The 288,358-nt window shown below is 43.8% G+C and overlaps 5 protein-coding genes across 12 annotated transcripts; 4 read left to right on the forward strand and 1 right to left on the reverse strand.

The window, feature by feature from the left end:
- The first annotated feature begins 38,075 nt into the window (after positions 1 to 38,075).
- Positions 38,076 to 88,556, forward strand: ZSWIM9 (zinc finger SWIM-type containing 9). Of its 2 annotated transcripts, none has more exons than XM_040325571.1 (9): positions 38,076 to 38,234; positions 49,333 to 49,437; positions 50,485 to 51,634; positions 54,185 to 54,393; positions 56,991 to 58,143; positions 63,870 to 64,078; positions 68,313 to 69,420; positions 71,225 to 71,305; positions 87,953 to 88,556. In XM_040325571.1, exons 3-9 carry the CDS (start codon positions 50,570 to 50,572, stop codon positions 87,974 to 87,976), a joined length of 3,849 nt encoding a protein of 1,282 aa, XP_040181505.1. In that variant the 5' UTR covers positions 38,076 to 38,234; positions 49,333 to 49,437; positions 50,485 to 50,569; the 3' UTR covers positions 87,977 to 88,556. The 2 variants fall into 2 exon arrangements, with proteins under 2 accessions (XP_040181505.1, XP_040181504.1); XM_040325570.1 differs by having other exon boundaries at positions 38,077 to 38,234; positions 54,182 to 54,393.
- Positions 88,557 to 103,138: 14,582 nt separating this feature from the next.
- Positions 103,139 to 198,365, forward strand: LOC120915234 (Fc receptor-like protein 3). Of its 5 annotated transcripts, XM_040325572.1 has the most exons (9): positions 103,143 to 103,249; positions 105,817 to 105,882; positions 136,756 to 136,776; positions 140,918 to 140,986; positions 172,445 to 172,696; positions 176,419 to 176,679; positions 178,352 to 178,627; positions 187,809 to 187,931; positions 193,242 to 193,320. In XM_040325572.1, exons 2-9 carry the CDS (start codon positions 105,852 to 105,854, stop codon positions 193,304 to 193,306), a joined length of 1,098 nt encoding a protein of 365 aa, XP_040181506.1. In that variant the 5' UTR covers positions 103,143 to 103,249; positions 105,817 to 105,851; the 3' UTR covers positions 193,307 to 193,320. The 5 variants fall into 5 exon arrangements, with proteins under 5 accessions (XP_040181507.1, XP_040181509.1, XP_040181506.1 ...); XM_040325573.1 differs by lacking the exons at positions 187,809 to 187,931; positions 193,242 to 193,320 and adding an exon at positions 198,206 to 198,365 and having other exon boundaries at positions 103,139 to 103,249; XM_040325575.1 differs by lacking the exon at positions 187,809 to 187,931 and having other exon boundaries at positions 103,141 to 103,249.
- A 5,331-nt stretch (positions 198,366 to 203,696) lies between these two features.
- ISOC2 (isochorismatase domain containing 2) lies at positions 203,697 to 221,907 on the forward strand. 3 transcript variants are annotated; one of them, XM_040325578.1, is made up of 6 exons: positions 203,697 to 203,869; positions 210,896 to 211,036; positions 213,033 to 213,245; positions 216,644 to 216,714; positions 218,691 to 218,808; positions 221,717 to 221,907. In XM_040325578.1, the coding sequence occupies exons 2-6, from the start codon at positions 210,905 to 210,907 to the stop codon at positions 221,771 to 221,773; spliced, it is 591 nt and encodes a 196-aa protein (XP_040181512.1). In that variant the 5' UTR covers positions 203,697 to 203,869; positions 210,896 to 210,904; the 3' UTR covers positions 221,774 to 221,907. The 3 variants fall into 3 exon arrangements, with proteins under 3 accessions (XP_040181512.1, XP_040181513.1, XP_040181514.1); XM_040325579.1 differs by having other exon boundaries at positions 203,697 to 203,847; XM_040325580.1 differs by lacking the exon at positions 203,697 to 203,869 and adding an exon at positions 205,594 to 205,698.
- A 3,857-nt stretch (positions 221,908 to 225,764) lies between these two features.
- MPV17L (MPV17 mitochondrial inner membrane protein like) lies at positions 225,765 to 252,860 on the reverse strand. The gene is made up of 5 exons (XM_040325584.1): positions 252,661 to 252,860; positions 233,156 to 233,703; positions 233,001 to 233,071; positions 230,076 to 230,105; positions 225,765 to 226,643 (listed from the first exon to the last, which is right to left on the reverse strand). The coding sequence occupies exons 2-5, from the start codon at positions 233,460 to 233,462 to the stop codon at positions 226,440 to 226,442; spliced, it is 612 nt and encodes a 203-aa protein (XP_040181518.1). The 5' UTR covers positions 233,463 to 233,703; positions 252,661 to 252,860; the 3' UTR covers positions 225,765 to 226,439.
- Positions 252,861 to 286,021: 33,161 nt separating this feature from the next.
- Positions 286,022 to 287,932, forward strand: LOC120915238 (transaldolase-like). The gene is made up of 2 exons (XM_040325583.1): positions 286,022 to 286,358; positions 287,257 to 287,932. Exons 1-2 carry the CDS (start codon positions 286,027 to 286,029, stop codon positions 287,924 to 287,926), a joined length of 1,002 nt encoding a protein of 333 aa, XP_040181517.1. The 5' UTR covers positions 286,022 to 286,026; the 3' UTR covers positions 287,927 to 287,932.
- The last annotated feature ends 426 nt before the right edge of the window (positions 287,933 to 288,358 follow it).

A 288,358-nucleotide genomic window follows, 5' to 3' on the forward strand; every position in this document is an offset into this window, starting at 1 on the left:
CACCCGCCCTTCATCGGAGATATGCCGTGCCTCCCTCCGATCTGTGCAAGGTGAGGGAGGGGGCAGAGTTGTAGTGGCCCTGTAGTTCCCTCGCTGTGGGGGGGCCCCCAGACAGAAGCCCGGTATATCACTCCAGGGTTGCTGGCTGCAGTTATGAGCAGAGAGCGTCTACTCTCTGTCACACTGCCCAGACCCCGCACTGACAGCCCACCCTCCTCCTACGGACACTCAGACAGGAGAGCAAAGAGAGCAGGATCTTCTCCTCCTGTGTGTACCAGCAGCCCCGCCCACATTTCAATGCCTGGCAGCTCCGTGCCTTGCAAAAGTTAAAGTTCAGCAGCCTGCAGAAAGTGGATGAAAGATCAGCATGTATGTAGTCAGGGCCGGTGCAAGGATTTTTGCCAACTCAGGCGAAGGTGCATTTTGCCGCCCCCCCCCCCAGAACGCATGCACAGCACCGCATAGCGCCGCAAAAACGACAGTAAAGTGCCGCTAAAATAGCGACGCTTTACTGCCGACGGCGCAACGCCTCAGTGTGCTGCTGCGCTGCCTGGCTTTGGGGTTCCCCTAATTGCAAGTCTCCTCTCTGTCTTGTCCTCCACAGAAACCTCACCTCATTTTACATTACACAGCACTGCACCTCTGGACCCCTTTTGCATTACACAGCACCGCACCTCTGGACCCCTTTTACATTACACAGCACCGCACCTCTGGACCCCTTTTGCATTATACAGCACCGCACCTCTGGACCCCTTTTGCATTATATAGCACCGCACCTCTGGACCCCTTTTGCATTACACAGCAACACTCTGCACCACTAGACCCCTTTAGATTTACACAAACACCCCCCAGCTCTGTCCCTTCCTACATTAATCATGCTTTGGGGTTCCCCTAATTGCAAGTCTCCTCTCTGTCTTGTCCTCCACAGAAACCTCACCTCATTTTACATTACACAGCACTGCACCTCTGGACCCCTTTTGCATTACACAGCACCGCACCTCTGGACCCCTTTTACATTACACAGCACCGCACCTCTGGGCCCCTTTTGCATTATACAGCACCGCACCTCTGGACCCCTTTTGCATTACACAGCACCTCACCTCTGGACCCCTTTTGCATTACACAGCACCACACCTCTGGACCCCTTTTGCATTACACAGCACCACACCTCTGGACCCCTTTTGCATTACACAGCACCGCACCTCTGGACCCCTTTTGCATTACACAGCAACACTCTGCACCACTAGACCCCTTTTGCATTACACAGCACCGCACCTCTGGACCCCTTTTGCATTATACAGCACCGCACCTCTGGACCCCTTTTGCATTACACAGCACCGCACCTCTGGACCCCTTTTGCATTATACAGCACCGCACCTCTGGACCCCTTTTGCATTACACAGCACCGCACCTCTGGACCCCTTTTGCATTATACAGCACCGCACCTCTGGACCCCTTTTGCATTATACAGCACCGCACCTCTGGACCCCTTTTGCATTATATAGCACCGCACCTCTGGACCCCTTTTGCATTACACAACAACACTCTGCACCACTAGACCCCTTTAGATTTACACAGACACCCCCCCAGCTCTGTCCCTTCCTACATTATTCATGCAGATGGAGAGACAGTGAGCAGCGCTGAAAAGAGGGCAATCACCTGCTGGTTTACTTACGTTAACTTCAGCAGCTGAGAGCTCTCTACTCAGCACTGCTCACTGTCTCTCTCTCCCCCTGCTTACCGTGCTGCTGGATGCTTCAGATCTGTAGAAAAACAAATTTGGCGCCGCTGTGCTGTAAACACAGCATCACGTCCCATACGGCCAATCACCACAGAGGCACAGTGCCTCCCACTCCGCCGCCCACCAATCGCGCACAAACAAGCCTAGAAAAAAAAAGTTTCCCCGCCGTGTGGGCGGGGAAAGTTTTTTTTTTTCTAGGCTCGTTTGTGCGTGATTGGCGGGCGGCGGAGTGGGAGGCGCTGTGCCTCTGTGGTGATTGGCCGTATGGGACGTAATGCTGTGTTTACAGCAGGCCGGGAGACAGACCACCAGGCGAAAAAAAACATAGCAGAGACAAAGTGAAGTGCCGTTGTAGCAGTAAGATCGGCATCCCAAGAAAATTGGCATCCCTTGTAGCAACTGAGCATGTGCCGATTTCAGTCCATTGAAATCGAGCGCAGAGCTGCTGCACTACAACACAGCTGAGTCAGATTAACTCTGCACGCACCGAGAGCTATTGCCGAGGAACACTGCATTAGGATGACCGCTGGGGACACAGGCTTGTATAGGCTACCTACGGGGGGGGGTCAGTCTGTATGTCATGGGGGGGCAGTCTGTATGTCGCAAGGGGGGGTCAGTCTGTATGTCATGGGGGGGCAGTCTGTATGTCGCAAGGGGGGGTCAGTCTGTATGTCATGGGGGGGCAGTCTGTATGTCACGGAGGGGGGGTCAGTCTGTCTGTCACGGAGGGTCAGTTTGTATTTCACAGGGGGGGGCCACAGTCAGCATGTCACGACCAGACCACATGTCCTGGGGGGGGGGCAGACTGCATGTCACGGGGTGGTGGCTGGAGCCCAGGGGTCATAAGTTGAGAGGTGACAATCTATCAGAGGTGTCGCTCTCTTGTTGGGAATGGGGGTATTTCAGTATTTTAAAGAGGAGATGCAGATTTTCATGGCCTGTAATATTATAAGAGGAGATGCAGATTTTCATGGCCTGTAATATTATAAGAGGGGGTACAGATTTTCATGGCCTGTAATATTATAAGAGGGGATGCAGATTTTCATGGCCTGTAATATTATAAGAGGGGATGCAGATTTTCATGGCCTGTAATATTATAAGAGGGGATGCAGATTTTCATGGCCTGTAATATTATAAGAAGGGATTCAGATTTTCATGGCCTGTAATATTATAAGAGGGAGATGCAGATTTTCATGGCCTGTAATATTATAAGAGGGGATGCAGATTTTCATGGCCTGTAATATTATAAGAGGGGATGCAGATTTTCATGGCCTGTAATATTATAAGAGGAGATGCAGATTTTCATGGCCTGTAATATTAAAAGAGGAGATGCAGATTTTCATGGCCTGTAATATTATAAGAGGGGTTACAGATTTTCATGGCCTGTAATATTATAAGAGGAGATGCAGATTTTCATGGCCTGTAATATTATAAGAGGAGATGCAGATTTTCATGGCCTGTAATATTATAAGAGGGGATGCAGATTTTCATGGCCTGTAATATTATAAGAGGAGATGCAGATTTTCATGGCCTGTAATATTATAAGAGGGGATGCAGATTTTCATGGCCTGTAATATTATAAGAGGGGGATGCAGATTTTCATGGCCTGTAATATTATAAGAGGGGATGCAGATTTTCATGGCCTGTAATATTATAAGAGGGGATGCAGATTTTCATGGCCTGTAATATTATAAGAGGGGGATGCAGATTTTCATGGCCTGTAATATTATAAGAGGGGATGCAGATTTTCATGGCCTGTAATATTATAAGAGGGAGATGCAGATTTTCATGGCCTGTAATATTATAAGAGGGAGATGCAGATTTTCATGGCCTGTAATATTATAAGAGGGAGATGCAGATTTTGATGGCCTGTAATATTATAAGAGGGGATGCAGATTTTCATGGCCTGTAATATTATAAGAGGGAGATGCAGATTTTCATGGTCTGTAATATTATAAGAGGGGATGCAGATTTTCATGGCCTGTAATATTATAAGAGGAGATGCAGATTTTCATGGCCTGTAATATTCTAAGAGGGGGGATGCAGATTTTCATGGCCTGTAATATTATAAGAGGGAGATGCAGATTTTCATGGCCTGTAATATTATAAGAGGGAGATGCAGATTTTCATGGCCTGTAATATTATAAGAGGGAGATGCAGATTTTCATGGCCTGTAATATTATAAGAGGAGATGCAGATTTTCATGGCCTGTAATATTATAAGAGGGGGTACAGATTTTCATGGCCTGTAATATTATAAGAGGGGATGCAGATTTTCATGGCCTGTAATATTATAAGAGGGGGATGCAGATTTTCATGGCCTGTAATATTATAAGAGGAGATGCAGATTTTCATGGCCTGTAATATTATAAGAGGGAGATGCAGATTTTCATGGCCTGTAATATTATAAGAGGGGGTACAGATTTTCATGGCCTGTAATATTATAAGAGGAGATGCAGATTTTCATGGCCTGTAATATTATAAGAGGGGATGCAGATTTTCATGGCCTGTAATATTATAAGAGGAGATGCAGATTTTCATGGCCTGTAATATTATAAGAGGGAGATGCAGATTTTCATGGCCTGTAATATTATAAGAGGAGATGCAGATTTTCATGGCCTGTAATATTATAAGAGGGGGGATGCAGATTTTCATGGCCTGTAATATTATAAGAGGAGATGCAGATTTTCATGGCCTGTAATATTATAAGAGGAGATGCAGATTTTCATGGCCTGTAATATTATAAGAGGGGTTACAGATTTTCATGGCCTGTAATATTATAAGAGGGAGATGCAGATTTTCATGGCCTGTAATATTATAAGAGGAGATGCAGATTTTCATGGCCTGTAATATTATAAGAGGGGATGCAGATTTTCATGGCCTGTAATATTATAAGAGGAGATGCAGATTTTCATGGCCTGTAATATTATAAGAGGGGATGCAGATTTTCATGGCCTGTAATATTATAAGAGGGGGATGCAGATTTTCATGGCCTGTAATATTATAAGAGGGGGATGCAGATTTTCATGGTCTGTAATATTATAAGAGGAGATGCAGATTTTCATGGCCTGTAATATTATAAGAGGGGTTACAGATTTTCATGGCCTGTAATATTATAAGAGGGAGATGCAGATTTTCATGGCCTGTAATATTATAAGAGGAGATGCAGATTTTCATGGCCTGTAATATTATAAGAGGGGGTACAGATTTTCATGGCCTGTAATATTATAAGAGGGGGATGCAGATTTTCATGGTCTGTAATATTATAAGAGGGAGATGCAGATTTTCATGGCCTGTAATATTATAAGAGGAGATGCAGATTTTCATGGCCTGTAATATTATAAGAGGGAGATGCAGATTTTCATGGTCTGTAATATTATAAGAGGGGATGCAGATTTTCATGGCCTGTAATATTATAAGAGGAGATGCAGATTTTCATGGCCTGTAATATTATAAGAGGGGATGCAGATTTTCATGGCCTGTAATATTATAAGAGGGGTTACAGATTTTCATGGCCTGTAATATTATAAGAGGAGATGCAGATTTTCATGGCCTGTAATATTATAAGAGGAGATGCAGATTTTCATGGCCTGTAATATTATAAGAGGAGATGCAGATTTTCATGGCCTGTAATATTATAAGAGGAGATGCAGATTTTCATGGCCTGTAATATTATAAGAGGGGATGCAGATTTTCATGGCCTGTAATATTATAAGAGGGGATGCAGATTTTCATGGCCTGTAATATTATAAGAGGAGATGCAGATTTTCATGGCCTGTAATATTATAAGAGGGGGTACAGATTTTCATGGCCTGTAATATTATAAGAGGAGATCCAGATTTTCATGGCCTGTAATATTATAAGAGGGAGATGCAGATTTTCATGGCCTGTAATATTATAAGAGGAGATGCAGATTTTCATGGCCTGTAATATTATAAGAGGAGATGCAGATTTTCATGGCCTGTAATATTATAAGAGGGGGTACAGATTTTCATGGCCTGTAATATTATAAGAGGGGTTACAGATTTTCATGGCCTGTAATATTATAAGAGGGAGATGCAGATTTTCATGGCCTGTAATATTATAAGAGGGGGGATGCAGATTTTCATGGCCTGTAATATTATAAGAGGGGATGCAGATTTTCATGGCCTGTAATATTATAAGAGGGGGGATGCAGATTTTCATGGCCTGTAATATTATAAGAGGGAGATGCAGATTTTCATGGCCTGTAATATTATAAGAGGAGATGCAGATTTTCATGGCCTGTAATATTATAAGAGGAGATGCAGATTTTCATGGCCTGTAATATTATAAGAGGGGGTACAGATTTTCATGGCCTGTAATATTATAAGAGGGGTTACAGATTTTCATGGCCTGTAATATTATAAGAGGGAGATGCAGATTTTCATGGCCTGTAATATTATAAGAGGGGGGATGCAGATTTTCATGGCCTGTAATATTATAAGAGGGGATGCAGATTTTCATGGCCTGTAATATTATAAGAGGGGGATGCAGATTTTCATGGCCTGTAATATTATAAGAGGGGGATGCAGATTTTCATGGCCTGTAATATTATAAGAGGGGGATGCAGATTTTCATGGTCTGTAATATTATAAGAGGAGATGCAGATTTTCATGGCCTGTAATATTATAAGAGGGGTTACAGATTTTCATGGCCTGTAATATTATAAGAGGGAGATGCAGATTTTCATGGCCTGTAATATTATAAGAGGAGATGCAGATTTTCATGGCCTGTAATATTATAAGAGAGGGTACAGATTTTCATGGCCTGTAATATTATAAGAGGGAGATGCAGATTTTCATGGCCTGTAATATTATAAGAGGGGGATGCAGATTTTCATGGTCTGTAATATTATAAGAGGGAGATGCAGATTTTCATGGCCTGTAATATTATAAGAGGAGATGCAGATTTTCATGGCCTGTAATATTATAAGAGGGGATGCAGATTTTCATGGCCTGTAATATTATAAGAGGAGATGCAGATTTTCATGGCCTGTAATATTATAAGAGGGGATGCAGATTTTCATGGCCTGTAATATTATAAGAGGAGATGCAGATTTTCATGGCCTGTAATATTATAAGAGGAGATGCAGATTTTCATGGCCTGTAATATTATAAGAGGGGATGCAGATTTTCATGGCCTGTAATATTATAAAAAGGGGATGCAGATTTTCATGGCCTGTAATATTATAAGAGGGGATGCAGATTTTCATGGCCTGTAATATTATAAGAGGGGATGCAGATTTTCATGGCCTGTAATATTATAAGAGGAGATGCAGATTTTCATGGCCTGTAATATTATAAGAGGGAGATGCAGATTTTCATGGCCTGTAATATTATAAGAGGGGATGCAGATTTTCATGGCCTGTAATATTATAAGAGGGGGTACAGATTTTCATGGCCTGTAATATTATAAGAGGAGATGCAGATTTTCATGGCCTGTAATATTATAAGAGGGGATGCAGATTTTCATGGCCTGTAATATTATAAGAGGAGATGCAGATTTTCATGGCCTGTAATATTATAAGAGGGGGTACAGATTTTCATGGCCTGTAATATTATAAGAGGGGGGATGCAGATTTTCATGGCCTGTAATATTATAAGAGGGGATGCAGATTTTCATGGCCTGTAATATTATAAGAGGAGATGCAGATTTTCATGGCCTGTAATATTATAAGAGGAGATGCAGATTTTCATGGCCTGTAATATTATAAGAGGAGATGCAGATTTTCATGGCCTGTAATATTATAAGAGGAGATGCAGATTTTCATGGCCTGTAATATTATAAGAGGGGTTACAGATTTTCATGGCCTGTAATATTATAAGAGGAGATGCAGATTTTCATGGCCTGTAATATTATAAGAGGAGATGCAGATTTTCATGGCCTGTAATATTATAAGAGGAGATGCAGATTTTCATGGCCTGTAATATTATAAGAGGGGTTACAGATTTTCATGGCCTGTAATATTATAAGAGGGGGATGCAGATTTTCATGGCCTGTAATATTATAAGAGGGGGTACAGATTTTCATGGCCTGTAATATTATAAGAGGGAGATGCAGATTTTCATGGCCTGTAATATTATAAGAGGGGGTACAGATTTTCCCTCCGGTGTCACATTTGACACCTTTCAGGGGGAGGGGGGTGCAGATACCTGTCTAAAGACACCTCCCACCCCCAGTTGTGTTCTGGGAACACTCAGCTCCCAGCACACAGCGGGAGCCAATCGGCAGGCGCAGCGCGACTCGCGCATGCGCCGCAGGGAACCGGGCAGTGAAGCCGGAGCGCTTCACTTCCTGGTTCCCTCACCATGGATGGCGGTGATCGCTCGTCCTCTGCTGCGGATGGCGCTGGACTCCAGGACAGGTAAGTGTGCTGATATTATAAGTCAGCAGCTGCAGTATTTGTAGCTGCTGACTTTTATATATTTTTTTCAGCGCTCATCCGCTTTAATATTGTGGGAGGACACCATTTTAACACATCAACTGCCATAGAGGTGGAAAAGCAAGCCGCTAGAAAGCAATTATCATTGTCTTTATTTTGGGGGTGACATGTATTAGTGGCGGGGGGGTTCAGTCTGGTCTTTCAGTTGGGGGGGGGTCAATCTGAGGTGTCAGTTTTTTGTTTTGTGGGTTTTCTGTCATGGGGGGGTCTATCCGTCTGTGTAGCCAGCGGTGGGGGTTCCTAATTATTTTTTGGTTTGGAGTAAGTAGGCTTCCTCATTCCTTAGAGTGCTTATAATATTTAAATAAAAACATTTTTTTTTAAACTCTGTGTGTACCTTTCCTTAAAGATGTAGGGATACCCCTCATTTACCAAGTTACTGTTTCCACCCCAGGCTTCCCCCCCCCCCAATTTCCCCCCTCTCCAACCCTTTCTGCCTTTATCTTTCTTCCCCCTTTTTCTTTACCTCCTGATCCAAGCCTATTCATTAAACCTTTGGGTGCAAGTGCCGCTGTAGGCGATGGCTATTTGGCGCGCTCATTACCGCTTTCTTATAAGTGATATGTCAAATGTATTTCTGATGTACTGTTTATTCTGCCAATAAAAACATTTTCACCTCTAAAAACTCTGTGTGTTGTTTGTTTATCTGTGTGTTAGTGATCATGTCATTTTCATTGTTGTGTACAGTAAGTACTACATGGACCCTTATTCAGCGTACAATATAGAATATTGCCTCAATTAGTTACGTCTAGGGATAGAGGTGGCTACCATCATCCTTTGTATTAGGATATTGGAAAGGGGGTGTGCCAGGGGCTGCTTCAAATTTGCCCCGCGGTACTGTGAAAGTTGAGGACGATCTCGGTACCCAAGGATTAGGCCAAAGTAAGTATAAAATTTAAATTTATTAAGAAGGTAAACATAATTAAAAACATTTTGTACAGCAGAACATAAACAGTTGTTGCAAAATTGATATAAATGGTTCACAAAGAACAGGTAAACCTCACAAGTATTGTGAGGAATGGAGATGTATGTCCTGACGTATTCCTCTGCATGTTTTGTGGCTTTGGCCGCTTCTTCAGGATAAATAATGTTAGAGATTTATATAGGCATGCATGGCTTACAAATGAAAGCCCAATGGAACATCAAAAAACACAAAAGAGAGGCACCCAATACAGGTAAATCCCCCCACAGCAGACACGGGAGGCACTTCATGGTGCAGTAAATAAAATAAAAAATGCAATTTTCTAGCAGTGGGTATAACTGGTGGTCTATGGACAAGAACATATGTCAATAAACAACAAAAGGAGGAAACGGGGCGGAAGGCAAAAAAGGAAAGTGGGGGGGAAGAGGGAGGGAGGGAAGGTAAAAAAGGGGGAAATAAATTAAGTAAAAGGGGGGGAAGGGGTGGACGGTGGGGAGGAAGGGAAGGAGAGAAGAGATGAACAAAAAAGGATAAGTGGGGATGAATAAAAGAGAAGAAAAAAAGAATCACTAGGTAAATATATAAATACACATATAGAAAAAAGACATACCGTATATACTCGAGTATAAGCTGAGTTTTTCAGCACATTTTTTTATGCTGAAAATTCCCCCCTCGGCTTATACTCGAGTCTGTGTCCATCTTCAACTTTTGCCATAGGTCCCCTGGACACCAATCTTGGCACACATGTAGCCCCACTCTTCATCTACAAGTGTGCAAAGTTTGTTGTACGGAGGACCTACGGATGGGGAGCACCGATTTTTCAAACCCGGGCACCCCTTCCATAGACTCCCATGTTAAACGTCAGTCTAGTCCAGTGTTTCTCAATTCCAGTCCTCAGGCCCCCCCAACAGGTCAGGTTTTCAGGATTTCCATTATTTTGCACAGGTGATTTGATCAGTTTCACTGCCTTAGTAATCACCACAGCCTTTTCATCTGAGGGAAATCCTGAAAACCTGACCTGTTGGGGGGGCCTGAGGACTGGAATTGAGAAACACTGGTCTAGTCACACATCGCCGGAGATCAGGTAGGGAGATTGGGCACAGTGAGGCATGCACATGGACACCCTAGGCTTATACTCGAGTCAATGCGTTTTCCCATTTTTTTTTTTTTTTTGTGGTAGAATCGGGTGCCTCGGCTTATACTCCAGTATATATGGTACATCTGTCCACTAATCAGATAACCAAACCCCCATAATTAATCACATACGTGGAACACCCGGGGGATCAGAGTTAAAGAACCAGAAGCAATGGTGTCCAAGGACACTGGGTAAGCTTGATTGCATAGGGAGATTATGTTAAAGGGTCAGTCGCAACCAGTGACAGATCCCCTGCAACCAAAGCGGATGAAAGAGTTGTGCATTGAGAATATATACATTTATGGACTGAATTTATGGATACAATTCCTGTGTCCCACAATGGTCGGGCAAATTCTACCCCAATGCAGGTCCACCTGAAAATGAAGCATTGGACCCAAAATGTGTGTGTGGTACCAAGTTTGGTGCCCCTGGGCTACGTGGTTTGGCTACCAAGGGGGCCCTAAATTTAGGCTAGCTTGGCCCACTATGTTAATCTATCGCACACTATCAAGAACTTTGAGGGGCCACAGCTTGGGCCCCAAACATGTCCAGGGGCTTGAGCTGTGGACACAGGCATTGAGGAGAGTGAACTCTTCTTATGTTGTGATCATGCAATAAATTACCTATTTGCATGCTACTTTTTTGTCAATCCATGGTGTGCTGGCAAATATAAATTTTTTGACTTGAACCAATATCCAGCTGGTTGTTGCTGCAGAACCAAAACTTTGAGAGCTTATCCAGGAAAGTGTGCACTTGGAATATGAAGTTTTCCAGGCATTGAGGAGCCCCGCTCTGCAGGTACTGTTAAATAGTTAAGAGTCCAGAGATTCCTGGAGTACTCAGCACTCCCTGCGCCGTGATACTGCCCAAGGGCCACACACTCCCAAGTGGCCCATGAAAAAGTTGACCAGAACAATTCGGGCTAGGTCCTCCCCTAACGCTGTGCCAAATTCGACCCCGGTACATGTTCAGGGCCAAAGCTGTGCCCACTCTAAGCTTCCCATACTACACCAAGCTGACCAAAAACCCAGAAGTTCTAGGTACAGGCAAACTTGGTACAGGGATACTAGTGGCCCCCAGAGGTAGACCTTTCCTATCTCTGCCAAATTTGGGACCCCAGACATTTGGGTAAAGTATTGCATGACCAAGTAATTTCCAATTAAGGCTGGGTTCACATTAGTGCGAATTGGATGAGGATTTCTCTGCATCCAATTCGCATGTCAGGAGATCGTGACCGGATCTCTATGTGCATCTTTTGTCCTGTTTCAGCCCAAAATTCAGACCTGAAACGGTGAACAGGACTCACTGGACCCCCTGCTGTGAGCCACTCCAGTGTGCAGTGTGAACCCAGCCTCAGGCTGGGTTCACACTACTACACTACTTTCATCCTACTTTGCTCTGCTACATCGGTCCTACATTTATCCTACATTGGCCCTACATCCATCCTACTTTCATGAACAGGATACTACTTTGGTCCGACTTCAATGATATTCAATGGGCCTGAAGTAGGATCAATGTAGGACCAAAAGTAGTACAGGGAGCATTTTCAAAGTCGGACCGACTTGTGTAGGACCAGTTAAGACGTCTCTCATAGGGAAACAATGATTTTCACACGTCATGCTACATGAGGCTCCCAATGTAGGACCGTTTGTCGGACAAGTGTGAACCCAGCCTAAGGCTACGTTTACACTGAGGAGCTTTGCAGGCGATATAGCGCTAAAAATAGCACCTGCAATGCGCCTAGAAAGACTGTCTTCTTCCTTTGGGCTTTCACACTGGAGTGGTGCGCTGGCAGGACAGAAAAAAAAGTCCTGCTAGCTGCATCTTTGAGGCACTGTAGGAGCGGTGAATACACCTCTCCTAAAGTGCTCCTGCCCATTGAAATCAATGGGCAGCGCCGCTGAAAAAGCACTTTTCGGCCGCTAGTGGCGGTTAAAAGCCACAAAAATTACGGTAAAGCGCTGCTATAAATATTGGCGCTTTACCGCCGACGCCCATAGCGCCCCAGTGTAAAAGTAGCACAGTGCTGGATAGCAAACAATACTATGGTCATAAAGGGGGTAAAAGCTTCCGGAGGTCAAAAACAAACAACAAACTTAAGGAAAAACAAAAGTTAAGGAAAAAGGCAACAAGGCAAGCGTATGAGCAAAAATAGGCACCGACCATTTTATTGATTTGAAACATATGATTTATAAACTTTTCAAAACAGGGAATTTTATTTAAAAAAAAAACAGGGCATGAAAAATAAAAGTAAATAAATAACCGACACCAAATCTCAGACAGCAAGACTCAACCTATACAACAATAGTCCATTTAAGCATTTAAAGTGGAGTTCAACCGAAAAATGGAACTTCCACTTTGAAGAAAGGTGACCCCCTGACCATGAAAATCTGCATCCCCTCTTATAATATTACAGGCCATGAAAATCTGCATCCCCTCTTATAATATTACAGGCCATGAAAATCTGCATCCCCTCTTATAATATTACAGGCCATGAAAATCTGTACCCCTCTTATAATATTACAGGCCATGAAAATCTGCATCCCCTCTTATAATATTACAGGCCATGAAAATCTGCATCTCCCTCTTATAATATTACAGGCCATGAAAATCTGCATCCCCCTCTTATAATATTACAGGCCATGAAAATCTGCATCCCCCTCTTATAATATTACAGGCCATGAAAATCTGCATCCCCTCTTATAATATTACAGGCCATGAAAATCTGCATCTCCCTCTTATAATATTACAGGCCATGAAAATCTGCATCTCCCTCTTATAATATTACAGGCCATGAAAATCTGCATCCCCTCTTATAATATTACAGGCCATGAAAATCTGCATCTCCCTCTTATAATATTACAGGCCATGAAAATCTGCATCCCCTCTTATAATATTACAGGCCATGAAAATCTGCATCCCCCTCTTATAATATTACAGGCCATGAAAATCTGCATCCCCTCTTATAATATTACAGGCCATGAAAATCTGCATCTCCCTCTTATAATATTACAGGCCATGAAAATCTGCATCCCCTCTTATAATATTACAGGCCATGAAAATCTGCATCTCCTCTTATAATATTACAGGCCATGAAAATCTGCATCTCCCTCTTATAATATTACAGGCCATGAAAATCTGCATCTCCCTCTTATAATATTACAGGCCATGAAAATCTGCATCCCCTCTTATAATATTACAGGCCATGAAAATCTGCATCCCCTCTTATAATATTACAGGCCATGAAAATCTGCATCTCCCTCTTATAATATTACAGGCCATGAAAATCTGCATCTCCCTCTTATAATATTACAGGCCATGAAAATCTGCATCCCCTCTTATAATATTACAGGCCATGAAAATCTGCATCTCCCTCTTATAATATTACAGGCCATGAAAATCTGCATCCCCTCTTATAATATTACAGGCCATGAAAATCTGCATCCCCTCTTATAATATTACAGGCCATGAAAATCTGCATCCCCTCTTATAATATTACAGGCCATGAAAATCTGCATCCCCTCTTATAATATTACAGGCCATGAAAATCTGCATCTCCCTCTTATAATATTACAGGCCATGAAAATCTGCATCCCCTCTTATAATATTACAGGCCATGAAAATCTGCATCTCCCTCTTATAATATTACAGGCCATGAAAATCTGCATCCCCTCTTATAATATTACAGGCCATGAAAATCTGCATCTCCCTCTTATAATATTACAGGCCATGAAAATCTGCATCCCCTCTTATAATATTACAGGCCATGAAAATCTGCATCCCCCTCTTATAATATTACAGGCCATGAAAATCTGCATCCCCCTCTTATAATATTACAGGCCATGAAAATCTGCATCCCCTCTTATAATATTACAGGCCATGAAAATCTGCATCCCCTCTTATAATATTACAGGCCATGAAAATCTGCATCTCCTCTTATAATATTACAGGCCATGAAAATCTGCATCTCCTCTTATAATATTACAGGCCATGAAAATCTGCATCTCCTCTTATAATATTACAGGCCATGAAAATCTGCATCCCCCTCTTATAATATTACAGGCCATGAAAATCTGCATCCCCTCTTATAATATTACAGGCCATGAAAATCTGCATCCCCTCTTATAATATTACAGGCCATGAAAATCTGCATCCCCCTCTTATAATATTACAGGCCATGAAAATCTGCATCCCCTCTTATAATATTACAGGCCATGAAAATCTGCATCCCCTCTTATAATATTACAGGCCATGAAAATCTGCATCTCCTCTTATAATATTACAGGCCATGAAAATCTGCATCTCCTCTTATAATATTACAGGCCATGAAAATCTGCATCCCCCTCTTATAATATTACAGGCCATGAAAATCTGCATCTCCCTCTTATAATATTACAGGCCATGAAAATCTGCATCTCCCTCTTATAATATTACAGGCCATGAAAATCTGCATCCCCCTCTTATAATATTACAGGCCATGAAAATCTGCATCCCCCTCTTATAATATTACAGGCCATGAAAATCTGCATCCCCTCTTATAATATTACAGGCCATGAAAATCTGCATCCCCTCTTATAATATTACAGGCCATGAAAATCTGCATCTCCCTCTTATAATATTACAGGCCATGAAAATCTGCATCTCCTCTTATAATATTACAGGCCATGAAAATCTGCATCTCCCTCTTATAATATTACAGGCCATGAAAATCTGCATCCCCCCTCTTATAATATTACAGGCCATGAAAATCTGCATCTCCCTCTTATAATATTACAGGCCATGAAAATCTGTACCCCCTCTTATAATATTACAGGCCATGAAAATCTGCATCCCCTCTTATAATATTACAGGCCATGAAAATCTGCATCCCCCTCTTATAATATTACAGGCCATGAAAATCTGCTACCCCCTCTTATAATATTACAGGCCATGAAAATCTGCATCTCCCTCTTATAATATTACAGGCCATGAAAATCTGCATCTCCCTCTTATAATATTACAGGCCATGAAAATCTGCATCCCCTCTTATAATATTACAGGCCATGAAAATCTGATCCCCCTCTTATAATATTACAGGCCATGAAAATCTGCATCCCCTCTTATAATATTACAGGCCATGAAAATCTGCATCTCCCTCTTATAATATTACAGGCCATGAAAATCTGCATCCCCTCTTATAATATTACAGGCCATGAAAATCTGCATCTCCCTCTTATAATATTACAGGCCATGAAAATCTGCATCTCCTCTTATAATATTACAGGCCATGAAAATCTGCATCTCCTCTTATAATATTACAGGCCATGAAAATCTGCATCCCCCTCTTATAATATTACAGGCCATGAAAATCTGCATCTCCCTCTTATAATATTACAGGCCATGAAAATCTGCTACCCCTCTTATAATATTACAGGCCATGAAAATCTGCATCCCCTCTTATAATATTACAGGCCATGAAAATCTGCATCCCCTCTTATAATATTACAGGCCATGAAAATCTGCATCCCCTCTTATAATATTACAGGCCATGAAAATCTGCATCTCCCTCTTATAATATTACAGGCCATGAAAATCTGCATCTCCCTCTTATAATATTACAGGCCATGAAAATCTGCATCCCCTCTTATAATATTACAGGCCATGAAAATCTGTACCCCCTCTTATAATATTACAGGCCATGAAAATCTGCATCCCCTCTTATAATATTACAGGCCATGAAAATCTGCATCCCCTCTTATAATATTACAGGCCATGAAAATCTGCATCCCCTCTTATAATATTACAGGCCATGAAAATCTGCATCTCCTCTTATAATATTACAGGCCATGAAAATCTGCATCTCCCTCTTATAATATTACAGGCCATGAAAATCTGCATCTCCCTCTTATAATATTACAGGCCATGAAAATCTGCATCTCCTCTTATAATATTACAGGCCATGAAAATCTGCATCTCCCCTCTTATAATATTACAGGCCATGAAAATCTGCATCCCCCTCTTATAATATTACAGGCCATGAAAATCTGCATCTCCCTCTTATAATATTACAGGCCATGAAAATCTGCATCCCCCTCTTATAATATTACAGGCCATGAAAATCTGCATCCCCCTCTTATAATATTACAGGCCATGAAAATCTGCATCTCCTCTTATAATATTACAGGCCATGAAAATCTGCATCCCCTCTTATAATATTACAGGCCATGAAAATCTGCATCTCCCTCTTATAATATTACAGGCCATGAAAATCTGCATCCCCTCTTATAATATTACAGGCCATGAAAATCTGCATCTCCCTCTTATAATATTACAGGCCATGAAAATCTGTAACCCCTCTTATAATATTACAGGCCATGAAAATCTGCATCCCCTCTTATAATATTACAGGCCATGAAAATCTGCATCCCCCTCTTATAATATTACAGGCCATGAAAATCTGCATCCCCTCTTATAATATTACAGGCCATGAAAATCTGCATCCCCTCTTATAATATTACAGGCCATGAAAATCTGCATCTCCTCTTATAATATTACAGGCCATGAAAATCTGCATCTCCTCTTATAATATTACAGGCCATGAAAATCTGCATCTCCTCTTATAATATTACAGGCCATGAAAATCTGCATCCCCCTCTTATAATATTACAGGCCATGAAAATCTGCATCTCCCTCTTATAATATTACAGGCCATGAAAATCTGTAACCCCTCTTATAATATTACAGGCCATGAAAATCTGCATCCCCTCTTATAATATTACAGGCCATGAAAATCTGCATCCCCCTCTTATAATATTACAGGCCATGAAAATCTGCATCTCCCTCTTATAATATTACAGGCCATGAAAATCTGCATCTCCCTCTTATAATATTACAGGCCATGAAAATCTGCATCCCCTCTTATAATATTACAGGCCATGAAAATCTGCATCTCCTCTTATAATATTACAGGCCATGAAAATCTGCATCTCCTCTTATAATATTACAGGCCATGAAAATCTGCATCCCCCTCTTATAATATTACAGGCCATGAAAATCTGCATCCCCTCTTATAATATTACAGGCCATGAAAATCTGCATCCCCTCTTATAATATTACAGGCCATGAAAATCTGCATCCCCCTCTTATAATATTACAGGCCATGAAAATCTGCATCCCCTCTTATAATATTACAGGCCATGAAAATCTGCATCCCCTCTTATAATATTACAGGCCATGAAAATCTGCATCTCCTCTTATAATATTACAGGCCATGAAAATCTGCATCCCCTCTTATAATATTACAGGCCATGAAAATCTGCATCCCCCTCTTATAATATTACAGGCCATGAAAATCTGCATCTCCCTCTTATAATATTACAGGCCATGAAAATCTGCATCTCCCTCTTATAATATTACAGGCCATGAAAATCTGCATCCCCCTCTTATAATATTACAGGCCATGAAAATCTGCATCCCCCTCTTATAATATTACAGGCCATGAAAATCTGCATCCCCTCTTATAATATTACAGGCCATGAAAATCTGCATCCCCTCTTATAATATTACAGGCCATGAAAATCTGCATCCCCTCTTATAATATTACAGGCCATGAAAATCTGCATCTCCCTCTTATAATATTACAGGCCATGAAAATCTGCATCTCCTCTTATAATATTACAGGCCATGAAAATCTGCATCCCCCTCTTATAATATTACAGGCCATGAAAATCTGCATCTCCTCTTATAATATTACAGGCCATGAAAATCTGCATCCCCCTCTTATAATATTACAGGCCATGAAAATCTGCATCCCCTCTTATAATATTACAGGCCATGAAAATCTGTACCCCCTCTTATAATATTACAGGCCATGAAAATCTGTACCCCCTCTTATAATATTACAGGCCATGAAAATCTGCATCTCCCTCTTATAATATTACAGGCCATGAAAATCTGCATCTCCCTCTTATAATATTACAGGCCATGAAAATCTGCATCCCCTCTTATAATATTACAGGCCATGAAAATCTGCATCCCCCTCTTATAATATTACAGGCCATGAAAATCTGCATCCCCTCTTATAATATTACAGGCCATGAAAATCTGCATCCCCTCTTATAATATTACAGGCCATGAAAATCTGCATCCCCTCTTATAATATTACAGGCCATGAAAATCTGCATCTCCCTCTTATAATATTACAGGCCATGAAAATCTGCATCTCCTCTTATAATATTACAGGCCATGAAAATCTGCATCTCCTCTTATAATATTACAGGCCATGAAAATCTGCATCCCCCTCTTATAATATTACAGGCCATGAAAATCTGCATCTCCCTCTTATAATATTACAGGCCATGAAAATCTGTACCCCCTCTTATAATATTACAGGCCATGAAAATCTGCATCCCCTCTTATAATATTACAGGCCATGAAAATCTGTACCCCCTCTTATAATATTACAGGCCATGAAAATCTGTACCCCCTCTTATAATATTACAGGCCATGAAAATCTGCATCTCCCTCTTATAATATTACAGGCCATGAAAATCTGCATCTCCCTCTTATAATATTACAGGCCATGAAAATCTGCATCCCCTCTTATAATATTACAGGCCATGAAAATCTGCATCCCCCTCTTATAATATTACAGGCCATGAAAATCTGCATCTCCCTCTTATAATATTACAGGCCATGAAAATCTGCATCTCCTCTTATAATATTACAGGCCATGAAAATCTGCATCTCCTCTTATAATATTACAGGCCATGAAAATCTGCATCTCCCTCTTATAATATTACAGGCCATGAAAATCTGCATCTCCCTCTTATAATATTACAGGCCATGAAAATCTGCATCTCCCTCTTATAATATTACAGGCCATGAAAATCTGCATCTCCCTCTTATAATATTACAGGCCATGAAAATCTGCATCCCCCTCTTATAATATTACAGGCCATGAAAATCTGCATCTCCCTCTTATAATATTACAGGCCATGAAAATCTGCATCCCCCTCTTATAATATTACAGGCCATGAAAATCTGCATCCCCCTCTTATAATATTACAGGCCATGAAAATCTGCATCTCCTCTTATAATATTACAGGCCATGAAAATCTGCATCCCCTCTTATAATATTACAGGCCATGAAAATCTGCATCTCCCTCTTATAATATTACAGGCCATGAAAATCTGCATCCCCCTCTTATAATATTACAGGCCATGAAAATCTGCATCTCCCTCCTATAATATTACAGGCCATGAAAATCTGTAACCCCTCTTATAATATTACAGGCCATGAAAATCTGCATCCCCCTCTTATAATATTACAGGCCATGAAAATCTGCATCCCCCTCTTATAATATTACAGGCCATGAAAATCTGCATCCCCTCTTATAATATTACAGGCCATGAAAATCTGCATCCCCTCTTATAATATTACAGGCCATGAAAATCTGCATCTCCTCTTATAATATTACAGGCCATGAAAATCTGCATCTCCTCTTATAATATTACAGGCCATGAAAATCTGCATCTCCTCTTATAATATTACAGGCCATGAAAATCTGCATCCCCCTCTTATAATATTACAGGCCATGAAAATCTGTACCCCCTCTTATAATATTACAGGCCATGAAAATCTGCATCTCCCTCTTATAATATTACAGGCCATGAAAATCTGCATCTCCCTCTTATAATATTACAGGCCATGAAAATCTGCATCCCCTCTTATAATATTACAGGCCATGAAAATCTGCATCTCCTCTTATAATATTACAGGCCATGAAAATCTGCATCCCCCTCTTATAATATTACAGGCCATGAAAATCTGCATCCCCCTCTTATAATATTACAGGCCATGAAAATCTGCATCCCCTCTTATAATATTACAGGCCATGAAAATCTGCATCCCCTCTTATAATATTACAGGCCATGAAAATCTGCATCTCCTCTTATAATATTACAGGCCATGAAAATCTGCATCTCCTCTTATAATATTACAGGCCATGAAAATCTGCATCTCCTCTTATAATATTACAGGCCATGAAAATCTGCATCCCCCCTCTTATAATATTACAGGCCATGAAAATCTGCATCTCCCTCTTATAATATTACAGGCCATGAAAATCTGTACCCCCTCTTATAATATTACAGGCCATGAAAATCTGCATCCCCTCTTATAATATTACAGGCCATGAAAATCTGTACCCCCTCTTATAATATTACAGGCCATGAAAATCTGCATCTCCCTCTTATAATATTACAGGCCATGAAAATCTGCATCTCCCTCTTATAATATTACAGGCCATGAAAATCTGCATCCCCTCTTATAATATTACAGGCCATGAAAATCTGCATCTCCTCTTATAATATTACAGGCCATGAAAATCTGCATCTCCCTCTTATAATATTACAGGCCATGAAAATCTGCATCTCCCTCTTATAATATTACAGGCCATGAAAATCTGTAACCCCTCTTATAATATTACAGGCCATGAAAATCTGCATCCCCCTCTTATAATATTACAGGCCATGAAAATCTGCATCCCCCCTCTTATAATATTACAGGCCATGAAAATCTGCATCCCCTCTTATAATATTACAGGCCATGAAAATCTGCATCCCCTCTTATAATATTACAGGCCATGAAAATCTGCATCTCCTCTTATAATATTACAGGCCATGAAAATCTGGATCTCCTCTTATAATATTACAGGCCATGAAAATCTGCATCTCCTCTTATAATATTACAGGCCATGAAAATCTGCATCCCCCCTCTTATAATATTACAGGCCATGAAAATCTGCATCCCCTCTTATAATATTACAGGCCATGAAAATCTGTACCCCCTCTTATAATATTACAGGCCATGAAAATCTGCATCCCCCCTCTTATAATATTACAGGCCATGAAAATCTGCATCCCCTCTTATAATATTACAGGCCATGAAAATCTGCATCCCCTCTTATAATATTACAGGCCATGAAAATCTGCATCTCCTCTTATAATATTACAGGCCATGAAAATCTGCATCTCCTCTTATAATATTACAGGCCATGAAAATCTGCATCCCCCCTCTTATAATATTACAGGCCATGAAAATCTGCATCTCCCTCTTATAATATTACAGGCCATGAAAATCTGCATCTCCTCTTATAATATTACAGGCCATGAAAATCTGCATCCCCCTCTTATAATATTACAGGCCATGAAAATCTGCATCCCCCCTCTTATAATATTACAGGCCATGAAAATCTGCATCCCCTCTTATAATATTACAGGCCATGAAAATCTGCATCCCCTCTTATAATATTACAGGCCATGAAAATCTGCATCTCCTCTTATAATATTACAGGCCATGAAAATCTGCATCTCCTCTTATAATATTACAGGCCATGAAAATCTGCATCTCCTCTTATAATATTACAGGCCATGAAAATCTGCATCCCCCCTCTTATAATATTACAGGCCATGAAAATCTGCATCTCCCTCTTATAATATTACAGGCCATGAAAATCTGTACCCCCTCTTATAATATTTTAGGCCATGAAAATCTGCATCCCCTCTTATAATATTACAGGCCATGAAAATCTGTACCCCCTCTTATAATATTACAGGCCATGAAAATCTGTACCCCCTCTTATAATATTACAGGCCATGAAAATCTGCATCTCCCTCTTATAATATTACAGGCCATGAAAATCTGCATCTCCCTCTTATAATATTACAGGCCATGAAAATCTGCATCCCCTCTTATAATATTACAGGCCATGAAAATCTGTACCCCCTCTTATAATATTACAGGCCATGAAAATCTGCATCCCCTCTTATAATATTACAGGCCATGAAAATCTGCATCCCCTCTTATAATATTACAGGCCATGAAAATCTGCATCCCCTCTTATAATATTACAGGCCATGAAAATCTGCATCTCCTCTTATAATATTACAGGCCATGAAAATCTGCATCCCCTCTTATAATATTACAGGCCATGAAAATCTGCATCTCCCTCTTATAATATTACAGGCCATGAAAATCTGCATCTCCCTCTTATAATATTACAGGCCATGAAAATCTGCATCTCCTCTTATAATATTACAGGCCATGAAAATCTGCATCTCCCCCTTATAATATTACAGGCCATGAAAATCTGCATCCCCCCTCTTAGAATATTACAGGCCATGAAAATCTGTACCCCCTCTTATAATATTACTGGCCATGAAAATCTGCATCCCCCTCTTATAATATTACAGGCCATGAAAATCTGTACCCCCTCTTATAATATTACAGGCCATGAAAATCTGCATCCCCTCTTATAATATTACAGGCCATGAAAATCTGCATCTCCCTCTTATAATATTACAGGCCATGAAAATCTGTACCCCCTCTTATAATATTACAGGCCATGAAAATCTGCATCCCCTCTTATAATATTATAGGCCATGAAAATCTGCATCTCCCTCTTATAATATTACAGGCCATGAAAATCTGTACCCCCGCTTATAATATTACAGGCCATGAAAATCTGTAACCCCTCTTATAATATTACAGGCCATGAAAATCTGTACCCCCTCTTATAATATTACAGGCCATGAAAATCTGCATCTCCCTCTTATAATATTACAGGCCATGAAAATCTGCATCTCCTCTTATAATATTACAGGCCATGAAAATCTGCATCCCCTCTTATAATATTACAGGCCATGAAAATCTGTACCCCCTCTTATAATATTACAGGCCATGAAAATCTGCATCTCCTCTTATAATATTATAGGCCATGAAAATCTGCATCTCCCTCTTATAATATTACAGGCCATGAAAATCTGCATCCCCTCTTATAATATTACAGGCCATGAAAATCTGCATCCCCTCTTATAATATTACAGGCCATGAAAATCTGCATCCCCTCTTATAATATTACAGGCCATGAAAATCTGCATCCCCCTCTTATAATATTACAGGCCATGAAAATCTGCATCCCCTCTTATAATATTACAGGCCATGAAAATCTGCATCTCCTCTTATAATATTACAGGCCATGAAAATCTGCATCCCCTCTTATAATATTACAGGCCATGAAAATCTGCATCCCCCTCTTATAATATTACAGGCCATGAAAATCTGTACCCCCTCTTATAATATTACAGGCCATGAAAATCTGCATCTCCTCTTATAATATTACAGACCATGAAAATCTGCATCTCCTCTTTAAAATACTGAAATACCCCCATTCCCAACAAGAGAGCGACACCTCTGATAGATCGTCTCCTCTCAACTTATGACCCCTGGGCTCCAGCCACCACCCCGTGACATGCAGTCTGCCCCCCCCCCCCAGGACATGTGGTCTGGTCGTGACATGCTGACTGTGGCCCCCCCTGTGAAATACAAACTGACCCTCCGTGACAGACAGACTGACCCCCCCTCCGTGACATACAGACTGACCCCCCCTTGCGACAGACTGACCCCCCCCCCCCTCCGTGACATACAGACTGCCCCCCCATGACATACAGACTGACCCCCCCCGTAGGTAGCCTATACAAGCCTGTGTCCCCAGCGGTCATCCTAATGCAGTGTTCCTCGGCAATAGCTCTCGGCGCGTGCAGAGTTAATCTGACTCAGCTGTGTTGTAGTGCAGCAGCTCTGCGCTCGATTTCAATGGACTGAAATCGGCACATGCTCAGTTGCTACAAGGGATGCCAATTTTCTTGGGATGCCGATCTTACTGCTACACCGTGCCGCCGTATATAGTATAGAGGCGGCCGCACGGTAGGACGTTTTAAATTTTTTTCCGAGCTGGCTCCGTAAGGCAAGTGTCCATGTTGCCTTGCGCTAGCGCCGGCCCTGTATGTAGTTGTACCATGGATGATGCAAGTTTACAACCCTCTACAATAGGGGATCCACAGCTCTGCAGGACAGCCTTTCTTCCTTCCTTCAAACTTTTCAGTAATTGAAAAGAAAGCAGCACACAGGTGGGTCAGTCATGAGGAGAGAGTTTTATGTCACCTCCAGTACCCCTCTACCAACACAGCAGCCTGCTGGGATTTCCCTGGTATGGTGCACTACAAGCCCCAGCATGCTCTGTCAGCCTATGTGTATGCATAGCACAGGCGAATAGGCCTGCTTGCTGATCAGTGGCAGAACTCCACTGCCCAAGTCAATGGCAGCTGGTGATCAAATTTTTTTTGGGGGGGGCGCAAACTAACTGAAAAAAAAACATCAACTGCAGCCTCACCGTGCCCCATCAAACGCTCCCACCGTGCCCCATCAAATGCTCCCACCGTGCCCCATCAAATGCTCCCACCGTGCCCCATCAAACGCTCCCACTGTGCCCCATCAAACGCTCCCACCATGCCCCATCAAGCGCTCCCACCGTGCCCCATCAAACGCTCCCACCATGCCCCATCAAATGCTCCCACCGTGCCAACCCGCCATCTGCCCGGCACTTACCCTGTCTCAGTGGGGCAGTGGGTGACAGCAGCGGTGTCCTCCATGCTCACTTATATTCATTCGCTTTTCTAACACTGCTGGGTGAACTGCGAGTACCAAGAATAGGGGGTGTCAGCGGCGGCCATTGATAGATTCATCCAATGCATGAATCTATCTATTGGTGATAGAGGGGGGGTGGCGACTGTGCGCCCTTATAGATGCACCACCACTAGCCCAAGCCTCCATCATTATCAGTGGAAAGGGCCACGGGACCAGATATCAGGGGGGCCCTTTATGGTTCCCTGCATAGGGGCCCAGATGGTTCTAGTTACGCCTCTGGCCCCGTACACACGACCGAACATGTCTGCTGAAACTGGTCCGCGGACCAGTTTCAGCAGACATGTTCGGTCGTGTGTACGGCCGACCGGACAGGTTTCCAGCGGACATTTGTCCAGCCGACCGTTTTCCAGTGGACAAAAATTTATTAGCATGCTAAGAAACATGTCCGCTGGAAGCCTGTCCGTCGGACATGTTCGGTCGTCTGTACAGACTCACCGGACATGTCCGATCGGCCGCCATCCCTCGCATGCGTCGAAGTGATTCGACGCATGCGTGGAAGCGTTGAACTTCCAGGGCCGCGCACGTCGCCGCGTCATCGTCGCCGCAACGGCGCGGCCACGTCACCGCATATCGTGTACGCGCGGATTTCTGTCTGATGGTGTGTACAACCATCAGACAGAAATCTCCGGGCGGACATGTCCGCTGAAAACGGTCCGGCGGACCATTTTCAGCGGACAGTACGTCCGTCTGTACGAGGCCTCTGAGTTATAGGGAGTGAGGACACTAGTCTGGAAAGCGGAAAAAGCTAACTCGCTGAGGACATTAAAGTGGAGTTGTTGAAGGCTGTCATGTGGTGGGCTGAGCGGACTGTGATGTATGGGAGAGATGTGGACATTACAGTGGGGGGAGACTGTATTGAATTATAGTTGCTACCATCCGATGGAATGTACTGTACATCATCTCTACTAGTTCATTGGAAATTTACTACAAAAAAAAACACATACATTTGCAGTTAAAATTTTGAATCAAATTGCTTTTGCTGTTTATTTGGAAAGTTTACCTTGCTGCCAATGTGAAAAAAATGTGTCTACCCTTTCTATGGGATTTTGTGGTGGGAATTTGTGAAGGACACCCAGTTTATAGCCTGCCAAAATGTGTTTGTGGTAGTGGAGCTGCTCTGTAATAAAGATGTGGACATTACAGGGGGGAAGATGTGGACATTACAGGGGGAAGATGTGGACATTACAGGGGGGAAGATGTGGACATTACAGGGGGGAAGATGTGGACATTACAGGGGGAAGATGTGGACATTACAGGGGGGAAGATGTGGACATTACAGGGGGGGAGGCTAAGGACTGTGATGTGTGGGGGCAATGAGGACAGTAATGTGAAGGGGCTAAAGATAGTAATGTGGGGAGATAATGTAAATTGGGGCAAAGGACAGTACTGGCGGGGGGTTGGTGTCAAGGAAGTGTGAGAACATTACTGTGGAGGGGGGTGATATAAAGGAGGACACTCCTCAAGAGGGAGAGGACTCTGATGTGCACTGGGGACTGAGGATGCTGATTTAAGAATTGGTTCAGATCTGTACATGTGCATTAGGTGCACATGTCGTGGGTAGGTCAGCCCATTTTAATGGGCTGCAATACCCGCAAAAAACACAGAGAAAGACGTCTTTGACGTCTTTTTCAAAATAGTGCGGCAGCAATATGCGGTTTGGCACATGCAAAAAGGCGCCACGGGTAACGACATGATGTTCGGACCTCTGCTGGAAGAAAATTTCGCTGAACGGATCTCAGTGAATTTTAATTCATTACCCTTGCTATATACAGACAAGGGGCCAGATTCTCATAGAATTGCGGCCGTGTAACGTAACCCGTTTACCTTACACCGCCGCAAGTTTTCAGTGTAAGTGCCTGATCCACAAAGCACTTACCTGAAAACTTGCGGCGGTGTATCGTAAACACGTCCGGCGCAAGCCCGCCCAATTCAAATGGGGCGGGTACCATTTAAATTAGGCGCGCTCCCGCGCCGGACGTACTGCGCATGCTCAGTTTTAAAATTCCCGCCGTGCTTTGCGCGATGTGACATCAGTTTTTTAGAACGGCGACGTGCGTAGCGTCCATTCGTATTCCCGGACGTCTTACGCCAAAACAAAAAAAAATTGACATTCGACCCGGGAACGACGGCCATACTTTAACATGGCTCGACTAAAGTTAAGCCATGTTAAAGCAGGTGTAAAATTGTGACGGGAAAAAATTACTATCGACGACGTAACGACGGGAAAAAACTTTGGGGATCGCCGTAAATCCTCATTTGCATACCCGACGCTGGAATACGACGCAAACTCCCCCCAGCGGCGGCCGAAGTATTGCATCCTAAGATCCGACGGTGTAAGTCAATTACACCTGTCAGATCTTAGGGCTATCTATGCGGAAATGATTCTATGAATCAGCCGCATAGATACGACAGGAGATACGACGGTGTATCAGGAGATACGCCGTCGTATCTCCTCTGTGAATCTGGCCCAAGGATCTTAAATTCAACTGCAGGCTAGTGAATGGATTAATGGATGCAAACTCTCACTGCTAAGACCGTGAATTTCGTAAGACTCGTAGATGAGATGAGTACCCAGTAAGAAATTAAAAGAATAGATAGTGTAATACCATCAATGCATTTAATGTAAAAATACGATAAAGGATAGCATATAAAAATAAAGCCGGCTGCAATGCAAAACTCCCGTCCTGCGAGTGTGGTGACGTCAGCGCGTACCCCCTCAGAAGCGTTTTATCATCAAAGACATTTTCAATGAATGTGATCCTATTCCAAAGTGACTTGTGCCTGGATAAATAGTGCAGTGTAAATCACTGGTGAAGGGTGGGTAAACTCCACAAGTGCTCCCTCTTTAGATCCACACTCACCAGAAAGCTGAACCCCTGCAGGGGTAGAGGACATCAAACTAGGGCTGTTTCTGATTCTGATCCAGTGTCTTCTCCTCTTCCAGGATAGGTCTGGTCAGTGGGTGCACTCACAGAGCCTCCCGGAGCCTGGCTGTACGTACCCCTTGATCTCTATCAGCAGCCCTGGCGGCAAGTGCTGGAAGGTTGGAAAGATAAGGACTTCCGATTGCAATATTTTTCTCTTAGGCCCCGTACAGACGAGCGGACAGTCCGATGAAAATGGTCCGCCGGACCGTTTTCATCGGACATGTCCGCTCGGAGATTTCGGTCTGATGGCTTGTACACACCATCAAACCGAAATCCCTGCGGACAGACAGCGCGGTGACGTGGCGGTGACGTTGACGCCGCCACGTCACCAAACCAGGAAGTAAAATACTTCCACGCATGCGTCGAATCCATTCCACGCATGCGTCGAATCCATTCCACGCATGCGGAAGATATCTGTCCGCTGGTTAGGTGTACTAACCAGCGGACATGTCCGCCGGACAGCTTTCCAGCGGACATGTTTCTTAGCATGCTGAGAAACATTTGTCCGCCGGATATCTGTCTGCTAGCCTGTACACACGATCGGATCTGTCCGCTGACACTGGTCCGCGGACCAGTTTCAGCGGACAGATCCGGTCGTGTGTACAAGGCCTTAGAAATTGCACCTATTTAAATGTAGTGACAGCTGGTTTTTAAAGTGTTATTAAACCCCAAATAAAATATTTATTATATTGTAGCGTACCAATTATTAAGATGTGATTGTTGTTTTAGTTTCCTTTTTTGTGCTTTTGTTCCCTTATTTTTAACTGTTGATCCTTCCAGTAAGTCTGTCGTTTTTATACACAAGCTGTCCTGCCCATGTATTAGTTTTAGGGTTGAGACAAACCATTTAAAACTAATAGGGGTGGTTACAATGGTCAACTTTTATTTATTTAAATATGTAAAACCTAAAAGAAAAAAAATATTGATGTAACTGCTTAAAAGTGTTAACTGGAGCTTGGCTTCAATTTGTTAGTGTTTCTAAATCTGTTAGTACACCTAATACTATCCTCCCTCCAGACTGACAATGCTGCTGTCCAAAGGTGTCTCTGTTGCTCCTTCATCGAGAGTGGGGGTACACTAATACAGGAGTTGTGTTACTGGCCAGATAACTAGGTAAAAACAGAGGGGGGAAAAACTAAAAAAAGAAAACGAATACCGACACCACATCTAATCATTGATCAGCTGCAATACATCTAATGATTTATTAGCTGCAATATTACATTATAAATACATTTGTGGTCTATGATTTCAAATCTGTTTTAACACAGGTTGGAAAGCCAGCAAGCCCGATAATGATTTTTCTAACTTGCCCCACTGTATGTCTGTAAATTAATAGGCCATTATGTTATAACAAAGGCCAACATTGTACTGATTCACTTGGTTTGTAGTACCCAAATAAAACCACAAGATGGCAGAAACAGAACTTTCAAATTAAAGCTTGCCTATTTATCCCGCAGGAATCTTCAAACTACGGCCCTCCAGCTGTTGCAGAACTACACATCCCATGAGGCATTGTAAAACTCCGACATTCACAGACATGACTAGGCATGATGGGAATTGTATATCCGGAACAACTGGAGGGCCGTAGTTTGAAGACCCCTAAGTATACAGTATCTAGCAGTAGTTAGTCACATTCAGCTTGATTTATTCTGTTATGCAATCTCCATTCACAATAGCGTTTCTCCAAAATCGCACGATTTCCAGTGCAACTTAGCTCTGACTTTACATTCTCTGGACCAAGGGTGAATAAAAAGTCACACCAAAGTATTGTAGGCAATTTTTCAAAATTGCTGCGACTTTAATTTGCACCAATTTGAACAGGTGCCATTGAAAAAAATGGGATGCGACTTCTCGTGCGACTTTGATGTCCAAAGTCACATGACAAGTCACACAAGTGTGAATGGAGCCTTAGTGATGAGCTAAGGTGGGTTTGGACCGCAGTCCAAACCCACCTGAGCAAGCCCACCAGGAAGCTGTCACTGCAATCAGGGGAACTCCTTGTCCTGTAACCGCGCTTATACAACTGATGTGTATATGCATGGCTGTGGGGCAGGGAATGCCTTGGCTCATTCCTATCTGCAATGCTGAAGACATTGCATAGGGCATCTAAAGCGATTCTTCCTAGAATTTATGCAGTCACATAGCTAGCTGGTAATCGTCAAAGAACAGAATGAGAGATGTGAAGGTTTGTGGAAAAACACCTCCTTGTATCTCCAGAAAGTCTGCAACAGATGTTTCTGTCAAAAAAAAAAAAAAAAAAAAACTTCTCTGTAGAACAGGGTACAATACACCTGGTGGTTTGAAAAAAATATATCTCTAGAACAGTAAAAATATGTAACATGACCCTCTGTAATCTTCTATACACCCTGTCTAGCAAACTTTGCATAAAGGGTTCTTAGGGCAGTTTCACCTTGATCCACTGTGGTTTGGCTGCAGCATAGTGTACTTTTGGTATAGGTTACCCAAACTTTCCTATTGACTTCTATTAAATTGGGCAGTTTTGGTGAGTTTTCTGAAAATGCACGAAAAGTACTGCATACAGGACTGTACAGTCTGTACCAAAACCACTCTTTCTAATAGAACTTTATGAAAAAGGATGGGTTAACTGCACAAAAACCACCGCCATACTTGTGCTGAGGCCAAATGGCAGTGGATCAGTGTGAAACTGACCTTAGTTCTCATGCAAAGTAATCCCTCCCTGCCAGGGGTCAAGTCCTGGGGAAAAAAGTGTGGGAACTCCCACCCAAGATCCACTCCCCCACCAAAAAAAAAAAATGATACGCTCATATGCATAATTACTAAACCGCAAGTTCTTTCTAAATCCCACGATAACTCGCGGCAGACCTCCACAATGTCTCCTGGGAACAATGACAAAGGTGCCAGGAGACATTGCGGCATCGAGGAAGTGACGGAATACCCGCACACTACCCGATGAATCCATATACAGGAAGCGGCCAGTAACATAAAGGATTACTAAGGTTCGCCTGCCCCTGACAGTGACTCGAGCTGGGCATCGCCGCTTAGTGAAGGATTGGTTCGGGCGGCTTGGCTGCTCTCGGCTGCTCTAGTCCTGCAAAGGGAACTGTGTTCCTGCTGTGAAAAAAGTGCAGGAACTCCGTTCCCACGCGTTCCCGCAGGACTTGAGCCCTGCTCCCTGGCCAATCCCTACACTACTCTACAAAATGTAAAATACTTGCTTATAGCATATTTTACTGGATATGCCGCCAATATGGGGCACATAGACACAAGCTTTGGATCCCTTTCACACTTGGGCCACCCGTGTGTTAGCAGTAAAGCGCTACGCTTTTTAGCTGCGCTTTATCGCATTTTAAGCGCTTCGGAAGTGCTGCCCATTCATTTCAATGGGCAGGGGCATTTTGGAAGCTCTGTATACAGCGATCCCAAACCGCCCCAAAGATGCTGCTTGCAGGATTTTTTCTAACGTCCCGCAAGCGCACCGCCCCAGTGTAAAAGCACTCAGGCTTTCACACTCCGGCAGCATGGGAGGAAGTTTTCAGGCACTATTTCTAGCACTAATACACCTGAAAACTGTGTGAAAGGGCTCTTAGAAGAGGTACAGTTTCAGGTCTGGACACTGACCTGTACCATACAGTAGAAAAGAGATATACCTGTGCTCAAATCCAAAAAGCTTATACACAGGTATCCCTCTTTGGGGGCTGGATTTATGAGAAATGGCCCTCCCAAAGCAGGATATTGCTCTAAACCTGTAGGTAAATAAGAGAACCAGAACCTTCACTAAATTGATTTGATAATAAAGATGGCAGTGCCTCCACCCAGGAAGGGGCCTCTGTGAACAGTGGGGATTCCCTTCCTAGGAAATTAACCAGTAATCTAACCAAAGTAATTGGAAACAGAGGATCTACTTCAACCAGCATATAACAGTAACCATAAGTATGTAGAGGCATACTAATATGGAGATAATATGAACTTTATAGAAGAAAAGCATATTAATAGTAAATGCATCCAATGTACAAACATGTATTATCAGCAGGGGGCCCAACAATAGTCCTGGTGGAATTGTGCACATATATTCAGGTATATAGTGATACCCCCAGATGAATGTTGCCACGAAGTCCATCTGCAGGGGCCCTGAGGATGATCACGATGCGGTGTCCATCTTTGTGTCAGAGATGTGGCCATCCAATTCCTAACCTGGCTCCAGCCTATGCTGGTTATCGAACCTTAAACTAAAGCTAGCTATAGAATCCTAGACTAAAAAGGACAGGGTTAACTAAAAAAAAAGAAGCTGCATATGCATAAACTCTATTGCAATAAACAGGTTCACCTACTAACATAAAAATAGGGAGGAGCGACGTGCTGACGTCACCACACTGTTCTCACGTTCCGCTTGCGTGTTTGTACTATTGTTGGACGGCCTTTTTTTATGAAACTTTTTACTTTTGCACAGTCTGTTTGTTAGCACAGACTTTTTACAATAAACACTACCTTGTTTTAGCGATGGCAAATCTTTTTTATTTCTTTTTACTGGTGTATCTAACACACCAAGGTCATTTTCGCGGTTGTTTGCTAACTGCTGGGTTAAACACCGAGTTTCCAGAAATGCTTGGCTTGTAAGCCACCGGAGGTTTGCGAAAACCAAAGGCCCTGGCTGGTTATTAGCTACAGGCTCTGGCAGCTTATACAGCTGGTAAGCCTGCACTCTATGTGGTGGTAGATTCACAGTGTCTTTCCAATTATTGAAGATCCTATCACAGGGTGTTCCAACTTACATTCCTCCTTCTGAAAGTTTTCTGAAAGAGACAAAACATTTTTTGTCAATTTTATTGTCAATTATAGCCCACAATTTTTACTTATTTGCTAAGTTTCTTGTTCAATCTAACTCAACTGGATTCACATATTGATTACATTCAATTGTATTTGTTTATTTGATAATTTATTATTAGCGCAGCTCAGGGGCAGAGCCAGAGTCTATTTGCGGATTACACTTGCCACGTCACCTGCCACATGTTGCTGATTGTCACTTGCCATGTCACCTGCCACACATTGCGGATTACACTTGCCATGTCACCTGCCACATGTTGCTGATTGTCACTTGCCATGTCACCTGCCACACATTGTGGATTACACTTGCCAATGCCAACATGTACTGTGACATACTGAAGCAGAGCATTAATCCCCTCCCCCCCAATTGGAGACTGGGCCGCAGGGCAGTATTCCAACAGGATAACGACCCCAAACACACCTCCAAGACAACCACTGCCTTGCTAAAGAAGCTGAGGGTACAGGTGATGGACTGGCTAAGCATGTCTCCAGACCTAAACCCTATTGAGCATTTGTGAGGGATTCTTAAATGGAAGGTGGAGGAGTGCAAGGTCTCTAACATCCACCAGCTAGGGTGACCACATTTCTAAACTACCATTTAGGGATACCCTCCCTTCCCAAAAATCAGCTAGTGCTGTAACGAATCACAGCACAGTAATTGCACGCAAGAGGTGGGATTTATGCTTTCTCCAATCACAAGCAGGGGTAGGATTGTACTCCTCCAAGCATTCCCGTCCAGGACAAGTACTGTCAGTGAGTAAAGTGGTGATGTGGCGGCCTTTTTTGGGTGCATCAGATTGGCCCGGGGGGTGGCTGTGTCAGTTTCATTCTGGGACACTGTATTGTCCTAGAATTAATGTCCCCGGGACAGACCTGCAAAATGCGGGACTGTCCCGGGCAATCCGGGACATGTGGTCACCCTACCACCAGCTCCTTAATGTCATCATGGAGGAGTGGAAGAGGACTCCAGGGGCAACTTGTGAAGCTCTGGTGAATTACATGCCCAAGAGTGTTAAGGCAGTTCTGGAAAATAATGGTGGCCACACAAAATATTGACACTTTGGGCCCAATTTGGACATTTTCACTTAGGGGTGTACTCACTTTTGTTGCCAGCGGTTTAGACATTACTGGCTGTGTGTTGAGTTATTTTGAGGGGACAGCAAATTTACACTGTTATACAAGTTGTACACTCACTCCTTTACATTGTATGTAGCAAAGTGTAATTTTTTTCAGTGCCGTCACATGAAAAGTTCTAATAAAATAATCACCAAAATGTGAGGGGTGTACTCACTTTTGTGAGATACTGTGTGTGTGTATATATATATATATATATATTGTGACAGGAAGTCAGGTAAATCTGTGGGTGTTGTCACAGACGGGACATACATTTCTGCCTTGTTTAGACAATACACCAATTGTTATTAGGCGTCGGCTGCAACAGTAGCCAGAAAAGGTCTAAGGGCGTTGGAAAACTTCAGCTGTTCAGAATGAGGCAATTAAGGCCTCTATAAGTAATCCATAGGATTACCACTGAATTGCTGCATCCTGAGGCTTTGTGAGAAAGGAGAGCAGTGTACTGAAAGTCTTCTGAGGCGGTGAGGAAGTGATTGATTTTTTTGTGTGATAAAAAATCAAAAGACTATTGTTTTTCAGCTGTATGACCAGCAGTGTCTGCCCAGCACTAGGCTGTGCCAGACTCCATAGATAGGTTCCTGTGTGGAAGGTAGATGCCCCAAGTGGCCAGGGTTTATTTTATGTTTGATTTTGTTTATGCTGTTTGGATGCTTGCACTTGTTTCCGGCAAGATGGAAGAATAAACCCAAATCTTTGTTTTCAACCGTCTTCGACTGCCTGTCTGTATAAATTCAGTGTGTAGTGAACCCATCCAAGGGGTCACACACCCCACTACCGAGCTAACCCCTTACAATATATATATATATATATATATATATATATATATATATATATATATATATATATATATATATAGTATATCAAGTAGTATGCACTCTCCATATGTTGCAATAACTTTACTTCAAAATCTAATCTTCATACAAAATCTGAAACATAAAGCAGCTGTACAGTTTCAAGCATAACAATGCTCTTCATCAAGCTGTATGTGAACATCAACTAGTCTTAGGCCTTGTACACACGATCAGTCCAAACTAATGAAAACGACTGAAGTTCAGTTTCATCAGTCTAAACCTACCGTGTGTATGCCCCATCTGACTTTTGTCCTTCAGACCAAAGTTTCAAAACTTGCTTTAAAATCGGACTAATGGACGCCTGACCAATCGGTCAAAATCGATGGTTAGTACGCAAAAGCATCGGTTCAAAACCCTGTGCATGCTCCGAATCAAGTCGACGCATACTTGGAAGCATTGAACGTTTTTTTTCAGCACGTCGTTGTGTTTTACGTCACCGCGTTGGACTCAATCGGTTTTTGAACCGATGGTGTGTAGGCACATCAGACCATCAGTCCATCAGACCATCAGTCCGTTTTCATCAGTTTGGACTGATCGTGTGTACAAGGCCTTAGTCTACTATATATATTCACACAACCTATGGACAATAATAGTAAATTATTAAACATAGAAACACTTGCCTATTAATACCTGCTTCTGGTCTGGATTCAGCAGCAGCTCTGCCATAGACAGACCATGAGATCTCAGACTTTCTCCCTCTCTTCACTTCGTCCTTCTGGGTTTTCCAGACCAACAACTCATAAACAGAAAGTGCTATACATAATTTATTCTGTGATTAGCAGCACAGCTATTTACAAATACAGAAAGTAGAGGGCAGTGGATCCTTACACAAACTTACCTGCCTGTTAGAAATCTCCTGTTGAATGTGCAAGCGTGGCTCAGTGTACATTCCGAGCATACTGTGATGGTGTAGGAATTAAAGGCTCATGTGTACATGCACAGTTTAGTGGACATTCCGACATACCGTGGTGCTGCTGAAATAAATGACTCCTGAACGCATGCGTGGGAATCATGCCTTTCCCTGTTGGCAAATCAAGAGACCAAAGACCTGGAACCCAGAAGAAGCAGGAGGAGAAATGTCAGCGGCCAGTGAAGGGTCTAACAACCACTCCGCTGGAAGTGCTTATCTGCCAACTTATCTGCTTTAAAGGAGATATCCAACATACAAATTCCTCCCCTACCCAAAACATCAGATCCAACACCACACTCAATACTCTCCTCTTTCTGCCCAGTTACCACTGATGAAGTTGATGAACTCCATTCCATGGCCCACCTCACTACCTTTGCCCTGGACCCTGTCCCCTCTCAATTACTGGGACCACCTTCCCGCTCTATCCTCAACTCCCTAACCCACATCTTCAACCCTCCCTCTCCTCCAACACCATTCCTTCCCCGCTGAAACATGCACTGGTTACCCCCATACATAAAAAAACCTCACTAGACCCCACCTGTTTGAATAACTTAAGACCCATCTCCCTGCTCCCGTTTGCCTCCAAGCTCATCAAACGATGTGCTGTCCTCCTCTACATTGTAAAGCGCTGAGTAAATTGTTGGCACTATATAAATGGTGCATATTAATAATTAGGGTTGTCCCGATACCACTTTTTTAGGACCGAGTACAAGTACCGATACTTTTTTTCAAGTAGTCGCCGATACCGAATACCGATACTTTTTTTAAATGTGTCCCCAAATGCAGCCATGTCCCCCCCATATGCAGCCATGTCCCCCACATATGCAGCCATGTCCCTCTAGCCATGTCCCTCTAGCCATGTCCCTCACATATGCAGCCATGTCCCTCACATATGCAGCCATGTCCCTCTAGCCATGTCCCTCTAGCCATGTCCCTCACATATGCAGCAATGTCCCTCTAGCCATGTCCCTCACATATGCAGCAATGTCCCTCTAGCCATGTCCCTCACATATGCAGCCATGTCCCTCTAGCCATGTCCCTCACATATGCAGCCATGTCCCTCACATATGCAGCAATGTCCCTCTAGCCATGTCCCTCACATATGCAGCCATGTCCCTCTAGCCATGTCCCTCACATATGCAGCAATGTCCCTCTAGCCATGTCCCTCACATATGCAGCAATGTCCCTCTAGCCATGTCCCTCACATATGCAGCCATGTCCCTCTAGCCATGTCCCTCACATATGCAGCCATGTCCCTCACATATGCAGCAATGTCCCTCTAGCCATGTCCCTCACATATGCAGCAATGTCCCTCTAGCCATGTCCCTTGATGTGGCGGTGCGATGCGGCGGCAGCGGCGGGGGGGAAAGGGGGGGGAAAGTATTCTATTTAGGTATCGGGGGTATTTGCGCGAGTACGAGTACTCCCGCAAATACTCGGTATCGGTCCCGATACCGATACTGGTATCGGTATCTGGACAACCCTATTAATAATAAAGGCATAGTTCACCTTTACCAAAAAAATGCCTATGCAAATAAGGGGTGTTTTTAGATAAAAAGAAACCATGCAGCTCTGACCAAAGTTGAATATTGCCCTTGCTATATGTGCAGGCTATTTACGTACCTCATGAAGCCTGATTGAAAAACTCCCAGAGCTGTGTACACAGAGAACGATCTCTATGTTTCTCATCCCTACAAAACAGGGATGAGAATCTGAGAGATCGTTAGCAAAAAGCAGCACACTGTTCACACATTACACATAGGCAGATATTTAACCCCTCGATTGTCATAGATGTTAACTGATCACTGTATTAATTTCACTTGGGATGTCAGTGGCAGTTAGTGTCAGATTGTCTGCTGCACTATCGCAGTCCCATTATAAGTCACTGATCACTGCCATTATAGTATAAAAAAAAAAAAATACAGTATACAGTATATATCATAGTTTGTAGGCGATATCAATTTTACGAAAAACAATTAATATACGCTTATTGGGATTTTTTAAATCAAAAACATGTAACACAATACATATTGGCCAAAATATATTAATAATTTTGATATTTTGTATTTTTTATTGGATATGTTTTATAGCAGAAAGAAAATAAATATATATATATATATATATATATATATATATATATATATATATATATATATATATATATATATATATATATATATATATATATATATATATGTATATTTTAATTGTTGATCTTTTTTTTTTGTTTATATAGCCATCAAAAAAAAAATGGCGGTGATCAAATACCACCAAAAAATAAGCTATATTTCTGGGGGAAAAAAATGATATAAATGTTGTTTGTGTACAAAGTTGCAGAGTTTTTGTAATCGCAAAAAATGCTCTGAAAGGGCGTGAATTAAAGGGGGTAAAAACTTCCAGAGCTGGATAATATGTGTCAATGTTCTCTAAAAGCATTGAATGTCCTGAGAATGTAGCCAATGGTTTCACACAGTCAGGCGACACTTTGTTCAAGACTCCAGAATTGTTACCATTTAGGCAATTGAATCAATCCACGACAAAATGGCGGCAAACTGTAGCCCTACTCTGAAGAAAATGAGGACAATGTTTAAACCGGATTTCCTACAGTCTTTGAACTCTACCAAACGGAAAGTGAATCGAGCGGTTGCTGACGTCAGCACAGCTCGTCCATTGGCTACCCCGTGTTCGCCACTAGAGGTCCTGCCCGCGCCTTGTTGTGTGCTATGAGGGCGAAGCGCTTCGGATGGAGCAGCATTTGAACGTCATTTACCGGAAGACGTTATCTGATAGGGAAGTTGCAAATGTACCGGGAAGCGGCTGTGGTATGTAAATGCGGTGGCGGGCTCTTTAGGCCACGCTGCCTGTAGTGTGCGGAGGAGGGCTGTGGGGTGGAATAGTCTGGAATGTCCGGGGTGCACATGTCTTAGAGGCCAGTCATTGGATGTAGTGATGTCTGTGGGAGTGAGTGGGGGATGGAGGGCTCCACAGCTGTGAGGAAGTACAGAGTCCAGGAGGTGAGGTGGTGCCCGGGGACTCCGTGTCCCCATATCCTGCAATCTACTCCCCATCCCCCTCCTCCTGCTCCTCCTCCCTCTCACACCTGCTGTAATAAACACACTTCAATGTATTACTAGCATTATAAAAGTTTTTAAAGCCCATCTTAATTTTCTGTTGAACTATTTCCCTTTATATCTATATATATATATGCATTGTAGATGAGTGGTTGCGCCAGGATCACGGCTGCACCGTTTACTGCAGTCGTCTTTCAGGTAAAACCGTGATCTGAGCGGCTCTACAGCCACCCAATCACTGGAAGGCCCCCCCCCCCTCACCGCTGCTAGGATAATGTCTCTGATGATCTGTGCATGCGCAGGGCGTACCGCCACTCCTGATCGGCTGGTGTGACTGAGAACACTGCGCATGCACAGATCGTCCGAGGCATTATCCGATGATTAGCAAACTGCTGTGTTCTGTTGATTAGTGCAGATCGTCTTTCCGCCTGCGACGTGATCGGTGATGTCTCGCGCATGCGCAGACAGAGTGAGGCAGAATGCAGTGATATGGGTTTTTGTCCTCCGCGCTTAGCTGATCGTTGGATAATGCCTCCGACAATCTGTGCATGCGCAGTGTTGCCGTCATGCCAGCGGATCGGGACATCCACCAGAGAGACGTTACGTCCTGCACGTTCGTAGATTGTCGGAGGCATCTGACGATCTGCATTATTCGATCGTACACCGGAAGCAGCGAGGATTTTGTCACTTCCAGTTCCTCTCAGGCCAGGGAAGCATCTGATGAAAGCCGTCCTGGTTGATCAGATGCTTTGGAGGGCAGACAAGGGATCAAATAGACTCCAGATCTCCCCATTGTCACTGCCAAAGCTATCACAAGGGATGACGCTCATGCAGCTAAGGGATGTCTATAGATGAAAACAAGCTGTGCAGTCTTGACTAGAGCTGAGCAATGCCCTTCTTATAGGTGTGAGCCGTTATGCACCTCATGAAGCCTGACCTGAAAACTCCCAGGATGTTGCCAAGGCCGGCTACAGATCATGAGATTTTATTTCCTGCAACCTGAGAAGAAAATGACTCAATTCCCCATCAACAGAGTCAGTGTTGTTGGTGAAATCCCTCTCGCTGAGCTCTTGTGTTCTGCCAGCTGGGACTATACCCAGCAATTATTGCTAGCGGCTATAATTGCATGCTAGAAACTAGGGGTGCAACAGATCAAAAACTCATGGTTCAGATCGTTCCTCGGATCAGATAATTTTTCGGATCACCACCATATATAGTCCCCGCTGTAATGTCCACATCCCCCCCCCCCCTCCCACTGTAATGTCCACATCCCCCCCCTCCCACTGTAATGTCCACATCCCCCCCCCCTCCCACTGTAATGTCCACATCCCCCCCCCTCCCACTGTAATGTCCACATCCCCCCCCCTCCCACTGTAATGTCCACATCCCCCCCCCACTGTAATGTCCACATCTCCCCCCCCCACTGTAATGTCCACATCTCCCCCCCCCCTGTAAATGTCCACATCTCCCCCCCACTGTAATGTCCACATCTCCCCCACCTCCCGCCATCGTTGTACATCGCTAGTTTGAAGAGGAATACTGTTGTTATGGTAGCAGCTAGCTACCCTAACCCCAGTACCCTCTTCAAGAGCAGGCGGTCCTCTTTCAGATAAAAGTGGTCTCTGCGGCAGATACGGCGCAAGATCACTTTTATAGGGGCGCCCCCTATAAAAGTAAAATAAGAAGCTTGCGCGCGAAAGCGAACGCATACGTGTTTAGTACCCGCATATGAAAACAGTGTTAAAACCACACATGTGGGGTAGGGCTGCAACGAACGATTATTTTCATAATCGATTAGTTGGCTGATTATTGTTTCGATTAATCGGATAATAGCCTTAAAAAAATTGTAATTTTTTTATATTTTTTGGGCCAATTTGTTGTTGGGCAGATTACAAAACACAAATTGCCGCAAAAACACATTACATGCTTTTCTGCAGCTTCTCCATTAAAGTATATTGAACTAAAAAAAACAAAATCGCCCTTTCCAAATACGCAGCAGCTGAAAAAAAATCATGGATGTGAACGTGTCCCATAGGAAAACATGGAAATGAACTGTAGTGTGTTTCTGCAAAAAACAGGTGTGACCCAGGCCTGAGGTGTTTAGTAATATAATGGGAGTTAAAAAAACAAAAATAAGTACAAAAATAGCAAATAATCGCTACGATTTGCTTTTTTGTACTATAAAGGGTTAATTTAATTTTTTTTAACCCCATTATGTTACTGGCCGATTAATCGATTATGAAAATTGTAATCGATTAATTTCATAATCGATTCGTTGTTTCGGCCCTAATGTGGGTTATCGCTGCGATTGTTAGAACTGAGCAATAATCCCTAGACCTCCTCTGTAGTATTTATTTTTAACGTTGCCTATGGAGATTTTTAAGGGTAAAAGTTTGTCGCCATTCCTCGAGCGGACGCCACTTTGAAGCGTGACATGTTTGGTATCAATTTACTCAGCGTAACATTATATTTCACAATATACAAAATTGGGCTAACTTTAATGTTGTCTTAGTTTTTTCCCCCAAAAAAGTGCACTTGTAAGAACACTGCACAAATACGGTGTGACATAAAGTATTGCAACGACCGCCATTTTATTCTCTAGGGTGTTAGAAAAAAAATATATAATGTTTGGGGGCTCTAAGTAATTTTCTAGCAAAAGAAACAGTTTTTAACTTGTAAAGTCCAAATCTCAGAAAGAGGCTCGGGGCTCTGAAGTGGTTAAAGCGGCGTTCCACCCAAAAATGGAACTGCCGCTTTTTGGAATCCCCCCCCCCAGAAGACAGCAGGGACCAGTGGGATCGTGCAGCGTGACTTGCGCATGCGTAGTAGGGAACCAGGAAGTGAAGCAGCTTCACTTCCTGATTCCCTTACCAAAAATGGTAGCAGCACGCGAGAGCTAGATCGGCTTCGGGTGCCGACATCGCGGGTGCTTTGGACAGGTAAGTGTCCTTTATATTAAGTCAGTAGCTGCTGGCTTTAAAAAAAATCAATTGACGGAACTCTGCTTTAGTCCCCTTTCACACTTATATGACTTGTCTTACGATTTTGCAGTGTATGACAAGTCATTCTCCATGATTTTCAATGAACACCATTCATATTGGCACGGCATTAAGTAGTGCTGACTTCAAAGTAGTCCCTGCACTGCTTTGGTCCAACTTCCATGCGAGTTGATGTCCATAGACCTCAATGTTAAACCCTCAAGTAGCATGCAAATCGTACCTGAATAATATAGATACAATTTCAGTACAACTTTGTAAGCACAAGCAGCTTTTTAACCCTTGTCCCACCCAATCCTTTCAGCATAGTAGCCCCTCTCAAGCACATTTTTCCACCACACATTCACTTCCTGGTTATTCCCTCAGGAACAATGTGCTCCAAACAGGTAAAAAAAAAAAAGACGTCCTCGATAATGAGCAAATCATTCGATTTATACGTGAGTGCCCAGCTATTTATGATTTGTGTGACCCAAACTACAAAGACAAGATCCCACTGACCACCAATGGAGGGGACATTGTTCCCACTGACCACCAATGGAGGGGACATTGTTCCCACTGACCACCAATGGAGGGGACATTGTTCCCACTGACCACCAATGGAGGGGACATTGTTCCCACTGACCACCAATGGAGGGGACATTGTTCCCACTGACCACCAATGGAGGGGACATTGTTCCCACTGACCACCAATGGAGGGGACATTGTTCTCATTCTTCATTATAGAGGACCCAAAATGTACCCCTATCTTCACGATTGGCAATGATGGGATGTACCCAATATCGACGTCTTCTCCTCCTCTTCCTCATGCACTGCGACTGCTACAGCAGCAATGACAACTGCGGTGGCAGGAAAAATAATTGCCTCACCATGTATGTTTTCATTGGTTTATGCCAAAGTTGTGACAAAGTCGAATTTGTACTGATCCCAAATCGCGGCCGCAAAATTGCACGACTTTGAAATCGTATAAGTGTGAAAAGGGCCTTAAGAGCGACTTCAGGAACTTAATATGTACAGTCTGGAGGAAAGAAGAAAAAGGGGAGATATGATTGAAACCTTTTAAATATATCAAGGCGTTGAATAAGGTTCAGGAAGGCAGTTTTTACAATCTAAAATAAAAATCACAGGGACATGACCTCTAACTAGGGGAAAGTTCAAAACGAATCTTAAGCCTTGTACACATGGACGGATTTCCATCGGAGAAATCCGTGGATTTTTGTCCAAAGGGTGTTGGCCATAAACTTGTTCTGCATGCAGAAGGCAGAACTTTTTCAGCCAACATACACAAAACTATGTGGTTTTTCTGCTCTTAAGCGCCACCCCTTGTGCAACTACTGCTAATGTTGTCTGGTGGTTAGCATTGGTTTGGAGCATGCGTGTTTGTACTTTGGATTTTAGTCCGACGGACACACAATCGGATGATCTGACGGAACACGTTTGTTGTCGGACAATTTGAGAGCATGCTATCCCACCTTTTGTTGTCAACTTCCGACAACAATTGTCCGATGGAGCATACAGACGGTCGGATTATCCGACAAAACCCTGTCATCACACAATTGTTGTTGGATTATCCGATCGTGTGTACGGGCCTTTAGAAACTTCAATTTCCTGAAAGGGTAGTTGGTGATTGGAATAAACTTCAAGCAGAGGTAGTAAGAAAGCCAACAGTAAATGGCTTCAAACATGATCCACAGTGGCTATAAAAAGTCTGCAATGTCAGTTTTCTGTGATGTAAAAGAACGAGACAAAGATAAATCATTTCAGAACTTTTTCCACCTTTAGACCCGATTCACACTGGTGCGACACGACAGGCGTTCTAATAGGAGCGACGCAAGTCGCTCCGACTTAGAAAAAGGTTCCTGTACGACTTTGGGGGCGGTTTGGGGCGACCTGCATTGACTTCTATACAGAAGTCGTTTTGCAAATCGCCTCTGAAGTCGTCCTCAGGACGACTTGCAGAGTCGCCCCCGAAGTCGTGCCGCTGCAGTGTGAACCGACTCTAAATGTGACCTATAAACTGTACAACTCAATTGAAAAACAGGCTGAAATCTTTTTTTAAAACTAAAATAATGTGGTTGCATAAGTGTGCACACAAACGTTCTGAAATGATTTATCTTTGCCTTATTTTTTTTTTTTTACATCGCAGAAACCTGACATTTTAACACAGGCTGATCTGTTCTCCTGTGAACGATCGGTGGGTTGCGACGGCACGCCGGCCCTTCTGATTGGCTCCCTGCTGTTCAATCACAGCAGGAGTGGCGCCCCTCCTAAACTGCATGCGCAAAATCACGTACAAGTGATTTTAACTGACAATTGCGCGGTCGTGCAACGCTGTACCCAAATAAAATCGATGTCCTTTTTTTTTTCACAAATAGAACTTTCCTTTGCTTTATTTGATCACCTCTGTGGTTTTTATTTTTTGCACTACAAACAAAAAACGGAGCGATAATTTAACCACTTGATTACTGGGCACATATACCCCCTTCCTGCCCAGGCAAACTTTCAGCACTGTCACGCTTTGAATGACAATTGCGTGCGACGTGGCTCCCAAACAAAATTGACGTATTTTTTTCCCACAAATAGAGCTTTCTTTTGGTGGTATTTGATCACCTCTGCGGTTTTCATTATTTGCGATATAAACAAAAATAGAGCGACAATTTTGAAAAAAAAACAACAATATTTTTTGCTATAATAAATATCCCATTAAAAAAAAAAAAGTGAAGGACGACTGCACTAAGGTAAATTAAGCTATTTAGGGGGAAGAAAAATCCTTTACAACCCTTTAACCACTATACTACCAGCCGCTGTCAATTGACGGCGGCAAGGTAGCTCAGTTATTCTGACAGGACGTCATATGATGTCCTCGTCTTTTAAAGCCGCTGGCTTGCGTGCGCCCACAGGGACTAGTGCATGGAATGACGTACAGGTACCTCTATTCACGCAGCCTTGCCGCAGTACAACTGCGGCGGGTGGTTGGCTGGCACGTAGTTAACTCAGAAATGTGCGGTCTATTGCTCTCAGACTCAAATTCTTTCATTTTTATTTTTTTTAGCTGTTCTAATCTGGCTTTCTGTCTACATTTAGTTTCCATGGTCCCACTGGCAAAAAGTATGGAATCGCTTGGAAAATGTTCATTTAATTGTGTGTAAAAAAATAATAAAAAAATAGACATACCTCAAAACTATTTTCGTTTAACCACTTAAGGACCGCCTCCTGCACATTTACGTCGGCAGAATGGCACATGCAGGTACATCCTCTTTAAGTGCCCAGCCGTGGGTCGCGGGCGCGCGCCCCAGTCCGAATCTCCGTGACCCGCGGACCCGATCGCCGCTGGAGTCCCGCGATCGGTCCCCGGAGCTGAAGAACGGGGAGAGCTGTGTGTAAACGCAGCTTCCCCGTTCTACACTGTGGCGCCGTCATTGATCGTGTGTTCCCTAATATAGGGAACCACAATCAATGACGTCACACTTACAGCCACACCCCCCTACAGTTAGAAACACATATGAGGTCACACTTAACTCCTTCAGCGCCCCCTTGTGGTTAACTACCATACTGCAATTGTAATTTTCACAGTAAACAATGCATATTTAATGCATTTTTTGCTGTGAAAATGACTATGGTCCCAAAAATGTGTCAAAATTGTCCGAAGTGTCCGCCATAATTTCGCAGTCACGAAAAAAATCGCCGATCGCCGCCATTAGTAGTAAAAAAGATAATAATAAAAATGCAATAAAACTATCCCCTATTTTGTAAACGCTATAAATTTTGCGCAAACAAATCGATATACGCTCATTGCGACTTTTTTTTTAACTTTTTACCAAAAATAGGTAGAAGAATACGTATCGGCCTAAACTGAGGAAATTTAAATTTTTTTTTTTTATGTTTTTGGGAGATATTTATTATAGCAAAAAGTAAAAAATATAGAATTTTTTTCAAAATTGTCGCTGTATTTTTGTTTATAGCACAAAAAATAAAAACCGCAGAGGTGATCAAATGGCACCAAAAGAAAGCTCTATTTGTGGGGAAAAAAGGACGCCAATTTTGGATGGGAGGCACGACTGCGTAATTGTCAGTTAAATCGACGCAGTGCCGAATCGCAAAAACTGTCCGGGTTCTTTACCTGCCTAAAGGTCCGGGTCTTAAAGTGGAGGTTCACCTGATTTAACAACTTTTGTTTAAATAATAGTCCCCTGGATGTCTACTACAAGTCCGCAGTTTAAAAAATAAAAAATAAATTGCATACCTTATATTCCTCTCCTGAAGCAGGCACTTCCTGGTTAATGGTGTGCGGGACTGGGCGTGTCGCGATCGCCGTAACGAATTGTGGGATTGATCACGAGGGTCTAGTGGTCTAGTCCTGATGACGAGAACAAGCATCCTTTCAGTACCAATAGACGAATTCTCGCGAGATTTAAAACGTCACATGGCGCTGCAGGCGGTCATGTGATGGGGGCGGATACAATTCGGCCATTTTAACTACTGGAAACAGGACGTTGCCGGCCGTTGTTCTATCAACTATGCAGTATTGATGGCGCGGCTCACGGTCACACTGCGCATGCGCGGTATACATCGGTGAATGCTGGGACATCAGCATTCACCGCATCCCGGAAGTATCTTCAGGAGGGATTCACAGTGCCCACAATTAAGATGGCAATGTCCATCATACTTTTTTTATAAAACATGCTTTTCGGGGAAATCATCATCCTAGCGGCTGTGACTATGGGACTGGTCAGTAGACATTTCTTTGTCATATCAGCGTTGGAATAATCTATTTAAAAAAAAAAAAACGTTTTCCCGCGGAACCCCCGCTTTAAGTGGTTAACATTCCAATCGGCTGGCTTTAAGAATTAATTCAATTCTGAGGAAATTCTGGAATCGCCATGTACTTTGCAGTTCTCAAACACCTGCATCAGATTATATCCTGAAAAATGATATCCTCATCACCAAACGTCCTTTCAATTGATGGAATAAGAAAAGTGTCCAAAATCTCAATATTAACTTGTGCATTTCTTAAAGATTTAATGACTGTCATCTCCCCCTTACCTTTACCTGACCTGCAACCCCTTATCAATGATTGTGGAAATGTGAATGTTTTTGGAATGGCACCAACCAAAAGTTCCAGCATCATCACCTTGTCCAATGCAGATTGGTAATTCATCGCTGAATATCGCTTTGATTCAGACCACAGTCCATTTTTACCTTTCTTTAGCCCCAGGGTGGATTTGATTTTATCACTTGTAAAAAGGCTTGATTTAAATCATAATTTTTAAACAGCATCTGTCATCTCTGTCAGTTCCTAACACGATCTGAACTTTCTAAACAGTATATAAATGTGAAGACAGCAGATATGCATATAAAACCTATGTAGGGAGATTTGGTTCATCCTGTATATCTTCTGAGGCTGTTCACTTTACTTGGAGTATGGAGGAGGGTTTACATCCACTTTAAGTAGTGGATGTGTATGAATAATTTTTTTAACAGCTTGCCGAACGCCTAACTAAATGTGCGTAATTATTTTGACGTTAAATACCAGGGTTATGGCAGCAAATAGCTGCCATGCCATAACCCTGGTATAATTATTTACAGCAGGGGGCCTGGAACCAAACAGATTTGATGATAATGCCGACACAGAGTTGGTTTATCCAGATGGCTGTACACGTTTGGTGTTTGAGAAGCTGCAGTGGAGATCATTACTTGTATAAGGTCCCTTTAACCCGGGTGTTTTGGTAGACGGTTTTTGACCAGAGATTAAAGTGGAGGTTCACCCGAAACTAAATTTTTAACATTAGATTGAGGCTTGTTTTGTGAAGGGGAATCGGGTGGTTTTTTTTTTTGTTTTTTTTTAAATCGAAGCAGTACTTACCGTTTTAGAGAGAGATCTTCTCCGCCGCTTCCGGGTATGGGCTGCGGGACTGGGCGTTCCTATTTGATTGACAGGCTTCCGACGGTCGCATACAGCGCGTCACCATTTTCCGAAAGTAGCCGTGTGTCGGTGCGCAGGCGCCGTATAGAGCCGCACCAACGTTCGGCTTCTTTCGGTTACTCGTGACGCGATGTATGCGACCGTTGGAAGCCTGTCGGAAGCCTGTCAATCAAATAGACCGAAGACCATACCCGGAAGCAGCGGAGAAGATCACTCTCTACAACGATAAGTACTGCTTCGATTTAAAAAAAAAAACACCCGATTCCCCTTCACAAAATGAGCATCAATCTAATGTTAAAAATGTGTTTTTCAGGTGAACTCCCGCTTTAAAGGGTTCAAAAATATACTGCAGTGTATCCCTATGAGCGGCCAGATGTATGCAGACACCCATCTGCCTGTATCTCCTGACATCCTGGGTCCCTTCAGGTTTGTCGGCCCAAATGCAATAAGTTTGTGTCCAGTGTTGGCACATAGATGTCCTTTTTATATTCAGTCACCCATAGGGATTACATGGGTCCCTTTTTCCTCCATCCAAAGATGGAGAAATGTTAAAGGGGTTGTAAAGGAATTTTTTTTTTTTTTTTTCCATAATAAGCATCCTTTACCTGCAGACATTCCTCTTTTCACTTCCTCATTGTTCGTTTTTGCTCAGAAGTCGCTCTATTTCTTCTCTGTTCTGTTCACTTCCTGCTTGTGTGATTGTTACTCACCACCATGAAGTAAAGCTTTACTGTGGTGGTCAGTGACGTGCTCACCCCCTCCTGAGAACTACATCTGTGCGGCAGGACGCTCTCTACGTGTTAGAGATTTCAAGGAGGTGTGAATTACTGGGCGTGCCGCAATTTATACTGGGAAATGTAGTTCTTACATGAACGAGCGATGCAAACCAGGAAGTGAATGAGAGAACAGAAACTAGAATGCCGGAGGTGATATAGATGAAGGAATTTAATAGGTATTTACTAGTTTTTTAACAGAGTCATTACACTATTCTGTCTGTCTACCTTGCAGACATTCATTTTAGGCAAAACTTTTTTTTTCCTTTACAACTCCTTTAACAGATGTATTATATATGACATTCGATTCGACGGAGGAACAGTCCAGGAGGGGACCCGTGTGAAAGGGGCTTAAATGAACAGTCCTATAAAGCAATTTTAGAGCCATTTAATGTGAAGGCATAGAAGGTTGTGGTATTGTGAGAGAAATACAGAGGTAATGAGATAATCCTTCTGCAGCAAACGCTGCAATGGTGATTATACAGAAGCTGGATGGTGAACTGACCTGTGTATTGGTACCACAAACAGCAAGCTCATCTTAGTAGGGTTCTGTCCCAGGCCTTCTGCTATAGAGTTTCAATTCTCTCCCTGGAATTGACCAAAAGTAATGAGAGTAAAAAAAAAGAGCCCCCTGTAATAGAGCTAAAAATTCTCCTGTAGGGTTTTTGTCCCATGAGTGAGTAATGGGTATCTGGTTCACATCTATGCGGGTGGCTGCAGAAATCGCAGGGATTTCCCCACCCACAGTCAAAACGTATTGCTGATTAAAAACCCACTAGGCTGTCAATTCCTTATGGCACCCCCATTCCTCTAAAAATGCAGCATGTTTGCAGGAAAATTTTCCCGCCCGATAAGTTGCATAGATGTGAACCAGACCTTAAAAAGCTGATGAGTAAATTTAACTTGTTAACATCTCAAATCTTACATGTCTTATAAGAAAAACATGGTATAAATGAATATACTAGCAGTCTATTTTGCCAAAATTGCCCTCCTAAATTTGCAAAAACAAATGTTATTTTTGGCAGTAGAAGTTTGTTTGTAATGGTATTATTGCTTCTCTTCGTATTTTGCTTCAAATTGCAGGTATATCCTGAATTATTCTTGCATATAGTAAACAGTTCAACTTTGAGAAATCTTTTAAGGGTTCTTTACTTTTGCAGGGCATATCGGATTGATTATCACACCACTTGGACAGATCATGTGACTAAGCAAACCCTCCCACCTTGTTAGCAAGTGCACTGAAGAACAGTAATCTAATTTGATGTGTAAGTATTTCCTTAAGCTGTCTATACACTCAACCCCCCCCCCCCCCCCCCAATCTGCCAGCAGGCTGAATAGAAAACATTAACAGGTTCCTCCATCTACATAAACAGGGTACCTGTAGTTGGAGGAAACTTCCCCACCAGGAGATTGTATTCTGACAGCATCTGCCGCTGCCAGATTACACTGATCCTCAGCTGCTGATTTGAGGAAAAATTCCAAAAGATCAAATTTTGTTGAGTTGGAACGACCCCATACTGATTGGCAAGTTCAGCAGGGACCGGTTACATTTCAAAGTGTATGTATGTGTATGTATGCTCCATGGCAGTTTTCCAGACAGGAAATGAGAGCATGTCTTCTATTTTCCATCCCGGGATTCCCGGCAGTATTTTTCTCAGCAGTTGTACTATGGGGAAAGCCTGCGGTGGAGCATACACACGGCCAGGATTCCCGGCCATAGCTCTCATAGCCGTTTTCCTGCCAGGAAAAATGACCATATGTAGGGGGAAAAAGCTGCCGAGGAGGTTCTCTGTTTTCCCGGCAGTAAAAAGTCCGCCGGGAAAACCGATCGTGTGTACAAGGCATAAGTGTATTTCTGAACGGCTATAGATGGTCCAAAATGCTCTTCCCTGGCCCTGCATACAAAGGATCTCCAGTTTTGATAAACACACTTTAATGAAGTCAACAGGGACTTATCAGAGAATGATGTCTGACTTTGCAGGAAAACCCTGGAGAAGCTGGGTGGGGGATTGGAACAGTTTAATGTCTTGGGAAGAGGGGTGGTTAGTTTGATTAGTGAACATTTAATATTATTTTAAAGGTAAACTAGCCAAAAACAAGCTTTCTCCCATATTATGTAAAGAGAGCACAGATGAGCGGCTCCTTTTGGAGGCAGGGATTGATACGTTTGAGTTGGTGTTCCTTGTGAGAAGCTATTGAATTCTTTACTGCTGTATGAATAAATGAATGTGTAGCCAGAACTGCAGTACTAGACATGCTGCACCCCTGGCTTCTATAAATGTCTATTTATTCATGTTTTGTTTTTCTTGTAGACTGAACTTAATATTGTGGAGATTGAACATCAAGCAGAAAGCAATCTACAGAAAGATACCAAGAGAACTGTATTGCTCACCAAGCATGGCTGTACAAGAGCCAAGAAAGGCTAGATCACTCAGCCTTGCAGGAATTGCTCAGATTTCCAATGATATCTCTAGGAAGTTCTTGGATCGCAGTGACCTGTCCAGGCTCTTACGAGTTGCTTCAAATTTCCTTAAAGACCATACTCAGGTGTTGGTGGAACTGGACAGCTTCTTTCTTCATGATGCAAGTGCCAAAATAAAGTTGGTGTTTGTGGAAGACACTGTTTTGGTGAAGAACATTTTTGTTATGTCCTCTTCTATGCAGGAACTCGCTCAAAGGTCACCTGAAAACCTTTATGTTGATCTACAGAGTAATATTGCCCCAGGGCTGAACTTGTTCAGCGTGTCTTGTGAGGAGGAGTCTGGTTGGAATATGTGTGCTAGTTGCATATCAAAAACCAACAGCCAAGACACCATGAGGTTTCTTATGGTTTCTGTTTTGCAAAGCATACCAAAAATGAAAGCTCAGATCAAATCCATCACAATTCATCCCGAGATCGCAGATTTTAAAGACCTGAATAACCTCGTACCTAATGCCACTATCAAATATTGCATGTCCCTAATTGCCAGAGTGATAGAGGGGAAAACTGCTAATTTACCACTTCCCACCCAGTCACAGATTAAAAATGTTTTACAAGCCCTGTGTTTTTCCCGTTCCTTAAAAATCTACAATCGTCACCTCAATGAATTGAAAGCTTTATGTCCAGTAGACGTGTATCAATACTACATTGACACGTGGCATCCTAGCAGAAAAGAATGGTGTACCAAGGACAGCAAAAGAGTAAAAACTGAAAAATCATTGTATACGTACTCTGGGGCTCTACAATACACAGTTTCAGCAAAAATGGGGATTTTGCCATCATTGTACCAGTGCCTCCGTGTCATTTTGCATGAGACCCTCGAGCTACAAAGTATACCAGAAACCTTACTTGAGGTGTATACTGATCTTGTGCCTGTTACTTCAACAACAATAATAACGACAACAACAGAAGAAGAAGAACCTGCTACTACTACCACTGCGGCTGCTACTATTACTACTGCTACCATTGATGCTTCTGAAGAGGTAAGAAGTATTTATTGCTAAATGTACATCTTTGTAGAATTCATGGTGACCTGATAAAGGAAGTGTAGGTGCATTCTCCACTATATACAAGTAGTATGTGCAAGGGCATGCAACCATTAGCTGAATGATCTGCCTGCTTCTGCATCTGAAAAACATGGTGCCTGAAAGGAAACTGTGGACCTAGAAAGGAGTGTGTTCTTGGACATAAATAGCCGCACCATATTCGTGTGTTTTTTTTTTTTATTAATTTCTACTAAAAATAGCATGTTTGTGTTAAATATTATGTATTTACTAAAATACTTCTATTCACTAAAGTTGTGCTTCAAAATGGCATTCCTCAAGTGTATTGCAAATCCTAAAATTTATATTAACTTTTTTTTTCTTACTGTTTGCATTTAATAGCAAGCACATGCTGATGGTTTTGTCAAAGTGCCTCCATCCGTGTAAGGCCATTTGTAAATATTGCAGTTTAATACCTGTGATATCATAGTGATCACATGATTGAAGGCTGTACTATTTGGTTCCAGGTTGCTGTATCTGATATGGCCACTGTCGGATAACGGTGCTGTCACAGAACTAGCAGCCAGTATGGGTGCTGGTTCTTTTTGAAAATGCTTATTAACATTTCCTTTGCATGAGATAATGTGCCATTTAGAACATTATTATAGGAATTGTGAGGGGGGATGGGGTTACAATTCATTTAAAGTGACCTTGTCATTTTGGAGTCCAAACTAAAGCAGTGGCAGCTTAGGAAATTAGATGCTGTTTACTTTTCGACCCTGTGTCTTAAAACTTGCTGACAATTACAGGTATCAAATGCTTCCCACATATTCATGAGAGTGAACTGAAGGTATGCACCTGAATCTCACAATTGCGAAAAAATATTGGCAACCTCTAAGAAGTATAAAAAAAGTACATGGGCAAAATCCGTAATGGCCCAGGAATCCACCCGGAGCCTACGGGGTAAACTCGGCATCCAGAAGGCGTGATAACGTCACAGGGGGCTTGGCTACATGTTTCAATGAGACAAAGGGGCAGCTTCACCCCAACTTGTTTAGCCGCACCCACTGTGACATCATCACGCCTTCCGCCCTGAGTTCCTGTAATGTGCTTTGCCGGATACTGTTCCTTTACTGGGGCTGCTTGCACTAGAAATGTTGTCTTGGCTGTGCAGAGGCTGCCATCTAATGGCCTGATATTTAAGTGCTGTTTGGAACACATCTCTTGTGAGTGTATTAATAATAATAATATTATTATTTTATATTTTTACTACCTGTATTTGTAATTTATTACACTTAGTTTTACATTTAGATGTTGGCGCTTTTTTTTTTTAATCTCTTTTCTGTGCCTTTACGTAAGGTAACACTTCCTCATGTGTTGAATACTTGGTCCCCCATTGCATTCTGTGGTTCGTTCCTTCTGCCTATATGTCCTGTATTGACCTAGGTGCCAGCAAGAGGAAGGAACCCCAGTGCATGGTGGAGGAGCAGGTTTCCAACATTCTAGAAGTCTTGGATACCAACTTAGAGTTTTAAGACACAGGCTAATGCTGTTGTGCAATCATTGGGGGATCACACAATTCTACAGACAGCCAGGCCCTGCATGAGTTTAGCTGCAGTGTAGAGAGCATGTTCCTAGAACAGGACAGAGGAACACATCAGGCATCCTTCTCAATATGCGTTCTGATTTTTGCATTAGGAATTCAGGAATCGCATGGCCTGGGCTTAGTGAAAGCAGTATTTAACACAAAAGCAAACACTTTTTTTGTTGTTGTTACAATGTAACAAAGTCAGACAAAAGTTGTACCACACATCAATGCTGCCCAAATGTTGTAATCTTTATATGAGCAGGCTCTGTCTATATATGTCACCTGGTACATAGAAAGTCTGACTTTGACAGCCAGGACCAAGTCATTATAGGATGGCGGTGAGGTCCATTTCCATTTTAAGAATTACTCTTGTAGCATAGTAAGACTCATTACAAAGCAGTGATTTGGGGATGAATGAGGAGATTGTCATAAATACCTAGCAATAGGATCTGGTGTTTAGGGTATTAAGTGCCTTCGAAAAACACATTTATTATATTGTAGCCTACCAATTCTTAAATGTGGTGACTGCATTCGTTTTCATTTTAAGGCTTTTTTTTTTATCTGCTGATTCAGCCAGTAAGTCTGTTCTTTTTCAAAAGAACAAGCAATCCTCCAGGTTTATCAGTTTACAGGGATGAGACAAACCATTTAACACTGACAGGGGTTCCTACATGTAAAACATTTAAAAGGAGAAAACAATGCTTTTGCTGATTATAAATTTACTTCAATTTTATTAGTGTATTTAAATCTGCTAGTACATTTAACACTACTTTACTTTGACACTGGTCTGGGCCTACTGTGATGGCTCACAAAGCACAAGGAAATGAATAGAAATGACGGGTTAAACTTGCAGAGTTGTTTGGTGTTCCTGGAAATACTGAAAAATCCAACAAGTTTTAAAAGTACAATGGTCCTTGCTGATTAGCCAACATCCTAATTAATTTTTCTGGTAATTTTAGCAGGTTTGTGAAGAAGAAAAAAATGAACTGGAGCAAATGGAATTTTGCAGTTGGGATGATTTTCAGTCCTTTTTAAGCATTTGGTGTGAAGAACAGAAAAAGTTATTTGTCATTCGCAATTCTGTGCCCTTGACCAGTGAAGACATGAGCCCGGAGGCAGTGCAGACTCTCAAGTACAGTATGGTGAACCTTGGGTGCAGCAGCTATACCAGGTAACTTGGTGTGATTGGAAAGAACCACATGCGTCTTGTATGCCTCCTGTCTGTCCTTTATGTCTTTGTTCCTACCTTGAAGTCCTGCTATGGGGGAAGGAAAGTCTCAATCCTTCTTCTTTTTTTTTATTTTTTATTTTTTTTCTATATTATGAATTTCAAAGGAAAACTGACTTGGCTGTTGCATGTGGTCAGTAAGCAAAACAATTTTTTTTTTTTTTTAATTAGCTGTCCATTTTAAAGAGAACCTTTTTATACAAGCTCTCATCTTTTTCACAGCTCAAGCTAGTCATATGTTTAGAATGATCTCATTCAGCCCTAGATTTTTTTTGTTGAGTAGAATTTCAATGCATGCTAAACGGCGTGAATGGCGGGATCTTCACTGCTGGCTATTATATTTGACTGCTGCAGCACCTGTGGCTGTCTAAATATTTGAACATTGATGGCTTGTGATATGATGCAGTTGCTGTCCAGTCAAAAATGTTCACCCAGTTCCTTCGATGATAGGGGGGGATGGGGGGCTGTGCATGGTGGTGTGTGCAAGGGGGGGGGGGTTTAGTGGTGCAGTGCTCAGCAGGGCCCCAGGAGGATTGGAAGTGAGATGTGGAAAACAACCCGTGAAAGTGCGTTGGACCCTGCACTCTGAGAAAACCGGCCCTTAAAGGGCAGCCATAAATCTGATGCGGACCATTATGAAATTGAGTTTGACATATTTTTTATTCTAACACCCTAGAGAATAAAATGGCGGCCGTTGCAATTTTTTAGCTAGCTCCTAGATTCCAAGCAAATTTGTCAAACCCTGCTTTAATGCATATAATGCAAGGCTTTATAACCATGGGGGAAAATATCGAGAGACTGTAAACAGCTTCTCATGTGCCTTATGGCATGGAAAAATTATTCGTCGGTGGATGTACTCGGAACCCCCCACCACTTCTCTATTCTTGGCTAAATTTACTTATGTTGTCCACATGAAATGGGTGGAGGCCTTCTTGCGTAAGGATTCAAGTGTCCAAAATCTCTGCAAAGTTTGGGAATCCTTTATTCACACCTTGCCTTTAGGTACTCCATGTATAGTACAATGTTTTCAATATACCCAGTGGTACCAAACCAGACCCTCTCACTGACCTCTTACCAACCCCCCCCCTCTTCCAAGTAGTCTAAAGGCTAGGATTGTCTGAATTATTTGTGCCAGAAGATGCCTGCTACTGGTAATCAATGTTCTGAAAAGTTGTACACATTATGATCTAAATGTAAATGACACATGCAGTGGATATAAGGTCTACACACTCCTCTTAACACGTTCCGTGTTCCTCCAATCCCCCCCATAGGGGAGAGCAGAGATCTAACAGGGCGGTCCCTGCACAGTGTTCAGGGACCGCCCTGTCGTCTTCCGGCTCAACAGAGTGATCCCCGCTGAGCAAGCGGATACATATGTACGGATCCTCACGGGATCCGTACATGTGAAAGGGGCCTTATGGTCTGAGGAAACCAAGGTTGAACTTTTTGACCATAATTCCAAAAGATATGTTTGGCACAAAAACACTGCACATGGCCAAAAGAACCCCATACCCACAGTGAAGCATGGTTGGTGGCAGCATCGTGCTTTGGGGCTGTTTTTCTTCAGCTGGAACAGGAGCTGTAGAGGAAATTATGACCAGTTCCAAAGACCAGTGAATATTGGCACAAAACCTTCAGCTTCTGCTAGAAAGCTGAACATGAAGAGGAACATCATCTTTCAGCATGACAATGACCCAAAGCATACATCCAAATGGTGTGGGAAAGTGCAGCGCTAATAAATTACCAACGAGTACGTCACTTTAAATTGATAAGTGACCCAATGTTCATACCAAATGTGTAATATTGCACATTGGGTATGAACATTAGGTCACTTCTAAAGTGACGTACTCATTGGTCATTTATTGGCGCTGCACTTTCCCACACCATTTTCACCTGTTTTGAAATGTAATCTACTGCTGTGCTGGCTGCTATCCTTTTTTGTTTTTCTGACAGCGCGGTATATGTGCATTTATAGTTCATGCATCCAAATCGACAAAGGAATGGCTTCACCACAAGATTTAGCATTTTGGAATAGCCCAGACCTGAATCTGATTGAAAATCTGTGGGGTGATCTGAAGAGGGCTGTGCACAGGAGATGTCCTCGCCATCTGACAGATTTGGAGTGTTTTTGCAAAGAAGAGTCAAGATGTGCCATGCATCTGATAGACTTCTACCCAAAAAGACAGAGTGCTGTACTGAGCTAGTTTAAGGGTGTGCACACTTATGCAACCATGTTGTTTTATTTTACTTACCTCCTCCTAAAAGATTTCAGTTTGTTTCAACTGAGTTGTACAATTTATAGGTCACATTTAAATAAAATGTTCGGAAATGATTTATCAGAAACCTGACATTTTAACAGGGGTGTGTAGACTTTATATATCCACTGTATGTGGTATGGCAAATCCACCTGTTCTGCTTGTGATTTTGCTTTTATAAATTTCTTAAGCATTTTCTCTTTTGCTCTGGTTCAAGTTAAATAAGGGTGCAGTGGGGTTTGAATAAGTTGTATTAATTTAATTTCTTTTATGTCCCTCTAACAGGAAGCGCTGCCCAGCTTCTATTCAGCTACGCCTGGGTCCAGAAATGGACAAACTAATAATCACGAAGGCTGATCTCCATCATAGTCACGATTCAGAGATAGACCTTCCATCTCGTTTTACAAGAAAACCTGAAGCCTTTGTGGAAGCCCCAGCAATGTTGTTTTTTGAGATTTCGGATAAATTCATGGACAGAACAGATCTGACAAAGCTTCTACGTTTACACGTCCCATTTGGCAGGGAATCCCAATTTCTGGATGAACTGGAATCCCTTTTTAATACCGATCCTGGCGCAAAGGTGAAATTGGCTTATGCCGACGAAAAGTTTACTATGAGAAACATCTTCTTGATGACAACTGGCATGCAGAATTTACTCCAGAATTTTTCAGAAAGCCTCTTTATTGCTCACCTTCCAAGTCTAAATCAGGAATATGCTTTGTATTCTGCCTTGTGTCAAGATGAGAATTTTGCCTGGAGAGTCTGTGCTCATTGTATTACCAGGAAAAACTCCACAGAAACCTTACAGTTTATCCTGCTTTCTCTTTTACAAGTCCTCCCTAATTTGAACATGCAGTTAAAGTGTTTGATACTGAGCCCAGACATTCAAAGCTGTTCGGATACACAAGCTCTGTTTCCCAACGTCGTCATAAAGCATTGCTTACCGTTTGTGTTTGAATTCATGTTTCGGAAAATTTCCTTCCTAAGTCAAATGGAGCAGTCTCAGATTAAAAACTTGCTTGCCAACCTTGCTCAAGCTTCCGCAACTGACACTTACACACAGTACCTTAATGACTTGAAATCTGCCTGTCCTGATGAAGTGTTTCAATACTATTTTGACAACTTTCATCCATGTTGGAATTCATGGTCTGGGAAGGACAGCCAAACAATTGATGCAGAAAATTCGATTTGTGATTTTGTTAAATTCTTTCACCAAGAATTAAGGACACATTTGGGAACACTGCCTTCTTTAAGCCAATGCCTGCATGCCATACTCACTGAAGATCAGGCTCACGATCAGGAGCCTTCAGAATCAAGCAATACATGCATGATGGATGAAAGCACTTCTACCTGTCAAACGGATACAACAAGCATACTGAACACACAGGAGCAAGATGGTGTAATCACGGAGTTAATTACATCTGCTGTGCCTAATAAGGTAATATTTTAGCTCTTGTTTACTGCTAACTTTAGGACTTAAAGTGGAGCTCCACCCAAAAGTTGAGGTTCTTCTTTAACCACTTGCCTACTGTGCACATACACCCCCTTCCTGCCCAGACGATATTTTAGCTTCCGGCACTGCGTCGCTTTAACTGACAATTGCACAGTTGTGCGACGTGGTTCCCAAACAAAATTGGCGTCCTTTTTTTTTTTTTTTTCTCCACAAATAGCTTTCTTTTCGTGGTATTTGTTCGCCTGTGCGGTTTTTATTTTTTGGGCTATAAACAAAAAAGAGCGTACATTTTGAAAAAAAACACTATTTTTTGCTATAATAAATATCCCATTTAAAAAAAAAAAGGCCGATACGTATTCTACATATTTTTGGTAATAAAATAAAATCGCAATAACCGTATAGTGACTGGTTTGCACAAAAGTTATATTGCCTACAAAATAGGGGACATAATTTTGATTTTTATTAATTTATTTTTTACTAGGAATGGCGGCGATCTGCGTTTTTTTTTTTTTTTTTTTTTTTTTTTTTTTCCGGCACTGCGACATTATATCGGACACTTTTGACACATTTTTGGGACCATTCACATTTATACAGTGAACAGTGCTATAAATATGCATTGATTACTGCAAAAATGTGACTAGCAGGGAAGGGGTTAACCACTAGGGGGCGGGGAAGGGGTTAAATGTGTAGCCTAGTGAGTGTTCTAACTGTAGGGGGAAGGGGGTGACTGGGGGAGGTGACCGATCTGTGTCCCTATGTACAAGGGACACAGCATCGGTCTCCTCTCCCTGACAGGACGTGGATCTCTGTGTTTACACACAGAGCTCCACAGTCCTGCTCAGTTACTGGGTAATCGCGGGTGCCCGGCGGCCATCGCGCGCGCCCCCTAGCGGCTTTAAATGACAGGACGTCATATGGCATCTTGTCAGAACAATAGAGTATTCCGTCTGCCGTCATTTGACGGTGGGCAGGTGTAGAGCGGTTAAGACCCCTCTTTTCCTAAATTGCTCTTTTTTTGGGTTGGTTTTGACAGGTATCCGCTCTCACTTCTGCTCATGTAACCTAGGATATCTGAGAGGATGTTTTCCTCTCCCCTCCCTGTAGTCTTCTGGGACACGTCACAGGTCCCAGAAGACTGCACGGCCATTCACAATGTGCCGAGAGGCCTGCACATGCACGACGGGCACCAAACTGTGAAACTGTCACAGCCAGGTGCCCACAGTTAAGATGCCAGGGGCAGAGCAGCGAGGGATGGCTCGAGTGAGCACATTACTGGATCTTAAGACAGGTTAGTGGCTTTTAATTAAGTCGGCAGCTACAGTTTTTGTAGCTGTTGACTTTTAATAAACATACAATTCACTGGAGCTCCTCTTTTAATACTACTTATGTAATTGAGGGGGACATTGTCTTTCTTCCCTCCTTTCCAATCGCCTTCCATCCTTGCATATATTTACTCCTAAACTAACCACGTGACCTCCTGGGAGGTTTTACCCCCTAAATGACCAGAACATTTTTAGCTATTCATTGCGCTACTTTACAATTGCTCGGTCATGCAACACTGTACGCTAATGAAATTTTCATAATTTTTTTCCTCACAAATATCGCTTTCTTTTTGTGATATTTGATCACCATTGGGTTTTTTATTCTATAAACGGAAAAAGACATTTTGATAATAAAAACAATATATGTTCTAAAATATATCCAATTTCATTATAAATTTAAACCAAAATGTATTAAGCTACATTTCTTAAAAAAATCATAAGTGTTCTATTGGTTTGTGCGATTTATAGCGTCTACAAATTATTGAATATATATACTGGAATTTATGCAGCTATATACACTATACTGTAATGGCAGTGATCAGCAACTTATCGTGTGACTGTGATAGTGGTGGGCAATTTGGTGCTACCAGACTCTTGCTGGGAGGTACACTTACTGACTGACACATAGTGACACTAATACAGTGGTTAGTGATATTATTACAGTGTCAGTGTATAGCAGGGATATGCAATTAGCGGACCTCCAGCTGTTGCAAAACTACAAGTTCCATCATGCCTCTGGGTGTCATGCTTGTGGCTTTCAGAGTCTTGCTATGCCTCATGGGAATTGTAGTCCTGCAACAGCTGGAGGTCCGCTAATTGCATATCCCTGGTGTATAGTATTAATACTGGCTGGGAAAGGGTTAACATCTGGGGGGCAAGCAAGGGGTTAACTGTGCTTATCAATGTGTGATATGTGCTGCTTTTACTTTCACATATGTGTGGCTCAAGTCCTGAAATTTTGCCTGAATTCGCACCTGAACCAGACTCAAACAAGCGCAAGACCCTTCTGCAATCCGCTCCACAGCCACCCAGAACCTGTGTGAACCGGCTCCATTAGGAGCCAGTCACTCTCGCATGTCATGCAAATTCAATGCAGAAAAAACGCATCCAATTCGCACATTTGTGAACCCAGCCCCATCTGTCTGTTTTGAAATGGCCAAATCGCTGTTTTGTTAACACAGGACTCTTTGTGTAATTGACCACAGCTGATCAGCTGACTTTAGCCAAAGTCATTGGCTGAATTCAGCTGCCAAACTCGTGCTGTGTCCAATCACAGCACAGGTCGGCAGGGAGCGTGTGCATGCATGCGCACCCTGAACTCGGAAAAGGCCGCGGTGTACATGTGTGTCACCTGCCATGGAGCTGCCGCCCACAGTACAACTTACTGTGCCTGGTTGGGAGATGAGGTTAGTCAGCAGCTCTTGACAACAGGCAGCTGCTAGCTTAGAATGAACTTGGATCATACTGAATTGGGCACAGTGTTGGCAGTGGGCTGTGAGAGGAGTTTGTTCACTAACCAGGGAGTGCACTTTTCTGCATTTTCACAGCCTCTGATCTGGGGCCGTGTAGAATAGGATACAGGCAACCAATGGGTTTAGCTAGATGGGCAGCTATGTACAAAAGCTGAATGCCAGGGTGAAAATGTAAATCTAATCGGTGATTGGGCTTTGCTAACTGAATTATGCAACATATTCATGCATTATTGGCATGTCCCTAGTACTTCCACTTTTGGTATCAAATTTGAGTGGTTCACACCATTGGCGAGTCTGTTTGAAAGACAGAGTTCAGCCGATGCAGGATTTTTTTTTTTTTTTTTTGAGGCTTGAGCACTTTTTTTTTAATTGCAAAACACTGAGGTTATACATGGACATTGATGGATAACTGTGAACATTTAACTGTTGGGATTATTTATACAGCTTTTAAGGCCTTCTATTGCTTATTGTATTGTTTTGTTTTATAAGTGAGGTGTAAACGTAGAGTGTGGTGCATATTAGGCTTCATTCGCAGCTTTTTGCAAATCCATTTAGGAAGTATAACCACCTTCTATACATCTCAGATCGCTTTCCTCTGTTTACATGTCCCTGCTTTAAAGGGGTTGTAAAGGAATTTTTTTTTCCCTAAATAGTTTCCTCTACCTTAGTGCAGTCCTCCTTCACTTACCTCATCCTTGCATTTTGCTTTTGAATGTCCTTATTTCTTCTGAGAAATCCTCACTTCCTGTTCTTCTTTCTGTAACTCCACACAGTAATGCAAGGCTTTCTCCCTGGTGTGGAGAAAGCCTCTTGAGGGGGCGAGCAGGCAAGTCAGGACACTCTCTACTTTGCAGATAGAGAAAGGAGCTGTGTGTTAGTGGGCGTCCTGACACTCTTGCACGCCCCCTCCCCCCCTCAAGAGGCTTTCTCCACACCAGGAAGAAAGCCTCGCATTACTGTGTGGAGTTACAGACAGAACAGGAAGTGAGGATTTCTCAGAAGAAATAGACATTTAAAAGCAAAATGGAAGGATGAGGTAAGTGAAGGAGGACTGCACTAAGGTAAAGGAAGCTATTTAGGGATTTTTTTTCCCTTTACAACCCCTTTTTAAGGCAGGTTTCGAGTGTCTAATCAAATCCTGAAGGGACAGAATTGCCTTTTTCGTTTAATTCAGCTAAACGGATCATACCTTAATGCGTGTAAATGCTTGTTGTGAATAGCACCATTGTAAACGTGTTACCTGCTTTTATAAATGTCCTCCTAAACGCAGATATTGCAGGCTTGATGCCAGTGTGAATTGTTCAAATTTAAAGCAACAAAGAAATGGCAGCACAAGATTCTCATTAGAATGATAAAGTAATTTATTCTATAAAAACAAATCGTACACTTGCATGTTAAATTCTTGGTAATCAGTATAGATGGAAGATGAAAAACACCACAGGGTTGTCTGCAGTGTAATGCATGAAGAAACTGCAACACTGCCAATGTGTGTGAGCCTGTCCTATCTCTCTAGCTGGCATCAGGGAGATAAAATCATAACGGCTGTCAGCCTGCCAATCGCTCTGCACAAAAGCAGTCTACCTCGTGGCAACCCCTTTGTGTCTGTGAGAAGTGGGGGGCTGTGCAGTGGTGACGTATTTTAAAGGTTCACTCCTCTTTTGTTAAAAACCTATTGACAAACCTGGCAATTTTAACCACTTAAGGACCGCCTCCTGCACATATACGTCGGCAGAATGGCACGGTTGGGTAAAATAATTTACAAAATAGGGGATAGTTTTATTGCATTTTTATTAACGCTATAAATTTTGCGCAAACCAATCGATAAACGCTTATTGCGATTTTTTTTTTTTAATATACCAAAAATGGGTAGAAGAATACGTATCGGCCTAAACTGAGGAAAATGTTTATTTTATTTTTGGGGGATATTTATTATAGCAAAAAGTTAAAAATATATTTTTTTTTCAAAATTGTCGCTCTATTTTTGTTTATAGCGCAAAAACTAAAAACCCCAGAGGTGATCAAATACCACCAAAAGAAATCTCTATTTGTAGTAAAAAAAGGACGCCAATTTTGTTTGGGAGCCACGTCGCACGACCGCGTAATTGTCCGTTAAAGCGACGCAGTGCCGAATCACAAAAACTGGCCAGGTCCTTTACCTGCGGGCACGGAGCTTCGGACCGTGTTGCGTTCGCACGCCGGCGATCCCAGGCTGGGCTTAAAGGGCCACATACAGGTACGTGGATGTGCCCAGCCGCGCCATTCTGCCGACGGCGTGAAGGGGTCCTTAAGTGGTTAAAAAAAGTATGGGATTAAAAACTAAAATTAAAAAAAAACAACATATTCGCTTATGTGGCTGCAGCATCGATCCAATGCTGCAGCTGTCCTCCGCCAGGTCTACATTGAGAACTGAGCAATCGGAGAGCGCTGATCTCTCAGTTCTTGGGTCTGCTCTGAGCATAGTCACCGGCTCTCTGCTCTGCCCCTCCATCACTCACTAGAGCTCTGGGCTGTGGAGGGGACAGGAGCAGCTAACTCAGCCTCTCAGAGAAGTGCTGAGAGGCAGAGCCAGCTGCCAGTGAGGCTTCTGGGCAGATCTATCTTTTGTCGGGATCCCTACAATACCTGGACCTGCTCTGTGTCATCAAATAACAGCAGACTTTGGCTCTGGACAGAATCAAGATCGGGCTCTAGGTATGTATTTGGGTGGGGGGTTTGGCTCAGGGGGAACTGCATGCAGAAGGGGTGTGTGTATATTGTACAGTGGAGTAAAACTGAAATGCATACGTTTTTATGCAGAAGGTGGCTTGTGGTTCATTTTGCAGCTCCATTCTCTGAAAGGTATTTATGCTTGAGACCCCAACAACCTACTTCAGATGCCATAAGTCCCTAAACACTTTTATTTTTTATTTTTCCACAGGATTGTGAAGACGTTGCAAATATGCAATTAAATGGCAGGGAGTTTCAGAGCTGGGATGACTTTTGCTTTTTCCTGCAAGAGTGGAGTAAAGAAAATTACCTTCTGCATTCATCATCTTCCGTCATAGAGGAGGGCAGTAATCAAGAACCGAACATTCAAGACGTTGCAGAAATCTTGAAGTACAGCTGGGCACAACTTTCCTGCAGTTGGTATGACAAAACTACAGTTGGTATGATATGTCATAATATCCTCATAGCTGAAATGACATAAATGAGATATCGGCCGTGTCAGGATGGAGTGCAAAGTACACATTTTACACCATTTGTACAATGCATTCTACTTTAATATTTCATGCTGTTGATGTGCAAAGTAAAATTGTGTTCATCTGAGCAGGCGACGTCATGGAGTTTAACAATTTGCATTGTACAGTATGTTATTAAAAGCATGCTATATTATATCACTGCATCAGAATGCCATAAATACATTGGCTTATTCATACAGTACAGCTCAGTGGACTTGTACTCATAGACCAGGGCTCGACAAATCCCGGTCGCCATGGCGACTAGAAATAGCATCCTGGCGACTTGGCTTGGAAGGTGGGCAAAAAATATATTTATTTTTTTTGGGGGGGGGGCTGCCATTCATTCTGAATGGAAGCCCCACACATCTCAGCATGATCGCAGGTACGGAAAACCGCAAGGTCAAAAAGACCGTGCGGTTTCCCTTCGGCTGCATTTTTTAAAAGGTGCATGCACTTATTTATTTTTTGTGCGTTTTTCATGCGGCACAGCAGACCATTTTCACTAGTGTGAACGGAGCCTTACTCCTGTTTTTGGTCATTGTTCAGTCTGGTCTTGACCCTCAAGGGACAGGTTTCTGCCTCATCCATTCTCCTCCAGAAGCCTCTAGCCTCGCAATCCTTTTATCAAAACTTTTTTCTTTTTGACCTTTTTATGTCACCATGGGATCTAAACTTGGTACTTTCTTTTTCAGAAACTCCCTTATGAGCCGATTAGAGAAATTTATTTGGAGACCTCACATCTAAGGTTACCTTCCTGGTCGCCATCACGTCTGTTTAGGCATGTTTGTGTTTGCAGCTCTTTCTTGTATAGAGCCTTTCCTCATTTTTCCCAGAGACAAGGTGGTTTTTAGACTAAAACCTTCCTGATTTTTGAAGGCGATTCCTTCTGTCAGTGAGGATGTTGACCTCCTTTCCCTCCGAGCTGCTCCACAACATGACAAGGACATTACCTTACACTTCCTGGATTTGTTTATGGCTGTCGGGTTCTACTTGGAGACTGAGTCCCTATTTGTGCTGTCTGGAGGTTCTTGTAAAGGAGATCCTGCTTCCCAATCCACCCTTGCAAGGTGGATCAGACAACTTATTTCCAGGGCCTATGCCTTTTAATGAAGGGGGTTCTTTCCTTCCCCACAGCAGCTCTATCCACTAGAGCTGTTTGTGAATCTTGGGGCCAAGTTCTACCAGGCTGATGAGTTCTTAGTGTTATCGGGGTTATTTAACTGTTTTTTATTTATTTTTTTGTCTTTTTTCTTAGTAGGCCTGTTGACAGGGATGTTTGCTCTTTTGCTTCCCATCTCAGTTTTATAGCCTGAGGATGTCCCATGGTCTTTGATTACAACTCCTGTGCTGTACAATTAATGCAGAGGTTCACCCAAATAACATCTATGGAAGACCAAATTCTTTATACTTCTAACATGTACAGTAGGCACTTTTTTTTTTTTTTTTTATTACTCCTGCGGGAGTAGGCGTTTCTATCCTGAGGCGCAATGTAATCTGGGAGTCCGCCAAGATGAGTGATGTCCTTCAGAAAAAGTTCCCCCCGGCAGTTAGGCCCCCTCCCCCTGTATTGTGTAGGCGCGCCACGAGAGTCAGAGTTTCCGAAAGTAGCCGAACATGTAGAGTTGCGAGTCAGCTCTACGCGGCTCCTAGTCGGTGCGCAAGCGCCGTGTAGAGATAACTCGCGGCTCTACATGTTCGGCTACTTTCGGAAACTTCCGTGACTCTCGTGACGCGCCTACGAAATACGGGGGGGGGGCCCTTATCCGCCGGGGGGGACTTTTTCTGAATGAAATCACTCATCTGGGCGAACTCCCAGATTACATTGCGCCTCAGGATAGAAACGCCTACTCCCGCGGGAGTGAGTACCCGGAAGCCGGATTGAAAATAGCGATAAGGTATGTACAGCCTAAAAAAAAAAACTGTACATGTTAGAAGTATAAAGAATTAGGTCTTATATAGATGTTATTTGGGTGAACCTCCGCTTTAAGATAATAGGATTTTTAACTTGCCTGTAAATTCTTTATCTTGGAGTACAGTACAGGGCATGTACGCCCCCCTGTGTCCTCCCTGGCTCTCCAGGTCCTGATCTGTTTTATCCTCTGTGTCCTTTCCGGCTCCTCCTTAGGTCTCCCCCTGTCCTTTGGGTCCCCCTGCGTCCTTCCTGGCTCTTCGGGTCCCCCTGTCTCCTCTCCCGCTCACCCACTGGTCTCCCCCTGCTCTGAATCTTTTAAGATGGAGAGTGGAGGAAGGAGGCTTCTTCCTTTTCTCTTCTCTTCTGAATGAACAGAATAGATGATCACTGCCTCTGTCCATTCATCATAACTGAAACATTGTAACCTGTATTTACTATGCTTCTGTTTATAAATGGAGAGGAGCCTTTGTCTCCTGTTTATTCATCTTTAGTGCAACTGAGGCTGAAGAAGAAGGGACTGGGGAATCTGTGTCCTCAGTCCCTTTCTCTGTCTCAAAGGGGAGATATCGGGGGTCTGTTTTGGCCCCTGATATCTCACCAAAGCGCCCCCCCCCCCCCCCCCCCCAAACAGGACTGTGGGACAAAAAAAATATTACATTTTTTTTATATTTCCACAATAAATCGTAAAACAAAAAAAATACTGACACGTCATTAAAAATAAGAATCGGTATCTGCGAGTACTTGGAGAAAAAAAGTATTGGTACTTGTACTCTGTCTTAAAAAAGTGCTATCTGTGCAATCCGACACGTTTCTGTTGAGTCCTGTATCCATTGCCTGGTCACGGAGCCTGCTGGTGCTCTGGTAGTCATGTGACCAATTAAATAAAAACAATTGTATAATCCATGTCAGAAACCCATAAACTTGTGTGCTTTTTTTTTTTTTTTTTTTTTTTGAGCCCTCCAACATTAAATTACGTTAATACCCCCCCCCCCCCCCCCAGTGGTTTCCGAGCTTACCAAAGCCATCGGTAACCAGGGAACCGCTCTGGCCGATGCCTAGGCAGGAAGCCAAGTGAGGGCAACAGGCTCTATGCCAGGGGTCTCTAACTGGCGGCCCTCCAGCTGTTGCGAAACTACAAAGTCACATGAGGCATTGCAGGGCTGACAGTTACAAGGATGACTCCCACAGGCAGAGGCATGATGGGATTTTTAGTTTCGCAACAGCGAAAATGAAAAGGACAGTGTTAAAATAAAAAAAGTGAACGTAAGAAAAAGGCAGGTTCAGCAAGTGGTTAAAGCGGTGTAAACCCAAAACGAAAATGTAATATACTGTTTCGTTTTTTTTTTTACATGGTGATCCAGCCAGTAACACATTTTCTGGCCTAGGATGACAACGCTTACTTGTTGCACTGTGTATCTATAGAGGAGCAACATTGTTACTCCTATGCCAGCCTTTCACAACCTTTTTTTACCCCAGAGAGAGGAACCCTTCAAATAATTTTTGGGTCTTGGGGAACTCTTGCTACCCAAAAAAAATATATATATATATTTTTGGGGCTAAGTGGTAAAAATGTCTTTCACTGATAGTCAGTTGGAAGAATGCATTGCTTACATTGGTGGTTGATAGGAAGAATGCTCCTCTGAAAAGCAGAGAGTGGCGGCACAGAGCCAGTGTTAAGAATAGTGTACAAGCAAATGACAGAGAAGATAAGTTGCTCTTTGTAACTTCGGAGGCCACCTGGCCACCTACAACCCTCAACACAGTACAGTGGGTGGTGCACAAGAAAAGTGAGTGGTGTGGATTATACGACTTGCACATAAGGTCCGTCTCGGCAAGAACTGAATGATGCAGAATGACGGAACAGATAGTGACATGGTATTATGCCTCATCTAGAGGAGGAGAAAGTAACATCACTTCATCAATGAAGAAGACTAGGATTGGTTGCTGGATGAGAGGAGCCTAGGAATGGCTTGTGTATGCTGTGAGTAGGGCTAGAACTGTCATTCCACTCAACTTACTATGTAGGGAAATCTAGAAAGAACAGCAAGTCAATGAGTATCAGAGATGTAAGTAATAAGGCTGAAGAATAGAAAGGACTTACATTTTTGTTGTGTATTGGCAATAGGTTCTCTTTCATTTGGGTTTTACCATTTTATTTCTATTTTACCCTTTTTAATTTTAAAGGTATTTATTAAAGAATTTAATTTTTTATTTTATTTTTTTCTCTTAGGAAGAACTGTCCAGCATCGATTGAGCTGTCACTAAGTCCCCAGAAAGACAAACTTATTGTTACACAGTGCAGCCCAGATCATATCCACGTCACAGAAGATCCCTGCGATGCTCCTCCCGAGAAGAAGTTTAAGCCCTCATCTGCTGTAGGATTACCAGCACAGGTGGCAAACAATATATCAAAGAAATTTCTGGAACCAAGCGATTTAAAAAGGCTTCTCCGCTTCCGCTCTGGTGCATTTGAAGACCGGACACAAGTTCTCGCGGAGCTGCAGTCCCTTTTCTTTTTAGACCCAGATGCAAAAGTCAAGCTGGTGTTTGTGGAGGATAAATTGCATGTGAAGAAAATCTTTCTGATGACCTCTGCTATGAGAGATCGGGCTCAGAATCACCCCGAAAATCTATTCATTGATGTGTTTACGGACTTCAGCCAAAGTTTTGACTTGTATACCATTTTTTGTGATGTGAAGGGAGAAGGATGGAACCCATGTGCTTACTGCATTGCAAAAAAACAGGTCGACGGCATTATTCCCTTCCTTACAGGTTTGCTTTGTGAAATAATTCCCACATTAAGTAAAAAGGTAAAACATTTAACAGTCAACCCTGATGTCCTAGAGCCAATTAACCTGGAAAGCCGTTTACCCCATGCCCATGTGAGATACTGTATGCAGGCGGTTTTAAATCTCTTGTACAGTCGTATAGCCCACCTGGATGCAAAGTCCGAGGCCCAGATCAAGAACTTCCTTCATATCATATCTCAGACATGTTCAATCAAAGTCTATGACCGATATCTGAATGATCTGAAGCCCATTTGTCCAGCAGAGGTGTTTAAATATTACTCTGACACATGGCACCCCCGCAGAAAAATGTGGGTAAAGAAGGATAACAGGACTGAAGAGTCAGAGAGGCATTTATATGATTTGGTTTCTGCGAATCATGCAAAGCTCAAAGCCGAAGTGGGCTTTATGCCCTCATTGTATCAATGCCTGTGTTCTGTACTTGGCAGCACAGTGCAGAGCCCAGCTGATGGGCTACACCTTCAAAATGCTGACATCACGTCGATCTGCGATTATGAAAAGTCTGCTCTTTCGCCTACATCCAATCAGCAGGTAAATTCATACCAATAGTGCTACATACTGTCATTTTACTAGAAGTCTGCTTATCCTGGAAATGACCACTGTTCAGCTGGTACTGAAGTTGTACTGGTTTTCCTTCATTTGTTTTTATTTTTTAGCCCAGGCAGATATAAAAGACACAATTTTTAAAGCTGCTTAAGATAATCCTTAATCCATCACTTATGCAGACTGATATACAACTGCCTGCTGAGTTTGAATGGCCTTTTTATTTATTTTACTGGAAGTATATATTCTGTAGCACTTTTTTAGAACACCACCTTTGTTTTCTGTCCAGTCCTTCTGTAAGGTAATGCATCGCATACTAGCACATTATGAAAGACCTACCTTAAAACAAAGCTGACATGTTCCATCTTCACATGATCTTCATTCCAGGTTCTCGGGCACCAGCTGTTTGAGTTGTCCGAGCCACAATGACATCGCTCACGCACGTGCATGCGGGAGTCACAGCCATGGCATGTGTGCCATTCCTTCAGAGCACATGCGCCAGTGAGGTCACCAGCTGCCAAAAAAATATCTTGTAAACTGTGCAGGGCTAGGAGATGTTCATTTTAGCTATAGATAAGCTTTATTATAAGCTTACCTGTAGGTAAAAGTCACAAAGCGGAGTTTACTACCACTGTCGCCACACAATTTTGGTTCTCTCTCTTGGCCGTATAACTAAACCTAACGCCTACTTTTATTGCTGGCTTATTATGAGGTCAATTGCACATTACTAGAGAGTACAAGCTTAAAGTGGAACTTCCTGTTCCATAGAGAAAACAAAGTGAGGGAGAGCCCCTCCTGTTCTGGAAATGACTCAAAATTTGGGATTTCTTTCACTTTCGATGATAAAGGTAAACCGGATACATGGTGAGAATTTATCTTCATAACAAGGGCACAGACCACAATAAAAAATATCTCACCTCCCTTCTCATTTTAGCCAAAAAAAAAAAAAGCTTGGCTCCCCAAGCTTGATGTAAACTTATATGTGTTCTTTTGTTGCCTCTACCACCATGTGATGGCCATGGCTTAGTAAAGTAGCTGAGAGGGTGTTCCTTGGAGTCCTACAATGTCATATGCGCTAAGGATTCATAGAAATACCTCATCTCTCAGCATAGTGTCGCTGTGCGGTCATAGAAAAAGATGTAAATAAGTCTATAGAAATGTTAAATCATTCATAGTTCACCCACTGCAGTGCAGTACATGCCAAGATTTAATATTTTTAAGTGTGTATAATGCTGGGTATCACTTTCTGGAAGAAAATAGATGCTAGACCACAGGGGACATGAAGGGGAAGCTTTGAAAGGGGAAGTATCACATGGTCAACTTTCTACCATTAATGAAGCGGGGGGGGGGGGGGGGTTTAATTTGTGGTTGGGCTTTAAGGGCTCGTTCACTCTTCTGTGGAAGCCTGCGTTTTTCAAGTGCACTTGTAAAAACACAGATTTCTGCAAAGGGTATGTTCCCTGTTGTTCACACTACATTGGAGCACTCAGGGGCATAGGTTGTGGTTACTGCCTCATCTTTCCTGTTTTAGAGTCAATTCACACTATGTGGAAGTGTATTTCTTAAAAAAAAAAAAAAAAAAATTGCATTTGAAAGACCGCTGCGGCAAATACAGTGTAACATAAAGTATTGCAACAATTGTCATTTTATTCTCTAGTGTCTCTGCTAAAAATATATAATGTTTTGGGGGTTCCAAGTAATTTTCTAGCAAAAAATATAGATTTTTAAGTAACAAGTGTCAGAAAAAGGCTTGGGCTAAAGATTTCTTGTTTTTCATTTTTTTTGTGTTTAGGGACAAGAGGTTCCTGTACTGACATCCAATGATGAAGGAACTCTCCATACAGCTGCTTCCTCAGAGAATTCTACAGATGAGGTATTGTGGTATGCTGTTTATTCTAAATACACCAATTAAGTAATCAAATAAATTATTACAACTCGAACTACAAAATGTGCTTTTGTGTTTTTGTATTGTGTAGTAAGATGACACTGGAACTGATTAGTGGTGTCTCCCTGCTCAGAACTCCATTCTAGCATCTCCAACAAAAGGCTACCACTGTTTAGAGCCGACTTGCTTTCTGTGACGTAACAAAGCCGGACCTCACAAAACACAATTACAAAGCAATGCATTAAAGGGGGTTGTAAAGGTTTGTTTTTTTATTTTCTAAATAGGATCCCTTAAGCTAGTGCATTGTTGGTTCCCTTACCTTTTCCTTCAATTTTCTTTGTTTTCTTTGTCTGAATTTCTTACTTACTGTTCCTCCTCAGTAAGCTGACTGACTTTCCACTGCTCGGATGATGGTGGAAAGCTTACTGAGGAGAAACTGGAAGTGAGAAATAAAAAAAAACATTTAGAAGGGAAATCGAAGGAAAAGGTAAGTGAACCAACAATGCACTAGCTTAAAGGAACTTATTTAGAAAATAAAAAAATGAACCTTTACAACCCCTATAAAGAGGAACTATGGACAGAATAAAACATAACATATATGATGCCATCTGTTAGCAGCATTACCACATCATTCTTTGTGTCCCCTCTGTAACATAGTGTTGATTATCTGTTGGTCTGACCAGCAAGTCTATTAGTTGTCACTGTAAAGGCCATTTAAATTTACTAGTCCATCTAACGCTACCCTTCGCTACAGGTTGACAATGCTGCTGTCCAAGGGTGGCCAAGTTGCTGCTTCATAGATACAGTGGAGGAGTGAGTGTAGCCACCCGAAGATAGTGTGTTACTTGGCTTGATCACCAGACTAAAATATGTGGTGTGGGGGAAGAACTTGGAAAACAAATGTAGCTACCACATTTAGGGATTGGTCACCACAATATATTACGTAGTCGTGTTTGGGTTTATATACACTATAAAGGCCACAAATATGAAGCATCCTTTGCAAAGTGAGCAAGATCTTATATGCACAGCATGCTGCTACTACTGTCAAGAAAATTTTAAAATTTAGTTGAGCAGTAAGGCCCCTTGCACACTGGGGCGTTTTTCATGCGGTACAGCGCTAAAAATAGCGCTGCTATACCGCATGAAAAATCATGCCCTGCAGTGTTCAATGTGAAAGCCCGAAGGCCTTTACATTGAAGCGGTGCGCTAGCAGGAGCGCACCAAAAGTCCTGCTAGCCGCATCTTTACCGCGGTATAGGAGCGGTGTGTTCACTGCTCCTATACCGCGCCTTCCCATTGAAATTAATGGGAAAGCGCGGTAATACCGCCCGCAACGCGGGCGGTATTAACCCTTTTTCGGCCACTAGCGGGGGTTAAAACCTCACCGCTAGCGCCTGAATATCGCGATAAATACGACGGTATAGCCGTGCTACAAATAGCGCGGCTATACCGTCACCACGGCTGCACGCCTCAGTGTGAAACCAGCCTTGGTGTTCTGTATTGGCAGCTCTATGGAACCTTTATTGTGGTATAAGGGATTGTTTACTTCTATAATTGAGCATGTAGTACTTATAGGGTCATAGTAATATGGAAAACAAGACAAAACGCATCACCTGATGCACACTGAGATTAAAGTGAACAAGCTGAAGTCCAGCTGGTCCCATCAAATTATAAATCAAATTAGAAAAGCATTATTGTATTTTTCATTTAGTACACATCTAAAGCTATTAAGTTTAACCTCAAAATCATTTTTTATGTATCTTTTGCATTTTACTTGTTTTGCTCAGCCATATTTTTCATTCCAAATAGATTTTATTTTAAGCATATATTGAATCGGTACAGTACGTCACTAGCAAAAATATGCAAGTGACCTCAGTGGGAGCAGTCACATAACTTCCCTCCTCATGTGCTAAAACGAACTAAAGTGACCATCCATTGTGTATTGGGAGTATCCCTACTCCCAAGGCATTGGTGTGTATAGTGAAGGTGATCAATTGGAAGGTAAATAAAGTAGAGGGCACATGGTTATGTTCTGGGCTGTTTGCCTTTTCTACCACTTACCATGGGAGGACAAAGAAGAGGAGTGAAAGATAAAAAGGGAAAGAGATTGGGTCTGGGAAGAGGCAGGTGGGGAAGTTGAAGGAAACTGGGGATGGATCCCAGCAGATAAGGCATGGAAGCTGGTGACTTAATTGTCAGAGGTCTGATAACATGCAATTAAAATGGGCTTAGATTATCAATGTCCAGATTTGAGTGAATTTGAACAGTCATTAAGAGTTGCATCCATTTTTTCATTAGGGAAAACTAATTAGTTTTCTGTTTCCTTTGGGTGATTATGGAAGTTAGATACTTGTGGAAAATTAAATGTAAAAAGATGAAACTGTGTGTGTAGGTTTCTGCCTTTTAAATTCAGTGAGGGTGAATTCACACTGTATGCTGTGACAGATGTTTTACTGTATGGTAAAGCGTCTCTCACCACAGAGACACTCAGGAAACCATTGTTTCCTAGGTGTCCCATTCACACGGCAACGCAGCCCATGGTGGACATGCTGCATTTTATCGCAGCACACAATGCTGAATCGCACCACAATGTACAGCAATGCAGTGCACCACACTGTTATACAAAAAACAAGACCTGTGATGCAGTGAATTGTTCCAGCAGCTCTGTAATTCTGTGTAAAATTTGAGGTTTTATAATTCATATTTTCACTGCTCATTTCATACTGAAATTGTAGATTATTTCTCTAGCCATTATGTGTATGTCTGACACTCCAAGAACTTTTTTACTGTAAAACTGAGGAATTAATGGCAGGATTACCTATAGTACTGGTATACTACTGGTTACTTTTTAGAGCAAAGAGTTTAGTGTGGGGCTTTTGGGACAAAAGGGTTGAAAGAAAAAAAAAAACGCTGCCTAATCAATCCCTACAATGTACACTTAACATCTAACTGTGCCTGTTTAAACCATTAACACCAAGTCAAACCCTTAACAGTAGGTTTAACCCTTTAAAATTAGTATTTAAATAACTAACCTGCCTCTAATGTGATTCTAAACCTAAGACCCTTTACTTGCTTACTTACCCTTAAAGACCCTTACTTATGACCCTGACACTTGGCACAGGATGAAACAATTGTCCTTTTGAAAACTACATTTTATATATGTGTGAGCTACATATCTGGTAAGCAATGCTGGATAACACAATGTAGAATAGGTTTGCTAATGATTGTCTAATACAATTCTCACTTTTTCACTAAAATAATTCTTGGAGTGTGTATGTAGAGGAATTGTATGGCGGGCCTGGGGCCAGATGCCTTCAGGCTATGTGCTTGTTGTCCTCAGATCCATTATTAGACCATTCCTTTCAAAACCTTTCCACAATATTCAGTGCATATTGTAAAAGTGTAGTGATTTGTGTCTCAGTAATGCAAGTTGAATGAGATACTGTGTAACCTATTATAATGAACCTGGACAAGCCTAAAAGACTGCCTACAGTAAAAATCACCCTTGAGTCCTAAACCCAGGCTCTCCATTGGGGAGATTTCCCTTCACTTTCCTGTACCATAGCCAGAACAGGAAGTGAGAGGAAATCTCTCCAACGAGAAGGAATGCCTGGTTGTCACCAGAATCAATGCCCCACTGGAAGATTTTACCTCTTACTGTTCTGGTGACAAACTACAATGTAATCCAGGGCTCGACAAATCCCGGGCGCCAGGTCGCCATGGCGACTAGAAATAGGGTCCTGGCGACTTGAATTGGAAGGGGGGGGGCAGAAAAAAAAAAAAAAAAATTTTTTTTTTTTTTTGTGAGCTGGGGCCATCTGGTGGTGAGCCGTTGGTATTACAAGTTATTACCACCAGATGTGAGCTGGCGCCATCTGGTGGTGGCCGCTGGTATTACAAGTTAAACAGAAATTCTAATGTTGTTTTTCACTATTTTCACTGCCATCTTCTTCCCTCTAATTAGAACCCCCAAACATTATATATATTTTTTATCCTAACACCCTAGAGAATAAAATGGCGATCGTTCCAATACTTTCTGTCATGCCGTATTTGCGCAGCGGTCTTACAAGCGCACTTTTTTTGTGAAAAAATTACACTTTTTTTAATAAAAAAATAAAACAGTAAAGTTATCCCCATTTTTTTTTTTATATTACGAAAGATAATGTTACGCCGAGTAAATTCATACCCAACATGTCACACTTCAAAATTGCGTCCGCTCGTGGAATGCCGACAAACTTTTACCCTTTTTAAAATCTTCATAGGCGACGTTTAAAAAAAAATCTACAGGTTGCATGTTTTGAGTTACAGAGAAGGTTTAGGGCTAGAATTATTGCTCTCGCTCTACCAATCGCGGCAATACCTCACGTGTGGTTTGAACACTGTTTACATATGCGGGCGCTGCTCACGTATGTGTTCGCTTCTGCGCGCAAGCTCGTCGGGACGGCGCGCGTTTTCTGGCTCCTAACTTTTTTACCTGGCTCCTAGATTCCAAGCAAATTTGTCAACCCCTGATGTAATCCCTGACATTAATGCACATTCACAGGTTCTGCTTTTTCTTGCCGAAAGCCTCTATAGGCAGTAAAATATTTTTAATGAGTCAAGCTCTCCTCTAGACACTAGTATTTGAGATGCCATCAGCACTTTTTTTTTAACTAAATATTCTTAACCACTTGACACCCGCACGCCGTCATATGACGTCCAAAACGGGGACCTGTTATCCTGGGTGGACGTCATATGACGTGATGGGCTTTGCGGGGGGGATATCTCAATGATGCCTGCACCCGGAGGCATCATTGAGATATCATTTTTTAGCGGCGGCGATCCTGCGCACCGTAAGAACGATCATAGCGGCGGTTCCGCCGCTAGATCGTTCTTACAGGCGGCGGGAGGGGACATCCCCCCCCTCCCGCCGCCATCCGGTGCTTCTCCGGGCTCTCCCGTCCCACCGGGGGCCCGGAGAGATGATCGCCGTCCGCCGGATGTTTGCCATAGAGAAGACTGGTGACGATCTGGTCACCAGTCATCTCTATGACCGTCGGAGGCCCGGGCGCGATGTGATGACGTCACGCCCGGGTCCCCGTAAGTAAACAAACCGCAATTGCGGCTAGTTTGAATGAGATCTGTGAATTTTTTTTCACGATCTCATTCTTTCCAGCCTGCAGGAGAGATGTGGGGTCTTATTGACCCCGCATCTCTCCTTAAAGAGGACCTGTCACACACATTCCTATTACAAGGGATGTTTACATTCCTTGTAATAGGAATAAAAGCGATTGAAAAAAAAAAAAGTGTAAAAAAAAGTGTAAAAAATAAAGAAATAAGTAAAATAAAAAAGAAAAAATAATAATAAAAAAATTAAAATGCCCCTGTCCCCGGTAGCTCGCGCTCAGAAGCGTACGCACACGTAAGTCCCGCCCACGTGTGTAAACGTCGTTCAAACCACACATGTGAGGTGTCGCCGCGTGCGTTAGAGCGTGTGCAACAATTCTAGCACTAGACCTCCCCTGTAACTCTAAACTGGCCACCTGTAAAAATTTTAAAGTGTCGCCTATGGAGATTTTTTTTTTTTTTTTTTTTTTTTTTTTTTTTATAAATTCTTTATTTTACCATTTTTCATCATTTCACATACACATTGCCTCTAACAAAGGTTTGTATCTTATCATACAGCATAAATCAACTTGATTCTTAACATCGGGCAATTTTTCCATTCTTTGATCAGGTCCATCTCTTTATCCTATACACCTTTTTCTTTATTAATCCTCGAGACTAAAATGCTAATGGACCTTAGCTTTCATCCTTTGCATCACCCGCATCTTTGACGTTAACTCTCCCCGTTAGAGACCTTGAAACCCCTTATTTTCCCTCATGGCTTCCTCCCCCCCCCTCCCTCCCCCCTCCATTCGAGCCTGTTGTTCAAAACCGTCACATTCTCAAAAAAAAAAAAAAAAAAAAAAAAGAGAAAGAAGAAAGAAAAGAAGAGAAGGAGAACGAGGAAAAAAAAAAAAAGACAAAGAACTCCAAACTACTCCCTCTCCCCTCCTCCTACTCCTCCCTTCCCCTATATCTGACAAAGGGTGCCCATATCTCCCTAATCCCCTCCTCTTGTTCCCTCAAAGCTGCCGTGAGATTCTCCATGTGTTGCATTTCTGTAATTTTTGCCAACCATTGTGGTCTACTTGGGGGGCAGGTACTCTTCCAAAGAGCTGGCACACATGCTCTAGCTGTGACCAATAGATGCCTTACTAGGGATTTCTTATATTTTTCTATTGATATCGGAATGTCTAGCAACAGGTATGTCGCCGGGTCCTCTCCCAAAGACATCTCAGTTATTTCTTCTATAACTTCGGATACCATTTTCCAAAAATCTTTCACTCCCTCACAGTTCCAAAAAATATGTAACAGAGTTCCCTCTTCTTTTTGACAGCGCCAACAAAGATTTGTCACTTGTGGGAAGATCTGGTTCAGAACTTCCGGCGTCCTATACCACCTGCTTAGGATTTTATACCCTCCCTCCTGAAATTTAGATGCCAGTGATGCCCTATGATTAAATTGAAATAGTTTTTTCTTCTGATTTTCTGTAAAAGTTACCCCTAAATCTCTCTCCCATGCCTGAATAAAGCTTATCTCTTGTGGGGCTTTTAATTCAATTATTAAAGAGTAAAACAGTGAGAGTGCATGTCTTACCGGCTCTCCCTTAAGACACAGTTTCTCAAATTCCGTCAGTGTTACTCTAACCCTTGTTTGTCCTTGGATTGAGCGTAGAAAGCCCCTTAACTGTCTTCTCCTATAAGGGTCCAAATCGTCAGAAAATTCCCTTTCTATTTCTTCATTTGACATTACACGATTCTCTCTCAAGAAATGTATCAATCTGGTTTTGCTCTGAATTTTTAAATTCCCAAAAATCGAGTCCCTTAGACCCGGAGTAGACGCTGGGTTCCCTAATATTGGTGTCATCGGATTCACATCAGTTTCCCCAACTGAGTTTCTAAGTGTTTTTTTAACTACACTAATTGTTGTATCTATCGTTGGGTGTCTTTTAACTGTCTGTGATAAAACAGATTTAGAGAGCCAGATTAGGCCTTCCAATGGAAGCTCCGACATTGCCTGTTCTAAAAGCACCCAGGGTTTATCCTTCGGTGCTATGCACCAGTCTAATGCTCTTGATAGATGTACCGCCTCATAGTAGGCCACTGGGTCCGGAAATCCTACCCCTCCCTTTTCTTTTGGTAGTGTAAGTATATCTCTTCTCACTCTGGCAGGTTTCCCCGCCCATATAAATCCCGCAAACTTAGCTCTGATTTCTTTCAAAAATCCCTGAGGTATTCTGGTTGGGAGTGTCTGTAATAAGTACAATAATCTTGGCATTGCATTCATTTTTATGATGTTGATTCTGCCGAACCAGGTAAACACCTCTCTATCCCACTTCAGTAGATCTTTTTTTATTTGTCTCATCAATGGGGCTAAATTTAACTCTAAAATTCTGTTTAATTTCTTCGGAATTTTAGTCCCCAGATATCCTATATGTGAGTTTGTCCACTTAAACGAGAAGAAGTTAGTTAATTGTAGTTGTTGCGCCGTGCTCATCTCAACCCCCATTGCCTCAGATTTATCATAGTTCACTTTAAAGTTTGAAAGTGCGCCATATTTATCTATCTCCGAGAGCAGTGGGGGCAGAGATAACGCCGGCTCAGTTATGAAAAACATTAAATCGTCCGCGAATGCTGCAAGCTTGTGTTCTCCCCCTCTCACGTCAATACCTCGAATATCTGTTCTTAACCTTATTGTCCTTAAAAAGGGTTCTAACGTTAAAATGAAGATAAGTGGCGATAATGGGCACCCTTGCCGCGTCCCATTGCAGATGTCAAAGGGGTCTGACATAATGCCATTTATCTTAATCTTAGCTTTCGGTCGAGAATACAAGCTCATAATCCATCTTTGCATCCCCTCTCGCAGTCCAATGTATTGTATAATTGTTTTTAAAAATTTCCAATCTACCCTATCGAACGCTTTTTCGGCGTCGGTCGAAACCAGTACTAAGGGCTTTTTGTTTGACTGTGAGAGGTGGATTGCATTTATCACTCGCTGCGTATTTTCTCTACCTTCTCTTCCTGGGGTGAACCCTACCTGATCCTGATGTATCAGACCAGGGATATAGGGTAGTAACCTATTTGCTAGGATTTTTGCGAAAATCTTTAAGTCTGTGTTCAGTAAAGATATTGGCCGATAATTTGTACATTGCGCTGGATCTTTCCCCTCCTTATGTATAACCGCTATGTGTGCCATGAGAGCTTCTTCTGGCATCTCCTGTCCTTCTCGTATTGAGTTATATGCATCCAAGAATCTTGGCATCAGTTTTTCTGCATAGGTCTTATAATAAAGGAGGGTAAATCCATCTGGACCGGGGGCTTTGCCTGGTTTTAGTAATTTAAGCGTGTTAGTGAATTCTTCTGCTGTAATCGGGCCTTCTAAGCTTCTCCCTATCTCCTCCGATAGTTTCGGCATTCCTGACTCCTCCATATATTTTTTTAATCTTTCCTCCCTCCCCTGAATCTTTGCTGTGTTCTGCTTCTCCTTTAACTGGTACAAACTCACATAGTAATTTCTAAATATTTTCGCAATTTCTTGCGGGGATTTGACTATCCTGTCTCCTGTTGTTTTGATTCCCTCAATGTGATTTTTGGCCCTTGCTTCTCCTAATGCTCTCGCTAGCATCCTACTAGGCTTATTCCCATATTCGAAAAAAGCTTGTTTACTTCTACTTAATGCCGCTTTTGCTTTGTCAGTTAGTAGTAGGTTCAGTTCATCTCGGGCCTTCTTCAGCTTCTCCTCTGCCTGTATTGCCAATGACTTTTTGTGTATTTTTTCTAGTCTACGTATTTCTCCCATCAACGATTCGATCTGTGCTCCTATCTGACGTTTCCTGTGTGCTCCCATTGATATTAGTATTCCTCTAATGTAGCACTTATGCGTTTCCCAAACGCAAGTTGGGGTCACCTCCCCTACCTCATTATTAGCAAAAAACATCTCTAGCTCCTGTGTTATCTTTCCTTCATACTCTGGGTCTTTTAACAAGGACTCGTTAATTTTCCAGTGCCACTCACGTGCTACGTGTTCCCCCAATTCCAATATACAGTTTATCGGTGAGTGGTCCGATATTGAAAAAGAACCAATGGAGGCCTCTACTATTCTTTGTACAAAGTTTTGAGATATAAATATATAATCTATTCTGGAATAGGTTTTATGTTTAGCCGAAAAAAAAGTGTAGTCTCGCTCATGTGGATGGGTAGTCCTCCAACAATCTACCACCTGTATCTCTTGTAACAATCTATTTGCTTTACTTAATTTACTGTATGCTATATGCGAGGTTCCCTTAGATGTATCGAGTATAGGGTCTAGAGCAATGTTTAAATCACCTGCCATTATTACCATGCCTTCCCTATTCTGGTACACCTTGTCTGTGTACTTCTCCAACGCTGCAATCTGTCCCTCGTTGGGCAAGTACACATTTACCAAGGTGACCTTCTGATCATTTAGATAACCTTTCACTATAAGAAGACGTCCTTCCTCGTCCTGGATTACACTTGTCTCTTTCCAGGAAATCATTTTTGAAAACATAATTGATACCCCCTTTGTCTTTGTTGTCAATGAGGAACTGTGGTACACTGTTGGGAATCTGTGGTTCCCCAGCTTTGGGATTTTATTTTTTCTAAAGTGTGTCTCCTGGAGGAATACTACATGCACTTTTGCTCTCCATAATTCTGCCATCAGTTTAGATCGTTTCTCCGGGTTATTTAACCCTTTTACGTTATAGGACATCACCGATATCTTTGCCATTTTGATGTTTTACTAAAAATTTTTCCCCACGGCTCCTATAGGGATGAGGACGGGATGAGGAAAAGGATCGGGGAGTCAGGATAGAGAGAGAGAAAGAGGAAGGAGGAGAAGAGAGAGAAAAAAAGAGAGAAAAAAAAAAAAAAAGAAAAACACAAGGGGGAGATGGTCCCAGGAAAAAAAAAAGAGAGAAAAAAAAAAAAATTCTTTCCTTTCCTTTCCCTTCCCCTTTCCCCCCCCCTCTTCTTCAAATCTGGCTGGTCCCCTAGGATCCCAGAGATGAAAGTAAAAAAATAAAAAGAGAAAAAAAAAAAAAAAAAAAAATTTGTTAGCGCCTCCGACTTCCCTCCACACGGAGGAGGGGCGCTCTAATGGGGATAGGTGTATGAGCACCGAGGAGAGTCACATCTTCCTGTTAGTCCGGGTGCAACCCGTTGATTAACCCTTGAACTCCTATATTTTTTTTTTATTATTTTAACCCCCCCTATACAGACAGAAAAAGACCATTTTAGTAACTAGGCATTTTATCCACCTACCATATGTTTCAACCCCGCATTTCTACCAGCCCCTTATCAACCCCTTTCCCTCCTGTGCCTCCCCTCGCCCTCTTTACATTACTTGCTTTTTACACTTCCAGTAATTCATTCGTCCATACACTTTTAACCTAAATTTTCCCTATTCCTTATCTTCCCGGGCTGGCTGTTATCCCACTTTATATCCTCCCCACCCCCCCTCCCCCTCCCCTTTTCCCCGTGTCACACACTAAATTTACCCTTTCCCTTAGTATCTCTATGTGTGGTACGTCTACTATACATTAATGTGAATTTTATTATAGCACGCTAATTAAGTGACCTTCATTGGTTTCACAAGTGATATCCAGTGATCCATTTTTCCGTTATTCCTCTCCCGGTGAATAAAACATCAATCTAATTACATAGAATTCCCAATTGGATTTGTGGCTAAGTGATTGGTTTATGACCCCTTCCTCCCACCCTCCATACTGGATTATATTTACCCCATTAACTACCCTTAGGTTAGTGGAAAAAAAAAAAAAATAATAATTTTTTAATAACCCACCCAGTTCACAAAAAAAAAAAAAAAAAAAACACACCCCACACTTATCTACCATTGTCCCCCCCCCCTTTATCCCACCCCCTCCCCTTTCTATAATAATATATATTATCTTTACCCCTAAACTTTACCCCTAAACTACCCTTGATTCAAAAAAAAAAAAAAACCCCACTCTTTATCCACCCTTACCCTCCCCCCCCCCCTCATTCCCCCCCCTACCCCTCTCTGGGTGGGAGAGGTTTCTAATCATTGGTTAACCTCTCTAACATCAAACCCTTCAGATACATATAGGAAAAAAAACTAGAAAACCAAATAAGACCATCAATCTTAATAAGAAAAAGCATATATACATTTGAGTCTAGCCAAAAAAAAAAAAAGGGGAGTCTCAAAAAAAAAGAAGGATTCTAGCACATTGCTTCCAGAGACAACCCTTGTCGGCTATATTAGACCCCTCTTAAACCAAGACTGGGATATTTTTCAACCAACTCCCTCTTCAAAAAGGGAGTTCCTACAGAGGGTGCCTACAGAGGGCGCCATCAAAGAGGGAGATAATGGGAGAAAAGAAAAAAGAATATTTATGTATAAACGACAAAACGAGAGAAAGAAAAACAGGCGTATTAAGTTTTTTCTTTTTAGAAAAGGGAGTTGGTTAATTATGTAAGACCCCCCTCCCCCTCCTGAAAGTTAATGTTAATATCAATAAACTTTCTCTCTTCCAGAATTGAGGGAGCGATCTTCCATGTTCCATATTGCCATTGTTACTATAACAGATAGGTCTAGGTCTGTCCTTCTGTCCATATCTTCCCTCTGTTTATCTAGCATCCCTCTCTGCTGCACCTGGTAAGTCCAGCCAATTAGGAACTTCTACTGGCGTTGTCCCCAAAAATTCAAATAGCGAGGGAAGCTGAGAGGGCTCTCTTAAATAAAAGTTCCTTCCTTCCTTTTTTACGTTTAAGGATAGAGGATAGCCCCATCTATATATAGCCTCTTGCCTGCGTATTAATTCAAGTAATGGTCTTAACAAGTGACGTCTTGCTTTGGTTTGCCAGCATAAGTCGGGGAATAACTGTATGCTTGCCCCCTCCCATGACACCGTTCCTTCTTTCCATGCTTCCCTTAGAAGTTCTTCCTTTATTCTAAAAAAATGTATCCGGCATAGCACATCACGAGGACTATTCTGTTCAGGGCTCCGATATGTAGGGACCTTATGGACCCTGTCCAACTCCAATGGGGTTTCTGGACTTTTTTTTAGAATTTTATTGAGAATAGACAAGACAGCTTCCCTGAGTGCAGGGCCCTCAAAGCTTTCGGGTATCCCTCTTATACGTACATTATTCCTCCTGCTTCTGTTATCAGCCTCTTCAGCCTTTAACTGCAATCTAACCAGTTGCTGTTGCTGCCTGTCAACTCTTTCCTCAAGGGCTACCAACCTACAGTCCACCGCCATTTGCTGGCTCTCCAAAACACAAATTTTCTGCTCCCCCACCACCACTTTTGCACGGACCTCCTCCATCTCTTCCTTTAAAGTGCTTGTCATAACCAATAACATTTTCTGAATGTCCTCCTTAGTTGGGAGAGCCTGGATGAGCCTGCTTAGCTGCCTGATATCTGGTGTCACTTCTAATGCAGATATATTCCTTGAACCCCCCAGGCTCTGTGTGTCAGACTTCATCTCCTCCTCTGGTGGACAGTAATTTGCTTTAGGCATTACAGTATTTATTATAATATTACCCTCCTTAAATACCGGTATATGTAATGTAGCAGGAGTGGTTACTGCAGTCAGTGTCTCTGCTGATACCTCTGTAGATGTCACCGTAGGCTCTATTATAGATTCTCCTGACACCCTTAATGCATCTGGTATGACAGGTAATATAGGTAAGGCTGACAATACCTCTACTGCGAATTCAGGGGTACCTCTCGTCAATTCCGTCAGCTTTGCAATCACTGCTTTCCTCTCAGCCTCAAGGGGTGTCATAACGCTTCTCACCCTCTCCTGGTCCTCCAGTATAGGCTCTCTCCTTACCGGCTGGTCTGCTGGGGTGAGTGCGGGTACTTGTGCTGCGGGTGCTGCCGTACACTTCGTCCCTTCGAGCAGCTGTAGTCTTCCTGAACCCAGAGTGACTGCAGTACCTTGGACTTGTTTCCCAGCAGCAGCTAGGCGGGGGCTTTCAGACAGCGACTCTCTCCTCTGAGCGTGACTTCCACGTGCGTCCTCCTGCCTCGCGTCGCCCCCTTTTACCGTCATATACCGCGTGATGTAAGAGTGACTGGGTACGTTCCCTGTGCTTCTTCCAGTGCTCTTTCCTCTCCGTGACATCGGTCTTGGTATGCGCGGTTAGAAAACAGCTGCGAGCGTCTGCTTCTCCCTCACACGCTTCCGTAAATTAGAGGGAAGGGGGGTCGGGGATTCACCGCTCCACTATTGAGCCGCACCACGGACCCAGCTCAGACTCTCCTTCTCTGCGCTCACTCCTCCATGCTCACATCACCTCCCCCGGAAACGGAGTCGTGTAAAAAATAAAGAAATAAGTAAAATAAAAAAGAAAAAATAATAATAAAAAAATTAAAATGCCCCTGTCCCCGGTAGCTCGCGCTCAGAAGCGTACGCACACGTAAGTCCCGCCCACGTGTGTAAACGTCGTTCAAACCACACATGTGAGGTGTCGCCGCGTGCGTTAGAGCGTGTGCAACAATTCTAGCACTAGACCTCCTCTGTAACTCTAAACTGGCAACCTGTAAAAATTTTAAAGTGTCGCCTATGGAGATTTTAAAGTAACGAAGTTTGGCGCCATTCCATGAGTGTACGCAATTTTAAAGCGTGACATGTTAGGTATCTAGTTACTCGGCGTAACATCATCTTTCATATTTTACCAAAAAATTGGGTTAATGTTACTGTTTTGTTATTTTTTAATTTATGAAACCATTTTTTTTACAAAAAAAAGCCGTTTAAAAAATTATTGCGCAAATACGGTGCAAGATAAAAAGTTGCAATGACCGCCATTTTATTCCCTAGGGTGTCTGCTAAAAAAACATATATAATGTTTGGGGGTTCTGAGTAATTTTCTAGCAAAAGAATGAGGATTTGTACATGTAGGAAAGAAGTGCCAGAATAGGCCCGGGAAGGAGGTGGGTTTTAAAGCCCGGTATTGAAGTGGTTAAAAAGAGCAGCATGGTGTGCTAATGGCCTGGTACGCTCTCCACATGTTACAATCTCCAATAAATCTACCAACAACTATGTAGTGCAAGCTTTATTGAATACAAATTGGATAGATGAAGTAGGTCCCCAAATTATATAGTTTTGGTAAATGTGAAGGAGATTTATGACTGACTGGCCAGTCTTTGCACGAACGTATGGTTAAATTTAGACGCATCTTGAATGTTGGCACCAACTTCTTTGGTGCTTATCAATGTTTATGGGGTTCTCGCTGATGTTACTTCCCGTTAGTATTGGTGTCCCAGCACTCATCTCTTTTACTTATTCAGCCAAACCTGAAAAGGGAAGAAATCTACTCCTATTCTGTTTGGCTGCTCCAGCTGAATAGAAGTAGTCTTTCCACTCTAGGCTTTATGACACTTTTGTTAATGGTCACAGATACAACCAAAGAAAGGTCTCCCAGTTAGTTATACTTCCATGTTATGTGCCTTCCAGTCTGTTACCAGATTACATTACAGCTGCCAAGGCTTTGAAGCTTTAAATCAGATGATTGGCGAGAATTCCATATTATGTTCCATACCTTGGTCTGTACATTCCATCTATTGGTTTCCTTTAAAGTAGATCTCAAAGCCGTGTTTCCTACCTATAGCTGAGCGGTGGTTCATGGCAGTGAGCAGTCACTAGACGTGTCTCCACCTCACTTTAATGAGGCGTAAACATTGCCTTTGAGACTGATTCTCCCGTCACTCCTTGCTATTTTAGGAGTTGGGGTGTAGGAGACAATGCAGTTCCTGTATCACTTGGTAAACCATGGCTGCGTTGGTGAGTGGTGCTGTCTGAGCTATGGTAAGCAGGGCAGGTCCAAGTTGTAGTGGCAGCTTTGCCATTAAGAGTGCAGGTAGTGTGGTGATTTTATTTTGCTGTCCAGTACGTATTCACTTGAGGGTTTGTTCACACCAGATGTATTTGAACACATGCACAGTAAAATTGTTTTCCCGCCACCCTTGTTCACACTACTGCATTCAGTTCCAGTACAGCGCTTGCATTGTTTTTCACCAGAGCGCATATAAATACAAGGGGGGGAAGCTAACTTCTAATCTAACTCTTCTGGTGATTCATACTCCCCTGCCCACTTCCTGGTTTAGTAGAAAATGTGTGCGTATGGTTTGCAGAGCTGTGCAGGTTCCTGTGCATATCTGGAGATAGCTAGAAAAAAAACCTGTGTAGATGGTGAAGCAAGGCCCAGGAAGGAGCAGAAAGAGACCTAAAGAAAATGCTAGCATATTCCTTAAATGTCAAAGATTTTTCAGGTGAAATAAAAGGCAGTGGAACACATTACTAATTCATTAACCTCATAATGATCCAGTAACACATAAATATGGCATCCTGGAGGTGGGCTTTAAACCTGGGCACCACATGTGTGGTCCTGCGCTCCCAGCACAGAGATCAGGCTCTTGCCAACACTCTGGACTCCTGGTTCCATCATCTCTGCGATAGCCTCTGATTGGCTATCACAGTGTTCGGTCACTGTACAGCCCGTCCACATGTTTTTTTCTTTCTCTTCTGAATAGAGAGAGAAATACGTTGTATCCACAAACGCCTGAAGAAGGGAAAAAAAAAAAAAAAAAAAAAACATTTAGAAAAAAAAATGGCTCGGTCAAGGTTTGATCTAGGTTGGTGTTGAGGTCAAAGGTCATGTCCGCAATTTTGGGTAGGACTTAAAATATATATATATATTTTTTAATGCATTTTTAGGATTGGTGTGATTTAGGTAGGATAGAAAAAGCAAAATGCTTGTTATTGTTTCTGGGCTGTACTACAGGTACAAACAACAAATGACTTACAAATATGTGGTGTCACCGCAATCATTGGGAATAGGAGAATTTTATTATGGGTTGTTGTTTTGGTGGTAAGTTATGGTGTTGGCTAGAAATATACAGCCTAATTTTTAAATAAAATATTTTTTTGTTCTACAATTTTTGGCCCAGTTTTCCTTTGATTAAAAAAATAAATACAAAATCAGGGGATATCCATTACCATGCACCACCAAATAAAAGCCCAATTTGTCCTGAAAAAAATGTATAAAGTAGTTGCAATCATATGTACAGTTTTACCAACACGTGTCAAAGTTTCAAAGCTGCGTCACGGCGTTTAAGGTTTATTACCCTCGGCCATGAAGGGGGTAAAAAGGCTTGGAAAGCACGCATGTGAAAACACACACTGAATGCGGGGATTGTGCTGTGAACAAGCCCTAAACAAATGGCTGACAATGCTGGGAGAAATTCAGAAGCCGTTTTCCAGCTTTGACAGACACCCAACAATAGCAAGTGGAACATTTACACTAATACTGGCGGGATCATGAGATGTGTTTTTGAGTCTCAAAAATAGTCACGCATTATAATAAATCAAATGGATCAAGTGCAGCTGTTATACGTCCTAAAACTCATATTTTTGCCCACATTTGCATTTCAAACTTTTTTTTTTTAATGTTTAGATTCAATGCTTACAAAACATTGAGGGTTTTTTTTTTCTATTTCAACAAATTGTACTTACGCTATTTCATCTTCCATCTGTCCCAACAGAAGCAAACGGACCAAATGTGTTAACTGACACTTCGTTCGACTCATGTCCATCCTGCGCTTGCTGTGTTTTCTGGTTGATCTGAAGCATGAATGAAGTCTGTCATCTCTGAACATGATCATGGCATTGGGCTTGTCGGGTCACCTGACAGTCTCTGATTTACTGTTAACTTTCTACGAGTCTTTCTCCTCTTTCTCTCTCTATAGTCAGTATTTTGGGAGTGCATGTAAATATAGAATGTTTTCCAGATGCTGTTGTTGGAGTCTTTCTTTCCCCTTAGAAAAAAATGCTGTTTTATTAGAAAGCGAATGCTAATGTGTGTAGTTACTTTAGGGGCTTTTCCTTGTAAATATTTGCTTTTTATCCAAACATTTAGTAAGGGACATTTTATGCTATGCATAGATGTTCCCGAGAATTTAATTATGTTTAGTTATTTTCTCCTAAAATTTTATTTAAGTGTTCCTCTTTTCCATTATTAAAGAAAAGTATATATTTTACAAGTAAATTAATCACGACTGCTGTTATATGCTTGGTCTTCAAAGAAAGAAAATTGTGTATTTTCAGTATTTGCTTTGATTCATTATAGTAAAATTCACCTTAAAATCATTTCTTTATACATTTTTCACATTTTATATGCTTGCTGTTTCATTTTGTCATAATCATGTTCCATACTCCTTTTGCTTATGCTTTCTGTACCATCCATTTGCACATTATACTGGTAGGTAGGGCAGCTAGAATACTTAACAATGACATACAACTGCGGGCTACGTAACCCAGTATGTCTTCTAAATTGTGTTCCTAGCTGATCTTGCATTAAAATGCAAATTCAAATTATTACTGTGCCCCCTGAACAAAAAACACGAACTCAAATCTAAAAACGAAAGGATTAAAAGAAAACTTAAAGTTCTAACTTGGGACTTTGGCTTCTGGCCACTTCTGTAGTTGGGCCACTGTGCCAGTGTTACCTCCTCCTCAATAGTGCTGGAGCTCATTTTTGTGGGATATGGAATGTTTAATATTTAATTTACAAAATCGAAAAATTCCATCTTTAGAGCTGGTTTACACAGGCGCGACTTAGCCACCTGACAAGTCTCGCTCCGTTCTGTACAAGTCGCCTCTGAAGTCATGGGCAGATCGCCTTGCCGACTCTCTCGGCAAGTCGTGCTGGCCCTGTGTGAACCGGCTCTTAGACAGTTGTCATCTCAACAAGTGTCCCCATTGGCAGACTCATGATCCTTTTACCCTTTTATTCCTTATCTGGTGGCAACTCAAAATCTTTCCTCCTTGTAAATTTGAAGAATGTCGGCTTTCATTCAAAAAGATAATTCTGCTTGACAAACAATTCGATTTCCTGCTGTGTAATGGGTAGGTGTTTGCTGAAAAGAGTTTTCTGAAAAGATTAGGTTGTTTTATTTCATTACAAACTGCTGTGTAAAATCTACATTCAAATAGAATGCAACAAGTTGCAAATCTCAAACTCCTATTTTATTCACAATAGAAAATATATCGAATGTTTAAACTGAGAATACTTACAATGTTAATCGCGTCAATACAGGGCACGTTTACCCCCTTCCTGCCCAGACCAATTTTCAGCTTTCGGCGCTGTCCCACTTTGAATAACAATTAGAACACTGTACCCTAATTAATAAAAAAAAAAAAAAAAATCACACAAATAGAGCTTTCTGCTGTTATATTATTTTTTTGTAAAAAAAAACAAAGACTGAAAATTTTGAAAAAAATTGTTTTTCTTGGTCTGTCAGTAAATTTTGTAAATACGTAATTTTTCTCCTTCACTGTTGTGCGCTGATGAGAGAGAGCAAAATGGCTACTCTCCTTCCCTTGAATCGCAACAGGAGACAGGACTGGCTCCATCCCCTGCCAGCACTCTAGCAGCAGCTGCGAATGCACTGTCTAGATACCCCCTCTCTATCGAGCCTGAACGGCACACATATATTTCCCGGGTCAAATTGTGTTCACAGACAGTGATTTATGGAAGTATTGCAGTGATGGCCATTACAGAATCATGCCTGTTTTAATTCAGTGCCGTCTGAGGGCCCAAAGATCATGGGAATCCAGTATTGCATTTTAGCCTTGTCCCTTGCACACAGATTTCTCCGGATTCTTCGAATCTTTTTATATTATGTACTCTAGATGATATATTTAAAGTTTTTTGCAGTTTTACATTGAGGAAGATTATTCCAAAATTGTTTGACGGTTTATAGATGCAGCTTTTTAAAGATTGGTTAACTTTTAACCATCTTTACTTCTGAGACACTCTTGACTCTGTAAGATGATCTTTTTATACCCAATCATACTGACTTGTTGCCAATTAACCTAATTAGTTGCAAAATGTTATTTTTAGCTCTTCCTTATTAGTACCACTTACTTTGTCAGCTTATTTGTTGCCCTGTCCCAACTTTTTTAAAACGTGTTGGCGCTATCAATTTAAGAATGACCTTTTTTTTTTTTTATAAAATTGTTCTTTTTTTCTTTTCGTTCAAAATATTCTTAACAGTAGGGTTATGCGTCTATCAGGAGACGACTATCCCTACTGTCAAAATTATTTGGAGCTGTGTCTTCATGAACTTCAGAGAAAACGATTTTACGGTGAGTACAAAAATCCTATTTTCGCTTCCGTTCATGGAATGACACGGCTCCAAATAATCTTGACAGTAGGGATAGTCCTCTCCTGATAGACGGAACATAACCCTATTGTGAAGAATATTTGGAGTGGTGTCCATCCATGAACTTCAGAGAAAAGGATTTTACGGTGAGTACAACAATCCTATTTTTTCCTCAGTTTAAACATTTGATATGTAGTCTATTGTGAATAAAATATGGATTTATGAGATTTGCAAACCAATGCACTGTTTTTATGAAGACTTTACATAGCGTCCTAACTTTTTTGAAATTGAGGTTGTAACAACTCTGTTACTTAAAGAAAACCCGTTGTATGAGAGAGAGCTAGACTACCATGGCTAACCTGGTAAATGCTGGTTACATTGTGGTCTCTGGCTTCATTACTTTTAGAGCCACAGACTAGGAATAAGTTTGGGAATCGGGTTCCAATCTCACTAGCTGTTTGTATGTCCTGGGTCAGAAAGTAATGAACCCAGAGAGTTTGGGGACTTTAATTTTCATAAGTTTGAGAATAGCAGCTTAAATCTTTCCTCGTGTGTTATGCTAGCCGCATGACACTTATGTTAATTCATTTTATATTTCAAATTTTTCTTAACATGTAAGCCCCCATTGCTGTATTATCCTTGTCCACACTACTGGTCAATGAGGCCACACATTGGAATACCACTCTTAAGGCTCAAAAGGTGGGATGGTTAGGTCAAATCTTGTCTTGTGTATGTGTATACACAACGCCACCCAAAAATGTTGTTTATGTGACTGATGTGCACTGCTGTTCCTGGCCGTTTACAACACTGAGACGGACTGTTCAAATTGGCACACAGAAGGGAGTAGTCCGCAATAAAGTTAACTTTTGTATGTATGCACAACACAACAATTCTGCAGTTATGCAGAATCATAGGGCACCATTTTCAGAGCTTGTGGCAAGAAACATTTAAGGAGGGTATCTGCTGCTGCCATCGTCTTCTGGGTTAGTCCTGTTCACCTGATGATATAACTTCTGTTCATGTGCAGAGGAGTCAAGTTCTGCCGACACCCGAAGCATTGAAGAATATACACCAAGCTGTATATGCGCTGCAAAAATTGGTAGCAGGTAAGGTATAAACCTTTATGGCAAAGAAATACTGGGTCTTTTCTGCAATGGGTATACAAGCAGAACACACTATCCTAAACAGACCATGTATGTTTAAAAATCAGTATAAAACCTCGTACCCACAATCTAATTTTTAGATGGGAATTACAGCTGTTGGGCAAAAATCCGACAGTTTGTACGCTCCATCGGACAATTGTTGTTGGATTTTCTGCGGACAAATGTTGGATGGCAGGCTTTAAAATTTTCAGCGGACAACAGTCTGTTGTCAGATTTTCCAATTGTGTGTACACGAGTCCGTCAGACAAAATTCCAAAGTACAAACGCACATGCTCTAAAGCAATGCTCACCAAACACAACATTACCAGAAGGTGCCCAAAGGGTGGCGCTAAAGAGCTGAAAAACTACGTAGTACACCACTAGGTTCGTGTTTGTTGGCGGACAATTGTGTGCCATTAGTATGCAGAACAAGTTCCTGGCCAATACCTTTCAGACAAAAGTCTGAAGCTTTGTCTGCGGAAAATCTGATCGTGTGTACGAGGCTTTAGAGCCATGCATAATACACCACAGACATCCTGTATGTGCAGGTGCATCTCATAAAATTAGAGTATCATCAAAAAGTTAATTTATTTCAGTAATTCAATTCAAAAAGTGAAACTCCTATATTTTATATAAATGCGTCGCACACAGAGTGATGAATTTCAAGCATATTCTTTCTTTTCATTTTTCCGATTATAACTTGCAACTAGTGAAAACCCAAAATTCAGTATCTCAGAAAATTTGAATATTAAGAACAAATTAAAAAAAACGCTTACTGAAAAGTATGTCAGTAGTGTGCACTCAATACTTTGTCGGGGCTCCTTTTGCATGAATAACTGCATTGATGTGGCGTGGCATTGAGAGGTGATCAGCCTGTGGCATTGCTGAGGTGTTATGAAAGCCCAGGTTGCTTTGATAGCGGCCTTCAGCTCATCTGCATTGTTGGGTCTGGTGTAGAGGTCGACCTATATGGGTTTTTAGATATGGGATTTAGAAATTGCGATGGCCGATATATGATGCCGATTTATTTGGGCCGATATGTTAGGCCGATTAAAGGAGAAAAATTTCCTCTTCATCTCATAAAATCTAACAGTTGGACCCCTTTCACACTGGAGTGTTTTTCAGGTGCTTTTTGGCTAAAAATAGCACCTGCAAAACGGCTCCCCTGCAGTCTCAGTGTGAATGCCCGAGTGCTTTCACACTTTGCACCTGCAAAGCGCTTCTGCAGCGGTGCTACACGGGCACATTTAACCTCTTCATCGGCCGCTAGCTGAGTTATAAGCGCCCCGCTAGCAGCCAAATAGCGCCTGCGTGCTCCAGTGTGAAAGCAGCAGAGTTCCGCCGAAAAAAAATATTAAAAGTCAGCAGCTACAAATACTGCAGCTGCTGACTTTTTATATATGGTCACTTACCTGTCCTGGGCGCCTGCGATGTCGGCACCCAAAGCTGATCTCTCCATCGGCTCTCGGGTGCAGCCCCGGCCATCTTCGGTAAGGGAATCGGAAAGCAGGCACAAAAACAACTAATCAAAACTTTTGGACAAAGAAAAAAAAAACGAGCTAACTTTACAGTTTGTTTTTTATTTTTTTTAATTAAAGTGTATTTTTTCCCCAGAAAAATGTGTTTGAAAGACCGCTGCGCAAATACCGTGTGACATAAAATATTGCAACAACTGCTATTTTATTCCCTGGGCTCTCTGCTAAAAAAAATATATAATGTTTGGGGGTTCTAAGTGATTTTCTGGCAGAAATACAGGATTTTAATTGTAAGCAACAAGTGTTGGAAAATATTTAGTCTTTAAAGGGGTTGTAAAGGTTTGTCTTTTATTTTCTAAATTGGTTCCTTTAAGCTAGTGCATTGTTGGTTCACTTACCTTTTCCTTCCATTTACCTTCTAAATGTTTTTTTTTCTTTGTTTGAATTTCTCACTTCCTGTTTCTCCCCAGTAAGCTTTCCACTATCATTCGAGTGGTGGAAAGTCATTCAGAACGGCTTACTGAGCACCTTACTGAGGAGGAACAGGAAGTGAGAAATTCAGACAAAGAAAACAAAGAAAAAATACATTAAGAAGGGAAATGGAAGGAAAAGGTAAGTGAACCAACAATTCACTAGCTTAAAGTAACCTATTATAGAAAATAACAAACAAACCTTTACAACCCCTTTAAATAGCTAAACTGAGAACTTCTCCACACGGAGTTCAGCTCATTAATGAGTGGCAACATTGTATCTCTTTTCTCAAACTTGGCAGGCTGCACAGAGACAAGTCACTCCACGGGAAACTTCAGGCAACTTGCAATGACTTCTGTATCATAGAAGTCAATGCAAGTTGCGCTGAAGTAAATCGGCTTTTTTTTTTTTAAACAATCGGCCGATGCCAATGAATTAAAAAGTGCCAAAAATCGGCCGACCTCTAGTCTGGTGCCTCATCTTTCTCTTGATAATACCCCATACAGTCTCTATGGGGTTTAGGTCAGGTGAGTTTGCTGGCCAATCAAGCACAATGAAACCATGATAATTAAACCAGGTATTGGTATTTTAGGCAGGTGCCAAGTCCTTCTTTAAAATAAAATCAGCATCTTCATAAAGCTGGTCAGTGGAGGGAAGCATGAAGTATTCTAGAATTTTCTGGTAGAGGGGTGTGCTGACCTTGGACTTGATAAAACATAGTGGACCAATATACTAGCAGATCACATGGCTCCCCAAATCATCACCAACTGGGGAAACTTCACACTGGACTTCATGTAACTTGGATTCTGTGCTTCTCCACTCTTCCTCCAGACTCTGGGATCTTGATTTCTAAATGAAATGCAAAATTTTCCACAGTTTGTGATGATTTGGGGAGCCATGTCATCTGCTGGTGTTGGTCTACTGTGTTTTATCAAGTCCAAAGTCGGTACAGCCCTCTACCAGGAAATTCTAGAAAACTTCATTCTTCCAACTCTGCTGACCAGCTTCATTTAGATGCTGATTTCATTTTCCATCAGGACTTGGCACCTGCCCACACTGCCAAAAGTACCAATACCTGGTTTAAAGAGGAAGTAAACCCTCTTGAAAAAAAAAGCCTGCAAGAAAAAGGCATAATGAGCTAGTATGCATAGTATATTTGCTCATTATGTATTACCTGAAATCGAAGCCCCTGCAGCGGTGTTCGTTCCTCACCTCCGCCATCTTTCCCCGAGTGTCTTCCTCGTATCGCGGCTCCGGTGCTGTGACTGGCCGGAGCCACGATAACGTCATTCCTGCACATGCGCGAGGGTGCCGCCACTAACGGCATGATCACCGTTAGTAACGGTACGCTTAGTGCACCTGCGCACTGTTGTTTACGGCGCATGTCTTTTGGAAATATCTATTAAACGTATAGGTTTAGGAGATATCTCTTGCACCCACCAGTAAGCCTTATTCTAGGCTTACCTGTAAGTAAAAGTGGTCTGTAAGGGTTTACAACCACTTTAATAATCGTGGTATCACTGTGTTTGACTGGCCAGCAAACTCACCTGACCTAAACCCCATAGAGAATCTGTGGGGTATTGTCAAGAGAAAGATGAGAGACACTAGACCCAACAATGCAGATGAGCTGAAAGCCACGCTGCATTGATGCAATAATCACTGCAAAGGGAGCCCCGACCAAACTATACATGGACATACTTTTCAGTAAGCCAACATTTCTGTATTAGAAATCCTTTTTTTTTTTCATTGGTCTTATGTAATTTAATGTTCTGAGATGCTGCATTTTGGGTTTTCACTAGCTGTAATCATCAAAATTAAAACAAAAAAGTGTTTGAAACATCACTCTGTGTGTAATGAATCTTTTTATAATACAAGTTTCACTTTTTGAATTGAAGTACATTAACTTTTTGATGTTATTCTAATTTTATGAGATGCACCTGTGCATATACCTGTCCTTTACATTGATATGAGCCGTGCACACACAAAGCCTGTGTGACCGTGTCACAAACCTGTGCATGTATAAGCTGCGCACACTCCATGTACATTATATTACCAAAAGTATTGGGGCGCCTGTCTACACGCACATGAACTTTAATGATGTCTTAGTCTGTAGGGTTCAATATTGAGTTGGCCCACCCTATGCAGCTATAACGGCTTCAATTCTTCTGGGAAGGATGTTAACAAGGTTTAGGAGTGTGTTTATGGGAATGTTTGCCCTTTTTTCCAGAAGCACATTTGTCAGGTCAGGCACTGATGTGAATGAGAAGGCCTGGCTCAAAGTTTCCACTCAAATTCACCCTATAGGTATTCTATTGGCTTGAGGTCAGGACTCTGCAGGCCAGTCAAGTTCCTTCACTGAGGGTCTGTGTAAATTGTGAGTGGCTGTGGTTACACTCCAGCTTCCTCATACAGGGTTAATGTTCCTGTGTGGAATGTGAGGATTTGGGTGGAGGAAGACGGCACTGGAGCTGAATAAAGCTTGGAATCAGGTAAGTGAAAGAGGCTAATTCCTTCCAGCTCTACAAGTTTGGACTTTTTTTTTTTTTCACCTTCCCGGAGCTCCTACTGTTAAAGTTCATATTTTTTAATAGGTTAGGAACAGTGGCGTAGCGTGGGGGGGCTGCACAACACCGCCATTACTAGTAAAAAAATTATAATAATAAAAATGCCATAAACTATCCCCTATTTTGCAGATGCCATAACTTTTGCGCAAACCAATCAATATATGCTTATTTTGATTTTTTTTTTAACCAAAAATATGTAGAAGAATACATCGGCCTAAACTGAGAAAAAAAATGCTTTTTTAAAAAAAAAAAAAATGAGGATATTTATTATAGCAAAATGTACAAAATATTGCTTTTTTTTTCAAAATAGTCGCCCTATTTTTGTTTATAGCGCAAAAAAATTAAATTCCCAGAGGTGATCAAATGCCACCAAAAGAAAGCTCTATTTCTGGGGGAAAAAGGGATGTCAAGTTTGTTTGGGAACCATGTCGCACCACCGCACAATTGTCAGTTGAAGCGACGCAGTGCCGAATCGCAAAAAGTGGCGCGGTCATTTGGCAGCCAAATGGTCCGGGGCTGAAGTGGTTAATGGTGATATTTTTAGCCAGCACCCATTCCTGAGTAGCTTAGAGCGGCACTACAAGCATTAGCATGTCAAGGTTTACTTTCCACACTCACAAAGACAGCACCATAGCCCTAACCACTTGCTGACCGAATGGCGGCTACAGTGTGGTTGTCCAGTTCTGGGAGGCCGTCATATGACGGTCATCCGTAATCGCGCCCGCTGCTGGGCATGTGTGGCAAGCTCTGTGTTTGCAGTGCCGAACACAGATTAGGGTAAAAAAAACAATCAGCGGCTTTTTAATCACATGATCAGCTGTGTCCAATCACAGCTGATCGCAATGTCAACAGTAGCTGGTTATTGCCTCTTCCTTGCCGCCTACCAGTGCTCATCAGTGTCGCCTACCAGTGCCCATCAGTGTCGCCTATTAGTGCCACCTATCAGTGCCCACCAGTGTCACCTTATCAGTGCTCATCAATGCCCATCGGTGCTGCCTCATCAGCACACATCAGTGAAGGAGAAAAATTAACCTATTTGCAACATTTTATAGCAAACTATGAAATACAATATTTTTTTTCAAAATGTTTAGTCTTTATTTGTCTAGCTAGCAAAAAATGAAAAAACCCAGAGGTGATTAAATACCACCAAAAGAAAGCTCTGTGTGAAAAAAATTGCGACAGAGCTAAAAGCTGAAAATTGGTCTGGTCAGGAAGGGGGTGAAAGTGGCCAGTGGGCAAGTGGTTAATGCATAAGCAGATGAAGCAGTAAGCGACTAACACCCTAGCAAATATAGAAATTCATGGGCAACACACTTGCAGTCATGGCACGATGGCAATACTTGGGCATCACACGTGCAATATTGTGAAAATATGTGGTGTGGGTAACAATACATTTCCAGGACTGTTAAGGTCTCTGTAGACATCTGTTTAAGAGACCACCCTTAACCCTCCTGTCTGTACTGGGCTGGTTTACCTGGTTCTTTTGATGACTGCAGTGCAATGCACGTCAGAGGAGTCATCCGCTTTTTTTTTTTTGCAATGTCCTTGGCAAAGTAGCAAAACTTGTGTACACAACCAGACTCATGTTCTTAGAGTACACAAACCTTATAAATGGCGGTGGGGTTACTGCTGCTGGCCTGGGCACAGCACAGGAACGTTCCTACAGGAATCATAACACAGCATGTGTAATGATAATGCGGTTCTTTCTGCAATACTATAAAATACCACGAACAAGAGAATAGAGAGATGGTTTCCTGTTTCCTGAACATTGAAGGGCCTCTGTACACCTCCTAACACCCCCTCCCCCCTACAGTTCTCTTTCTGAACCACAATTGTCCTGAAGAAGCCATAAGAGGGAAACAAATAATGAAAACATTGTTACAATTTGTAAATTGCAATATTGGGCCCCACCCTCTCATCCTGCTTGGCACTGGTCCATGTGTGCCTTATGGTAAATTCAGCTCCGACCATTAGTGCAAAATGTAATAAACATATGTGCGAAAATATCTCTAATCATAGACTGCTAAGACTTTGTAGATTTGTTGTATGCCATTGCTAGTGCACTATGGGGTTACCCGCTGTGTATGTCTGCTGCAGCTACAAAGACTCCCCATCAGGGCTGGTGCATGGATTTTTTACACCCAAGGCGAAACTTAAAGCGGAGCTCCACCCTATTTTAAAACATTAATGGAAACAAATACAAAAAAAATCTGCGCTATCTAAGATAGTAAGCCGCTACAAAAACCAATAGACAAGTGGCATAAATAGAACAACATATAAATTGTAGCGCTAGACAAATAAAAATTACACCTGGTGATGTGAACACTGTGTACAACAATGTATAAAAGTGATAAATAGACATATGTCTATTTATACATATAATAAAAGTCTCTGATATGGAAAAAATGGAAGGGTGACAGTCCAATATGAATAAAGGTGCCGGTGCTCCCACAATCTGAACGTTACAGATAGACGTTCGCCACCAACTTGAAAGAGGCTTACTGGAAAAAAATGAACCCTAAAGAACATATGTTCAAAGGGTCAACTGGGCATGGTATAAACCACTGTAGGACTGGATCTTCTGCTGCAGTTCCCACACAACGTCTCACACACCAAACCGCTGTACCAGGTATGTAGATGAGGGTGCTTATGGGCAATGACCCAACAGATGTCGAGCAATGGAACCAGATGGAGTATATTTAAGAAAAAAGAGAAGGGCACATAGCTTAATACTTTGCAGTCCACTCTATGCTACCGATGTCAAAGCTGTTTATTCTGTCCCTGAGGGGTGGCGGCGGTTCGTGACAAACCGAGAACCGGGAGCTGTGTGTGTAAACACACAGCTCCCGGTTCTTTCAGGGGGAGAAATGACTGATCGTCTGTTCATACAAAGTCATCTCCCCTAGTCATTATTATCCCCCCCTTTAGTTAGAACACACTTTAGGGAACATAATTAACCCCTTCCCTGCCAGTGACATTTTTACAGTAATCAGTGCACTTTTATAGCACCGATCGCTGTAAAAATGACAATGGTCCCAAAAATGTGTCAAAAGTGTCCGCCATAAAGTCGCAGTCACGATAAAAATCGCAGATCACTGCCATTACTAGTAAAAGAAAAAAATATTAATAAAAATGCCATAAAACTATCCCTTATTTTGTAGACGCTATAAATTTTGAGCAAACCAGATCAATAAACGCTTATTACGATTTTTTTTACCAAAAATATGTAGAAGAATACGTATCGGCCTAAACTGAGGAAAAAAAATGTTTTTTTTATATATTTTTTGGTGATATTTATTATAGTAAAATATTTTGATTTTTTTTTCAAAGTTGTCGCTCTATTTTTGTTTATAAGGGCCCTTTCACACGGGGCGGATCAGTAATGATCCGCCTACGTGTGTCCGTACAGCTCAGCGCGGATCCTCTGTAAAATCCCCGCTGAGCTGACAGGGTGGTCCCCGCACACTGTGCAGGGATCGCCCTGTCTTCCTCCGCTCTCCCCTATGGGGAATCGGATGAACACGGACCATATGTCCGTGTTCATCCGATCCGGCAGACGGAAGAAAAATAGGGTTTTCTTCCATCCGAAAATGCGGATCTTTGCGGAAGGCGGACAAATTACGGGTGTCAGCGGATGGTCACCCGCTGACACCCCTAATCACAAACGGACCCGTGTATGTCCTGTTTTTATCCGCAACGGACGGATAAAAATGCGGACATGCGGTCCGTACGTGTGAAAGGGCCCTTACGCAACTATTAGTTGTTCACTCCACAAATCTGACCTTTATGGAGGAGTGGCAAGAAGAAAGCCATTGTTGAAAGAAAGCCATAAGAAATACCATTTGCAGTTTGTGAGAAGCCATGTGGGGACACAGCAAACATGTGGAAGAAGGTGCTCTGGTCAGATGAGACCAAAATTTAACTTTTTGGCCTAAAAGCAAAATGCTATGTGTGGCGGGAAACTAACACTGCACATCATCCTGAACACACTAGGGTTCACCTTCAAACAAGATAAAGACTCTAAACATACAGCCAGAGCTACAATTATATGTTTTAGATCAGGGGTGCCCAACCAGTGGCCCGGGTGCCACATGTGGCCCGCGGAGCCCTCTGATGTGGCCCGAGACCTCCTACTCTGAGATGGAATAGAATAAAATACTGTTATTAAAGGTCAGTTTTATACTGAAATCACAGTACATATATATATTTCCAAACTCCCCGTGGGCATTGAGCGATCTTCTGGTTGGCTCCTTAAACAGAAAACAGCATTCGGCCGCTCGGGCTGCTCTGTCTTCTGTTAGGTGGAAGAGATAACATCAGGTAAGGCTGCATTTGTGGCAACGTTCACTCTGCATTTCTATGGCACGGTCACTCTACATTTCTATGGCACGGTCACTCTGCATTTCTATGGCACGGTCACTCTACATTTCTATGGCACGGTCACTCTGCATTTCTATGGCACGGTCACTCTGCATTTCTATGGCACGGTCACTCTACATTTCTATGGCACGGTCACTCTACATTTCTATGGCACGGTCACTCTGCATTTCTATGGCACGGTCACTCTGCATTTCTATGGCACGGTCACTCTGCATTTCTATGGCACGGTCACTCTACATTTCTATGGCACGGTCACTATGCATTTCTATGGCACGTCACTCTGCATTTCTATGGCATGGTCACTCTGCATTTCTATGGCACGGTCACTCTGCATTTCTATGGCATGGTCACTCTGCATTTTCTATGGCATGGTCACTCTGCATTTTCTATGGCATGGTCACTCTGTATTTTCTATGGCATGGTCACTCTGCATTTTCTATGGCATGGTCACTCTGCATTTACTATGGCACGGTCACTCTGCATTTATATGGCATGGTCACTCTGCATTTACTATGGCACGGTCACTTTGCATTTACTATGGCATGGTCACTGTGGGAGATAGGGTGACCACATTTCCAAACTACAATTCAGGGACAACCCCCTTCCCAAAAATAAGCTTGTGCTGTAACGAATCAAAGCACAGTGATTGGACACAAGAGGCGGGATTTATGATTTCTCCAATTACAAAAGGGGGTGGGGATTGTGCTCCTCCAGGCATTCCTGGCCAGGACAAGTACTGTTAGTAAAGCGGTGATGTGGCAGCCTTTTTTGGGGGCATCAGATTTGCCCTAGGGGGTGGCTGTGTCAGTTTCATTCCTTGACACTGTATTGTCCTGGAATGAAGGTGCCCGGGACAGACAAGCAAAATGCGGGACACGCGGTCACCCTAGTGGGAGATATATCTGATTAAAGTGGCAACTTTGTTTAAATTTTTTTTTTCTTTTCCTGAAGCTTGTGGCAAAAAGTAAACTCTTCCAAGCACTCAACGTGCCTCTGAGCAAATACTTTGGGGTGTCTAATTTCCAAAAAGGGGTCATTGGGGGGGGGGGGGGTGTTTGTACTATCCTGGCATTTAAGGACCTCCAGAACTGTGATAGGTAGTCAGGAAGCGACATGAGGAAATGATGGCCTTTGAAAGCCTGAAATTGGTTCATTGGCTTTGGGACCCCATACGCAGCTAGACCCCCAAAAAGTCTCAAAAGAAGTAGAAAAATGTGTTTTGGGGTGTAATTCAACATATACTCATGGCATAGTGCCAGCAATTTCTGAGCAGTTGCCAGTTAAAATAGTGCAGTGCTGAATAGCAAAAAATGCTCTGGTCACGAAAAGGGTAAAGCCTTCCAGAGCTTAAGTGGTTAAAGCGCAACTTCAGTCAACTTTCCATCTAATAAATCTTCTGCCCTTGTTGTTTAAACTTTGGATAGTAAAACATTTTGCTCTGCCAGTAAATACCTCATACAGCCCACTTCCTGTTTCCCCCTGATGAAGATACGAATACCCTGTATCGAACATGTTTAGGGGGTGGGGCCAGGACGGTATGACAGCCAGTCTATCTGCCTAGGAGGAAACATACACCATTCCAATACCAGCCACTGTAATATTTCATGCCATACACAGAGTGGTGCATGGACGCACCTGGTACATGTGAGTACCCCGTTGGGAGGTTGTTTCTATTTGTTTATTAAAACTTTTAAAGCGATATCACGCTACCAAGGCTTTTTATTCCCCACTAGCTGAATACCCGGTGTTGCCCGGTCTTCCTATCTTAACCTTTTGGGGAGGAAAATCATAGTAATATAAATATACCCATCTTTTATATAAGGGTGTAGGTAAGGGTTAATTTAACTGTCATATATTTTTATTTGGCATATAAGTAATATGTGTAGCAGGTATTATTGAAATATCTCCAGGCGTACAGAAGTTATGTGGGAACATACATTTCCCATTGATTTGCATGGGACTTTAAACAAAAACCCTGACCCTCACAAATGGGGGTAGTTAAGGGATAAATTAACTATCCTATACTTTAAGTGGACATATAAGTAACATGTGACCAAGTGTTATCGAAATATGTACAGCCGTTTGGAAGTTATGAAGTAACATGTATTTCCCATAGAGCTGAATGGGACTTTAAAGAAAAACCCCGACCATGGCAAATGGGGGTGGGTAAGGGTTAAACCACCTATCCTATGTTTGTTGCTGACATATAAGTAACATGTGTGCCAAGTTTCATGTTAATATCTTTAGCCGTTTGGACGTGATGCTGGAACATACATACATACATACATACATACACACACACACGTTGCGTTTTATATATATAGATTATGTGAGCAGACTGCAGTTCCTCTTTAAAGTGGTTGTAAACTGGAAAACCAAAAACAGTATGAACAACATTAATGTAATAAAGAACATGACCAGAAATAATCTGTGCATAGCAGCCTGTCTACTCCCTACTAATTCCAAAAAAGCATCTCCCCTTTACAGCCTGTGTGAGGAGACGCGTGCTCAAGTCTCTGTACCGCCTCTCTTCATTGCTGCCAGAGTTTAGTTTCGTTTCACGTTTCTCTCCTCACTACTTCAGGACCAATCGAGGTACAAAGCTGACTGAGACTACATGGCAAGTTTGCATCTGTTTTTCTGGTATGATCCAACAGTTTTATTATAATTCCCTTCTGAAAACCTGTATTTTCCAAATGCCATTATGTAGTGTCTTTATCTAACTGTTCTATAGACTGAGGGAGAGGGACAATCACAGTGAGAGACACGCATTGAGAATGATAGAGAGAGACTGCAAGAGAGTGAGAGAGAGAGACTTCAAGAGAGTAAGAGACTGCAAGAGAGAGAGAGAGAGAGACTGCAAGAGAGAGAGAGAGAGACTGCAAGAGAGAGAGAGACTGCAAGAGAGAGAGATAGACTGCAAGAGAGAGAGAGAGACTAAGAGAGAGAGAGAGAGACTGCAAGAGAGTGAGAGAGACTGCAAGAGAGAGAGAGAGACTGCAAGAGAGAGAGAGACTGCAAGAGAGAGAGACTGCAAGAGAGAGAGAGACTGCAAGAGAGAGACTACAAGAGAGAGAGAGACTGCAAGAGAGAGACTGCAAGAGAGAGACTACAAGAGAGAGAGACTGCAAGAGAGAGACTACAAGAGAGAGAGAGAGACTGCAAGAGAGAGAGAGACTGCAAGAGAGAGAGACTGCAAGAGAGAGAGACTGCAAAAGAGCGAGAGACTGCAAGAGAGAGAGACTGCAAGAGAGAGAGAGACTGCAAAAGAGAGAGAGACTGCAAGAGAGAGAGAGACTGCAAGAGAGAGACTACAAGAGAGAGAGAGACTGCAAGAGAGAGAGAGACTGCAAGAGAGACAGAGACTGCAAGAGAGAGACTACAAGAGAGAGAGAGACTGCAAGAGAGAGACTACAAGAGAGAGAGAGACTGCAAGAGAGAGACTACAAGAGAGAGAGAGACTGCAAGAGAGAGAGAGACTGCAAGAGAGAGAGACTGCAAGAGAGAGAGAGACTGCAAAAGAGCGAGAGACTGCAAGAGAGAGAGACTGCAAGAGAGAGAGAGACTGCAAAAGAGAGAGAGACTGCAAGAGAGAGAGAGACTGCAAGAGAGAGACTACAAGAGAGAGAGAGACTGCAAGAGAGAGAGAGACTGCAAGAGAGACAGAGACTGCAAGAGAGAGACTACAAGAGAGAGAGACTGCAAGAGAGCGAGCAAGACTACAAGAGAGAGAGAGACTGCAAGAGAGAGAGAGACTGCAAGAGAGAGAGAGACTGCAAGAGAGAGAGAGAGACTGCAAGAGAGAGAGAGACTGCAAGAGAGAGAGAGAGACTGCAAGAGAGAGAGACTGCAAGAGAGCGAGAGAGAGAGAGAGACTGCAAGAGAGAGAGACTGCAAGAGAGAGAGAGACTGCAAGAGAGAGAGACTGCAAGAGAGAGAGAGAGACTGCGAGAGAGAGAGACTGCAAGAGAGAGGGACTGCAAGAGAGAGAGAGAGACTGCAAGAGAGAGAGAGACTGCGAGAGAGAGAGACTGCAAGAGAGAGAGAGAGAGACTGCAAGAGAGAGAGAGAGAGACTGCAAGAGAGAGACTGCAAGAGAGAGACTGCAAGAGAATGATAGAGAGGCTGCAAGAGAGCGAGATAGTTAGAGCCAGTTCACACAGGGCGACTCGTCAGGCGACTTAGTCGTGCTCCGCTCTGTACTATGGAACCATTCTAATAGGAGCGACTCAAGTCGCTCCGACTTAGAAAAAGGTTCCTGTATGACTTTGGGATGACTTCAGGGCGACTTGCATTGACTTCAAAACAGAAGTCATTTTGCAAGTCACCTCTGAAGTCGTGTGCAGATCGCCTTGCCTAGTCGCTCCCAAAGTCGTGCTGCTCCTGTGTGAACCGCTCAGAGACTGCAAGAGAGCGAGAGAGAGAGAGAGAGGGAGAGACAGTAAGAGAGAGAGCGTGAAAGAAAAAAACTGCAAGAGAGAGAGACAGCAGGAGAGAGAGACTGCAAGAGAGAGAGACTACAAGAGAGAGACTACGGAGATAGAGAGACTGCAAGAGAAAGAGACTGCAAGAGAGCGAGAGAGAGACTGCAAGAGAGAGAGACTACATAAGAGAGAGACTGCAAGAGAGTGAGAGAGACAGTAAGAGAGAGAGCGTGAGAGAAAAAGACTAAGAGAGAGAGCGTGTGAGAAAAAGACTTCAAGAGAGAGAGACTGCAAGAGAGCGAGAGAGAGAGACTGCAAGAGAGAGAGAGACTGCAAGAGAGCGTGCGAGAGAGACAGTAAGAGAGAGAGCATGAGAGAGAGAGAGACTGCAAGAGAGCGAGAGAGAGAGACTGCAAGAATGAATGTGTACTTTGCATTTAAGAAAATAGATAATAATGCAGTCACCACATCTAAAGAAGGACTGGTACGGGACAATATATTACATTTTTGGTTTTGGTTTTAGATATCCTTTAATGTTCCAATTTTACCAGTATGTGGCCGTGGGCATGTATGTTAGGATCACAGTTTAGTATTTTTACCTATCTGGATCTGAAGCTGGTAAAACTTGAACTAGTAGCAGTGTAATAGTTGTTCTAGCTGTTCAGGTGGAAACATGTGTAATGGTCTTTCTATTTAAACACAAGGTCACTGTGCTCTGTTTGTCTTTAGATTCTCCTTTCCCCAATAATATCAACAGCCAAATTTTAACTTTTGTTTCCTAATCAGTCAGCAGCATTCTGGGTCTTGATTAAGGCGCTACCATGCGTGTCGCAGTGATGATGGTACTTGTCTGTAAGTATAATTTAAGTCCTTACCATTTATTTATTTTTATGAACCTGTCATTAGGGAAATATATATAAGCCATAATAACTGTGCAAATCTGTACAAAAGGCACCACCACTATGGACATTCAATTTGTTAATTTGAAAGCAATCTGTAGTCTATAGTTTTGAGTAGAGATGTAAAAGTGATATTGATGTAAATAATCTCATCAAGGTGTGTTAATGATTTAAAATCAAATCTAATTTGTAAGTATATATGTACATTGGGACAGTTGTGTTTGCTCACTACATATGAAGCTCTACTTTTCTATTTAGTAGCTCTGCACAGTGATTATGGCCTTCAAAAACAAATTCTTGGTCGTTTTTTTTTTTTTTTGCTTTTTTGTGCCAGCTTTAACACGCGATTTTCATGCCGCAGTCGAAAAGTGCCTGATTCAACATTCGTGATTTTGTTTAGAAAAACAAAACAAATGATGGCACAATCGTATGCGCCATTTTCGCCTTCCGATCGACAGAATGTTCGGTTTTAGACTCATCTATGGTCTGCCTTATGGATCAAGTACTGTATATGATTGAGATTTTCAACAGTCATTCAGTATTGGTGATCATTCAGATAGACAGAGACAGATATGAACTAGAGGGACGAGCTACTAATCTGTACATATATTTCATTAATGGATATAAAGTGCAGCATGTATATATAACTGTAAAAAAAAAAAGTTGGCTACATCAAAAACATTTTAAGCCTTAATAACTAGTGTAAATGGGGTGAGATTACTGTGCTTACCAAAAACATATAATAAAGCAGCTAACACAAAATTTGACAAATTGAAAACAGGTCATAACACATAGTGTAGCGCTAAAATCATAATGACATATGTATCATGTGCAAAACATATTATAAAGTGCATTAATTGGACCACAGTGCTAAATTAAAGTGCTGTGTGCAAAAGTGCAAAGTTCACTGGACAACCAGATAGAAAAATGAAATCACTGGATAGTGAATAAAGTTCTTGTAAAGATGTATTGATGCCACAATATGCTGAAATAGTCCACACTGGGAGAAGGGCTCAGAGGTATGGTCCAATACAGAGGTGAAGGTGTATAGGATAGCCAAAAAAACACGTTTGGGTCGCCAGGGATAGTGCGCCCTCCACCCGATATAAAGGATAAATACTATTACTGGATGGGGTGGACAGTGTGTCAATCAAGCAGGAAGAACAGTAGGGAAGCTCCAAGGTTGGGCACTGGATCTCTCACTTCAGGGATTGGAGCTGGCACTCCAAATGTAGGTAGTATAGGTCGGCATGTACATCCAATGAACAGTATGAGGATCATGGGGGGGGGGGATATGCCTCCATATAGTGTAGATCAAACGGGTAGGTTTATTTAAAGTGCAAACGTCGGATAAGATGTGTACATGTACTGGTGATCACGGATTAAAAGCAATGTAAAGAGCTGGGCTAGCAAACTCAACGCATTTCGTCCCAATGGACTTCAACTGGGGTATTAGCCAGCTCCCCCACATTGCTTACAGTTATAGAAAAGATGCGTAAAATGTAACCAATGGGAACGGCTCAGCTCCGCTCACTGCATCCAAACCGGAAAGCATGGCCGTCAGCATGAGCTGTACGTCTCGTTCTGGGAGCCACTGAGCGGTCACGTGACCCCACGTGTAACATCCAAGCCTCGCTATTTTATGATATGTTTTGCACATGATACATATGTCATTATTATTTTAGCGCTACACTATGTGTTATCACCCTTAAAGCGGTGGTTCACCCTGCAGAACAACATTTCAGCATAAAATCCGGCATAGTAGCGCGAGCTACACTATGCCGGTCTTAATTTTTTTATCCCCGTACTCACGGTTATATCGTACATAGACGATTCCGTCTGCCGCGGGGAATGGGCGTAACTAGCAAGAGGGAGGGTGATTGACGGCCGGCTCTGGCACGTCACGCTCCCCGAAGACAGCCGGAGTAGGTCTCGGCTCTTCACGGCGCCTGCGCACAGGCTATGCGCAGGCGCCGTGAAGAGCCAAGCCTATTTCGGCTATTTCCGGAGAAGCGTGACGTGCCAGGGCCGGCCGTCAATCACCTTCCCTCTCCATAGGAACGCCCATTCCCTGGAATCTTCTATGTACGATATAACAGTGAGTACTGCGATAAAAAAATACAGACAGCATACTGTAGCTCGCGCTACTATGCCGAATTTAATGCTAGAGGGAAAACAATTTTTTTTTTTTTTATATAGGGTGAACCCCCGCTTTAATATCTACATAAGTGCTCACTTAAAATATACAATAGTTTCCCGTTAAATACTGCAGCCCATACACAATGTTCCCAGTCCACTTATCTACAACTCTAGATTAGGTGACAAAGTTTTGCTTGATGTTTCTCCAAAACATATTTTCCAGTTAAGAAGACATAGGGTCTGAGTGTAGTGAGGGGTCTGCTGCCAACATCTCAAACTGTCAAGAAAAAAAATAAAAAATACGCAGAGAAGTGAAAACAGAAATCCCTCTGGGACTTTGAAGGCAGAACCATTTAACAAAATAGTTTAAAAGGCGAATGCCAAATTCTTATTGAAAACATACCATAAAAAGGACATGAGTCCTAGTAAAATATCACATCAAACAAACATTTTTGTATCTGTAGGGCACTCTCATACATTGATATCAATACCCATAATACCCAACAAACTGCCAACAGTGGTCATTTGGTCAGCACGGGTGAAATCCTTTGATAAATCCCAACATGTTTCGGAAGATGATTTCCCTTTTCAGGGTATGCAATGGATATAAGACAATTCTAAAATATAATATATAACATCATTAAAGCGGTTGTAAACCGCATAAACTTTTTTTTTTAAACCTGCAAAGGCAAAAGGCATAATAGGCTAGTTTGCACCGCATACTAGCCGATTATGAAATACTTACCTCGGAACGAGGTGAACACCACTTACCTGGTCCACGCCGAGCAGGATGTCATCTTGCTTCGGCGTGTCTTCCGGGTATCGCCGCTTCAGCGCTGTGATTGGCTGGAGCGGCGATGACGTCACTCCCGCGCGTGCGAGCGGGAGATTTAAAATCGTCAGGGTCCGGCGGATGCCGGTCCTTTCGCCGTGGATTCCCCCCTGCGCATGCGCCGCCCGCATTGCAAGGGGAATATCTCCTAAACCGTGCAGGTTTAGGAGATATTCTCCTTACCTACAGGTAAGCCTTGTTATAGGCTTACCTGTAGGTAAAAGTAAAAAAAGTGGGTTTACAACCACTTTAAATGCTAAATCGTAGCCAAAAACGTATTATGGTAGATATGTGCATCAAGAAAACTGCAAAAGATAGGCCTTTTCAAACTCAACTTACAATTGATGAATATAAATGCATTAATAGCCCATTTAGCAAAGTCAGTCCTATCAGATGAGGTTGATCCACACCACCATCAAAGGAGCAGGCAGGAGGGCCTGGTGGCGGCACACTATGCATCCTCAAGGACCCCCCACACCAATGACACCAACATGAAGGAATATACAGTCTGTAAATAGAGTAATGAACATACAATTGTTGGTAAAACAAGCTAACAATGACTGCAGGTGGCATGTAGATGAACTAATATATAAGGTCACCAAGACTTAATCAAAAACCATGTAGCCATCAAAGGCTAATTACAAAAAAGGAGAGGTCTGCTAGAGAATGGAATTATATAAAGTACATGTGTCTCACAGTGTGGGAAGATATGTCAAAAATATACTGGTGCAGCCAAGTCTATCCAACAAGGGACTGGTAAAGAACAGGGTGTCATATATATATATATATATATATATATATATATATATATATATACTCCAACATATATGGGGAAGGACCATGTCCTCCAGGGAGCATCATACTGGGCATATTGCGGTGACTGGAGGTGAGAGGGGGAGGGTCGTCGCCACCGCACCGCAGACATACTGCTGGCTAGTCCACGCCCAAGAGAGGATGTAAAAAGGTGAAAGTGGCAAATGCGCTGATACCCACAGTGGGAAAGGTGCAAGATCTCCATGCTGATCTTTGACAAAATAAACTTGTCATAAGAAAAATATGTATATTGCATGTCTCTTTTGCAATAATACCCTGTCTGTTCACAGCCTGTTCTAAAAAACCTGCAGTTCTGCTTTAAACAGAACTTCAATTAATTAGTTGAGGACAACCAAATGAGCAACCAACAACTGCTGAGAAAAGTAACACTTTGTTTAAGTGTATGTAATGTACATTACAGTTTAGAACAGTGGTTTTCAAACCTATTTAGCAGGGCCCCCTTTTGAAAGCAGCTACGGTATATTTTAATTTCCTGCCCTGCCTTTAAAATATTTTATAATCTAAAAAAAGTAGCCTACAGTAGATGTGTGGTTGAGGTGCAATTAACATTAAATAGCTTCAGGTGTAAATGATCGTTTATTGTGGATATATATATATATATATATATATATATATTTTTTTTTTTTTTTTTTTTTTTAAGTTGTTTATCTTTATTTTTTCCAGCAAACATCAAAACACATATTTTACAAAAAAATATATATAAATTACGTTCAGTGTATTACAACAATGCATTCATAAATTGTATTCATTCATTTATCCTAACTAACCCTCAACTAACCCACCCCCCCTCCCCACTCCACATAATCTTAATTACCGTAGCTAGTGTGGTCCTTTTTTTATTTTACCAAAAAGAGGTAAATACAGTATGCCTAACTTATAAAAGTGCTAGTGCTCCAGTTGGGGAAACGAGAGGGGAGACAGAAAGAGAAAAGGGAACAGAGACAGACATATATTCTACTAAAAAGATACAAAGGGTTACAAAAAAGCAACAAAAGAAGGAAAAATAAAAAGGGAGGGGGGGCGCACACCCTTATTAATAAAATATGATAGCCATAACGAGGCGTTCCGTTTTCTGGGAGGAGACCTAAGGCGAGAGAAGTGCTGGTCCCTTAAAGTGGAGTTTCCATCCCAAATTTGTTTTTTCAATATTGTGCTCATTAGACCTAAAAAAGTAAAAAACTCATCTGGAAATGCCTGTTGCTATGCGGTCCCACGTAATCTGCCTTTGAAACCACCTAGGATTCTGACATCATCTCCCTCTAATGCTCCTGGGAAATGTGTGTCATCATTTCCCAGGATGCAGTGCGCTGTCCAATTATCACTCCCCATCCAAGACTTCCAGGAAGTAAGTGCTTGTTGGCTTCACAATGCCCACAACCAAAATGACAACGGTGTAGATATAGTTTTATAAACTATCTTTTTTGAATATCTATGCGGATCGGCGGCGGATTGTAAAATAGTAAGTGACCGGATTTATATTATAAAAACGCAGGATGAAAGGACATACATTTAAAAAATGCTAATTGTGGTTGGAACTCCGCTTTAAAGAGGGTATCCCATTGCCCCCAGCCAGGGCCCCCACATTCTCTCAAACTTTTTATGGTTGCCTTGTCTAATAAAAGCTACTCTCTCACTCCAAATCATATATATTCAAAATGTGCTGTGAATGAGAACATGTGACCAGCACAGATTATGCAACCACCCTTCCAATCACCAGCGCAATATATATCCAGTATCACACCCACCACCAGCACAGTATTTATACACTAACCCTACGGCAACCAATAGAGTATACTGTAAATATCTCCCCCTCACATCAGCAGTACAGTACATATGCACACCCTCCAAATGCAGATTATACACTTTGTCCCAGTATATACATCCCTCTTGCACAACCATACCAACCAACCACATAACATAAAAAAACAACTTTCCACCCCCCAGGCACATAAATATATGCTCAGTAGAAATACCTCTCCTAACACTTATGAGCCTTCTCTACTCCAGAGCATAGCACTGCACACACTACTCTAGTGGCTGAAAGTGTGTTGTAAAGTCCCATCCACTGATAGTTGCTTCCCCACTCACAGGGCAGGACCATGCAGAACACCAGACTCTCTAGGCACAGGGTCAAATGGCTTGGGCAGAAAAGCCCACCTCCTTGGCAGCAGTGGCAGGACACCTACAGTGGCACATTCCCCATGCGGTGTCACAGTGCCCCACACTTTGAGAACCATTGGTTTAGAGAGTGCAGTGGTGAGGAGAATGTTTGGGGTTTGCAAAATGGTCAATGTTGTGGTCTCCTGTAGAATGGTATGGAAAAGGGGGGGGGGAAACCCCAAGGTGGGGCTTTAACGGTAACAACTCAAATACAGAAGGAGTAATAATAGTAAAAGTTTATTGGACAATTTATACAAATGTTAAAATCAAAGTTGATACATTGGTGCGTGACTTGTACACAGTGGTTCAAACTAGCCCTACGCGTTTTGGGACTTTGTCCCTTCATCAGGGGCCAATGTCCGCGTGGAGTCACACTGTATATAACACAGATAAACATATTTTAAAAAATTATGCATGATTACTTTGAATTACATATCTATACAAAACACAGTAACTGTACGACATATACATCATACCCGTCACCATATATATAGACTCATGGTTAAGCCGGCAGGCATCCAGGCAGTGGCAGAAACGGCCCCTCAGCAACGGAAGAAGAGGCTCTGGGATAAGGCCACCTCCCCGGCTCCAAACAGGCCCAGAGGTGCCAAATCGAGGCACAAAACGCCAGTATCACTCCCAAACCTAAATAAGCCAAAGATGTAAATAAGTATATTTCTAAAAATAGTATCATATTCTCAAGATCATTCGTATATCAGGAGTCAGAAAATATCCCTTTAAATGAATAAAAAGATTCTTTTTGCACATGCTGTTGTATAAAAATTAATCAAGAAAAGAGGGAAAATTTTCTAACATACACATACCTATATATTTTATTTTGAAGGTGGGTGTGTTTCCTAAATGTGGCCAGAGATGTCCCTAGTGAGCAGGTAGAATCGCTATCTAAAAACCAAGCAGAGCATTAATGCCGCGTACACACCATCACTTTATGTGATGAAAAAAAACGACACTTTCTGTGAAGTAAAAAATGACGTTTTTGAAACTTCAATTTTCAAAGACGAAGTTGCCTACACACCATCGTTTTTCTCACAATGTTCTTACAAAGTGAGGTTACGTTCCACCACGTTTTACCATTGAAGCTTGCTTCATAAGTAGCTTCTGGGCATGCGTGGATGAAAAAACGTCTTAGAAAACGACGTTTTTTGCTACACACGGTCAATTTCTGTGAAGTAAAAAGTGCACTTTTGAAAAACGACACATAAAATTGAAGCATGCTTCAATTTTTTTTGGTCGTTTTTTACAAGACATAAAACGACGTTTTCCCCCACACACAGTCAATTAAAGTGACGTTTTTAAAAACGTCATTTTTTTTCATCACATAAAGTGATGGTGTGTACGCGGCATTAGTCTCTATGGGACTGATACCGTAGACGCAGGGGCGTAACTATAAATCACAGGGCCCCATAGCAAAATGTTGTATGGGGCCCCCCCTCCAAAAAAAAATGAACTAATGCCATTGAACAACACATTACTACACTCATGTGACACAGTACCCAAGCAACAGCTTATATTAATTTTGAACAGCAAAACAAAAATTTAAATAACCATATAATAAATAAAAAAAATAAAAAAATTGTTTGGGTGCAACGTCCCACGACTGCACAATTGTCAGTTAACGCGACGCAGTGCCGAATCGCAAAACGTGCTCTGGTAAGGAAGGGGGGGATTCTTCTGGGGCTGAAGTGGTTAAAATGACTAGGCTAGCATACTTCAGTAAATCCTGACAAATACCGTACATATGATTCACATAGTGGGAATGACACAGTATTTGAAATCTTCAATACGTTTGTAGAGAGATAAATGTATGACGTTTACCATTGCCACTATTGCTATTACTGCTGATTTATTTATTTTTTTGCCATTTTTTCTACAAGGACAAAAATAAAAATTCTCACTCGAATACAGGGTTTTTCTCCCCCCACAGGACACCTTACGGATACATCAAACTGGCAATGTTAGCAATCTAATCACAAACCTGTAATTCTGTGAACAACAATTTCTTATTGTGAACAGTATTGCAGCTTTTATGTTCATTTAGGTCAACTGAAGATCTGTAAGGGCTCCACAGCACACTGAGTCACCTATCTTAGCAGCCTCAGCCTTAAGTTGGTGTGCAGTCACAGCAGGGCAGGCACTGGCAGTCAGAGGAGCCGTGGAGAGCCGTGCGGCAGCCGAATTGTAATTCCCGCCACGGAGCCTGCAGCGCCTATGATGGACTTCACACGTCCCACGTCCCGCCATTGGCGCTGCAGACTCCAGAAGGCGGGGCAGCATCCGAGCACATTTTTAGCCCCGAGCGTCTGGGAGTCAGGACCATCTGATGCCGAAAGTGGCCGAGTGCCGCCAGCGCCGAGTACGGCACTCAGCCGTACTCGGTAACGCTCGGCGCTGACGGCACTCGGCGCTGACGGCACTGCAGCCATGACCCCCCCCCATATGCAGCCATGACTCCCCCACCCATATGCAGCCATGTCCCCCCCCATATGCAGCCATGTCCCCCCCATATGCAGCCTTGTCTCCCCCCCATATGCAGCCATGTCTCCCCCGCCATCTAGCTATTTGGCGCTCAGGCCAGGGAACATAACAGCTTTCATTTGAATAGCTGCTGTTCCCCGCCGCGCGTCGTCATGGCCCCTCCCCCTTGTCCGGGCACTTTGATAGACGGATCACCTGTCTAATCCTGGGAAAAGTGCCCGACAAAGGGGAGGGGCCATGATGACGCGCGGCGGGGAACAGCAGCTATTCAAATGAAAGCTGTTATTTTCCCTGGCCTGAGCGCCGATCAGCTAGACGGCGGCAGCGGCAGCAGCTCTCCTCCAGTGTGATGTTATACATACCTGGGGACTGCTCTGCTCTCCGCCCTCTCTCCGACTTCTTCTCCGCCTCCACTCCGCCTTCCTCGCTGCCCCCTCCGTCTCCTCTCTGATCGGTTCCCGCCCGCTCTCCGCCCCCTTTCCGCCCCCACTCCGAAAAAGAAAAAAAAAAGTATCCGGATTAGGCATCGGGAGCATTTGCGCGAGTACAAGTACTCGCGCAAATACTGCCCAATAGAGGTTCTAAACCCATGTCCAATGTCCCTGTTCCATCTTTACCTCAAGGTCATCCTAGGAATAGAAATAACAAACCCAAGCGGCCACTGTCGGGTGAAGACTCAAATGTGTCTAAGAAGCGTACCACACAACCAATCAGGATTTTTACGAAGTGATCCTTCTGTTCAATTTTCTAATTCAGGTCTTTTCACTTCCCAGCATTTGGGTATACAATTAACCCACAATGGTTTACGGTCTATGAGTGGACGAACCAATGATACTGTTTTTTTTCCACAGGTATTACGCACACCGTTGGAAACATAGGATTGGGGGGAGATGATGATGGTACATGCACCGACTATGGCATGGACATCATCAACCTTTCCAACTATGATCTTTCATCTGATGAAAAGGCAGTATTAGCCAAAGGGCTAAGCTATTGTCCCAATGCCTATTTAGATACTTTTGAGGTCATTAAGGATCTTCACCTATTCGCTATGAAATTATTATTTAAGAGCCTCTATTCCAAACAAAAACAAGATGTTCCTTACTCAATGACAAAACAGTACAATGACGATCTGGAGTTACTGTACTTATGTCCCTTTCGGAGGACTGTGACCCCTTTGATCTCATTGATACACTAGATCTTGAGAATCTGTTACAAGAACCTGACACAGTAGACATATTATGCAGACCGGTGGGTCCACTTAAAACCAAATCAGACAAATTTCCTTCTTTGCAGACCAATCCTAATTTGGCTGCATTTGTAGCACTCACATCTGCGGAAATCAAAAAACTGTATAAACCTGTGCCTTCGGGAAACCTGACTCCCAATCAATGTAAAGCCCTTGATAAATTAAAAGATTGCAACCTTTTGACCATTAAACCCTCGGACAAAGGAGGGAATATTGTCATAATGACAAATGATCAATATAAAAATATGTGCCTTAAGATATTGTCCAATAAAGACTAGTGTTGCTCACGAATATTCGCATTGCGAATATTCGACTCGAATATAGCATATTCGAGAAATCGCGCTATATTTCGAAATTCGCGGTAAATATTCGCAATTCCGAATATTCGATTTTTTACTATTTTTTTTTTTAATCAGATCACATCCTAGATATCTCCATCGACGTCTAAAAGCATTGCTGGTATCATTAGAGACCCTGGGCCGAGTAGCTGAAGCGTTCATTGAATTTTCCAGAAAGATCGCAATGCGATTATTCGGCAAACGCAATATCGCGCGATTATTTTCCTCGCCCCGATCTTCCGCATCAGAGCGATTTTTACAGTTTCATTTTTAAAACAGATCACATCCTAGTGATCTCCATAGACGTCTGAAAGCATTGCTGGTATGATTAGAGCCATTGGGCCGAGTAGCTGAAGCGATCATTTTATATTGCCGAATATTCGCAATGCGAATATTCGGCAATAGGAATATTGCGCGATTATTTGCTCCGCCCTTTTGCATCAGAGCCAATCAGAGTTCTCCTTCCACACTCGTCACAGGTTAGCAACCAATAGGAACCTGCCTGCATGGACATTATATAAGCTCACTCCCAGCACCATTTCATTGCAGATTCAGAAGCTGGCTATAGAGTGTGGAGGCTGTTTCTGTGTTCCTGGTTTCCTGTGTCTTTGTTCTTGATTGATTTAGATCATCACCAGCATTGCTATTTAGTGATTCCAGTGGATCTTTTCCAGTATATCAACTGCTTTTTTCAAAGCAATAGACCCAAGAGCTTTTTTCAAAGCTACGTTTTGTGCTGTTTTGTGCTGTTTTTTTCATTTGTGTTACTGTTTGATCCTGCAATCCTCCCTGTTCAGTTATATTTGCAAGAGATTTCAGAACACATTTTGCTGAGCTTTATAAAAGAGCTTTTCTAAAAGCTAAGTTTTGTTCATCTTGTGTTACTGTTAGATCTTGCAGGTTCGCTGTTCAGTGATATTTGATAGGCATCTCAGTTCAAATTTTGTTTAGTTTTCCCTAAAGAGCTTTTATAAAAGCTAAGTTTTGTGTTCAGTTTAGTTAAATTTTGTGTAGTAAGTGTACACACTGTTAGTGTACATTTATTTCATCTAGCTTAGCTTAGTGTGTGTTTAGTGTCTGTGTTTTGTGTTTAAAAAAAAAAAAAAAAAAAAAAGTTAGTGTTTGTTTAGTGCTTTTTTTTTTTTCTTTAATTTTGTAGTCCTTGTCTGGTGTACTACTTTTCTTATAGTTTAGTAGCTGTCTGTGTACGTCTTTGTCTGCGTGCCTGTCTTGTAAAAAAAACACAAAAACACATTTTGTTCACATTTTCCCCCCCCAATAAAGTTTACCCCCCCCCACACACATATCAGCAATAATGAGCGGCATCCGTGGCCGTGGCAGCAGGGGTAGGGGAGTTACTCCCAGTGCTGGATCGCTGCCAGCACGGGGTACCTCTCGTGCCCCTACTAGTGGTAGAGGATCGGGTGCAAGGGGAGTACGCCTGATCCGGGAGTTCTTCCCATCGGGCAGCCGCCCGATATTGCCATCTCAGGCTCAAGTAGTGGTGGACTACATGGGGCACAGCAGTGCCACTGAGTCGTCGGTCCCGACTCACAGTAGTACCACCATTACACCGTTGCCTGTACTACCCCCCCCCAGCCCCCAAGAGTCCAGCATCTTACTGTTCAACAGCGACAGTGATAGGGATCTCTTGGGGGAGGCCATGCATCAGGCAGACCTCCAGCTCTGTCCTGATGGTCAGGACCTTTTTGAAGGGATGGATGAGGAGGATGGGATACCTGCTGGCAGTATCCCAGAGACATCCCTTCAAACTGGTGCTGCTGTTTTGGTGCAGGAAACAGCAGCACCTAGTCAGACCCAGGCGTGGGTGAGGGGACAGCGGAGCCAGGCTAGAGGCTCCATGTCACGTGGTTCCCTCAGACCAACACATCTCAGCCCTTGGTCTGACATCTCTGGGGGCGAAGAGGGTGACCCATCATGGTTGCCATCTGACGCGTCGGCTCACTACGTCAGTGACGACGGGGAAGGTAGGCACCCTGGTGAAACGGTGCGCCAGGTCACCACCAGGGAGACCATCGTCAGGGTCTCCACTGGTGATGGCAGCAGGAGGTGTCAGGAGGAGGAGCAGCAGCAGCAGCAGCAGCAGCAGGCAGCTCCACCTGTGCGCACCGAATCCCAGCAGGTGCAAGTAAGCGTCACCCCATCTGACAGGAGGGCGGTGCTGAAGTCACCTGTCTGGAATTTCTTTACCCTGGTGGCAGACAACCCTACCGTGGCCATCTGCCGGATTTGTAAAGTGAGGGTGAAGAGAGGGAAGTGTTTGGCTCGGGTGGGTACCACAGCCCTGAACCAGCACCTGAGGATAAACCACTGGGCGTTGTATGACGAGATGAAGCGTGGTGGTGGTAGCAGCGCCACCACCACAAGTGAGCAGGGTACAGCAGCCCCTGCCACATCTTCATCTGTTTCCAGCAGGTCATGCCCCCCCGCTCCCTCTAGTAGAGGTACTGGTACCGGCAGCCAGACCTCTACTTCCACAGCACCCTCCACGTCTGTGTCCCGCACTGCCGTCCGGCGCCAGGCGTCGATTTCAGACGCCTTTGACCGCACCACTCCCTTCCCCCCTGGAGACCGACGTGTGCGTTCCCTCAATGGGCTCCTGGCAAGGGTTATTGCCCAACATCTGCTGCCCTTCAACATAGTTGACAGCAACCCCTTCAGGCAGATGTTGGAGCAGGCCCAACCCCAATGGCGTGTCCCCAGCCGCCATTTCTTTGCCAGGACTGGTGTCCCTGCCCTACACCAGCACATTGTGCAGAATGTAACCCTGTCGCTGGATCACGCTGTCAGCGACAGGGTTCATCTGACAATGGATGGCTGGACCAGCAGGCATGGGCAGGGACGCTACATCAGCTTCACGGCCCATTGGGTTTCCCTCCGAGGCGTCGGTGAGGGATCGTCGGCAACCGATCTTGTGGTGCCGCCCCGGGGTGTCCAGGGGAGAACTGCTGGTCTCCCTCAAGCCACTGTCTCCGCAGCTGCTGAGCCTCCCAGCAAGCGCCCCCGTAGCTACTCAAGTGTGGGGCACGTGCGCTGTCAGGCCGTGCTCCAGCTTGTTAGTTTAGGGGACCGGAGACACACTGCAGAAGAAGTGCTGAAAGCACTTCAAGCTCAGGTCCAGAAGTGGCTGACACCCCGAAGGCTCCAGCCAGGTATGGTTGTCTGCGATAACGGCAGCAACCTACTCGCCGCCCTCCATGCTGGCAGTCTGACGCACGTGCCCTGTCTGGCACATGTCCTCAACCTGGTGGTGCAGAAGTTCCTGCGCACTTATCCAGGGTTGAGTGACATTGTGGCAAAGGCGCGTAGGATTGCCAGCCACTTCAGGCGCTCCCCAACCGCTACCGCGTCCCTGTCCAAATTGCAGCGGAAGTACAATCTGCCCCTTCACAGGCTGATTGTGGACAGTGTGACGCGGTGGAACTCCACCCTCCACATGCTGAAGAGGTTGTGGGAGCAGCAAAGGGCGGTGAGGGAGTACCTGATGGAACTAGGCACTGAGAGGGCTTCACCACAACTCCCTTTCATCGCCTGTGCGCAGTGGGGGCAGATAAACCAGGTCTGCCAAGTGTTGTCCTCCTTCGAGCAGGCGACCAAGATGGTCAGCAGTGAGCAAATTGGCCTCAATAGCGTGCTGCCAATACTGTTCATGCTGGAGAGGACACTAGATCGCCTGCTCGAGGCTGGGGAGAGTGCCTTGGTGGAGCAGGAGGAGTCAGCAATGCTCCACCGAGACCAGGGCCAGGACCAGGAGGAGGAGGAGGAGGAGGAGGATGATGATGAAGAGGAGGAGGAGGTGGTTGCTGGTGTCGTCCCGGAGTCAGGGCCTGGTCAGGAGGGAGAGCCGGTGTTGGGGGCACCGATAGTCCGGGGGTTGGGCATGTCTGAGTTTGACCAGCAGCGCCTCAGGGATGAAGAGTCGCACCTCATTCACCTGGCCAGCATTGAGGAGTCACAGCGGGCTGTGCTCTTCCCCATGGCTGCCCACATGCTGAGATGCCTCAGGAGGGACCCCCGGGTTAAGACCATCAAGACGAGGGATGATTTCTGGATGGCCACCCTTTTGGATCCCAGGTGCAAGGGGAAACTGGAGCAGTTCATCCCAGCCAGCCGGAGGCAGCACCGGATGGAGGAACTGCAGGCAGCCATTGTCAGACGGTTGGAGCAGGCAACTCCCCGGCCTCCAGTTGTCCCCCCTCATCTCACCCAGCAGGTGGCTGCACCCAACTGCAGCCGAGCAGGGGACCTAATGGAAGAGATGAGGATGTTCTTCCAAACCGAGCGACCCAGTACCACCACCAGCAGCAGCAGCAGCAGTCACCACCAGCGGCTGGCCCACATGGTGGCAGACTACATGGCGTCCGTCGGTGCTTCTGACAGTATGAGCACCGACGACCCCATGGAGTACTGGGTTGCCAGATTGGACACCTGCCGCGAGCTCGCTCAGTATGCGCTGGAGTTATTGTCTTGCCCCCCCTCCAGCGTACTATCTGAGCGGACATTCAGCGCGGCAGGTGGGGTGGTCACGGACAAGAGGACCCGTCTGTCCACAGACTCCGTGGACAGACTCACATTCATAAAGATGAATGAGTCCTGGATCGGCGGTGACTTTCTGGCACCCGTCGTCGGTTCAGGGCGCTGAAGGGTCCCTTGCCATGCATTCCCTGATGAAGCCCCGGACCTGATGTATTTACAGTGCTGAATATAACTATTTCAACATCAGAGAAAATCAATGTTAATATTTGGTACAGTAGGCTTTCTTTGCAATTACAGCGGTCAAACATTTCTTGTAGTTTTACACCAACTTTGCACACACTGGAGGAGGGATTTTGGCCCACTCCTCCACACAGATCTTCTCTACATCAGTCATGTTTCTGGGCTATCGCTGAGAAACACGGAGTTTGAGCTCCCTCCAAAGATTCTCTATTGGGTTTAGGTCTGGAGACTGGCTAGGCCACGCCAGAACCTTGATATGCTCCTTACAGAGCCAATCCTTGGTTATCCTGGCTGTGTGCTTTGGGTCATTCTCATGTTGGAAGACCCAGCCTCGACCCATCTTCAAAGCTCTAACTCAGGGAAGGAGGTTGTTGCCCAAAATCTTGCAATACATGGCCCCGGTCATCCTCTCCTTAATACAGTACAGTCACCCTGTCCCATGTGCAGAAAAACACCACCAAAGCATGATGCTACCACCCCCATGCTTCACATTAGGGATGGCGTTCTTGGCATGGTACTCATCATTATTCTTCCTCCGAACACGGTTAGTGAAATTATGATCAAAAAATTATATTATAGTCTCATCTGACCACATGATTTTCTCCCATGACTCCTTTGGATCAGTCAAGACAATTATGTCAGCAGTTATTTCACACCCTATATACTCTTATTAAGACTGCTGTACATCATGGCAACTCCTGCCCATGTGATATGACTCTGTATCAACTACTACTGTTAATACTACTACTGCTGCTTCAGCTGCTGCTGCCGCCCAGTCAATACACCTATGTCAGCAGTTGTTTAACACTCTATATACTCTTATTCCTACTGCTGTTCATCATGGCACCTCCTGCCCATGTGATATGACTCTGTATCAACTACTACTGTTAATACTACTACTGCTGCTTCTGCTTCTGCTGCTGCTGCCCAGTCAAGACACCTATGTCAGCAGTTATTTCACACTCTATATACTCCTATTCCTACTGCTGTTCATCATGGCACCTCCTGCCCATGTGATATGACTCTGTATCAACTACTACTGTTAATACTACTGCTGCTTCTGCTGCTGCTGCCCAGTCAATACACCTATGTCAGCAGTTATTTGACACTCTATATACTCCTATTCCTACTGCTGTTCATGATGGCACCTCCTGCCCATGTGATATGACTCTGTATCAACTACTACTGTTAATACTACTGCTGCTTCTGCTGCTGCTGCCCAGTCAATACACCTATGTCAGCAGTTATTTGACACTCTATATACTCCTATTCCTACTGCTGTTCATGATGGCACCTCCTGCCCATGTGATATGACTCTGTATCAACTACTACTGTTAATACTACTGCTGCTTCTGCTGCTGCTGCCCAGTCAAGACACCTATGTCAGCAGTTATTTGACACTCTATATACTCCTATTCCTACTGCTGTTCATCATGGCACCTCCTGCCCATGTGATATGACTCTGTATCAACTACTACTGTTAATACTACTGCTGCTTCTGCTGCTGCTGCCCAGTCAATACACCTATGTCAGCAGTTATTTGACACTCTATATACTCCTATTCCTACTGCTGTTCATCATGGCACCTCCTGCCCATGTGATATGACTCTGTATCAACTACTACTGTTAATACTACTGCTGCTTCTGCTGCTGCTGCCCAGTCAATACACCTATGTCAGCAGTTATTTGACACTCTATATACTCCTATTCCTACTGCTGTTCATGATGGCACCTCCTGCCCATGTGATATGACTCTGTATCAACTACTACTGTTAATACTACTGCTGCTTCTGCTGCTGCTGCCCAGTCAATACACCTATGTCAGCAGTTATTTGACACTCTATATACTCCTATTCCTACTGCTGTTCATGATGGCACCTCCTGCCCATGTGATATGACTCTGTATCAACTACTACTGTTAATACTACTGCTGCTTCTGCTGCTGCTGCCCAGTCAAGACACCTATGTCAGCAGTTATTTGACACTCTATATACTCCTATTCCTACTGCTGTTCATCATGGCACCTCCTGCCCATGTGATATGACTCTGTATCAACTACTACTGTTAATACTACTGCTGCTTCTGCTGCTGCTGCCCAGTCAATACACCTATGTCAGCAGTTATTTGACACTCTATATACTCCTATTCCTACTGCTGTTCATCATGGCACCTCCTGCCCATGTGATATGACTCTGTATCAACTACTACTGTTAATACTACTGCTGCTGCTTCTGCTGCTGCTGCTGCCCAGTCAAGACACCTATGTCAGCAGTTATTTGACACTCTATATACTCCTATTCCTACTGCTGTTCATGATGGCACCTCCTGCCCATGTGATATGACTCTGTATCAACTACTACTGTTAATACTACTGCTGCTTCTGCTGCTGCTGCCCAGTCAATACACCTATGTCAGCAGTTATTTGACACTCTATATACTCCTATTCCTACTGCTGTTCATCATGGCACCTCCTGCCCATGTGATATGACTCTGTATCAACTACTACTGTTAATACTACTGCTGCTGCTTCTGCTGCTGCTGCTGCCCAGTCAAGACACCTATGTCAGCAGTTATTTGACACTCTATATACTCCTATTCCTACTGCTGTTCATGATGGCACCTCCTGCCCATGTGATATGACTCTGTATCAACTACTACTGTTAATACTACTGCTGCTTCTGCTGCTGCTGCCCAGTCAAGACACCTATGTCAGCAGTTATTTCACACTCTATATACTCCTATTCCTACTGCTGTTCATCATGGCACCTCCTGCCCATGTGATATGACTCTGTATCAACTACTACTGTTAATACTACTGCTGCTTCTGCTGCTGCTGCCCAGTCAATACACCTATGTCAGCAGTTATTTGACACTCTATATACTCCTATTCCTACTGCTGTTCATGATGGCACCTCCTGCCCATGTGATATGACTCTGTATCAACTACTACTGTTAATACTACTGCTGCTTCTGCTGCTGCTGCCCAGTCAAGACACCTATGTCAGCAGTTATTTGACACTCTATATACTCCTATTCCTACTGCTGTTCATCATGGCACCTCCTGCCCATGTGATATGACTCTGTATCAACTACTACTGTTAATACTACTGCTGCTTCTGCTGCTGCTGCCCAGTCAAGACACCTATGTCAGCAGTTATTTGACACTCTATATACTCCTATTCCTACTGCTGTTCATCATGGCACCTCCTGCCCATGTGATATGACTCTGTATCAACTACTACTGTTAATACTACTACTGCTGCTTCTGCTGCCCAGTCAAGACACCTATGTCAGCAGTTATTTCACACCCTATATACTCTTATTAAGACTGCTGTTCATCATGGCACCTCGTGCCCGAGTGATTTGACACTGTATTGTCAATGTCTACTACTACTATTACAGCTCAGTCAAGACACCTGTGTCCCAATTTTTTGGTACACTATTGACTACTATGACCACTACTGATGCTGTAAAGTATTCCCCAAGTGTTTTTATGCTATGTATTACTATTACCACTACTGCTTGTAAATCATGCCTGTGTGATACTTAGTGGGAATGCTTTAATAAGCATTCCTAGTATGGATACCCGTAAATGTATTAATCTTAATTAGTGTGAATGCTTTAATAAACATTTCCAGTATTGATATCCGTAAATTTAGTAATCTTATTATTCCTTACGTTTTTTGGTTCTGCGTAACTTCGGCATACTTTCAGCTATTGAGACCATTCAACTGTAAAAATGTTCGTCTCGTTCAGCTAATGATGGGACTTCTTCAAGTTTTTTTCTACTTTTTACACTTTTATAAATTTTAAGCTTTTAGACCCTTTTTTTAAACATTGAAGTCAATGAGAACATCCTTTTCCCCTTTGAATTCACATGCCATGCCAAAAGTTTCAGCTACTTCATACTTTCACTTACAGACACTGAAAAAACTTTAAAGCGGTCACAAAATATTTAGCTATCCGGCTATGACTTTTCAGATCGTTATCGTTTACAATTTTTTGGTGAAAACGCAATTTACGTTTTGCGAATTTTTCACAAAAATGCAATAGGTTATAATGTAATCCTATGGAGGGGATTTAGAGTCTGTCATGTGACCTTAACATTGGAGATCTTTGTAATTAAAAATATCTTTACAAAAAGGGGAAACAAATTGGTCTCACGCCCACAAGATCTACTTTTCATACACAATTTTTATATCAAAACGTAGCTATGCTTGTCTGGTTTATGGCAATGTGACCAATTCTGCGATACGTATTTTAGTTTTAATTATTGGAGCAACAGCCAGAAATTATGTCTCATAGACTCTCATGTGAAATTATCTAAAAAATGTTGCTGCAGAACTCACAAAGACGCTCTTTTCTAAATCGCAGACATGGCCACATTTTTAAGTTTATCTACATAAATTTCATATCGATGCGTTTACAAGGGCCGTGTATTTCAAACGGTGTAGTCGTTGTATCAATTGCATGTACGTTTGAGGATTTATTAAGCTTTGTTTGGAGGCTTAAATCATGTATTAGATCTGTGAATTAAAAGCGTTTGTAATGTTATTTCTTTCCATAAATAACTTTCCTGACCTCAGTGCAATATTCCTCCTCACTGACCTGGGGGGGAGGGGAAACCTATTGAGGGGGGAGGGGCGACCAGGAAGTCAGCATACTCTATACTTTGCAGATAGAGAAAGAAGCTGTGTGTCCTAAAGATAGTGTAGTGGTTATGGTGAATGTCTTTGGCAAGGGGCTCACCAATTAAGCTATTCAGCATTCCCACTCGCATTTTCCTCAGGAAATGCATTGTCTAGTTATATTATATTTTAATACTCCTGCTGCTGCCTCCATGCTGAGTAAAGCTTCATGACCTTTCTGGCACAGCGGATCCACCAACAGCCTCCGCTACAAGCTACCAGACCGGACTACCAGACCGGATCTAAACAGCAAGTGTAACTATAACAATGAACCTTATGTTAAACCCTGTTTTGCGGCATTTATACTGCAACCATTGGGCTGACTGCAAGAGCTCATCTGCATTCTCTCTCTTTCTTGCTCTCCCTCTCTCTCTCTTTGTATATATATATATATATATTGTTGCTTTTGTTATGTTCATTTTTCAACAGTTTATTTTGTGTTCGTCGTGTCTGTGTCGTGTGCTTTAGTTTGTCCTAGGTTAATGTTAAATAAAATAATAGTATAAAATGTTTTTGCTTATTATGAAGTTAAATGTGTTGATGTTGATTTGTTTGATGTGAAGTTAGATGTGTTGAAAAACCTACAACTCTATCTCAAAAAGAAATGAAACATTTCCAAAAAATAAGTTTTTTTAATACAAAAATAAATTTAAATATAGCTCTCAATCCGTTTCTGAATGCGGTGCATTTCCGCAATCTGACCCGATAGCTGCTGCTCTAGCAGAGCATTTTGTTGGGTGAGGTAGCTCATCTTCCGCTGGTTCTGAAGGATCTTCTGGTGCGTCTTTTCGATGAGTATATTTTGCCTCCTCAGATCTCTTGATGCTTTTAGGATATAATAAAAAAACATTTGGATTTCAAATAACGTTACCAAATAAATAAATATTTTTTTTTGCTTATTAATCAATCATTATCATGTGTATACACTTGTTATGTGTCTAACACATCCCGGGAGTGCAGAATTATTAGGCAAATGAGTATTTGGACCACATCATCCTCTTTATGCATGTTGTCTTACTCCAAGCTGTATAGGCTCGAAAGCCTACTACAGATTAGGCATATTAGGTAATGTACATCTCTGTAATGAGAAGGTGTGTGGTCTAATGACATCAACACTCTATATCAGGTGTGCATAATTATTAGTCAATTTCCTTTTCTTTGGCAAAATTGGCCAAAAGAAGGATTTGACAGACTCTGAAAAGTCCAAAATAGAGAGATATCTAGCAGAGGGATGCAGCACTCTTAAAGTTGCAAAGCTTCTGAAGCGTGATCATCAAACAAAAGAAGCGTGTGGAAAAACAAAGGTGCAAAATAACTGCCCATGAACTGAGAAAAGTTAAGCGTGCAGCTGCCAAGATGCCACTTGCCACAAGATTGGCCATATTTCAGAGCTGCAACATCACTGGGGTGCCCAAAAGCACAAGGTGTGCAATACCCAGAGACATGGCCAAGGTAAGAAAGGCTGAAAGACGATGACCACTGAACAAGACACACAAGCTGCAACGTCAAGACTGTGCCAATAAATATCTCAAGAAAGATTTTTCTAAGGTTTTATGGACTGCTGAAATGAGAGTGAGTCTTGATGGGCCAGATGGAAGAGCCCGTGGCTGGATTGGTAAAGGGCAGGGAGCTCCAGTCCAACTCAGACGCCAGCAAGGTGGTGGTGGAGTACTGGTTTGGGCTGGTATCATCAAAGATGAGCTTGTGGGGCCTTTTCGGATTGAGGATGGAGTCAAGCTCAACTCCCAGTCCTACTGCCAGATTATGGAAGAGACCTTCTTCAAGCAGTGGTACAGGAAAAAGTCACCATCCTTCAAGAAAAACATGATTTTCATGCAGGACAATGCTCCATCACACGTGTCAAAGTACTCCACAGCGTGGCTGGCAAGAAAGGGTATTAAATAAAAAAAAGTAATGACATGGCCTCCTTGTTCACCTGATCTGAACCCCATTGAGAACCTGTGGTCCATCATCAAATGTGGGATTTACAAGGAGGGAAAACAGTACACCTCTCTGAACAGTGTCTGGGAGGCTGTGGTTGCTGCTGCACGCAATGTTGATGGTGAACAGATCAAAACACTGACAGAATCCATGGATGTCAGGCTTTTGAGTGTCCTTGCAAAGAAAGGTGGCTATATTGGTCACTGATTTGTTTTTGTTTTGTTTTTAAATGTCAGAAATGTGTATTTGTGAATGTTGAGATGTTATATTGGTTTCACTGTTAAAAATAAATCATTGAAATGGCTATCTATTTATTTTTTGGTTAAGTTGCCTAATAATTCTGCACAGTAATAGTAGTCACCTGCACACACAGATATCCCCCGAAAATAACTAACACTAAAAACAAACTAAAAACTACTTCCAAAAAAATTCAGCTTTGATATTAATGAGTTTTTGGGGTTCATTGAGAACATGGTTGTTGTTCAATAATAAAATGAATGCTCAAAAAATACAACTTGCCTAATAATTATGCACTACCTGTATACTTCTAGCATCAATACCATATTATGGTTCTACAATCTGACAGGTGCGCTTTATATGTTGTCCATTTTTATATCTACATTTTGTTGTTGAAATGTTATTAATCATTGTGCACATATTTACCTTCCTGAATGAGGCTCACAGGACCGCTCTCTTCCTCCTGCTCTTCTGCTTGAGAAGTTGGGGTGGTGGGGGGGGGAAGCTCCTCAGCTTGCTCCTCAACAGGAGCTGGGGTTGGGGAGTGGGAGGGCCCTGGCTGCTCCTCCTCATGCATCTCCTCCTCTGCCGCATCCTCCTCTGCCGCATCCTCCTCCTCATCGGCCTGGCGCCTTCTGCGCTTGGCGCGGACAACTGGCATTGGAGCTCCTATAATAACACAATGTTCATATATTATAAAAATGTTTTCTAATGACGTATGCAAATTCTGTGTACTCTGCTGTATTGTATATGAATACAAATTGATTTATATAGACAGTTAACGAATGGGACAATGTTATATTAAAGGGTCTTGTGGGCACTACAGGGGACTGAGCGTGAGCTGGGATGCAACCATGTTAAAATGAGCTGTTTTTGTCTACTTTGTTTTGTTCAGACCATCTCATGTTAAAAAAAGGGCCTGATGGAGCACACGGGATTACTATAACAACCCCACGCCTAACACAGGAATTTAGTGGTAATCTATATATATAAAACTCAACGTGTGTGTTTGTGCATAAATGTATGTATGTATGTATGTATGTATGTATGTATGTATGTATGTTCCAGCATCACGTACAAACGGCTAAAGATATTTATATGAAACTTGGCACACAGGTTACTTATATGTCAGCCACAAACATAGGATAGGTGGTTTAAACCTTACCCACCCCCACTTGCCATGGTCGGGGTTTTTCTTTAAAGTCCCATGCAAAGCAATGGGAAAATTATGTTCCCACATAACTTCTGTGTTCCTGTCTGCTGTCCCATGTCTTTTTTCAACAGTACTATGAATACCTTGGCTGGTGGTGATATATGTTAGCACAACATGGCATCTTGGTTAACAACATCTGACCTTACATGAATTACATATGACCTTACATAACTGTCACCAAAGGAGCTGCGGTGGCTCCACGCGATTGCCACTGCACTGACAACTGATTCACCTCTGCAGCTAGGGGTTCGGATCCCGCTCTCGGCTACCTGTGAATTGAGTTTGGTGGTCTCAGCCCCGCCCCTGGTGGGTGTGCTATGCGAGGTTGGGTTGGGAGGACCCCCTCACACCCGCCATTGCCAACCGGGGCATGGAGAAAGGTGGCAGATTGCCTCTGGGGGAGGCCTCCCAACTCCTGCAGGCCGGCTCCTCTCTCTTTCGAGTTCACGCACAAAATACACTTTTTAAAAAAAAAACATAACTGTCAACAATAACTTACCTGGATGATATTTAGCCCGAAGACGTCTGACCTGAACCATTTGGCGCCTCTTCAGGTCAGACCACTTCTTAACAATTGCCTTGTGGTCATGTTGGCCGCCAAAGTCAGCGATTAGGGCGCTGACCACAGCCCTTTTCTCTGGCTGCCTCCGCAGCTCATCGTATCCTGTTTCCAGGAACTTCTGCAAGATGAAGAACAAAGTATATTGTAATACTTCTGTTGACAGCCTTATGGATATATGACGTAAATGTATGCTATTCAACAATTGGAAGCATTCTCGCCTTATTAATCAATGACAGGGGTAACATGAAAGATTTTATATCCTGCCATTTCGGTCGCCACCTTTTTTGCATAAATATAGCAGCCATTATCATTTGCAGAATTATGAATATATTATTAACAACACAGGATACACGTATAGGGGAGATATGCGTTGCTAACTCTTTTCCCTGTCAGGAGCCTAACGCCCCGGGGGGTCAGAGACGGGACCTTTTTCCGAGGACCACTGACGTATGTACCCGTCGCAGTTTTTTGTGATGTCACTCTTTAGGTGTGTGCACATTTTTCACTGCATCCGGGTGGAGTTTTTGGGTTGTGTTTTGCACGCCACAGGCTTTTCAACAGGAAAAAAACAGCTGGAGGCAGAATGGTTGCAAAACACTACGTGTTTGTTACTTAACTCTGGGTTTCAAGACCAGTCCACCTCCAGCTGTTGCAAAACTACTACTCCCATCAGCCACGGTCTGTCAGTGCATGCTAAGAATTTTACTTTTGCTGCATCTAGGGTGCCACAGTTTAGAGACCCGTGCATAAAGGCCTGAAAAATGGGGGCCTGCAGAACTTACAATACTAGAAGTGCCAGCATTCCCAGGCATGCTGGAAGTTGTAGTTCTGCAACATCTAAAGGGCAATATGTATTCGAACGTCCTTGGGCCTTGAGGACACTGAAGTCAGGACGTTCGCATACGTCCTATGTCCAAAAATTTTTTAAATTCATTATGCTAAATAACAAGGAAAAGTGCCTAAATACACATTTGCCAACCAGGGTGTCTGCAGCTGTCCAGGCATGCTGGGACTTGTAGTTTTGTAAAAGCAGGAGACACATTTTTTGTGAAATACTAATATATGATCATATATACTAACTTTTAAACTAGACTAAAATGCTGGGCTGGGCTGGGACTTGTAGTTTTGTAAAAGCAGGAGACACATTTTTGGTTAAATACTAATATCTGATCATATATACTAACTTTTAAACTAGACTTAAATGCAGTTGAAGATGATGAAATAACAGTGGTCAAAATACTTACACAAATCAGCAACTTTTCCTCAGACTTAGTGAAATTGCTTCCAACCATGTTGCTGTGTGATTGCGCTGCGATCATAAGTTGGAAACTGGCAAGGCTCCAGGAAATGGTCGCGTGTTGTTCGCGTGTTGATTGCGCTGCTTGGACCGAGATGGGTCCATATGGCTTCGGCTGTATGGACCACAGTAACTCTTTTCCCTGTCAGGAGCCTAGGAGCCTAACGCCCCGGGGGGTCAGAGACGGGACCTTTTCGGAGGACCACTGACGTATGCAACCGTCGCAGTTTTTTGTGATGTCACTCTTTAGGTGTGTGCAAATTTTTCCTTGCACCGGGTGGAGTTTTTGGGTTGTGTTTTGCACGCCACAGGCTTTTCAACAGAAAATAACCAGCTGGAGGCAGAATGGTTGCAAAACACTACGGGTTTGTTACCTAACTCTGGGTTTCAAGACCAGTCCACCTCCAGCTGTTGCAAAACTACTACTCCCATCAGCCACGGTCTGTCAGTGCATGCTAAGAATTTTACTTTTGCTGCATCTAGGGTGCCACAGTTTAGAGACCCGTGCATAAAGGCCTGAAAAATGTGGGCCTGCAGAACTTACAATACTAGAAGTGCCAGCATTCCCAGGCATGCTGGAAGTTGTAGTTCTGCAACATCTAAAGGGCAATATGTATTCGAACGTCCTTGGGCCTTGAGGACACTGAAGTCAGGACGTTCGCATACGTCCTATGTCCAATAAAATGTTAAATTCATTATGCTAAATAACAAGGAAAAGTGCCTAAATACACATTTGCCAACCAGGGTGTCTGCAGCTGTCCAGGCATGCTGGGACTTGTAGTTTTGTAAAAGCAGGAGACACATTTTTTGTGAAATACTAATATCTGATCATATATACTAACTTTTAAACTAGACTAAAATGCAGTTGAAGATGATGAAATAACAGTGGTCAAAATACTTACACAAATCAGCAACTTTTCCTCAGACTTAGTGAAATTGCTTCCAACCATGTTGCTGTGTGATTGCGCTGCGATCATAAGTTGGAAACTGGCAAGGCTCCAGGAAATGGTCGCGTGTTGTTGGCGCAATTGCGCATGCGCGATCGAAAAATCGCAATCGCAATATGTATTTTGGTTAAAATATCATACATATTCGATTTCAGAGTGCTGCTACAGCAGTTTTCGAAATATCTGCAATAAATATCGCATTCGCATGTTGCGATATTTCGATAAAATATCACGAATATTCTGAGCCAATCAGAGCGCTCCTCCAGCATATCTCGAAATTGCGCAATAAATATCGCATTCGCATGTTGCGATATTTCGATAAAATATCACGAATATTCTGAGCCAATCAGAGCGCTCCTCCAGCATATCTCGAAATTCCGCAATAAATATCGCATTCGCATGTTGCGATATTTCGATAAAATATCACGAATATTCTAAGCCAATCAGAGCGCTCCTCCAGCATATCTCGAAATTCCGCAATAAATATCGCATTCGCATGTTGCGATATTTCGATAAAATATCACGAATATTCTAAGCCAATCAGAGCGCTCCTACCGCAGTTATTAAAAAAATCGCAATTATTTTCGCATTCGCAATAGCGAAAAATCGCATTCAATTAATTTCGATAAAATATCACGAATATTCGAATTTAGCGAATATATCTCGAATATTCGAATATATATTCGAGATATATCGCGAAATCGAATATGGCATATTCTGCTCAACACTAATAAAGACTGGTATTCACCCATTTCTAGGACTAATATCTCTGAAGCACAATTCTATGCCTTGATTGATGGCGCCTTTGCTCAGGACAATTGGGAGTTCTTGCGAACCAAGTATCCCAGGGTACCCACTTTCTACTGTCTTCCCAAGGTCCACAAGAGTTTGGTGGACCCCCCTGGGAGGCCAAATGTGTCAGGTAATGGCGCTCTTACCGATAATTTGAGCATCTATATTGATGCACACCTTAGACCTTTTGTGATTCGGTTGCCTTCTTAGGCCTTGTACTCACGGCAGGACATGTCCGATGAAAACGGTCTGCAGACCGTTTCCATCGGACATGTCTGGCCGGGGACTGCCCGGGGACTTCTGTTCGATGGCTATACACACCATCGAACAGAAGCCCGCGCGTAAACATTACGCGGGGCGTGTCCGCGGTGTCGCCGCGTCGATGACGCGGTGTCGCCGCGACAATGACGCGGCGACGTGGGCGGGCCGCCTTAAATATGCTTCCACGCATGCGTCGAAGTCATTCGACGCATGCGAGGGATGCGGGCGGCAGGACATGTACGGTAGGTCTGTACAGACGACCGTACATGTCCGGGCGGACAGGTTTCCAGCGGACTGTTTTAAAACAAGTCCGGGAAACAGTTGTCCGCTGGAAACCTGTCCGATCCGTCCCAAAATGGTCCGCTCGGGCCAACACACGGCCAAACATGTCTGCTGAAACTGGTCTGCGGACCAGTTTCAGCAGACATGTTTGGTCGTGAGTACGGGGCCTTACATTAAGGACACCATTCATCTGTTACAGAAATTAGAGGCCTTACATGTATCCGAGCATGCCCTATTGGTGGCAATCGATGTCGATGCGCCCTTTATAGCTCTATCCCCCACCATTTGGGGGTTGCAGCTATCAGACATGTGATTGCCCCCATTTTTCAGGCTGATCGTAAATTGGGCGAATTTATCATCATGGCCCTTGAGTTTGTGCTGGACCACAGCATCTTTTCTTTTGATGGCTCCCACTTCCTCCAGGTGCAGGGGGTTGCGATGGGGACTTTGTGTGCCCCATCATATGCCAACCTGTACCTGGGGGAGTGGGAGAAATCTTTCTTGTCCAGCGAAGAGGCAAAACCTTGGACTCATTATTTGGCGGCTTGGTTCCGCTACAATGAAAAGGTAAGGTGTTGGGGCGCTTACTAATGATGAATAATAAATAATACATACAATCCAGTGATAACCATCAAATATACAATAGACCGTAAAAAATCTTTTTATAAATAACAAAATAAATTATTATAAATTCTGTGCAATTCCGTGCAATAAGTGCATATAATTCCTGTCCAAAAGTAAAGGTATATCAAACAGCATAAAATATGTGCAACAATTAGCAAATAAATACAAAGTGCATAATGAAGTGCATCAAAATCAGAATGACAGTGCTGATAATAATGTATAAATCTTGAGGAGATGCAAAGACAGCACTAAAAAAATATAAAAATGTAGATATGTTCAATACTAGTAAAAATAAAGTGAATTAAAGTCTTCACGCAATGTGCAATAATAAACGTCTTTGCGCAAAAAATTGAAATCAGGGCCAGACTCCAAACATGCAGCCCAAAACCAAGAGATAAATGTCCACAGAATTTTTCCAAAGTGCAGTGCTCAAAGCTAACTCAAAAAGTGCTCCACTCCAAGTGCCCGGTTTCCCCAGCCTCTCACCTCCAGGTGGCTTAAGATAAGCCTTATACTGTATGTAATCCCACTGGGAGCAGCTTCTCTCACACAATGCATATAACACCGTTTGCAGATCACTTTAACTCCACAATGGTAGCGTTTAAGCAGCATTCAAGCCCCTCTTCCCTTGGACCAATGGCTCCCCGCAGGGTACATATAAGAAGGACTTTTAATAAAAAACGTAGTCCAGCGAAGAGGCAAAACCTTGGACTCATCATTTGGCGGCCTGGTTCCGCTACATTGATGATGTCCTAGTATTATAGGAAGGTTCGGCTGAGGATCTAGAGAAGTGTGTTTCCATCATGAATATAAATGAATTCAATCTTAAATTCACTGTAGTGTCCAGTGAGACTAAGATTGCATTTTTGGGCGTTACTCTGTCCAAAAACAGTGATGGAAGCCTGTCGAGCGGATTGTACAGGAAACCCACTGCAGGGAACACTGTGCTCCACGCGACCAGTGCACACCCTCCAGCTCTTATCAATTCGATCCCATACAGCCAGTATCTTCGCTTAAAACGCAACTGTTGGAGCCAAGATGCGTTCCTCTTGGAAGCTGCGGCCCTAAGACATAGGCTGCTACAAAGAGGCTATTCCCATAAATGCCTAAAAAAAGCATTTAAGCGAGCAGATGGACAGATGAGACCATAATTACTATTTGATGCTAAGGAAAAGCAAGGTGGTGGAATGGATATGGTGAGAATCATTACAAAATATCATAGCCAGCACAAAGTAGTAAAGGGCATCATAAAAAAGTTCTGGCACCTCTTATCCTTCGACCCGACACTGGGTCCTTTTGTGACCAAGGAACCCGCAATCACCTATCAGCGAGCGTCCTCACTCAAGGACCAGTTAGTCAAAAGTGAATTCAAAGGTGTATCCAGAAAAGATCCGTGTAAGAGATTGGGTACCTTTACCTGTGGTGGGTGTTCTATCTGCCAATACATGAATATCCGGCAAGATAATATCTTACCCAATGGTCGACCATATAGGCCTCGCCATTTCTCAAACTGCAAGACTGAAGGGGTAGTCTCACAAAGTGTCAGATTTTATGTTGGGAAAACCAAGTTGACATTTCATAAGCGAGCATCTAGGCATATCGGCTCCATGAAAATTGCTAATCCCGATCTCCCACTTGGGAGACATGTGGCACAATAGCATAAAGGAAAATTTCCTAGGGTTCAATTCCTTATTCTTGATAGGATCCATCCTAGCTCTAGAGGAGGTGATTGGAACAAAGTACTGCTCCAGCAGGAGACCTGCTAGATTGCGGACCTTGGAACCAATACATCTCCGGGCTTAAATGAACAAATTAGTTTCAGACCATTCCTGGAGGGTTTTGCCTCGGGAGGGTGTTAGAAGGAATGACTGGGCCATGCTCTTCATCCTGATTTCTGTTCTGATCTTCCTTTTTTCTTCAATTGTGGGAGGGGGGGGCGACTTCTGCGATTTTTCAAGAGCTTGGCAGGACTAAGTTCAGGACAATTGGATAATTTCCACAGTGTCTCTGGGTTACAAGCTGGAATTTTTCGAGAATTCCCGCCTTCACATTTTAAGGCCAAGCATCTCCAAAGATCCAGTAAAAAGAAGTCCTTGTTCCTAGCATTGGATCACTTGCTATCCCAAGGGGTAATCATAGAGGTTTCCCCAGAAGTGCGAGGGTCTGGGTTTTATTCAAACCTCTTTACGGTTCCGAAACCAAACGGGGATGTCAGGCCTATTCTAGATCTAAAAGATCTGAATCAATTCCTGAACATTCGTTCTTTTCGCATGAGTCAATCCACTCAGTAGTCTCCACCCTACAAGGGGGAGAGTTTCTGGCTTCAATAGACATCAAAGATGCATACTTGCATGTGCCAATTTCTCCCACTCACCAAAGGTTCCTAAGGTTCGCAGTCGAACACGCCACTTCCAGTTTGTGGCTCTACCCTTTGGTCTGGCTACTGCACATCGGGTGTTTACGAAAGTTCTAGTTCCGCTCCTGGCAAATCTAAGGGCTCAGGGCATAGCCGTAACGGCATATCTAGATGACATGCTACTGCTAGAGCAGTCGGTAGCACGGTTAAACCAGTGTTCTCAGCACGGTAAAATGCATAGGTGAGAACCAGGCATAAGGCAACGATGTTCAGGAACGCATGTGTTGCCGTATACAGCAACACCTTGTAACCACTATGCATTATGGTGTGCTGTATAAGACAAGACACTGCATGTCTGTTTTTTGGTCTGTTCCTGTGCTTTGGCAGTCTTTCAAATAATATTGAACTGCACTAACGCAATGCCTGTTAATGCGTGTCCCAAAATGTGTTAATGCTGAAAACAAGTATGTGAGCTAGGTGAAATATGTAAGCTACCATATCTAAAAATGCAAATCGCTTAGCTCCCTCTAGCTTCGGTACTTGAGTCACTAACCCAGAGCAAGCATTTAGCAACTAATATCAGAACACCCTACTGGTAATGAAGCCAGAGGAACAAGCTGACAGCCAGACAATTAGTATATTTAGAGGGAGGGGTCAACAATGGCTGTAGACACATTTCTCTTTAACTATTTCAGCTCTGGTAATATATCCTTCTAGAACAGAATACTCCTTTTCCCTACAGATCTTTTTTCAGTGTATGACATTGGCACAGCTACAGAGAGAAAAAACAGCAACACCAAACACAAATATCTAATCAAATTTTCTATATTCTGTTTTTTAGGGGCTACTTGGGAACCAGTTGGTAAGTCAATTTGATAATATTTTAAAACCTTGTTTCTGGTCTTAGGTTTGAATTATATACAGTATTAATATAGTATTGTAGTAGATACATATGGGCAAAGTCATATTTTCCCAGTCACAAATCCATGCTATATGTATAGTATTGAAGCACACAGTACAATGAACGTACCTGTCAGTGAATGCCTGTGGGCGGGACCAGTCGCCCTGCATGTGGGGGTACCTTTCGCCATTGAACATGCTCATCAATGCCCGGGACCAGGCAGGGACTGTGATCATGTGAAAGTCTAACATTAAGGCAGTTCCCCGACTTAGAGATGAACAATGTCACTGTGTGTAGCAGTAAAAGTATAGCGTTCCTCTGAAAAGGTGCTGTCTTGTGTCACTACACATCATTATCTAATGTATATTGCATTTAGGAGGGATGCCCCTGAGCGCAGACCCTCACCACCTGTTCAGCGTACCTCTGCCACCTCACTCCCGGCCAGGGGCGGACTGACAACTCATGGGGCCCCCGGGCAATAGGAGATCCTGGGGCCCCCTGTCCCCGACCATGTGTTCCCACCCGTACTCAAGCCACACCCACACAAATCATATTGTACTGCCCACACTACATGCGTTCGTCACAGAATTTCTCTACACTATGTTCAAAATAAAATGGTAATTATAGAATATAAAGAAAAATAAACTTATATTAAAGAAAGTGCAACAACGATACATTTCCAAAATGAAAGTGATTGTAAAGGCTCTCTTTTTAAAAAAAAAATAACAAACATGTCATACTTACCTCCACTGTTCAGTTCGTTTTGCACAGAATGGGGTCCCCGCGTGGTTCTCACGGCTCCTCCCCCAATCAGATAACCCCCTAGGAGAAGCGCTCTCCCAGGGGTTACCTTGAGGGACATTCTTCCCACTGACCCCCAATGCAAGGAACATTCTTCTGGTGACCCCCAATGTAAGGAACATTCTTCTGGTGACCACCAATGTAAGGAACATTCTTCTGGTGACCCCCAATGCAAGGAACATTCTTCTGGTGACCACCAATGCAAGGAACATTCTTCTGGTGACCACCAATGCAAGGAACATTCTTCTGGTGACCACCAATGCAAGGAACATTCTTTCTGGTGACCACCAATGCAAGGAACATTATTCGCACAGACCACCAATGTAAGGAGCATTCTTTCTGCTGACCACCAACGTAAGGAACATTATTCGCACAGACCACCAATGTAAGGAGCATTCTTTCTGCTGACCACCAACGTAAGGAACATTATTCGCACAGACCACCAATGTAAGGAGCATTCTTTCTGCTGACCACCAATGTAAGGAACATTATTCGCACAGACCACCAATGCAAGGAACAATTTTTTCTGGTGACCCCCAATGTAAGAAACATTCTTTCTACTGACCACCTATGTAAGAAACATTCTTTCTGGTGACCACCAATGTAAGAAACATTATTTCTGGTGACCACCAATGTAACGAACATTATTTGCACAGACCACCAATGCAAGGAATATTCTTTCTGGTGACCACCAATGCAAGGAACATTCTTTCCGGGGACCACCAATGTAGGGAACATTCTTTCTGCTGACCACTAATGTAAGGGACATTCTTCCCACTGATGGTTCTTTTTGTCCAAGTGTACACATATATCAGTGTTGTATACAAGGAAAAGCTCTCAATATACAGATATCAGTGTCAGGGAAAACACTCAGTGTATAGATGTCAGTTATACACCAAGTGCTATTCCTTATGTGTTACACTGACATCTATACACTGAGTGTTTTCCCTGACACTGATATCTGTATATTGAGAGCTATTCCTTGTATACAACACTGATATATCTGTACACTTGGACACTCAGTGTACAGATATCCGTGTGTCAGGGAATAGCTCCTGGTAGATGGGCACTGGGGAAGAAGGAACACTTAGCCTGGCTGATGATCACAGACACTAACCTGCTGCTGCAGACAACAAGGCAGGTCAGGTGACTGTCTCCGACATGATGACTGCACTGTGTCTTCCCTCTCCAGCCTCCAGCTCTCTCACTGGCTTTCCCCCGCGGCATGGATGTATACTGTGGCCCCGCCCCTCTGCTGAATTCCCTAGGAGGATAGGTGGCCAGAGCGCCTGTCACTGCAATAATCCTCATGGCTCCATGATCGCTCTGTAATCCTGGCCAGCACCTAGTCCTCTCATACAGCCTCATCATCTGCAGGCAGGGTTGACATCACTCACTACCTCTGCGGTGCACAAACTTTCCTAATCTTACATAATAAACTGTGGGCACATCCAGGGGCAGACTGAGCCAGCCCGGGCCCTCCCACCACCGGGGCCCTCGGGAACTGCCCGAATGACCGAATGGTCAGTCCGCCCCTGCTCCCGGCGACAGAATGTGGTCCTTCCATGCACACAGCACAGACCTCATGTATGCATGTGTTAACTCCTTCCTTCCTGTACCATGTGGCCAGGCTGTGGGTCTCCAGAATATGGGTCCAGTCCCAGGTGCTATGGGAGATTAACCGATGGGGAGGGAGCCAGAGCATCGACCCCCCCCCCCGCTATCAAGAGACCCGTCACCTACATCAGGTACAGGGATGGACTGGCCATAGGGACTACAGGGAGTTTCCCGGTGGGCCGATGGCTCAGTGGGCTGTTTTTTTAAAACAGAGATGCTGCTTGGAGGACTTTTTTTAACGCCCTGGCAGCGCCCCAGTGTGAAAGCACTCAGGCTTTCACACTGGGACTGCAGCGGAAGCGTTTTTCAGTCGCTTTACAGGCGCCCAAAAGCGCCTAAAAAACGCCTCTTTTACACTCACTGGGCCAGATTCACGTAGCTCAGCGGATCTATAGATCCGCTCGATCTACGTGAATTAAGATCCGCTCCCGCAAGTTTAGGAGGCAAGTGGCTAATTCACAAACCACTTACCTCCAAACTTGCGACGGCGGATCCTAAATCCCCCAGCGGAATTCAAATTCCGCGGCTAGGGGAGTGTCATATTTAAATCAGGCGCGTTCCCGCGCCGATTTAAATGCGCATGCATCGTCCGGGGAATTTCCCGGCGTGCATTGCTCCCACTGACGTCACTAGGACGTCAGTGGTTGCGACGTGAGCGGGACTTGCGACGCGCGTGTTCGTGAATCGGCGTACGCAAACGACATAGGAAAATTCAAATTCGACGCGGGAACGCCAGCTATACTTAACATTGGCTGCGCCTGATAAAAGAAGGGGTAAGTCTACGACGGAAAACCGCTACGGAAACGACGTAAGAACACTGCGACGGGTCCGCGTACGTTCGTGAATTTGCGTATCTCGCTGATTTACATATTATTTATCGTAAATCAGCGGGAACGGCGCCATTTTTAAATTGAAAAATAGATCCGACAGTGTAACACATTGTAACACTGTCGGATCTAGCCCTATCTATGCGTATCTGATTCTATGAATCAGGCGCATAGATAGGACCAGTGTAAGTCAGAGATACGATGGTGTATCTGTAGATACACCGTCGTATCTCTTTGTGAATCTGGTCCACTCTCTTTTTCTTACACTAACCCCCTCTCACCCCCCTTCCCTCAACCCTCCCAGCATTTTATTGAATTAAAGTGGGCCGGTCTGGATGAAGTCCAGGGCCGAATTTTTGTCCCAGTCCAGCCCTGATCATTTACCATGTTTTACAACCGGCTGCAATGTACTTTGCATTTGCACTTGGTTACCCATGGCAACTGCATTACTCCTCCATTACTTGCCGATAGACCTTAGTAGTTTTGCTTCATACCCCTTCATGCTTTACTGACCCTGGTTCTTTTATATGCCAGAAACCATCATGCACCCCTTTGAATGACTTCAGACCAGGCTTAAAGCAGTTCTGACAACTTTTACTGTAAAAATACTTCTCGTAGAACAAAAATAGCGAGCATGACACAGTTTAAAACTTAACTGTCTACTGGGGGTGGCTGCCTAGGCATACCTCCAAAAAGGTAGTAGTCCATTGTAGGCATTCTCCAAGTCCTGGCTAATCTTCAGATCCCCAGTCCCGATGGACTGCAAGGTGAAGCAGTCCTCCTCCACAGCAATTGCAGCATTTACAGCTAAGAGCAGCTCCCTTTGGACCTCAGCCTTCCCCCTTTTTATATCACAGGTGGCCTGGCTGGATCCAAAAAGCATGGAAACAGAAGCACACAAGGTGAAGTGGTTCCAAAGGCAGAAGGTAAACTACTTGCCTACTTGGCACTTTTACCCCCCTTTCTGACCAGGCCAATTTTCACCTTTCAGCGCTGTCACACTTTGAATGACAATTGCAACACTGTACCCATATGACGTTTTTCACACAAATAGAGCTTTCTTTTGGTGGTATTTAATCACCACTGGGTTTTTTTTTTTTTGCTAAACAAACAAAAAAAGACTGAAAATTTTGTAAAAAAAACATTTTTCATAGTTTGTTATACAATTTTGCAAACAGGTAATTTTTCTCCTTCACTGATGTGCGTTGATGAGGCTGCACTGATAGGTAGCACTGATGGGCACTGATGAGGAGGAACTGATAAGAATTGGGTATATGTGATTGTATGATATTATTATTATTATTTTATTTCTTATGGTTGAACTTGATGGACTTGTGTCTTTTTTCAACCTGACTTACTATGTCACTATATAAGGCTGCACTAATAGGCGGCACTGATGGTCACTGATAGGCGGCACTGATAGGTGACACTAATAGGCAACACTGATAGGCGGCACTTCTAGGTGGCACTGATAGACAGGACTGATAGGTGACACTAATGGGCACTGTTGGGACTACACTGATAATCAGTGCCGATGTCCCTTTAACACAAGCCAGTTATCGACTCTCTTTCTCTCCTCACGCTGTCAGCATGAGGAATGAAAAGGCAATAACCGGCTTGTGTTTACTGCTGTCATTGGACACAGCTGATCATGTGATCATGATTGGCCCTTTATTCCGATCTGTAAAGGACTCAGCAATCACAGAATGCTCCGCAGGGGGCGTGCAGGCAGAGAGATGATTGGATAATGTCCATGTACGCCTTCCCTGCAAATTAAGCCTGCACTGTAGCCGTCTTTTGGCTATAACGCAGGCAGGAAGGGGTTAAGGTAAAAATCAGTTCCCCCAGCCCCCCTTATACTTACCTGAGCCCCATCTTGATCCAGTGATGTGCATGAGAGCAGCGGCTCTCCAGGTTTTCTCTCTCCCCTCATTGGCTCACACTGCAATCAATCACAGACAGAGAGCCAATGAGGAGAGAGCAAGGCGCGGGGCTGAGCCAATGTTGGGAGCGAGCTTGCCCATGTGCTGTCATAGCAATAGGCTTGATATTGAGGGCACTAGGTAGGGGAGGAGCCAGGACCATTGACAGTGAAACCAAAAAGAAGAGGATCAGAGCTGCTCTGTGCAAATCCATTGCACAGAGCAGGTAAGTATAACATGTTTATGGCCGAAACAACCAATCGATTAATCGATAACTAATCGATTATGAAATTAATCGATTGCCATTTTCATAATCGATTAATCGGCCAGTAACATAATGGGGTTAAAAAAATAAAACAATTAGCCCTTAATAGTACAAAAAGACCAAATCTCTACTGTAAATATTACTTTCACTGTCCCACAGTAAAAAATGAACCCCTTACAGTAGTGATTATTTGCTCTTTTTGTACTAATTTTTGTTTTTTTAACCCCATTATGTTACTAAACATCTCAGGCCTGGGTTTACACCTCTGTGCTTTTTGCAGAAACACACTACAGTTCATTTACATGGTTTCACATCTATGATTTTTTCAGCTGCTGTGTATGTGGAAAGGGCAAGGACTTTTTTTTTTTTTTACGCAAAACGGTGCTATTTTGTTTTTTTGGTTCAATATACTTCAATGGAGAAGCTGCAGAAAAACATTTTTTGTGGCAATTTGTGCTTTCTCATCTGCCCAACAACAAATTGGCCAAAAAAAATGCAAATCGTAGCAAATTTGTATTTGTATTCAGCCCCCTTTACTCTGATACCCCTAACTAAAATCTAGTGCCTTTTTAGAAGTCACCTAATTAGTACTTACCTGTGGGTAATTTAATCTCAGTGGGCCATATTCTCAGAAGAGTTACGACGGAGTATCTCAGGAAACTCCATCGTATCAGTCTTTTTTGACCCGTGTATCTATGCGAGTGATTCCTAGAATCATTTTCGCATAGATACGCTGTAGATCCAACAGGTGTAAGTCACTTACACTGTCGGATCTTAAATGTAATTCGCCGCCGGCCGCTAGGTGGCGTTTACGTTCAGGTCTCATTTGTTTATGCAAATGAGCCTGATACGCCGATTCACGAACGAAATTGCGTTGCGTAACCGTCGCTTACGTCGTTTGCGTAAGCGTAAGGTTACCCCTGCTATATGAGGGGTAACCTCACGCCAGTCCCACGTATGCCATGTTAAGTATGGCGTCGGGTCCGCATCGTCTTTTCCCGTTGGGTACATCGTTTTCCTAAGTCGTTCTTGAATACGACTTTACGTCGATGACGCACACGTCGGCATCATTGACGTTTTCCGCCGAAAACTGGAGCATGCGCACTGGGCTATTTTTAGCCCGGCGCATGCGCAGTTCGATCGGAACGGGGGTGCGCTTAATTTAAATATAACCTGCCCCCTTTGAAATACGCAGGGATACGCCGGGCCTTTTACACTACGCCTCCGCAAACTACGGAGCAAGTGCTTGAGGAATATGGCACTTGCTCCAGTAAGTTGGGGCGGCGTAGTGTAAATGGCTTACGCTATGGCCGCGGGAAAAGTACGAGAATCTGGCCCAGTATAGGTACAGCTGTTCTGTGAAGACCTCAGAGGTTTGTTAAAGAGCCTTAAAGAACAAACAGCATCATGAAGGCCAATAAACACACCAGACAGGTCAGGGATAAAGTTGTGAAGAAGTTTAAAGCAGTGTTGGGTTATAAAAAAATATCCCAAGCTTTGAACATCTCATGGAGCACTGTTCAATCCATCATACGAAAATGGAAAGAGTATGGCACAACTGCAAACCTACCAAAACATGGCCGTCCACGTAAACTGACAGATTGGGCAAGAAGAGCATTAATCATAGAAGCAGCCAAGAGCCGCATAGCAACTTCGGAGGAGCTGCAGAGATCCACAGCTCAGGTGGGAGAATCTGTCCACAGGACAACTATAATTTGTGCATTCCACAAATCTGGCCATTATGGAAGAGTGGCAAGAAAAAAGCCATTGTTGAAAGAAAGCCATAAGAAGTCCCGTTTGCAGTTTGTGAGTTATGTGGGGGACACAGCAAACATGTGGAAGAAGGTGCTCTGGTCAGATGAGACCAAAATTGAACTTTTTGGCCTAAAAGCGAAATGCTATGTGTGGCAGAAAACTAACGCTGCACATCACCCTGAACACACCATACCCAACGTGAAGCATAGTGGTGGCAGCATCATGTTGTTGGGATGCTTTGCTTTAGCAGGGACAGGGAAGCTGGTCATAGTTGATGGGAAGATGGATGGAGCCAAATACAGGGTTAGCTGGACATGTTTATAGATAGGCAACTCCTATCCTCATATTGATTAGTGGTTCCAAATTAATAACTACTGCAGTAGGGAACAGACACAAAAGATACACTCAGCATCTTTCCAAATAACTGTTCTGCTTTATTATGACGCAATTGAAGGTTTTTATACACATGATTACGTAGGTATCACAATAATATTACAATTGTACTTTTATGGTAACAAGGGGTGTAACATAGGCAGACTATTTCTAATCGGGACTCAAAAGAATTCAAACATGTAGGGGTGCAACGGATCGTCATTGATCCCTGATCCGAACGAGTCAACGCCCGCGGATCGGCACACCACGCGATCCGCGGATTGAGCCCATATGAAAGGCCGCAGATTCGGCCTAGCTCCGGAGCAGTGGCCATCTTGGTACACCTGCCGGAGGCGTAGGTGAGTGAGTAAGAAAACGTATATAGCGCAACACATGCAAACTGAATCGCCTCTGGGCGCTTAGTATCCTTTCCCTACTGTACTTTTGCCCTCAGAAAAGATGGGTTTTGAGTTATTTTCTGAAGGCCAGGTGATTCACCTCCAACCGGATGCTGGTTGGTAGAGCGTTCCATAGTCTAGGTCCTTGGATTCCAAATCTTCATTCTCCTTTGGACTTGTATCTGGCTTTGGGTATCTGGAGTAGATTTTGGTTGGTGGATCGCAGAACGCGATTGGGGTTGTGAGCTTCCCAGAGCGGCACTGACTGGGGAGATGTGGACATTACAGTGGGGGAGATGTGGACATCACAGTGGGGGAGATGAGGGTAGATGTGGACATTACAGTGGGGGAGATGAGGGGAGATGTGGACATTACAGTGGGGGAGATGACGGACATTACAGTGGGGGAGATGACGGACATTACAGTGGGGGAGATGATGTGGACATTACAGTGGGGGAGAGATGTGGACATTACAGTGGGGGGAGATGTGGAAATTACAGTGGGGACTATATATGGTGGTGATCCGAAAAATTATCCGATCCGTGGCTCTGATCCGAGGAACGATCTGAACAGTGAGTTTTTTTGATCCATTGCACCCCTACAAACATGTAATGAAAACATTATTAGTGCCATGTACACAGTGAGGGCAGTGTGCAATACATACAAAATAGAATACAATTATATTGTCAGGGAACTCCTGTAAGACGCTTTGCACATAGACGTGCGCAAGCGCATAGCCTTTGCCATAGAATGGCTCACAGGCTCGCACATGCGCGCCAGAGCTCGCAATTGCGGGCACGCATGCGCACAGATACGGGCACGCGCACACACGTACGAGCCTAATTCAGTTTGGCGCCAGACAGCCTATTTAAAGGGAGTCTGGGCTCTTATGCCTTGCTGACTGATCTTCAGCTGTGTTCCTGAACCTTGCTCTGATCCTGTGTGTTTTCCTAGTGTTTGACCCGGCTTGCTCTTGACCTTGGCTCTGTGTCCTGTTCCTGTACTTATGTCCATCCCTGACCCGGCTCCGTTCCTGACTTTGGCTCTGTCTATGATTCGGTACCTCACTGCCTGCTTGCTGACGAACCTGGCTATCCCTGAGACCTCGCTCCTGTCTACGTTCCTGGTTTCTGTTAACCCTCAGTTACCTGCCTGGCTGTTACCTGTTCCTGCTAAGCTCATTACAGTCTGTTCCTGGCCGCTGAACCCCGCCAAGCTGTTCCTTAGGGACCCCCGGCTCCAGGCACTCGTGTCCCTCTTGTCCTTCGGCTTCCTCTGTTTCACCTTCAGCGGAGCCAGGACAGGAGATATAAGAGAGGCCGACCTCATCAAATCAGTCTCCCATCCGATCCCTGACAGTATCAGTCAGCCAATAATGGAGTCTGAAAGGGAGGCCTCTCCACCCCAGGACTTTTTTCAATCAATCTCTGCGCTAACACACATCGTGCAAAAATTGCAAGCAGATCTAAGTCGCATGGAAAATCGATTACCAACCAACGCAGAGACTTTGCCACTTTTAGGTCCTTCTGCTGCTACAGATGTAGCTACTCAGACGGAGGCCTACATATCCAGTGGAACTTATCCTTGAACTCCGAGTGCCTATCCCCGAACGCTTTTCTGGAGATCGCAGGAAATTTCGGACTTTTCGTAATGCATGCAAACTTTATTTTTCTCTCCTCCCAAGAACTTTCTCCACGCAAGATGTCAGGGTGGGATTTGTTATTTCCCTCCTTCAGAATGAGCCCCAATCCTGGGCCTTCCAGCTTCGTGAGCAGCTCGATCCAGCCCTAGCCTCTATTGACTCTTTTTTCTCTGCCATGTCTCAGCTGTACGCTGACCCCTTTTGTAGACAGACTGCCGAACAAGAACTCAGCAAACTGCAGCAGGGCCAGAGACCTGTGGAGGATTATGTAACAGACTTTCGCCTTTGGAGTACTGATACAGAGTGGAATCAACCAGCCCTTCATCACCAGTTTCGTTGTGGTTTATCAGATGCTATTAAGGATGAACTTGCCAGAGTGGAAGTACCCCCTGTTCTGGAGGATCTAATTAACCTTGTCATTTTGATTGACCGACGGTTATGGGAACGCCAGTCTGAGAAAACCCACAGAGACTCTCCTCACCACAGATCCAAGAGTGCCATTACCTGTCTCTCCAGCGACACGACTAGCTCGCCCTGCGCTCTTCCTCGGAAGAGTTTTTTGAGGTCCCCTCTGTCTGCAGCCGAACGCCTTCGTCGCCAGCGCTCTGACCTCTGCCTCTACTGTGGTGATGCCGGTCATTATTTACGCAGCTGTCCGGTACGGCCACACAAATCCCCTATCAACTGGATCCACGCGATGCATCCCCCCGGACCTGACCGGGTTCACCTAACCCTTCCGCTCCATCTTCAGCTTGCTGGGAAAACCATTTCTGTCTCTGCAATCATCGACTCTGGTGTCTGCAGCTGCTTTGTGGACTCTAATTTCGCAGCCTGGCACAATCTCCCCCTTTGTACCAAAGAACAAGTGTTCGTAGTACACCTTGCTGATGGCTCTGGTATCAAGTCTGGCCCAGTAACACAGGAAACGGTCCCCATCCTCTGCCTTTCTTCTACCAGTCATCAAGAGTTCCTACGTCTAGATGTCATCTCATCACCCTTGTTCCCCATCATCTTGGGTATGCCCTGGCTGAGGGCACATAATCCCAGCATCAATTGGCTTACAGGGGAGGTCCTTTTCTCTTCACCTTACTGTCTGGAACACTGTATTTCGCACGAAGTACGCACCACTACACCTCTCCTGGCCATCCAGTCTGATCCAGAAACCTCAAAACTTGTTCCTGCAGTCTATCATGAATTTCTCGATGTCTTCAATAAGAATAATGCAGACTCTCTACCTCCTCACCGGGCCTATGATTGCCCCATAGAACTTTTGCCTGGAGCTGAGATTCCGTTTGGCCGCATTTATCCTCTTTCTGAGCCCGAATTAGAAGCCCTCCGTCACTACATTGACAAAAATTTAGAGAAGGGCTTCATTCGACATTCCACATCACCTGCAGGGGCAGGCATATTCTTTGTTGAAAAAAAAGATCATACCCTCAGACCCTGTGTGGATTATCGAGATCTTAACAAGATAACGGTTAAGAATCGGTACCCACTTCCTTTGATTCCAGAACTTTTTCAAAGATTGCGAGGGGCACAAGTGTTTTCTAAATTAGATCTGAGGGGTGCATATAATTTAGTCAGAATTCGTAACGGGGACGAATGGAAAACTGCATTCCGAACACGCTTCGGACACTATGAGTATCTTGTCATGCCATTTGGCCTCTGCAATGCCCCTGCCACATTTCAACATCTGGTGAATGACATCTTTCGGGACTACTTAGATTTGTTCATTATCGTCTATCTGGACGATATTCTTATATTCTCCAGTTCTCTTGATCTTCACAGGTGTCATGTAAAGAAAGTACTTGAAAGACTGCGACAACACCATCTTTACGCTAAGGCCGAAAAATGCAACTTTGAAAGACCCTCTATCCAATTCTTGGGACTTGTTATTTCCGCAGAAGGCATCTCTATGGATCCGCGAAAAGTTGCTGCTGTGCTTGATTGGCCTGCTCCTGAAGACAAGAAAGCTATTCAACGTTTTGTAGGATTTGCCAATTTTTATAGAAAGTTTATTAAAAACTTTTCCGGTATCATTGCTCCTGTCACCCAGTTGACTAAACAACATACTTCTTTCAAATGGACTTCCGAGGCACAGGATGCCTTTGAAAAATTAAAGACTTTGTTTACTTCTGCCCCCATTCTAAGACACCCTGACCCTGCTCTGGCCTACGTGCTCAAGGTAGACGCCTCTGAAACGGCCGTTGGGGCCATACTATCCCAAAGACAGGGGGCTAAATCTTTACTCCATCCGATTGCCTTCTTCTCTAGGAAACTGAACTCTTCTGAAAAGAATTATGACGTGGGGGATCGTGAACTACTAGCCATCAAAGCCGCCCTAGAGGAATGGCGCTATCTGTTGGAAGGGGCTGCACATCCTATCCTTATTTTTACTGATCATAAAAACCTGGAATATTTAAGAACTGCCAAACGCCTAAGACCCCGACAGACCAGATGGGCGCTATTCTTTTCACGTTTCATTTTTCATCTTACCTTCCGCCCCGGATCCAGGAACGGTAAACCCGATGCGCTCTCGCGCATGTTCTCTGAGTCAGCCCCACCTCCTGAACCTGACACTATATTACCTGCCAAAAACTTTCTACTCCTGCAGGCAGATGTGATGTCCCAAATCAAGGAGGCAGTTGCTAATCATCCCCCTCCTCTGGATCTGCATCTTCAACTAAAGGATGGGCTCTTCTTCCACAAGGAGCACATTTTTATTCCTGAGCAGTTTAGAGTTCATATCCTCAAGAAATGCCATGACCATCCACTTGCCGGACACTTTGGTATTCACAAAACCTCTGACCTAGTGTCCCGTTCCTTTTGGTGGCCTGATTTATTGAAAGATTGTAGAGATTATGTAAGGTCCTGCTCCGTATGTCTCAGAAACAAGTCTGATCGTGCCAAGACCTGGGGGTTGTTAGAATCTCTTCCTGTACCTGAAAAACCTTGGAACATGATTTCCTTGGATTTTATTGTGGAACTCCCCCTGTCCGAAGGATTCACCACCATCTTTGTTATAGTGGATCGTTTTTCAAAAATGGCCCATTTTGTACCTCTGAAAGGAACGCCCTCTGCCTCTGAAACCGCTTCTGCATTTGTTAAGGAGATCGTGAGACTGCATGGCATTCCAGCAAACATTACCTCAGATCGTGGGGTACAGTTCACCTCCAAATTTTGGAGGGCCCTATGTAAAGCCTTAAGGATTGAACTGTGTCTTTCATCTGCTTATCACCCGCAGACCAATGGTTAGACCGAAAGGACTAATCAGTCCCTGGAGCAATACTTGAGATGTTTCTCATCCTTTTCTCAGGATGATTGGGTGTCCCTACTCCCCTTGGCAGAATTTGCGTACAATAATTCTGTTCATTCTGCTATCAAACAGTCACCCTTCTATGTTAATTATGGGTATCACCCTTCCTTTCTACCCGATGTACCCATGGAGTCTTCTGTACCAGCTGTGCAAGAGAGACTGGACTTTTTCACCACCAATAATCAACTCTTGCGAGAAACGATCTTAAAGTCACAGGCGGCTAACAAAAAGTTTTTTGATAGGAAGAGAAGAGGGAACCTGAACTTGAAGCCAGGAGACAGGGTTTTTCTGTCCACAGCTAACCTAAAGTTGAAATGCCCTTCGAAGAAACTTGTCCCAAAATTTTTGGGTCCTTTTCCAATAAAAAAACGGATCAATTCTGTGGCTTTTGAATTATCCTTGCCAAGCAGTTTAAAGATCCATCCTGTGTTCCACATTTCGTTGCTCAAGCCTATGGTCTCTAACCCCTTCCCAAATCGTGGCACCGAAGCCCCTGCCCCACTACTGGTTGAAGGAAGTGAAGAATATGAGGTTGAGGCTGTTCTGGACTGTAGGAAGAGGGGAGGTCGGACTCAGTTCCTCATTAAGTGGAAGGGTTATGGCCCTGAAGATAACTCCTGGGAACCAGCCTCCAATGTTCATGCTCCCCGGTTGATACAGGCCTACCTCCAGCTTCATCCTGAAAAACGGTCTCTTGTAGGCATCCGGAGGCTGCCCCTAAGGGGGGGGGCAATGTCAGGGAACTCCTGTAAGACGCTTTGCACATAGATGTGCGCAAGCGCATAGCCTTTGCCATAGAATGGCTCACAGGCTCGCACATGCGCGCCAGAGCTCGCAAATGCGGGCACGCATGCGCACAGATACGGGCGCGCACACGTACGAGCCTAATTCAGTTTGGCGCCAGACAGCCTATTTAAAGGGAGTCTGGGCTCTTATGCCTTGCTGACTGATCTTCAGCTGTGTTCCTGAACCTTGCTCTGATCCTGTGTGTTTTCCTAGTGTTTGACCCGGCTTGCTCTTGACCTTGGCTCTGTGTCCTGTTCCTGTACTTATGTCCATCCCTGACCCGGCTCCGTTCCTGACTTTGGCTCTGTCTATGATTCGGTACCTCACTGCCCGCTTGCTGACGAACCTGGCTATCCCTGAGACCTCGCTCCTGTCTACATTCCTGGTTGCTGTTAACCCTCAGTTACCTGCCTGGCTGTTACCTGTTCCTGCTAAGCTCATTACAGTCTGTTCCTGGCCGCTGAACCCCGCCAAGCTGTTCCTTAGGGACCCCCGGCTCCAGGCACTCGTGTCCCTCTTGTCCTTCGGCTTCCTCTGTTTCACCTTCAGCGGAGCCAGGACAGGAGATATAAGAGAGGCCGACCTCATCAAATCAGTCTCCCATCCGATCCCTGACATATATACAGAACTTATAGTCTTACAGTCTCCTCACTAACCATACCTGCTATCACCTTTAACCTGGAACCTTCACACGCTTAGGTGGAGGTAGTCCTAGCCAAAGAGGCAAAACTCCATTGTGGAGAATATAATAGCTGAGCAGCTTTTTTCATTACAAAATGATTTTTCATTGCGAAAACAAATGATTGATAAGACATATTTACAGAGTACTGGCTGTACACTCCTGTGGCCAGAATGGCCTTCTAGCTTAATTGTTGGCATGCTGACTTATCAGCAAATGTAAACACAGACAATTCTACATAAAATGGAAGACGTACAATAGACATATATGACTTTGACATGGCTAAACTGCTTTTCATTATTGTATATATCCCTTACAATTAAAACCATTGAATAATTTCTACCCTAGACTGCAATTCCAAGAGGGAAACAAATAAAACACTGAGATTTCTTTAATTTAATAATTTTCTCAGTGTCTGGTTTGGATCCAGGTGACTTTTCCTTCAAGTTTTGCACAACTGTACATGAAATAGTTGCTGTATTGAGTCTCCAAACATTTTCTTATATATAAATGTCTCTTAACAATCCACAAGTCACCTGCCTTTAGTTTTAGATCCTTCCAAACTGTTAGGATCTGGAATTGGGTAGAAAACGCATAAATTAGGTTGTCAAAAACCTTAAAAGATCAGCAACATTCTCTGTGAGATGCGAATGGAGGAGTTCAGCTGCTGAGACAAAATATAAGCAAGTGAGTAACACACTCCCAAACCAAATCCTATAGGGAGAGAGTCCAACAACCCCCGTAGGGGCTTCATAAAACATAAGAAAACATTCAGGCAAAAGTTTTTTCTTTTTTCGTTTCTTACTCTACATTTTTCGCTATACAGTAGGGGGTGTAAAAATAAAACCTCATAACTTCTGGTAAGGACTCTCCTATAAAAATGATTTCCTCTGTTACTCTCTGAACATTCTGGCTCTCTGTACTTACAAGCTACTTCTGATAAGACTTTTTACTGGGGTTTTTACAGTAGCATTTACTACTGGACATCCAGAAAACATGTCCATACAGACAAAATGCATACTCGTAAGATCCTGACTTGGGCATCTGGATATATCTTTTTGTAATCTCTGGAAGGGATGTTCAGCTTTTGGTAATACCTTTTGGTAACAGGTAAAACAAGAAGTGGTATATTATAAAAACAACTGTGGTGAACCCTGTCTCTATCCCATGTTTATTTACTAAGGCAGCCACAACTGCTTGTGACTGATGACACGGTCCATGTGTCAAGCTGTAGGGAAAAGAGTGTCTGGCAGACATAAAAGATCACATTTTTCCAAAGTCCAGTTGCCCCCTGTGGACCACTTGTTCTTCTCATTATGGGGTCCTTAAAGTTAAATTATTAATCCCAGCTATACTGGGCCAGAACTAGGATGGAATCTGTGAGTTGCACAGACCCATCAAGTGTCCAGAGCTGTAATAAAGCATGCTCAGTCGCCTGGTCTGCTTCCATATGTGAGTTTTAATGTTAGAATGGCTGCCTCAGCAAGAACCTGGAAGCCTGAAGACGGACAATAAATTTAACTTGGCATGCTTGATTGGTGTACCTGCCGAAGTAAAAACAAACTTTTGGCCCTTCCAATGGAACCAAAAGCCCTCTATAACTCGACATAAAATCCCAATTAAATTAACTTAAGTTTTTGGGCGTAACATGACAAAATGTGGAAAATTTCAAGGGGTATAAATACTTTTTCATGCTCTCGAGAAATGATGCTTATCCTGACTAGGAAGTACAATAGATAAATCGACTCCCTTGACAGAGAATATAATTATTTGGAATTGGCACTGATACCCTTTTAAGGATCATGTGCTTTTTCCCAAATTACAAGTCAAACTTAAAGATAATCTATTTACAATAAAAAACATTTTACAAGAAAGAGATTCAATTTTGGAGAGACCAACCAGCCGTTTCGGAGTGACATGTGTACAAATGGCAGACTAGTAATCCCCAACTACCAAAAAAAACATATCAGATCAGAAATTTCAAACCGAATCCTAACCTATCCAAACCACAAGTTTCCACTCCGGACCAACGGGAACGGTATTCTTCCGAAAGAGGAGCAGGAGCAGACAAAAAAGAAGTCGCAACAATAGAGGTTCTATGGAACAAGACAACAAAAAAAGAATTACTGATGTTGACTTTGACCAAGCTGGTGAGGGTTCGCAGACTGATCAGTCCACCTCTATAACACAAACAAATACGGGTATGGGAGAATCGTATTCATCCCTTTCTGACACTTCCAGTAATCCAGGCAATACTACTCAACGTTTAGGACATGTTAAACCTACTACTACGAAAACATTAAACTTAATACAGGGGGGGGGGGGGGAGTGGCTCCCCAGTAACACAGAAAGGAGGAAAAGGTTTGGACCTGTATGTGATCGAAATCCAACCAGACCCCCAAGTGTCATTAATTTATCATCTCACTAACTAACAACTTTGGAAATAAATGTCCTTTCACGGATCTAAGTTTCTGTCTCCGAGGGAAACTTTGATTTGTTTGATTACGGACATACAGCTTTTTGTGCGCAAATTGCTGCTTAAGTGTATTTACGCCAAAAATGAAACCGACATCGATAGCACAGACTGGTCAAAATACAGCATGAGGGAGTTCAAGGCTCTACGTGACCTCACTATTCTATTCCATGAAAACAACACGATTGATCTTATTGATCAAATTGATTTAGATAAAATTATTGACGATATCAATAAATCAACCCTTAACCCTATTTTGTTGTTCAAAAAAACCTTCTACTAAGTTTTCTCCCCCTAACATCAACCCCAATGTAGCTATTTTTTTGAAACAAACTATCAGAGATATCTGTCAATTGCCACTAAAGAAACTTCATCCAAATAATTTAACTGCAGATGAAAACCATGCCCCGGAAGGTCTACGCAAGAACAAATCCATCAGAGCCGGTTCACACTGGGGCGACTTGGGATCCGACTTGAAGTCGCCTCAAGTCGTCCCAAGTCTCGCTGTCGAGAAAAACAATGCAAGTGAATGGGAGCGGTGTTAATACACACGACTCGAGTCGCTCCGACGTCAAAAGAAGTTCCTGTACTACTTCAATCCGACTTGTAGGTGATTTGTACCCATTGATTTCAATGGAAGTCGCCTCCAAGTCTGATCACTGTCTTAACTGAAGCGAATTTCCAGGAAGATAACATACATTTCTCAGGCAAACCTCTCCCACCCCCTCCCTCCCCTCCCTCCCCTAGAGCTGATTGTTGTTTAATTGGCCACTGGAAAGTCTCCTGTCCTGGAGACGACTTCAAGTCGTGTTGTAAATCGCCCCAGATCGCCCTGTGGTTCATGCTCAAGTCGTGTCGGAGTCGCCTCTGAAAGTCGCGCTGGAAGTCGTGTCGCCCTAGTGTGAACTGACTCTTACAATTAAGGCTTCAGATAAAGGTGGGAGCGTTGTCGTAATGGACAACACCCACTATAAATCGGTGTGCCAAAAAATTCTCGATAACCTGTCTTGGTACAAGTCTATTTCAGCTGCACTAACTGACAGATTTAACAAAGAATTCTAAGCGTTCGTCGCGTCAAGCCCATAATACAGGCTACGTTCTATAGCCTCCCGAAGATTCATAAAAAACATTTAGACCCTACCAGACCAGACGCCCCATTGTCTCAGGCAATGTTAACATCTCCGAAAACCTAAGCAGAGTAATTGATGACTATTTGCAACCGTATGTTCTTACATTGCCGTCCTTCATTAAGGACACAATTCACTTCTTACAGAAAATGTAGGAACTATACTATACAGAGAAATCTATTTTGGTTGCTATAGACATAATAGCCTTGTACAGTTCAATTCCCAATGCAAAATGTCTGGCAGTCATATCACGGGCCCTGAAACAAGGTTCCCACTATGACAAGGCATTGAATGAATTCATCCATTGTGGGTTAGAATTCATTCATACCACAATTCTTTTCAGTTCGATGGCTCCCACTACCTCCAGGTGCAGGATGTAGCGATGGAGACTTGTTGTGCCCCATCCTACGCCAATCTGTACCTGGGGGAGTGGGAGCGCTCCCTTCTCAGCGACGAGGACCTCGTCAAATACATTAACGATATTATGGTATGGCTTAGTTATAATCGACGATGTCTTTGTCGTCTGGGAAGGTCCGGAGACATTGTCGATGGAATTTTCTGATCTTAACCACTTAAGACCCGGACCAAAATGCAGGTAAAGGACCAGGCCCCTTTTTGCGATTTGGCACTGCGTCGCTTTAACTGACAACTGCGCGGTCGTGCGGCGTGGCTCCCAAACAAAATTGGCGTCCTTTTTTTCCCACAAATAGAGCTTTATTTTGGTGGTATTTGATCACCTCTGCGGTTTTTGTTTTTTGCGCTATAAACAAAAATAGAGCGACAATTTTGGAAAAAATTCAATATTTTTTACTTTTTGCTATAATAAATATTCCCCAAAAATATATATAAAAAAACATTTTTTTCCTCAGTTTAGGCCGATACGTATTCTTATATCTATATTTGGTAAAAAAAATTGCAATAAGCGTTTATCGATTGGTTTGCGCAAAATTTATAGCGTTTACAAAATAGGGCATAGTTTTATTTCATTTTTATTAATTATTTATTTTTTACTACTAATGGCGGCGATCAGCGTTTTTTTTCGTGACTGCGAAATTATGGCGGACACATCGGCCAATTTTGACAAATTTTTGGGACCGTTTAAAATTCACTATGGTACACAATAAAAGTACAATCACTTTTCTCGATGTTCGAATTTCTTCTAGTCCTGATGGAAGGCTATGCAGCACACTGTTCAGAAAAGCCACGGCTGGGAACACTGTGCTCTATGCCAATAGCTTCCAACCCACTGCATTAAAGGGTTATATTCCATATGAGCAAGCATAGATATAAGCATATTAATATTGTAATATGCTTATATCTATGCTTGCTCATATGTGTCATTCTTTATTATTATTTTTGATTTAGGTGATATCTCTCTATGTAGATACTTACAACCTTGTAAAGCTGTATGGCATATCATTTTTGTAATGGATGAATTCTCTGATGGTTTGTAGACTCCGCCCTCTAACTTTTTAATACATTTTCTAATTATATTGATTATTTTCTAAATTGTCTGATCAGTAGATTTTGACCGTTTGGTGGTGTCGAGGCTCCCCAGCATGTAGGAGCCTCTGTCTGCCTTTTGTCATTCAGGGGCCAGCACTCTTTTTTTAGTGTTTCCGGGCGGTTTACGCTGCTTGGGAGCTAATTTCTCCTGTACGCATACGCTCTGGCAATTTCCACCAGTCCAGATACTTCCGCCCGCCATGCGTGCTGGCCGTCACATCGACGTCTGACGTCACATGCTCTTCTGATGCGGTGGCGCCGGACGCCGCGAGGATCGGGGGACTGCACAGGCACAAATCGCAATGTGTACACCTGATGTGCAGTTAATGCTAAGGGGACCAGGTTCATTGGCCCCTTGCATATACCTGCAATTTTGTCTTTACCCATTATCTGGCACCAAATTTGGGCCAGTCTGATAGGCTGACAAGAATCAGCTGTCCTATTTAAAAAAAATTCACCGCTACACAGCCAGGATCCATGCATCTTGTTTTAATACAAGAATTAAGGTATGAGAATCTGCTGTCTTGTTAAACACTGCATTAGCACACCAAGCTCTGCCTGACTGGTTGGTATGTACGTGCATCCACCAGCTTTTTGGATTGTGCTGCTGGCATTGTTTCCTTTTGTTTTTTCCTCTTTATACCTTATATATACTTATACATAATAATTTATTTTAATAGATCTCATCGCACACTGCCTGCATCTATCCTCGTGAGATTTGACACACTGCATGGTTCCATCCCTCTGTTGATCTTATGCCTGACCCCTCCTGTCTAATATTGCAAATTTCAATGGAATAATGACATTACTTTCACCTTTTTAAAGGGCCAGAACTATTATATATATATATATTTTTTTAAATTCATTATTTATGGCTATACATATTATACTTGGGCAGGGCCTCCCCAGAGATTCATCCAACCAGGTATGCCCAGTTCATCTACATGTGTAAATACCATCATATGATGTAAGTACTATGCACTTCTTTCAGTTATTAAATATACTGTATTTGATGTTGGACATAATGTCAGTAAATGATATGCAAAAAATATAAAGCTTTAGAAACAATCTAAGAAATTAATAATGCTATAAATTATATTTATATCATGCTCTTATTTTCTCCTTATTAGGATTTTTTTTTATATTATTGTTTATACCAATATTAAGAATCCCTGAAGAAGGAATTTGCATATGGTTTATGAATTAACCTAACCGTCTGCCTCCGAAACATGTTGGGTTCTATCCACCCCTGTTTGTCTTGATATATTGGTCAGCATTCGGGTGTGGATTTCTGTATATTGGTGAATTCACTTTGTATGTTAATTCCTCTGTTTTAAATGAATTTTGTTTTTTAAATTTGTATACTGTAATTATCATCATTTATATTAAACTTTTCTATTTTTATATATTTTTTAAAAATTCCATCCTATTATTACAATCCGCACCATCCCAGGGGCTTTCTTCTCCTACAAATTTCCAAATAAACAGGCTTTAGTGCAGAAAAACCTGTTCCAAAAAACATGCAAAATAAATCAAGTACTTGTGCTGGAAAATTTCTACGCCACACTCCACAGCAATGTGCAAATAAATCCAAACAGTGCAGAAGTATGCAAAATACATACACTAGAAAAAAACTATATAAAAATGTGCAATAAACAGTCTTTAGTGCAGAGAAAAAACTATTCCAAAAAAACATGCAAAATAATGCAAGTCCTTGTGCTGGAAAATCTCTAAGTCACACTTCACAGCAATGTGCAAATAAATCCAAAAAGTGGAGATGCAAAACAATTGTCTCTTAATTGCAGTGATATCCAATAAAGTGCAGGTGCTTTCATTCGGTGCTACATGCCAAACCTTTCCCCCAGCCTCTCACCTTTAGAGGCTAAATAATAAGCCTTTGTGTTGTATTCTTCATAAAAAACGATCCTTGCTTACTTTCTCTTTATGGCCACACCTCCTGGTTAAATGCTCAGATAGACACATACAGGAAAGAGAGGGTAATCCATAGGTGTAATAAAAATGATCAAGATTAAAAGAGCATAAATGCACAAATATTAAGATCACAAACGGCGCTAATGGTGACAGTTCTAGTGTAGATGCACAAGGCACCACGTCTACACTCCAATGTTGCGTGAAGGAAATCAGTGAGGTATAGGCAAAAAAGTTCCAAATAGAAGTGTGGTCCACTTTAAGAAAGGACAGATAGTAAGCACCTTCCACCCGAACTCCTCTAGAGACACCACGTGGGACACAATGAGCCCCCTCTGGGGTACACACTCACCAGAAAGTAAATAATACAGGGCGATGTATGCGTAACTCCAAACTGATAATCAGCCTTCAAGCAGGGTAATCAAACACATCTGTATAGGAGCTCCAAATTAAACCAGAAAAAAAGACAGAGAAAGTGCCATAGCATAATTCCGTTTTTAATGGATCAAAAATAGTAGCCCACAGAAGCAAAAACCCCTTCAACCATTGAACGTACAATAAAAGTATTTAAAAAGCGCATAATCACCAAATCCTGCATAATAGGTAAAGCATCGCACTGGTCCTGGTTCAGTCTCACAGAGACTGTCAATTTCCGGTTCCAGACGAGGCACTGGTGGAGCGCAAACGTCACTTCCTGAGCGTCGTGAGAAGCCACGCCCTGACGCGTTTCGTCATAGGACTTCGACAGAGGGCGTGGCCTCACGACGCAATCCACCTAGTTTAAATATGCAGACTTCTCTCAGACGCTCCAATCGCCGTAGAGAAGTGGGCGGGCAAAGGCGCTTATCCCGCCCACTGACTCGTAGAGCAACGGCGTATGGGGGTGAATGAGAGGCAAATACATACATCATCCGTCCCATAATGACACATAAAGCGGCCAAACTCAGCGGCAACACGCAAAAGGTGACAGGGAACGTACGGACGGAAAACTGTAATATGAACATAACAGTTAATTCATATAACCATTATGCACACCACAGTGTAACCAAAGGGCTATTAATACAAAAGCACTTAATAGCATACAATGTAATAACTTCATCAGATAAATAATCAATAAAAATTCATCATAGCTATATACATATAATTAAAACATGCATCAATAACATTAAAATGTGCATTAATAAAAATAATTATAAAAGATATAATAAGCTAAATAGTAAACAGTGGACCCATTCACAGAATATATGACATATTATAAACAGATAAATTAACCACAGTCCTACCAGCGCCATCTTGTGGCAGGAAAATATATAGCATACAGATCATCTTTATATTCCAAAGGAAGGAATTGTAGCCATAATTCATTATATAACCTACAGTAAAAATTCGGTCATCTTAAAAGATAAACACAGCTAAAAAACAGAAGGCCAGAATAATCTCATAATAAAAAGGGCAGGTTAATAATATAGAGAGGGTCACAGTTACCCACCTCATAAAAAAGGGACAATGAGTGGAACATCCTAATTTCAAAAAAGAATATTTGGATTATACAATTAATAATTGCTAATAAAGCAATTGATGTCCAGCTCGATATTCAAGCCCCTAGGGGCAAGAGTATCGGCCGAGAAGATCCATTGGGTTTCTCTCTTTGATAGATCTCTGACCAAGTTGTTTCCTCTCCATGCTGGTTTCAAATGGTCCACACCCCAAAACATTAAGCCACTCGGGTCTTGGTTATGGAACAACTTAAAGTGGAGCGAAACATTGTGGTCCTTGTAACCCAATAGTATATTGGCAATATGCTCTCCGATGCGCACTTTAAGTTGGCGTTTGGTCCGCCCTATATAGAGCAGACCACAAGGGCACTGGAGAGCGTATACCACATGCGTGGTGTTACATGTGATAAATTCACCAATAGTAAATTCCTTATTATTAGCACTTGAAGTAAATTTCTTTACAGCTTTCCTAGGCCGATTGGCCTCCCGGCAAGCTCTGCATTTGCGACATGCAAAGAAGCCATCGCAATCCCAGAAACTCGATGGCCTGCTGGGTGGGTCAAGTACCTTACATACCAACTTATCAGCAAAACTTTGGGCTTTTCTATAAATAAAGCCAGGTTTCTCCGGCAATACAGCCATTAAAACTTTATCCATCAGCAAAACATGCCAATGATCAGAAAAGATTGCCTCAACTTCTCTATATTGAGCATGATACCCCGATATGAAGTTCCATTCATGATTGTTCAGTGACCTATTCGAGATTCTATCTGTGAGAAAGAACTCTCTTGGTTGTGCGGCTAATTCACTTATAATGGTATCAAGCCCGTTCTTCTTATACCCCTTCTCTAAAAACTTTCCCTTTATAATTTCTGCTTGATCTAGGAAGTCTGTGGTATTAGTACAGTTCCTCCTTATTCTGGTAAGTTGTCCTTTTGGGATATTTTTTAACCACATCGGGTGGTGTCCACTGCACGTAGGAAGATAGCTATTTGAATCTGTGGCTTTAAAATAAGCCTTTGTTGATAGTCCTGATCCAGCCCTGGATATTTCCAAATCCAAAAAATTCACTCTATCTTTACTAATTGTGCTAGTAAGTACAATATTGTTGTTATTAGAGTTAAGCTCATCTAGGAAAGTTTGCAGCGAAGTGAGTGGACCGTCCCATATAAGTAGGAGGTCATCTATGTATCTCCTGTAGAACAGGAGTGAGGGTCGTGGAACTGAAAAGATAACTTTATCTTCCCACTCTCCCATGAACATATTAGCTATGCTCGGGGCAAAGCGGGCCCCCATAGCTACTCCCCGGCATTGGGAGTAAAACTGACCTCCAAACCAAAAAAAGTTATGTCCCAAACAGAAGTCTAATGCATTCCTAAGGAACACCTTTTTATTGTGAGAGATATCTTCGCGTTGACTCAAACTCCAATTAAGTGCTAGGAGAGCATCATCGTGCTGGATCACAGTATAAAGTGATGTAACATCAGATGTAACAAGATATACTTCCTCCTTGTTTGTCAGATCAATCTCCTGAAGTAACTGTAAGAGACTCTTTGTGTCCTTCAAATAGGCTCTTGTGTGTATAACACTCACCTGGAGATAGAGGTCCAGGTATTGGCCTAACCGGGATGTTAGTGATCCTATCCCATTAACGATGGGACGACCCGGGGGGCACTGGGTACTTTTATGTATCTTTGGGAGGGTATAAATCGTGGGAATTCTGTTAGAACTTGGTAACAGATATCTTTTCTCACGATTATTCAGCACTCCAGATTTAAAGCCCATGTTAATGAGTTTATTCAAATCAATCTCATATTGGAGTGATGGATCCTTATCAAGTAGGACATAAGTTCCAGTGTCGCTTAGCATTTCCGTTAACTGGTTATCATAGAATGTCTTGTCTAGGATGACTACTCCACCTCCTTTATCTGCAGGACGTATTATCAGATCCTTTTTCTCTTCTAATGATCTGATACCATCTAGAATATACTGGGGATTGACATTTTTTTGAGGTGCCAGCTGTCGTAAATCTCTCAGAACTAGTCCTTTGAAGACTTCTATCTGATGGTTACCTTTATTTAAAGGATTAAAAAGGGACTTGTTTCGTAAGCCACTATCAAGTGCTATTGAAGAAATCCCAGATGAGGAGTCTGAATTTTTGTTAAGAAAATATTTTTTCATATTTATTTTGCGTACGTATTTGTGCAAGTCAATAAATACGTCAAATTTATTAATAGGTCTTTTGAGTCCACACTTAAGGCCTAAATGCAAAATATTTGTCTCTTTGGGGGTTAGTTCAGTATTACTTAAATTAAAAATACCGCCTCTACTTACACCCTCCTTCTTTTTCTGGACTTTGAGTCCCGATCTACAACCTCTTGTTCGTCTGACCTTGTGTTGGGGTAGTACACATAATCCTGGTCTCGAGGAGGTGGCTGTTCCCTCCATTGCTGTTCTGTATAACCCATTGTCTGCTGTTGATATGACGGCGGACGGCCCCTCCAATGTGGGCCGCCCCGTCCTCGTCCATGTCCCCCCCTCCCTCTCCCTAAAAAAGGTTTAGGGGATTCTGGACGGCTTCTATCATCCCATAGGGGTTCAAAACGGTTCTGAACTGGGATGTGATATTGTCTACCACTAGATGTACTTGGGTGCACAACACCTTGTGTCACCCTTGTGGTATTACCTTTAGCCTGATTCCCATTAGACTGAATAGGAATAGGTTGATTTCTAAGAGGCTTAGGTACAGAGGCAGCTCTTTGGGTAGAGTTTCGGATGGGCGTAACCCCAGCCGTATTCTCTATAGAGACTTCCATATGCGTTGCATCTTCATTTTCATTCTGTCTAACTTGTTGCCAGGTATAGACTTTTCTAGACTGAAAATCACCCAAATCCCTATGAAATTTTTTAGTTTTTTTCTTTTGTGTTTCTTTATCAACTTTTTCAAGTTTCTTCACAATGCGGGTGTTAAAATCAGTCAACTGCTGGGTATCATTAATTGGCTCGAGCTGTGTTTTTAATTCGTTAATTTTCGCTACCAAAATGGCCATTTTCCTTCTCTTACGTTTAAGAACCAGTTCCTGTAATTATGGCTACAATTCCTTCCTTTGGAATATAAAGATGATCTGTATGCTATATATTTTCCTGCCACAAGATGGCGCTGGTAGGACTGTGGTTAATTTATCTGTTTATAATATGTCATATATTCTGTGAATGGGTCCACTGTTTACTATTTAGCTTATTATATCTTTTATAATTATTTTTATTAATGCACATTTTAATGTTATTGATGCATGTTTTAATTATATGTATATAGCTATGATGAATTTTTATTGATTATTTATCTGATGAAGTTATTACATTGTATGCTATTAAGTGCTTTTGTATTAATAGCCCTTTGGTTACACTGTGGTGTGCATAATGGTTATATGAATTAACTGTTATGTTCATATTACAGTTTTCCGTCCGTACGTTCCCTGTCACCTTTTGCGTGTTGCCGCTGAGTTTGGCCGCTTTATGTGTCATTATGGGACGGATGATGTATGTATTTGCCTCTCATTCACCCCCATACGCCGTTGCTCTACGAGTCAGTGGGCGGGATAAGCGCCTTTGCCCGCCCACTTCTCTACGGCGATTGGAGCGTCTGAGAGAAGTCTGCATATTTAAACTAGGTGGATTGCGTCGTGAGGCCACGCCCTCTGTCGAAGTCCTATGACGAAACGCGTCAGGGCGTGGCTTCTCACGACGCTCAGGAAGTGACGTTTGCGCTCCACCAGTGCCTCGTCTGGAACCGGAAATTGACAGTCTCTGTGAGACTGAACCAGGACCAGTGCGATGCTTTACCTATTATCCAGGATTTGGTGATTATGCGCTTTTTAAATACTTTTATTGTACGTTCAATGGTTGAAGGGGTTTTTGCTTCTGTGGGCTACTATTTTTGATCCATTAAAAACGGAATTATGCTATGGCACTTTCTCTGTCTTTTTTTCTGGTTTAATTTGGAGCTCCTATACAGATGTGTTTGATTACCCTGCTTGAAGGCTGATTATCAGTTTGGAGTTACGCATACATCGCCCTGTATTATTTACTTTCTGGTGAGTGTGTACCCCAGAGGGGGCTCATTGTGTCCCACGTGGTGTCTCTAGAGGAGTTCGGGTGGAAGGTGCTTACTATCTGTCCTTTCTTAAAGTGGACCACACTTCTATTTGGAACTTTTTTGCCTATACCTCACTGATTTCCTTCACGCAACATTGGAGTGTAGACGTGGTGCCTTGTGCATCTACACTAGAACTGTCACCATTAGCGCCGTTTGTGATCTTAATATTTGTGCATTTATGCTCTTTTAATCTTGATAATTTTTATTATGTCTTTATTTTTTTAAACGGCTGCTCCCATTACCGTAATATTCAGATTGCTCTTTAACTTGCGGAAATCTGTTATTAGATTTTGCAATAGTTTTTTCCGTGTTGGCGCAGGGAGGTGTATTGTAGGCCTTCAATTACACTTTTTTCTTTTAATCCATAGGTGTAGTATTTAACACAAAAAACAAACTTTTATTAATGGTCAAACACTCACATTTAAGCAGAGGTAATTCAGCAGGAATAGATCCCTTTTGCAGTGTGAGCAGAAATGGATCTTCAGGCTACAAGCCACGGCCTATCCAGGCCTCAATGAATCCAATTAGTTTGCTCCCTTTTTAAAGGGCTTTGTGTCCGGGAAAACTTAAGTATTGTTATGGTACTAGATAAGTTCCCCCTTCCTTCAATATATTGTTTTTCTATATACATTACTGTCAATATGAGGTTTCGTCTGCCTGTTGTTCTAACACACTTTCCAGCAATGTTTTATACATTTTTCTAAATATAATTTGTTAAGCTTCGCTTAAATTTCCTTTGAGATCCTAATTGTTTAATGTTTTTCTATTATAGAGCAACATGCTATGTATTGTGTTGAATCTCGACTGCGACTTTATCGCCAATCATGGTGCACTCCTTGCCCTTGAATGGTAGGGAGTGCTGTGGTCACCTGTTAGAACTTACCTCCACGCCTCATGGCAGGCGGGGGGGTCTCTGAGGCATCTGACTTGTTTCCCCTATTATGCTCTACAGCGGCCTTCTCTTGTTTGGCCACTGGGGGAGCTCTCCTTTCCGGGCGCCAGCGGCCTACCGCGTACACGCACACATGGCGTGCGTGGCACGCCGTGACCACACATCGATTAACGTCGGAGGTGATGGTGATGTCGGGGACCACTCCTTCCGGGATGCCGGGGAGGCCTCACATGGACCGTGGTTATTCCCTGCCATCTTGCGGTTAGGGTTGGGGGGATGTGCGTTGGGGATGGCGGACGGGGGGTGGAGCCACCGGACGGGGGCATGCCGAGCCAATGAAACCTTGCCTATAAATGGTAAGCCACATGTAGCTCTCATTTAGAACCCATGCGGTGGCCTGGATGGACGGACTCTCACTGCTACTCGGTCTAAAAGTAAGTAATGCCTGATCCCCTTATGGTAGTTCTTCTACTCCCGTTAAGTCTGTCCTCCGCTATTGGTATTTTTTTAATGTTCTAATAGTTCTCCATATATTTATATTTATTTCTAGACTCTTTGGGTATTATTGACTATATGCCTACCTGGGAGATTCCGCAAGAATAAAGTTGCACAAAAAAACTCTACAACAACATTAAGGAATCATTTTTCCTATCCAAACAGTTCAGGTAACTACCCCCTCTTTTTTTTTTCTTGCCCACTACCATCACACGTCTAGTTTGGCATTATCGTCTTCACACATTACACTTTTTTTTCACATTTACACATATAGTCCCACTTTATTTTTTTAATTTTACTTCATCTGCATTCATATTGATTCACATTCACTTTTCATTTTTTATTTCTCATCCCCTTTTTCTTTTCGTCCAGTTTATCACCACCATATACCCAGTCTAGCATCAAATGCGTGATTTCTGCCTAATTGACGGATTCCCACGCACCGTGGGGGCCATTGATTGCACACATGTGGCACTACAGCCCCCCCATGAGACAGAGCACATTTATCGCAATCGGAAGCATTGGCATTCAATCAATGTCCAGGTGATAGCCGATGCCCAAGGCCTCATATGGCACGTCCGTGCCAAACACCCAGGATCCAGCCATGACAGCTACATATACCGTCAGAGCAACATCTCCACAGAATTTGAACAGAACGTGTATGGGGACAGCTGGCTGGTTGGTGAGTGACATGGGTGTCAGGCATGACTGCCCCCCCCATGATGCAGACATCACGAGGGGCACATGCATGACTAACATCCTCCTGTCTTTTCCCCTTCAGGTGACTCTGCATATGCACTGGGACCCCATCTCATGACTCCATTCCGGAACCCCCAAACCCCAGGACAGAAAAAATACAATGAAGCACACGCACGTACCCGTGGAGTGGTGGAACGCACCTTTGGCCTCCTGACGTCCTGTTTCCGATGCCTGGATAAGACTGGGGGTACCCTGTTGTATTCCCCAAACTTTGTGTGCCAGATCATCGCTGCATGCTGCATGCTGCACAACTTCGCAGTGAGAAAGGGCCTGGAGATTGACATATGTGATGACCTGACCCCCCAACCAGATAATCCCCCCCTGCCTGAGGCTATCCCGTCTGCTGATGGTACAGCAGTCAGGAGATGTCTCGTGAAACGAATTTTTGAACGTTAAACACACACATTAAACATGGCACAATGAGAATGCACGCATGCACACCACTGTGGTCCCTAGCACACACACCCCACATCCACATCACATTGGATTAGACCGAATTACCCCGCATGGTACTAGGGAGCCGCAACGCCGCGTCAAGGCCCCAATGATGTTGCTGTTCATTCATACGTCATTCATATGGACCTGGGGGAACTTATCCCCAGCGACCGAGGGTGACACCCCTTACTGGCAGGAGTGTCACCCCCCACATTCACACACCATTCACACTGTAGCCTGCACTACTGCCTGTGTGCAGCAAAAAAAAAACAAAAAACAGAGCAAATAAAAATAAAAAAGCTCTTAACCAGAGCAAATAGAAATGAAAAAGCTCTTAACCGGAGCAAATAGAAATAAAAAAGCTCTTAACCAGAGCAAACATAACTGGAAAAAAAAATCACTTGCCCCAGCGCGGGCTACGCCTGGTGCCCAGTCTCCTGGCCCTCACTTGCCTGGGGGGAGCCTCAGTTGGGGGGGGGGGTGCGGCATCAGGTGGAGGAGCATCCCCAGGTCCCTCCCTGGCTGCCTGTCTGCTTTCAAAGCCACCGCTATGCGGGTGAGCACAGCCTCCAGGGAAGCTGTCTGGGCCTCCTGGGAAGCTGTCTGGGCCTGTACAGCCACTCGAAGGCACCTGACCTCCCCCACAAGTTCAGCTGTGGTAGTCTGCAGCTCCCCGAGGCAGGTGACTGTTGCTGCACTGTTTCCAGCGACATCCTGGATAGCATCAGGTACTGCTCCCGAGGAGGCCAGGCTGTTAGATAGGCACCTCAATTCCACCACGAGTTCCCCCATATGGCGGCTCTGTTGGTCCTGCTGCCTGGCAAGATTTTCTTGCAGCATTCCTGCCACACCCCTTGTGTTATGGGTCGCCTTCCTGGGGACAGGAGTGGCTGGGGCCCTTGCATAGGGGGAGGAACTTGAGGGGCTGGAGATGAGGGGGATGGGACGGGAGGGACTGGAGAGGGTGTTGGAGGACCCTGATGGGCTGGAGATGTGGCGTGTTTGGGATGGTCCTGCCACCTCCAAAAAGAGGAACACCTCCTGATCTGTCTGGACCACCTCCTCATGGACCACCTCCTCATGGACGACCTCCTCCTCAACCACCTCCTGCGCTGAGGACTGCCCACTCCCCTCCACCAAGGCCTGTTGGCTTCCCAGGGGGTCAGCCACAGAATCAGGATGCTCAGGGGATGATCTCGGACGGCCACTGGCAGCATCAGATGGCCCCGCCCCCTCCTGCACACCTGTGGATGGCACAAAACATTCACATGTTGGTGGACCCACACACTTGTCACATGTCCCCCCCCCCCCAAACATGCTACACATCAGATAGAAGATAAAACACACTTTCCTGTCCTCATGGCCGGCTCACTTGAGTCGTGGCCCTCCAGGCCCTCCACCTGCTCCCTCTGAAGGCAGCGGGCAATCACTTGCTCCTCTTCAGTGAGCCGAATGGGACAGGGTGGCCCCCCTCCAGTGCCCCTGGAATGCTTGTTAATCGTGGCAAGCTTGTTTCTCACCACACCCCGCAGGTCATTCATTTTTTTTTAATGTCCTGGGCAGCAATCCTCTTAAGGATCTCATCCTTTTTTGACTTGCTGGTGCTGGCACTATGGAGGCGAGCATCGTATCTCTCCATGGCAGAGACAATGATGGCCCTCTCATCTGGGGTGAAGTTTTTTTTTGTGTCTCTCCTTCCTGGGTCCAGGCATTGCAAAGCAAAATTTCCAAATATCACATGGACACCACCAACACAATAAATGGAGTAACTTCGCGCTTGTTGGGCGCATGTGGTGACGCTTTTATGCACTGGGCCGGCCCATCTCAGGGGGGAGTTACACCTAATGTTGGTTTGCGCATGCGCAGAGGGCGGGGCATGTCCGGCGCATTCTCCGTTCGGTCTGGACATCATTTGCATGGGGTCACGGTTCATTAGAATGTTTCACGTCCACTTCTCTCCTACCTTCACTTGCGCCGGCTTACGCCGACACATTTAAGTTGCGCTAGCGCATCATAGGACACATGTGGTCCGGGAATATGGGACAGCTCTCTCCAAGTTAAGTCGGCGTAGCGCATCGCAGATGCGCTACGCCTGACTAAATATGCGCCGATCTACGAGAATCTGGCCCATTGTCTTTTTCCACACGTTACCCCCTTCACGCATACATATTGATTCACATTCACTTCTTTATTTTTATTTTCCATTGTCTCTCGGTTTTTCATTTTATTCACTATTCTCCCCCACATTTAACACCACTTTTTCCACATGACACAATTTCCAATTCATCCCATATCCACTGCTGCAGTTTTGATATGCCCATCATCATTCTTATTTTCACACACTTTTCACCTATTCAATATAGTTATCACATTTATCACGCACCCAATCTCAATGGTTCACCATTGTTGTGTGTTGTGTTTTTTTTTATCAGTTACTTGTATACTTCTTTGGATGCAATTCCCTCATTATTACATATAAATTATTTTTAAGTGTTGGGTGCCTGCCTTTGTCGGGCCTCGTGCTCCTGGTTTTCCACTCGGTCCCACGTCACCCCCCACCGTCCTTCCCCTCGCCCCCCCCTTCTGTGCGGGGTTAGAAGTGCGACCTCTCGTAGGCCTGGAGGATGTCTGTTTAGCTGCAGTCTGGTCTTTTTTGTTAACCACCTTTCCGCATGGGCCAACTGGAGTGCCGGTCCTTGGTGGTGGGGTCTGCAACCGACCTATAGTTTCAGCTCTTGATGCCCTTTATGGTAAATATACCCACCCGTGCTAATATTCTCAATAATGATTGTATATACAGTATACATTACTGTTGAGTGTGTTTTTGTCTTTTGTTTTTTTTTTAACAGCTTTCATTAATGCATATGTATCTCTTTCTAGAGTTCTCTCTTGCCTTCCCCCAGAAGAAGACCTCTACTGTTAAAGGTCGAAACGCGTCAGCTTTTAGTACTAGAGTATTACATTATACTGTTACATGAACTTATACGGCTGTATTTACATGCATATGTTTTTTATATTAGATCACGGAGCTCATGTCCTGATGTCTGCTTTGTGTTATACTTTTTTAAATAAAAAATATTTTAGATACTTTCGGATACTATTATTGTTTGCTGCAATTCAAAGCCCCTTGGGGTATCTTTCCAATTCTCTTATCATTTGGGGTGTGCACCACCTAAAACCTACAATCAGTATCGCTTTTCCTTTGCTAATAAATACTCACTGTAATAAGCAGGGTCTTGGAGGGAGACCCTTGCTCCCGTTACTGGGTGCGTGGTCTTTACATGATGTACCACCAGGTAGGCGTATCCTGTTTTTTTTTTTAGTTCCACAGGATTGATCTACATGATGAGATTCTTTTTGGCGCTAATCCATACCATTTTCATATAGTGCATTTCAAGAAAATACATTTGTTTTTGCTATTTCTGCCAGAAAAAATCTCTATCGTATGTTTCTCCAAGTAAAAATAATGAGATTCTGTCCTGCCAATATGTGCAATTCTTAAAACCTGTGTCTGAAACAAAGCAGTTTAAGTCGATATTTCTGTCTGAAAAAGGCCTAATCTTCACCTCAAAATTGTTCTCTTAACCACTTGCCGCCCGCCATATAGCAAAATGACGGCGGCAAAGTGGTTGCGATATCCTGACTGGACGTCATATGACATCCAGCAGGATATCAAGCCGCTGCGCGCCCCCATCTTGGTGATCGGTGGTGCGGTGTGTCATTCTGACATGCCGCAACTCCGATCTAGGTAAAGAGTCTCCGATGGAGACTCTTTACTACGTGATCAGCCGTGTCCAATCACAGCTGATCACAATGTAACCAGGAAGAGCCATTGATCGGCTTTTCCTCACTCGCGTCTGACAGACGGGAGTAAAGGAGAGCCGATCGGCTGCTCTCCTGACAGGGGGGGTCTGTGCTGATTGTTTATCAGTGCAGCCCCCCCTCCGATCCCGGCCAGGACCACCAGGATGGCCACCCCACTGGACCACCAGGTAAGCCCCCCTAGGCCACCAGGGAATGCCAATCTGTGCCCAGGCAGCTGCCAATCAGTGCCCACCCACAATGCCTGCCAGTGCCACCAGGGATGCCTACCAGTGCCATCTACCAGTGCCGCATATCAGTGCCACCTATCAGTGCCCAGCAGTGCCGTCTATCAGTGCCACCCATAAGTACCCATCAGTGCAGCCTTTCAGTGCCCAGTGTCGCCCATCTGTGCCCACCAGTGCCACCCATGAGTGCCCAGTGGCGTCTATCAATGCCCATCAGTGCCACTAATCAGTGCCCATCATCAGTGGCACCTAATTGGTGCCACCTTATCGGTGTCGCCTTATCAGTGCTTGTCAGTGCCCATCAGTGAAGGAGAAAACATACTTATTTACATAATTTTATAACCAAAACAAACTAAACTTTTTTTTTTCCAAATTTTCTTTTTCTATTTGTTTAGCAAAAAATAAAAACCGCAAAGGTGATCAAATACCACCAAAAGAAAGCTCTATTTGTGGGAACAAAATTATAACATTTTTGTTTGGGTACAGTGTAGCATGACCGCGCAATTTGTCATTTAACATGACCATGCCAAAGCCCCCTGCCATGCCTTCAACGCCTGCCTCCTTTGTTCACCATGCTTTCAGTGACTGTGACCCCTGCGCTCCTCTGCATTCACGACCCATGCACTCCAGTGTTTCCACTGTCCCTTGTGTCTCCAGTGACTGTTCAGGGACCCCAGTGTTTTCAGTCAGTGCCGGGACAAGATCATCTAGAGCCTCGCCCCCCCCCCCCCAAGATGCGTGAGCATTATGTGTGTCATGTGTCAAGTGTTTAAAACTGAAAATTCTCTGCATGCTGTCCCCCTTAGCATAAGAACATTCTCTTTACCCACTACAAATCCCCCTCTCCCAGCACAAATCCCCCCAATCCCCCCTCCTAGCACAAATCCTCCAAACAAATCCCTTCTAGCACAAATACCCCACCCCCATCATCCCTTCTAGCACAAATCCTCAAAAAATTTCCCCTCCTAACACAATTCCACCCCCCATTATATCACCTCTTCTAGCACAAAACCCCCCAACCCCCCCTCCGAGCACAAGTCCTCTTTCCACCCCCACCCACCCCCCCCAATGCAGATCCCCCTACAACACCAATCCTAGCACACACACACACACACACACACACACACACACAAATTTACCTTCTTAGAACAATTCTTACCCCTTGCAGCCCCCCTAATTCCCCCTTCCGACACAAATCCCCTCCCCTCCAATCTCTTCATGGTTCTCTCCTACCCCACATGATACCACAGTGCCTAGGGCAGCCTCCCTTATGCCCACCCCTTGTCCCAGCCCTGCTTTCAGTGACCCACATGCCTCTGGTGACCTCAGAACTGCTGTGAACTTCAGTGTGTCCCTTGACACCAGTGCTTCTATGCGCTCCAGTGACCCATGTTTCTCCAGTGACTCCAACGCTTCTGGGCATACCAGTGACCCAGTACCCCCAGCAATTCTATGTCCTCCAGTGACATCAGAGCATCCTGTGTCACCTGATGTCCCCAGAGCATCCTATGTCACCTGATGTCCCCAGAGCATCCTGTGTCACCCAATCTCCCCAGTGCATCCTGTTTCACCCGATGTCCCCAGAGCATCCTGTGTCACCCAATCTCCTCATTGCATCCTGTTTCACCCGATTTCCCCAGAGAATCAGGTGTCACCTGATGACCACAGAGCATCCTGTGTCACTGAGTGACCCCAGATCATCCTGTAACTCTAAGCACACCCTGAACACCTCTGTAATACCAATAACCCCACGTATCTGCAGGTACCCTCATGTAATCTCCTAGACTGTCTACCTCTCATGGATAATATGGATACCCATCCATGATGATTTCATCACTAATTAGTAGCTATAACAACTGTTTGAAACAATATTTTTTATTTTCTTGACTGGGTTTTTTTCTAAAAAATTAACTTGTCTGTATTTTATTGCAGGAGCTGCAACAAAGCCAGATGTGATTTTCACTCCAGAATGGAACAAGATCTTTACAGGAGATTCTATAACAATGAGCTGTGATATAAAGTCTACAGTAGATGAGACCTATGTCTGGTACAAGGATGATAAATGGACACATCTAGGGAAGAGTTATACAATTCAACAAGCCCAGCCATCAGACATTGGAAGATACCAGTGTCAGACAAATATCAGCGACAAAAGTGACTCTGTCACATTGGACGTTCTAAATAGTGAGTTAAGGATTGGCTCTAGATTTATTTATTAATTATTTTTTTAGCAAGGAGACAACCTGAGCATACCCAGGGCTAACCATGAAAGTTTTACAAACAACTTCCATTAGAGGCTGCACAGATTTGCAAAGAGTGAAATTGCACAGTGCGTAGTAAGTAGCAAGAGGATACAATCCTATTAGGGGTCACTGTGAAAGTACTGCCCGAACTTGCAAAAATAAATCCTAAGAAATATATGTAAACTGGATGGTTTTTCTGACTTAAAGGGTAACTCCACTTTCGTGGGGAAATTGGCAAAAAAATCTAAATAATAAATTATACAGTATAGCGTATGCAATTGCAACACAAATCATATTGTAATTGAATGTTATAAAAAATTACCTTTCCTTTTCAATCTGTAGCTCTCTTTAAAATGCAATGCAATATGGCTACCTGGAGGTGTAGTCTGGACAAAATCAGATTTTGAGCATCCCCTGTAACAAAAATTACATTTTTGGTAAGATACTTCTAAAGGAAATCACGTCTAAAGGGATGCAGACCCTGCAATTCCCTCATTAGAGCCCTGCAGGTGCAGCAGCTAATTGATCATTACAAAACCACTCCCATACAGGCTCACTTTGAACATGGACACAAACAGCTATTTCTCTAGAATAACAAAAGGTAGGAATTTTTAACAAAAGGTTTGTTAAAATCCCTGCAATGTATCGTATTTTTCGCTCCAAAGGACTCACCTGACAATAAGACGCACCAAGGTTTTAGATACCCACATCCCTAATTAATATACTATAGTTTGTAACTTACACAACCAATCACAACCAATCAAAGCTGATGCCTAAAAATCTATCAAGTGTGTCAGATAGCTTCCAGGTAGCAAACAAATATCGCCCTGTCACCAAATTCAGTCTATATACAATTCATAGGAAATATCACCATCTTATAACAAATTCACCTTGCAGGCTGTGAGCACAGCACCCAGGGGGCAGCCTGATAAATAAAGACCTGAGAATGACTGACCTGAGAATGACCTGTCTCCAATGTACACACATCACATGGTCACTCCAGCAGATGACACGCTGGAGATGCCGGCCTCTTGTATCCCCCGATTGATTGGTGTCTGACGTTACCGATCGAGCAGGGACGAAAAATCGTCACTGCGCAGGCGCCAGTGACATGAACACCAGCCAGCCTACAGGACCCAGAAGACATAGCGGGGAAAGGAGAGGAGAGGTGCCCGATATTGTAAGACAGCGGCGGCTGATCAGTATTCGCTAGACATGTGCATTCGTTTTCGTCCGAATGCATTTTCGTCAGAATTTCGGGTATTTTCGTTATCGTTTTAACAAACGAAAACGAACGTGCAGAATCCGAAATCCGAAAGATCCGACATAAAAAAATGCTTTATTTTAGTTTTTGTTGCTACAACAGTTCGATATAGATAAAAGCTTCGACATGACGCTGACAATAGCAATCTGTGTCTATCGAATCTGCGGTCGAATGTGCCTAATCTTAACTCTATTAGTCCAAGATTATTCTACATGGAGAGAAAATATTTGACATTATAGAGACAGTGTTGGGGTAGACCATTCGTCATGAACGACAAAGATTCGACGAAGCAGCAAAAAACATACAAACGGTGAATCTGTCATTGAAGTCTTATGGTGTCTGTCGAAAGTTCTAAGAAGATTCGCCAAGCAGCTAAACTGTACGACGCTGCAATCGTATATTTCCCGTCAAATGCTCGAAGAATTTGAATGTTGGTTGACTAGTAATAATAATTTATAAATATAATTATTTCTGGTGTCATACAACATTAGAATTCTTCTATAGCTTGTAGGCGGAACATTCGACTGCAAATGTACAATTGTGGGGTCGTACAGTTTAGCTGCTCCGTCAAATTTTCTTAGAACATTCGACAGACACCATAAGCCTTCAAATGACAGATTCGACCTTAATTCAGATTTTAGGACGAATGCATTTTTTAAGGAAACTAAATAAAAACAAATTTTGGGAGTAACTAAATGTATTTTTCGGACGAAAACTAAATTCCGAAACAAAATATTTCAGTGTGCACGTGTCTAGTATTCGCTTAATAAGACACACAGGCATTTCCCCTCTTTTTGGGGGGGGGGGGGGGCGAAAGTGCGTCTTATGGAGTGAAAAATATGGTACATAGATCACCCAAAGGGGAACCTTATTTTCTCAACAAAAGTGGAGTTACTCTTTAAAGCAAACCTGTAAACTATTTTAACTACAAAGTAAATGTCATATCTAATGCTCTATTCACACTAATGCGTTTTTGATACATTTTGCAGAAATTTTTCAACACGTGTTCCTTTGGAACATGTTCACATCATCCAAAATGCAAGTATCGTGTTTTTACTGTGATTTTGACACAATTTGCGTTTTTTTTACACTGTATATAGCTGGTTGCTAAGGAGGGGGCTGCCACCCCCTTGTGACGTCACTGCCCGTGGAATGATGGGTCTGTGACGTCTCAAAGAGGTGTGGCATTAGAATGATGTAATCCGATTGCCACTCCCCCATCATTATTTAAGAAATGCTTGACATTGGCGCGGACAGATCAGCGGGACGCAGCATCGGTGGAGGGTCGTCGGCAGGCACGGCGGCCGAGAAAGAAGAACACCGGACAAAGAAGACAAGAAAGAAGAAGAGCGGAAGAAGAAACAGGGGGAGAAGGAGAAGACCGGAGGATGAAGATGTGGAAGAAGATGAAGGAAAAACGCAGGAAGAAGTGGAGAAGAAGAAGGTTTTTAATAAAAGACTTGTCAAAAACTGTCTACTGTATTTTTTAACACTACACTACTTTTTTTTTGGTGAATAGGTAGGGGTACAATATACCCTATACTCATTGACATAGGGGGGCCAGGATCTGGGGGCCACCTTGTTAAAGGAGGCTTACAGATTCCGATAATCCCCCCCGCCCACAGACCCCGACAACCACTGGGCAAGGGTTGTTGGGAAGAGGCCCTTGTCCCCATCAACATGGGGGCAAGGTGCTTTGGGTGGGGGGCGCAGAGCTCGTCCCCTACCTTTCTTGATCTGCTGGGCTGCATGCTCGGATAAGGGTCTGGTATGGATTTTGGGGGGGACCCCCACACCTTTTTTATTTTTTTAATTTGGCATGGGGGGTCCCCTCTGAATCCATACTAGACCCAAAGGCCTGTTATGGACCTGGGGAAGGGGGAACCCACGCTGTTTATTTTCACAAATTTTTTTTTTTTTTTAGCCGGCAATTCTTTTTTTTACATTCAGCGTGAAGCCCGCTAACAGCTGATGACTCATCGGTTGTTAAGGACAGGGGCGGCCGGCTTCCAGGCCCCCTCCTTAGCAACCAGCTATATACAGTGCAAAAAAAATTGCGGTAAAAACACGTGACCAGAAATGCGGCAAGCACCACAAAAAGCACTGCAGAAACACTCAAAATGCACAGATGTGAATCGAGCCTAAGAGCAGACATTATAGGATGGCTTCCACTGTAGGCCTCTCTTAAGAGTAAAGTCCCACCAGCCCCAGAGACCAAAAATTAAGCATTCCACTGGACAGGACTTTTTCCTGAAGTTAGGCCCCTAGTAACAAAGTGGAACTAAATCAGAGAGACACCAGAGGAGGTGGGTTAACACATATCATACATCTTGGGATGTCTACTTTTAGGCATGACTTTTGCTACTCTAATATGCTCTTTTTTTTTTTTCTGTGTTCAGACTATGTCATACTACAGGCTCCTCTGTACATTTTTGAAGGGGATGACATCACACTGAGATGTAGCCATTATCCTGGATATTTTCCCGGGGAGACTATATTTTACAAGGATGATAATGTCATTCAAGACTGGGGTCATGAATCTGAGCTATTTATTGAAAATGTATTCATGAAGTCTGTTTGGAGATACAAATGCACAAAGCAGGTCTACCATGATCTAATATATTATCAGTACTCAGATGAGGTGATCCTTTCTGTTCAAGGTAAGTGAGGAGTACCGGTAATTCTTTCTTGAATATACTATTTTAGATGCCAAAGTGATTTGTCTGGTGGTTGGTTGCCTACTCTTGTGATCTCCCATGCCTGTTGTGTTATATTGCACAGCATTAGTCAGATTACAATACTATTCAGAACCTTCAATTTTACATCTTCTGTACCACTGCTTAGAGCAGGGGAGCCCAACCAGTGGCCCGGGGGCCACATGTGACCCGCGGAGCCCTCTGATGTGGCTCGCGACTTCCTGCTCTGGGATGCAATAGAATACTGTTATTAAAGGTAGGTTTATTACTAAAATCACAGTGTATATATGGGCATATAGTTTCTACAGTGGTTACTGGGCTGCTTTTAAACTGATCCACAGGTGCAGAACAGTGCACCTGTGGGTTACCTGCACTGAGCCATAGACTTCTATTACCTGTGAGTTTGGTGAGCTTTCTGAAAGTGCACCACACCTACAGGATTTAAATCTATGGCAAAGTGCAGCTAACCTGCAGGAAAGCCACAGGTGAACTGTGCAGAGTTCACCCAGTCAGTCCGACCCAATCAGACCAAGCATTCACCTCTAAGGATTGGCAGATGTAAATGGACTTGTGTCTGTTTACAAATGCCTACCTCCAATTAGATTGGCAAAAAAAAAAAAGGAGTAGAGTGGGCTGCCATCCACCCGCTCATTGTGGCCCACGACCGGTTACCAGGTCGCTCAATCCTCCCTCGATCTTCAAAAGGTTGGGCATCCCTGGCTTAGAGCAAGCACTCCCATTACAAGCCATTTTTCATCTGGTGTGTGGTACTTCAAAAATATATATATTTTTAGATGTAAGGAAGGCATAAAGCACGCTAATGTTGGTCCCATTATATCAAGGTCTATCACGTACCTGGTAGGAGTCTGAAATGATGAGGTAGGCCTCCCTTGTATCTCCAGCCCAAGCCCCACTGGAGGTGGAACAGATGGTGGCTAGGGTCAGGAGGAACACGAGTGCCTGTAAGTGTTGCGTTCAGAACTTGTAAGTGGAGTTAGAGGCTTGGAGGTGCAGGTAGAGCATCTGGAAGGAGCTGGACCCGGGGAAGCTGAGAGGATGGACAGCCAGCACAGGCACTCGGAGACAGCGTAGAGCCAATTGGGAGACAGGAGCAAGGTCACAGGGATAGCCGGGTTCAGTAACAGGCAGGCAGTGAGGTAATCAAGGAATAAGCAGAAGCAAGGTCAGATGGAAAGCCAGGATCAGGAACCAGTAATCAGAACCAGATACGTGACAGAGAGCTACAGGGCTGCAGAGCTGGAGGTGTGCCTCTGTGTTTTTGTGTAATCCAGGAAGTGAACAGGCAGTAGCTTCAGCTGCCCACAGTTAAAATGGCTGCAGCCAGACCCAGTGGTTGGAGGGAAGCCTCAAAATGGCAAAGATGATTTTATAACAAATTATGTGAACAGGCTGAATGACTCCCCCTGACCATCGGTCCCCAAGCCTTTTCAGTTCAGATTACATTAATAATACAATGTTGTTTGATGTGATTGGCACTAACAAAATAGGGCAGTAAGGGTGCATAGAGGGGAAATCTGTCCAGGTCTATTAAAAAAAAACAAAAAAACCTTGTTCTTGAATTAGATTTTTCCATTCACAAAGATTGATCTGCTAATTTTTTTCTCTTTCATTTTAGCGCTGTTCACAACTCCAGTTCTAACACTAATCACAGAAGGTGATGCTAGGATCCTGATATGCGAAACAAGTCTTAGTCCGCTTAGACAGACAACAGAACTGCAGTTTGCTTTTTACAGAGATGGAAGTAATGTTCAGGCATATAGCCTCATTAATAGATATACAGTTTCATCTAATTGGCTGAAAGGTTCTGGGAGTTACACATGTCAAGTAAGGACTTCAACTAACACAGTGGAGAAAACTAGCTTGCCAATTAAAATTGCCGACACCATGACAGGTAAGCAAATTAGAGCTGCACACTAGAGGTACTTACTTTATTTTTTTTAAAACCTAAAGAAACTCCTCCCGCTGTCACAATTTGAAAAGAGCGCAGCTTTGTGGGGCTCCGCCCACATAGCTGTGTCATTCATTCACAGAGTTCTGTGAATTAATGAATTACAACTACTGTCTACCATTGCAGCAGACTGCTTGTAGTTCTCAATGAACTTCGAGGGTGCTGGTGAGCGCATGGCTATACTGAGAGTCTGCAGGAGCCTTGCCTTGCACCCGTCATCTGATGATTTTAGGTGCAATGCTCTGCAGACTTCAGATTTTTTTTTTTTAATAAATGCACATATTTTTGCAGGTAAAAAAAATGTGCATTAGCCTTAAAGATTATTGCTAAATGATCTGTTCTTTGTACTGTATTTGCAATTCAGTAGGGAAATTTTCGAGCTCTCATTTTTGGAAAAGCTGTGCAAAATGACAGCCTTAGCTGTCCCACAGGCATATGCTTAGGACCTGCAGGGTCAGCATTAGAGAGTTGAAAACTGGGCAATTGCTCAGGTCTCCTATCTTATACTGGGCCCCAGTTAATGTAAAGTGGAAGTAGGTGCTGGATGCTTAAGTGTCCCAGCTCCAGACACCAGATGTGGCAAAGAAAGAATGGAGTGCTGCGTGAGGGAGAAACCCTGATTTCTGAGGTGGGTATGAGATGTAGTGGGTGTGTATGCTAAGTGTATTGAGGTGCATACTGTAGAATGTAGAAGGGTCCATGGTGGGGTCTGTTGAATGTATTTGGGGTGTGTTGTGTTGTATTGTGTGTGTTGCTGTGGAGTGTTGGGAGTATTGTATCATATGGTGGGGTGGAGTAGTGCTGAGTTTATACTGCTGCATGATGTAAAGTGCAATTGTGTCCATGATGTGGATGCATGGTGAGAAATATTGAGTATTTGGTGTATGATGCAGCTTACTGAGTTGATTGGGTAAATGAAATGGTGTCCTAGATGTATTAAAGTGTATCTAGGGTCAATGTAACATCCTATACAGTAAAACCTCAGATTGCAAGTAACGTGGTCAATGAGCATTTTGCAATACAAGCAATTATTTTTTTTTTAAATCCTAACTCGTTTTGCGAGAGTTGTCTCGCAAAACAAGCAGGATTCATGCCACATCTGTGTGCAGTACCACATTTGGCCAGAGGTGCAGGGGCGCCAGAGCTGAGCAGAGCCATTTGGAGTTTGGACTTCGGTCCCGAGCCTTTCCGAGTTTAGACAAGCCTTTCCGAGGCTCTCAGATGCCCCTGCACCTCTGTGTAACAGCTCTGGTGAACAGGAGTGAACCACAACTGCGGTTTAGCAAAGATTTCATTGCACTTCCCTATGTGAGAATTCAGTATTGGACCCCAGGCGTCACTCCACACAAAACAGGAGTTTGGAGGTTCTCTACATCTTCTCTCTCTCACATAAAGGAATGCGCTGAGCTACTAGGGGTGGACGCATTACAACATGCAACCAAACCCTAGCGTTAAAAGATACGATTCACTTGAAGATTCCAATGCACTTCTGTATGCAAGTGATTATCACTATCGGACCCCAGGCGTCACTCCAATCAGACAACAGGAGTTTGGGGGTTCTCTACATCATATCACTTTAACGTAAAGAATGCATTAGGTCACTAAGGGAGCAGGTATGAAATCTCCTCAACCCTTAGCATAAAAAGTTTAGGTAAACATGTTCAGTACTTTCGGGCAAGCCTGTATACAAGTAACAACATATGTCAGGCACGTAGCATATGAGAATACTGTATGCAATAGCAGTGTACAGAAGAGACAACTTTAGCGTAATTGAATTGAAAGTGTATGTCCCTTTTAAGGTATTCCTCAGCGGTCAGCTGAAAACACACCAAATAATCCCAAGCAGTAGGATAGTATTAAATAAGCCAATTTTAAATACAGTACTTGTAAAGGCTATATGTGAAGCGGGTAATTGTAATAGTACTTATCCGTTTGCAAGGATCAGCATTGTAATCTCATAGCAGCAAGGGTTTCTTGGTGGGGGATAGCTTGGGGTGTCCGCAGCAACTCCTGCAAAGTTGGCAGAGCAGCTCCAGGTGTGGGATAAATCCCAGGTTAGGGATGGAATGTGCCTGTAGGATGCCTGTAGCCAGGCTGGCTACCGCCGACAATAATAGAACAGTGTGCTGTCTGCACACTGTTCTGTTTAGATGAGGGACTCAGGTGTAGTGCATAAGAACTCAATCAAGCTGCACTTCCGCATTCCACGGTGGAACGCACACGGCGCCAGGCGATGAAGTCAACACGCGGTCGCCATATGCGTTCCAGCGAGGAACGCAATACGGCGCTGAGAGCGCCTGTTACACTCTGGTTACATGCGGTATTGCATGCCATAGAAGTCAATGCAGAACAAATTATTTTTGTTTCCATTGACTTCTATGGGGAAACTCGCTGATATGTGAGTGCTTTGGATTACGAGCATTCTCCTGGAACGAATTATGCTCGTAATCCAAGGTTCCACTGTATTAATTTCCACATTGAATTTCAGTCCTACCTTCTATTAATCTGAACAATCTTGAAGTTTAAATACATTTCTCAAAGCCTGCCTTCTGAACTATAGGAGGCACAGCCAGCACAAGAAACACTCCCCTTCATATCTACTTGCACGCAACAAGGTACCATTGCCCACATAGCAAGCAATTGAGCTGCAAGTTTGAAAATAACTTGCTAAGCTATTGCTAGACATGGAAAGCGATACTACAGTGAGATCAAAATCGCTGCACACTCCGAATGTACATTGATTGGAAAAATTTCCCCATGGGGTTTTTTAGCATCAAAGAGTCAAAAATTGTTATGATATATAAATAGATTTTTATTAAGAAAAAATTCATAAAGAGGACATTTGTTTGTATTAAAACATGAGCTCTGAAAATGAGGCTAAAACATGTACATCATAATACAACCGTGTGTGTACACATAGAAAAACACAGCATGATATAACAATTTTTTGATCATACTAGACAGCCCGACGCGTGAAAAACAATACATATTGATATTGATACAAATATATATATATTTTTTATATATATTTACCACTAACTGTTATGTACTGGAACATACCTTGTAGCCAGAGCCTAGTGTGCAGGAGGAGGCCTCTCTTACAGCCCCGGCTCTGGAGCTGCTGGAGTGGGGACAGCAAGCTTGGGAGCGCGGCGAGGTAGGAGTGCCTGGTGATGACAGCAGTCCGGCACGGTTGGTGGTCCTTCAGGACGGTTGGTGCAGGAGACAGCGTCTCTGGAGCCGGCACAGGTACTGGATAGCAGGAGGTGATGGAGCAAGCCAGGTTAGATGCAGAACAATAGCTGGTATCAGGGTCAACAAGCTGGGTAAAGCAGGTAATCAGATGGTTAATGCAAGCGTGGTCAGATTCAGGCGCAGGGTCTGGTAACGATGGGCAGGAGAGCAGAGCAGAGTCAGAGCAAGCCAGGGGTCGGATTGGAGAGGTTCGGATGGTCAGACAGAGCCGGGTCGGTTGGGGTAACAGGTTCAACAGGTCACAGGTTAACAGATACAACGCTGCAGATCAGACAGCAAAGTGTCACTGCAGCTGCTGGCTTTTTAAAGGCAGAGTGGCGCCAATCGCGCGTTAACGCCGCACACGTGCGCATTTGGCGCTCGCCTGCGCACAGGAATAGATGACTGATGCTGATTCTGGCCTTTAGTGTGTGTGCAGGTCCCTGACACTAACGGCTGAGAGGAATAGCCTCCTGATTGCTGTGTCTAAAAACTGCTGGAAGATTCGACCCATGCGGCATGGTTGGAGTACTTGCCGCATCATTCGGATCTTCCAGCTGCCTGGCCCTGCCCCCTTTCTCTCCTCATTGGCAGACTGACTTTGATTAACAGCAGCGGGAGCCAATAGCACTGCACTGCTGTCTCACCCAATGAGGAGGGGAGTCCCGGGCAGCACACTACTGTAACATCGCTGGATCTAGATGGGGCTCAGGTAAGTATTAGGGGGTGCTAGGGGCTCTGCTGCACACAGAAGGTTTTATATCTTAATGCGTAGAATGCATTAAGATAAAAAACCTTCTGCCTTTACAACCACTATATTGACCAGATATTTGATATATCTGGTCAAAAGCAAAATCTGCATAGGTGTCCCGATCCCACCGATGATAGAAAATTATGAGATGTATAGGCGGTTCGCCCTCAAGATGACATCACTTCCGCCCTATACTCACGAGGTACCACTCCTCCCCCTCAGCCCTGTGAGCACCTCCAATAACTGTGATTTTCTATCATCGGCGGGACACCTATGCAGATTTAGCATTTGACCAGATAAGTACTTAATGTGAGTTCTAAAATGTTTAGTAATTTACCCACTAGATGGCGCTTTTCCTTTTCTATACACACACACACAGGAGCGGTGGGTGAAATCGAATGCAATTTGGATATGAATCGCACCTAATTTCTGTTCAAATCGCATACGATTCTTTGTAGCACGACTTATGCCCAATTAGTTTGTATTGAAGCAAATTTCAAGTATTGGTACTCTGTACAGGTGCTCCCTGGGTTACAAACATCCGACTTACAAACAACTCCTACATATAAACGGAGGGAGACAACAGGAAGTGAGAGAAATTCTACCCCTAGGAAGGAAAAAATCAATAGGGGGAGTTATCATGGGAAAAAGGTGTCTGAGGCTTTATCACTAATCCTTGTTTCCACAACACCCCAAAACTTTCAAAATCCAATTGTCATAGTGACAGAAAGTGAGGTGATATCTTCTGAACAGGGACATAGACAGCAAAACAAATGATACAGGGGTGTTAACCCTTCCCTATGCTATCCAAAAAATGTAAAAAAAAAATGGGTTTTTATAACCGCTTCCCTGTAAAATCCTTTTCTTGGAGTACATCATGGTGCACAGAGCAGCCATAGTAAATACTATGTGGGTTTTACGCCACCTATAGGTGAATGGACACTGGTACACTCAAAGACAGGAAGTCACCCTCTATCTATATAACACCTACCATAAAGGTAGTACCTCAGTTTTTGTAGCAAAGCAATATATATATATATATATATATATATATATATATATATATATATATATATATATATATATATATATCCCAAAAGAGGGGAGGGACCTCTGTGTCCCGTGATGTACTCCAAGAAAAGGATTTTACAGGTAAGCTGTTATAAAAATCCTATTTTCTTTATCGTACATCATGGGACACAGAGCAGCCATAGTAATTACTATGTGGAATGTCCCAAAGCAATGCCTTCTGAGGGGAGGGAGACACAAATCAAAGCAGGGCGTGAGGACCTATACTGCTGCCTGCAGTACACTGGGCCCAAAAGCGGCATCCTCCTGCCCTCTTACAGCCATCTGATAAAATGTTGTAAAATGTATGGACTGACGACCAAGTTGCGGCCTTGCAAATCTGAGTCATAGAGGCTTGGTGATGCACCGCCCATGAAGCACTCACTGCTCTAGTAGAGTGTGCTTTAACTTGAAAAGGCAGAACCTTTTTCAAACCATAAGCCTGAACTATAACCTGACAAATCCACTTTGAAAAAGTTGATTTTCGACACTGCCTGCCCTTTCCTGAGCCCTTCCGTCAGCACAAACAAAGCGTCAGTTTTCCGTATCTGATCTGTCATTTTCAGATCGATCCTAACTGCTCTCACTACATCAAGAGAGTGTAATAATTTCTCTTCCGCAGAACGAGATTCTGGAAAAAAGGAAGGCAGGGAGACATTGATTCAGATGAAAACTGGATACTACCTTAGGCAAAAAGGTTGGGTGAGGACGCAACACCACCTTATCCTTTATCAATATTTAAGTATGGCTCTTTACAAGAAAAAGCTGCCAATTCTGATACTCTCCTTGTGGAGGTTACTGCAACCAAAAATACTAACTTCCTTGTCAAAAGGATCAATGGAATATGGAGCATCGGCTCAAAGGGCTGTCTTTATAATGCGAACAAAACTAGATTCAAATCCCATGGGCACAAGGGTGACCTAACTGGCGGATTTATACGCGTTACCCCTTGTATAAAGGACCGGATCAAAGAATACGAAGCAAGCGGCCTTTGCAAAAACACTGACAAGTTTGATATCTGACCCTTGATTGTACTCAAGGCTAGCTTCATTTCCACTCCTAATTGTAGGAAAGTAAGAACTCTACCTATGACATACTTCCGAGGATGCCATCTTTTGGTTTCACACCAGGAATCATAGGCCCTCCAGACCCTATAGTAAATGGTCCTAGAGGTCAGCTTTCTTACATTAATAAGAGTAGTTACCACTGAACCTGAAAGCCCCCTATTCTTTAAAATGTGGGCTTCAATAGCCAACCGTTAAATTTAGCGACTGTAAGGCAGGATGGAATACTGGTCCTTGCGAAAGCAAGTCCGGACGGGATGGAAGAGTCCACGGCTTCCCTACTGCCAACCTTCCGATCTTTGCATACCAGGATCTTCTGGGCCATGCCGGGGCAACTAGTATTACTGGCTTCCCTTCCACTTTGATCCTGAAGCCAAATCGTCCTTGGTGACTTGTGCAGAGGCTGAAGTGTTGGAAGTAGCAAAAATGCCTGACAGCCTAAATGGCTCAGACTGGCCAGCTGCTTCAGGTCTTTCAGGGGAGCATAGTACTGTGAAAGCGTGACTAGGATCCTCAGACCCCGACCGTGGCGCCTTTGTGCTCCTCCCTGCTGTATTCCCACCAGCTTTCCTTTGGGAAGACATGGTCCTAAGCACAAAAGGCAGAGGTACTTACAATGTGCATCTACTGCCAAGCTATTAGTCCAGCAATGAAATAGGCCACTATCACTTGCTCAGCCTGATGCAGAGTAAACGTGCCTTTAAATAATGCCTTTATCCAACACCTATACAGTGCTTACATGCCCTAGGATGCTTCTGTGTCCCACCGTCAGCCACCAGACTCTTTCTAGAGTAAAACTGTTTATAGGCAGTGAGCCTTGCGCCTGCGCTGTGTATTACGTGCACGCCTATTCCACGTGCACACCGGCCGCGCCTCCTGCGTCCTTGGTTAGCTCATTTAAATAGAGGGGGGAAGGGGTTGTCACCAGGGGGCTACTGCATCCCCCAAGCCCTTTTTTGACGGCGTGACAGAGTGGAGTAAGGGGCAATGCTTTCCAAAGGAGCGTTGGCGGACACTGGGCACAATCCAGGGGAAATATGGTAATGTTAAACATCAGGTATGTTACAACTTACACCCTCTAGTGGTACAAAACAGGCAAGACATTGTTTACTCATAAGAAGCCCAAAAGTGAACCATTATGTGTTCCTTTAGGATTTTCTTGACTTACCACTCCCGCCGCAGGATACTGCTGGAAAACACAGCCAGACCCAATCTTCACCCATTACGGTGGGCCATGTCATGACAGACCTTCAAGGACCGGGTCCCCCTTGTATACTGGGGTCCAATTCCTTGGACCTGTACAGCACCCTGCCAGGACAACCTTTGGTTTAGTTATGTGACCAAGGCGCTGGATTCCCAGGGTCCAGCCCTCAAAAGAGGAGTGTTACAGGCAGGAAACGTCGCCCTTTCTTCCTCAAGGCTCAGGGTCCTGTCAAGAAGGGAAAACCAGCAACCAAGATGGCAGAAAAATACCTGTGCGCAGGTTCCCAGTTAAAAGAGCCGGTCGGCGCACACGCATGCGCAGTTGCGTGAACGATGGTGCACGTACGCGCGCGCACAGAAACAGTTCTTGGAGCCAGATGCGCTATTTAAAGGAGACTGACACCTAAGTGCTTTGCTGTCTGGTCTACAGCGTTCCCTGTGACCCCTACTACCCGCTTATCTAGCATATCTGTTCCAGTTGACTTTGCCTTGTTCCCGACTACCCCTGCCTGTCTCTGATCCCCGGCTTGTCCTGACTCCGCTTCTGCCTCTCCCTTGGTCTGTTTGCTAGTGTATGACCCAGCTTGCCTGTACCTGTTTGTGCTCTGATCTACAGAACACCTTCTCGCTGACTACTGCAAGTCTCTTCACAGTCGCACCAGGAGTTTGGACCAGCCCCTGCATCAGCGATCCTGCCAGGCACTTGTGCCTCTCTGCACTCCCGAGCTCCTGTCTGCTCTATCAGGGGTTCTCGAGTCAGAGGTGTAATAGAGGCCTCTCCCTGCATACCGTGACAGTACCATTCACTTTGGCCCTTTTTGTCATCTCAAATGTATCCGACTGCTTAGCCCCTTGATCCTGTCAAGGATTTCTCCAATGGAGCTCTTCATAGCATAGCACTTCAACCACCGTGACCAACGCCTTGAGACACTGGTGAAAAAACTGAGGTACTTCCTGTATGGGAGGGGTTATTTAGAGGGGGACTTCCTGTCTTTGAGTGTACCAGTGTCCATTCACCTTTAGGTGGCGTATAACCCACATAGTAATTACTATGGCTGCTCTGTGTCCCGTGATGTACGATAAAGAATTTTTTTTGGCTGGAGCTACACTAAAGAAATGTACCTGTTCCGACTTACAAATTTGTCTTACGAACAAACCTACAGAATCTATCTTGTTTGTAACCCGGGGACTGCCTATATTGGCAAGCACTTGACCGAAAGTATCGCTACTCGTACTCACTGATAAAAAATGGTATCGGTGCAACCCTAGGAAATGCTTATTTGGGGTATGCTACATGTGTTTGGGGGTACAATATGAGGTGTGCTGCCTGGTTTCCGCTCTGCCTGTCTGGCCAACATCTCTCCAGGACACAAATTCCCACAGGAACCGTTCATAATCTCACAGTCCCGCTCTCCTCTATGGGGAAATTGGGTGCAAACGGACTGCCTGGCCGTTTTCATCTGATCATATCCGATCCGTCCAGATGGATGGAGAATAGGACCACCATCCGTCTGGATTTTTCGGACAGGATGGGATCATGGGATCAGATGACAGCACATGTCAGCGGACACGTCACTGCTGACATCCGGCGCTCCATAGGGGAGACTGGAGGGTCCGATCAGGTCCACCTGAAAAACTGACAGACGAACCTGATCGGACAGCCCATTTGAAAGAGCCCTAAAGGTGTGGCTATGCTTGGGGGAATGGGAAAGTTCACTTATATATTGTTAGTGTCACTTTATATCTCTGGATTAAAAAAAAAAATGAGATCCTAAACATTAATGGATATATTTTTTCATTATAGGGGCATTTAGCTTTATACTTCCTGTGACTTTAGCGGTCTTGTTTCTGCTCTTTGCCATCTTCGTATTCTTTCTGTACAGAATAATACGCCGTTATTTTTCTGCTGGCACCCAACAAAATGAAGGTAGGTCAAATAAAAGGAAAAAAAAAAAAAGGGGGGAAAGGAGACTCACAGGGGCTTATACGCAGCTGAAAAAATTGTAGACTCTTGAATAAAGTTTTTATAAATGTATTTATTAATAAGTATCAAAAATTGTTGTACATAAAAGGATGAGGAAAAATTGATCCAATACATACAGGGATGACATTAAGAGCTCTGGTATGTAATTGATATATGATGTTCACATATACATGTCATCTATATCTCACAATGACCATATGCAGTTAACGATTTGGCTGCCACATACGGATCCCCAATGCGTTTCGATCATTTAAATCGTACCGATCTTCTTCGGGGGGGGGGTTATATATACAGTAGATATCTATGGTGTATTTCAAAAATAACCGTTATTAGTACATTATACCATTATATTTAATATTTATATTTGATCAGGCATTATATCTGTATGAGATGAGAAAACGGTATCTTACCTCATATGGAACACCAAAGAATCTAAACCAGAGTGGATCATAAAAACATGGTGGCCAAATTCTCCATAGTGGCCATGCAGACGAGCACCAGATGAGGGAGGTCCGGGTTTGCCTACAAGAGGTCACATTGTTATTAGACCGACATTTGGGCGAAAGCCAGGAGGGGAAAGAGAGGCGCACATACTTTTATATATATGTTATTTACACTGAGTATTTATTTATTTTATCAATTGTTTATTTATAGTATAGTGGCAGTACAAAATGACATGCATAAAAGTATAGCATGGCATCAATGCCAACATCGTTACCATTATACAGAGTGCAGCAGCAACAAAAAGGGGCACACTTCGGATTAGTCTATTTTCATATAATACAGTGGCAGCAAGGAACAACATACATAACAGCATGCCATTGATATTAAAACCATTGCTGCTATAGGGAATACCATGACAGCAGAGGATGACACACATGGGATTATTGGTATTATTATCAGTATCTACATAGTTACATTCTTTGATTGTCTGGCAGAATTAAATAAAATGTTCTATCTAGAGTTGTCTCTTGCTCTTTATTTGTAGCATTGTGGGAAGTACCATCAGTGATTACAAGCTTCAAGGTCCAGAAAAACTTCTTCTGGACAGCCGCACTCCAAATAAAAAAATTGCCTTTATTGTAAAATCCAAAATAGCACTACAAGTCACAGCACACCGGTAAAGCTGACGCGTTTCACACTATACTAGTGTTTAATCAGTTATGATTAAACACTAGTATAGTGTGAAACGTGTTGGCTTTACCGGGTGCTGTGCTGTGACTTGAAGTGCTGTTTTGGATTTTGGATTTTACAATAAAGGCAATTTTTTTATTTGGAGTGCGGCTGTCCAGAAGAATATTTTCTTTTGTTTTTGCCTCGTATGTGCATTGCCTGCACCTGTGGTTCTGTGAGGAGTGATTACCTTGAAGACACTCACAACTGAGCGGCTTCCCCTTCCCAATGATTGCATTTCCTTGCTTTAACCTCTTTCCCACCGGGCTTGTTTTTCAGATTCGGTGTTTACAAGACTAAAACAGTTGTTTTTGCTATAAAATTACTTAAAACCCCCAAACATTATATATATTTTTTTCTAACACCCTAGAGAATAAAATGGCAGTCATTGCAATACTTTTTGTCACACCGTATTTGTGCAGCGGTCTTACAAGCGCACTTTTTTTGGATTGAAAAATAAGACAACAATAAATTTTGCCCAATTTTTTTATATATTGTGAAAGATAATGTTACGCCGAGTAAAATGATACCCAACATGTCACGCTTAAAAATTGCGCCCGCTCGTGGCATGACGTCAAACTTTTACCCTTAAAAATCTCGATAGGCGACGTTTAAAAAATTCTACAGGTTGCATTTTTTGAGTTACAGAGTAGGTCTAGGGCTAGAATTATTGCTCTCGCTCTAACGATCGCAGCGATACCTCACTTGTGTGGTTTGAACATAGTTTTCATATGCGGGCGCTACTCGCGTATGCGTTCGCTTCTGTGTGCGAGCTCGTTGGGACGGGGCGCTTTAAAAAAAAAAAAATTTGTTTTCTTATTTATTTTTATTTAGTTAATAATTTTTTACACTGAAATAAAAAAAAAAAAATGATCACTTTTATTCCTATTACAAGGAATGTAAACATCCCTTGTAATAGAAAAAAGCATGACAGGTCCTCTTAAATATGAGATCTGGTGTCAAAAAGACCTCAGATCTTATATTTAGACTTAAATGCAAAAAAAAAAGAAAAAAAATATTGAAACTGTCATTTTTTCAAATGACAAAAAAAATATTTTTTCTTTAAGACGCTGGGTGGAAGTGACGTTTTGACATCACTTCCGCCCAGCAGAGCTATGGGGACGGATGAAGGACATTTTTCCCTCACTCGCAACCCTAGTCAGCTGCTGAACGGATCCGATCGCCTCCGCCGCTACCGATGGCTGCGGTAAGGGCGCGGGAGAGCGGCGGGATGGGGGGGCCCTCTCCCGCCACCGATAGCGGCGAATCCGCCGCGGAGACCGCCGTTATCGTGTACACCACCGCCCACTGAAGAGATGGATATCTCGGTTGTGGCAGCAGCTGTTGCCGTTACCGAGATATCCATCTTTAAAAAGAGGACGTCTTTTTGACATGGGGCGGTGGTCAAGAGGTTATTTAATCTAGTTGCCAATTACCTAACCTCTCTCACCTGTGATGCTTGAGATTGCCTCCTCTCTACTTCTCCCCGCCCACCCAACCCAGGATAGACGCCCACCTGTCTGTCACACCAGCCCTTGCATAATAACAGGCCAGTCATGTGACCTCCTCGGCGTCCAGGAAGAGGAAAAAAAAACACGGCTTAGCCGCCGACTCCATGGCAAAAAATGCCTGCGCGGATTAAGGTGTATCCAATTCACATCCAATTCGCTTAAGATGCATACCCAGCTTTAATGAGAAACCATTGTTAATGTAAATGGTATTTTTTATCTGACCCTCATGAACCAATTAGGGGTCCGGGCCAAGAATCCCTGTTCTAGCAGTTGGCACCTAATCTGAAACATTAAATTCTGATTTCATGGATTTAAAGTTATGATAAATGTAGGAGTGTATTTACTTTTCCCATATGACTTATTTGCATTTTAATTCATTTAGTAATTTTAATAAATCATATCAATTGTATGTGTCATTTGTATAGGCCCATCACCTTTATGTGTAGACAATATTTTAAATCAAGATCTAATGTTTGGATGCTCAAATATGTTGAAAAGGTCAAACATTTTCCATGGGTTGTACTTACTTTTTCTAATGACTGTATATCAGTGTTTATCTTGCCACTAATGTCCGCACATCCTGAAAGAAGGAGGGCTTGCATTATAAATCAATTAGGGGCGTATTGCATTGGATGTTGTTGTCGATCAAAGCGATTTCTAGGCACTGGAGACTGGATCGGGAAGGGTTTCGGGCAGCTCTGGGCACTCCTTGTGTTTACTTTTCTAAGCACAGGAGAATTGATCTGGGAAATATAAATTACTTTTTAATGCTTCCCAAATCACTTTTTCCTGGGTTTAGATTTTTTGTTTTAAAGGAGGTTTTGACAGGGCCAGATCCACAGACGAAGTACGCCGGCGTATCTACTGATACGCCGGCGTACTTTCAAATTTCCTGTGTCGTATCGTTGTTTTAAATCCTCAAAACAAGATACGACGGCTTATGGGTTAGATCCGACAGGTGTACGTCTTCGTACGCCTTCGGATCTAAGATGCAATACTTCGGCGTCCGCTGGGTGGCGTTTTCCGTGTCGAGTATGCAAATTAGCGATTTATGACGATCCACGAACGTACGCGCGGCCGTTGCATTTTCTAACGTCGTCTGTAGTCGTTTTTTTCCAGCGTATAGTTAAAGCTGGTATTTTGCGGCGTATAGATAGAATTGCCATGTTAAGTATGGCCGTCGTTCCCGCGTCAAAATTTGAATATTTTTTTTTTTGCGTAAGTCGTCCGTGAATAGGGATGGATGTAACTCACGTCTAAGTTAAAAAAATGACGTCCTAGCGACGTCATTTAGCGCAATGCACGGCTGGAAATTTCGGGATGACGCATGCGCAGTTTATTCGGCGCGGGACACGCTTCATTTAAATGAAACCTGCCCCCAAGCCGCCCAATTTCAAATCCGCCGCCAGAAATACACTACGCAGCCATAACTTACGGCGCGAACTCGCTGAGGATTCGAATATACGCCAGGTAAGGTACGGCGGCGTAGTGTATCTCTGATACGCTGCGCCGATCTAAATGTATGTGGATCTGGCCCTCAGTTTGCAAGTGTTGTCTCGCAAAATGAGCATGATTCAAGACTGTCTCCGAGTATTTCAGAGTCTCTCCAGCCCCCCCCACACCTCTGGCCACATGCGGTATTGCATGCACTAGAAATCAATGCAGAACAAATTAACTTTGTTTCCATTGACTTCTATGGGGAAACTCGCTTTGATATGCGAGTGCTTTGGATTACAATCATTCTCCTGGAACAGATTATGCTCGTAAACCAAGTTTCCACTGTATTACCATGAAGCTGCAACAGGAAATAGTAACACGTTCCTAGCTATACAGTGCATCAGTGATATGTGAATCACAAAAAGAAAACATTATTGGCTTTAGATAATAATTCATAAACTGATATTGAAGACTATTAAAAAGAAATAAATAGGTTATACTTACCTGCTATGTGCAACAATATTGCACAGATAGGTTGCTTGACTCCTCCTCTGGAAGTGACCCACTAGGGGTGTCTGCTCCTCCCTCTCTTTGGTTCCACCTGTAACAAGCCTGGTTCTAAAGAGGCACCTGTGTGTGTGTCGGGCTGTGTATGTCCATAGACACACACAGTGCTAGTAAGCCACGCCCCATATCCCTCTTCACAGGAGTTTAACTGACAGCCGCAGGAGTCTTTGACCCCACTGCCCTCAGTGTCTCCTGTGAAAGCAAGAAGTAGAGGAGCAGTGCTGATACCAGGACAGTGCTGGAGCCGTGACATGGAGCCAGGTAAGTGTTAATGTACAGAAGGGGGTAGGATAGATAGTGGGGTGTTTTTTTTTTTTTACTTTAAAAAAAGAATGCATTAGGGGGAAAAAATTGACTTTAATTCTTACAGACCAATTAGCCTAAAACAATTTCTATCTAAGCCATTATATGTCTGTGCCAAAGATGGCAGCATATTAACCCCAAAAAATCGAATTATAGTCCGCTTTTTCCTCGGAATGAACAAACATTTTATAGAGTGACTATAGTAAAAAAATATATATTTTTTTTTAAGTAGAAGAGTAAATAAAAAGTGACTTGTTTTTAGCTCAACCGTTTCTGGTTCAACCTCCTGGATATCAAGCGGCAGACTACACTGTGATTGATAAGTAGATTCTTATGACCGGCAAAAATGTGAGTAGAAAAATCTATATTTGGGGAAAGGACGACACCTGGGCCTGTAGAGGGGGCTTATAGGAATGCCATTCAGGCAACACTGATGAATTCTGCCTAAATAGTGAACCTTTTCTTTGTGTGATGAAGATGAATGAAGTGTACATGGCTTGGTTATCTCATCATGGGCTAATAATGACTCAATGTTATTATTTTAATTTAGGTCTTTTCATTTTAGAGTACAGATCATTTACTTTTAAACAAAAAGGAAGTCATAATGAAATAGTTATAGTACCCAAAAAACGACCCCAAAGGGGAAAAAAAGAGGCATTTTACTGGTACCAAGGGAAGACACCATTGCTTAAAATTCATACAATTTATTTACAGTCACATTAAAAGAGATACCGTATTTTCCGGCGTATAAGACGACTTTCTGGATGCAAAAACATGCATCCAAAGTCGGGGGTCGTCTTATACGCCGGGTACGGTCTCAGTACTCACTTTTTTTTTCCAGCGGTGACAGTCTCCCATGCTGCGAGCGCGAGCGTGAATGATTTAAAAGACGCTCCTTCTCTTCAGAGTGTTCTGAGATAGGAAGAACACAAATCTTCCCAGCAGCGCCTCTGTTCTGTGTTCCTCCTATCACAGATGCCTTCTCATCCTCGGACGAGATGAGAAGACGTCCGTGATAGGCGGAAAACAGAACAGAGGCGCTGCTGGGAAAATTTGTGTTCCGCCTATCACAGAACACTCTGAAGAGAAGGCGCGGCTTTGAAATCATTCACGCTCGCGCTCGCAGCATGGGAGACTGTCACCGCTGGGAAAAAAAAGTGAGTGTTTGCTGTCAGACACAGTGGGGGCAAGTGATGGCACAGCAGAGAGGGGCAAGTGATGGCACAGCAGAGAGGGGCAAGTGATGGCACAGCAGAGAGGGGCAAGTGATGGCACAGAGAGGGGCAAGTGATGACACAATGAGAGGCAAGTGATGACACAATGAGAGGCAGGTGATGACACAATGAGAGGCAGGTGAGGGGCAAGTGATGGTACAGTGAGGGGCAAGTGATGGCAATGTGGGGACATGTAATGTAATGGCACAGTGAGATTTGAAAAAGCCTGTTTCTGTCAGCGGTTCTGGCTACCCCTCAGCTTCCAGAAGACTAGTAAGAAGGGGGTAGTCTTATACAGTGAGTATATCCCAAAACCAAAATTTTTCCTGGAAAATTAGGGGGTCGTCTTATACGCCGAGTCGTCTTATACGCCGGAAAATACGGGTAACATTAAAAATGCATTGCCATTCTGCTCTCTCAGTGCTTATTCCCCGAGATTCTCTTCTATATAGGAAAGAGTAAACAGTACAGCCTAGAGTCTGTTAGCTTGGAGATGGGAGGAGCAGGGCTTGCCACCCTAGGCTATAAGGCTGTGTGTTTCTATTGATGTACAAAATGTAGGGAGAAACAACTCTAGTCCCTGCATGTAAGGGTGGCTCCATAAGACTCTGGAAGAAAAAGGAGCCACCCTGAAAGAGGATACCAACGATGCAACGGTTATGGCACCAGTTTAAGCCGGAACATAAAAAATATAAAGAAATGTTGTACTTGGTAAATTATTATCAGCTGCTAAAAGCACATAAAAACTGAGCGTTAACCACTTAGGGGCTTTTTTTCTTTTCTTTTTGAATATGTTTTAAAACCGAGTCGACAATATTGTTTGTTTTTAACATTTTTGGTCTTTTTTTATTTATAGAATAAATAACCTCAAATCTCACCAAAAGAAAGTTCTATTTGTGTGAAAAAAATTATATAGATTTAATTTGCCTGTTGTATGACCGCTCAATTGCCTTGTCATGAAGTCTACCAGATACATAAAACTAGGGTTGTCCCGATACCGATACTAGTATCGGTACTGATACCGAGCATTTGCCCGAGTACTTGTACTCGAGCAAATGCTCCGATGCTTCACCGATATGTGGGCAGTCAGGGTGATCAGTGCTTTGGAGGAGTTACAAGCACTGATCACCCTGTATAGATTTAAAAGACTGACAGCCGGTTCTCTCTCTCAATCCCCCACCGCGTCTTTCAATGGTGATCGGTGCTTCTCTCCCACACACGATCACCGCTGACTGTCCCCTATCCTCCTCCAGTCCCCATCCGTCCTTCTCCATGCTGCTGTCCCCCTCCATGCTGCTCCGTGTCCCCCTCCATGCTGCTCCGTGTCCCCCTCTCTCCTTCGTGTCCCCCTCCGTGCATCTGTCCCCCTCTCTCTTCAGTGTCCCCCTCCATGCATCTGTCCCCCTCCTTGCTGGTCCGTGTCCCCCTCCGTGCATCTGTCCCCTCTCTCCTCTGTGTCCCCCTCCGTGCATCTGTCCCCTCTCTCCTCCGTGTCCCCCTCCGTGCATCTGTCCCCCTCCATGCTGCTCCGTGTCCCCCTCCATGCATCTGTCCCCCTCTCTCCTCCGTGTCCCCCTCCGTGCATCTGTCCCCTCTCTCCTCCGTGTCCCCCTCCGTGCATCTGTCCCCCTCCATGCTGCTCCGTGTCCCCCTCCATGCATCTGTCCCCCTCTCTCCTCCGTGTCCCCCTCCGTGCATCTGTCCCCTCTCTCCTCCGTGTCCCTCTCCGTGCATCTGTCCCCCTCCATGCTGCTCTGTGTCCCCCTCCGTGCATCTGTCCCCCTCTCTCCTCCGTGTCCCCCTCCGTGCATCTGTCCCCCTCTCTCCTCCGTGTCCCCCTCTGTGCATCTGTCCCCCTCCATGCTGCTCTGTGTCCCCCTCCGTGCATCTGTCCCCTCTCTCCTCCGTGTCCCCCTCCGTGCATCTGTCCCCCTCTCTCCTCCGTGTCCCCCTCCGTGCAGCTGCCGTCCCCCTCGGTATCTCAGGATGGAGAGCGGAGGTAGGAGTCGGTTAACTCGGCTCCTTCGTTTTCTGAATGGACAGAGTCAGTGATCACTGACGTTTTCAGTGCAGCGGAGGCTGCTGAGAAAGGGACTGGGGAATATGTGTCCCTAGTCCCTTTCTCTGTCTCAAAGGGGAGATGTCAGAGGTCTGTTAAGACCCCTGATATCTCACCATAGCCCCATAGCCCCCAACAGCGCTGATAAAAAAAAAATTGCAATAAATAATAGAAAAACAAATAATAATAAAAAAAAACCACTGACACTGTCCCCGCCCCCAAAAAGAAGAAAGCATTGTAAAAAAAAAAATTGAAAATAATAATAAAAAAAAAAATACTGACACATGTGCCACTGTCACATGAGATAAAATAAAAGTATCGGTAATCGTTATTGGTGAGTACTTGGAAAAAAAGCATCGTTACTTGTACTCTTAAAAAAGTGGTATCGGGACAACCCTACATAAAACAATTCATTAAATAAATTAAATGAGTGCATATAGTATTAACAACATGAAATGTAATCTTAATAAAATTACCATGGATTACCACAGACATCAAATTTCATCACATTAAATAAAGAAAATATCAAATATACATCACCATTCCTAAAAATAAAAAAATTGTCATAACTTATAATGCAATGCATTTCATACATTTCCATACAAAAATAAAATGTAATTTTAAGGGGTATGAATACTTTTTCAAGGCACTGTACACAGCCGAATGCAGTCCAGAAATGGGGACACTGTTGTGAGCTGCCATTACTGAACCTCTTTTGAGAATGCTAGTTCCCTGGTTGTCATCCTGATACTTTGAATGTAATGCTGTTGAAGTTGCTGATCTAGAACAAATGTAGATAAGCAGTTCTGACGCTTTCCTGATGCTCATTTACAGCATGTTTGTTATGGGATTGTGACTGAGGATTCATTCATACGGACAGAAAAAAAATGCGCTTAGATGTGCACTGCGAATAGTTTTGTGTGCATCTAAATATAAACCTATAGTAATCATCAAACCCATACGCATAGCTGCGTCTACTTGAGAAAATGTAGGGGCAGATTCACATACATGTAGCTAGGCGCAGCGTATCAGCGATACGCTACGCCGCTGTAACTTACTTTTTCATTCTTTGAATCCACAAAGAATTTGCGCCGTAAGTTACGGCGGCGTAGTGTATCTCTCGGCGCGTAATTCAAATCGGCGGGTAGGGGGCGTGATTCATTTAAATGAAGCGCGTCCCCACGCCGAATGAACTGCGCATGCTCTGTTTCGAAATTTCCCACCGTGCATTGCACGAAATGACGTCGCAACGACGTCATTTTTTTAACTTAGACGTGAATTACGTCCATCCCGATTCACGGACGACTTACGCAAAAAAAATTCAAATTTCGACGCGGGAACGACGGCCATACTTAACATGGCAAGTCTATCTATACGCCGCAAAATAGCAGCTTTAACTATACGCCGGAAAAAGCCGACTAGAGACGACGTAAGAGAATGCGACGGCCGCTCGTACGTTCGTGGATGGTCGGAAAAAGCTAATTTGCATACCTGACGCGGAAAACGACGTGAACTCCACCCAGCGGACGCCGAAGTATTGCATCTACGATCCGAAGGCGTACGAAGCCGTACGCCTGTCGGATCGAACCCAGATGCCGTCGTATCTTGGTTTGAGGATTCAAACTAAAGATACGACGCGGGTAATTTGAAAGTACGCCGGCGTATCAGTAGATACGCCGGCGTACTCTCTCTCTGAATCTGGCCCGTAGGACACATCTGCATCCAAGGCCACACAGATCTGCAGATTTTACATGCAGAAAATACACATATGCCCATGTGACCCTGAAACCTACTGAAGTCAGACACAGCCAGGCAGATAGCATTTTCAGAAGGAGGCCTGCGATGGCAGTCTAATTCTTTTACACTACCTTGTTACAGAAATAAAATAATCTCATGAATGTGTCCCAGAGATGTGTCTTCCTTGTAGTAACCAATGATATTTCTCTCTTTCAGGTGTAACAAATATTACGACAAGAACAGGAGTTCTTCCAGACATGTTTATTCAATGTCAAGTTTTATTTTGTGCTGTTTTAGATGATATCTGTACTCCAAAACTGATTTTAGGCTATCTTTCATTTTTATAAATAAAATGTTAAAGTGTTACTATGGTCAACATTTAAACTCATGTATTCATTTCCACATTGTATTTTAATTATTTCCAGCCTATTCCTGTTACTCTTTAAGTCTGTAAATGTACTTTTCAAAGCTCCCCGCACTTTTACTTCCTTGAACTCAGCGGCACATACTGTATTCACATGTTACCATATGTTCATTCACTCAGTGTCATTTTTTTAATCCATGGGTTACTTGTGCTATTATATCCTCGCGAAAATCACCTAAATCAGAAGCAACTTTACAAGAATCGTTAAAGATTACTGGAAAGATCACATAGGGAGAACATGAAAGCAACCGTTTATTCAATTCATCAAACAAATGAAGATAGTAACAAATCATTGTTCCTTCTTGAAAAAATGTCCTTCATACATAAAGTACATGGGGGCCAGATTCACAGAGCAGATACGACGGCGTTTCTCCTGATACGCCGTCGTATCTGTTGTTCTATCTATGCGACTGATTCATAGAATCAGTTACGCATAGATAGCCATAAGATCCGACAGGTGTATTTGTTTTACACTGTCGGATCTTAAGATGCAATACCGCGGCCGCCGCTGGGGGGAGTTTGCGTCGTAAACCAGCGTCGGGTATGCAAATTAGGAGTTACGGCGATCCCCGACGGATTTTCGCGTTCACTACGTCGCCGCTAGTCTAGTTTCCCGTCGCAAAGTTAGTCGTTTTTTTTGGTGCCCTAACTTTAGTCAGCAAACGTATTGCTGTCTAAAGTATGGCCGTCGTTCCCGCGTCAAAATTTAAAAATGAACGACGTTTGCGTAAGCCGTCCGGGAATACGGAATTACGCTACGCGCGTGGCCGTTCAAAAAAATGACGTCACGGCGCGCAAAGCACGGCGGGAGTTAGGAAACGGAGCATGCACGGTAGGTCCGGCGCGGGAGCGCGCCTAATTTAAATGGCACACGCCCATTTGAATTGGCCCGCCTTGCGCTGGAGGCCGCCGGCGTAGTTTTCATCGCAAGTGCTCTGTGAATCGGGTACTTGCGATGAAAACTTGCGGCGGTGTAACGTATCTACGATACGTTAGGCCGCCGCAGTTCTACGTGAATCTGGCCCTAGGTCATTTGTCCCTAATTTTGGTCTGATCTACAGTGAGGGAAAAAAAAGTATTTGATCCCCTGCTGATTTTGTATGTTTGCCCACTGACAAAGACATGTTAATGCATTATTTCTTTAGAATTACTAAACATTATACACTCCTGAAGAACAAAATCCAATTACCTTATTTATCGGGGTATTGCGCGCTCCGGCCTATAGCGCGCACCCCTAAAGTGGACCCGACATTCCTGTAAAAAAAAGATTTTTGTACTTACAGTTTTGGTGTCTTGCGCTGCGTCCATCGGCGGCCTCGTCGGGTCCGGCGTCCGTCTGCGGCTTCGGATGTCCTCTTCGTCGGGTCCGGCGTCCTTCCCGCTCGATCCACGCTTTCCCGCGCCGAATACCGAGCGCAGTACACTCGCGTATAGTCGCCAATGCTCGGCTACTCTCGCACTCACGTCCTGTACGTCCAGGACGTGAGCGCGAGAGGAGCCGAGCATGCCCGACTATACACGAGTGTACTGCGCTCGGTATATGCCGGTGCAGTATTCAAACTCGGCGCGGGAAAGCGGGTATCGGCGTATATCGCGCACCCACAATTTTGCCCCTTTTCAGGGCAAAAAAGTGCGCGGTATACGCCGATAAATACGGTATGTTATTATTTCTGGTATGAAGGTTTGAACATGCACTACAGACACAGATTTAGCCGTTGTGATATATAACGTCTTTATAAATAAAACCAAGTTTCATAAGCAAACAAAAAAATTCTTTTTGACAAGCAGAAGTATAACTTGAAAATATAAATAAAACCCAAAAAACTGTAATCTCTATTGGCTGTAATGCCATTGAACATATTACCTGAATATATTGCCGACATTAAATATTAAAGCAGTGTTCCACCCAAAAGTGGAACTTCCACTTTAAGGCCTCCTTCCCGGCTCCTGTTTGTAAAACTGAGCTTTTGGGAAGGAGGGGGGAGGGGGGCTAGCAGGTGCCTTCTCCCACTTCCGTTCCGTTCAGCCAAGGCGACCGAAGCAGAATCTCTCTGTCCCAAAGTCTATTGGGACACATGACAGGTGCTAGAAGACTTTGGGACCAGTCACTGAGTGCAGCGCCACTCGCGCATGCGCAGTGGGCACCCGGCTGTGAACCCGTAAGCTGTCACAGTCCAGTGCCCATAGTAGAGATGTTGGCACAGACGAGAGAGGACACGGGAACAACACAGAGCGGGTGAGTGCCCCCCTGGATTGTGGGACAGGTGAGTGGCTGTTTATTAAAAGTCAGCAGTTACCCTCACCAGGTTGGTGGACTGCACTGTCATGCAGATGTGAAACATTGGGTGGCCATGGAAATGGAGGACTCTGACGACACAGCTGGCCGTGGATTTCATCACCACTCCCAAAGACCCTGACTTTTCACCCTACACTGGGTAGCACTCTTCTGGTGGCCAGGGACAAATTTAGACATACTTGGTACCGGTATTGGGCAACACGGAGTTCCCGTCCAGCCTTCAGAATCCCTAGTTCAAGCGGTTAGTCACGAGTGGACGACTCCGCCTTTGCGACTTTGTGGGTTCTGATGGCCGACTCACCCCCTCTGCAGGGGTGTCTGCCACGGATCCTTCATTGGACTTCTGGAGCGGATTCCAACTACGCAACTTGCGCGGGTGTCTACGGACACTGGGCGCCTCTTGACAACTCACGGAATTGTAGCACCTGTGTTGTCGGGGCGAACCAATCCGCCATGGCCTCTCAGTAATATATGCCTCTTTGTCTCGACCAGCAGAGGGACATATTCCACCCTTCTTAACCAAATGGGAGTCTGACTTAGGCACCCAGTTTACTGACTCTCAGAAAGAGAAGATCCTTCATTTCTCCCAATAGTCTTCCATAGCCACGAGGATCCAGGAGACCTGTTACAAGATCTTGACCAGATGCTACAGAGTGCCTACCACTTTGCACTGTTTCCTTCCACATATCCCCAGTGTATGCTGGCGATGCGGAAATGCTGAAGGGACGATGCTACATATTTTCTGGGATTGTCCCAAGCTTGCCCCCTTTTGGCGTGAGGTGATCTGTACAGTCAAGCACCTGACAAATGTTGACCTGGAAGGGAACCCAGCGGCCTCTCTGCTTCATCTTTCACACAGACCGATCAAGAAATATAAGGCCTCTCTCACAATCCAGCTGCTGAATGCGGCCAAGGCATGCATCCCCCTTTACTGGAGATCAGAAAACCCCCCATCAAAATCTCTGTGGTTCTCTAAGGTGAACGAATTGAGAGACATGGTGGATCTCACCGCTACTTTGCATAACCGGGAGGAGACTTTCCAAGAGACCTGGCGACCCTGGAACCATTTTGTGTACACTGAGGCATACAGGAGGTGGCACAAACGAGATAACCTTCCCGGATAAAACTCCACTCCCTGGGCAAGAGGCCCTCTCTGCTCTCTGTTTTCTCCTTTTCTTCCCCTTTCATCTTCCCCTGATTGCACGTTGCATGACTGTAACACAGTACCGTATAGCCAAAAAATGGCCTGGTCAGGAAGAGGCTAAACCTTGCAAAGGTGAAGTGGTTAAAGCATGACATGTTTGGTATCTATTTACTCGGCATAACATCATCTTTTATATTTTATCAAACAATTGGGTATTATATTGTGTTTTGTGCCTGTAAATTCATTAAAGCTTCCTCCCCCCAGGGGGGGAACGGGGACCTGTTTTTGACAGGTACCCTTCCCCACTTCTGGGAGATGTCCCTCGGAAGTTCTGCCCCCTCTGCCGCCGGGCCAATTAGAAAGCGCAGTGTGCTTCGCACATGTGCAGTAGGGAACTGGCTGCGAAGCCGAAAACCCCAGCTGATCTGAAAATCAGCTGGGGTGCGACATCGCAGGCTCCCTGAGCAGGTACGTGTCTATATATTAAAAGTCAGCAGCATAGGCGTGCGCAGGGGGTGTGCCTGGCCACACCCTAATCACCTTGTGCAGGGCAGATTCCCCCTGCTGCCGAGTCCCATGTACCACCCCCCACCCTGCCTGTTTCCCTCCTCTCCCGACGGCTGCTGCATGGGAATGTGTCAGGATTGAGAGTTGGCAAAGGGGCCAATAAATATGTCATTTACCACCCTCTTCATTTTCTGAATGAATACAGTGAGTGATCAGGACTGATCGCTCCTGTGTCTATTCATAACTGAAGCATAGTAACCTGTGTTTGAGAATGAACAGGAAGCTGCTTAGCACAGAGCACCTCCCATTCATTCACTGTCTAGGCCGGGAATCTCTGTCCTCTGTCTCAAAAGTGAGGCATCAGGAGTCTGTATAGACCCCCGCTATTTCGCCAAAGTCCCCCATAAAGGCGCCTAAAAAACTAGTAAAAAAAATATATATATATATAAAAGAATTGTAAAAAATAATAATAAAAATAAAGACTTCTGACACCGTTCACTGCCCTACTGATACTGTATGCTGCTCTACTGACATTGTTTATGTTTTATTACATTTTAAAATGTTTTAATACATTCATATATAATAGTGTGTGTCTGTGTGTGTATGTATGCATGTAAACTTGGGGTGCACACCCTAATGCAATAGGCTGCGCACCTATGGTCAGCAGGTACAGTATTTGTACCTGCTGACTTAAAAAAAAAATCCCCAGGCGGAACACGGCTTTTAAGTCTATTTTTTCAGAACAATTTGCGTTTGAAAAACTGAAGCACAAAAAATGTGTGTCATAAAAATATGCAACGCCCACCATTTTATTCTCTAGGGTCTCTGCATAAAAAATATATATAATGGTTGGGGGTTCTAAATAGTTTTCTGGCAAACAAATGATGCTTCCCACTCGTAAGAGAGGAATGTCAGACTTGGCACCGACTGGAAATGGTAAACACACGCGCACATATTTCCATTACCGATCCATCCATGATCCATATTATAAAACAACAAGCCAGCGATCCCTGCAGCCCACTACATAGACTAGAGCAGGTATGACCCCGCCCACTACATAGACTAGAGCAGGTATGACCCCGCCCACTACATAGACTAGAGCAGGTATGACCCCGCCCACTACATAGACTAGAGCAGGTATGACCCCGCCCACTACATAGAGCAGGTATGACCCCGCCCACTACATAGATAGAGCAGGTATGACCCCGCCCACTACATAGACTAGAGCAGGTATGACCCCGCCCACTACACAGACTAGAGCAAGTATGACCCCGCCCACTATCTTCCACGCCTCCCTGCTTCTGTAGCTACAAAAGTTTACTGACCCTTGCGCCTCATCTCCTCCTCTGATTGGCCAATGTCTGGAGGTCAGGACAGCGCATCCATTGGCCGTAGCCTAGCAAAGCAGGGCGGGATAGAAGCGGATTGGCTAATCTTTGTATTTTCCCGATCTGATACAGGAAGTGTCCGGGTGACGTGCGGTGAAGGTGAAGTAGCTGCGATCGCTCTCAATGTATTCTATATGTCGGTCTGCAGCGTGTTATTACCGCTAAGGGGAGAATTCTATGGTGCAGCTCAGCTGGCTGTATATGTCCTGTAGACGGGTTCTCTTCCCTGTACTGTATCTGTGTGCAGCCCCCTTATTCCTCTGTGCGGGGATCTCCCGGCTCCTGCCATTCATTTATTGTAGTCTCGCCATGCAAATCACAATCTGACCCTGCAATCCGTTTTATGCTCAGCACACATGTTACAATCTGATTGAACAATCAGCAAGGCGCTGCCTGATTGGGTAAAATAGATAGGCCCTCCTGTTGGCTTTGGTAGATCAAAGGGCACATTGTATAATGTATGGTAAAACCTTAAAGCGGGGGTTCACACTATCGCCGCATCCGTCGCACGGCAGGGGTCCGGTGCGTGTCGGTGATCTGCCGATATGGTTCCGGCTAAGGTGAAAGTTCCTGCGCAATCTGATCTGCCGATATGGTTCCTTTAACGACTGCGCAGGCGCAAACTTGCCGACGGAAATCTCCGAACCTCGGCCGGCATCCAGGGCGACGTGGATTTTGAGGAAAGTGGCCAGTCGGCCTCACGTCCTTGCTTCGCTCGGCCTCCTGGCTCTTTTTTTAACATCCTCCAATCCACGGGGATGTTAAGGAATGAGCCTGGATGCCGGACGAGGTTCGGAGATTTCCATCGGCAAGTTTGCGCCTGCGCAGTCCTTGAAGGATCTTTCTTGTTAGGGGAACCTTAAGGACAAGTCACCGGCTCCATAGAGAGCCAGTCACATTCTCCTGCTATGTGAATTGGATGAAGTCTTTCCCGCATCCAATTAGAATGCGGGGGAAACTCTCATCCAATTCGCATAGGTGTGAACCGGGCCTGAATCTAGCAAAACCGTGTAATATGGGGACCAACCTACTACATCCAATCAGGCTCTTGCACTACATTTTTGTTGGTAGATCTAAGGAAGATTGCACAATCAGATTGGAATGTGCATGATAAGCTTTTGCCAATCTTTTATTTAAAAATCAAAGAGAAATTGCTGAGATTTTCCACTTTGCATCCCGGACAATTCTGGCATTCCTCTCCTACAAATCATCATTTTGTTTGCTAAAAAATTACTCAGAACCCATAAACATTATATATATATGTTTAGCGGAGACCCCAGGGAATAAAATGGCGGTTGTTGCAATTTTATATGTCACACTGTATTTGCGCAGCAATTTATCAAATGCATTTTTTGGGGGGGGATACCCTTTAATTTTAATAAAAACAAAAAATGTGATAACCCAATGTTGCATCGAGTAAATTGATACTAAACATGTCACGCTTTAGAATTGCGCACATTCGTGGAATGGCACCAAACAATGGTCTTTAAAAACCTCTACAGTTAGAGTTACAGAGGAGATCCAGCACTAGAATTATTGCTGTCGCTCTAACGTTCTTTACAATACCTCACATGTGTGGTGCGAAAGCCGTTTACATTTGCAGGTGCGACCTACGCATGTGTTTACTGCATGTAAGAGCACAGGGGCGTCTTAAACAATATATATATCATTTTTTTTTTACACTGTCTCTTAAATTCTTTATTATAATTTATTCCATATTGTATAATAATGAGCAGGCGCTATTTTGAAGTGATTGTAAAGGGTATTTTTTTTTGCTTTTAATATAAAAATAATGTTCTATTGCAGACAGCGGTCACTCACCTCCTCTTTTGGCAGTCTCCCGCTGGCACTGTCTGCTTCTTCTTCCTCCAAGTGCCCCCTTAGCAAGCCGTGTGCGGAGGGGACACTCCCAAATTGGGCTATGTGCATCCATAGACACACACAGTATTGGTAAGCCACACCCCTGCTCCCTTCTCACAGTAGTTTGATTGACAGCAGCGGGAGCCTATGGCCCTGGATCAGTGAGAGGAGACAGACCTATGTTAAGGGATGGAAGGAGGGCAGGAGCATACCTACAGGGGTCACATGGTGACCCAGCGCCATGCGGCCCCCTGTACACCTGGACAGGAGGGGTGACGGCATATAGGGGAACTGATTCCCTCCCTCCTACAGCCACTGAATGCCTGTTTCTCCTCCTCTGCCTCCCGAAGGCATATAGTAGCTGTAGGATGGAGGGTATCGGTTCCTCTGTATGCCGCTGCCCCTACTATCCAGCTTTCTAATGCTCCCCCGGGCCTCTGTCCTTTATCCCAGCCCCCGTGTGCTCTCTCTCGGCCCCCCCCCCCTTAGAGTATGCTGTCAGGGTGGAGAGCAGGGAAGTGGCTGGTAAATTGTGAAATTTACCATCCTCTTCTTTGTCTGAATGTTTGTCTGGCGAAAAATTTCTACCTAAGTGCCCGATCCACAAAGCACTTACCTAGAAAGGCGGTCTTCTCATCCAGGGGGCGATGACAATTTAAATGAGGCTGCGCATGCGTGTGACGTCATTTTTCCATGTCTGCAGTCTCTGACCCTCTCTAGTATCATGTCTGCAGTCTCTGACCCTCTCTAGTATCATGTCTGCAGTCTCTGACCCTCTCTAGTATCATCTCTGCAGTCTCTGTCCATCTCTAGTATCATGTCTGCAGTCTCTGTCCATCTCTAGTATCATGTCTGCAGTCTCTGTCCATCTCTGCAGTCTCTGACCCTCTCTAGTATCATGTCTGCAGTCTCTGACCCTCTCTAGTATCATGTCTGCAGTCTCTGACCATCTCTAGTATCATGTCTGCAGTCTCTGTCCATCTCTACTATCATGTCTGCAGTCTCTGTCCATCTCTACTATCATGTCTGCAGTCTCTGTCCATCTCTAGTATCATGTCTGCAGTCTCTGTCCATCTCTGCAGTCTCGGACCCTCTCTTGTAGTATTTTGGGGTCACTCTGGAGCTCATCTTTAAGTTGTCTGCTGTGTTTACACTTTGCTACATGCAGGGAGTATTTTTTTTTTTTCCAAGAATAAAAAAAATGGATTTCTTCCGACTGCTTGAATTTTTTGGATGAAAACTGTGTGCAGTAATCGTGATGCATCGTGGAATCAAATTGAATTGTGGACAGGATTATCATAATCGAATCGTGAGACCAGTGAAGATGCGCACACCTACTGTTTAGACCCCTGATATTTTACCAAAGCTCCTAAAAATAAATTGTATTAAAAAATGTATATTGTAAAAAATAAATGAATAACAAACATAAAAAACTGACACGGGTGGCAGAACTACCAGGATTGCAAAGGTCACACTTATGACCTGGTGTTCCGTCATGGGGCTCGGAGGGAAGGGCCCCCTGGCCGGGGGTCAGAGGGGCCCTGAAGGTTCTAGTTACACCTCTGGGGGAGGGGTTTAACAAGAGTCTGTTCTCTAATGCAGTGCGCTTAGGAATGGCATCCAAATTCAGGTACTACAAGCAGATCCAAGCATATTCCATATTCTCGGATCCTTTTATAGCAGTGTGGTTACATGAGAAATCCTGGTAACATCACAGCAACACAAGATAACAGTGATTCGTTTTTTCTTTAAAGCGGAGGTGCGCCCACCGCTGCAAAAATTAAAAGCCGGCCGCTGCACATACTGTAGCTGCTGACTTTTAATAATCGGACACTTGCCTGTCCTGGAGTCCAGTGATGTCGGCACCGCAGCTAATGTTTTCATCAGTTGTCGGGTGTTGCCGCCTCCATTGCAATCGGACACTTGCCTGTCCTGGAGTCCAGCGATGTCGGCACCCCAGCTAATGTTTTCATCAGTTGTCGGGTATTGCCGCCTCCATTGCAACTAAGAGAACCCGGCAGTGCGCCGGGAACCCTACAGTGCATACGCTCCGCTCCTCTCTCCTACTGGCCCGGCGGCCAGGAAGACGGACGGAGCGTCGATACCCGCAGCTGAGGCTCCTGGAAGTGGGGACAGCATACCTGTGAAAGACAGGTATCCTGTCCCCCCTGAAAGGTGCTAAATGTGGCACTGGAGGGGGGGGGGGGATTACATTGAGCAGAAGTTCAATTTTTGGGTGAAACTCTGCTTAAAAGTGGATGTAAACCCACGCTCATCCTTTCTAAACTACTGCCATAGTGCTGATCTATAAGGATATAGATGCCTCCTGCATGTATCCTTTCCTATCAAATGTCTCCCCTCTGTCTGTTATAAGAACTGAAAAACTGCAGATTATGTGGGTGGATCTGTTGTCTGGAGCTCTGTGGGTGGAGTCGTTATGTCACCTCTACACTCCCCTTGTCAACATGCAATTTCTCCTGTGTATTCCTTACACTAAATTCTGCTGTGATCACTAACATCCAGTCAAAATCCAGAAAAGTAACCACATGACTTCAGAAAAGGAGTGGGGGTGGGAATTAAAAAATAATGCCTGTCTCCAGGCTAGTGCATGAGATTTGTAAATAACCTGTCACTCACAGCAAGGGGGCGGAACGGACCAAGGTTTTTCTCTGTAAGTCCGTTTTACTTCGCTGAACAGTAAAAGAGGATTGCTCAGAGCTGGATTAACTCTGTGGCAAGACTGGGCACAGATAATAGGAAATCTTTTATACTGAACATTGTGACATCAAAAAATAAAAAAAAAGAATTTGAGGTTTACATCCACTTTAAGTGCAGGCCCTTTTATTGCAGAGGTGAATAATGCAAAGAAAATATTTGGATCTTTTAATTAAAAAAAAGTCTATGGTACTAAAATGGTTGCCCCTCCCCAGGAATGTGAAGAAGTCTGTTTTCTCATTGTAGCCGGGCCAAATTTATGGGACCTTAACTAGAGGTCGACCGATATATCGGTCGGCCGATATATCGGCCGATATTTGGCCGTTTTTGTGAAATCGGCATCGGCCGATTATCGTGAAAAAATCGGCCGATTCGCCGCTACAATATCCAGGCCTTGAGGTCCCTTGCCTTCCAGTCATGTACTGACCAGTCACCAGTGCCCCCGCCCCCGCCATGAATCCTCCATCCGCATTGGCCTCTGCTACTCACCGCAGGTCCTGGAAGTCTACGTACGGCGGCGAGTAGGGGCGTGACGTCACGGTCCTTCCCCCGCAGCTCGCGGTCCACTCCGTGCTCACATTGCGAGTAGGGGGCCACGCCTGTCTCTCACGTCACCCTTGCGTGCCCCACCCCCTGCTGCTCCTGGTTCCCGGGTCTTCTACTGGCTCTCCGTTGCGAGTAGAGGCGTGACGCCCAGTGCGCACCCCGCCCCCTGCTACTCCTTCCCGGCTTCTTATTTTGCAGCATCCCCTGCATTCGAGCTAGGTATGTGGCATATTCGTTCATTGATGTAGATCACTATGGGCATTTATTTTTTGTCAACACTAACACTGCTGGGCAAGGTCACGCTGATGGGCACTTTTTTATGTTAAGGGGCACTCTGATGGGTATATTTTTAATGTGCGCACTGATGAGCATATTGTTTTAAGAGGCACACTGATGGACACATTTTGTTGTGCCCATCAGATTGCCCCTTAACATAAAATATGCCCATCAGCATACACATTAAAAATATACCCATCAGAGTGCCCCTTAACATAAAATTTGCCCATCAGAGTGTCCCTTAATAACAATAAATGTGCTCATGGGCACATTTTATGTTATTAAGGGACACTGTGATGGGCAAATTTTATGTCAAGGGGCACTCTGATGGGTATATTTTTAATGTGTTCGCTGATGGGCATATTGCATGTTAAGGGGCACTCTGATGGGCAAATTTTATGTTAAGGAGCACGTTTTGTTGTGCCCATCAGAGTGCCCCTTAACATAAAATGTGCCCATCAGCGTGACCCTTATTTTAAGTTAAGGGGCACAATGCATCCCCACCCATCCCTCTCCACAACACATGGCTGTGGAGGAGGCGGGTACAGAGAGAGGTGGCTGTGGAGGAGGCGGGTACAGAGAGGTGGCTGTAGAGGAGGGGGTACAGAGAGGTAGCTTTACAGCCACCTCTGTACCTCCCTCCGCCACAACCACCTCTCTGTACCTCCCTCCTCCACAACCACCTCTCTGTACCTCCCTCCTCCACAACCACCTCTCTGTACCCCCCTCCTTAAAATGACTAAGATTGTATTTTTTTTTCTTTTTTAATAATTATGAGGTGGCACTGATGGGCTGCACTGGTGGGCACTAATGAGGTGGTACTGATGGACACTAATGGGCTGAACTGGTAGGCACTGATGAGGTTGCACTGACAGGCTGAACTGGTGGACACTAATGAGGTGGCACTGATGGACACTGATAGGCTACACTGGTGAGCTGCATTGGTGGGCACTGATGGACACTGATAGGCTGCACTCCACCTTTCCACCCTAAACAATAACCTCCTCCCCAACCTAGGTTTTCTAAAATAATGGGAAAGAAAAAAAAAATCGGCCTAAAATATCGGCCGCAAAAATCGGCCTAAAATATCGGCCATCGGCCGCCCCGATTTTGAAATATCGGCATCGGTATCGGCCAGAGAAAAACCCATATCGGTCGACCTCTAACCTTAACCCCGTGATCCAGTAAAGGGATCTAATAAAACAGAAGTCTCTGCATGGTCTGTAAATAAATATTCGGAAATAAACCTTGCCAAGGCTCCTCTGCGGGGTTCTATTTTTAATTTTTTTTAACTAGAAACATCAACTTATATAGCAGTGACTAAATGGGACTCCCGAGGGTTGGCTCATTTTTCCTGAAGGTATGATCATATATGAGAGCCACAATCAGACTTCTCATGTGTACCAATCACAGCAGAAAGAAAATGGCAAACCGCCCAATCCGTTTATAGTATACAGTTCACAGCAAGTGTCCAGAACTCAGACCTGCTAACTAACAATGTTTACCTAATTAAACCCAAAATCCAACCTAATTACTAATTAACTATCTTCGTTATAAAAAAAATCAGGTTTTATTTTGAGTCTGGGTACTTTTAGGTTTCTCTGAAACTTTGTCATTTAGGTAATTTTGCTCCGTTTATTCATTCCTACAATAAATATGTTTATCTTCATGTTTGGAAGAATCAAAAATATACGTGTGTTTTTTTTATTTTTATTTATATTTGCTAATTTTATTCTCTTTCTTTTTTTAGAAAGCGGGGATGTCACTAAGTCGCCTAGGAAGGCTGGGCCAGAAGTCCAGTGTCCTGTTTTTATGTGACATGCAGGAGAAGTTCAGACCTAACATTGTGTTCTTCCCTCAGATTGTGTCTGTGGCTGCTAGGCTTCTGCAGGTAGGAGAATCGCCCAAATGTCTAAAAATGTACAATGGATGCTGGATGGAATCACGTGTGTGTGACTAGATAAATGTACATATGTTACAGTTTCTCACAAAAGTGAGTACACCCCTCACATTTTCCCAGCCGCCGGTGGCGTGCTCGAGACCCGGTCCTCTTCTTCGTGACCGTCCCCACGGGAACAACAGACCCGATCGCCACCGGTGTCCCACGATCAGGTCACAGAGAGGAAGAATGGGTAGAGGTAAGTGTAAACAAACCTCTCCCCGTGCTTCCTATTAAAACTGACACTGATCGTTTGCTCCCTGTCATAGGGAACGACGATCAGTGACATCACACGCCCCCCCACAGTAAAAATCACTCCCTTAGGGCACACTTAACCCCTACAGCGCCCCCTCCTGGTTAACTCCATTCACTGCCAGGGTAATTTTTTACATTTACCAGTGCATTTTTATAGCAGTGGTCCCAAAATAGTGTCGCAGTCACGATAAAAATCAATAATCGCCACCATTACTAGAAAAAAAAATGATTAATAAAAATTCAATAAAACTATCCACTTTTTGGTAGATATAAATTTTGTGCAAACCAATTAATAAACACTTATTGCGTTTTTTTTTTTACCAAAAATATGTAGAAGAATACGTATCGGCCTAAACTGAGGGAAAAAAAGTTTTTTTTATATCTTTTTTTTGGGGGATATTTATTATAGCAAAAAGTCAAAAATATATATATATTTTTTTTTTCAAAATTGTTGCTCTATTTTTGTTTAATAGCTCAAAAAAACAAAAAAAAAATGCAGAGGTGATCAAATACCACAAAAAGAAAGCCACGTCACACGACCACGCAATTGTCAGTTATAGCGACGCAGTGCCTTTTGCAAAAAGGGGCATGGTCCTTTAGCTGCATAATGGTCCGGGGCTTAAGTGGTTAAAATATTGAAGTTACACCTGAGCAAAACCCCCCCACTTTTACATGCATGCACATATGAATGTAAATGCAGACATCAGGGGCACCTATGCATGAAAACGTTCATTGCAATACACATATTGCTGTGCATGCTGGAATGAGTGCAATAATTTTAACACCAGAGCTTCTGCGTATCTTTAAACTTTAGGGGTGTGCGCAATTTTAAGCCTTGACATGTTCGATATCTATTTACTCGGCGCAACCTCATCTTTATATTTTACCCAAAAAATTGGGCCATTTATTGCGTTTGTGTGCCCTACTATTAACTTGAGTGTATTTTTTTTACCTTTTCGCTAATATAACTTAAAAAATGAAACTACCACTATTTTATTTGTTTTCAGGGGTTTTATGCAATTGTCAGGGCTAAAATTATTTGTTAAACGTGTGAAAAAAAACCCCAGCAAAAACTGCTCTGGCACAGAAAGGGTTAAAGCTGATTTCCAATGGGTGTTATTTTCATAATTAAACTGGTCCAGCCTGGACAAATGTAATTCTGCATATGCCATACCTGTGAGATTCCCGTGGACGTCAAGAATCAGTAGTAGTCCCTGGTAATACAGTGATTGCCACTATTTTCTGGGTCTTATACCAGTGCCATTTACAGAACGCCTGGCCTTTTTTCTTAGTGAATGCAAAGCGTCCTCTTATTGAACAAGTTGGAGATTGTAATGTCTTTTGCCCACTTTTCCATCTTGTCCAATCTGAGAACTCCTTGGATCCATTGGATAAAATGTAAATTATTCTATGAATGTTGCGCATAAGTTAGCGACCCCCAGTGCTCACTATGCAGCAGGGATGCCGGGACCCAGAAGATAGTGTCGAGCACTGTGTTAGTGGTGACTACAGTGATTCCCAGCTTCCACTGAAATCCCACAGGTATGGAATATGTATACTTACATTTTTCCAAGTTGAACCAGTTGTAACTGTGCAATAAAGGACATACCTAAAATTACATTAAACCTTACATGAGATTTTAGTAATTACCTTTTAATAATCAACTTCGATTTTTTTTTTTTCTTATCTACAGGCTGGGAAAATTTTAGACATACCAGTTATAGTGACTGAACAATACCCTAAAGGACTTGGCCCCACCGTACCAGAGCTGGGAGCTGATGGCATCAAGAAATACTCCAAGACCTGCTTCACTATGCTGATCCCAGAAGTGGAGAAGGAACTCCAGTCCTTTCCTGAGCGACGTTCTGTTATCCTCTGCGGCATTGAGACACAGGCCTGCATTACGGTAATTGTAGCTGATCCTTACTGTTGGGGGATGACACAACACTAGTGAGCCTTTTTTGTTAACCATAGTATTGGTGGCCACATGCATGAATATTGGTTACCAACATTAAAGGAGAAGTACAGCCAAAGCTTGTTTGGCTGTACTTCTCCTGTGGATCACAGGAGTGCAGTTCGTTGTGACCCGCTGTCTAGGCTTGGGCAAGATGGCGACAATGAAGTCAGGATCTGCCCACATGCCAGGACCGGCACCCATCTCAGGCTCCCACATCCCAGCGTTCCAGTGAGCATGGGGGGGCGGGGTGGGTTGGGTATTAGAGCAGATTCCTGCATGCTGGGGACAGCATCCTTCTGATCCAGTGGGGTGTACAGACATCCCTTGACAGTCTTACACACAAGCTAATCACCTAATGGAGGGAGGACATACTGTACTCCACTGTTGTATTCTCTGAATTGACATATCCATTATTAGCTGCGACTAGACTGTCCCTTTTTACAGTTATCCTCACACACTTGGACCAAGTGTGTGATCTTGTTGGTCCATCACTTGTGCGCACATAGGAGGCACTTTACACGGGTGTGCCTGATCCACTTTCAGACCCTATCCACCGTGTTTGTGGCCCAATCCTGACCTCCTGTAGGGGGGTTCTATGTTATATGTTTAAAGTGGGTGACAACGCTGTCGTAATTTTTTATGTGGTGATGGATGTATGATTATTCAAGTACTTGTGCATTGTTCCACATTTTCGCTATATTTGTACTATTAACCCCTTGATGCCAATTTGTTTCTATAGGTAACTGCTTTTTCTTGTTTGGATTCTTTATCTTTACACAAACCCCCTTTTTTTGTCAGACAGTGGTGTCTGACAGTAAGCAGCTCTCTGCTCATGGAGCTGTTAGAACCGAGCAATCGGTGGTGTTCGATCGCTCGGTTCTCAGTGTTAGAGGCGCTGGGGGATAGATGCAGCATCGGATCGAAAAAAAAAAAAAAAAACACATACATCTCCTTTAAAAATGTACTATATATATATATATCTATCCGGATTCTCGTAGCACTTACGCCGACTTATCTCTATATACGCTGCGTAAGTGCACAGACGCGCCGTCGTATCTATGCGCCATACTCTTAATGCAAGATACGCCTAAATTTTGGCTTCATCCGACCGACGTAAGTTTCCTACGCCGTTGTATCTTGGGCGCATATTTACGCTGGCCGCAAGGAGCGCTTCCATTGATTTACGCGTCGAATATGTAAATGACCGAGATACGCCAATTCGCGAACGTACTTGCGCCCGTCGCAGTAATATACGCCGTTTACGTAAGGCGTACGTCCAGCGTAAAGTTATTCCACCTATAGGAGGCGCATCCCATGCAAAGGTATGGACGACGGAACAGCTGTCGTATTTTACGTAGTAGTACGTGAATGGGGCTGGGCGTAAGTTACGTTCACGTCGTAGGCATTGAGCCGTCGTATCTTAGGGAGTATGTTCGACGTGATTCTGAGAATGCATGCGCCGTTCGTTCGGACAGTAAATCCCAAATTTTACAATTGTCACAAGAGCATATCTTTTAATGGGGACAAATGTTCCCTTGACAACCAGTGTTCCTCCAGAGCAGGGGTAGGCAACCTGGGGCCCTCCAGCTGTTGCAGAACTACAAGTCCCATCATGCCTCTGGGAGTAATTGTAACTGCCAGCCTTGCAATGCTTCATGGGAAATGTAGTTCCACAACAGCTGGAGGGGCCCCAGGTTGCCTAGCCCTGCTCCAGAGGTTGCCTGGGGATCATTGAACTGTGGCTGATTGACCTGCTATCCGATAGTGCCTGTAAAGTTCTGGGAGCAAAATTACTTGGCAGAGCCAGCTGTAGGACAGGACACTAATGTTTTTTTTGGCTGTCTGTAGGGGGCATGTTTTCCACTGACCCCCAGTTTGTTTTAACAGGGGTTCCCCAAGACTTGGAAATTATTTTAAGGGTTTCTCAGGGACAAAATGTTTAAGAAAGGCTTGTCTAAGGCAACAATTTCCTTCATTTTGTAGAATTTTTTTTTTTTTTTTTTTTTATCATATCCGGTTAGGTCTCAAGGACAAGAATTGAAGGGAAGTCTCAGCAGGACATAGACAGCAAAAAATAACCTGCTAGGGGTTTTAAACCTTACTTAAGCTGGCTATACATGGGTCAGTAGGTTGAACAAAAACTGACCTGATTCCCCCATCGACACATTCAAAGTGGATGGTGGAATCCTCCTCGCTATGTCATTGTACTCTGACAGTGAGGGGACGCCCCCTGCCATCAGAATACACAGATCAGCGCAGAAGTCTATTACCTGCAGTGCTGATCAAGCAAAAAAATACCAAAAGGGGGCGGTTTAACAGAAGTTGATCAGTAGATCAATTTAACCATAGTGATCACACACAATCCCTGCTGTAATGGCCAAATTTCAATCCATGTAGCTCTACTCCATTCACAAAAAAATAAAGATTCTCGTCCAGCGGCGTATCTCTGCGGCGGCGTAACGTATCCGATTTACATTACGCCGCCGCAACTTAGACGGGCAAGTGCTGTATTCTCAAAGCACTTGCTCCGTAAGTTGCGGCGGCGTAGCGTAAATCGTCCGGCGTAAGCCTGCCTAATTCAAATTTGGATCAAGTGGGCGTGTTTTATGTAAATCTTTTATGCTAACTACGTAACTTTTTCAAATTTCGACGCGGGAACGACGGCCATACTTAATATTGTTACGCCACACTTACGCCACCATATAGCAGGGGTAACTATACGCCGGGAAAAGCCCAACGTAAACGGCGTAACTTTACTGCGTCGACCGGGCGTACATTCGGGAATTTGCGTATCTAGCTCAATTACATATTTTGATGCGTAAATCAGCGTACACGCCCCTAGCGGCCAGCATAAAAATGCAGTTACGATCCGACGGCGTAAGAGACTTACGCCTGTCGGATCTAACAGATATCTATGCGTAACTGATTCTAAGAATCAGGTGCATAGATTCGACCGGCTGGATGCAGAGATACGACGGCGTATCTGGAGATACGGCGTCGTATCTCCTCTAAGAATCTGGGCCTTGGTCTATTATTGGAGTCTGTGCTGTGCTCTGTTGTGGCCTACCTATCCATATTACACTTACCATCCCAGTTAATTCAGACATATGTACTCATGCTGCCAAGTAAAGACTGAGAATTGCAGGGAAAGCCAAGTGCTACAAAGCTGAGATGATAGATATGACGGGGCAGAGCTTCGGAGGGTTTCTATTCAGTGTTCCTACTCCCACTCATATCTGGCCACACTTAATTTAATTGATCCCTATTTTTTTTTATTTATTTTTTTTTTTTTTTTCCATCTTGCGTTTTTTTTTGTTTACCAGCTGTTCTATCAATTGCCTTTTCAGAGTACCACATTGGATCTCCTAGAAAAAGGTTTTGATGTCCATGTTGTAGCTGATGCTTGCTCATCTCGCAGGTAACTTATGTTCAGTTTCCTTTTTCTATTACATTAGGCACATTCATGAAAGCAATAATTGAATAGCTAATATTCTGTACTGCTGGCAGTTTGAAGAAGAAATCTTCAGATACTGAGCACCAGGATTTGGTCTGGAATACGGATCTCCTGCAATGTTGATATTTGCCTATCCAGAATGTCCATCGGCACATGGCCAATGTGAAAAAGACCAACCAACATTGTGCACCCTTTTCTCAAATTGCATTTTGCAGGTGGCTTACCTTCTGGGGGGACCAACTGTGTTATTTTTTAGAGGCATACTATTGTTGCCAAGGAAAATGTCAGCTTGTTCATTTGCTCTAAAGCCAATGCAGTGTATAGGCATGTGATTTCACTTCTCGGTTTAAGATCTGATGGGACAGCATTACAGGAGATTTTGAATTGCACTGGATCCCGGTGGATTGCCTTGTGATTTTAATCATTTCTAAACAAGAAGGGTGTTTTTTCATTTACAGCATTTTATATTCGTTGTAAGGGCCTTTTTATCTTACCGTATATTTAATATTATATAAGTTCACTGGAGGTGTACAAGGACCTGTCCCCACTTGGTGCCAATGGGCATACAGGGTGGTATCCGCATAAAAGGGAAGTTTTTTTTTTTTTTTTTTTGCCCACTTAGGGGTGTCCATTTGACAAGTAAATTTTGGGTTGCTTTGACTTGATTTTTAGTAGCTCCTAGCCACATCCTAGTTGGTTTTGCATTCACTTGCATGGGCAAGACAGGCAGTTCAGACATCAAACCTCTAGGTACACAAGTTCCAAGGAGGCAGTAGAATGACAGTTGATATTTTTAAAAGCAGAGCTCCACCCATTTCCACTGCCACATTTGGCTTTGACAGGTACCCGCTTTTACTTCCAGGTAAGATCGCTAAGGCGATCTCCAAGTATTTCAGGCACCTCCTTCACCCTGCTGGTCACACACGTGTCCCAGAAGATGGCAACACCATTCAGAATATGCAACGCAGTAGTAAAACCGCTGTGAAGCCTAAAGGCTTCATTGCTAATTTCCCTTAATGAAGATACCGACACTTGAACCCAAAGCCAGATGAAGAATTGGCTCAGGTGCTGGCATCGCTGGATCCATGGACAGGTAAGTGTCCTTATATTAAGTCAGAAGCTGCAGCATTTGTAGCTCCTGACTTTTACGGTTTTTTTTTTCCCCCAGACTGGAGCTCCTCTTTACAATTGCATGACAGGAAGTCAGCTGCTAGTTGTAATATGACATGCATTTTGTCAACTTTCTTTGTATCCATGGGCATCCGCTCCATAGGGCAAGGGGGGGCAATTGACCCCCTCTAGAAAATCGAGAAGGTGTTGAAGAGTCTAGCGGCCGCGGGCTGTCTGAGCGGTCTCGGCACGGATGTCACACAGGCACAGCGAGCAGATTAAAACCGCCTCCCCCTCCAATGTTTATGTGTACACAGGGGGAGGGAACCTGCTGTGCCTGTGCTGCGCTGATGGCTGATCTGAGGTACTGAATGGGATGGGGGGAGGGGGGTCCGTCTGTGCTGAAGGGAGGTCTGTGCTGAATGGAGGGGCCTGTGCAGAATGGGGGGGGGTCTGTGCTGAAGGGGGGGTTCATCTGTGCTAAATGGAGGGGTCTGTGCTGAAAGGGGGTCTGTACATTCTCTAGGCTATATTTATTTGGGCATGAAGTGAAGCTGAATTATCTCAAGAGCTATTTCACACTGCCAGCTGACCGCGTTATCGGTAAAGCGCCACTAAAAAGCGGCGCTTTACCATCATTTTAGCTGCACTATTTGGCCACTAGGGGGATGCTTTTAACCCCCGTTAGTGTTTTAAGAAAGGGTTAAATGCGACTGTGTATCACCGCTGCCGAAGCGCCCCCCTCTGAAAAAATTTCAGCGGACGCCCATGTTTGTATCTATTGTCTTGGAAAGATCTAATTGATTGTAAGAGGATTGTTGTTCTGTCAGCCAGGTGGACCGTCTTGTGGCTCTTTCCCGCATTAAGCAAAGTGGAGCTTTTCTAACAACAAGTGAAGGGGTGATCTTACAGTTACTGCAGGACTCTTCCCATCCCAAATTTAAACAGGTAATAAACTGGCAATTTAAGAGTCTGCAACTAGATGATGTCACAAGTATCACACGCATGAAAGTGTTACACATTGAAAATGGTCTGTTTCTATTTGGGCTTGAATAATATTAAGGCCTGTGTCAATGGACTTTTGTTTTCTTTAGCCCTGGTTCACATTGGTGCGTTTTGACATGTCAAATCGGCAACAATGGCACCGTCCTAATCTGTGCGACTCTGCATTTGCGGCGCCATACAGATTTCAAAAAGTATTTTCTGTACTACCTATTTGTGATTTTTGGGGTGCGATTTCCTTTTAAACCTGTGCAGAAACCCGCACAGATGTCTGTGAAATCGCCACCGAAATCGGGACTGACCTGCGGGAGTGAAATCATGCAGGTTCAGCTTGAATTCATTCCCGCAGCTCAGTGTGAACCTGGGCTTAAGCAGGTTTCTGCATTCATATACAAGTCTAAAAAAAAATGCAAAACCTGCTTTAAACCCGTCACACCTAAAGGCAAAACAAATCCAAATGCCTAAGCACAATTTAGCAATTTTGACATGTGTTAGTAAAACCGTACATATCATCACAACTACTTTGTGCATCCAGGTGGATAATACCTTGTTTGTTTTTTTTCAGGAGAAATTGGGCATTTGTTTGGTAGTAAATAGTTATGGATATCTACAGGGTTTTTTTTTGTTTTGTTTTTATTTTTATTAACCACTTGAGGACCAAGCCTGTTTTTCAGATTTGGCGTTTACAAGATTAAAAAAATATTTTTTGCTAGAAAATTACTTCAACCCCCAAACATTTTAGAAAAAAAATAAATAAATAAAAAATAATATATATATATATATATATATATATATATATATACACACACACACCCTAGGGAATAAAATGGCGGTCACTGCAATACTTTTTGTCACACCGTATTTGCGCAGCGGTCTTGCAAGCGCACCTTTTTTGGAAACAATTCACTTTTTTGTATTAAAAAATAATTGTATTGTGAAAGATAATGTTATGCCGAGTAAAATGATACCCAACATGTCAGGCTTTAAAATTGCGCCCGCTCGTAGAATGGCGCCAAATTTTTACCCTTAAAAATCTCCATAGGCGGCGTTTAAAAAAATCTATAGGTTGCATCTTTTGAGCTACAGAGGAGGTCTAAGGCTAGAATTATTGCTCTCGCTCTAACGATCGCGATGATACCTCACTTGTGTGGTTTGAACACCGTTTTCATATGCGGGCGCTACTCACTTATGCGTTTGCTTCTGCGCGCGAGCTCGGCGGGACGGGGCGCTTTAAAAATATTTTTTTTTTTTGTTTTCTTATTTATTTTATTAATTTTTACACTTAAAGAAAAAAAAAGGGGATCACTTTTATTCCTATTACAAGGAATGTAAACATCCCTTGTAATAGAAAAAAAGCATGACCGGTCCTCTTAAATATGAGATCTGGGGTCAAAAAGACCTCAGATCTCATATTTAGACTAAAATGCAAAAATAAAATATTGCTTTAAGCATGGGCGGAAGTGACGCTTTGACGTCACTTCCGCCCTGCTCTGCCATCTGCCGCGGAGACCACCGTTATCGTTGACAGCTGCTGCCGTTACCGAGATATCCATCTTTAAAAAAATGACGTATATATACAGTGAGCGGTCCTTAAGTGGTTAAAGGAAAACTGGCCCAAAATAGTAAAAAACACAAAATTAATTGCTCTGCTCCTGGCGATCGCAACAATACCTCATATGTGCATGCTATTTGTTGTTTGTACCCGTAGTACAGCCCAGAAGCAGTAGTGCACATTTTGCATTACTGACACTGATGCTAATTTAAAAAGAAGAAAAAAAAAATCCTTTCCAAAATATACTGACTTTGACCTCTGACCCAAACACTAACCCTGGCACTGACCTAGATCAAACCTTGTATTTTTCTTTTCTTTTCATTTTTTTTTTCTGCAAGAAATGAGAGGTAAAGCTTCACTTTACAAAGAACAATCAAGCACATAAAGGAAAATAAAAGAACAGCATGATTGCCTGCACATGATTGGGAAGCCAACAGAGCTCTCCCTTATCTAAGCTCTGGAGCAACTGCACTTTCAAAAGTGCACAGTAAATTTGACTTTAGTAAATCAACCCCATCGTATCCTTCTCCATTAAGGCTGCATCCACACCTGAGCGTTTTGTCGCCTGAAGCATGAAGCTCCAAAACGCTAGAGGGGAAAAATCCATTATTCTCAATGGAGATGGTTCACATCTCCACTCCAAAACGCCTGAAGCCGAACACCTGAAGCTCAAACAAGTTCTGGACCCTTTTTTGTCGCTCAAATTGAGCGTATTTATCTGTTTTTAACATTGGTGACCCTAGACCTGTCCAAAATCGCGGTAAAAAACGCTGCGACAAATCGCGGTAAAAAACGCCGCAAAAGGCTACGCTCAGGTGTGAATGCAGCCTAAAAGAAAAAAACAGAGGCTTGCTTCAGTGACTGACCACGGTGGTAGCCAATCAGAGGCCATCACCGGAGATCCGGGTCCTGATCATTGGTAAGGGGCTCTCGGTGAGACCCTGGTCTCTGTGCTGGGAGCGCGTTGTGTGGCACGCTCCCAGTACAATTAGAGAAACACATATATGCAACCTCACTGCACTGGCCTTTTTTACGTGGGGCCGCATATATGTGTTATGTCGGCGTGAAGGGGTTAAAGAAGTCAAATGTACCTGTCAATTAGTTCTGAATGATCTCACAAGTCTAAAGCCTATTGGCACAGACCCTTATCTTATTCATTACAGAAAATGTGATTTGGTGATGTTGGGCAGTACAGACAGTTCTCACTACGGACACTTTTATGTCAGGCACCAATTTTAAACCATGTTGAGTTTTATGTGACGTCATGTGCTGCATACACTGAATTCTTTCTTTGTCTTCCAGGTTCAGAAACTCATCATAGAGCCGGCTCCTGACAGCGGCCTCTTGTCTTTCTTTTAGAATAAAATCTTCCCTTTACATAAGGCCCTGAGGAGCAACACAAAGCTTTGATTTCAAAACACTGACATGAATGTAAAATATACTGTATGCAAGTTACAATCATTTTAATAAATGGTAATATATTTTATCATAAACGTTATTTGTATTTTTACTATTGATTGCACTGCATTCTTACAGGCAACCCTTCCATACACGGGCACAATATCCGAGGTGGCAGAAGAATGAATTGGAAGCACTTGACCATACATATGGGCAAATCTGTGCAATCCAGTGTTTTTTGGAACCCCCTGATGAACTTTTGAATTTCTTCTGCATAGATTCTGCAAATATATGACAACATACAGTGGGGATCAAAAGTTTGGGCACCCCCAGGTAAAAAGGCATCAAATTACAAATTAGACATTCTTATCTATTATAAGAATGTCTAATCTGTAATTTGATGCCTTTTGGAGATTTTTCCATCTTTCCTTGGCTTCGTTATGCACATTAATACAAATTTTTACCTGGGGTGCCCAAACTTTCGATCCCCACTGTAGATATCATGTGATAGGATTTTCCATCCTGCCTCAGCAATATAGGACTGAGATAATTTTACATGCCTATTAGACATCTGTATGGGCATCCTCTGTATATTTTCTTTGCTCTTTAAAAATAATGAATAATTCATAATATTCTTATAAGTGAAAACGCAATGGATATTTCCTAATATTCTTCTGAAGTCTATGTATTCAAATAATCTATATTTCTTTTGGGGTTAATTTTAATATCTGCAGGTAAAAAATATTTCATTTTTTTTCAAACTTGCGCAAGTGTCATTAGTTGCTGGGTAAAACATGGATACGTTTTAGATTTCTTCCAACTTCTAGCTAAAAGCAATCATCTACAATTCAAGTGTAAGAATTCAATAATAAAGCCTGAGATGTGAAATGTATTCTTCCTGATAAATGCACAAAGGTCAAAGGATTTTTTTTTTAAATGTTAGATATGTCCTGTGATAAATGTATACCATATACCGTTCTCTGGCATACCATAGTAAGAAATGGAAAGCCTCATTGGATTACTACTGAAGTAATGGGTATATTAACAGAGTAGCTTTCACAACTGTAAAGCAAAGAAAGCTCTGCTTCCTTTGCGACACTGCCTGGCCAAAGGGAAGTGTAGAGGTGGGCGGGGAGTCTAGTGGTGACTTGGCTCTGGAGCATAGACCCGCCCATGGATTTCGGAGATTTGCGGAACTCGTGTGCAGAAGGGGTGATTTTTTTAAAAGGTAGGGATACATGCAGGAGGCACATATAATAAGAAAGATGACAATAGTTCTGGCCCCAGCAGCCTCTCAAACACTAAAACCTCAATTCCAACTTTGCATCTGTGTTCTCCTGGTTCAGAGGCAAATCTGAGGAGCAATCCCTTAGCCTGCACAACATTAAAATTTTATTAATCCAAAAACAAAAATGTAAGATGTTACAGCTTACAAATCTTTCAATGTGGTGCCTGCATTAGTTTTCACCCCCCCCCCCTTTTATTTTCACATGGTGAATCTACCAGTAAAACCCCGAACACATGGAAATTCCAACCGTGTGTAGCCCCATCGGAGAAATTCAGATGAATTCCATCTGAGTTTAAATATAGAACATGTTATAGTTTACTCCGATGTGCTTTTGGCCAGGCAAAAGCCTGATTGTGTGTTCGCGGCATTAGTCTGTATTTTCAACTTCCTTTAACAGACCAAGATGTCCAGAAAACGTAGCAGGTGAAGGGTTGAGACAAACCATTTACCACTGACGGGTGTTTACAATGATCAGCTTTTATTTATGTAAAACCTTTACCCCAAAAAGGTAAAAATTGACATTAAACAATTGTGCAGTTCCAAGTGTAAGTAATTTTCTCTAATTAAAATTATATCACACGAAAGAAACATTCAAAGTGAAAAATGAAAAAAAATTGTGTACATTTTTTTTTAAATTTATAAGTGAAAAAGTCCACTAATATCAGCTGTGTCCACTTGTGTCAGTGGCTTCTACCTTTTTTATAGGATCCACACCACCACTTGTGACCAACAGCACTGCCACACTCACCAGCTACAATGCCGCAAAGGGACAGCGTGTTTGTACCAGAAGAGTTTCCAGTCCCTCACATGTGATCATCCAGCTCCACCATTACAATGAAGTTGTCTGGTAGTGCCACCGGAGACAGTCAAACAGCCCATTAAAGCAGAGCGCCACCCAAAAATTGAGCTTCCGCTTTTCGGGACCCTCCCCCCCTCCAGTGTCACATTTGGCACCTTTTCAGGGGGGAGGGGGGTGCAGATACCTGTCTAAGACAGGTATTTGCACCCACTTCCGGGAATACAGAACTGCGGCAGCCACACCTCTACCCGCAGCCCCTGTTGTCTTCTGGGAAACACACTGTTCCCAGGAGAGAGCGGGGACCAGTGACATTGCGGCGCGCTACTCGCGCAGTAGGGAACCGGGCAGTGAAGCTGCAACGCTTCCCTAACCGAGGATGGGGGCCTGTGCAGCCGAGGGTCAAGCAATGGACAGGTAAGTGTCCATTTTTTAAAAGTCAGCAGCTGCAGTATTTGTAGCTGCTGGCTTTTTAAAAACCTCAGCTTTAACAAAAGAGCCTATAACTGCTTATAATGGGTTAGCTGAAGTCTGGCTTTAATTTGTTAGTGAAGTGCATCTAAACCTGCTAATTTAATATTACCCTCACCTCAGACTGACAATGCTGTCCAAAGGTGTCTTGGCTGCACCTCCAGTGGAGTGGAGACAACCTAAGACAAGAAGTGAGTTACTGGCTGGACCACCAGATGAAAAGGAAAAGAAGAGTTTAAAAGCTAATGCAGCAACCACATTTAAGGCGAAGTTCCACCCAAAAATGGAACGTCCGCTTTAAATGTAGATTACCCCCTGACATGCCATTTTTTTGGGGGGGGGGGGAGGAGCTCCCCTGTTTTTACGACACCCAGCTACCACTTCCTCCCTGGTGCCGGAAGGAAGATCACCCCCCCCCCCTACAATCTTCTGGGACATCTTACAGTAAAAATGCTGGCGCCGCAAAGAGGAGCAAGGTTTTGGGCAGCCGCATTGCTGGACCGTGGGACAGGTGAACATCTGATTATTAAAAGTCAGCAGCTACACTGTGTGTGGAACTCCACTAAGCATTATAGACATTTTAATACATGACACGATATCAAAAACATAGGGCAGATGCTAATATGATGGCACCTTTGTGTGTAAATTTCAGTTTGAGTTCTGAGTTTGGCTTTTTATGCTTTTGCATCTAACCAACAAAAAGGAATGGAACAGGTAGGCTGTGCTACTTGTACCAGCGCAAAATACTCACCGGGAAAGCAGATATTTTTTTTACTCAAGAATATGCAGTTCTTGTTTACGTGCCTGTGTATACAATCGCATTGTAAACAATGTGCTGCATTTTAGATCCGTAAAAAAAAAAAAGCTGTACTGAGCTTTTTCAAGCTGTAGTGTGCAAGAACAACTTTTTATTGCAGTCTTCATTGCTGCTTGTGGATTTCTTTCTATATACTGGTGGCAGCCAGGAAGTGAGGGTAAAATTTCCAACAAGGACATGGACCGCAATAAAAAGTAGGGAGGAGTTGGACACTTTTTTTTTTTTTTTTTTTTTTTTGTGTCTACACTGGGGAAGGATAAATCTCTTCCATGTGGACAATGACACCATTGGACACCTAAGGCTCCATTCACACTAATGCGTTTTTTGGTGCATTTTGCAGAAAAGCAGGGAAATTTTTTAACATGGGTTTCTATGGAACATGTTCACATCAATTTTTGTGCCTCTGCCTTTTTGGAAAGGGCGTTTTGCATGTAATAGAATTCAATGGACCAGCATCCAAAACGCAAGTACCGCGTTTTCACCGCGATTTGCGTTTTTTTTTAACCTGTTTATAGCTGGTTGTTAAAGGAAATGTATAAAAATTAAAATTGATGTAAAAAAAAACGCACGTCAAACGCAGCAAGCACCGCAAAAACGCTAAAAAGCAACATGCATAGGTGTGAATCGAGCCTTAGAGAGGTTTCCAACCTTTAACTTTGGCTGGAACTGGGCTTAAAGCGGAACTCTGGCCCTGAAAAGGTTTAAATATATTTCCTAATAGCCACAAATGATTATTTTATTTTTTGTGTGCACCATTTAAATGCCTTTTGAAATATAGATCTTACCTTGTAAAAGTTAATGACTGTACATAGCCTGAGCAGAGCTGTGGGAGGGGCCTAGCAGCTCCTCCCACCACAGAAGGGGCGGAGACCAGACCTGTCACCCTGCACAAGTAGAGAGAGCAGCAGTGACCGGTCTTAATTACAGAGGCAACGTTTTGCACAGGATTACTGCACAGATCTGAAATGCACAAAGTACACCAAGTTTCAAGTAAGGATACACAGGACTATTGTAATTAGATAATAATTACTTATCCCGGAGTTCAGCTTAACATTTTAACTGACATGAACCTTAAAAAAGTAATCCAAATAGTTAAAAAATGTAAATACTGAAAACTTATTTTTTTCCCCCAAAAACCATACATTCAGTGAATGTTTACATTTTCATTGTAAACAGAACATAGCACACATATTGTTCCCAAAATGCACCTCAAGTTTTTTCAAAATAAAAAAAAAAAGTTTTTTTTTTTTCTTCCTTATTTGGGAGATTTGCTTCCATCTTCCTTTTCTGTCTGTGCCGTTGTTTTACTGCTCGTGAGAGGGATGTATTGCAGGATATGGGTTGTCACCTGGTCAATGTCTCTGTTTCGGATATAACAGAGAAATGTGGTCCACATAAATGCACAAACTCCAATGTAGGCTGTTCTGACAATTGGTGGTATCAGGCTGAAATTTATGGTCTGCAAATAAAAATACAGGACAGGGTAAGCATGTACAGTATTTATTTTTCATACATCATGGGACACAGAGTCAGGCGAATATCCTTCTGGGTTATACTTCATCTGGTGAATGGACACTGGTAGACCAAAGGTCTTTACACAGGAAGTGATCATATATAACCCCTCCCATACAGGAAGCACATCAGTTTTTTACCAGTGTCTGCAAGGTGGATGGCACGGTTGTTTGTGTTTTCTGAGCTCCAGGTCTCTAGTCCCACAAATGGTTCTTAAATGAATCAAGGGATTGACCGATCGGATCCATTTGACACAGGCTCTATATGTTTCGATAAATGGTAACCGAGCCTCGCAAAGAAGACTAAAGATCCGGGCGCTTGACCCTGCAAAGTGGAAATCCTGGACCCTACAGCACTAAGGCATTGCCAGCAGGGTGCTGTACAGGTCCAAGGGAGTGGACCCTAAATTTGAAAAGGGTACTCAGTCCTTTACGGTGCCGAGTGACAGGAACCCGCCGTGAAGGGTAAAGATTGGGCTTTTAGTTTCTAAGCTGCCCTGTGCCAGGACAGGTAAGTGAGTCCCCCTTATTTACTTATTGTGGGGTGTTCCAGTGATTGTAACAATCAGTCAAGCTAGCTAGAGGCTAAACACCTGTGTGTGGTGACCATACAGGGGAGTTTTGGGCTAGCTGTGGGTTTTTGCAAAGTGTGCCTTTTTTGCTTCTATCTTGCTGTTTTTTACATGTATGATGGCGCAGCACGGTGCGCCATTTTCGCCTTGGTTCTCCAGGGCGCACGTGCCTTAACTGCTGTGCACAGCGGCTCTATTGCGATTTGTTTGGTGGCCATGACACACATGCATTTGCAAAAGTGCCACTGTGCACAGCAGTTTGTTTGGCGGCCATGGTGCACGCGGCTTCACCGCACTGGCGCAGTAGCTTTTATCTGGGCATACGAAGAGTTGGGTCAGACACGAATACAACCACGCCCGTTTGGTGGTACCACGCACGTACATGCGCGCGCACGCACGCATGCACAAAAGGTTCCGGCGCACAGCCAGCTTATTTAAGCTGTATATGCCAAGCATGCAGTGCTTCCAGAAGGCATCTGTGGGACACAGAGCAGACTCTGAACAGGCACCTGCAGCGGTTCATTTCTCCTTACCTGAGTCATGTGAGTCACCAAGTGTTGCTTGGCAGGCTATGGTGCTTAGCTGGATTGTAGGGGCTTGGTGAGCCCTTCTGAGGTGTGTTAAATCTACACTCAGGTACTCTCTTTTTGTGGCTATTAAATGTCTTCAAAAAAGATGAGTGGGACTAACCCTACAGGGAAATGCACACCTATGTCGTCAGTAGTTTCTGATGAACCTAGTCGTATCCCTAGTGTTGTATCCCCTGAAGGATCAGGGTCTTCCAGGAAATCTGAGCCAATGAACCTATCTGGTATTGTGCCTACAGTCAATGCTGCTGCTTCACCCTTTATCACTAAGGATGAACTGTCCTCAGCCCTAGCTGGGTTAGAGCACAGGATTACTGGCATGATTGCCTATATCCCTCAGGGTGGCAAGAAGCGTGACAGATTCCCATCCCTGGAGCCTCCTAATTTGGAGAAGGAATGGGTTGAGAATGGGAAAGAGCTAAAAGCTCGAGATTCTGTGCCCGGCGGATGAGTCTGCTTCCGGGCAATTTGGACAAAAAGATATACAGTTGATGTTTGCCTCTCAGTCGCAGAGGCTTTCATCCTGACTCTGTCTAAGTCCAGCCTAATGCTAAAATCTCTACAATCTAACACTAAACTATCTAGCCCTGTAAAGAAGAAATCAGTATACATACATTTTTTGAATCGGCTCCGATCCAATCTGATCTCCAGCTCTGCAGAGGACACAGCCGACAACGGCTGTGAAATCAATGGGAAGTGACGTCACCCATAGAGTTACTATGGGGCTTCCGTTGTCGCTGCCTCCTCTGCACCCACCTCCACAGCAAAGCTGCAACTGACAGCTCAGCGTGGGATCAGACCAGACCGGCTTCAGAAAAGGTATGTGTACCGATTTCTTCTTTACAGGGTTAGATAGGTTAGTGTTAGATTGTGGGTGTCTATAGATGTAGTGATTTTAGTGTTAGGCTGGACTTCTCTAAATGTAAAAATGTTATATTTGCATGCATTGTTTTATACAATTTACAAACTTTTAATCAAACAATTGCCAGAATAATTATTAGTTATTATATATTATAAGTATTAGGCACATTGGGTAACTTGTGGAGCGGTAGGGTGTAGAGGAGCGGACATGTTCCCAGTACTTGGGGTGTTCTGGGCCAGTGATGTGATCCTCTTTGATCACAGAAACATCTAGAAATCTCTACATGTATGCATTGTGCAGGATGTGATATCTCTACCCTCTACCCCCAGATAGGGGGACAAAAAAGCCCCCCCCCATGTACAATGAGTTATACAAGGTGTCTCTAAACAGTTCAGTGTTTGGTCTGATATCTCAAAGACAGCATGGGCCAGGTGCGCACGCATGCACATAACCAGAGCCACGTAAAGAAACACCACCTAGTGTGCAATACACGTGATCATCAGGGTAAACCCGCTGCGCACAGTCAAACATAGTCAATGTGAGGGGTAGGGTCACAGTGCAATAGAGCAACGAGTGAACATCAAGTTCTACTACAAATTGGGGAAAACAGCGTCAGAGGCACAAGAAATGTACGATACGGAAGCTGTGAGCAGAAAATGTGTTTATGACTGGTTCAAACGCTTTCGCAACGGGAAGGAAACGACTGAGGATGAGCCACTTTCGGGTTGGCCGCCGACAAGCAGAACCCCAGACAAGATCGAGCGAGTGCAACAAATACTGGCACAAGATCGGCGACTGACACAGTGCGCACCATCGTTCGGAGATTTGGGTAAGCAGAAGATCTGTTTTTGGTTTGTGCCGCACAAGCTGATCGATAAACAGAAAGCAAAACGGATGGAAACCTCTGCAGATTTCATTACCACGTGAGACCAGGATCTATCCTTTTCTGCGAACCATCATCACAGGGGATGAGGCCTGGTGCCACCTGTTCAATCTGGAATCCAAGTAGGACCATCTTCCCCGTGACCCAATAAGAGTCACCTGGAAAAGTTTTGCGAACGTGGCGACAATCCAAGAACCTGCGACAGCGGTTCTGAGATCGATTCCTAATGCTCACAGTTTCCAGAAGCTTTATGCCAAAAGTGTGTTGTGATGGAAAACTATTATTTTGAAGGCCAAAAAAAGTTATTTGTTTTGTATCTTCTGTTTTGTCTATTTGCGGATACCATTCACCAAACTTTTTAGACACACCTCGTACTTCAGTGCAAATACGTCACTATTGTGCACACGATCAAAGCTACACACTTACAAGGTCTTAAGTGGAGGAGGTGAATGTATTTCTGATAATTAGGATCTTACCTGAAAGATGGTCCAGCAAAATACTCCCGTCTAAAAGGGGAGAAAAACAAAAATTTCCTGTTAATATAAGGACTGTGTGACAATTAGATATTTCTTTCTTTCAACTTTATTGTCTATGTAACAAAATTTGGCACACTAGGTAGAACCAGCATTTATGTGACTTTAACCGCTTGCCGACCGCCGCACGCACTTATACGTCGACAGAATGGCGCAAATGGGCATATATATATATATATATATATACACACATACACACTTCCCCTTTAATTTGCCGGCCGTGTGGTCATGTGAGTGCGCGCTCGCTCGCAATCCTGTCGTGAGCTCCGTGACCGCGGGACTCGCAGTCCGCCGGTGTCGCTTATTGCGATTTTTTATTTTTGCAAAAATATGTAGAAGAATACGTATCGGTTTACACTGAGGAAAAAAATTATATTTTTTGGGGATAATTATTATAGTAAAAAATATTGTTTTTCAAAATTGTCACTCTATTTTTGTTTACAGTGCAAAAAATAAAAACTGCAGATGTGATAAAATACCACCAAAAGAAAGCTCTATTTGTGGGAAAAAAAGGATGTCAATTTTGTTTGGGAGCCACGTCGCACGACTTTGTCGCAATTGTCAGTTAAAGCAACGCAGTGCCGAATTGCAAAAAGTGGCCCAGTATTTGGCCAGCCAAATGGTCTGGGTCTTAAGTGGTTAAAGTGTTAGTAAACTCGCATTTTTTTTTTAAACCTATAAGGCAAAAGGTGTAATAAGCTAGTATGCACCGCTTATTATCAAATACTTATCTTAGAACGAGGCATCACAGGTGATCTCGGTCCACGCTGAGGGAGCGGACATTCTCCCTTGGTGTGTCTTCCGGGTATCACGTTTCCGGCGCTGTGAGTGGCCGGAGCCGCGATGTCGTCACTCCCGAGCATGTGCGCGGGAGACTTTTTCCGGCAAGGTCCGCCGTCTGCCAGGCGTTCAGCCAAGAAACTCAGAGCACATGCGCCGCTGAAGTCAGTGGCTGCATGCAAGGTGAATATCTCCTAGACCGTATTGTTAAAATATTTTAACAATACTAGCATTTAAATCTTTTTCTTAATACCAAATGTATTAATGAATGTGACTTTAGTATTCTTCAGACCTTCCATTGCTCTCTTATGTGTCCATTGACATGTGCACTATGATGTGTCCGTTGACACCCACAGACATCCGATCTGGAGAGCTGCCAGTTTGAGACCCCTGCCATAGAGGGTACCAGGCCCTGTCTGTGTCCGCCTGCTCGGGGGGGGGGGGGGGGGGGTTGGATCAGCGGAGAAATCCCCTGCTGACAGGTGGTGGACTCCGCCGGTGTGAAAGGGGCCTTAAGGCATCAGTGTTCATTTAAATCTTGGAGGCTTCCATTTACATTTCAGTGAAGCCTTCAGTCTGCATTTGACCGCTATGTCATAGCTTACATAGTAATATCATAATCAGGTACCATTCTGATTGGTTCCTAGTTGTGAGTGGGGACTCAAGCTCTCAGTGAAAGCCAGGATTGGAAGCCAGCAGCCATACAAAGTGTCAGCTGCTGGCTCTCAATGGAGTGGGACTTTTCCGAAGCACAAGACAGAGGAATGTTAATAAACAGATTATAGGCAGGAATATAACTGGGTACTAACATTTTTAGGTAAAATTGATCCGGGGAAGATCCTCTCGGGGAATTAGGAAGGAATTTTTTCCCCTGCTGTAGCAAACTGGATCATGCTCAACTGTGGGTATAGGTTTGTGTATATGGGATTGTATAATCATATTTTTTTTTTTCTTTTGGTTGAACTAGATGGTCTTTTTTCAACCTAACTATGAATGATCTCCAAGATAAGTGAGCACCTGAAGTCAGTTGAGAATCTAAGTGGTACTACCTTTTTTTTTTTTGACTCACAAGAGAGCAAGGCTTTCTCACAAGTGTAGCTAGAACTGTACTAATGTCAAGGATTGCCCACAGATGCCCCAACAGTCACTCAATTCTGCAGGATATAAGATGCATTTGATGTTTGTTGTTCTAGTAGAATGTGACTGACAGACTCGGACCCTCTTATGTCTGAAATCATCCTATGTCCAATAGGGGCATAGGATGACTTAGAAATGATATCTTGTACTACTTGAGATGGGATTATTATGTACCGTATTTATCGGCGTATAACACGCACCCTAACTTTAAGAGGGAAGTTTCAGGAAAAAAAGAATTCCACAGCCCCCTGTGTATAACACGCAGGCACAGTTTACCCTCTATTTTCAGGGTAAAAAAGTGAGTGTTATACGCCAATAAATACAGTATTTATTATCCACAATATTCCAGGATATCTGTAGATCTATTTACTAGTTGTTGATTTTTAACTCAACGGGTTAATTGTAAGAGTGTCTCTTTCATACTGCTAAATGCGAATGCCATTACCTCCAGCCATCTCTCTATTCTTTGTGCTAATTGACCCGGCTATTGTGTGAAGATGTCCTGTGTTTACACTTAGGATAATGTGTACTGTATAGCAGGTGAGAGGAGCCATGATATCTACTCTGACAGGTCATATCTTGGAGTCGCCTAGTCTGGGTAAATGATTAGTTAATTAGCTCATGTTAGTTTATGTTCTGGTTACTTCTTTAAACTGTATAGAAGGCTGTATTCTTGGTTCTATTAAACACTCCATGTTTTAGCACACAAACAAGTCTCATCTCCTTGTGTGTTGAGGGCAGCTGGAATATCTGATATCTATGTCCAGACTGATGGGAAGCGGTGTATGACGGAGGCACTCGGTCGGAGTGTGGGACGCTCCGTTACAGTGACCACAATACTTTATCCCTGTCAAACGATTTCCTGGTAAGATTTGCTCACCCACTTTGTATGTTTAAAGCCATAGCCATTGACAAAAGTAGCATGTAGAAGAAAACGCATGTATGTATTACCTTGTACGTTGGCCAAAATTTCTCTTTTAGGTTTTTAAAGATATCCTCCTCTCCATCCAGAAGACTTAAACCTAAAAGAAATAAGTCTTAGTAATAAAGCATTATGACAAACTGAATAAACTCCAACTTTAAAGCGGAGTTCCCACACTTCTTACCTGTATAGAAAGCACTGATTGTAACCGGAGCTGCCAGCAGCTGATCACAGGCTACCTTCCTTATGACGTTCTTAACTGTGGATCCTGGAAATGTTCTTTCGATAAATCTCAGCCAAAAAAAGTTAAAATTGGCATGGAAGCAAAATCCCACAATTGCAACCTTAGCAGTTTGTTTAAAATCTATTTTTTCATTGGGTCCCTTAGTGAGTTTCTGTTGGACAGCATCGGCTGACGCAAAGAGAGAGCCGTAAATTGTCACATTGGTCACCCAGGGGTGTCTTTTTGTGAATTGTATGAAGGCACGCATTGTGAGAAAATAAAAGTTGCAAACGTAGAATTCCGGTGAGATTCGGCACTCCTATATGGCCGGTATACCAGAAAATTCAGTAGAAAAGTATAAGATTTGTATAGTGTGCTCAGAAACGTTACGTAGATTGCGGATGATGTAGACTGACCAAACAGAAGAGGCCTTGTATAGTCCCTAAACCCGGTTTGGTAATTCTCACAACTGAGAAACGATCGCTTTATATTCACTGTATTATTTTGCTCTGTAAAAGGACAAAAAAAAAAATTATAGATTAGAACACACAGTTATTATACAAGATCGAGCACACAACTACAGATGACACAAAGCAGTAAATGAGGACATTATGCCAACTTGCTGCCAGGGACTTGTTTCACCATCTCAGGACCTAAATATTATTCTTTGGTGTTGTGTTCCCATGAACCATCACATTAAGTCTACAGTGTTTTCTAAATTTCCATAAATCCCCCCAAACAAGTTACAATCTGACCATACAATCTCCGTACATTCAATGTTGGCTCTACAGAATCTATATAATATAAAGGATCTACCTAAGCTTCCCAATCAGTTTGTATTCAATCAGACAGACCATTAGGCCCCTTTCACACTGGGGCGAAAGGTGCGCTGACGGTATAGCGGCGCTATACCGTCGGAGTTGCGGCGGTATTTGGCCGCAATCAGTGCGCTTTTAACCCCTGTTAGCGGCCGAAAAAGGGTTAATACCGCCGGCAATGTGCCTCTGCAGAGGCGCATTGCCGGCGGTATTATCACGGTTTCCCAGAGTGCCGGAGCCGCGATACGCAGAAGTAACCCCCGGGCAAGATGTCGGCTGCCTGGGCGTTGGAAGAGGATGGCTGCAAGGGATTTGATCTGTGTTTTTTTTTTCCTGGGTATACTTCCTCTTTAAAGAGCCGCTGTTGATTCACCGACACTCCCATTCACTTTAATGGGACGGCTGGTGATGCGGCAGCGACACAACAAGGTGAGGAACGTGGCGGCAGCAGGTGAGTGGATGCCCGCTAACAGGCGCTGCCATGATGGATCTGAAATGACAGGTGCTCTTTATATGTAAGGACTCATTCTTGCTTATAGTTAGAATCTTTAATATTTGAAAACAAAATTAAGGTTCCCTTTTAGAATAATAAGCTGTCAGGTTATTAAAACAGCGATATCAGAACCGATTCAATCAAACAGTTTGAAGGGTACATAGATCTGAAAAACAAAGGGATAAAGGAATTCTCCTTTAAAATTGTGTGAATGCATCAATGCAGTTCATGTTATCTCAGCTTGCAGAGATTTTAAATATTGCAGAATATACAGCCTCATGCTACATAACCAAGCTCCATTTCATGCTCAATAAACTAAATTATTAATGTATCTTAAATAGAAAACTATATTTAAATATATTATATATAAAATAAATAAATTTGATAAAAATCCCAAAAAATCAGATTTGAAAAAAAAAAAAAAAAAAAATATATATATATATATATATGATTTTTATCCACCCTGCCACTAGAGGAACAACGTATTAAAGCTGTTAGATGCTGGTATGGACCTGTTGGCTAGATAATAATACTACGGCAACTGATGCAGTAACCGACTCCTAGATTGACAATGTATCTCTTGTCTGTTAAGGCCCGTACACACGGTCTGACTTTTTGCCAACAAACTTCAAAATGAGCAAGTTTTCAAAATAGTCCGACTGTGTGTATGCTCCATCGGACAAACTTTTTCGGGTTTCATCGGACAAAAAGTTCGGTCTGCAAACGGACAAACTTTACGTCAACAAAAGTCCGATGGTGCCTAGTCTGACCGTGTGTACAGCAAGCAATCTGACTTTTGTATAAAGTACAAACGCGCATGCTCAGAAGCAGAGACCAGCCAAAAGCGTTGTCTAGTAAAATTAGCGTTCGTATTTGAAAGAGCACATTCGTGACGCGGCAAGTTCTGAAATCAAGAAAAGCAGCGCACATTCTCTTCTTCTTTATAATGTGAGAATACTAAAAGCTGCTTTGCTGGTGATACTGACAGAGAAAAAACAAACGTCTTTACTTTGGATTCGTGTATTTTGGTTATATGAATCAAACATATTTCTATATTATTTTGTGGGTCAAGTTAGCACAACCCCATTGCGCAACATGTCTGCTTGACGAACGGCCGTTCAGAAACGAACAGAATTGCACGAAACTGAAAATCGCGAATGGACACAGACGAAACCTCTACTAACTCTCGATTAGCAGAAGGGTGACGCCGGAGAATTGAACTTCCTCTTTTAAACTCTCGTCAGTACGTTGAAACGTCACTACGTTCGTGTTTGTTGCCGAAAATGTCCGAGCGTGTGTGTGTGCTATGGGTGTGACCGGACAAAAATCCAAGGGAAAGTTTGTTTGATGTCAGACTGTGTTTACGAGGCTTTGGTATGTTGACCTAAATATTCTCATGACGGATTATCCTGTCGGTCCCAATTTGAGCACTGCTCCTCCTGAACTGAACCTCTCCCCACATTGGGGTTATAGTACAAGTAAGGTTGTTTATGTTGTATGTTGTGCCCTGTTGCAGTATGTTTCTGCAACAGAGGACCTGCTGCCCCTGCGTGGGCAAATGTTTTGCCCCTGCGTGGGCTAGTTTTGTATGCTACTAAAAAAATAAAAAAAAAAGCTGTTAGGTGCTACCTAACACAAAATTTGTTTAACCACTTCCTTACTGGGCACATATACCCCTTCCTGACCAGGTGAAATTTCAGCTTGTGGCACTGCGTCACGTTAACTGACAATTGCGCGGTCGTGCGACGTGGCTCCCAAACAAAATTGACGTAATTTTTTCCCCACAAATATAGCTTTCTTTTGGTGGTATTTGATCGCCTCTGCGGTTTTAATTTTTTTGCGCTATAAACAAAAATAGAGCGACAATTTTGAAAAAAAAAAAAAAAACAACATTTTTTACTTGTTGCTATAATAAATAGCCCATTTTTTTTTAAAAAACTTTTTTTTTCTCAGTCTAGGCGATACGTATTCTTCTACATATTTTTGGGGAAAAAAAAATTGCAAGAAGCGTCTGGTTTGTGCAAAAGTTATTGCGCTTACAAAATAGGGGACAGAATTATTATTATATTTTTTTACTACTAATGGCGGCGATCAGCATTTTTTTCGTGACTGCGACATTATGGCGGACACATCGGACACTTTTGACACATTTTTGGCGCCATTCACATTTATACAGCGATCAGTGCTATAAATATGCACTATTACTGTATAAATGTGACTGGCATTGAAGGGGTTAACACTAGGGGGTGAGGAAGGGGTTAAATGTGTACCCTAAATTGTGTTCTAACTTTAGGTGGAGGGGGGTGACTGGGGGAGGTGACCGATCTATGTCCCTATGGGACACAGATCGGTCTCCTCTCTCCCTGACAGGACATGGATCTCTGTGTTTACACACAGAGCTCCATGTCTTGTCCCTGTAGCCGCCAATCCCAAGTCCCTGACGGACATCACGGCTGCCAGGCACTCCCATCTGCATCTCAGCGATGCGGCGAGCGCGCGCCCGCGCCGCTGGATGCGCGCAGGCCGTAAAAACACGGCCAGTTAGAGATTCAGAACCACCCCGTGGCCATATAAAGTCATACGGCCGTCGGGTAGTGGTTAAAATGGTGTGAAAGACATATATGCCCAACAGCAGACCACATCCAGTATCCTTGTACATCATTAAATACTCCACTGTTAAAGAGGAGTGCCAATCATCCCCCCCCCCCCAAAAAAAAGCACACCAAGGCTGGCCATACATTATACAATTTTCTTGTACAACTTTCCTGTAGATTTACCAAAACCATATAATATGAGGTCAAACCTAAACACTTTCAATTTGTAAGCAATCAGGCAGGCCCTTGCACCACACAGTTGAAGGCAAATCTAAAGAAAATTGAATAAGAAAATTGTATGGTGTATGGCCAGCATTATCTGCCCCTGGATCCAGCGCTATCCTCACCCATGCCAATTTTTAAATCAGCTTCAGGTGCAGGCGGCTGTACTAAGGGAACCTGGCAGTGAAGCCTTGTGGCTTCACAGCTGGCTCCCAAATGCATTTTGTGATTGGCCCCACAGTCTTCTGGAACTGTCTCAGAACCAGAAGGCTGCAGGGGAAGAAGGGGGGGCTGAAGTGGGGGAGCTGGTACCTGTCAAAATCAGGTACCTGCTAAGCCACTCCCCCCCCCCTTTCCCCACTCCAACAAAAAAGTGCCAAAATATAAATAGAGGAGGGGGAGGAGGAGTACGAAAGAGTGGAATTTCCCCTTTTGCTACTGGGGGAGTGGAAGCAACATGAATGTCAAAAGCCTGGCATTGCAAGCCATGTATATTTCAGTATACAGCAGGGCTACACTATTGGTTCAATATCCACTTGTGTTTAGAGAGTTATTCAATATAATTCCCTATACTTGGTTTCTACATCAAGTATTGGTTGGCAAGCATGAGAAATGTCCTCAAATGTCCATTCTAACACCATGTTGACTGTCTTTCATATCACTAGGAACGCCATACATCACTTTATTTTTAAATTGTGAACCTTGAAGGAGTGTTTGCAGTTGTACAATCCAATTACAGATTGGATTGTAATTTTTTTTTAAATTACAATTTTGTCCTAAATCGGAAAGTGCTACCCCAGAACCAAGTGATGAGGAAGTTTTAGTCTTTAAAGCGGGAGTTCAACCAATTCCTTTTTTTTTCCCTTAGCTTCCTGCTCGTTCGGTCTAGGGGAATCGGCTATTTGTATTAAAATATGATCCGTACTTACCCGTTTTCGAGATGCATCTTCTTCCGTCGCTTCCGGGTATGGGTCTTCGGGAGCGGGCGTTCCTTCTTCATTGACAGTCTTCCGAGAGGCTTCCGACGGTCGCATCCATCGCGTCACTCGTAGCCGAAAGAAGCCGAACGTCGGTGCGGCTCTATACTGCGCCTGCGCACCGACGTTCGGCTTCTTTCGGAAAATCGTGACGCGATGGATGCGACCGTCGGAAGCCTCTCGGAAGACTGTCAATCAAGAAGGAACGCCCATTCCCTCAGCCCATACCCGGAAGTGGCGGAAGAAGATGCATCTCGAAAACGGGTAAGTACGGATCATATTTTAATACAAATAGCCGATTCCCCTAGACAAAACGAGCATAAAGCGAAGGGGAAAATGTGTAAGGTATGGGTGAACCTCCGCTTTAAGTGGTGTCTTGTGACCCCTCAGTGCTAAATATATCTACTATGTTGGTTGTTGATTTTTGTTATATTCTTAGAAATATATTGGTTGCACCAAAAGGTGTGAATCCTGAAGAAGCGAGTGCTACTGCGAAACGTGTCAATTATGCCATTTTAGGAACGTAATTCATGCACCAAGTTATCAAAACGTTTATGGCAGTCTGACTACTGTGTGAATATTAATGTTTTTAACTATGTAATAAAGATTTTTTTTTATAAATCTGTAGTGTATTTCCTCCCTGTAGCACACTGAAAGTCCTGCTTTTGACTCCCCTCCTCCCCCTACCCCCTTTATATTAGGAGAGACAGGGCAATACATTGCAATGTTTAGATTAATGAGATGTCCCCTGAGGGGGAGTTGGAGGATCCCACCATTCTTAAATCTTGGCTAAAAATTGATTAATCCTGCGCTCAGTTTAACTGCTTGCTGACCAGCCGCCGCAGTTTTACGGCGCAGTAGGTCGGCTCTGCTGGGCGAGAGCACGTAGCTATATGTCACCTCGCCCAGCAGCCAATAGAAGCGCGCTCGTCCCTGACTCCCATGCGTGTGCCCGGCGGTCGCGATCGCCGCCGGGCACCTGCGATTGCTCGTTACAGAGCGAGGACCGGGAGCTGTGTGTGTAAACACACAGCTCCCGGTCCTGTCAGGGGAGAAATGCCTGACCGTCTGTTCATACAATGTATGAACAGCGATCAGTCATTTCCCCTAGTGAGGCCACCCCCCCTACAGTTAGAACACACCCAGGGAACACACGGGCAGGAGCGGGAGCGACATATACACCGCCCTTGCCATTGGAATCAATGGGCACCGTAGAGGAGGATCGGGCTACCCTGTGCAAAACCATTGCACAGAGCAGGTACGTATGATATATTTGTAATATTATTATATATGTAAAAAAATAAAATAAAAGAGCTTTGCAGTCACTTGAAATAGAAAACAGCCATACAGTTATTCACAGACTATATACAATATGGCTATTATGCATCTAAATTAAGAAAGGGGAAAATTCAGAGTTATCCACTAGGTGGTGATAAAAACACAGGAATCTCTCATTACTCCCCAAGAACAGGGAAAAAAAAGAAACAAAGTATAACATTAATAGACACATGGTAACAGTACAAAGCTATAAAATCTGTAGCTATGCCTATTTAGAGCTGGTAAACACCATCTACACAGTGCTGGTTCACACAGGGGGAACCCGACTTACAGCGCGACTTTGCAAGGCGACTTCAGCGCGACTTGGAGTTGCCTCCAGGCAACTTTTATCAGCTCTGTGGGAGGGAGGGGTTTGTCTGAGAAAACTATTTTCTCTTCCTGTAAAGTTTCTTCAGTTAAGACAGTGATCCGACTTTGGAGGCGACTTCCATTGAAATCAATGGGTACAAGTTGCCTAGAAGTGGCCTTGAAGTAGTACAGAAACCTTTTCTAAAGTCGGAACGACTTCAGTCGTGTGCATCAAGACGGCTCTCATTCACTTCAATTGAATTTCTCAAGTCGCGTGACTTGGGGCGACACAAGTCGGATCCCAAGCCGCTGTAGTGTGAGCCGGCACTTAAAGCGCTGAATATTTTTTTTGGATACGTTTATATTAATTTGTTTTTGTATGTATTTATAACATTTTAAGTGTTTTAAAGGGTTTAAAAGTTCTACCCTTGTTAGTTTTGATCCTAAGAATATGTTTTCGCAATGCGCCCTTTGCGACACAATTTTGGAATGTTCTCCCTACACCTCTTTCTCTTTTCTTGACAAAGGAGTACCTCCAAAACTGGTAATTTGATTACAACACACCCTAAATTGATTGCATTCAGGCTGGGATAGGTCACAACCCAGCAACGAGGACACTGCCATACCATCCAGGAGTGGGTCCCCTTGTGCGCTGCCTGGAGCTCTACCACCACTGACCACAGACGAGGGATAGTACTGCCTATACAAACCAACCTCAGCCCCTTTAATATCCATGTTCCATGTTTTTTTTTGTGAATTTATGTTTTTTAACAATAAGAGCCTGTTCACACAGGGGCGACTGGTCAGGCGACTCAGCCGCCTGACAAGTCGCGCTCCGCTCTATTCAATGGAACAGTTCTAATAGGAGCGACCGACTTGTACCCCTTTGGGGGGACTCGGGGCGACTTGCATTGACTACAGATACAGAAGTCATTTTGCAAGTCGCCTCTGAAGTCGTGCCCCCCCAGTGTGAACCGGCTCTAAGGGTTCTTACACACAGTACTGATAAACATCAGATTCCTGGCAGAAAATTCCTGTGTAAAAACCACAAGGGTGGGCTGTATAACAAATGTGCGTATTTGTGCATAGCGTACATGCGCATAACAATTCTTGTAGCTCTTCTTGGTTTGCGTCGTAAGAGGGTACTATAGGTATACAGTCCAAGAGAGTGACCTGGTGTAACAAAGGAATCGGTACATCTAAAGTAAATTGAATAACAAAAAAGAGTAACCCAGTTCAGGGAAATAGAAGCCATACAATGATGGGTAAGTACAATGAGGAAAGGCACAGAGTGATCCTTTTTCATGCATTAGGTGGGTCACATTCTCTGTCTTCCATGTAGAATCTGTTGTATGGCGATTGTCTTGACCAGGGAAGTTGCTGTGAACAAAACTGGAGAACAGTTACAGTGCTCAGCATAAATGAGTACACCCCTTTGGGAAGGTTTTACCCCCTTCCTGACCAGACCATTTTTTGTGATACGGCACTGCGTTACTTTAATTGACAATTGCGCAGTGGTGCGTCGCTGTGCCCAAAATTCATGCCCTTTTTGTGGCATTTGTTCACCTCCTGCTATTTTTTTTTTTTTTGCGGTATAACATTTTTTTTGTTACTTTCTACTATAAAACACATACAGTAAAAATCTCTCTTTGTGCTCTTCACCTTTGCGACGCCATACAGTTTTGAAGCGATCAGTTCCAAAAACATTTATCTTGGTCTCATCACTCCAGAGTCCTAGTAGTCTTCTTCTTCAGCATGGACCCTGGCAAATTCTAGGTGGGCTTTTTCATGCATAGGCTTTAGGAGAGGCTTCCTTTGTGCACAACACCCATGCATGCCATTCCTCTGCAGTGTACACCATATTGTGTCACGGGAAACAATTACCCCAGTTTGACTTTCTACTTCTGTAGCCAACTGTAGTGGACTTGCATGCCGATTTTCTTCAACCCTTCTCATCAGAAGACAAGCGAGGTGTTAAAGCGGTAGAAAACCTGCAGGTTTCTTTTTATTTTAACCTGTAAGGCAAAAGGCATGAGCTAGTATGCACCGTATTCTAGCACATTATAAAACACTTACCTTATGCCCTGTACACACGATCGGTTCATCCGTTGAAAACGGACCGATGGATTTTTTATCAGATATCCGATGAAGCTGACTTTCATCAGTCTTGCCTACACACCATCAGTTAAAAAAAATGATCGTGTCAGAACGCAGTGGCGTAAAACACAACGACGTGCTGAGAAAAATGAAGTTCAATGCTTCCAAGCATGCGCCAAATTGATTCTGAGCATGCGTGGATTTTTAACCGATGGACGTGCCCACAGACGATGTTTTTTTTCTATCGTTTTTTTAACCATCAGATAATTTTAAAACAAGTTCCTAGTTTTTTCACCGATGGATAAAAAACCGATGGGGCCCACACACGATCGGTTCGTCTAATGAAAACGGTCCATTTTCATCAGACGAACCGTTGGTTTGTACGCGGCATTAGAACGAGGCGTCGGCGGGTGATCTCGGTCCACGCCGACAGAGCGGACATTTTCCCTCTGTGTGTCTTCCGGGTATTGCGGCTCCGTCGCTGAGTGGCATTCGTGTGGGAGACTTTTTTCCGGCAAGGTCCGGCGTCTGCTGGACCTTTCAGTCAGGAACTTAGAGCGCATGCGCCGCTGAAGTCAGGTTTATAGGCTTATTATAGGCTTACCTGTAGGTCAAAGTGAAAAAAAAGGGGCATACAACCACTCTAACTTACATGGACTGCCTTGACATCTCTGTGAGATAGTTGCAGTTTCATCTTTGTTAAATTTTTGTATTCACTTTTGCTACAGTATTCTGACTGATAAGTAAAGCTTTGCTGATTTTTAGCGGCGCTTTACCGTCGTTTTTGCAGAGGTATTTGGCCGATAGCGGGGCACTTTTAAAAAAGGGTTAAAACCTTCCGCAAAAGTGCCGCTGCAGGGGCGCTTTGGGGGTCGGCCGCGCTGCCCACTCATTTCAATGGGCAGGAGCGGTGGAGGAGTGGTGTATACACCGCTCCAAAGATGCTGCTTGCAAGAGTTATTTTAATGTCCTGCAAGCGCATCGCCTCAGTGTGAAAGCACTCCAGGCACATTGAAATTGTTGGTCTGTATTTACAAAAAAAATAAAAAATGCCTGTATGCCTACAAATGGTGCATTTCTTAGACCCCTTTCACACTGAAGCGTTTTTACAGCATTTTAGCGTTAAAAATAACGCTCTTAAAACACTCTCCATGCATCTCAATGGACCCTTTCACACTGAGTCCTGCAAGCAGCATCTTTGGCGCAGCTTTTCAGCGCTGAAAAAAACGCTCCAAAAATGCCCCTCCATTGAAATGAATTGAAAGCGCTGTAAAAACGCCTTACCCTTTCACACTGAGGCATTGAACTGGTGGGGCGTTGAGAAAAGTCCTGCAAGCAGCATCTTTGGAGCAGCTTTTGGGCGCTGAAAAAAAAAACGCTCCAAAAAACGCCCCTCTCCATTGAAATGAATTGAAAAGCGCTGTAAAAACGCCTTACCCTTTCACACCAAGGCACTGCAAAAATGCCCTAAAACGTTAGGGTCTTAGTGGTGCTTTACCAGCACATTGGGATTGCAGATGAGGCTTCGCTCGAATAACGCTGTAATAACGCTCGAAAAACGCCCCAGTGTAAAAGGGGCCTTAGGCAGCAGTGTGCAATAGGCCTTATGGTGAGAGTAATCAGGACAGTGACAGTGACAGGGACGTGTTCTTTGTCCACATACTGTGTACCAAACAGTGTCCCTCTTTATCATTTCAGAAAGTTGGCGATATGTGCAGTGCCAGGAAAAGGTCATTCAGAGCCCAGGGCCAACATGCCAAACAGCGCCCCCCCAACATGTATGAGCATTATGTGTCAGCAAAAATCCCCCCACAAAAACACTGAGGCCTCGTACACACGACCAGACATGTCCGATGAAAACGGTCCGCGGACCGTTTTCATCGGACATGTCTGCTGGGTGATTTTGGTCTGATGTGTGTACACACCATCAGACCAAATTCCCCGCAGACAGAATACGCGGTGACGTGGCGGCGACGATGACGCGGCGACATGCGCGAACCCGGAAGTTCAATGCTTCCACACATGCGTCGAATCACTTCGACGCATGGACGGTATTTCGGGCCAGCGGACATGTCCGATGAGTCGTACTGACCATCGGACATGTCCGACGGACAGGCTTCCAGCGGACATGTTTCTTAGCATGCTAAGAAACTTTTGTCCGCTGGAAACCTGTCCGCTAGGCCGGAAAACTGTCCGGTAGGCCCTACACACGGTCGGACATGTCCGCGGAAACTGGTCCGACGGACCAGTATTAGCGGACATGTTCGGTCGTGTGTACAAGGCCTGAGAACTAATCTGCATGTTTACCCCCAAGCATAAATTCCCCCTCCTTCAAGTACAAATCTGCCCTCTCAGCATAAATCTTCGCCCCCTCATCCCCCAGCTCATTCCCCCCTCTACTTCCCCAAAAAATCCACTCCTCCTAGCACAAATCCTCTACAATTTCCCCTCCTAGTACACATCTTCTCCCCCCCAACTTCCAATTTCCCCCTCCCAGCACAAATCCCTCCTTCCTAGCACATATCCCCCCCCTCCATCCCTACACAAATCCCCCTAAATCACCACTCTTAACACCCCCCCTCAAACTTCCCCTCCTAGAACAATACTCCCCCTATACCTCCCTTGTACATCTGATAACACACAAGGCGTATGGTTCTATATACACGTACACACACTTTACACCGGATCTGAGCTCATTAGTAATGAATGTCATGGAGTATATCTGTTCCAGATCATTTAAGTATTTCATGCTGAGAACCATTGCTTTGATAAATATTGTTTTAGTGTATTATACACAAATAAGAAGAATCAATAAACATGGAAGTTTACCTACCAGACGACACACCTAAAAACAAACACTATTTCTTCCCGTCCATAACCGAGATCAGAGATGGAAGCCGATTTCAGAACATCAAAGGAGGTGTAATAACAATCCCCTCTCTGAATTACATGAAAAGCTTGTTGATGGCTTGTTATGACAGGAGCGCCGAATTGTTGCCGTCTAATTATCTATAGATTTTTCAGGAATTCCCTAACAGAGTTTGGTGACATGTACAGGGGGAGCCAAGAAGACATGGCTATGCCAAATCATGGGATGGGATGGGAAGGGCCACAAAACACGCAGCATTTTTATCAGAAAAACTTTTTGGGGATCTGAACACAAGTGTATTGTTTTCTCGGGGGCCGTGCACACAGCCGCCTAATGCTCAGGAAACTTGAGCTGTGCTCAGATCTATAAAACTAAAATGAAAAAATCTGCCTCTGAGGTCCTGCATATGAACTGTATTGTTTTGCACTGCAGAAATACTCCATTGAAGTACAAGAGAAACCTGCTCCAATGGAGGAGAAGGGCAAAATAGCCCCTTGCGTCCCAGTGAAGGTGGTTGCTAGGCAGCAATAGCTGCCTGCATCCTAGCAACCAACAAGCTGCATTACTGCTGTACACATGTAACGGTTACTTGAACATTGCCATGTACCAGTGCTCATTTTGGCAGCAAATTTTGATTTAGTTTTAGTCTTGAGCCCCTTTCACACGGAGCAGGCAAGGTTTGGTGGCGGTATAGCGTCGCTATACCGTCGTATTTACTGGGATATTCTGCCGCTAGCGGTGCGGTTTTAACCCCCGCATTGCCAATGGGAAGGAGCGGTATAGGAGTGGTAAACACCCTGCTCCTATACCGCTCCAAAGATGCGGCTAGCAGGACTTTTGGAGCGGTCCTTCTAGCGCACCGCTTCAGTTTTTTCAGGCAGTATAGCAGCGCTATTTTTAGCGCAAAACCGCCTGAAAAACATGTCGGTGTGAAAGGGGCCTGTTGCCGCATACACACCATAACTTTATGTGATGAAAAAAAACGAAGTTTTTAAAAACGTCACTTTAAATGACCGTGTGTGGGGTAAAACGATGTTTTATGTCTTGTGAAAAACGACAAAAAAAAATTGAAGCATGCTTCAATTTTATGTGTCGTTTTTTACTTCACAGAAATTGACCGTGTGTAGCAAAAAACGATGTTTAAAACGAAGTTTTTACACCCGCGCATGCCCAGAAGCTAGTTATGAAGCGAGCTTCAATGGAAAAACGTGGTGTAACGTAACCTCGCTTTGCTAGAGCATTGTGAAAAAACGATGGTGTGTAGGCAACTTCGTCTTTGAAAATTGAAGTTTCAAAAACGTTGTTTTTTACTTCACAGAAAATGTCGTTTTTTTTCATCACATAAAGTGATGGTGTGTACGCGGCATGAGTCTTATGACTAAAATAGCATTTTAGTCCCATTTTAGTCTTCTGCAATTGTTTTAGTCGACTAAAATCATTTTAGTCAACATAAACTCATATTTATTCATCTAAAATCATATACGTGTAGTTAAAGTGAAGTTCCATCCGTTTTTTTTTCCTTTGCACTAAAAAACCTGAAATAAATAAAATAAAAAAATTGGATTTTTTTTTTTGTTATGCTCACCTGAAAGGGCGGTTGCAATGCGGAAGTAGCTCTTCTGCCTCTTCTTCCACCGCGGAGGATCTTCAGGCTCGTCCTACGTCGCCGTGTCTTCTTGTGAATGAGCCGCGCTGCCTTCTGGGAACTGTGTATCTCAGGAGGCAGCCGCCCATTCACAAAGCGCCATGCGAGTCGCGCATGCGCAGTAGGAAATGGGTAGTGAAGCCGTTTTCCCTTAGTAAGGATGGCGGCGCCAGGACTGAGCGATCGCCAGCGTCGGGGGACCGACATCGCGGGCGACTAGGACAGGTAAGTGTCCTTATTAAAATTCAGCAGCTACACTGTTAGAAGCTGCTGGCTTTTAAAAAAAAAAATGTAAAGCTATCTTTAGATTTTACTTCAAAAGCATTTTATTAAAATAAATTTGATACAAATCAAAAATAAATAAATAATATGATTTAAATAATTGAAAAAAATTGTAATGATTGATTTTTATCCACCCTGGGGAAGACCGAGATCCGTGTTCCTGTTTAGCATAAACACAAGATCTCCTTTTCCCCTCTCACAGAATGGCGATCCTGCCTCTCCTGAGGACCCACTGATTGGCTCTCACTGTGTCCAATCACAGGGAAGTGGGTCGTCGGCAGTGCGTGCGTCAGACCCAGTGCACGAAATCATGTACAAGTACAGAAACTCTCTCCAAAGTGAGTAGAAATTTCATTTAACCACTTCCCGCCCGGCCTATGGCCGATTTACGTCCGGGAAGTGGTTACACAATCCTGACAGGACGTCCATGGACGTCCTGCAGGATTTCATGCCGTGGGGGCGCGCAGCGCGGCGATCGGTGATGCGGGGTGTCAGTCTGACACCCTGCATCTCCGATCTCGGTAAAGAGTCTCTCACGGAGACTCTTTACCACGTGATCAGCCGTGTCGAATCACGGCTGATCACGATGTAAACAGGAAGAGCCATTGATGGCTCTTCCTCACTCGCGTCTGACAGACGCGAGTAGAGGAGAGCCGATCGGCGACTCTCCTGACATGGGGGGGTTCGCGCTGATTGTTTATCAGCGCAGTCCCCCCTCGGATCGCCACATGGACCACCAGGGAAGCATTTAAAAAAAAAAAAAAAAGATGCCAATCAGTGCCCACAAATGGGCACTGACTGGCAATATGAGTAAATCAGTGCTGCCACCCCAGTTTCCATCAGTGCCACCCCAGTGTCCATCAGTGCCACCCCACAGTGTCCATCAGTGCCACCCCACAGTGCCCATCCATGCCCAGTGCCCACCTATCAGTGCCCATCTGTGCCACCCATAAGTATCCATCAGTGCCACCCATAAGTGCCGCCCATGAGTGCCCATCTGTGCCGCCTATGAGTGCCCAGTGCCGCCTATGTGTGCCCATCAGTGCCGCCTATGTGTGCCCATCAGTGCCGCCTATGAGTGCCCATCAGTGCAGCATACCAGTGCCACCTCATCTGTGCCCATCAGTACCACCTCATCGATGTCCATCAGTGACATCTCATCTGTGCCCATCAGTGCCGCCATATCAGTGCCCGTAATTGAAAGAGAAAACTTACTTATTTACAAAAAAATTAACAGAAAAAAATAAAAACGTAATTTTTCTTCAAAATTTTCAGTCTTTTTTTAGTTGTTGCGCAAAAAAAAAAAAAAAATCGCAGAGGTGATCAAATACCACCAAAAGAAAGCTCTATTTGTAGGCAAAAAAGGACGCCAATTTTGTTTGGGAGCCACGTCGCACGACCGCGCAATTGTCATTCAAAGTGCGACAGTGGTGAAAGCTGAAAATTGGCTTGGGCGGGAAGGTGCGTAAGTGCCTGGTATGGAAGTGGTTAAACAGTTCTCATTGGAACAGGTGTGCACATTTTTTATTTTAGCAAAAGATGGATTGCGCCTTTAAAGCGATTGTATACTCCGCTTGGACATTTTTACCTACCTACACGGTTTAGGAGATTTTCACCCTGCATGCAGCTGCTGAGGTCAGCGGCGCATACTCGGTGAAGGTCCGGCGTATTGTGCCGGAACTCGCTGGAACGGAGGACTCATCGCGGCTCCGGCCACTCACAGCACTGGAGCCTGCGACCCCGGAAGAAACGACGAGGCAACATGCCAGCCCCCTAAGCGCTGACTGGGTCGGGCTACGGGAGCTTCGTCCCAAGGTAAGTATTTCATAATGTGCTAGTATGTGATGCATACTAGCACATTTTGCCTTTGTCTTGCAGGTTTTTTATCTCTTCAGTGGTTTACTACCGCTTTATGCCACTGGCCTGGGGACAGACCCAGCTGTGATCTTTCGGAGATCTGCTCTGTCTACAGTTCTGAAATATTTCTACAAACAACTCTTGTATATCTGCTCCTGTCCTTGGAAATACTTGCCATATCACACCTCGATGGAAAAAAGGGATATCTATTAGGACAAGCACGGTGGCATAGGACACACCCACTGCCGCACTCCCTTAAAGGAGAATTGTACACAAAATCATTAGTTGAACCCACAAGTGCCTTTTTTTTACCACTATTATTTCTTTATATTGGCTTTTAAATTTACAGATGCAGCAATTTAGAAATTGGAGGAAAGGTTTAGCGCTGGAATGGCACTTTATGATAAATAAATAGTGCATTTTATATACAATTACATAGATCAGACCATAATGAGGGACAAATGAGAGGGACAGTCCCTCAAAATCAGGGACAGTTGGGAGCTATGTCATTATAATATATTTATATATATTATTTATATATATATATATATATTATATATGCCGTATTTATCGTGGTATAATGCACTCCCGCGTATACCGCGCACCCCTAAAGTTGCCCCGAATCCTGTGGAAAAAAAGTTTTTTTTGTACTTACAGTTTTGGTGTCTTGCGCGGCGTCCATCGGCGGCCTCGTCGGGTCCAGCGTCCGTCTGCGGCTTCGGGTGTCCTCTTCGTCGGGTCCGGCGTCCTTCTGCGGCGTCCTCCCCGCTCTGAGTTTGAATACTGCGCCAACATATACAGAGCGCAGTACACTCGTGTATTGTCGGGTAGGCTCGGCAACTCTCGCGCTGACGTCCTGTACGTCCAGGACGTGAGCGCGGAAGGAGCCGAGACTGCCCGACTATACCCGAGTGTACTGCGCTTGGTATATGTCCGCGCAGTATTCAAACTCGGCGCGGGAAAGCGGGTATCGGCGTATACCGCGCACCCACGATTTTGCCCTGATTTTCAGGGCAAAAAAGTGCGCGGTATACGCCGATAAATACGGTATATATATATATATATATATACACACACACACAGTATCTCACAAAAGTGAGTACACCCCTCACATTTTTGTAAATATTTTATTCTATCTTTTCATGTGACAACACTGTAGAATTTACACTTTGCTACAATGTTGTGTAGTGAGTGTACAGCTTGTATAACAGTGTACATTTGCTGTCCCCTCATAATAACTCAACACACAGCCATTAATGGAAAAGAGGGAGGGTGGGGACAGGGGAATAGTTGCTGAGACTAGGCCGGAAACTGCCCACCCGATTGAATGAAGGGACTATCTCGGTACTGATAGAACACAATAAACATAATTATATAGAAAAATTGATTATAAATAAAATTGCAAAACAAGCAGATGTACACATCCACGATTGGTCAAGGTTTTTCGACTAGTTTCGCGGAATACCGCTTTATCAGGAAAACCAATCTAAAAAATTAAATAATACAGTAAGAACAGACATGGTTTTCCTGATGAATCGGCATTCCGCGAAACTAGTCGAAACCTTGACCATATCTTCACCAGAGAAACCACCATCACCGGCTGACGATCTACAGTGACTACATTTCCCCTTTTTATGAGCGCATTTTGTACTACTTTTTAGTGAGTAGCCATTTGGCTGTTTTAATGAATTAATAAATTCCATATTATCAGACATACTGCACTTAGTAGGCGCATTTTTTCTTTTTCTTTTTGCTATTACAGAGTCTTGCTTCACTCTCCAAAGTGCTGCCATGGTGAATATGTCATTTTGAACTGTTTATATACGAACTTTAAATATTGGGACTTTCATTACCATCCTTTTTATTATTATCCAGTTACTGGTCTTTTTGTTTCCCTTCCTCCCCTTCCCTTTTTATAACAATTTATTTATCAACTTTTTGTGGAATTGTGGTTCAAATCTCCCTCTTTTGCGCCGTCATTGTGTTTGTTTTTTCATGCGATATTTAACACTGACCGCCGTTCCTCCTCCCTTCTCCACACTTAGAGGTTCTGGCAGCATCAAGCGCCGTGCTGAGTATGTGAAACTGACAAGTAACAGAGAGGAGGGAGAGAGGAGCTGTCAGAATTGAACTCGATGTCGGGGGTGGGTGGGACCTGGCAGCTATCAAACACCAGCCAATGGGATGGTATCTGGGCGGCCCGCTACGTGTATGTGGCCTTGCCCCCTTTCTTAAGCAGCCCAATCATTGGCTGGTGTTTGATAGCTGCTGGGTGCTGCCCACCCAGGCCGGGTCCCACCCACCCCCACACTGAGCCCAATTTTGACAGCACTCTCTCTCCTCTCTGTTACTTGACAGTTTCACACAGTTACAGTTACACTCGGCTCAATGTGAAACCTGCCAGTGCCACGAGTGCCACCCGCCAGTGCCAACCAGTGTCACCCCCCAGTGCCACCCACCACTGCCAGCTAGTGTCACCCGCCACTGCTAGCCAGTGCTACCCGCCAGTGCCACTTGCCATTGCCAAACCAGTACCAGCCAGTGCCACCTGCCACTGCCAGCCAGTGCCAACTAGTGCTACCTGCCAGTACCAACCAGTGCTACCCGCCAGTGCCAACTGCCACCACTAACCAGTGCCACCTGCCAGTTGCAAACCAGTGCCACCTGCCAATGCCAATCAGTGCCACCTGCCACTGCCAATCAGTGCCACCTGCCACTGCCATCTGTCAGTTCCAAACCAGTGCCATCTGTCAGTTCTAAACCAGTGCCTCCTGCCAGTTTTAAACCAGTGCCACCTGTCAGTGCCAATAGTGCCATCTGTCAGTTCCAAACCAATGCCATCTGTCAGTTCCAAACCAGTGCCACCTGCCAGTGCCATCTGTCAGTTCCAAACCAGTGCCACCAACCAGTATCATCTGTACTGAGGACATCAAGCGTGTGCTAGAGTGACAGGAGTAAGCAGGAAGGAGTGGAGTGGGTGAGGGTTTTTTTCTTTTTTTTTTAAATCAGCCTAAAATATCAGCTACAAAAATGGGCCTTATAAATCGGTCATCGGCCGCCCCAATTTCTAAATATCGGTATTGGCCAAAGAAATCCCATATCGGCCGACCTCTAGTTCTGGGAACCAGCATTCGCTTTTTGAGAACTTGTAGCTCTTCTATTGGATCGGACTACATAGACCAGCCCCCCCCCCCCCCCCCCCTATGTATCAGTGAGTCCTGGACACCCATAACCATGTCATTGGCTCACCCATTGCCCTTCCTTGGATCACACTTGGTAGGTCCTGATCACTGCAGCCCCGGAACCTCTCACAACAGCTGCAGATTTGGAGATCCTCTAACCTGGTCATCTACCCAATGTGGCTCTTGTCAGAGCCACTCAAATCCTTACCATTGCCCAACTTCAGGGAACATGTTCACCTGCTGCCTAATCTATCCCACCTGCCCCTATGTGTCACTGTAATGAGATAATGAATGTTATTCACTTTACCAGGCTGTCAGTGGTCAGAATGTTATGGCTGATCGGTGTATATATATATAGAGCCTTCCAGCATATTACAAGGCCCCTTGTTCCTGCAGACACTGCACACTGTCCCTATCACCTACAATGACACAACACGTGTACACACACATAGTCCGCACTGTCACCGCTCTGCCAATCCTGGCAAAGCGTGTTTCAATCCACGCCCACAAAGCACTGCCCTCTGCTCCCAGACCACGCCCACCCAAAACTGGCCTGCTTCCGGACCACGCCCACCAAAACCTCTCGTACCACGCCTACCCAACCCTGACCTGCTCCCAACTCGCCAGCTATTCCTAAAGGGGGCGTAGCCGGCCGGACTCCTTCACGTATCGGAGCTTTTCATTGGTAGATAGAAGTGGGCGGGAACCAGGGTTTCGTTGTATTCAGCTTCTGCTCACTAACACCTGTCACCCATTGCACAGACAGACACACTCGGAGCCTTCTATAGACTGAGGCGCACTTACCTGAGTGCTTGTGGTACAGAGAGTTGTATCTTGTAATGTCGGCCTCCGTGCCCAGCCTACCGCTCTTCTGTGCCAGCCTCTCTCCGCCGTGCCAGCCTTGAGCTCCTCCCAGCCGCTTTGGTAGAGTCTTATCACCTGTCACATGCCGCAAGCCTCTGTTATCTTCTTTCCATTCCTATTGGCCGCTAAGTACGTCAGTCACACCCTCCGCTCTGCCACTGGCCAGTCCGGGCGCCGGCCATTAGTCCCGCCCCTGAGCCAGCTTCTCAATGGCTCCCTAGTTACGGAGCCGCAGCCTCGGCCTCTGCGTACAATTGTGAGTGTGGCCGGCAGGGGTCGCTCAGCGGCGGGGTACGGAGTCGGCAGCAGTGCGGTGTCCGTGACGTCATGCTGTGCTGAGTCCCAAGTTCCCGGTCCTGTGTCCGCAGAGTACACCGCTGTCCATCCCAGACAGGAGACACCTCGGGCATTGTCATCAGTGTCACCAGGTAACCATCTCTCTGCAGTCATCTGATATTGTTGTGATGGGTGTGCATGGGGAGCACTGTGCACCCTCCATGCAGATGATGGGGAGGGCTGGGTGTGTACCCCCCACTGACAGGCAGATCTGATGATTGATTGGGGATGGGGGCAGATCGGTGTCCTAGATGGATCTGGGAGTTGTGTGTTCTATGAGCATTCTGTATTACTCAGGCCTGCTCAGGATGTGATTGTCATTGCAGGATCAGAATCGTGCCCCCCTCAGGAGACCCCTCCAATGAGTGCCCCTCCCCAGAAGAGCCCTCCAATGAGTGCCCCCCCTACCCAGGAGACCCCTCCAATGAGTGCCCCCCGTACCCAGGAGACCCCTCCAATGAGTGCCCCCCGTACCCAGGAGAGCCCTCCAATGAGTGCCCCCCCTCCAATGAGTGCCCCCCCCCCAGGAGAGCCCTCCAATGAGTGCACCCCCTACCCAGAAGAGCCCTCCAATGAGTGCCCCCCCTACCCAGGAGAGCCCTCCAATGAGTGCCCCCCCCCCCCTTCCCAGGAGACCCCTCCAATGAGTGCGCCCCCCCTACCCAGGAGAGCCCTCCAATGAGTGCCCCCCCTACCCAGGAGAGCCCTCCAATGAGTGCGCCCCCCTACCCAGGAGACCCCTCCAATGAGTGCCCCCCCCTACCCAGGAGAGCCCTCCAATGAGTGCCCCCCCCTTCCCAGGAGAGCCCTCCAATTAGTGCGCCCCCCCTACCCAGGAGAGCCCTCCAATGAGTGCCCCCCCCTACCCAGGAGAGCCCTCCAATGAGTGCGCCCCCCTACCCAGGAGACCCCTCCAATGAGTGCCCCCCCCTACCCAGGAGAGCCCTCCAATGAGTGCGCCCCCCTACCCAGGAGAGCCCTCCAATGAGTGCGCCCCCCTACCCAGGAGACCCCTCCAATGAGTGCGCCCCCCTACCCAGGAGACCCCTCCAATGAGTGCCCCCTACCCAGGAGACCCCTCCAATGAGTGCCCCTCTACCCAGGAGACCCCTCCAATGAGTGCTCCCCCCAGGAGACCCCTCCAACGAGTGCCCCCCCTCTGATCACCTAGGTTGTTATTTCTGTTATCACCCCATTCAGCTCTGTGTACAGTGAGCCTATCTAATTTTCCCTAAAAGTCATGCACACAATATGACATCACAGTGGTTGGCACACCTGCAGTGCTGGGGTCCTCAGTTCAAATCCAAAACAGGGCACTGCATGGAGTGTGTATGGGTTTCCTCCCACATTGCAAAGACATGCTGGTAGGTTCCCATGTATGTATGAGAGGAATGTTGGATAGTAAGCTCCATGAGGACAGGGGCTGATGTCAGTGATCAGTGGTGTAATAGATGAAAACAATCATTCATAGAGGTAAGTGTTCATTAACCTGTTGCTGTCCACGTAACACATATGTGCAGAGGCAGAAGGGAGGGCTTTAATAAGCGGTCGTAAACCCTTCCATATACCCAGTTAAATCGGGAGTTCACCCAAAAAATTTTTTTTAACATTAGATTTAGGCCCGAAGATCATACCCTGAAGCGGCGGGAGAACATCTATCTCTACAACGGTAAGTACGGCATTGATTTAAAAAAAAATACCCGTTTCTGCTCCCCTTAATTAGCCTAAATCTAATGTTAAAAATGTATATTTTGGGTGAACCTCCACTTTAAGTGACTGGCCTCAGGTGGTACACAGAGATGAAACCAATCCTCCTACATCAATTGTACCTGTTTATCTGCAGTCTTCTCTTCATCCATTCAAAGTACAGAATTTATGAAGCTTGTTTGAGCTGTCAGGGGGAAAAAAGGGACTGAGAGCTGAAGTTACACTCTGCAGAGCTCAGTGAGGAGAACTCTGACAGCTGATTGGAGGGAAGGAGCACCACACACACACACACAGAACTGAGGCTGTCAATCAGCTGGAGATCCCTCCCCTGTCACCATTTTTTTTTTCTCTTGGTGTCAGGAAAACTTGTCAGAAGTGGCTCATGCTGATGATGGCAGAGGAACGAAGCAGCAGACAGAAATGACACTTAGTGCTCTGGATACACACACAATAGAAGGATAGGCTTTGTTCATATTTCCTAGCTGTGCTGGGAACTTAGCCTGCTCTCCTCCAATGATCAGACTTGTCCTGACACCCGCCCTGCACAGCCATTCACTGGGAAGATCTGAGTGCTGCGGTTTCTCCTCCCCCAGCTCTTAGGCAGCTGAGAACACAGGGAATGGGTTAATAATTCATTAAAAAAGGGGGAAACTTAGATAGATATCCATCTCTCTATCTCTTATCTATCTAAAACCTTTTTTCTTTATCTATTTTTATGTCTATACACAAATGTTTGGCTTTCCTTTCTTCTATTTTAAACTGAATGAGTTGTTTTACAGGATGATCGTTTCCAATCACTTGAACTGCAGGCTAGTAAATGGGAATTCCATGTACAGTATAGGAGAAGACTTATTCCTGAGGATTACACAGCCATACACTGTACACAATTCGCTCAGTGGGTGGCCCTGTCTGCCATCTCCCACCTGACATCCCTCGATGAACCACATGCCAACCTCATAACCTAGTTATACGACGGCAGATTGGCCCTCCTGCACTGGATCACGTACCTAGTAAGTGATCCAGCACTTCAGGGTAGGGGGCATGCGCTGTTGGCAAACCGGCTGTGCTGTGATTAGACACAGCCCAAGCCAATCAGCGGGGGATGGCAGACATTGGCTGGCACCCACTGATTGGCTTGTGCTGTGCCTAATTAGAAAGGAGAATGACCCAACAGAGCTCTGCCTATGTAAACAAGGCAGAGCTCCGTCCTGTCAGCAGGGATGTGTTTTTGTTTTCCTGCAAAACGGGATAAAATTCATTACATCCCTTAGTAAAAACTAGGGTTGTCCCGATACCGATACTAGTATCGGTATCGGGACCGATTCCGAGTATTTGCGGGAGTACTCATACTCCCGCAAATACCCCCGATACCGAAATAGAATACTTACCCCCCCCCTTCGCCACCACAGCCACGCTGCCGCATGGGTAATACGGGCAGGGAATATTACAGCTTTCATTTGAAGAGCTGTAGTGTTTCCTGCCGCGTATAGACACTCCCCCTTGCTCGGGTGAACTGTCCAATCCCGAGCAAGGGGGAGTGTCTATACGCAGCGCGGCGCGAAAGACTACAGCTATTCAAATGAAAGCTGTAATGTTCCCCGCCCGTATTAACCAAGCGGCGGCGCGGCACGGCACGGCAGCATGTAGGTAAGGGGGACATGGCTGCATATATGGGGGGGACATGGCTGCATATATGGGGGGGACATGGCTGCATATATGGGGGGGACATGGCTGCATATATGGGGGGGACATGGCTGCATATATGGGGGGGACATGGCTGCATATATGTGGGGGGACATGGCTGCATATATGTGGGGGGACATGGCTGCATATATGTGGGGGGACATGGCTGCATATATGTGGGGGGACATGGCTGCATATATGTGGGGGGACATGGCTGCATATATGGGGGGGACATGGCTGCATTTATGTGGGGGGACATGGCTGCATATATGGGGGGGACATGGCTGCATTTATGTGGGGGGACATGGCTGCATATATGGGGGGGACATGGCTGCATTTGTGGGGGGACATGGCTGCATTTGGGGACACATTTAAAAAAAAGTATCAGTATTCGGTATCGGCGAGTACTTGAAAAAAAGTATCGGTACTTGTACTCAGTCCTAAAAAAGTGGTATCGGGACAACCCTAGTAAAAACACTTTAAAGTACAGACACAAACACTGGTTAGGCACACATTTAACCCTTTGCTCGCCCCCAAAATGTTTAACCCCTTCCCAGTCAGTGTCATCAGTACAGTGACAGTGTATATCTTTAGCACTGATCACTGTAGGCATTACTGTCACTGGTTCCCACAAAGTGTCAGATTGTCTGCCGCAATATCTTATGCCGCGTACACACGATTATTTTTCGGCATGTAAAAAAACGTTTTTAAAAAATGTCATTGAAAACGATCGTGTGCGGGCTTCACATAATTTTTCGGGTTCTTAAAAACGACAAAAAATAAAAATTCGAACATGCTGCATTTTTTTAACGACGTTTTAAACTATGTAATTTTTCTGGTTTTAAAAAATGATCGTGTGTGGGCTAAAACAACGTGAAAAACCCGCGCATGCTCAGAAGCAAGTTATGAGACGGGAGCGCTCGTTCTGGTAAAGTGACCGTTCGCAATAGAGTAGGCACATTCATCACGCTGTAACAGACAAAAAAGCGCGAATTGTCTTTTACTAACACAGAATCAGCTAAAGCAGCCCAAAGGGTGGCGCCATCCGAATGGAACTTCCCCTTTATAGTGCCGTTGTACGTGTTGTACGTCACCGCGCTTTGCTAGAGCATTTTTTTCTAACAATGGTGTGTAGGCAACGTCGTTTTAATGATGAAGTTGAAAAAAAAATATTTTTTCTAGAGGCTGAAAAACGTCGTTTTAATGATGAAGTTGAAAACATTTTTTTTTTTTCTAGAGGCTGAAAAACGTAATTTTTTTACAAGCCGAAAAATGATCATGTGTACGCGGCATTAGTCTTGCTAAAAGTCGCTGATCGCCCCCTTACTAGTATAAAAAAAATAAAAAACTTCCAGTATATATCCCATATTTCGTAGACGCTATAATGTTCATGCAAACCAACCAATATAAGCTTATTGGCATTTTTCTTACCAAAAATATATAGCAGAATGCATCTTGGCCTAACTTTATGAAGAAACTATATTTTTTATTGGATATGTTTTATAGCATAAAATAATATGCATGTAATGGCGCAAAAAACAAACAAACCCAGAGGTGATCAAACACCACCAAAATAAAATCTTTGTGTGAAAAAAAAATATCAATTTTGTTTGTGTACAGCGTTACATGACCACGCAATTGTCTGTTAGAGTAAAGTAGTATCGCAAAAATGGCCTGGTCATAAATGGGGGTAAATCTTCAAGTGGTTAAAAAAAATCAAAGTAGACGGGTGGAAAATTGTTGGCTGAAGAGCAGCTGCATCCAATCGGATGCAGCCACTGCTCTGGTATTTTCATAGTGGGCGGGTCCAGCTGTCAAAATGGCTACAATGGGAAATGCATCCTAGGGTGGATTCCTCCATCCACATTAGGATGTATTTCCCATTGTAGCCATTTGTTTTGTGATCAGCCAATGGGTAATGACAGCTTTAGTGTCCCAATTGAAAGTCCCCTCTGTTCCTGTTCAGGGGGCAACTCCAAATTTTCCTCACTTTCACAGTCCTAGGGACAGTGGTCACTAAGAGAAATCAAGAGTGTCTCTCCCCAATAAAGACACAGGCAGCAATAAAAACCAGACGGGGGTTCCAACCACACATCACTGTATCTAAAGCTAAAATAAAAGCTTTGGTGTTAGATACAGAAAACACTGTACAATCCTCACGGCACAGATCAGATAGTAATTACAGATAGTAGTAATTCAGTTCATTATTAGTATTTCTCTTGGTGGGTAGTACTAATCATAAACCAATCTAGTTCTTATACATGAGCCGCTTTCTTACCTTCAGTGTCATCTGTGGATTTCTATTAAATTCCTGTAAAACTGCAGTCAGAAGTGCAGATCGCCAGAATCTACAAGGCAAATAGCTCGAAGGGCAAAGGACACATGGCCCTTCTGATAAGTTAAGAGAGAGGTCATCAAAGGACCTGTGACCTTAGAGAAAAAGCCAACAGCCCAGTTTGCTAGTTGTTAGGAATTAAGCTACCCATAGATATCGGATGACAGTTGGACATGTATAGTTTCTGCTCCGGATGGAGGGGGGTGTTGTCTTATCCTGAGAAGAAAACCATAAGGCCCCTTTTCACATTGGGGCGTTTTTCATGCGGTACAGCGCTAAAAATAGCGCTGCTATACCGCATGAAAAATCATGCCCTGTAGTCTTCAATGTGAAAGCCCGAAGGCTTTCACATTGAAGCGATGCACTAGCAGGAACGCTCCAAAAGTCCCGCTAGCCGCATCTTTTCCGCGGTATAGGAGCGGTGTGTTCACCGCTCCTATACCGCGCCTTCCCATTGAAATCAATGGAAAAGCGCGGTATTAACCCTTTTTCGGCCGCTAGCGGGGGTTAAAACCTCACCGCTAGCGCCCGAATATCGCGGTAAACACGATGATATAGCCGTGCTACAAATAGCGCAGCTATACCGTCACCGCGGCTCGACGCTGCAATGTGAAAGCAGCCTAACCGTTGGGCAGAAAGATCCAAAGCAGACAGATTTCCCTTTTTAAAACCAAAAGTTAGTTCTGCAAGTGCTACTAAAGTCACAGTGTCCATAGATATGGATTGGGAAGCATCATCCTATGTGTATGGGAACCAATGATGAATTACCCTACTGTCTATCCTATCCTAGCGGTTGCTGCATGTGTAGTAAGGGTGCAACGGATCAAAAAACTCACGGTTCGGATCGTGCCAAGGATTGTATCATTTTTCGGATCACCACCATATATAGTCCCCACTGCATTGTCCACATCTCCCCCAGTCAGCGCCGCTCTGGGAAGCTCACCTAGGCTGCTGCCGGGTGAACCAAGATGGCCGGAGCTAGGCCGAAGCCGCGGCCTTTCCTATGGGCTCAATCCGTGGATCGCGTGGTGTGCCGATCCGCAGACGTTGACCCGTTCGGATCACGGATCAATGACGATCCGTTGTACCCCTACTGTGTAGTCTTATACAGCACTCATTGGGCCTGAAAGTCAGTGTGCTTGTGCTGCAAATTCTACCCAGCTATGGTGGTTAAGATCTCAGCCCCACCATCTCTCATGCGTCTTTATTGGCCTAATGGGTCATTAGGGAGACACCATAGGCGGGAAAGGCCAATCTCTGGACCACAGGAGCTGGTTGAAGTTTGCCAGAGCAGCCCGGTCTTCTCCAGTGCACTGCAACACTCTTACAAAGCAGGGCACACAGCGATGTCCTCTACCTGTAGCCACGCCCCTCTGATGGGTTTCACTAATGGGGTAATTGTATATTTTATATTTCCTTATTATTGTTTGCACATATTGTGACTCGCTAATGAATTCTAAGCCTCCAGATCTTGGTTAAGGGGCCATACATGGACAAATTTTGCTTGCGTATACCAAAGGAATGCATGATTGTAAACTGACCAAGTCCTTGAGGGGTCATATTGCAAAGGTAGTTGGCTTGGGGGTGGTCCATTCCTTACACACAAGTTTAAATACTACATTCATCACTTGGAACATTTTAGTCTCGTATCCAGCGCTGCATCATGCACCATGCATGCGTCTGATCTGATTACCCGGCCACGCCTTTATGGGGAGACTCCATGGCAAAACTGCATCTTTTGTTGTGTATTCTTGTCCTATTTTCTTTATCAGTCATTACTTTGCATAAATGTTATACTTCTAAGTATTTGTGTGATCTCTCTTTGCACATATCAAATAAGTACATTTAAACTATCACGTGACTGTGAAGCAACATACGCCCTAATTGGGTGACATCAGAGCAAAATGCATTAGTGGGGCGTGGCTACAGGTGGTAACATTCAGCGAACATTCAATGTCTTCAATACACTTATATTAAAGGATTGACGTCATCAGTGTGCAGCCCTCTTTGCAGATAATGGCCCGGATTCAGAGAGCAATTGCACCTGCGTAACCATAGTTACGCAGCGCAATTGCTGACTTGCTCCGGCGTTACGAATGCTCCTGATTCAGGAACATCGTAACGCCGACTGCAGCCTAAAATCTGCGTGGCATAAGGCTCTTATTGCATACTAACACCGATTCACAATGTTGCGCGGGCCCTGCGTACGCAAGTTACGGAGTTTCCGTACGGCGTCTTTAGCGTAAGGCTGCCCCTTCTAATAGTAGGGGCAGCCAATGCTAAAGTATACCCGCAGTTCCCGCGTCGTGAAATTTGAATTTCACGTCGTTTGCGTAAGTGATTCGTGAATGGCGCTGGACGCCATTCACGTTCACTTGGAAGCAAATGACGTCCTTGCGACGTCATTTGCCGCAATGCACGTCGGGAAAGTTTCCCGACGGAGCATGCGCTCTACGCTCGGCGTGCCTAATGTTAATGATTCCCGCCCCCTACGGGATCATTTACATTAGGCGCCCTTACGCAGGGCAATTTTAAAGCGCGCACACGCAATTTACGGAGCTACTGCTCCGTGAATCGTGTGCAGCGCAGTAAATTTGCGGGGGTGCAGGGCAAAAACGCTGCCCTGTGCCTCCGTAAAAAAGGGGCAAATTCTACCTGAATCTGGGCCAATGTTGCTGGCAAGACCAAAAGGAAGAACACAGACGTATATTGGTAGTTCAAGAGAGAGCTCATAAGAGAGCAGAGTATTGAACACAGTTACCCCCCCCCCCCCCCCCAAAAAAACGAATGCTCTGCCCCGCAACCATGATAAAGTAGAACTATAGGCAAAACATTTTTTATTTTTTTTTACATTTTGGATAGAGTAAGGAAGAGTTGTAACCTTTGTCATATTTTTTTCACCATCTGTGTCTCATTTTGGAGATTTCCATTCACTTCCTGTCCCATAGCCAAACAGGAAGTGAGAACTGATGTACCCATTGGATGATTTTCCCTCTATTTTTAAAATTACTTTTTTCCATTTATTGTAAAAAATGTCACCATACAAGATAACAATAACAAAAAATGAACATACCTCACAAAATATCTATACAAATAATAACCCCCCCTCCCCGAGAGTACCCTAGATTGATTTTTTTTCCTTCAATAATGGTAAACAGGACAAATAGAGAGGGTGAATATCCTTACTGGGGGCACAGACAGCAATAAAAACTGTCAGAAGTTCCAATACCTCTCCACTCTATTCAAACCGGGGGGAGCCTTTAGTTATACTTAAATATAGAAAGGATGAGGGAGTGATGCAAGACTAACCATGCAAGTATAAACCTAGATTTGGACAGACTCAGGCCGCGTACACACGGTCGCTCCAAAACGGTGAAAATGGCCTGAAGTCCAGTTTCATCGGTCCAAACCGACCGTGTGTACGGCCCATCGGTCTGTTGTTCTTCGGACAAAAATGTTAGAACTTGCTTTAAAATCGAACCGATGGACCGCTGACCGATAGGTCCAAACCGATGGTTAGTACACAAAAGCATTGGTTCAAAACCCGCGCATGCTCAGAATCAAGTCGACGCATGCTTGGAAGCATTGAACTTCGTTTTTTTCAGCACGTCGTGTGTTTTACGTCACCGCGTTCTGACCTGATCGGATTTTGAACTGATGGTGTGTACACACATCAGACCGTCAGGCCACTTCAGCGGTGAACCGATGAAAACCGTCTGGACCATTCTCATCAGTTTGGACCGACCGTGTGTACGCAGCCTCAGAGGTAGGTGGGTGTAAATGGACACAGGTCTGTTTACATCCAACCGTCCATAGGGCTGCATGAAGCTTCTGATGAGGACTACCTGAAGAACTGACAGGAGAAATCGGCCTGTGTGAAAGGTCCCATAGGGCTTCTGAACTCACCTGCTCGGTCAGTTAACATTTCACGTGGGAATCAACATTTTGTTAGTCGCTTAATGAATAGAGAATGCCCCTTGGCTTCCTGTACTGGACATTCCTGTTATTCCACTGACTGTCCAACCACTGATTGTGCCCCCGAGACACACGGGCAACATACATTACTCCTAAGTAATAAGATCTTATTCTGTAGCAGCTGTACAGTTTTTCATCTTAGCATTTTTAGGATAAGGGCCCTTTCACACGGGACAGATCCGCGATGATCCGCCCCTTGAACCTCCACTTGCTCATTAGGGATCACTCCGTTGATCCCCGCTGAGCCGGCGGATGACAGGGCGGTCCCTGCCCTGTGAAATCTCCGCTCTCCCCTATGGGGGGATCGAATGAACACGGACCGTCTGTTTCGTCTGTTTGTGTTCACCTGATCTGCTCTGCAGACGGATGGAAAAATAGGATTTCCTCCGTCTGCAGAATCGGAGGATTGCGGACACTGGCCCAGATTCAGCATAGCTTGCGCTATATTTGCGGGGGAGCAGGGCAACGATTTTGCCCTGCGCCCCCGCAAATATTTTGCGCTGCCCTCGATTCACGGAGCAGTAGCTCCATGAACTGCGAGGGCGCGCCGGCAAATTTGCCCGGCGTAAGCGCGCGCAAGTTAAATGATCCCGCCGGGGGCGGGAATCATTTAAATTAGGCGCGCTCCCGCACCGAGCGTACAGCGCATGCTCCGTCGGGAAACTTTCCCGACGTGCATTGCGGCAAATGACGTCGCAAGGACGTCATTTGCTTCAAAGTGAACGTGAATGGCGTCCAGCGCCATTCACGAATCACTTACGCAAACGGCGTGAAATTCAAATTTCACGGCGCGGGAAGGCCGGCTATACTTTAGCATTGGCTGCCCCTACTATTAGAAGGGGCAACCTTGCGCTAAAGTTGCCGTACGGAAACTCCGTACCTGGCTTGCGCGGGGCCCGCGCAAGCTTGTGAATCAGTGGTAGTATGCAATTTGCATACTACACGCTGATCACAATGGGAGCGCCCCCTAGCGGGAAGCACAAGAATGCAGCCTAAAATCTGCAAGGCATAAGTGCCTTATGCCGCGCAGATTTTAGGCTGCAGTCGGTGTAACGAGGTTCCTGAATCAGGAGCACTCGTTACACCGGAGCAAGTAAGCAATTGCGCCGTGTAACTTATGGTTACACGGGCGCAATTGCTTCTTGAATCTGGGCCACTGATGAGATCGGGTGTCAGTGGATGTTCATCCGCTGACACTCGCTATCTCATAGGGATCAATGTATGTCTCTTTTTCATCAGTAAACGGATTGGATGAAATGGCGGACATACGGTCCGCATGTGTGATAGGGCCCTTAAGTGAATTGCATCAGTGAAAGATCTACTGGATGTGCCAGTGATATATCTGTTTACCGAACAATTTACTTATTTTTTTGGAGCTAGCTACATAATTTCCCATTTCACTTTTAGTAGCTACTTATGTCACCTAATGCAGCTGATGGTGATACTGGCACACCAGCTATTTGCAGTTGCAAATAGAAACCTTGTAATCAGCTACATCAGCAACCCCTGTAGCAGCTAAAAATGACAAATTTACAAGAGAAGGTAATTGGAGAGATTTGTAGCTGCTCTGAACCTCTGTTACATTGTTGCTCGCATGTCATGGGCCACGCATGGCTCATTGGTCTAGCTGGTGCTCTGAGCGGGGTTGCTGTGCTTATCTCTTTAGTTACACTGGAGAAGTACAGTATAGCTCTCAGTGCCGGTTCACACTTGTGCGGGATCGCATGTGATTCGCACTGCAGGGAAAATCACATGCGATGCCTGTGCGATGCGATTTCAGCCATACAGATAGTATGGCTGGTTCGGATGCGATATCAAACCTCGCACAGGACCCTTTTTTTGGTCCGCACCAGAATTGGATCCGATTCATGTCCAAACTGTCAGTTGGCAGTGCGATATGCAAGCTGAAATGGTGGTGTCCTTAAAGCGGTGGTTCACCCTCAATAACAACATTCTAGCATTAAATTAAGCATAGTAGCGCGAGCTACAGTATGCCTTTATTTTTATTTTTTTCCCCATACTCACTGTGCAATCCTATAGTGAAGATTCCGACTCCCCGCGGGGAATGGGCGTTCCTATCCAGAGGGAAGATGATTGACGGCCGGCTAGGGCACGTCACGCTCCCCGAAGATAGCCGGAGTAGGTCTTGGCTCTTCACGGCGCTATACGGCGCCTGCGCACAGACTAGGCGCAGGCGCCGTGAAGAGCCAAGTCCTATTTCGGCTATTTCCGGAGAAGCATGGATAGGAACGCCCATTCCCCGCGGGGAGTCTGAATCTTCACTATAGGATTGCACAGTGAGTACGGGGCAAAAAAATAAAATAAAGGCATACTGTAGCTCGCGCTACTATGCTTAATTTAATGCTAGAAAAAATAAATAAAATTATAGGGTGAACCCCCTCTTTAAAGGGGAGTTCCACCCACAATTTCACTTTTTAAATATAAATACCCCTGTAATACACAAGCTTAATGTAGTCTAGTAAAGTTAGTCTGTAAACTAAGATCCGTTTTGTTAGGTTGTTAGAGCATTTAGTTTGTTTATAATCTAGAAATAGACCGTGGCCATCTTAAGTGTGGGCATCATGAAGCCAGACTGTATGACTTCCTGGATTTCAGCCTTGCAGATCTCGCACATGCTCAGTGCTGCACAAGCGATGTAATAGGTTTCAGTCAGGTTTCCATAGCAACGGGAGTGTCAGAGGAAGTTGCCGCCCCTTCTCTATGCAAATAGGCTATTTGCAAGGACTACTGGGATACATGATGCCTATCCCAGAAACCCTTGCAAATAGCCTTGTGACTTAATAGCCTAGGCTAATAAGGAGGAGGAAGTAATGAAGGACTACAAAATAAAAGGTATTTACAAGCAACAACATAAATAAAAATTGTCCATTCTGAACACTATGAGATTGGGGCATGCAGCACAGACAAACATAAAAAAATGGGTGGAACTCCACTTTAACAATGAATTGACACTCACAGCAGTTCACATATGGCAGTGTAAACTGCAGTGCGAGTCCGTTGCGATGCAGGATTGCCGCATCACACAAGTGTGAACTGAGCCTTATAGACATAAGTTGTGGACCAACCAAAGTTTTTCTATAAACATGAACTTTTTGGTAGAAAGTGCGTGTCATGCTGTAAACGGTCGCACCCAGTGCTGTCTTCTACCAGGTAAACAAAAGCCATTATCTGGCAAAAAGGGTTATTTATTCATCTTTAGATTTCAGTCAGATAGGCTGCTTTCACACAGGGACGGTGGTGGCGGTAAAGCGCCACTACTTTTAGCGGCGCTTTACGTCATTATTTTTGAGGATGTATTAGGTTGCTAGCTGCGCACTTTTAACCCCCGCTAGCAGCTGAGAAAGGGTTAAAACCACCCACAGCCGTGCTGCCCATTCATTTCAATGGGCAGGAGAGGTGGAGGGGCGTTGTATACACCGCTCGAAAGATGCTGCTTGCAGGATTTTTTTTTAACGTCCTGCCTGCGAATCGCCTCAGTGTAAAAGCCCTCGGGTTTTCATGCTGTGACTGCAGGGGAGCCGTTTTTCAGGTGATTTACAGGTGCTATTTTTAGCCCAAAAGCACCTGGAAAACGCCCCAGTGTGAAAGGGGTCTTGGTGTCCACATATATCACAATGGTTACATAGCAGGGCCATTTCGCTTCTTAACCACTTCAGTACCGTGGGTGTTTTTCAGATTTGGTGTTTACAAGACTAAAACAGTTTTTTTTTGCTAGAAAATTACTTAAAACCCACAAACATTATATATTTATTTTTTTCTAATACCCTAGAGAATAAAATGGCGATCATTGCAATACTTTTTGTCACAACATATTTGCGCAGCGGTCTTACAAGCACACTTTTTTTGGAAAAAAAATCACTTTTTTGAATTAAAAAATAAGACGGCAATAAATTTGGCCCAATTTTTTTATATATTGTGAAAGATAATGTTACGCCGAGTAAAATGATACCCAACATGTCACGCTTACAATTTTTTTTTTTTTCTTATTTATTTTTATTTATTTTATTATTTTTTACACTGGGGGAAAAAAAAAGAAAAAACACTTTTATTCCTATTACAAGGAATGTAAACATCCCTTGTAATAGAAAAAAGCATGACAAGTCCTCCTAAATATGAGATCTGGGGTCAAAAAGACTTTAGATCTCATATTTAGACTAAAATGCAAAAAAAATAAAAAATTTAAACTGTCATTTTTTCAAATGATAAAAAAAAAAAAATGTTTCTTTAACCACTTACCCCCCGGACCATATTGCTGGTCAAAGACCAGAGCACTTTTTGTGATTCGGGACTGCGTCGCTTTAATTGACAATTGCGCGGTCGTGCGACGTGGCTCCCAAACAAAATTGACGTCCTTTTTTCCCCACAAATAGAGTTTTCTTTTGGTGGTATTTGATCACCTCTGCGGTTTTTATTTTTTGCGCTATAAACAAAAATAGAGCGACAATTTTGAAAAAAATTAATATTTTTTACTTTTTGCTGTAATAAATATCCCCCAAAAATATATAAAAAAACGTTTTTTTTTCCTCCGTTTAGGCCGAGACGTATTCTTCTACGTATTTTTCGTTAAAAAAAATCGCAATAAGCGTTTATTGATTGGTTTGCGCAAAGGTTATAGCGTTTACAAAATAGGGGGTATTTTTATGTCATTTTTATTAATATATTTTTTTTACTAGTAATGGCGGCGATCAGCGATTTTTTTTTTTTTTTTTTTTTTTTTTTTTTTTTTTTTTTTTTTCTCCGGTACTGCGACATTATGGCGGACACTTCGGACACTTTTGACACATTTTTGGGACCAGTGGCATTTTTATAGCGATCAGTGCTATAAAATGCATTGGATTACTATAAAAATGCCACTGGCAGTGAAGGGGTTAACACTAGGGGGCGGGGAAGGGGTTAAGTATGTCCCTGGGTGTGTTCTTACTGTGGGGGGGTGGCCTCACTAGGGGAAACACTGATCCTCTGTTTATACATTGTATGAACAGAAGATCAGCATTTCCCCTGCTGACAGGACCGAGAGCTGTGTGTTTACACACACAGCTCCCGGTCCCCGCTCTGTAACGAGCGATCGCGTGTGCCCGGCGGCGATCGCGCCCACCGGGCACACGCACGGGGGTCGGGGGCGAGCGGGGGGGCGCGCACGCGCCCCTAGTGGCCGCGCACGCGCCCCTAGTGGCTGCTCGAAGAGCTGACGTTGTACTACGTGCTCTCGCCCAGGAGAGCCGACCTGCCGCCGTAGAATGACGGCGGCTGGTCAGCAAGTAGTTAAGACGCTGGGCGGGACTGACGTTTTGATGTCACTTCCGCCCAGCAGAGCTATGGGGACGGGTGGGGGCGATTTTTCCCTCACTCGCATTCCCACACAGCAGCCGAGCGGACCCAATCTCCTCCGCCGCTACCGACGGCTCTGGTAAGCGACGGAGGGCGCAGGAGACCGGCGGGAGGGGGGGGGCCCTCTCCCCCTGCCATAACGGCGATCTCGCGGCAAATTTGCCGCGGAGACCGCCGTTATCGTTAACAGGACCGCTCACACTAACGATGGATACCTCGGTTGTGGCAGCAGCTGCTGCCGTTACCGAGATATCCACCTTTAAAGTGTGGCCGTATATAGTCGTACAGCGGTCTGGAAGTGGTTAAAGTGGTTTTAAACCTAAGTCCTGAAATCTAAACAAAACGTATCCCTCTATAGCAGGGGTGTCCAAACTTTTTTCAAAGAGGGCCAGATTTGATGAAGTGACCATGCGTGAGGGCCGACCATTTTGCCTGACATTTTGTGAACCATTAAAATTCAGTTTGAGCACTAATACACTTCCCAACAAGAATTCTCCTGCCTTTGTGGCTGTGTGTGGTGAAGAGATGAGCTCAGGCGTGTTTTTTGGATATACTGTATTTATCGGCGTATAACACGCACCTTCACTTTAAAAAACATCTTAAATTTTAAATAAAGAACTGTGAATCAAAATAAGGGTCACTGCCCATCAATACAGCCTCACAAGTGCCATAAATGCAGCACCCCCCCCTTTTGCCATAAATGCAGCACCCCCCCCTTTTGCCCTGAATGCAGCACCCCCCCCCCCTTTTGCCCTGAATGCAGCACCCCCCCCCTTTTGCCCTGAATGCAGCACCCCCCTCTTTTGCCCTGAATGCAGCACCCCCCCCTCTTTTGCCCTGAATGCAGCACCCCCCCCCTTTGCCCTGAATGCAGCACCCCCCCCCCCTTTTGCCCTGAATGCAGAAACCCCCCCATTTGCCCTGAATGCAGACTCACCATTGCAGCCTGACTCATTCATCTGCAGCATTGGAGGAGACAGGGAGGGGGCGGGACGAGCGCCAACAGACATACAGGAGAATTTCCTGTTTTATCGGCGGCCTCTTTAATCGAAAGTCCCGCCTCCTGTTATGGACAGAACAGTCGTCCAATGGCAGCGCAGGAGACGGGACTTTCTTTTACACAGGTCGCTGTGTAAACAGGAAGTACTCCTGTATGCACAGCGCTTGTCCGGCCTCCTCCAAGGCAGCCAGCATGTCTTTCTTTTGTGGCCCCCGGTGCTCGGGGATTCGTTGGGGGGCCACAAAAGACACAAAATCACCACCATTACATTGTTTCCATTGCATGGGTTACATTTTTTTTTAATAACACCGCTGAAGCAATTTTTTAACACACTGAATAGAGTGAGCATTCAGAGCAGTATCATTGCATGGAGGGACAATATTACAGAGATTAGTTTTTGCCAGAGAAGTCCCCCTGATGCAGGGTGATTGGAAATTTCTAGAGAGGGTCCGTATTGTGGAGTATTGCCTTACTACACACATGCAATTCAGAGAGGTATATCAGCAGGAAAATGCCTCCTATATCACTTTTCACAAGAAATGATTCAAGGGAAGCTGCCATGATTGGGCTTATGCAAGAATCTGCATAATCAGGCTTAACGTATTATAACTGTGGAGGCTTAACTATGAAAGAGATATATTTGCCTCTTTTCTTTGCTTTAAATACTTTGCCTGATTCTACCACTCCAGCCTGTGTAAGGAGGTCAGAGATCACCGAAAGCCTGATCATTGCTGCCTGTCTGCTTGACCTCAAACAAAGATCAGCTGCTGAGCTTACAGAATGTGAGATCGGGTGCCGGCAAGAAAAACGTCATTCCCAAGGCAAACTCGCACTAGGCACAGTTGCCATTTTCCATGGCCACGTTTGATTGTCCCCACTGGCCTGTGCTCATACTGTGGCAGGCATCACCATAGCGATCCCTGCTTCGGTGACCCGTGAGGCCCCGTACACACGGCCGAGGAACTCGACGTGCCAAACACGTCAAATTCCTCGTCGAGTTCAGGGATGAAGCCGCCGAGGAGCTCGGCGGACCGCCTTCTCCCATAGAACAACGAGAAAATAGAGAACATGTTCTCTATTTTCTCGACGAGTTCCTCGGCGGCTCCATCGGGCCAAAAGTGTACAGACGACAGAGTTTCTCGGCAGAATCCGGGTTTGACCGAGTTTCTTGGTGAATTCTGCCGAGAAACTCTGTCGTGTGTACGAGGCCTGAGAGTTCTGTGCCCAGGTATGGTTAGTGAACCCATGAATGTGTACCATGCTAAAGCCCACCTCTTGAAGCGGGCCAGGGCATAGTACTGTACTGAGTAATTGGGTTAGTCATCCGAACTGGACTTTGGGGGTTATATGTGCTCAGGCATCTTACGGATTCCCTACTGTGAGTGTACACCCTCATACTCAAAGTATGTGAACTAAAATATAATGGCAAATATACATATAATATGTTAAAGTAGGCTCCCTCATAGTTAAAGCGGGGGTTCACCCTTAGAGGGCACTTTTCCCCCTTAGCTTCCTGCTCGTTATTACTAGGGGAATCGGCTATTTATTTTAAAATATGTGCAGTACTTACCCGTTTACGAGACGCATCCTCTCCGTCGCTTCCGGGTATGGGCTTCGGGAATGGGCGTTCCTTCTTGATTGACAGGCTTCCGAGAGGCTTCCGACGGTCGCATCCATTGCGTCACGATTTTCCGAAAGAAGCCGAACGTCGGTGCGCAGGCGCAGTATAGAGCCGCACCGACGTTCGGCTTCTTTCGGCTACGAGTGACGCGATGGATGCGACCGTCGGAAGCCTCTCGGAAGAATGTCAATCAAGAAGGAACGCCCGCTCCCGAAGACCCATACCCGGAAGCGACGGAAGAAGATGCAGCTCGAAAACGGGTAAGTACGGCACATATTTTAATATAAATAGCCGATTCCCCTAGACCGAACGAGCAGGAAGCTAAGGGGAGATTTTTTTTTTTTTTAAAAATGGGTGAACTCCCGCTTTAAGCAATTTGCATGCGTAAACTCGCACACAATTATTCTCGTTTTGCGTAAGTACATATGTGATAAGTAAACTCATTGATTCATAGTTTAAAAACATTTTTTTTCCCTTTTTCGGGACATACTGAGAATGCAACACTCCCATTGGTTGTGCTCTCAACCAAACTGTCAAACCACCCAATGTCTGATATCATAACTGATCACGTGTAGCATCATGGCAGCTGAAGGTTAAACACAAGGCCAAGATGGCAGCTTCCTTGGTTGAAAACAATAGGAGGGTTTACTTCCACTTTAAATAGGAAATAAAAATAAAAAAAAGAGATTATATATATATATATATATATATATATATATATATATATATATATATATATATATATATATAATCACACACACATATATATATTCACACACACATATATATATATATATATATATATATATATATATATATATATATCTATATCTATATATCTATATCTATATATCTATATCTATATCTATATATCTATATCTATATATCTATATATCTATATCTATATATCTATATCTATATATCTATATCTATATATCTATATCTATATATCTATATCTATATATCTATATATCTATATCTATATATCTATATCTATATCTCTATATCTATATCTCTATATCTATATATCTATATCTATATATCTATATATCTATATCTATATATCTATATATCTATATCTATATATCTATATCTATATATCTATATCTATATCTATATATCTATATCTATATATCTATATCTATATATCTATATCTATATATCTATATCTATATATATACACACACACACACACACACACACACACACACACACACAGAGAGAGGATCTATTCTTTCCGATTTGCTGCTAGTACACATTATTCCTCTACTGTACTGTGGAAACATGACAGATCACATTTAAACAATTGTTCAATAAAGTTAATTTTATTAAACTATTGGAGAAAATCTCATTAGACTCCATGCACTAAACTAGAACGATTAATTGCCATAATGATCATTATTTCCAGCAGTAAGCGAAAAAGTAAATGGCAGAAAATAAAGATCATTATGGCACATAAAGCTTGTAAATTGAGGTTAATGTCTCCAAAAGACCAGTAGAACACATTAAAAATAAGGACATGTTGGTTACACAAACGAGGATAAATCGTTACATAATTATAAAGAGTAAATAAGTGACTATGGAACATTGCCATTGAGCACACTTAGCAGGATGAGGCCAATCTAGATTCCTGGCCTTTATTACATATGTTTATCCTCCAGTCTTCCAGCTATAAAGTGTTAGACTTTATTGTTCTTTGAGTTCATATAAAAGTAAAGGTGGGGGTGTTGGTAGGATTGTGAAAGACTCGGGGCACACTGAGGAAATAAATTCTGTGTAGCGCATTGTTGCAGATGGTGGGCGTACACTGCCCTAAATACTACTGACCTCTGTACACTGACCTAAATACTACTGACCTCTGTACAGTGCCCTAAATACTACTGACCTCTGTACACTGCCCTAAATACTACTGACCTCTGTACACTGCCCTAAATACTACTGACCTCTGTACACTGCCCTAAATACTACTGACCTCTGTACAGTGCTCTAAATACTACTGACCTCTGTACACTGCTCTACCTACTACTGACCTCTGTACACTGCTCTACCTACTACTGACCCCTGTACACTGCTCTGCATACTACTGACCCCTGTACACTGCTCTGCATACTACTGACCCCTGTACACTGCTCTACCTACTACTGACCCCTGTACACTGCTCTACCTACTACTGACCCCTGTACACTGCTCTGCATACTACTGACCCCTGTACACTGCTCTGCATACTACTGACCCCTGTACACTGCTCTACCTACTACTGACCTCTGTACACTGCTCTACCTACTACTGACCTCTGTACACTGCTCTGCATACTACTGACCCCTGTACACTGCTCTACCTACTACTGACCCCTGTACACTGCTCTACCTACTACTGACCCCTGTACACTGCTCTGCATACTACTGACCCCTGTACACTGCTCTACCTACTACTGACCCCTGTACACTGCTCTACCTACTACTGACCTCTGTACACTGCTCTACCTACTACTGACCCCTGTACACTGCTCTACCTACTACTGACCTCTGTACATGGCCCTACCTACTACTGACCACTGCTCTGCATACTACTGACCCCTGTACACTGCTCTGCATACTACTGACCCCTGTACACTGCTCTGCATACTACTGACCCCTGTACACTGCTCTATAATCGGGCCTAAAACTACTCTCCAAATATGAAACACTCACCAAAGCTAACTTTTAAGGTAGGTTACATTTTATATTTTTACAGTGACATTTGTTTTATTATATTTATCTAAGTTTATCTCACGTCGTCCTTACTATTTAGTGAGGCCTTGATAGTGAATTTATAAAAAAACAAACAAACTCAAAGGTTGCCTAACCCTGGTATAGAGTGTGTAGCAGTCAGGACTGTGTAACGGACAACGTGGTGTATAGGGTGTAGCAGTCAGGACTGTGTAACGGACAATAGGGTGTAGCAGTCAGGACTGTGTAACGGACAACATGGTGTATAGGGTGTAGTAGTCGGGACCATGTAACGGACAACATGGTGTATAGGGTATAGCAGTCAGGACTATGTAATGGACAACATGGTGTATAGGGTATAGCAGTCAGGACTATGTAATGGACAACATAGCATGCAGATGACAGGGGTCAAGACTATGTAGTGTATTTATTTTATGTAACATACAACATGGGAGTGCAATGGTCAGGACTTTGTATCAAATACAGTGCAGCAGTCAGGACTGTGGAAGCACATACAGTTTAGAGCAGGGGTAGGGACTATGTAATTGGACAGTGCAGTGGTCAGAAGTAAGTGTCCCCTTATGTTGACAACCAATGTGCTCCCTTAAATGGTGCACCATGTACCCCTTGCATAGGTGTTCAGTGTGCCTTCTTTATTTGTGCTTGGTGTGTTCACTTCCTTGGTCAGTATGCCAGCCTAATGTTAATATTCAGTGTGCCAGCTTGATTGGTGGTCAGTAGTCCTTGTCCCACCATTGTTAATGGTCAGTAGGAGCTTTAGTTTTTGCTTACCTTCTAGAAGTTGTGAAGGTCCTACACTGGTCTCTGTGGAGTGATGATATGGCTCTAGCTGGCGGCCGACATTCAGAATGATTAGCTCTCTTAGTGGTCTCTCTACACCCGGGGCATGTGCCCAGATCTAGCAACGCCAATGGTAGGTAAAATAGGACTCCAAGGAGTATCTTGATGCATGTTTATATGAGAGTTTAATAGCAAAGTACCCCCCATATATGCATAGCCTGCCTACGGTGCACAATGCAGTGTTCGGTTCCTGAAGACCTATGTACATTGTACATTCACATCAGTCCTTGTGCCCAAGGAGCTTACAATCCAAGGTCCCTACCTCACGTTTGGACAGGAGCCAACTACCAATCAGCATGTGTTTGGCCGGTGGGAGGAAACCTACACAGGGAGAACATGCAAACTCCATGCAGGTAGTGCTGTGGTTCAGATTAGAACCCATAGCCCCAGTTCTGCAAGGCAGAAGTGCTAACCACAAAGCCACTCTGCTGCCCACCTAATATATTTGTGTAAACGCTATACAATATTGATTCTCATTTACACAGAGAAATGTTCAGTTACTGGGTTAAATATTTACCAGTGCAGAGCAAAGGTTACTATTCGCATGGTGTGATAAGATTAAACATAGTCAGTAATACAAAGAGTTGCATGGAAACAGTTTACAGCTCAATGGTTGTAATTCCTATTACCGAAAGAAAGAATCGTATATTTAGGTTTTACGATGGGAATTCCTAAAGCTTTCATGTAGTCTAGTATATTCTTAAAGTGACCCTTTCCTTTACCCATTCAGAGCACCACTCTGTTCAGCAGCCGGACTGAGGCTAGGTTCACGTATACGAGGACACAGGCAAAGCGTACTTCTGCTTTTTAGCGGGCGCACAAGTGGTGCTATTCTTAATGGCACCCCGCACTTCTGAAAACGCAGCGTGTTTTTGGGTGCAGGAAAACGCATAATGCAAAAGCACCTTTTTATTTCTGTGTGACTACATATTTAAAAATACCGCATGAACCCTCTGCACACTGCTATACCCTTTCTAGCAAACTTTGCAGTAAATATACGTCATTTTGTGCAAAAGAAACTGTGGGCGCAGGTGCCCGCTGCACAGAGGGGGTGACGATCAGCAGGTCTGGCTGACCCCATGTCTGCCGGGCACCTACGATCGCTTCACAGAGAGGCAGAATGAGGATCTATAGAATCATTTCTTAATCTCAAAGGAAAATTGGGACATTGTTACTATATGAACAAGGCAGATCCCCGTTCTGACAGGGAAGCACACAGTGATCTGTTCCTTGTAAGCAGGAACACGGATATCTGTGTTCTTCCCTGTCAGTCCATCCCCCACACAGTTAGAAAACACTCCCAAGGGACACACTTAACCCTTTGATCGCCCCTGATGTCAACGGCTTCCCTACCAGTTCACACAGGGACGACCTGTCAGGCGACTTAGCCGCCTGACAAGTTGTGCTCCATTTGATACAATGGAACCGTTTTTAATAGGAGCGACTCAAGGCGATTTAGAAAAAGTTTCCTGTACTACTTTGGGGCAACTTCAGAGTGGGTTGCATTGCCTTCTATAGAGAAGCCGCGCTGAGGTCGCGCTGGACAGAGTCGGGTGACTGAAGCCGCCCCTGTGTAAACCGACACTAACGGTGCATTTTTCTTTTTTTGTAGCACTGATCACTGTATTGGTGATATTGGTCCCCAAAAAGTGTCACTTGGTGTCAAATTTGTCTGCTGCAATGTCGCAGTCCCCCTAAAAATCGCTGATTGCCGCCATTGCCAGTGAAAACAATACAAAAAAATGTAAAGTACATAAATATATAGCTATATAAATTGATGAAGAAATTTTGATTTTTTTTTTATTTATATATTTTGGGATATGTATTATAGCAGAAAGTTTTTTTTAATTTAATATATATATATATATATATATATAATAATATAATTTAATTGTCTGTCTTTTTTTGTTTATATTGCAAAAAAAAAAAAACTGCAGAGGTGATCAAATATCACCAAAAGAAAGCTCTATTTGTGGGAAGAAATACATCAGTTTTATTTGGGTACAGCTTCGCAAGGCCTGCGCAATTGTTGGTTAAAATAACACAGTCCTGTATTGCAAAAAAAAATGGCCTGGTCATTAAGGGGGTAAAACCTTTCCTGGGCTGAAATGGTTACGCTCGCCAACTGCCTCAGTCTGTTTGCCCCAGGTTGGTATGGTGTCCACAGTAGCAAAGTTTGCTAGAAAGGGTATAGCGGTGTTCAAAGGGTTCATCCAGTATTTTTAGTGGTGACACCCCTTTAGCACCCGATAGTTATTATGCATGGACGAGGTATTGGGATCTGATTTATGTGCTGCTCTGCCTGTGCAAATTATTATCAATAATATTATTATTATTATATGGCGCTAACAGTTTACAATATAAATTGCGAGCCACACTAACTGCACATGTGTGAACCTAGCCTTAGAAAGAAAGCCCTGAGTACGCTCCGACCTGTCAGAGCTTCATATCTTGTTATCTAGCGATGTCTGTTTCTGCAGCTTTCGCTTGTGGATTACAGACTAATATACCATTGGTTCAGGCATAATGGATTTTGTTGAGTCGCATTTTAAGTGATCTGAATGTCTGCAAACTCAGATTCACCAGAAGGGGGCAGTGTACATAAATGCTGAGATTGTTGCGTCCACGTTTGTATATACTGGTGTGAATTGCAAGCAGCCGACATCTATCACTATACAAACACAGAGGGGCCTTTTAACCATTTATTTAACCACAAATAGCTTTAAGCTAAAAAAATAAAAAATAAATAAAAAATTGTATTATAGAAGACCTCCATCCAAAATAAATACATTTTGTTTCTGTTGTGAACGGGTCAGAGTGTATGTAACAACAGTTTACCATTGCAGCCCAGTGTGCAGATCCAGTGCAGACATTCCCCAGGGCTCACCCTGTCCTCATTACATGCCCAGCACTCTAATTTTTAAGTGACTCTCATTTGGATCACTTTCTCCTTCTTGCTTCACAAACGTCCCTTTATTTGGGCTCATATGTACAGGAGGTCTTTATTAATCTGCCCACACACATTCAAACTGATTATGCAACCTGACCTTAAAGTGAATCTGTATTTTTTTCAGTTGCTGTTTTCCTTGCAATCAGTCCGCATGGACGTCTACTGGTATGCATGGAGATGAGAACGTGGCCTGCCAAATCGGCTGGATCTCAGACCAGGCGCCTCCGTCTGTTTTCTGGTTAAAGCTGAAATTTTAAGTTTGGACATGTTTGTATAGTTACATTGGTCCAGACTGGACCACAGTGGAATCTGAAAATCACTATAGGGGGTACTGCTGCTATAATCACTGCTAGCATCCGGGTCCTATGCAAAACGGCTGCCCTGCTGCTTGGTGAATACAGAAGGTTGCCTGCTTGGCATGGGTGCCATTTACAGAATACTTGCACTAGTGGAAGGAATGCAAGGCCAAAGGATAGGAGTCCAAATTCATTTTTTAGTTTATACTGCAGTAAATATCCCCCATCCTCCTCTCTTTAAAAATTGGCACTTTTTTCTTTGGGGGGGGGGGGGGGGTACCTGTTTTTGACCGGTACTTGCTCCCAGTTACAGCCCCCCTCCTCCTTCTTCCGTAGCTTTCTGGGACACATCACAGGTCCCAGAAGACTGCAGGACCATTCACAAAGCATAGTGTGGCTCGCGCATGCGCAGTAGAAAACCGCCCGTGAACCTGCAAGGCTTCACTGCTGGATTCTTGTAGGATGCCAATGCCTTGACCCGAAGCGCATTAAAGAATATACCAACACATCAGATCCAGTATTGCACTCAATACTCTCCTCCCTCAGCCCTGTTACCACCAAGGAAGTTGCCAAGCTCCTCTCCATTGCCCACCCCACCACCTGGACCCTGTTTCCTCACAATTACTGCGACCACCTTCCCGCTCTATCCTTCACACTCAAACCCACATCTTCAACCACTCCATCTCCTCTGGCACCTTTCTTTCCCTGCTCAAACATGCACTGGTAACCTCAAAACCTCACAGGACCCCACCTGTTTGAATAACCTAAGACCCATCTTAGGTTATTATTCAAACCGTTTGCCTCGAACACCTTGTCCATGACAGCATAAGTTGCTACCTCACTGACAACAACCTTCTCGATCCCCTACAGTCCTGCTTCCAGCCACAACATTCCACTGAAACTGCCCTACTAAAACTCGCCAACAACCTACTAACTGCTAAAACGGCCAGTACGCCATACTCCTACTCTTAGACCTCTCTGCTGCCTTCAACACAGTTGACCACCTGCTCCTCCTCAACAAACTCCACTCCCTTGGCCTCCATAATTCTGCTTTATCCTGGTTCTCCTCCTACCTATCCCAGCACACTTTCTGTGTCAGATATAATACCATCTCCTCCACTCCTCTTCCTCTTTCTGTTGGGGTACCCCAAGGCTCCGTCCTTTGGCCCCTCCTATTCTCTCTATACCTCCTCCGTGGGCCAGTTGATAACCTCTTATAGCTTCCAATACTAAAGCTATGCTGATGATGCCCAGATCTCTCTACTCCCAAACTCATCCCCTCGATCTCCTCATGGATCACAAACTTACTGAATGACATATCAGTATTTGTCCTATCACTTTCTTAAACTCAATCTTTCTAAAACTGAGCTTGTAATATTTCCTCCTGCCCGATCACCCTCCCCATGACTTTACCATTAAAGGGGTTGTAAAGGTTCTTTATCCTATGCATTAAAGGGGTTGTATGGGTTCGGGTTTAAAAAAATAAAATAAAAATAACAAACATGTCATACTTGCCTCCACTGTGCAGTTTGTTTTGCACAGAGTGGCCCAGATCCTCGTCTTCTGGAGTCCCTCGGTGGCTGTCTTGGCTCCTCCCCCCAAGCGCTAACCCCCTTCATGGGAAGCTCTTTCCCAAGGGGGTTAACTTGCGGGCGTGGTCCCGTGATACAGCCGGCGGCTTTAGCCATTGACTGTCTCACTCGGCCCCGTCATTGAATGTGATTGACAGCAGCGCAAGCCAATGGTTTACGCTGCTAGCAATCTCCAATGACGAGCCGCCTCAAGCAGAAGGAAACCATCGCGGGAACGAGCCCAGGAGTTTCGTGGCTTAGGTAAGTAAAACGGGGGGCCCCGAAAGTGCAAGGTGTTTTTTCACCTTAATGCATAGATTGCATTAAGGTGAAAAACCCAAAGCTTTATAACCCCTTTAAGGTGAAAAAACATCTAAAGTTTGTCGGCCCCCCAGTTTACTTACCTGAGCCCTCGAAATGCCTGTGTCAAGAATGCGCTTTATCTTGGCCCGGTCTTCTTGGCTCTTCATTGGATAGATTGATAGCAGCGCAGCCATTGGCTTGCGCTGCTGTCAATCAACTCCAATGATGCGGGGGCCGAGTCCTGTAGTTGGTGGCTATGGACGCCGAATACAGGGAGCGCATGCAAGGTAACCCCCTTGGGAGAGCTACCAGGGGGGGAGCCTCACAAATGCATAGTGTCATAGGGTAAAGGGACATCCACAGTCTTAAGAGGGTGGCAAGGTATCGCAGCACCAGACCATAGGACAGAATAGTGGATAACTTAACGAGTTCTAAGCACCACATTTGAGTACAGAGGGTTGTTTCACTTTAATGACTACAGCCAGCCTAAAGCTAGCATATACGCAGGGCTAAACAACATCTAATAGGTTCCACCATCTACCCTAAACAATGTGGATGAAGGAATCTCCATCTGCCATCTATTGTTTTCAGCAGCCAGCGAGACCCACTGGTGCTGAAAACCTGAACAGTTACTGGATCTGATTTGATGCATTTGATTTGATGCATTTTCCTCCCTGGGCCTTCATCAAAAGCAGGCCACACACAGCTCAAATTTCTGTTGAACTGGCCGAAATTGGAGCATTGTATGACCAGCTTGAGATTTTCCTATTAAAATGTGTGATGTAGACTATGTTTGTTTTTAAGAGCAAACGGACATTTGGATATTGTATGCAGCTCTGGCATGATCGTGCCTGTGAAGGACAGCCTGGCATACAGCTTATTTCACTCTGGAACCAGGAACCAGGTATTATAGCTAACAATTGCACTCAAGAACTAGACGATATTAGCTTAGGCACAAACTGGAACTGACTTTAAAAATCCGAGCATTACTTACCGTTGTAGAGGGCGATCTTCTCCGCCACTTCCGGGTATGGGCTGCGGGACTGGGCGTTCCTTCTTGATTGACAGTCTTCCGTCAGGCTTCCGAAAGGCTTCCGACGGTCGCATCCATCGCGTCACGATTTTCCGAAAGTAGCCGAACGTCGGTGTGCAGGCGCAGTATAGAGCCGCACCGACGTTCGGCTTCTTACGGCTACTCGTGTCGGAAGCCTTTCGGAAGACTGTCAATCAAGAAGGAACGCCCACTCCCGAAGACCCACACCCGGAAGTGGTGGAGAAGATCGCCCTCTACAACGGTAAGTAATGCTCGGATTTTTAAACAACAACACGATTCCCCTAGACTAAATGAGCATACATCTAAGGGTAAAAGAGCAGAAACGGCCTTTATGGGTGAACTCCCGCTTTAAGCCCTGTACACACGATCGGTTTGTCTGATGAAAACAGACCGATGGACCATTTTCATCGGCCGAATCGATTGTGTGTGTGGACCTACCCTGGCTCCCTGGAGTTATGGAAGTGCTGTGGGTACAGTATATAGGACAGTGGTGCTCTTACCTAATGCCAGCTCTTTCGCTGGCATCAGGGCCACAGAATGGCGATACTTGGGCCTAGTGCCAGAGCTTCAGTGGCTGACTCATAATCCATAACATCCATGGGTGCTGGGCATACTGTAAGTCTTTGTCAAACAGTCTTTTATTTACTTGTTCCAACTCCCATTCTTGTGTAACTATAAAGTCCAATTCACTTCTCAATCCAAGCTCACTGTGAAGTTCCAACTCCCTAAAGTCTCAGATTTCCTCCCAACTCCACACCACTGCACTACCAAAATGTGAATCCTCCTGAAGCGTCTCTAATATCAATCCCGGGCCACCGTAATCATAGCCTTCTACGGGATTTCTGTTCTGTAGCCACGGACACACTTGAGTAGCCTTCAATTGCAGCTCTCGATACCTATCGTCCAGTACTGATTCAGCCTATCCAGCACCATCACCTATTCCTCTGGAGAATGGTATACATAAATCCAACTGCAGCCAGTACAGATCCATGGACGTAGGGAGGACCTTTTCATAATAGGCTTCTTCCACTTGGAGAGCCTCCATCCAGACCTCCCGGTGGATTGCGTCTCAATTCCAGCACATACAGGGAAGAACCTGGGTCTCCATGCTGGGAGAAGGTCTCTTGCATTTGAACTCCACTTCCATGGTGACCAGCTCCTGGAACACTTCTTCAATATCACCCGACACTGGGTCCTGGTGGTAGTTTGTAACTGCTTTGTAGGAAGAAAGCAGATCCCACTGCTTGCCACCAAATATGACAGACCACCTGCCACCCAGCCTGGGTGCCCCTGCCACCCAGCCTGGGTGCCCCAGTCAAGAACCCATGAATAAGTCAAGTGGCTATTGACGATACGCGTGGGGGAGAAGCCGAGTGACGCGATCGACGGTCAAATCCGTCCTTCTGAGGAGATCGTAGCACTGAGCGGCATTCAATGACTGATTGCAGTTGAGCCTTTTTACCATCGAGGTTCCGTGAGTGCAATCATTGTATTGCAGGGTTCATTTCCCATTTTATTACGTTATTTGCACCATATATCTTTCTTTTCTCCTTATGAGCGGCTGATATCCTGTGTTAATCGGGGAGTCCAGAAGGAAAAGGTTTTATATATTTTTTTTTTTTTTGCTATGACAGCTGCACACCAGAGGACTGTGGATCTCACACCTGTCTCCTATTAGCCTATGTACTGAACTGTGTTTTTTCCATGAACTATTTTTGCTGGTTCTATTTGAATTTTTTCACATTATAGTTTTTGAGTGGTTTTTGTTTATCTTTTGCACATATACCTCCCTGATTTGAGGTGTAGGGGGTTCTTATTTATGTATATGGTGTATATATATATGTATGCAATTTTTTACTTGATTATCAGCGCAACACAATATTTTCTTATCCAGTCAAGATACAGCTTTCTCCACTCTGGAACCAGGAAATATAGTTGAATATTGCACCCAATAACTAGACGACACTAGCTTAGGTGAAAACTATCTCTAAACAAAGCAACCAGTAATATCAGTACATCTAAAGGACAGCTATCATAAACATAAATATCCCACAATAGTTTGGTAATAAGGTAAAGTTGACACCATACTAGTCACATCTCCAAGAGGATTGGCAGACCGACAAACAATAGGTGACACAATCGATAATGGGAATTCACACCTAGGAGGCATACAATGGGGGGGATTATACAATGAGAGAAAAACACCTTAATAAACCAATTTTACACAAGGCAGCAGGAGACACCGGCATCAGGTTGCTCCAGGAGTATCCAGGTCCTAGGTTGCCAAAGTCTGTGTGTTTCGAGGAGACATGGATCCAAATCTGAAGCAAAAACACTCCAAAGGTCCCCCAATCGCACGCACCTCCCAAAGAATGGAGCCCCCTCAAACACCAGGGCCCATAGTCAGTAGGCAAGAGGCTACCCTGCAGTCCCTTCCAAAAGCCTCTATCCCAGATTGAATCTGTCACAGTTCCAGTCGGCTGCATGACTTGAGTGGTGTGTTCCAGAATCAGAACAAACTATAACCGGGAATGGCCAAATCTAATACAGACAGGACCCCCCATATCAGAGATTGAAAAGTGACCAGCGCTCCATATGTGTGTGCATGGATAGCTTTAGTATTAAGCGTTAGACTGTGAAGGAAAGGACATGCTTCAATTAAAGCGCAGTTCCACCCAGAAATGGAACTTCCGCTGAAATGATTCAACCCCCCCCCCCCCTCCGATGCCACATTTGGCACATTTCAGGGGGGAGGCGGGAGCAGATACTTGTCAAATCCAGGCATTTGCTCTCATTTCCGGGTGCAGATTGCTGCACTTAGTGCGGAAAACTACGCAATGTCTGGCCCCTCCTTCCCATCGCTGTCTTCTGGGAAACACACAGGTCCCAGAAGGCAGCAGGGACCATTCAGATTGCGAATGTGCAGTAAAAAAACAGGCTGTGGAGCTGCAAGGCTTCACTTCCTGTTTCCCTTAGTGAGGATGTAGGCGTCTGCGCCCGGAGCCCAGGGATGGGTCGGCTTGGGGTGAGGACATTGCAGGCTCCTTGGACAGGTAAGTGTCCTTATATTAAAAGTCAGCTGCTGCAGTATTTGTAGCTGCTGACTTAAAAAAAAAAATTCCAAGACGGAACTACACTTTAAGTTTTGTTTTTCTTGGAATGAAAGGCAATACTTGCGTGGGTTTATACTCTGCTTTCGCTGTGGATTAATGCATATTGTACTGTTGTCAAACACAGATCTCCGCTTGTTACAACATCCTTAGGTGTTAGGAGATTAGAGATACCCACTAAGCAGAAGTAGTTTAAAGTGACACAAAAAAAAGTTCTATTCAAGTATGTACAGCCCCTGAAAAGTATCCTCTATTGCTCTCAATCTCCTCCAAATCTCAACATTCCTTTTTTTTTTTTGTATACTGTTCTAATCTGATTTCCTACTAGACTAGAGGGTACAAAACAAAAAACTATCTGGATTGGGACTTTACAGACGTTCCAACTACTAAATTGTATAAAACTTATATTAAACGGCGGATTAGTTGTGATGCAAAGCAGGGATGAGAAAAGATTTTGCGTAGTAAAAGCAGCACACTTTACACACATTAGACCATAGTTGGGCACACATTTAACCCCTTGATCACCCTAGATGTTAACCCCTTCCCAGCCAGTGTCAATACTATACACTGTCACTGTACTAATATTGTATTAGTGTCAGTGGCAGTTAGTCCCCCCAGCATCAGTTAGTGTCAGATTTTCCGACGCACTATCACAGTCCTATTATGAGTCGCTGATCACCGCCATCAGTAGTATATAAAAAAAATAAACATTCCAGTATATACAGTGGGGCAAAAAAGTATTTAGTCAGCCACCAATTGTGCAAGTTCTCCCACTTAAAAAGATGAGAGAGGCCTGTAATTGTCATCATAGGTATACCTCAACTATGAGAGACAAAATGTGGAAACAAATCCAGACAATCACATTTGTCTGATTTGGAAAGAATTTATTTGCAAATGATGGTGGAAAATAAGTATTTGGTCACCTACTTTTGCCCCACTGTATACCGGGGGTATTTCTCTTTTCGTCCATGGACGGACACAGCCTTCACAAGTCTTGACATATGGGTTATGTTCCTGTCCTTTCCTAATAGACGGAACATAACCCACTTGTCAAGACTAAAGGAGCTGTGTTCGTCCATGGACTTCAGAGAAAATAATTTTACAGCGAGTACAAAAATCATATTTTTGCTTTCAACAAAAGTGGAGTTAATCTTTAAGCTTCTTTTCAGATCCACTTGAAAAAATTATTCTGATTTGAAACAGTCATGTAGAGTGGGGCCTAATTCTCACCTTGCCAATACCTTCTCCCCTTTCCTGCTTTTGTTGCAACCACCTGCCATACCTGGTCCATTCCATGTGTGGGGAAACATGTGACGTCCACCCCTTGAAAATGCTTGGGTCTAACAGCCAATCGCCAGGCTAGAGCACAGTCGGAGGGCCATTCCCATTAGTGTCCAATGCTGGCCATCACTGGGACATCACTGGCCGCTCTGACAGAGGAAGGAGTGTCAAGGAAGTTCAGGCAAGGGACTTTACTGTCACTTTTCCTCGAGTAGGTAAGGTGACACTGTCTCTTTAAGACAGTATTCATCACATTCTGGGCGCTAGGTCGCCGTTGCGCCTAGAATTATCGACCTGGCGCCCATGGCAGCAGAGCTGGGGAATCCTGTGAGCGTATCCCCCCCCCCCCACCCGCGATCGCGAATCCCAGCGATCGCGTTGTGCCGCTAATTTAGGCGATGGCTTTGCGGCCTATGCATCGAGGCGGCTGGTGTGAGGCGAGCTGCCTGCCGGCCGGGATGGATAAATGTCATGGAGCTGCCATTGGCTGTGCTGGGTCGGGGATGATGCAAGCAGAGAGCACAGGCTGCGGGCGCTCCGCCTCCGGCCGCCTCTCGCCCCGGGGATTGGGGAATTTCTATGAGGGGGCGGTGCCACCAAGTCATTGCCATGGGAAGTCACAGGAAAGGAGTTAGCCGGAGGCTGCACATGATCTCACAGAGCGCGAACAGCAAGGTTAAAGGTAAAAAGAAGCCAAAAAGACAATAATTTTAAAACCATAATTTATAGGATTTTTGCACTTATGGTTCACACTAGCAACACTGAGTTAGGGCACAGGCATATTGATATTGTTCACTTTGCAGCCACTGTGCCCATCAATTGTCACCACTGTGCCATGCCATCAAATGCAATCACTGTGCCATGCCATCAAACGCAGCCACTGTGCCATCAATTGTCACCACTGTGCCATGCCATCAAACGCAGCCACTGTGCCATCAATTGTCACCACTGTGCCATCAATTTTGTCGTTAAAAAAAAACTGGCTCCTAACTTTTTTAGCTGGCTCCTAGATTCCAAGCAAATTTGTCAAGCCCTGCTTTAAAGCGGGAGTTCACCCAAAAAACTATTTTTAACATTAGATTGAGGCTCGTTTTGTCAAGGGGAATCGGGTGTTTTTTTTTAAATCAAAGCAGTACTTACAGTTTTAGAGAGCAATCTTCGCTGTTATGTCCAATTGTGCAGTAAAGAAGCAGAAGATGGAAGAGTCCGCGTTGGAGCAGCTGAAGAAGTACACGGTGGTGGTGGCTGATACCGGGGACTTCAAAACCATTGAAGAATACAAGCCACAGGATGCCACTACAAACCCATCTCTGATCCTGGCAGCAGCTGCAATGCCAGCATACCAACATCTGGTAGAAGATGCAATCCAGTATGGGAAGAAGCTTGGAGGTTCTGAAGAGGAACAGATCAACAATGTCATGGACAAACTTTTTGTGTCATTTGGAATAGAAATCCTGAAGGTGGTTCCTGGTCGGGTTTCCACAGAGGTAGATGCCAGATTGTCCTTTTTTTTTTTTTTTTTATAAATTCTTTATTTTCTTAACTGCATTAGTGTTATACAGCATCACACATGTGTACATTAACAATTCTCGACTACCTATACAATAGAATCATCTTTCAGCATTTAACAGACCATGCCTTCTCACCTTAGCATTATTACTTTGTTTTAACATAGCATATTCCTGTTCATCCTACTCTTCTATTTTCTCATATTCTAGTACACTTATGTTAATATTTCTTAACACCAATGCAATATATTTTTCTTACCTAGGGTAATACCCCCTTACCCTCCTCCCCAAATCTACATAAACAGATTAACCAACCAAAATATAACAAACTCAAGAGCAAAAAAAAAAAAAAAAAAACACACACATCTTGAACATTTGGCTCCCCCCTACCCACCCAGTCCCCAACATATCCGCCTACGCACTTTGTTCCCTATATTTGATATATGGTGCCCATACTTCGCAATATTTTCCTTCTTGCTCTCTCAATATCATCGTTAAACTTTCCATTTGCTGGATCTCCGCTATTCTCCCCATCCATTGTAATTTAGTTGGCGCTATCGCACTTTTCCAAAGGGCCGGGATACATGCTTTTGCTGCCGTAATCAAGTGCCTCACCAAGGAATTTTTATATCTTTCATTAGACAGAGGGATATCGTGAAGCAAAAAAGCTGATGGATTTTCTCCCAGAGATACATCTGTGATTTCTAGGACCGTTTCTGACACCATTGTCCAGAATTCTTTTAATCTGGGACATTCCCAAAAAATATGAAACAAAGTGCCCTCTGCGTTCTGACAGCGCCAGCATTGATTGGATACTTGCGGATATATCTTATTCAGTACTACCGGAGTTCTGTACCACCTGGTCAAAATTTTATACCCTCCTTCCAGATTGTCCTTTGACAAAGATGGGATGATTAAACGTGCCAAGCGCATCATTGCACTTTACAAAGAAGCTGGTATCGACAAAGAGAGAATCTTGATCAAGTTGTCCTCAACCTGGGAGGGAATACAAGCTGGAAAGGTGCTTGAAGAGAAATATGGAATACACTGCAACATGACGCTGCTGTTCTCTTTTGCTCAGGCTGTGGCCTGTGCCGAGGCCGGTGTTACCCTCATATCTCCATTTGTGGGCAGAATATTGGACTGGCATGTAGCCAACTCTGGCAAGAAGAGTTTCGAACCAAATGAAGACCCAGGTGTGAAGAGTGTTGCCAAGATTTACAACTATTACAAGAAGTTTGGGTACAAAACCATTGTGATGGGCGCTTCATTCCGCAACACTGGGGAGATTAAAGCACTTACTGGATGTGATTATCTCACCATTTCCCCCAAGCTGCTGGGAGAGCTCAGCAAAGACGTCTCCAAACTCACTCCAACACTCACTGTTAAAGAAGCTCAGGCCTGTAACCTGGAAAAGATCCACTTGACTGAAAAGGATTTCCGTTGGCAACACAATGAAGATCAGATGGCTGTAGAAAAGTTGTCGGATGGGATCAGGAAGTTTACTGAAGATGCTGTAAAGCTGGAAAAGAAGTTGAAGGAGCAGCTTGGAAAATAATCTATTTAATACTTTTATACAACAAATCACGGCATCCAGATCATAGCCCGCCGATCCTCATACCGCTTCCGAATTCCTGCATTAGTCTTACTCCTGTTTTTTTATCAACATTGTAACATTGCCATTTTACATATTGTGTACATTTCCTTTTTGTACGATGAGACTACTTATGCACTGATTAAATCCTGCACCTGCCAAAAAAAAAAAAGAGAGCGATCTTCTCCGCCGCTTCCGGGTATGGTCTTTGGGACTGGGCGTTCCTATTTGATTGACAGTCTTCCCACAGGCTTCCGACGGTCGCATACATCGCGTCACGAGTAGCCGTAAGAAGCCGAACGGCGGTGCGGCTCTATACGGCGCCTGCGCACCGACGTTCGGCTACTTTCGGAAAATCGTGACGCGCTGTATGCGACCGTCGGAAGCCTGTCGTAA

The sequence above is a fragment of the Rana temporaria genome, chromosome 10 (genome assembly GCF_905171775.1).
Source record: "Rana temporaria chromosome 10, aRanTem1.1, whole genome shotgun sequence".
Lineage (NCBI taxonomy): Eukaryota > Metazoa > Chordata > Amphibia > Anura > Ranidae > Rana > Rana temporaria.

Coding starts and splice junctions, on each gene's coding strand:
- LOC120915238 (XM_040325583.1), top strand. CDS start 286,027: ATGTCCAATTGTGCAGTAAAGAAGCAGAAGATGGAAGAGTCCGCGTTG. Junction 286,359..287,256: donor TCCACAGAGGTAGATGCCAG/ATTGTCCTTTTT, acceptor CCCTCCTTCCAG/ATTGTCCTTTGACAAAGATG.
- LOC120915234 (XM_040325572.1), top strand. CDS start 105,852: ATGCGTGTCGCAGTGATGATGGTACTTGTCT. Junction 136,777..140,917: donor GGCTACTTGGGAACCAGTTG/GTAAGTCAATTT, acceptor TTTATATCACAG/GTGGCCTGGCTGGATCCAAA. Junction 187,932..193,241: donor TGGCACCCAACAAAATGAAG/GTAGGTCAAATA, acceptor ACTTGTTTTTAG/CTCAACCGTTTCTGGTTCAA.
- ISOC2 (XM_040325578.1), top strand. CDS start 210,905: ATGTCACTAAGTCGCCTAGGAAGGCTGGGCCAGAAGTCCAGTGTCCTG. Junction 211,037..213,032: donor TGGCTGCTAGGCTTCTGCAG/GTAGGAGAATCG, acceptor TCTTATCTACAG/GCTGGGAAAATTTTAGACAT. Junction 216,715..218,690: donor GATGCTTGCTCATCTCGCAG/GTAACTTATGTT, acceptor TTGTTCTGTCAG/CCAGGTGGACCGTCTTGTGG.
- MPV17L (XM_040325584.1), bottom strand. CDS start 233,462: ATGCGTGCCTTCATACAATTCACAAAAAGACACCCCTGGGTGACCAAT. Junction 233,072..233,155: donor AATCAGTGCTTTCTATACAG/GTAAGAAGTGTG, acceptor TATTTCTTTTAG/GTTTAAGTCTTCTGGATGGA. Junction 230,106..233,000: donor AATTTTGGCCAACGTACAAG/GTAATACATACA, acceptor CTCCCCTTTTAG/ACGGGAGTATTTTGCTGGAC.
- ZSWIM9 (XM_040325570.1), top strand. CDS start 50,570: ATGGCTGTACAAGAGCCAAGAAAGGCTAGATCACTCAGCCTTGCAGGA. Junction 54,394..56,990: donor GGGTGCAGCAGCTATACCAG/GTAACTTGGTGT, acceptor TCCCTCTAACAG/GAAGCGCTGCCCAGCTTCTA. Junction 58,144..63,869: donor CATCTGCTGTGCCTAATAAG/GTAATATTTTAG, acceptor ATTTTTCCACAG/GATTGTGAAGACGTTGCAAA.